This window comes from Cydia pomonella, chromosome 10 (assembly GCF_033807575.1).
Source record: "Cydia pomonella isolate Wapato2018A chromosome 10, ilCydPomo1, whole genome shotgun sequence".
Lineage (NCBI taxonomy): Eukaryota > Metazoa > Arthropoda > Insecta > Lepidoptera > Tortricidae > Cydia > Cydia pomonella.
Genome location: NC_084712.1, coordinates 16,420,870 through 16,709,227, shown reverse-complemented (window position 1 = coordinate 16,709,227; position 288,358 = coordinate 16,420,870). Strand labels below are relative to the sequence as shown.

The 288,358-nt window shown below is 36.1% G+C and overlaps 10 protein-coding genes and 1 non-coding gene across 21 annotated transcripts in view; 6 read left to right on the top strand and 5 right to left on the bottom strand.

Annotated features, from left to right (window-relative positions):
• Nucleotides 1-36,117, bottom strand: part of LOC133522294 (guanylate cyclase 32E-like) — a 204,658-nt gene extending 168,541 nt beyond the window's left edge. Inside the window, exons 1-6 of the mRNA XM_061857577.1 lie at nucleotides 35,907-36,117; nucleotides 28,513-28,719; nucleotides 14,959-15,076; nucleotides 13,385-13,531; nucleotides 11,750-11,840; nucleotides 9,029-9,113 (exon numbers count right to left, since the gene is read on the bottom strand). Coding sequence (XP_061713561.1) covers nucleotides 9,029-9,113; nucleotides 11,750-11,840; nucleotides 13,385-13,531; nucleotides 14,959-15,076; nucleotides 28,513-28,719; nucleotides 35,907-36,014 — 756 coding nt within the window. The 5' untranslated portion in view covers nucleotides 36,015-36,117. The remainder of the gene's footprint in view (nucleotides 1-9,028; nucleotides 9,114-11,749; nucleotides 11,841-13,384; nucleotides 13,532-14,958; nucleotides 15,077-28,512; nucleotides 28,720-35,906) is intronic.
• A 41,095-nt stretch (nucleotides 36,118-77,212) lies between these two features.
• On the top strand, nucleotides 77,213-79,519 carry LOC133521713 (3-oxoacyl-[acyl-carrier-protein] reductase FabG-like). Its single transcript, XM_061856776.1, has one exon. It carries the CDS (start codon nucleotides 77,656-77,658, stop codon nucleotides 78,415-78,417), a length of 762 nt encoding a protein of 253 aa, XP_061712760.1. The 5' UTR covers nucleotides 77,213-77,655; the 3' UTR covers nucleotides 78,418-79,519.
• Nucleotides 79,520-105,108: 25,589 nt separating this feature from the next.
• On the top strand, nucleotides 105,109-105,181 carry Trnad-guc (transfer RNA aspartic acid (anticodon GUC)). The gene has a single exon. It is a non-coding gene; the product is annotated as a tRNA-Asp (tRNA).
• A 22,143-nt stretch (nucleotides 105,182-127,324) lies between these two features.
• LOC133522300 (galactokinase-like) lies at nucleotides 127,325-223,216 on the bottom strand. Its single transcript, XM_061857588.1, has 9 exons — nucleotides 222,963-223,216; nucleotides 216,172-216,345; nucleotides 209,492-209,672; nucleotides 205,967-206,093; nucleotides 193,815-193,940; nucleotides 161,188-161,369; nucleotides 142,243-142,358; nucleotides 135,975-136,133; nucleotides 127,325-127,511 (listed from the first exon to the last, which is right to left on the bottom strand). The coding sequence occupies exons 2-9, from the start codon at nucleotides 216,343-216,345 to the stop codon at nucleotides 127,398-127,400; spliced, it is 1,179 nt and encodes a 392-aa protein (XP_061713572.1). The 5' UTR covers nucleotides 222,963-223,216; the 3' UTR covers nucleotides 127,325-127,397.
• LOC133522304 (uncharacterized) lies at nucleotides 180,363-193,686 on the top strand. Of its 6 annotated transcripts, none has more exons than XM_061857598.1 (5): nucleotides 181,266-181,567; nucleotides 181,735-181,830; nucleotides 183,467-183,633; nucleotides 192,255-192,325; nucleotides 192,764-193,686. In XM_061857598.1, exons 3-5 carry the CDS (start codon nucleotides 183,600-183,602, stop codon nucleotides 193,037-193,039), a joined length of 381 nt encoding a protein of 126 aa, XP_061713582.1. In that variant the 5' UTR covers nucleotides 181,266-181,567; nucleotides 181,735-181,830; nucleotides 183,467-183,599; the 3' UTR covers nucleotides 193,040-193,686. The 6 variants fall into 6 exon arrangements, with proteins under 6 accessions (XP_061713577.1, XP_061713576.1, XP_061713582.1 ...); XM_061857597.1 differs by having other exon boundaries at nucleotides 181,735-181,854; nucleotides 183,470-183,633; XM_061857596.1 differs by having other exon boundaries at nucleotides 181,735-181,854.
• Nucleotides 223,217-232,714: 9,498 nt separating the features above from the next.
• LOC133522291 (geranylgeranyl transferase type-2 subunit beta) lies at nucleotides 232,715-236,461 on the top strand. Its single transcript, XM_061857574.1, has 6 exons — nucleotides 232,715-232,967; nucleotides 233,691-233,808; nucleotides 234,500-234,593; nucleotides 234,838-235,008; nucleotides 235,516-235,669; nucleotides 236,108-236,461. Exons 1-6 carry the CDS (start codon nucleotides 232,774-232,776, stop codon nucleotides 236,376-236,378), a joined length of 1,002 nt encoding a protein of 333 aa, XP_061713558.1. The 5' UTR covers nucleotides 232,715-232,773; the 3' UTR covers nucleotides 236,379-236,461.
• A 533-nt stretch (nucleotides 236,462-236,994) lies between these two features.
• On the top strand, nucleotides 236,995-241,606 carry LOC133522289 (oxygen-dependent choline dehydrogenase-like). Its single transcript, XM_061857568.1, has 3 exons — nucleotides 236,995-237,230; nucleotides 237,367-237,569; nucleotides 237,827-241,606. Exons 1-3 carry the CDS (start codon nucleotides 237,098-237,100, stop codon nucleotides 239,246-239,248), a joined length of 1,758 nt encoding a protein of 585 aa, XP_061713552.1. The 5' UTR covers nucleotides 236,995-237,097; the 3' UTR covers nucleotides 239,249-241,606.
• A 1,078-nt stretch (nucleotides 241,607-242,684) lies between these two features.
• LOC133522290 (uncharacterized) lies at nucleotides 242,685-253,317 on the bottom strand. Of its 4 annotated transcripts, none has more exons than XM_061857573.1 (3): nucleotides 252,912-253,317; nucleotides 249,112-249,732; nucleotides 242,685-245,661 (listed from the first exon to the last, which is right to left on the bottom strand). In XM_061857573.1, the coding sequence occupies exons 2-3, from the start codon at nucleotides 249,715-249,717 to the stop codon at nucleotides 245,200-245,202; spliced, it is 1,068 nt and encodes a 355-aa protein (XP_061713557.1). In that variant the 5' UTR covers nucleotides 249,718-249,732; nucleotides 252,912-253,317; the 3' UTR covers nucleotides 242,685-245,199. The 4 variants fall into 4 exon arrangements, with proteins under 4 accessions (XP_061713557.1, XP_061713555.1, XP_061713556.1 ...); XM_061857571.1 differs by lacking the exon at nucleotides 252,912-253,317 and adding an exon at nucleotides 249,942-250,894; XM_061857572.1 differs by lacking the exon at nucleotides 252,912-253,317 and adding an exon at nucleotides 250,082-250,894.
• Nucleotides 253,318-254,250: 933 nt separating this feature from the next.
• On the bottom strand, nucleotides 254,251-254,799 carry LOC133521760 (uncharacterized). Its single transcript, XM_061856829.1, has one exon. It carries the CDS (start codon nucleotides 254,797-254,799, stop codon nucleotides 254,251-254,253), a length of 549 nt encoding a protein of 182 aa, XP_061712813.1.
• Nucleotides 254,800-259,808: 5,009 nt separating this feature from the next.
• On the bottom strand, nucleotides 259,809-276,871 carry LOC133522286 (acylamino-acid-releasing enzyme-like). Of its 2 annotated transcripts, none has more exons than XM_061857564.1 (14): nucleotides 276,737-276,871; nucleotides 275,569-275,780; nucleotides 274,510-274,679; nucleotides 273,817-273,965; nucleotides 273,264-273,401; nucleotides 272,790-272,919; nucleotides 271,586-271,719; nucleotides 268,797-268,974; nucleotides 267,734-267,852; nucleotides 267,133-267,280; nucleotides 265,709-265,840; nucleotides 262,985-263,282; nucleotides 261,244-261,453; nucleotides 259,809-260,386 (listed from the first exon to the last, which is right to left on the bottom strand). In XM_061857564.1, the coding sequence occupies exons 1-14, from the start codon at nucleotides 276,755-276,757 to the stop codon at nucleotides 260,287-260,289; spliced, it is 2,139 nt and encodes a 712-aa protein (XP_061713548.1). In that variant the 5' UTR covers nucleotides 276,758-276,871; the 3' UTR covers nucleotides 259,809-260,286. The 2 variants fall into 2 exon arrangements, with proteins under 2 accessions (XP_061713548.1, XP_061713549.1); XM_061857565.1 differs by lacking the exon at nucleotides 262,985-263,282 and adding an exon at nucleotides 262,007-262,295.
• Nucleotides 276,780-281,515, top strand: LOC133522288 (transcription factor Adf-1-like). Of its 2 annotated transcripts, XM_061857567.1 has the most exons (5): nucleotides 276,780-276,912; nucleotides 277,675-277,916; nucleotides 278,136-278,282; nucleotides 278,894-279,035; nucleotides 280,851-281,515. In XM_061857567.1, the coding sequence occupies exons 3-5, from the start codon at nucleotides 278,150-278,152 to the stop codon at nucleotides 281,194-281,196; spliced, it is 621 nt and encodes a 206-aa protein (XP_061713551.1). In that variant the 5' UTR covers nucleotides 276,780-276,912; nucleotides 277,675-277,916; nucleotides 278,136-278,149; the 3' UTR covers nucleotides 281,197-281,515. The 2 variants fall into 2 exon arrangements, with proteins under 2 accessions (XP_061713551.1, XP_061713550.1); XM_061857566.1 differs by lacking the exon at nucleotides 276,780-276,912 and having other exon boundaries at nucleotides 277,498-277,916.
• The last annotated feature ends 6,843 nt before the right edge of the window (nucleotides 281,516-288,358 follow it).

Genomic DNA, 288,358 nt, shown 5'->3' with positions numbered 1-288,358 from the left:
ACTGCTCCTAACAAAAGAGCGGAACAATAAGGTTAAATTCAGTTTTTTTTTTAACTGCGAAAGTGGCAAAAAAACTTGCTAACATTAGTCTATTAGCAAGCTAATAGTAAGTTACAAAATTGTAATTAATTTTTTTACATTATTTGCTTTTGTTCTCTGAAACTGAAATAAAAAGCCAAATCGCACTTGGCCAGTTTTTAATTTTGTTTTGGTTTCGCGGTTTAAACGTGAATACATAAGATGTCGCTGTTTGTGGGGCCCATCTAGTGGGGGCAATAGTCACCGTCTGCCGGAAATAAAATTGCCTACTATTTTATTAGACAGGCATCCGGTTTAATATCACATAGCCCAGTATTTAATCCATCGCTTTCACACCCAAGTTCATTTTATATTCCATCAACTCTCAATAGTCCTTACACCTTAGCGGGTGCTGCCTCCGCTCGGTATACTCCTTACATCTCATTAATGTGTCAAAAGGGCCTCTACGTGATGGCTTCGGCTCTGCCCACTCTATTCAAATGTCCGGAGCACCATTGTTCCGTGATAAGTAAAGATTAACAATGTAAGCAATGGACCTCACATATGAAAAGGTTCCCGTTCAATTGTTCTACTTAGTCCTCAATACGTCGCAGCTTCTCAATGAGAATCCCATTGTCTTAATAATCCACATAAGTCCATCAACATTTTTAGTCACCTATTAGGAGGGGACTAACAGAAAGTTGTAGTTTTAATATTGAATTGTTACACAAAGGCCAACGTCATGAAAAAAATCACTCGTAAATTAAATTATATTTCCAAGGGCAGACTCCAGGCAAACTTACTAATTGTAAGTTAAAGTCACTTCGATAGGAAAAAGTCACGAAAATATGTCGTGGTAAAAACAAATGCGGTAATTTCAATACAAGCCGCGTTCCTAAGGCTTAGGGACTCAAAGGGCAATGACTTAATGATTGAATTGTATAGGTAGTTTTAAGTATTCAAAAGTTTAGTTTGTAATGCTCAATGTACCTCTCTTACATTTGAAGCAAAAGTTCACTAGCGAGCAAAGCGTGCATGCAGCCCGGCTCAAGAAAAATCCATTCCAAAAAAAAAGGGCGATTGTAGGGATAATAAAGACAAGTGGTGGCCACAGGAACTCTGTGATAAAACAACGCAACCTAATTGTTTCGGGTTGATAATTACTAGTGGGCTGTTGATAGAAAAGTACAGTCAGCGATAAAAGCGTGCATCAAAAATAAAACTTTTGACAAAAAAATTATTCGTTATCCTTATCCTGCATACCTACCATAGCAGTTTATTATAGTATAAAATAGCTAATGATATAGCCAAAGGACGGAACGAGCTAAGTTTTAAACGGAAGTATCTGTTCAGAGTAAATAGAGGTAAAACGTTAAAAAGTCACGCGATGGCCATATCTTCCGTTGCAAGTTTCGCGCGGCGCCCCATATTTTTTGTTTCCTTCTAATTACCTAGCTTAACGCTCCCTCATAAAGTGAATCATTCTCGCTTGGCTGACTTGAAATACGCACGTGCTGCGTACGCAACTCGAGAAAAGCCAGACGTGCCTATTAGTAGTAGTGATTTTGTTACTTAAAATTATTTGGAGTTAAGTATGTCATTATTACCGCCATTTACGAGTATAATATTAACATGTAGGTATTGTAACGAGAGAATGCGGTCTAACTATGGTGGAGAATATAAACGCAGACGTAGATACCTGATATTATATATTTTGTCTTCTTTTAGCATGATCACACATCGACTACCCTTAATGACTTCCACCCCCAGAATGGCCGACTGCAGATCTTTAATCATCAAGCGTAGTTCTGAATTCAAATATATAATCGTTGCCAGTTACCTACCAATATACATGTATTTGGATGTAAAACGTTTTCGCATACCTACTAAACTTTGTACCCTTTATTCCGTGAGTAACTAAAACACCTTTGATATTATATTATTGTACCTATCTGTATAGCACCCGAAAGACGATATATTGAACAATCCTCTTAGTAGGTAACCTAATAAGTTCCCCTGTAATGAAATTTTCAAGTATGATCCCTTTTGTGGGTCACCTAATATGTTGTTGCTAACGGTGGATTCAATACATATTCCATATTGTATACCGACACCGAGGTACAAAAGGTGTCGAGTCCTTTGTCCGTTTCACAGGTGTCAAATTCTACTTTGTCACAAACAAATGGATTCCTTTACTAATGTTCACAATCATAACATATTTATTAATATCTATAGCAGATTAATTGAATAGTAAATTGTATATTGCATATATATAGTCAGGTGGCATGGTGGCAAGCAAAACTCATAATGTCAAAAAAATTTTTTTAACAAAAATTATATCATAATCATATTTCAAAAGTAATATGGTTCATTATGGCTATGAACTTGCGGTGGTAATTTGTGAGTTTTGCTTGTCACCTGACGATATGCAATAAGTGCAGTATGGCCACAATGAATGACACTAGCCGCAAAAACTAGCCGCCATCAACTGAAATTTTGTTAAAAAATAAGCAACGTTGTCATTTTAACCCTTGTGCTCAAAGTGTGGGTTCCAAACTTCAAACCCCGGCACGTACCTAGGAGTTTTTCGAAACTTATTATGTAGGTATCTATATCATTTGATATTTACCGGATGAATACATACATACCGGAAACCGGATGAATAGGGATAGGAGATATATAGGGATATAAGGCATGATTTCCCCTCTGGATTAAAAGGAGATGGCAGTCGCTTGCGTAAAAACTAGTATCTACGCCAATTCTCGAGATTAGTCGCCAAGTGGACCCCAGGCTCCCATGAGCCGGTACAGACGTTAGGAACTACTGCGCTAGGAAGAATGAAGAAAGGTTTCAAGGCACGAATGAACAAACTTTGCTGACAAGTGAAACTCACAATTTTGTATGGTCACCACTGAAAATACGAAAAAAGTGCCAAAAATATGTATACACGACTTTATTGCCCATATATTAGTATATGCCCCCTAATATTTATTCATAATTATAGGTCCGTTTTTCCGGCTGACGTGAATATACACTTCGAAATTTACATCAAATTACGTACCTACTCTCCACTCTTCAGCACTCGAAGACTGATTTTAAACAATAAATACTTAGAATATTTTCATGCTCTTGGTCCCAGGGGTACAACCGCTCTACAACTTTTTAAATGGAAATACCAGCTAAGTCCCTTCTCAGAATTTCAGGTAAATATTTCCATTGACGGGGGCGGTTCCTGAAACTAGTGCGATAAAGACAACTGCATCTTAGGCGAAAAATCCTGCGTAACCCAGAAAATCGAAGTTTCGTTCTCGACATTTTCCTCCTCCAATACCAACCTCCTCCAAACTTAACCAATCGTAACAAAATTTTGGGAACAGAATACATACTTCCTCCGTTGGCTCAGCGAACCAAAATGAGACTTGACATCCGACACAAGACAACGCCACTTTTCTCGGTCCTGTGCGGCTTCTCGCCAATTATTGGCTCGAAGTTCGCGCAGATCCGCCTCCACCATGTCGCTCCACACACGCAATAACAGAAACAGAACAACATGAACAGAACAAAACTTGGAGGAGTTAACAACTGGAGTGGCCAATGGTCATATGTATTGTATGGACTGACGTTTATCTGACATGGGTATTAGGACGTTACGTACCTACAAATAGTCATACATTTGACGTTCCCCTCGGCAAAAATCGGCAGACTGGTTTATACAGAAAATTACAGACAAGGCGTCTCCAGTTGTTAAATCCTCCAAGGAACAAAATCAGAACGAAATTATCTGTCTCTAACCGTTTTGATTTTTGCGTTTATTGTTGCCGATTTTGTTGCTAGGCATCGTTTACGGCGCATTTATTTGGCCGTTTTTAGCGCTTTTTATGAGGCCGTTATCGGTTTTAGTCGCAAAAATGACAAATTGATAGATTTAGTCGATGAAATTGTTAACTATTAGAAATAACAAGTACTGGTCCCATTAGCACGTCTTATTATCTTTCATTTTAAGAAATCAATTTATTGAAAACAGACTTACTTAATTAGTAATGTTTTTTTCTGATGGACGTTTAGGTAAACGCGCGTAAAGCACTGATGGTCGACTTCACTGGCGATGGAAGCGAAAACTGGCAGCTTTCTCGTGCAACGTATTAGCATCACTATACAGCGGGGAAATGCTGCCAGCATCTTCGGCACCATGCAAAAGGGGCCAAATTTTTTAGACATATTTTAATGTTATTTAGTATTCGTTTTTAGTTTTATTAGATAACTTAGTTAGTTTGTTTTAGTAGATACCTCGTATTGTAATTTTGAAAATAAAATAATTTAATATCGACGATAACAGATTTGATTATGTCGCGTATTTTCGAAGGGAGTAATGAAAATATAGCAGTGAACGGAATACATGGAATCCGCTTTTGAGAACATTACCGTTCAAATTCTCGGAACAATAGGGTTGTTTCCATCTACAAATCTTAGGGCAGAATTGTATCCCAATAAATTCTTTTGGATTATATGAACATGTTAAACTACTTTTAGGGGACGTGTAATGACCATATTTTTGTAAATATTGAATTTAAAATATCTGGTGGCACACGTCACGTGACCAAACTCGAAACGTCTTTGAAGATTCTGATGACGTCACAACTCTCGGATTGACACTGTTGACAGTTAGGCGATAAACAACAAATGACAAATGTCAGTTGACATGTTCGTATCTTCTACGTTTGTATGTAGTTATGTGTCAAACCGTAAACTGTGACGTCATACCATTTTCAAAGAGCGTTTTGGGCGCGAAAGCATCTGTCAAAATATATTTTGTTAATTTAACATATTTAAAGCCGTTTTTATTATAAAATTTGAATTTTAGGGCAACTTTTAGTTAATATAGAACGTAATACAAGGGTTTCAAAAAATTGGAAACAACCCTATTAGCACACAGACGCAATTACGCCTACATTAAAATAAGACGATACGTTTACAGAGCCTTTCAAAACTGATAAACGAAATAATAGTCATCTCTATTACACTAATGTACACAACTTAGTGTAGATGAAATGCATATAATGTCAATAACTATCAATCAGCGACATTAATCCGCTAATAACCTTCTTGCTGTACGTACACTGGCAGCTGAGAGTTCGCGGCTCATATTTTGATTATAATATGACGTGGACAGGGATAGGTTTATGCCATAATAGTTTGAAGAACCAGTCAAATAATCGACTTTTAAACCAACTTTACTACAGCAAATAACAAATATGTTTCGTATTTGGCTATGTACGAGTATATTATTTATCTTATCTTCCCGAAACCCAAAAACACTTTCTATTAATGCAATACAGACCAAAGTCGAACGTCCATATGAACAAAAATGTTGTTCATGAGTGCAATGAACTCTGTCCTCTTGCTCAGAATACAATTATTTGCTAGTTACCTATAGTGTTAATTGGATCTAATTTAATTTCGTCCACGTCATTCAAAAAGGTTGAAATTCTATTGAAACATTGTACATTATTGCACATTGGAAGGCACAAGCCTATAATAGCGATCAACAATATATAACCTTCCCGTTCTTCTTACATAATTTAGGAGCCTAATAATTATATATTATCGTCGCCTGGTACCCATATTACAAGCCATCGACCGTAATATTGTCCCCAAATATTTATTTATAAATAGTGTGAGTATCAGTGTAAGATCAGGGGCACCCGAAAATGAGATGGGAGGATGGATTCCCACCAAAGTGGATAAGAACTGCTTGGAACAGAGAAGACTGGAAAGCTTTAGAGGAGGCCTTTGTCAGAAACCCCGACAAACTGACTAGTGACAACTAAAAATAGTGACAAAGTAACATGACAGAACGATAAAGGAGTCAGTGAATAAAGGCTAATTGGATTGGATTCGAGTGTGAGCATGTACTACGGTATCTATCGCTATTGTCTCCGATCTCCGCCTTACGATTAACAATGTAATCATAGCACTGTATTCTTGTCATAGTTCAGCGGGGCGTTAAATTTCAGATCAACCGGATCCAGATACAGGTAACTGGTTCAAATATTGTGCGCAAGTTTTCGAGACAACTTACATACCTAGGACCCATTTCTCAAATGGTATTAGACTAATGTTATTGGCCCACGAACTGTCAAATTGTATGGGTTACCATGGTAACACACTAATAATATTAGTCTAATACCATTCGTGAAATGGACCCCTACTCGTATACGTTGTATTTATATTACTTCAGTTTTACAGACCGCTAGTGTGATGGTAACCTTACAATTTACGCTTTTTCGTGGATTTATTTTTAAATATTGCGCGCGCTAAATCTTGTTAAGTTAATCATTGCTAGGCAAAGTTAAGTAATAGTACATTATTACGGCTGAGCGTAGCGAAGCCGGATAGAGATACGCGACCGGCAACCCCATTTTTCGCCGAGATATGTATAGTGCTTTTCTCAAACTTGCAATTAAAACAAAAAAATTGTAGTCAATTTGTTTTGTGGCGACCTTTTCGGCTCGCCATTCTAACAGCGCAGCGGTGTACAACCTTACGCGCGTAAGTCCGCGCGCCTGCGCGATGCGCCTCCGCCGTTGCTTAGCAACGAATATGCACAACAGATCACCGTACCAAGCTAACTGATGGTAGAAGCTAACTGATGGTTGGATGCCAAGACGTGTCACAATTTGACGTTAAAAAACAAAAGAAGGTTGCTTTACAGTCCTAGGTGTGTAAGGCAGTATGGAATTCCTTTACATATATCATCTTCAATCATCGCATCTGTGTAGTATTTTCGGACCTAATTTGACGTAAGTCATGTCATCATTTCATAGCAAGTTTGAGAAAATTAGGTTTCCTTTTTTATTTCGCCTATATTTTCTCGCTCCGAGTTTTTGCTTCACAATTATTTCAGAATTTTTATGTTATTAGCTGATAACTTTGCTCATCTATCATCCCCTCGCGTCCTCTTTAAATATACAAAAACTCCTGAACTCAAATCTCGTAGCTATAGTAGAAATGAAACCCTATTGTTATGATGAAAGTATGGTTGCTTCCTTGTAACGGGAATGACTAGTGTTATTGAGTATTTCATATGTAGAAAATCTCTGATCGGGCGTTGATATTCAAGGTTGTGTATACTGAGTGTAAATTTCATCAATTATTCGATTACTTTGAGAGTAGCTCAAGAACTAAATATGGGTGGAGGGGTCAATAGGGGGTAAACTAAAGAAAAGTTTGATACGCAGTCTCAAGTTCAAGCGTTCTACTGATTGTACTTAAGAGGGAATAATAGCTTTGCGATCCTAGCGTATTAACGGACCTTTTTTATGAAATTCCATTCGGGAGGAAACTTTTTCCACTAATTAAATCTAAACAAATTTAACTTTGTTTAGATTTAGTTAACTTTGATTTTCATTGTTTTTTTTTGTTTCGCAAATTTTGAAAAAAAGGAAAACCTATTAACCTAGTTTTTCTTTGGGTCAATAACATTTAAAAAACCTACGCTGACATCAGAATGATATTTAAAATAAAGTAAATTAAATCATTTATTTTATTTTGCCAAACATTATGTATAGTCATAGTGGATTAAAAAGTGATTCAGTATCCATAATGTTTGTACCCTAATTTAGGCATGCAAAATAGTACATTATGATACAAGTGTGCTAAGTTGGTCATTAGTAATGACCAACTTAGCACACTTGTATCATAATGTACATTACAAACGAGGCGATATTGTGTAATGACCATAGCACACGCGTCTCATATTAGGTTTTTCAACACACTTGCGAGAAAAAAAGAAAACTTATAACATAGAATTATTTTGTCAAAACAGTAAAAGTACGTACAATTTCAAAATAGTGGCGTACAGTTTTAACATCGAATAATTGCACCAAAGCTGGGCTTGTAGCCACTTATTCACCAGTTAATTGAAGTAAGCTACCAACACGTTTTATAAGAAAGACTGGGCGTTTTTGCTGATTTTCTATTGAACAAAAGTTTCATATGCCGCCAAATATTTTTAACCCGATTTTGATAGTAAAAGGCTATCATCGTTCTCGGCTCTTGCCTCTATTAGTATTACTAACAGCGTCAATTCTATGTGTTCTTAATTTTCACTGCTTGAAAATGTCATTTTCGTCAATTTAAAAACTAAAAACATGCAAAATTATTCCAATTTTATGACAAATACGGAAAATGGCTGGCGCGTTATTTTTTTTTTACACACGATTCCAATGCGGGCGCTAGGCAAAGGCGCGAACGAAATCGACAAACGGGCAATTAAAAAAATGTAAAAAAGCTAATATTTTCGTATTTCTATTCGACTGATGGAGATCTAATTGATAAAATGTTATGTTCATTCATTAATGAAATTTACGAGATAATTTAAGCTATAAATTATGTTTGGTGTGATAAAACCTCTTTGAACTAACATTTAAAAAAAAAGTGTTACTCGACCAAATTAAGAAGGCTCCGTTTCCATGCATATTATTTGCAATCAGTTACCTTCTTAACTCCGTCTGAGTTAAGAATAAAAAAAGAAAAAGAAAGACTCAGATATTATAATGAAAAAGCACGAGTGTTATAATATACTGAAAAAGCACGCGTATTTAATATCTAGGATTATGAGCCAAAAATCAGTGGAATAAAAACGTCGTTTTGAGCAAGTGTGTTGAAAAAATTATTATGTATTTACAACAAACTAAACTATTATAACCTTATTATGCCTTATCTATTTACAATACAAACGCAATACTTATTATTTACATTTATAACATTACCTAAGAGTACTATCCGTATTTGTGGTACAATTGTTTTGTCCATGTCCAGTTAACACTCATTTGATTCATATGTAAGAAATTCGGATACTGAGTAAAAATTGCCTTGCCATTCATGGAGTGCTTTTTTGAACTGATTTATTGGAAGACCAAGAATCGTGTTCTTTAGTTATCGCACGCCAATACATGTACGGAACAGTACGAGACAGAGAGAGAGCGGCCAGTGTATCAATGTTACTTACAGAGGCGTCTTCGTAGAGCTTGTGGTAGTTAGGCACGCAGAACGGAGGCGCCGCCGAGTGGTTGCGAATCATCTGACACAGCTCCCTGAAATACACCTCTTGTTAGATAGTCTGTTCGGTAAGAGAAGAGTCTTAAAATGTATTGGGCCCCATACGGCATACATTCCACGACTCATCTCTTTTCGCACAGACTCTAATTTATATGGGTAGAGCCCGACCCGACTAAGCTAACTCTGCACGGTATTTGAAAACAAAGTGTCAATATAATCATTAATGTCTAATGATATTTGTCTTTTTATCTGAAAATAAGACGTTAAAAATAAGATGACTATGAAAATATGACGATTATAATGGTGCCGTTTGAATGTGTGCTGTTCAAGGCGGTGCGATGTTAGCCTAGACGGACTCTGTACACTTTGACTCAGCACGTCAATTAAAAAAATTTGTCCGCTCCTGCTTAGCTAAAAATTATGCAGCAAAAGTTAGTGATACGTCAGTATCCACTGTAATATTTAATCTCGCGCAACTAGTATTCAGAGAAAAGATATGAATAGGAAATTTGCTTATTTTATTATTTGTCACTGACGCCTTATTAAAAAATTTGGCAAAAAATGCAATTTCGTTTTAGTTTAGACGTGTTTGCATTTTGACGGTAACAAGTCAATTAAAAGTTTATAGGGAAAACGCTGGCAGTTTGCGTATTTCTTAGGTAGACCTTATCTCATTGCAATAAGGTTTACTGCCTCCACCATCGAGATAATGACTGCCGCCGATCAGATAGAATAAGGGTAGCGGCAGAGACTCACGTCGTTGGCCATAAAGATAGAGGTTATTGAGACAGCTTTGTGGTTTGTTTTCTCATAAAACAATACTAGATGATGACGACAAACCACGTGTGTTATTATTTTTCACGCACTTTGCTGTGTTTTAATTTGGTCAGTGATAACAATTTTACGATGTATTATAAACGGCATTCATAAATTTATTTATGATACTATATTTATTTTTTAGATGAAGAATTGATTCACCGGTTTTCGGTAATATTACAAGTAATAAACTCTGTTGCCAAAATATGCTGAAAAATTTGAAGACAAAACAGCTGACATATACGTTGGCTTACATAATATGGTACTATATAGTACAAGGACGTCCTGAAACGCCACCTGTCAGCCACCGGCATATCGTGTGAGTCGTGGGTGGAGCTTGCAACTCAGAGATCGGACTGGCAAACTGCGATCAACACTGGTCTCAACGGCTTCGATAGTGCACGCCTCGAAGATCTAGACGCTAAACGTCAGCTTCGAAAATCTTGGCCCAAGCCCTCCTACACATACACTTGCGACTCAAATGGCGAGCTTTACTGCACGATTTGCGGCCGGAACGACTTGCGGCAGAAGTTTAAAACAAAACTCGGTTTCGCAAACGTTCGAGCCCATGCACGTCAGGGCTATTACCGCGAAAATCGAACTTCGTCAATTGCGGGCATTTTTCTCTGCCACTCTTATTACGTCTTAGTGAGAGTAAAAGTAAAAGATCCCCGCAATTTGCGTATTTCGATTTTCGCGGTAGGCCCCCAGAATTTATAGAATACCTGATTTGTCCGGGTGTCACCGTCGACGTATACGTCTGGGAGGACATCATCATCATCACATGCCAAATATGGTTCGCAAAATACTGATCCATGGAAGTAAAATAACATCCGCTGCTTCTCTATACCAATTCAAATGTTAACCGAAGAAGTCCAATAAGCGCGGCATAAGGATTATCTTCGGTACAGATTGTACAACAAACAAATTTTAAGAGAGGTATGGGCATTGTGAATGTCTTCTCGCTTTGTGTGGTAGGGCACAGCCAGTGGATGTCATTCCAGATCTAGAGCAGAGCCCAACTGGAGAAGTACCTCCACCTTACAGAAAACCTACTCATAGTGTTGTGTTCCTGCCGGTGAGTAAGGTTGCCAGAGCTCAATGAGGGGGGCGGGTTTAGGGTCGGCAACGCGCGTGTAACTCCTCTGGAGTTGCAGGCGTACATAGGCTACGGAGGCTGCTTACCATCAGGCGGGCCGTATGCTTGTTTGCCACCGACGTAGTATTAAAAAAAAAACCATTCGAGAAAATGCTCAAGGTAATCTGCGAACGAAGATATCATAAACATGCTGTTGACGTATTCTGACCCTTTTTATTAAAAGCTTAAAGAGCAAAAAAATATTGTAAGAAAACTGGACGATAGCACAAGGAAATCAAACAATTTGTTGTAGAAAAAAATGTTGCCAATTACAAAAATCTATATATGCAGGAAGATGGGAAAACATTTGTATGGAGAAATGGCCTTATACCTACCCTCCTTTTCAGTGTTTAGATTATACAACTAGCAGGCAACAAGTTTAGGGATTAAGGGCTTTGTTGGCCCTGTAAGTTAATTTGTATGGAACATGATCCTCGAATAAAAAAACGAGGGCCGCATATTGATGTATGATTCATGCCCTGAAAATAAGGAAGAAAAGATACTGCAGCTGCATTACTGTAGCGGCTTTACTGTTTTGGTGTTATGTTGGTAACACCGTTACTGTCAGTCTGTCACTGTCAATTCCCTTTTTAACGAATGACGTTCGTTACCTCATTACTGTCGCAATTAGAACGTTCAAGTTATGATGTTGCAGTCGCAATCCAAAAGTAACCTTAACTAACAAAAAATATTTTGAAAAGATACTTTTTTACTCACTCATAAATAGGATTCGTTGGAAATGATGGCGTAAGCTTGAGTACAGCTCTGAAAGCCATGACGTCGCTACTGCTATTTTGACCCAGATGATCTGAAACAAGCATTAAAACATTAATATTCTGCCCCACCACGCATTAAGATGATATCAGACGGTTCATTTTATGCTAATTTTTGTGTTTCGTTACGCATCTTTCGCTCAAAGTGACTCGTGTGAACTGAATATAAAGTGAGCCAAAGATGCAGAATGAATTTATGAATGAATAAATGAAACAATCCGAATGATGATAACAAACTAAAAGAGAAAACTCAGCATAATGCTTGAATATGAAGCCAGCGCTGCTCTTCCCTAGGGCCCATTCGGTGATGCCATGACAGATAACACAAAAAGGTACATTAAACATAATTATAAAGAATATATAGTAATAAAGAATCAACGGAAAAGAAAACAACACAAAACAATCGTACGGAATACATAAATTTAGTTTTACATGAACGCCACCATATCACCTGTCAACGCTTGCTCGCTGCCAAATTGGAATAGTCATTCTATTGTTTGGCAGAGTGTGTTTGTTTTACAAATGGCTGTTACGGGAGGTTACGTAGAAATTCGTAAGATTCAAACTACGCTATAGCGTGGACGTATCTTTGCTTTCAAGGTCGGAAGTACGCGGCATGTTTCGATAGGATTGGCAATAATAATATTGACGTGAGGTTTTAATTTGCAGTCCTCTTTTGAAACGTTTCCTTATTGTTTTCCTTAAACGTGTATTTTCTTGCATTGGGAAATATTTCATCAATGGACGTTATTTCCAGACAACATAAATTTGACGGTTGTATTTATAGCGAAAGTTATTTATTTTCATGATAATACACCTTGCATTTAAAGTATGAGTTTTAATATTGAATGTGTTCGATCTTGAAATACAATTTTATTGAAGTGGCGCTTATTTAGTGGCGCTGTACACTTTTTGTGATGGGAAAAAATGTTAAACTCGCGTCAGAGATCACGTGACCGACAGATTGAAAATTCGTAAGACGTGTGGCGTGCAAATTGAATATCATCGAAGCCTGGTTACTTTTGAAAAATCGTATCTCATTCAAGTGTGACATTTTATTTTCTTCATAATCAAATTTAAGTGCTGTCATAACGGTTAAAGAGGTTTAATCTTTGTTAATTGTGTTGTATTGTATCTTTGTGTTGTTGGGTGTCCATGATTGTAGATAGGTACTCAAGTTTGGAGTGTATAATTTAGAAATGTTAGTTATTGAATGACATCCTAAACAGTGCACTATAATACTATAAAGAACCGTTTTTCCTTTAGTCTATTCCTATCAGGAAATGAGTATAGTAGTCTTAAATCAAGTAACGTTACTTGATTTACCGCGACTAGGGCATGGTATACTCTGGGTATACTTCACTAGTTCATATTAAAGGATTACAAAAGTAAACTATAACAACTACATACTTACTTTTAGTGCGGTATAATGCAAGATTTCATAGCCATTCTGACATCAGGATGGCGGGGGATTTTTTTTAAATAGCCCGTTTTATGGAGGTCCGTATTTCGTTGAGGTCCACCCGTCATCCCGACGCTCACAAATATACGTACTTATACAATACATAGTATAGTATACCAGCATGGGCGATGGCGGAGGTGCTCGGGTCGTATATCTCGTCGTCGACCGCAACCACGGCGTAGTCGCCGGTCTGCAGTAGCCCGCGGCGCTGCAGCACCGTCACGAAATCCACCAGCGCTATATGCTCGCCCAGAAACACGTACACTGCAAATATACATTGATTTAGAAATAAAGGACAAATCTAGGGCGATGCTCGGACTCTGGGATGGGATACGTATATATAAAGTCAGTGTCAGTCTCTTTCAATCAACACGAAATAAGTGACGTCACGGTAAGGTTTTCACATTGTCAGATCCGATATCGGCCTTTGAATAAAAAGTTGCTAGCAAGTCTTAATCGTTAGGTAACGCTCTATGGCATCTGGTCCTTTTATTTATACATTAAATACATTAATACTTTCTTTTGAACCTCAAACAATAATTTAATGTATTAAAAATATAAAAAGACAATTTTTACTTTTCGCTTCCTTATAGTCGTATCCGACATTCGGTATCGGACCGGACAGTTTGAAAACGCTCTAAACATAACTATTCTTCTTTATAGTTCTATCCGATTTATTAAATACAATGTGTTTGTAGATGTATAGTAGAGCCGTTAAGGCCCATTTAGATGGTACGAGTTTGTCGCCCATTTTGGGGCGAAAAATCGTATGATATTATCGTACGCAATAATCGCCAGGCGAGAATCGTATAAAAATGGTTACATTGATGCGAGAAATAAAAACTCTTCTACGATTATGCCATTCGATACTCGTGCGGAGATTATCGCCAGACGACATAGTTTACACGAGGAGCTGCGTTCTACTGAGATATTTGCTGACAATGTCTCGACTCATCTAAACTCATTCTGGTATGACATTTTTTCACGTACATGCGAGTATCGCACGAATCGGTCAAAACCGATTTTCATACGAGTTTTACCCGTCAATTTACGTGATTCGTTGCTAATCAATCACCACTTGTACTGAAATAATTCGTAATTAGCTAATTATATTTCTTGTTTCTCATATATTTTTGTATGTTAAGATAATGTAAGTTGCATTTATTTTAATATTTGCTCTTGGCTAAATGACTGACGTGACGTTGCCTTAAAAAAATTGGCGGGAAACAGCAGTAAATAAAAATTAAAAAAAAACTGAGTTGTACGTTTTGGCGAATATTATAATTAAAAATGTCCAAAAAAACATGAACTCGAAATACGATTCTTGCATGCAATTTTGTTTATACATTTAATTTTGTTTCACGGAGACATCCAACCATATAAGGTGAGGCGATTGTCGCCCCTTGTCATGCGATATCATATTATTCGATTTAATTCATCGTACTACGTGGTTAACGGCTCCACTATACGTTACAAAGACATTATAAATTGTGTCAAAAAATAACTATTGTCAAATGTCTGCGTTTTTCTAAAATAATTCTGGAGCTTTATTTCGTGCATGGTGTAAAATAATTTATTTTAAATACGGTTTTTACTCGGACGAGATTGAAGGTAATCGTTGGATTGTTACGCTTTTGTCCAATAGGGGCCGCCTTTTGCCTAAGATACAAATTACAGATCACATCACTTACCTCTAGTCTTGTCGTAGGTTTGGTCCACTATTTTCTCCATGTTGGATATGTTCAAGGGAATGTAGTAAGGAAAATTGTGTTCAGCCGTTACTATCATGTCATTGTGCGTTGCCAGTTTCTGCGGACAAAATACAATAAACTTTTTATATTTTCTTCCCTTGATCTAGGAAAACTTTACAGAGTTGAATTGAATCATGAAAATATTTTTTTTTTCTTTTCATTTTTTTTCACACAGATCGACCTAGCCCCAAACTAAGTAAAGCTTGTACTGTGGGTAGGTATTAGGCGACGAGATATATATGACTCACGAACAAATATGTGTGTTCTTCACATAAATAAATGCCCTTACCGGGATTCGAACCCGGGACCATCGGCTTCGTAGGCAGGGTCACTACCCACTAGACTAAACCGGTCGTCAAAACATAAGAATAACTTTTTTATTTTGCGCGCGTTTGTTTCGTCCGTGAAGGATCTCATTAACCTTTTGAACACCAAGAACACCTAAAGGCGTCGTTACTGATCGTGCCCACAGCGCTAAGTGTACACAACTTTAGGTGTTATGACGGACGCTGTCAAAGTAACCTTCACACTTTCGAGTAAGGTTTATATTAGCTCGCTTGCGCTCGGGAGCTTGGCGTTTGAGTGATATTTGTTTTTATGATATAAGCGTTCAAAGGGTTAAGTCTAAATTAAAAAAAAAAACAATAACAACTGTCTGTATCAGGCCAATCTAGTTTTAGTTATTACATCTATTTCCAATATTATACTGATATGATACCTATCTGTTAGTGTCAAAAGTGACGTTTTTATTTAAAGAAATGTCACTATTTACACCGACAGATCAGTATCTTATCAGTATCATATTGGAAGCCGATCTAATAACTAAAACTAGAATTACCAAGGGGTCAGGTTGCTGCAAAAACTAAGTACCTAATTTATAAGTACACAATCTTTGATTTATTAAAAATAACTTCAACTTATCATAGGCCAAAGTTACCCCAAGTTAGAACAAAGTTAAGTATAGCCAAGAAGCATAACATAGAAAAACATTTAGTATTCAAAAATCTTTATTTTTTCAAATATATTTAATTAAAGATATAAACGTTTCCAGTAAAAAAATAGTATTTCTCCGAAACCACGGGGACAACGCCGTACTCCAAACATCGGAGGTAAATTTAAAACTTAATACGCGATTAAGTCCCGTTTATATTAGTTAATAATGCGTAAAAATCGTGAAAGTTTAAACAGTGTTTTAATAAAATTGTATTTTGGTGGTTTCCTGTAACAGCAAATTGTACCACCAGTCGTCATGTACCTTCAGTCGCCATCAGATATATCGACGCGGGTAAGGCGCTGACAAATATTTGAAGACGCCTCTATTGTCAAGGCGCTAGAGTGCGTGTTCAGATATTTGTGAGCACCTTGGCCGCTCCGATATATCTAATGGCGACCGTACCTATGGATCAGAGTGTTAGGCGTTGGGCCCTAAAGGCGACGGATGAAAAGAGATTGCATGTAACGGAGATGAGAATGCTAAGATGGATGTGTGGCGTGACGAGAATGGATAGGATAAGGAATGAGTATATAATAGGAAGCCTGAAAGCTGCACCAAAGGCGGATGGAGTGTGAAACGAACGCAACTGAATGAAAAGATGACGGGCGACAGAGAGGTATATAGGAAGAAAAAGACATACTGTGCCGACCTCAAGTTAATGGGATAAAGGCAAGTGAATGATGATGGAGTATTTAAGTAGGTACTTTTCTAAAATATACTCTAGGCTACACGCAACCGGCTGGTACACAAAGACTACAATAAATAAAAATAAATAAATATTATACGGACATTCTTACACAAACAGACTATGACGTCAATAAAGTTTGCCTGAGCAAACCTTTTTTAAACACCCGCATATTTAAGGGACATGCTATTGGTTCTCACTTCCGTGTTTTTGCCTGACCGCCTGCAAGACTTTTACACGAGTTTCGCCTTAAAGGTACCTCGCCCCGCGAACTGGATTGTATCTAATGATCCTGAGTACTGAGTTGTTTCATCTTGTAATAGCGCGTAATTAAATTTAATCATTAACAAAAATGAATCACTTCCATGAAATAGTCCAGCATATCATAATTTTATCGTTAATCGCAGTTGCACATCACAAATGGTACTTTCCGAGCGCAAATGTGCAATCTCTCGATTTTGCACGATTCAATCTAGATAATATGACAATGGGACCAACTGTAAATTATGCTTTTTATAATAAAATAATAAACTAACTTAGTAAGGTCAATACTATACGGGTAGATGGATGGGTTGGCCCCGTGGTTGTCTGGTAGAGAATGCCTTAAGGTATTAAGTCCGCCATTTGTACTTTTTTGTATTGTGCAATAAAGGTTAAATAAATAAATGTGGCTGACCGCTACATTGGGGTCTGTTTACACATTCATTAGTGTTTATTGCGTGTAATACATTTCCCACTAATCGCATGTAGCAAGTAGGCATGAAGATCAGTTACGCTTATCCGTATTGACCTTGCAACGAAATATCGAAAAATTTGTAGGAGAGGCCGGAAAACAGCTCAAAGATCTTTAGCGTTTCCGGCTGAGGCACTACATAGTGCTCACGACTACTGCGAGGAAATAAGAAAACATTTGCTTAACTATAAGTACTTTAATATAAATTAATATTTATATTTGCGTGAGGACAATTGTTCAAAGAAAGCGATGTACTTATTTTTGACAGGAACATTTATATATTGTATTTTATTTCACTAGAAGAACTCATTTTTATAGCGTAGATACATGTGTAAATATAGTATTTTTTTTAGTGAAATACAATTTACCGTAAGTATTTTCGATCCCGCATTTTTTACTTTTTTTATCACTTTTAAGAGGCGTGACTCTAAACTTAGACGCGTTTTTGCTTAAAAACCATAAACAGCTACAAAATTAAAAACGCCATAATCATGAACTGAATGGTTTTGACGTTACTTTTTTTTTAAAGTAGCGCCAAAAAAAAAACCTTTTACCATCACCAATGACAGATGATGATAACAATGAAACATTGTAGTAGTGGTGGTTCACTGCTGCAGCTATTGCCTATTTTCCTGCTTGGTTATAGACCATCTACTGCCACATTTCCGAACAGTGGCGTGAAAAGTATTATATTTAATAAAAAAGGAAATACAGCTTTTCTTATGTCTCATCTTGTATTTCCCTAAGCCGTATTAAAAAAAACGTTGCGTCTCTTTGTCTTTTACTATAAAACAAAATAGGGGCGACATTTGGAACTACAAGACGAGTGAACTGCTGCCTAGTGACATTTGTTCGCTAAACTAAATAAGGTGCACTAGGGTAACTTCGCCAACGAAGTTTTTGAAAATCGCTAACTGCATACTTTGGCAACACACACGGTACTGCAACGGTTTACAGGGCATATTTTTATATTATCATCGGGGGCAAACAAGCATAGGACCCACCTAATGATAAGCCGTTACGGTAGCCTAAAGGCGCCTCCAACTCCAGAGGTTTTACATGCGGATTGCCGACCCTAACACCCCGCACCCTCGTTGAGCTCTTTGGCTGAGGTTTTCTGTAAGGTGGAGGTATTTCCTAAGTTGGGCTCTGCTCTAGATTTGGAATAACATCCGCTGTGCTACACCACACTAAGCGAGATGACATTATCAGTGGCCATACCTCTCTTTTGGACGTAGTTTGAGGACATACCCCCGGGTCCAACGGTTTAAACTGTTCAAGAATTTGCATGCATTCGATACATTGCTAACTACAGAGTACAATGAATTCAGTCGGACGACCAAATACGAGTACTGGAATGTAACGAAAATCGCAAGCAAGTTCTTGATCCTACAAGGATGGAGCACTGTTGTAACAAAGAAAGTGCTACTAGTTAAGTAGATATCAATCAAAATTACTCTGTTTTTTAAGTTACCCCAAAGTACCTTAGTTTTAGGAAACTAAATATAAAATCAATTAAACTCCCAGAGCTAAAACAAATGGGAGGCAAATAAGGGACGGTTGTTTCAAACTATCTGTCAATAATCGTAACTTGATGTTTGTTTTGATTGGAACGTATTCGTATAGATTTTGGCATCAAGCTGATATGCAATATTTAACGTCTCGTAAAAATACTATATCCGATAAAAAACCTTCATAAGATATGGAAAAGCCATTCAAGCTTAGCAGAGAAGTTTTTAGGAAAATGTTGATATAATATGGCTCAACATCACTTCAACACAATATTCGTGGAGTTGCAGGAGGGTCATTTTTTTGAATTTCAAAACTTAGTAAAACTAAGAAAGACAGACAAAAGGATGGATGAACAGACAGAACTAATAAGGGTTCCGTGTTTGTTACTCTGACTACGGAACCCTAAATATTGTAACTTAGGTCAACAATAGCTAATTCATTTCTAAATTTAGGTTATATAAAATATATCTCAAAAAATTTAAAAAGAAGAAGAAGGTAACGTACCTGGGCCCCAATGTATAATGTAATGAAACACCGTATGATATAAGGGAATGTAAATCACTTAGGATGTTTAAATGTCAATTGAAAACGTTTCTATTAAACAAAATTAAATTACCACCACAATAAGCAATAAGATGTACTGTACTTACTTATTAATTAACTAGGCAATAAGCTGACCCATCTGTCTTTAAGGGAGTTCCCTCTGCCAACAAAGTGCCTTGCAGATTGGCAAAAGAAATAAAATTGTAAAAGCAGGGTTATTTACCAGATTAATTTTTTTTTTTTTTATGTCGGTCAGTTGGAGGACTACATCTTAGAGTTTAATATTTTACTCCTGTTACAGGCCCCATACGGCATAAGTACTAGCAAGCAGCAATATCCTTTTTACTTCTCATGCTCGTAAATTTGAGATTTAAGACGCGTGTAAGCAGCATAAAATTACTTATTATGCTCTAGAGCATAAAGTAAAATCATTATTACATATCTTATTAACTTAGAAATACCCTGCCGGCGCGCTCCCTCGCGCTCCCGTCCGGCCCGAGTTCAATTTTATTTAGTCTTAAACAAATTCGGTAAAATAACCTAAAATATTGGATAGTTTTAAATATTTTACTCACAATAGAAGTGAAAAGTAGAGTATACAAATCGAGCATAAATGCTTCATGTTATCCACATCCTCAACCTATAGGAGGATATGTCCTCGTATGACCTAGTTGTATAATCTACTATTATTGTTCATCAAAAACAGAAAACAAACTACCTGTAGAAATCGGTGGATAACAGGCGGTTTTATAGTCTCCTAAGTTTACTCCTACTGTTACTAAAAATATGTAATACAAGTATTTAAACAACACTATAAAAAGCAAGAATAACTGCTATCGTAATATCTAGGCATTAGGCACTCCACGCCACTTTTAAGATTATTGCCGCCAGTAGACACTGTAGAAGCTTAAGTGTAATTATTTTTATGATAGCTAACGCTAGCAACTGTGTCCTAGTAACATCCATGCTGAAACAGACTTTAGGTGGGTCACATAAGGTTACTAATTGCAATATGTGTTACTAAAAGAAATAGGTTAACGTGTCCGTAGCCTCGAGAAAATCGTCGATGCATAAATCAAAGTGGCCATGTTTACATTTTTTCATCTCTCATGCTCTGAAAATGGGTCAATGTTGTTCTACAAATTGTGCAGAAAGTGATACGTTTCTGTTCTAGAGCATTTTACTTTCCATGTATGCTTTTTAATTATTATTTTACAATACGCAATTAAAATTTGGTTTTAAATGGAGTTGTTGTACAATTTCTATTCTGATATTTAACTGTCTATACCATAAATAACGACACTTTAACCTAAATTGTTAAAAAGTATACTATGTACATAAGTTTTACTTCATAATTTTTTTTAAACACTTCTAATAAAATTCCTCTAATTCGAAAGGAAAAGTAGAGTGCTTAACTCGGGTAAAGGGCATCATTTCAACCTCGGATCGGACTATAGGCGTTCTCACTGCGTTCGAGTGCCAAACTACCTCGACGGAAAGAGTGCCTTTCATTCGTTTGTGAAAAAAACAAATTTTATTCACAATAACAGTATAAATAATGGATAAATAAAGTGGTGCAACTAAAACTAAACTAGGTTAACAACCTACTATTCATTGGGTCAGTAATTATTGACATAAAGATAACAACAGATTTTGGAGGCATTTAAAAATTTAACTATTTTTTATACTAAATGTATGGAAAACATTTTCTCCCGTTTCTTACTTTTTTTTATCGTAACCTGGGTTTTCGTTTAAAAAGTTTTTGATCGTCGATGGAAATGAGATCGACATATTTATTTTCACGTCAGCAGCTCGAACAAGGGTTATTTTCTGCTTAAAAACAGTGAGCAAAATCGCATTTTGCTCAACGAGTGAGACTAAATAACATTCAAGTGACCTTTATTTGAATGTCATTTCAACGTGCGGGCCCTAATACAACTTCGAAATATTTGGATTCTATGGTCTTTGTCCCTTTCACGTCATTAGCAAAAAGAAAGTGACAAAAAAATGCATACGTAATTCAACGGTATATTGACGGTTTATAATAGACCCCCGAACTAAGTCAGACCGCATCATTCCATAACACCCCACGAGTCTTCATTCGTAATAATTAATTAATGAAATAAAAGTTTAAATTTTAATAAAAACACCAAATTTTACGTATTTTATTATATAAACAATCAAAACAATGAAATTATAAAAAAATATGCAATTATTACGCAAAGTAAACGATTCTACTTTTAACGATCTCTACTATAGTTGACAAATAGTAGTATCCGCAATTCGGACCGTGTCTTATAAAGTTTTTTTTGGTAACATTGTTGCTCAAAAAGTGCTACTTTACGTAGCTGTTTAGCCTGCGGAAAGTTGGTTTTCGCGAACTAGTGCTTTTCACTTTTCCAATTTTTTAAAATTTATGACAACTCATTGTTGAGTGTTGATGTTAGTTTCCTTTAAAAGTCTTAATGAACATAAAAACCTACTGTAAATGTAAGAATAGTAAAAACATACATACGAGAATAACATATTTTACAGTACATATGGTGCTACTTTAAAGGGCCATATGTACTGTAAAACGTTGTACGATACATGTGCGAATAGGTAATTCCCAACTCGTGTCGATTTAAAACACTCCCTTTGTCATGTTTTAATTTATCGCCACTCGTTTCGAATTTCATATTTTTCGCACTTGTATCGTAATGTACTATTACTTACCTCTTCATCATTATAACACGTTTATTTTTTAATATTGAATATTGAAAAACCGTTCTTAATGAGCTGTCTGAATGGAACGGAATAGCTGCCGAAACGTCTGTCAAAACCGGCCAAGAGCATGTCGGGCCACGCTCAGTGTAGGGTTCCGTAGTTACTCTTCCGTCACAATAAGCTAAACTGGAGCTTAAAGTATAGTAAATTGTTAACCAAGGGATGAAACGGTACCTTTCACCCGAGTTAAACAAATAGGCAAATTTGCATAATCAGTACCTAATTAAAGTCTTTTTACTATGAAGGGAAAACTTTTTGCGATAACTCAAAAACAGCTAAACTGATCATGTCCGCTATAGTTTTCATTTAATGTCTTTCTTAAGCTCTACTTCCACGATTTTTTCATATTTTTTGGACCTATGGTTCAAAAGTTAGAGGGGGGGGGGACACATTTTTTTTTCTTTTGGAGCGATTATCTCCGAATATATTCACTTTATCAAAAAATGTTTCTTGAAAACCCCTATTAGTTTTGAAAGACCTTTCCAACGATACCCCACACTCTAGGGTTGAAGCGAAAAAAAAAATCACCCCCACTTTACGTGTAGGGGAGGTACCCTAAAAAAATTTAATTTTTAGATTTTATTGTACGACTTTGTCGGCTTTATTGATTTATATATCCATGCCAAATTTCAGCTTTCTAGCACTAACGACCACGGAGCAAAGCCTCGGACACACAGACAGACAGACAGACAGACAGACAGACGGACATGGCGAAACTATAAGGGTTCCGTTTTATGCCATTTGGCTACGGAACCCTAAAAAGAGGCGTTTTTGTTACTACAAGCATGTTTGAAGTTTCCAAAGGCAATATTCGATATTGTTTTTATACAATTTAAATATACGATACACAAATAATCGTAAATAACGATACTTAGGTAATAATAGAAAATGCATAAAAAAAGTTGTTGTTTTTCTTATTTTTTTCGCAACTGTATTAAAAACGTCGTTCGATGCGCGTGCGAAAATGTCATTCTTCACTCGTACCGAGTCTTACCACTCGCCTACGGCTCGTGACGTAATGTCATACTTTCCGCACTAGCAACGAAATGTACTACAGGTATTTTTTTTACTAAAAAAAGTTGTCGATTGAACTGTTAATTGATGTTCGTTATTTATATATCCGTATTATTTTATAGAAATTTCTTTCAGTTTGTTTTAATGCTTAAATTAAACTTAATTGTTAGAATACCTACAGAAAACATAAGTGAAAATGAAACAGTGATGAAGACGGATTATTTTTTTTCAGGTTGTATTTTTACCTTCCAAATATATTCTCACAGCTGACGTGAAATTTTTTGTGTACTACGAGATCAAAGTTATTTACATCTCGTAAGTTATTTACATTATTAGAGTTTTTCGCTTGCACGGGACTCAAAATAAGCACTCGAAGAAATATCAATCTTTGCTCTCTTGTACAAATAACTATTTTATGAAAATTACAATTTTGTCGCTGGCTGTATATGTAAATGCCAATCGACATTAATTTAAAAGTAAGGGAATGTCAACTTCTTCCTAAGACCAAATTCGCACAGCAGCAAGGGATTGGGTAGCTGCCTGCAGTCCCCTATTTACAAAATCCACCATAAATGTACCATAATTATGGCAGAATAAAGCCCAGAACGGACTGAGCATATAATAGGCCATTATTGGAGCGTTTGATCTAAATTGCTTTCATGTATTTTCCGAATACCTATACGTTATATTTCAAAATAAATATACTTCTTATGCTTAAATATACTGCTCATTTCAAATTTAAAGATTTTTTTTTATTTGTTTTTGCCTTAAGACATAAAAGGGTCACTCTTCAAAAATTGTTTATTCATATCATTCCTTTGTCGATTTTTATTTGTACAAATATTGACCATGTTTCAATAAAATATGGAATTTAATTTAAATATAAGTCCATCGGTGGAATAGGTATCACTTTTGGTCCAATTATGTATAATAACAGCAACTTGAAGAGCTCGAGATGACAAAGTAAATAACAAATAAACGCAAGTGTAAGTACTCGATACAGTTCACTAAAATATTTGAATAATGAAAGGTACTCAGTAGAACAGAATATCTAAAGTGTGGAATCCTGTTGTAATTTTCCTACTCGTTATGTTTTTATTAAAACTTTCATTTCATTTTTCTCGTATGTAGGTCGTAGTTAGGTCAATTGAATCCAAATACCGGTATCGGCAAAACTTTAAACGAATACCAAATTTTACGAACAAAGAGGAATGTTTGTAGGTACCGTTAACTAACTGTTCTTGACTGGTCTGATGTTGTTTGTTTAACCATTTTGTAAATTATTAATTGAAAAAGGGATGAAATGCATCGTTTAATAAGTGTTTAAGGCTCGAAGGATTTAACAACTGGAGTCGCCTCTAAGAGCCCTCCGTCGAAAACCTCGGCCAATGGTCATGTATTATATAGACTGACGTTTATCTGATATGGCTATTTGTACGTTACGTACATTTGATTTGACCCTCTTCTGCAAAAGCGGCAGACTGTTTTGTACATAAAATTACAGACAAGGCGTCTCCAATTGTTAAATCTTCCAAGTTTTAAGGACATGTCGATTATTTATAGAGAAATTTGAAACAATAAGACCAGAGATCCGTTTCACAAACAATATCTTTAAAAAAATTAGGGGTTAAAAAGTCTTCCTTTAATATTATAAGTAGGTAATAAGCTTCCGTGAAACGAATGCCGCTGTAAATAAAGAGCCCCAGCAGTAATAAATAAATATTGGACAATATTACACAAACATCTTATCCCACATTATTATTAGTACAACAGATGAATTAACAATCAAAACATATCAGAGTAGAATGTTATAGTCATGTATTTCACTAAATTTCACATGTCCCAATCAGCGCGAGCGTTCTTCAGGGTCGTGTATCTACAGTTACAAACTATAATAAATTGTTAAATCAGAATCGGGTTCTAGTTATACGTATTATTTACTGCAAGTTTACTATTTTATGTTTCAAAATGTAAAGTTAAAAAATTAAAAAAAAACTGTACAGTACGTACATAGCGTAAAAGCTAATTTTAAACCGGACCCGAGACGTTGCATTTTTCTATTTGTTATATTCCAAAGTATTATTTTTGGAATAAATTGCATTTTGTCGTTGCATTTTTCTAATGTCGCCTGGTCACCATTGTATTTGTTACGAGAAAACCCTTTTTTTAAATCACTATTATTGTAGAATTATTTCGGTCAAACACATTTTATACTATGCTTTTAACTCATCCGCGTCTTTCCTGTAGACATCGCAAAGTTAAGGGAATCAAAAGCTAATTTTTACGGCACATCTTTACAGACAGAATACATTTTTTTCGTAAATTAAATTAAATTATAAAATAAATAATAAAATAATAATTGACGGGGTATTCTTATACGTAAGTATACGAGTATCAATATACTCGTATGTATCGTCATATCGTATGTCCTGACTGACTGATTCAACGCAGAGCCGAAAATACAAACGCTAGAATTTGAATTTGAACACTAGATTGCATTTATAAAGTGACAAAAGATAAGAAGCAGTTTTTGAAAAATTCAACCCCTCAGAGGGTTAAAAAGGGGTTGAACGTTTGTAAGGCGTTCAAGATTTATTTTAAGCTTGGAATTTCAAACTTCGTGAAAAGGTATTATCGACGAAGTCGTGGGCAACAGTATATACTTATGTAATATTTCCTTAATTTGCTACAATTCATTTTATTTTCAGGTTTAAGTCTAGTTTTAACGGTATAATATTATAGTTTAATTTAGTTGGTTTATATGTAAGAGCTACCAATACATACATATATATATTAAGCACACTCTAAACATCGATAAATTACGTATAATATTATATAAAATACAACTTGCAGAAGTATTGAAAGCTTTGATTATTTCTGTTAACTACTATTTTTTTAAATAAATAACAATAAATATAACGGCTTGAAAATAAAGGACTAAAGAATCAAAGGGGGAAATTTATGTACTACCTAAAGGTAGGGTCTGAGGTTCTGTTTATTTAATAATATTAACTAAAAGGTTTCTTCTGCAAATCTACCGCTGTTAAGCCTCTGTGCTGCAAAAATAGGTATCAAAACACAACCTAAAAAAAATATTGAATGGAAAAAATGGAGTAAAGTATTTTTAACTAAATCTACGTAACGATATAGGTTTGGGTGTAAATCAATTAATTTCACCAACTCCATCAAAACCATCGTGATTCCACGCTTTAAAATAAGGTGTTATGCAAATAAATAAGTATATTGATATGTCGAGTTAGGTAGGTTAATATGAGAAAAATAATGTTATGAGTATCTATAAAAAGACGGTATGTGGGTGTAATCCAAAAACCCTCATGACAAAGAATTGTTTGTGTAGGTCTATTAATATACCTATTTGAGAATATTTTTGTGAAATTTCTTTGAAAAAACGTCCTTCCTTGAAAGGTGAGCATTTTATATGATTTACTTACACACAAATGTATTTTTAATTACGTTATCCAATGTTACAATCAAATTACATACTTTTGTTAGAAAAAAACTAAAAAGCTAAACTAAATTACTTAACCAAATGTCAATAATACATTTGTTTTTGATAGCCAATTTTCCGCCGAGACCGGCTTGTCAAAGCATTACATATTATGGACAAACGGCACCAATTATAAATACCTTTGTCTTCATCTTAAGCTTTTATCAACAATTTCATTCTTGATTCATAACTTCAAAGGGTCTAGCAGGCTATGGAAGGAGAAGTGGCCCCTGTGACGAATATCGGATTTTTATAATGTCATTTGTTGGCTATCTTATAATATAGAAACACCTTAACTTTCAGCCCCCTATCTTGAACCGTCACCGAGATAATGTGAAAAACATCATTTTATCTCACTTCTCCTGAACTTTATAAGGTAAGTAGGAGTGTAGCTCAGATTTTTTTTAAATATTTAATTCCGTGAAAAAGTAATGATTAAAATGTCAGAGATTTTATTGACAGCACGTTTCAAGTATTTGTAACACCTATGGAAAAAAATCACATAAACTTCAATTAGTATTAGCTACTACCATACGAAGACATTTTAATCATATTTTTTTCAGGGAATTTAATATTTTAAAAAATCTGAGTTACACTCCTACTTATTCTTTGCAGCTATAATTTGGTTTCATTCCTCTAGCTACTATGTAATAGTTTAGGAGAAAAACGACTTTGAAAAATGTGTCCTTAAAATGACGTTTTTGAAATTATCTCGGTGACCGTTCAAGATAGGGGGCTGAAAGTAAAGGTGTTTCTATATTATAAAATAGCCAACAAATGACATTATAAAAATCCGATATTCATCACAGGGGCCACTTCTCCTTCCTTAGCCTTCTAGACCCTTTCGAAATTATCAAATAAGTGGGGGTCGCGTCGTTCAAGCTGAAGTGAAACAAATTACGTTTTTGTCGTTTATTCTTATAATTTTATTAAATTCTTCAACATCGTTTTATCGTGGTTGTCACCCTGACCACACAAAACTTTTTTTTAAATATCCGAGATATAGCAATCAACGCACTTAGCGCTGGAAGTCGCTAGCATTATGCTGAGATGGCACTTTCTCTTTTCTATGTTTAATTTAGGGTTTCGTAGGCGAAATGGCAAAAACCGAACCTCTTATTTCACCCTTGTTCTATCATGTCCGTCCGTCCGGCCATATGTTAGAATCATGTATCTCAAAAACTATAAAGTATATTTGAACGAAATTTGGAACATAGGTGTATTTTGTAAGACGCTACTAAGTTTAGAACAACACAAGCATAAAAAATATCTTTTTTTTTTAGGGGCGCACTGCATTAGACTGTAACATTACTAAACGTGTAAAGAAATTACACCGTGTGTCTAACCGTATAGATGACGTTTGGATATTAAGTGCAACTGCATTACTGCTACGGCATCGGCGTCGTTGTTGCCGGCAGTAATGCGGCGGCGAACTTTACTGATTTTATTAAGTAAATTGAGAAATACAGCGGCAACACAGTGTCATTTATTTAGGACAAATTAATTTAGCCCGAAAGGCACCGGATGTCCACTTTATGGAATGAAATTAAAATGAAAACACTTTTTTCAGAGCTTTTAATTGAAAGTAAACGACATTCTATTTATTTAGTACGCTACAGCATTTTCGCATAATGTGCTACAATGGGTCTTACAACATAAACGACCAAAGAAGCGTTTAATTGAAGTTGTCGAATGCCGATGCTAGTATAGTTATTACTACGAAATGATATCGAAAATACCTTAATAGCGTCCTTCTGTTGCGCTGCGACCCCTTCGCCAGCCACAATAGCGAACTTATTCCAATTGAAAGCCTTCAACAGGGCCATGACGGACTTGCTGATCTTGAAGGCCGGGGGCAGAGTCCGCGCGAACGTAACGCCCAGGCTTACGCCCGCTTCACGGTCCGTTGCTCTGTCATCGCGCTTTGGGCTGTCATCCGCACATTTCTGGAACAAATAGAGAAAATATATACTAAGTCAGGTCATAAGTTTTGTCACAAACATTTTTACTGATTAAAAAACTATAGGAACAAATCCCTAATTATTCACATATGGGTTGAAAGCTTATTCAATGCAGAAATATTTACAATATACTTTAGCGTAATTTGCTGTCTGAGTTTTGCATAATAAAATTCTATGTAATATTTAGATTTTTTTAACAAAAAAAACATGCAAAAAGTACGCGACTTGATCAAGTCGATATGATATTGAGAATATCGGTGTGATATTGATCCCTATTTATTTTTCTTTTCTACATGGTTGAATCTGACATGAAACAAAAGCTGGATCTTTTATCTTTCTAAATATGTAATTCATGTGTATTGGACTGCCATAATTGCAACAAGTTTGAAGAGTAAGCTGAAGTAAAGACATTTACATAAACTGGTCACTCACGTATTTTAAGTCAAAAACACGAGTGCTAAATTGCTAGTGCGCCCGCGCTCTAATGTCCATCTGGCTCTAATCAGCTTGATGCATGATGGTATTAAGTAATTGTATTGCCTTCTGTACCAAGCGCATCTGTGACCAGCGCTAAGGACGAATATACTCCATAATTATGCAATGTAATAATGGAGCAACGTCTGAATAAGTGTGCCATGTCCCCCTGCCCCGCCACCGAGTGCGTATTTTAAAGTGACCAAGCACGCCTTGAATATTCGGATTACAAAAAGTGGCTACAAATTGAAAAAAAAAAGTATTCTTTTTATTTCAATGTATTCTTTTTATGTCACTAATTTTGTCTGGGTTAGTGTTTTTAATAACTATTACAAATTTCAAATTGATAGCTTAAGTGGCTCTCGAGATATTTAGCGATGTGACTAGATGTGTTTAGACAGACAGACAGACGGACGGACAGAGTCGCACCATAAGGGTTCCTTTTGTACCTTTTTGGTATGGAACCCTAAAAATAGATAGTTATTAAATACTAAGGCCGTATTTTGACCATTTGTTAATTACTAATAATTTTATTTTTATTATGGGTTCGATTTGATTGAATCTTAACTACGAGTACATTGACTAGTTCTGACCAAAAAAATAATAATCTTAGCAAACGTTGTGCTTTCTTGGCGTTTTAATAATAAATGTGACTCAGAATGTACCCATGTTAAGCGGAATATTTCACGCTTCAGCCAAGAGAGGGACCGAATATTCGTTATTCGGCCAAATCTCTACTTAGAACAAACAAGTACCTAATAAAAGTTAATGATGAAGTTTACTCTCCAGAAAGTCCCTAGGGGAGCGTAGACATTGTTTATTGACGCTAACGCGGTATAGGTGACCCTGATCTTGGGAGTTGATTACGTACGAGTGGATTGACCTAAATCTTAATGAACATTGAACTATTTACTCTTAGTCTACTTTTAGGATATACACGTTTCATACTGGTGACAGTGGTGATACAAATCTGACAGTCTGAACGTAGGGAGTAAATGCCTGCGATTCTTTAATGATTTATAGATAGGTATTTATAGATAGGTAAATAGACACTTAAACGTTAAAGTCCCGCGCGATTTCCATATCTGCCGTCATAAGTTTCGCGCAGCAGCGCACCATATATATTTTATTCTCTTTTAACCTGGCTTTGCGCTCTCTATTCATAAACATAATTTCAATACCTATAATCGGTCGACAATTTATCAGTCAAATGTATTGCTAGTACAGTCACGTCTGAAAACACCGACACAATCGAAGTGCCAAAAATATGTATACAAGACATTATATTAGTAGAAATAGAATAGAAATAGAATTTGTTTTATTCATAAACACACAAACAGAAATAGACAGACATAAAAGAGAACATAGTGAGAGTAAAGTGTCACGAAATGGCCTCATCTCAGCATGTTGCTGGCGACTTCCAGCGCTGATCTTCCGATGAGACCATCGAGTGCGAAGTAATCACGGAAGGTAACAGAAAAAAGGAAAGAAACATAAAATAAACATGACGAACATACTTAACACTAAATAAAATTGCACGGACGAAACGAACGTCCAGTCTGTACCGGTCCGGTCGGATCGTATCGTGGTGCGGCATTAAGCGTGCGCAACTAGCGCCAGGTCAGCGGTAGCTACACGAATTAAATCCAGTGACAGATTTGACAAACATAATAATAAGATGAAACTCATAATCTCAATCCGTTTTCGATCATGAAAACCATAAAACAAAGTTGACTAAAATATGTAAACAAAAGAAAAACTAATAGTAGCATAATCAGCTTAAATAAAATAACGATTATAAGGATGGTGTGTGGGGAATGGTGTCGATTCCATTGCGGAAGGAGCAAAAACATTGTGGTAAGTAATAATAGTCTTGACTACAGGCAACTTGTTTCCAATCTGCAGGTTTCCTGGTTAAGCTGGTGATTGAGCAAGTACTGTTTAAGCTTTGTCTTAAAACTATGAATACTTTGCAGGTTTCTCACTGGCGGCGGAACATTGTTCCAACAGCGGGATGCAGAATACTTAAAACTTCCTCGGAAAGCGGCTGAGGCATGACGCGGCGTCAACAGATGAATTCCACAATCACGGCGCTCGCGGAGCTTAATGCAAGATAGCTTCTTGAAAAGATATGCAGGAGTTTTATAGTTCAGTACGCCAAAGAGCAAACAAGCTAAGTGAAGTTTACGGCGGTGTTGCATTTTAAGGATCTTATGGCTATTCAGATACGGAGTCACGTGATATCATAGTGTAGTGTATACATATTTTTGGCACTTTGTCCGCATCGATATTTTCAGATATGACCGTACCTTTATTCTGGTGCACCGCATTTAAATATAGAGCTCGTCAAGTTATCATGCTTTGTTCGGTTCAATAATGGACTTTTCAAGGATGAAAAGCTAAAACAGAAATCTACGTTTTCGTGAAATAATTAATATTCGGAGTACAATAGGCTTGCTATCGGTAATAGGTACTAGGTATCAGTATCACGTTCTATTAATACAACAAAGGGAAAACAAATGTACGTTTGACCTATACATTGTATAGTATCAAATTTGAAAGGGAGAACTTAGTAATTTAAAAATGAGAATGCTTAATGAGAATGCTACCACCAAACTCTCCCGAAGCAAGTGCAAATTATAAGTGAATGGAAGACCTTTTTAAGGCTTATGGGCGGCGAGAGGATATATATGTTTTGGCGAAACAATTCTAAATGTAAATAGAACATTAATTCAAAGGTCAGGGTATATATGAGTTTTCCCGCCGATGAGCAAATCGAGGCCGAAACATTTAGTTACACAAGTTTGGTAATTCCGGATTCGGCCGATTAATGGAAATTGGATAATGCCCATACAGATCATCTCGAAAATTTGCGAGAAAATACCACCTAAACACCAATACGAGTATAAAGCTCTCCTTATAATAATGTATAGTAAATTAGACTTGGTTTGAGAAAGAAAGAAATAGTTATGATACATTTATGTTTTACAATTTTTTTTAGGTATTCAGTTTATGGTTTTGGATTAAAACAGTTTTTACAGTACATATGGTGCTACTTTACCGCACTAGTGCGAAAATTAGCATATTACGTTACAGTGTCGAACATTTAAAGGGCCATATGTAGCTACTGTAAAACGTTGTACGATACATGTGCGAATAGGTAATTCGCAACTCCTGTCGATTTAAAACACTCCCTTCGGTCGTGTTTTAATTTATCACCACTCGTTTCGAATTTTCTATTTTTCGCACTTGTATCGTAATGTACTATTTTAGTACATAAGGTGCTACTTTTCCGCACTAGTGCGTGAATTAGCACATTATGTAACTATGTCGAAGCTTTAAAGAGCTATGTACTGAAAAACGTACGATACACGTGCGAATAGGTAATTCGCACTTGTATCGTAAATAACTATTTTCGTCTACTGAAAAGTCATGACAATGCACAAGTATGTTTTGGAAATCGCAACGACGATATGTTAAATGGTACAACATAAATTATTAGATAAAATACAACGATGAAAAAAAACATTAAACACTAAAATAGACTTTCATTAGTTATAATGCCGCGGCAATCAGTGCCGTGGCAATATGTTAGACAGTCGATATACCTATACAAAAATACAATACAACGTCATTTTAACATTACGCTTTTGTTTTTTCCAGCAGCGTGCGCTGCCTTCGGACATATAGAAATAAATTGACTAGTCGTTACGTGCCCCTCCAAACATTAAATCTATGATGACCTTAACACAACATGTTACAACTTCTCAAAGTCGTACGGAACTCAATTCCGATTTCATCAAGAAGCAATTCAGTTTAAAAGTAAATTCCATGCTCTTGCGAGTTAAACGGAAGCTACCTTCTCGTGTATGTAACTTTCCACTTTAATATCCGCCTGTGTTCCAGATTTATCAAGTATATCTATTAGAAATACGAGGCGTATTCTAATTGTAATAACAGGTGTTGAATTTGATCTGGGTGTGTAATGGATATTATCTGTCATGACAATTCTTCAACCAGAAATTATATACATAATAAATCAAGATCAAATTCATAACCTGTTGATGCAATCAGAAATTTCCTGTTGAATTTCAAAGCGGGGAAGTCGTGTCAAGTTTTTTTTGCACATTTGTTGAAAGGACTAACGTGGATGTGTGCAACTACTGAAATAGTACATTTCGATGCTAGTGCGGAAAGTATGTCATTACTTATGTACCTACTGTATTATGAAGAATGACATTTCCGTACCTGTATCAAACGACGTTTTTTAATACAGTTGCGAAAAAATAAGAAAAACAACAAGTACTTTTTTATGCATGTTCTATAAGATAGAAACAATTGTAAATATAAAATATTATACTATTATTACCTAAGTATCGTTATTTACAATTATTAGAGTATCGTGTGTTTAAATTGTACGAAAACAATATCGAATGTTGCCTTTGGAAACTTAAAACATTCTTGCAGTCAGAAAATCGCCTCTGCTTTGACAGACGTTTCGGCAGCTATTCCGTTCTCTTCCGACAACTTATTAAGAACGGTTTTTGAATATTCAATATTAAAAAATAAACGTGTTATAATCATGTTATAATGATGAAGAGGTAAGTAATAAAATATGTTATATGTATATTTTTATTATTCTTACATTTACAGTAGGTTTTTATGTTCATTAAGACTTTTAAAGGAAACTAACTTTAACACTCATCAATAAGTAGTCATGAATTGGAACACGTGGAAAAGTAAAAAGCACTAGTTCGCGAAATCCAAGTTTCCGCACGCTAAACAGCTCCGTAAAGTAGCACTTTTTGAGCAACTGTATTAAAAAATTAGTTTAAACATTCTTTTCATTTCTCATGCTCTAAAAACGGGTCATTGTTGTTCAAAAAATGATAAATAGGAATCCACAATGCCTGAAAACTCGCCTCTTTAATCAATGTGTCCTGCCCACCATGACATACGGTGCCAAGACAATCGAGACATGGACTCTCACTAAGCAGGCTGTGCATAAAATACAAGTAGCACAGAGAGCCATGGAGCGCGCCATGCTCGGCATGAGTGGGGAATGTCGAGATCCGACGGCGCACCAAGGTGCGAGACGTGGGTGACGTCATTACCAAGCTAAAATGGAATTAGGCGGGACATGTTGCCAGGCAAAGTGATGGCAGGTGGACTAAAATATTGACATATTGGTGGCCGCTTTCGGATGAAAGAAGCGCCTGGCGTCCGTTGGCTCGTTGGGTGGATGACATTGACAAAAATCGCGGGACACTTCTGGATGCGACTGGCCCAGGACCGGGATAAGTGGCGTACACGAAGAGAGGCCTATGCTCAGCAGTGGGCGACTGGAGGCTAAAAATGAAATGAACCACCGAACGTCTTGCTCTATAAGCCACTATTGACATAGGCGAATCATAAATTTGATAGAAGCCATTTCTTAAAACATGTCAATTTTTTTTTATTACAATCAGAATATCCCTTAAGATGTTTGATACGCGTCCTCGCTCCCTGTACAGCTACAGAGTGATATCACATTATTTATTCAATCTGTGTACTCACTGTGTATTCAGTAAAAGAGTACAGTAAACAAAACAAATTTACATGGTAAAATACCCCGTTACAATAGTATTCATAACAAAACGAAATATTAGGTTTTTTTTTTCATTTGAATTCAGTTGGTATTTTATTTTTGTTTCTTAGACATGAAATTGCTTAATCTTCTTCTTCCTCGCGATGTCACGGCATTTTGCCATGGCTCATGGGAGCCTGGGCTCCGCTTGACAACTAATCCCAAGATTTGGCGTAGGCACTAGTTTTTACGAAAGCGACTGCCATCTGACCTTCCAACCCAGAGGGTAAACTAGGCCTGGTTGGGATTAATCCGGTTTCCTCACGATGTTTTCCTTCACCGAAAAGCGACTGGTAAATATCAAATGGTATATTCCGTACATAAGTTCCGAAAAACTCATTGGTACGAGCCGGGTTTGAACCCGCGACCTCCGGATTGCAAGTCACACGCTCTTACCGCTAGGCCACCAGCGCTCCAGCTCCAATGAAATTGCTTAATGTTATTATTAAATTTGAATATTAATTATTGAACGTTTTTAATTTTTTTTTTTTTACTTTTTATGTTATATGTACTAAGAATGTTTATATTATAACATCGATCAACCGAATTAATGGATCGGAATATTGATGAACGGATTATGTATGACAATACAAGCTGTTATTATGGTTATCTGACGAATTTCATCAAGTCCGATAAACAGCACAAATAGGTCTGGAATCCTAATAATGACTGTGTGTAAAGTTATTACTCACATGGAATAAATAGGAGTTTCCAGGCCACTGGGCATCATTATGTTTATGTATCATCGAGGCCGAAAAACGGCACAACGAAACTACTAACTTAGCTCAGTATTCAAAGAGTGACTGTAAAGAATTGTACTCATATATAATATAAGCAGGAGGTTCCAAGCTGCCAGTTTCGCCTCGACATGGCATGCATCATCAAACCCGAAACGGTACAACTAAGTTACCTCAGTCTTCACTTATTATAAAATGCAGCGGGAATTTTTAAACCTCCGCCAGCTTGGCTTCGGTATGGCACGTGTCACGTGTCATCGGGGCCGAAATACCTACAGCACACCTACTTAATAACGTATCTTAGTGTGCACTTATTATTAATGGCAAGTACTTACATGGGATATAAGCGGTAGGTTCCAAGCTGCCGCCAGCTTCGCCTCAGTATGGCACGTGTCATCGGGGCCGAAAAACGCCACAACACCCAAGTCTCGCATCTGAGTCATCACTCTGAAACAATAATCACAAATCAACGTTAAAAAATTTGACTCACTCTTAGTCTAACAATATTTACGTACCTACAGTCAGCATCAAATAATTAATGACGGCCAAAGTGGCCAAATAATTCACATTCATATTTCTATGGTAACAAAGGTGTGTGATATATTTGACCACTGGCCGTCACTATCTACTTATATATGTTGTTAACTTTACGTGTATATGCAACGTGGTTTGCTAGAAAAGTACTTAAAAATATAAACAAATGAACTATCACTTTTTTTTGCTCACATCACATTTGTATTTGCTCACAAAATTCCATACCAATTTAGGCAGGTACCGAAAATAAAATAGAGATTTTTCTTTTATAAAAGGTCAAGCGTTTTACTTTGAGTATAGCCATAGAGCCTTTGAAGAATAATAACGTGCATTAAGAATAATGAGGTTAAAAACCGAGGAGAGAGAGGTATATAATATAACATATAAACGTGAAAATTAAAAAACCAAACTGCCAAAATCAAACAGACCCCGCTCTCGCAGCGAAACAATTACGTTTGATTGGACGTCGCGCGACGCTGGCAATACTGATTGACCTACGGGATCTACAACGTTTCAAGTCTACTAAAACAACATTTCGTTCCGAATACACACTTTTATAACTTAGTCTTTTAGTCTTTGCCCCCAACTTCGTTCGTTTAATATTTTGGATAGGACCAAATGGTGGGAAAGATGGGATACCTTTGACCAGCATTAGGATACTCTTATAGACTAATAGTTAAAAAAAACTACTTACTAGATCTCGTTCAAACCAATTTTCCAATTTTCAGTGGAAGGTTACATGGTAGTGTATATCATATATATATATATATATATATATTTTATTTTCATTCTGTTATTTTAGAAGTTACAGGGGGGAGGCACACATTTTTTCACTTTGGAAGTGTCTCTCACGCAAACTATTCAGTTTAGAAAAAAATTATATTATAAACCTAAATATCATTTTTGAAGACCTCTCTATAGATACCCCACACGTATGGATTTGATGAATTTTATTTTTAATTTTATGACGTATTAAAAAAGAACTACTTACTAGATCTCGTTCAAACCAATTTTCGGTGGAAGTTTGCATGGTAATGTATATCATATATTTTTTTTAGATTTGTCATTCTGTTATTTTAGAAGTTACAGGGGGGGGGGGGGGGGGGGGGGGGGGGGGGGGGGGGGGACACATTTTAGCACTTTGGAAGTGTCTCTCGCGCAAAATATTCAGTTTAGAAAAAAATTATATTATAAACATCAATATCATTTTTAAATACCTATCCATAGATACCCCACACGTATGGGTTTGACGAAAAAAGATTTTTTGAGTTTTCAGTTCTATGGGGAATTCCCAAAATTTATTGTTTTTTTTTTCTATTTTTGTGTAAAAATCTTAATGCGGTTCATAGAATACATCTACTTACCAAGTTTGAACAGTATAGCTCTTATAGTTTCGGAAAAAAGTGGCTGTGACATAAACGGACAGACAGACGGACATGACGAACCTATAAGGGTTCCGTTTTTTGCCATTTGGCTACGGAACCCTAAAAAGGCTTTTACCCACTACTTCGCTTCACAAAATTGAAATGTCTACGTCAAGTACGGCACTCCCATTCATTGCAACTATGAAGTGGGTGCAAACTTAGCGTGGACGGATCTATAGCAAGCCCTTTGAAGATGTTAATCCATTTACAAAGTTTTGAAATTTCTTATGTATCTAACACTCAGATCATAGAAAGTTCTTATATCTATGATCTAACATAAGAACTTTATACAGAGTCTCACTTTTATTAAAAATATTATTTAATTACAACCCCTTTCCTCTAATCCCTTATAGAGTTAATTTTTAAAACGGTCAATTTATTTATACCTGTTTTGGGTCCGTTTCAAAAAATATGTCGGCCAACACCATACACAATGTATGACAAGTAAGACGTACCAATTAGACGCAACCGCAGATATTATATTCTCAGAGAAATACTTTTTTGTATTTTGACGAAAACCTATCTACGACGTTTCAAGTCCCTCACTAAAACAATATTTTGTTCCGGATACACACTTTCATATCCTTTTAACAAGTTTAAGGGACGAATTTATAAAAACCTTGAAATCACTTTGCTTTTATTCTGACTTAATGCCCTTTAAGATGTTTCAATTGTCGTCTTTATAAAATTACCCTTTCCCATTACAAACTATCAACCCCGTTTAAGCACTAAGAGGATGAATTTTTAAAAACACTTAAATAGCATTTTTTGCGTTTCTAAGAAGTTTAATATAAAAATATTCGACCTTGTTATAAACTTTCAACTCCTTTTAACCCCTGAATGAAAATGCAAGTATGCAAACCTGCACGTCTCTCGTCATTTAGAAAATATTCGTAAACAAACTTAAGGATGAATTATGCAGTAACGTTTTGCATTAAATTACTTTCTCGTATTTAAACACAATGCCATTCGTTAAAGTTCCATGTGCCTCACTAAAAAAATATTAGTTCCTAATTCAATATTTCAACCATGTTTCAACCCGAATGCAGCCCACACTGAGAAAGAATGTTGGATTCAAGGGCGACTAAAATAATAACTAAGTGGAAACCCCTACAAAAGAGACCACAAGGCAAGCCAAAAAAACAGTGCGACTGCGTGGAAGGGGATCTTCAAAAAATGGGAAAGTACACAAGTTGGAGGACCGGAGCAAATGGAAAAGCACTGTAAGTAGAGGAGGCTAAGACCCACAAAGGGTTGTAGCGCCACAGGAAGAAGTAAGCTTAATTAATTTCTCTCAAGACCATATATATTATACTCAAAACAGTATTCGTTCTCGATACAAACCTCCAACCTTTTTCACCCTTTTAAAGAATGATGAAAACTACTCTATGTCCTTCCACGGGATTCAAGCTATCTCCATATCAAATTTCATCTAAATCTAATCACCTTCTTAGTAGGAAGAGGCCATAGAAAGTTACTTTTGAATTTATAATATTAAGTAAGGTAAGCGGTGGTGGCCGAGTGGATATATGACGTCCGACTTTCAATCCGGAGGTCGCGGGTTCAAATCCTGGCTCGTACCAATGAGTTTTTAGAAACTTATGTACAAAATATCATTTGATATTTACCACCAGCTTTTCGGTGAAGGAAAACATCGTGAGGAAACCTGTATACATCTGCAAAGAAATTCATAGGTATATGTGAAGTCCCCAATCCGCATTGGGCTAGCGTGGGGACTATAGCCTAAGCCCTCTCGCGCATGAGGGGAGGCCTGTGCCCAGCAGTGGGACGTATATAGGCTAAATTATTATTATTATTTAAGTAAGGTAAACGTACTAGTGCTCGTTACGGGCCCAGTACATGTCATCTTTAAACTTAAGTCATTGTCATTAGAGGTGATAACAGGGTGTCATATATTGCGCATTAGCATGTCAAGTACTAGTACGTTTACCTTATGGTTATGGATGCATGTGATAGCCGCCCTGTGATTATGTGACGTCACGACCCGATTATGTAATGTCAACAAATAGGTTCACTCTACTTACAGCTCGATAAATAAACCAGTTCGTATTTGACCGCCCAATATCTCTGACGTTTAATTTATAAATACCTAAGTGCCTATATAGTTAAATATATACCTAAATCATATAAATAATCTCTCCACGTCTGTCACATGCATATGATATGAGAGCCCACGTTATTGAGATTAATGTTGCCAAGAATCCGTCCGATCTGTGCTTGCTTGATTGCTTGAAGATTTTTATACTTAATTTGAGAGACAGCTCAAACGACACTTAAAAAATAATTTACCAGTAACGCCTTCTGAATGGCAAACAATAAATTTGAACACATATTAATATTTGATGTATATCAATTATACCACTTTCACCCCCCTTTTCTCCTCCTTAAGGGATGACTTCCAGGTTAAACACTAACCTATGTTATTTCCCCGGAGTTAAACTATCTCCATAACAAACTTCATCTTAATCGGTTCAGGGGTTTAAGCGTGAAGTAGTACACACAGACAGACAGACATCACTTATATTAATGATGAAAAATTCGACGAAAATTTTCCACGGAATGAATGAGTTTTTGTACGAGTTACGTTTGTACGTTGTGTTTGTATGAGTTACGTTGGAAGTAGCATATAACTCTCTCCTCAAATCTAACTGCATGTTAAACAACGCGTCTTCCGTTGGTCATCTTGGCCCGTTCGTAGTGTGATGGAACGATTTTTAATGACACGGTCCATAGCTTGTTGGATATGGTGGCGGGCTGGTGCGCGCCTGTTTCGGTATTGGTGTAAAGCCTCGGCAACATTATAATTGCACTCCAATAAAGTTAATTTAAATAACTTGTAGCATCTAACCGTGGCAGTTCTAAACGTGACTTGTGACATTATGTCAAAGCATTTCACTTTGTCAATAGTATTTATTCAATCATCAAACGAAAAAACCGGCCAAGAGCATGTCGGGCCATGCTCAGAGTAGGGTTCCGTAGTTACTCTTCCGTCACAATAAGCTAAACTGGAGCTTAAAGTATGGTAGATAGTTAACCAAGGGATGAACTGTGGGTGTACGTCTTTTTACTATGAAGGGGAAACTTTTTGTGTAGGAGAGGTACCCTAAAAAAAATTAAATTTTTAGATTTTATTGTACGACTTTGTCGGCTTTATTGATTTATATATCCATGCCAAATTTCAGCTTTCTAGCACTAACGAGCACGGAGCAAAGCCTCAGACAGACAGACAGACATGGCGAAACTATAAGGGTTCCTAGTTGACTACGGAACCCTAAAAAAAGACTTTATTACAAAGGTACTAATACTTAGACTGAACACTGTCTATGATCGTACTATGATAAGATTCATATACTAGCCGTGTCTTATCCAACCTCGACATTGGCAGAATCATCAACACCTTGATGGAGCCATAACACGAAAAATTGATTGAAATACTTAGTCTTGATCTTGATGATGTCATCGGATTTAATTGCTAGGGTTGAAACATGCAAATTTTTGCATTAATTTTTAACAAGCTGTATGTCAAAAACGGTTAGAAATATTAACATAGTAAAGTGATGAAAAATAAAGCACGAAGCACGAACTATTGTTTGCATAAAAGTCCTTCGTTCTGTTCCACCCGGTATATCTTCAAACAGGTACCTGATTTTTAACGTGATGAAAGTAGTAAAAAAATAGATCTATTTACCTTAGACTTATTTTTCTATTTCGACACACCCGATAAACGAAGGGCATCATGATCCGTCCTTTGCAGGCTTACTGAACGTCCTCCATCTGTACTACAAGTACCGGCCCATAATATATAACCTTTGTGTTTTTGTGAATGAATATGTCGACGACAACAACGTACCGTGTAAAATGTTCGACCTACGTAAGCTGCAGCATAATGATCTAGAAGTCGAAACCTGGTATAAACATTTTCTTAAAATATCACTTAGTATAGATTTTTAAATGACGCATATAGGAACACTATTCCAAGTGCCATCGAACCGTACGCGATGAATGCCATCTCACTCACTCACGCGCTCGGAGCGTTATTTACCACCTCGCACTCATTGTCAGTTCGCGGCCGATCGGCTAGTCAAGGGTTGTGAACGCTTCGATCGTTTTCTAGAGAATATTAAAATGTTATTACGTTACTTTTGTCTTAATTCTGAGTTTGTATTAAGAATTTTGTTGAATTTATTATAATATATACTTTAGAGTATATTTTATAATATAGACACAATTTCTATTTAGGAATAACAACATAATACATATAAAACTTAAAATCTAAATCTAAAAATAAATAAAACTAATCTTAAAATAAATAATTAATAAATATTAATTATGAATTTATTCGATCGATCAATTTACTACAAATATATAAGTTTGTTAACCATGACGGAGAAACGTGCGAAAAGGTTGGAATCATTAAAATCAGAAGCAAAAAGCGGGTACGGATTGCATCGAAACAGAACTAAATATATCGACCTAAATAAATAGAGGTATGTAATATTTATTTACGTTTTCTTTATATTTTTTGTTTATATGTTTAAAAATGTGTAAAGTGTTCGATGCGACACATATAACTACATACGTATAAAGTATTATTTAAGAGAACTACGTACCTACACAGGACTAAATATCTGCCACTGAGAACTGAGGGCTTACCGCGAACCACGTTCGACGTGTTGCCTCCCTGTTCCACGTACGTGCGAATTTACAAGTGCGACAGAGAGGTAACACGTCGAACGTGGTTCACGGTAGGCCCTCTGTATACGTAATATACGTTACTATCATAGCTGTAGTGAACAAAGTACGTAAATCTATGTGCTACTTAGAATTATTTACGCCATATAATCAGTCACTTAGAGCTATTTACCTTTTTGAATTTATTTTTGGACACACTGAAAATAGTCATATCTGTCATTGCAAGTGCTAATTTAAATATTAAATAGCGTATTTAAACGTAATATTATGTTTGAATGCTATGCTATGTAGAATAAAATAACTATCACAGATTAAGATTTTATACGAGCAGCTTTGTTGTATAGCTAATCCTTATTTTGATCACGGTTTACTTTGCACCACTAATATAGCTTTACGTTTAAATATACGCATAAGCTTCATCTATGTTGCTTTTAATATGCATGGTATTTGACTTTCAGAGTCAGCACGAAGGATGGACGGAGCATCATGCGAGGAATTATAAAGAAGTTTGAGGAGCCAGAAGATACGAATTCCACTAATACAAGCATATCAAGTCCATTTGAAAATCAAATCTCCATCCCGTTTGTTGTTGATAACTCTGACTATAGTCCAGCTGAAAGTATGTTTAAAAGTATCAACGAGCTGGAGTTGTTGTATTAGTGAGCCAGGTAAATTGGAGACTGAAAATATAGACCAAAACTCTGAAAATGCTGCCGATACATTACACCCATTGTCACCCCAGTTAGCAAATACAGTTCCAGACAGGCTACAAAATTATTAGTATGAATACTAATAATTTTAAAAATATTAGGGATCCTTCTTTGAATGTCACTGCACCACCATCATCGTCCGTTTTATTCGACAGAATTAAATACTCGCTCCAGTCAACGAACGCATTATCTTATAGGTAGTAACAGTCCGTCGCAAAATGTTTTTTTTTCTGATCTTAAGAGTCCAATTAATTCTATAATTATAAACCCTATGAGCATGCCCGAAAGATGTGTTAATGAGACGCCAATGCCTTCCGATTTAAGTGACACTGAAAAGCATTATTTTAGAAAGAAAATGTTAAAGAAAAAAATCTCCGTTAAAGAATAAACGTTAGGCCATCGCAAACCCAAGCGACTCCGTTTGGATTCATTATCTATGTATTCTTTAAATGAGATTGCTGTGCACAAAAAAGATCTTGCAAGGGTGTTAAAAAAACTAATCCTGGAAAAAAAGGAGTAAAAATGAAAAAAGTTGGATAGAAAACGTTCGAAAAATAAGATGAAATTTAGGTGAAGCTTACGCATCAAGGGATGGACGTTAAGACAGGCAAATAAAATAAAATCTCCTTGCAAATGTAAACTAAAATGCTACGAAAAATGTCCCGATATGCTAAGGAAGAAAATATTTTCGAGATACTGGTCTTTAGCACAGCATGTTTTGTAATGGAATTTTAATTGCAAAACAATTTACTGCTATTAAAATGCGGCACACTACTGGTTCAGGCGTTCTTTTACATTCCAATACACTATGCCAGTTGGAAGTACTGTAATCAAAGTATGTGAGGTTATGTTTTTGAATACATTAGGCATAAGTAAAAAGATGGTTAGAAAGATCATTAGAAAAAGATCACAGTGATTCAAAAATCACAGATAATAGGGGCAGGCATGCAAATCATAGAACTTTCATAACTGACGCAATGATTGAGAATGTGTCCGTCATTTGAATTCATTTAAACCCGTTGATTCACATTTGGTCAGAAAATATTCTTCGCGAAAATATATTGATTCTGACGTAAAATTTTAAAAAAATATTTAAGTTATATGGAGAGTGGTGTATCAAAAACCAAATCCCTAAGCGTGATAGAGCAAAGTTAGTCAGACAATACCGCAATTTAACAAACATAACACATGAATACGGCGACTGCTTAACATCAGGCGGGCCGTATGCTTGCGTGCCACCGTCGTGGTATGAATATGATAAAAAAATTAATATTGGATCTTTTATCGCAAAAAAGTCCAATATGATATATGCCATTAATATAAAAATATAATGGTTTTTTTTCAGCGGTGAGGCAATTTTTTATGTTTTAAAAAAGATTAAGTTTTAAGTACATATATTATTCTAATATTGTCAGAAAGGCTAACAATTTAATTCTAATGAATATTAATCAATGTTATAGGATAAAGTACAAATATTAATCATTGAAGTTCCTAAGTCAGAAGATTGCTTAACTTTTTTTGACGATTAGATTGTTATTTCTATTTTCTGTGTCTTTTTATAAAGATAATTATGTTTATGCTGAGAACATGTCTTTTATTATTTCACTTATTTTCCAAGGAGAAGAATATTATGTTTGTTTTTATTTTTATTATGAGACATTGTTAATTTTAATGTTATGCATTCGAAAAGACTTGTTTGAATACATAATTTTGTCAGAAAGACTGATAAGTGATAACTCATGTGAAGTTAAAGAAGATTGATCAATGTGATAGTTAAACATAAGGTAAATAAGTAAGAACAATGTTAAAACGTGCTCCTACTGCTCCTTCCGTCATCAAGACTGATATGTAAGGTTTTAGTAACAAGTTTACATTTTTATTACTTACATTTTATTGAATAAATAACACATCTAATATACTTTTACTATTATTTGGTACTTTCTACATAATTATTAAGCTATAAAACTAATATGATTCTATCTGCAAAATGTGTCTAAATAATAAGTATGCAAATTTATATAGATTAATTATGCAACCAAAAATAAAATAAAATATGGTGCGTTAAAACCATGTTATATAATTTTAAAAAATAATCAAAAAAATGACTTAAATTGGATGATCATATTCACACATACAGTGACTTTTACAGTGAGTCAGACACTTTTTTTTACCAAGTATAATATTCTAAGTCCCAGATAGACCTAAATACGTAGATTTTATAGAAAACTGTAACCAAGTATAATATTCTAAGTGCTAGATAGAACAGTATACACAACGGTGAGCAAATAGTTATAACTTAATCTAGTGGACTATCTGCATTTTCTCAAAAACTACCATTAAATTAAGTTAGGTATATGAAAATAAAATAAGCAATAAAATAAAATTATAATCATGTATCGTGCCAAATTACATTTTATTATCATAAACACAAAAAAAAAGTATAAGGATTCTACTTCTGTTATACTCTCCTTTAAAGTTGTTATTTCTAAATTAGAATCATATACGTTGTTATGTATAGAGTAAGCAATATGGGTTAGTTTGTAGATTGCATATTTTACTAGTCATTTTATACAAATATATGATGAATATTGCAATGAAATACTTTTAATTACTATATGAGACTGTGCATATAACTAAAACAGATCTAATAAGAAATTCAGTTGAATATTATAACTATAATAATTATAAAAAAAAAAATATTATTTATTTATTATATTATTTAGATTAAGATGATATTTGTAAAATTTGACAATTTAAAAGTGCTTGTTCCTAGGCCTATTTGAATAAAGAACATATTGACTTGACCTGACTTGACTATATTTTTATAAAACTTTTAAGAAAAAACCATTACCTACACCAATTTTTCTTATCGCTCGCACAAAGGACTACTACTAGACTACGTACAGTAGTGAGGTGGAAATCACTTGCAAATATGTATAAAAAAGTTCTACCGTAAAAACATGGAGGTGACATATTATTGGATGGGTACTGTATATAACTTGCCAGAGAAAGTCAGCATAAGTTATAATGTGAAATAGAGAGCTATCTAATTTTACCCGCTTTCTGGTTTCAATCTCTTTTCCCCTACTGAATTTTATTTTTTTAATATCGAGTTAAAATGTATATTTACCATATTATCCGTCATTTTCCGTCGTCAAAATTAACATAATAGTGGTTGAAAAAACTGACTATATAGGTCAATCACTTACCTAGTGACGTTGTACAGTTTACTCTTAATGGTTGGACTTAACTCTTTAACTATTACGCGCGAGTGACAAAAACTAGTCGTCTCGTTTTTACTTATGTATTGTTTTAATTATGACGTCTCTTTTACAATACATATTTATTAAAAAGATAGCTACCGCGAAATACACAACACGTTCGATATCTTCTTTGATACACCCATTGGTAGTTTTCTTATTTTTTGACACTGTATTCTACAGTTAACGTTTTTATTCATATAAGTAAGTACTAAATATATGTAATCAATAAATTATGGTCCCATTTGGAATTGATTTGCATTCTTGAAATTTCTTGGTAATTTACAGCAAGTGGAGGATACATCTTTTAATTATTAATCTATGACTGACTTATCGATAACGTATTTGTCGATGTTTCATTTTATCAAGCACACAAAAACTTCTATATCTGCTTATTACAGAGTCGAGGACTACTTGACAGACAAACATGCATGGTCCAAACCAGAAACTGTAAAAACAAGTAGCAATTAAAATCATTGTATTATGTGTATAATATGTAAAATCATTGTATATGTGACACAGCTCAGGTAAGAAAGCACATCAAATATTTTTTGTTGGTATAGCAATCTGTCAGATTTCTATACTGTATATTCTCAGTTCTTTATTATTATTATTTTCCTTTTGTATGAATTCGACATGTTTTCTGAAAGTACGTAGTACTTCGTATTTGTATGATTTGATTTGACATTTTTTTTTTATCAAATTTCTATAAAGAAAATTAGCTACTGTATGTAATTGCATGATTTCTATAATTATCTAAATAGTATTTTTTTTCCTATTTAATGCATGTTAATTATTATAAAATGTAATGTTTTGAAAATATGTGTCCCGCCGTGAAATGAGGGGGGATTGAAATCTTCTCAGGACAGAGGTGTAGGGTTAGAGCCGGTGTAGATTTATTTGAAGTTCATAAGCGCATTGTAATATGCCTACTTGAATAATAATCTATCTTTATCTTTAATAAATAAATAAATAAATATTATAGGACATTATTACACAAATTGACTAAATTACTAAGTAAGCTCAATAAGGCTTGTATTGAGGGTACTTAGACAACGATATATATCATATATAAATACTTAAATACATAGAAAACACCCATGACTCAGGAACAAATATCCATGCTCATCATACGAATAAATGCCCTTACCAGGATTTGAACCCGGGACCATCGGCTTCATAGGCAGGGTCACTACCCACTAGGCCAGATCGGTCGTCAAAACAGTAATATTCACAATGAAGTTAATTAATTAAATACCTTACTTCACAGAGTATTTGTTATAATAATCTCGTCTTCATTAACGCAGGTGCCTGCGAGCACTTAAATAATGATTGACCTAATTTCGAAACAGCACTTTATAAAACTGGGTTGATAACGAAGGGTCGTTGAACCCTAAAGTTATTCAATAAACAAATTAACGAGAAAGCATATCGATGCCCAAACCCCGGGCGGAAAATGATCTCCAAACAGATGGAAATTCGGATTTCTCCCAGTTTAATCCAGTCAAATAAAGCAATAAAAGCATTTTTTATTATTATTTTAATTGGAAGTCGAGGACAAATCTAATCTCTCTAATATGTGTCATTCCATTATGATGGGTGGGACTATTTACTCCTTTTTAGGGTTCCGTGCCCAAAGGGTAAAACGGGACCCTATTACTAAGACTCCGCTGTCCGTCCTTCAGTCCGTCTGTCACCAGGCTGTATCTCATGAACCGTGATCTAGCTATCACGGTTCATGAGATACAGCCTGGTCTCTGGTCAGCCACACTCTAGACAGATGAAATTTTCACACATGATATATTTTTGTTGCCGCTAAACAACGCACTTGTTTGGTTTTTATTTCTTTACACTTTTATTTATTTCTTCCTGACAGCTACAATATTTGTATTAAATATTATAAATCGTAAAACCAAAAAATCATTTTAAACTTCGTCGTCTCAGCTGAAAGACGTTTTTTTTTTTTTTATGGAGGATAGGCAGGCGTTTGACCACGATCACACCTGATGGTAAGTGATGATGCGGTCTAGGGCAGGGACCGGACCCGCTTACCCTAACCCGTTCAAAAACCCGGGTTATTGTAAAGCTGTGTTACAAAAACCGCTTCATTTCGGTAAGCTTTTGATTGGCTTACCGGTTAAGAAACTAATCCTTTTATTTGAATTAATTCAGGTTAGCGCTTACCGATATTAAAAACCCGGGAAAGGGTTACCGCTTCAAGTGCTGATTAAATACGAACAAGCTGTTTTAACTTTTACGTGAACTGCATATGGTCTATTAACGTAGCGCCCGACGCGAAACACGGCGGTTCCATTCCCTTCGTGCACGTGTGAGTGCGCGGCGCGGCGCGGCGGCAGTCGGTATTTGTCAAAGGCTTTGTAATTTGCCGACCTAATATTGCTAATTCAAACAAAAGTGTACGTTAAGTCAAGTAGCGCACAACGTAGATTTCTAAACACATGCTAAAGTTTAAGGCAAATTACCTAATATGGCAAGGCGTTGCATTGATTTTGGTATATTTTTGTTTAGTACCTATTACTCCTATTATAGTCACTTTATCGTTAGCTGTCTGTGCATATCTCCTGTATCAGTGGAACTCATCAATGGCTTCTAATAATTTTATCGAGTTCGGGCTCATTTTAAAGGTTTTGACGAGTTCTTTACGATACACATGGTGGAGAGGGTCTGATGGTGGAATCGGAAGGTGTCGATGGAACTCATCGATAACTACTAATAATGCTATCGAGTTAGGGCTCAGTTTAAAGGTCTTGACAAGTTCTTTACGATACACATGGGGGAGAGGGTCTGATGGTGGAATCGGAAGGTGTAGATGGAACTCATCGATAACTACTAGTAATGCTATCGAGTTTGGGCTCATTTTAAATATCTTGACGAGTTCTTTACGATACACATGGTGGCGAGGGTCTGATGGTGGAATCGGAAGGTGTCAGTGGAACTCATCGATAACTACTAGTAATGCTATCGAGTTTGGGCTCATTTTAAAGGTCTTGACGAGTTCTTTACGATACACATGGTGGCGAGGGTCTGATGGTGGAATCGGAAGGTGTTGATGGAACTCATCGATAACTACAAGTAATGCTATCGAGTTTGGGCTCATTTTAAAGGTCTTCACGAGTTCTTTACGATACACATGGTGGCGAGGGTCTGATGGTGGAATCGGAAGGTGTTGATGGAACTCATCGATAACTACTAGTAATGCTATTGAGTTTGGGCTCATTTAAAATGTCTTGAAGACTTCTTTACGATACACATGGTGACGAAGGTCTGATAGTGAAATCGGAAGTTGTCAATGGAACTCATCGATGACTTCCCATAATGCTATCGAGTTTAAGCTCATTTTAAATGTCATGACGAGTTTTTTACGATACACATGGTTGAGGTTCATCATTTTTGAAAACCACATTCCCTAAAACCTATAAAACGACATCCATGACAATTTTTATGACAAGTTGCATGGCCGCCATCTTGGATTCCAAAATAGTCATGACTTTCGAAATCCGCACTCCCTAAAACCTATAAAACGACATCCATGACGACTTTTATGACAAATTGCATGGTCGCCATCTTGGATTCCAAAATAGTCATGATTTTCGAAATCCGCACTCCGTAAAACCTATACAACGACATCCATGACTATTTTTCTGACATATTTCATGGTCGGCATGAAATCATAAATTACAAAATGATCATCTTTTTCGAAATCCGCACTCTCTAAAACCTATAAAACGACATCCATGATGACTTTTATTAAATAGTACGTGGCCGTCATCTTGGAATTCCAAAATAGTCATCATTTTCAAAACCCGCACTCCCTAAAACCTATAAAACGATATCCATGACGACTATTATGACAAAAAACAAGGCCGCCATCTCGGATTCCAAAATAGTCATGATTTTCGAAATCCGCACTCCCTAAAACCTAAAAAATGACTTCCATGATGACTTTTATGACAAAATGTGTGGCCGCCACCTTTGATTTCAAACTGGTCATCATTTTCGAAATCCGCACTCCCTAAAACCTATTAAACGATATCTATGACGACTTTTATGACAAATTGCATGGCCTCCACCTTGGATTCGAAAATAGTCATCATTTTCGAAATCTGCACTCCCTAAAACCTATATAATGACATCCATGACGATTTTTATGACATTGTACATGGTCACCATCTTGGACTCCAAAATGGTAATCTTTTTCGATATCTGCACCTCCTAAAACGTATAAAACGACATCCATGACAACTTTTATGACAAATTGCATGGCCGCCATCTTGGATTCCAAAATAGTCATGATTTTCGAAATCCGCACTCCCTAAAACCTATAAAACGTCATCCATGACGATTTTTATGACGTAGTACATTGGTCACCATCTTGGAGTCCATCCATGACAACTTTTATGACAAATTGCATGGCCGCTATCTTGGATTCCAAAATAGTCATGATTTTCGAAATCCGCATTCCCTAAAACCTATAAAACGACATCAATAAAGACTTTTATGACAAATTGCATGGCCGCCATCTTGGACTTCGAAATGGTCATCATTTTCGAAATCCGCACTCCCTAAAACGTATAAAACGACATCCATGACGACTTTTATGACAAATTGCATGGCCGCCATCTTGGATTCCAAAATAGTCATGATTTTCGAAATCCGCACTCCCTAAAACCTATAAAACGACATCCATGACGATTTTTATGACGTAGTACATGGTCACCATCTTGGACTCCATCCATGGCGACTTTTATGACAAATTGCAGGGCCGCCATCTTGGATTCCAAAATAGTCATGATTTTCGAAATCCGCATTCCCTAAAACCTATAAAACGACATCAATAAAGACTTTTATGACAAATTGCATGGCCGCCATCTTGGACTTCGAAATGGTCATCATTTTCGAAATCCGCACTCCCTAAAACGTATAAAACGACATCCATGACGACTTTTATGACAAATTGCATGGCCGCCATCTTGGATGCCAAAATAGTCATTATTTTCGAAATCCGCACTCCCTAAAACCTATAAAACGACATCCATGACGATTTTTATGACGTAGTACATGGTCACCATCTTGGACTCCATCCATGACAAATTGCATGGCCGCCACCTTGGATTCCAAAATAGTCATGATTTTCAAAATCTGCACTCCCTAAAACTTATATAACGACATCCATGACGATTTTTATGTCATTGTACATGGTCACCATATTGGACTCCAAAATGGTCATCTTTTTCGGAATCTGCACTCCCTAAAACGTATGAAACGACATCCACGACGACTTTTATGACAAATTGCATGGCCACCATCTTGGATTCCAAAATAGTCATGATTTTCGAAATCCGCACCCCCTAAAACCTATAAAACGACATCCATGACGACTTTTATGACAAATTGCATGGCCGCCATCTTGGACTCCAAAATGGTCATCATTTTCGAAATCCGCACTCCCTAAAACGTATAAAACGACATCCATGACGACTTTTATGAAAAATTGCATGGCTGCCATCTTGGATTCCAAAATCGTCATCATTTTCGAAATCAGAACTCCCTAAAACCTAAAAATGTTGATTTTTATGACAAAGTGTGTGGCCGCCATCTTACTAAAACCGGATACAAATAAGCATCTATATAGTAAGTCAACATTAACGAAAAGTACTTTTACAGTACATATGGGGCTACTTTATAGCACTAGTGCGAGAAGTAGCATATTATGTTACTGTGTCGAACATTTAAAGGGCCATATGTACTGTAAAACGTTGTACGATACATGTGCGAATAGGTAATTCGCAACTCGTGTCGATTTAAAACACTCCCTTCGGTCGTGTTTTAATTTATCGCCACTCGTTTCGAATTTCCTATTTTTCGCACTTGTATCGTAATGTACTATTACGTCGGTAGTTACAATATAACTATCGAATCAATTACGTAATGCCCATCTCTGCCGCGGTGCCGCAGCGGTGGGGGAAAGGCGCGGGAGAGGGGTAAGGCTTACCCTAAACCGAAAGGTTACCGGTTAGTACACGCAAAACACAAACCGAATCAGCTCCTGTAAGCGGTAACCACTTGTTACGATTAGGTTAATCTGAATAATACGGGTTAATCATTATTGTTGGGTAACCGGTTGAACGGGTTACCCAAACGATTAGCTTATCATATGAAGGGGTTACCCATTCGAACGGGTAAGCCAAATGAACGGGTTTTCCGGTCCCTGGTCTACGGTGGAACACGCTTACCTATGAGATACCTATTTACTCTAGCCTTGAAGAGATTCAGATTGTACTCATACGGAAACACAGACTCGGGCAGGGCATTCCACTCCTTGGCAGTTCGCATAAGGAATGTTGAAGCGAAACGCTTCGTGCGTATTTGTGGAATACCTACCATGAAGCGATGCCGAAGTGCCGATTGTCTGGTAGTCCGATGGTGAAATGGGGACGGAGGAATAAGGTTGTGCAATTCCTCAGCACACTCTCCGAAATGTATCCTATAAAAGATCGTTAGGCTGGCAACCTTGCGACGATGCTCCAGACTTTGAAGTCGAGCATTCGTCAAATCGTCGTCATTAATAATTCTCTTGGCTCTCCTCTCGACTGACTCGAGCGCCTCAAGCTGGTATTTGGCTGAACCATCCCACAGCTGTGAACAGTATTCCACACACGATCGGACTTGTGCTTGGTAAAGGTCGAGCAGCTGCCTAGGTGTAAAATACTGCCTCACCTTGTTGAGGATGCCCAGCTTTTTTGCTGCTAACTGTGCTTTCGACTCGATGTGCGGGCCGAAGTTGAGTTTCGAAGTTAGCGAGATTCCGAGAAGCTCAAGATGGTCGGTTATCGGAAGGGATACATTTCGGAAAGTAGGAGTCAGATGGAATGGACTCCGTTTAGCGGAGATAAGACACGCCTGGGTCTTACTAGCATTGAACGAGACCAAATTGGCTTCACCCCAATCGGACACTGCCTTCAGTGACACGTTCATGCGTTCGACCATAGCCTCTCTGAGTGACTGTATTTGGGCTCCACTAGCTCGTGAATTGGGTATGTAGCTTTCAACAACCGTAGTGTCATCTGCATATCCGAACGTACCTGGTTTCAGCAGGTCGTTTATGTGGACGTCCACTGCTGGACAAAGGCCTCCCCCAAAGATCTCCAGAACGAACGGTTAGTTATTCGCTGCCCTCAACCAACGGTTTCCCGCGATTGATGATGATTTTAAACTTCACCATTGAAAAAAGAAATATAATGCCTTTATTAATACAATTAGATGGTATTAGAAGTGTGACGGGTGGGACATCAAATTGCCCCCCTCCTCGGCTAGGTTAGTACACTTCGCAAATTGTAACAAACTATGCAACTTTTTTTATATATTGTGTCTGATATTGTATGAAATAAGCAGTTGTATAATTTATGCAATTTGTAACAAAATAATAAAAATGCTTCTCATAGCTTGTGACGGGTGGGACAGCACTTTGTGATGGCAATGATGGCATGGTCAAAATTACTACTAAGTATAGGCACATTTAAAAACGTTTAAAATGTGATAAAAGATATACAGGTGATTGAGGAGACGGGAGCAGGATCAAGCCTGCGTATTCAGTAAGTTATCAGTAATTGTTTCGTACCAGTATTTGTGAGATTAAATTTAAATTATGCTCACGAGCAGACGCTACATTCAACGGAGATGTGTATGCTGCGCTGGTCAGGCGGGGTTAACCTTAGAGACAAAGTGCGCATAGAGACAAAGTGCGCATATAAGGGGGAGTTTCAAAGTAGCTCCCATAACCCATAAAATTTCTGAGGCTAGACTAAGATGGTACGGCCACGTAATGAGAAGACCACACTGAAAAAAAAAATAACCGAACTGGTTTTGTAACTTTACTAAATAACTAAACTACGGTTATAAGAAAATAAACTTTGCATAAATTTACAAAACTTATTTTGTAGTGTATACCCAGCCACTGAACACTGATAGCCAAAAGCCAAACACGGTTTTGTAACATATAAAACATAGTTCGCAAGTCCCAATTTTTGTGTAAACAGTAACCAAAATGTTTGTTACAGTTATGCAAACATTTCTTTCAGTGCAGACGATCACGTGGTTAAAAAGTGTCTTTCCATCGCTACAAAAATGGAAGGCCCCAAACAACTTGAATGACGAATGTCCAAAAGGATATGAAGGTGTTGGGACTCCACCAACAAGACACCCAAGAAAGGAACAAATGGCGTCACATGATTGGGAAAGCCGACCCCGCGTAACGGGAAAATGGCGAGGCAGAAGAAGGACGTTTAGGTAAACGCGCGTAAAGCATTAATTTTAAAGCTCTTATTTGTAAATTTCGTAAAGTTTGGGCTGCTAACAATGGTAATTTTGTATTATACATATCCTGTACTTCAACTTTAATAAAGCACATTTTTGTTATTATAAATTTGAAGTAGTGTAAATGAAAGTTAGACGAAATCAATTTTTTCCCGAAATTACTACAAAACAAGTGACAATTACTCTTAAAATCGTCTTTTAACGTAATTTTGATACTTAAACAATCTACAATATTTGCTAAAACTGTTCTTATTCATCATTATGAATAATTTACCACCGTATTTTTTTGATGAATTTTTAAAAACTGTCCCTTCTCGTCACATATTACCGGGGACGCACGCTTGCGACCTCATTATTAAAAGGCAAGATGAGAAGACGTGCTAATAGAAACCAATACTTGCTATTTAGATATTACGTAACAAAAGGTGTACAATTTCAATGAATAAATCTATAAATTTTACATTTTTGCTGTAAAATCGTTACCGGCCTCTTAATACTTTCCCTTCAGGGCCCATTATTTTTTTTCCCTAAGTATATTCCACAGTGAACCTATTGGTACATAATTTTCATAAAATTGTAGAAATTTACTGACGGCGCCACTGAGCTTCAACAGTCAACACATGATGCAAACACCCATACATCCATCTTCTTCTGCCGCAAAAGTGCGTCCTTTACGTTTGGCGGTGACGTACATAATATATATAACGGATATTTTCATCTAACTTCGAATTTTTCCAATACATAAATTAGACCAAAATACTACATATTTCAACAATAATTGTACATCGATGCCTTGATTTATCAAAATTAAGTTATGTATTAAGAGAAACTTACCCGTCATTTCGGCAGATTTTTCATAAATAAAAATCTTTAAATGAGATACCAATCCAACAACATAAAATTTTGGCCAACCGCGTTTAAAACACGTTTTTGTTTTATTTATTTTGATGTTTAATATTTCTTTTCTTCTAAAAATAACTAGTCTAATACAGAAATATTTTAAAATAATAATCATTGTTTACATTGAAATGTCAAAAAGTGATTGTTATGACAAGTCAACTGGTGTTGCCACTGGGTTTCCTTTTTAGTTTTATTTAATTACATTTCTACTAAGGCCCCTCACGTTGTCTGATCTCAATACAAATTTGAATACTTAAGCCGTAGCCATTTTGGTGGTTACACTGCTTTGTATGTGTGCGTAAAAGTGTGTATTTTTAGGGATGTGGACTGGTCGATTTTAATCATGTTATATACCGATAAGATCTATAACCCCATTTTTAAAGCATTAAAAAAAATCAAAATACCACGGTATTAGGCGCCTTTACCTTACCTAACTTGCAAAGCAAGGCCTGGGTGGACGTACGAGTTGGGCGTGCAGCGGAGTGTGCCGTGTGAGGTGCATATTAAACAAATTCAAACGTATGGAACGGCCTAGTGAACGCTACATAAATGACGTGTGAGCCCGACGCCACGCTGCACGTCCCGCCAAACGCTCCGCTTCGAGCGTCCACTTAGGCCTTACACTAAGAAGGGTAAAGCCGGGCAAAAATGTCTGATATAAACCGCTTTGAGTCTCAAGTACATTTTGATCGTAATTTAAATTAAGTAAATTGAAATATAAAATTATTCATTTAATAATCTAATCACTTGACCGGATTAATGCCAATTAAAGGGATAAAGTAAATGGAGGATGAAAGTAAAAGGGTGTTTTGCAAAATTATACATTTTCAGTTAGGTGTAAAATATTAAAAGTAATATTGTTAAAAAAACGTAGCAAAAGCATTATACTTACAAGGAAGGGTACCCAACTGTCCGACTCCGATTTGATTCATTTTTATATATGTTTTGTTATATCGGCTAAAACTCATTTTTTCCTAAAAAAATCGACATTCGAAGTTTTATAATATCTTATCGCTAAAGTTACACATAAAGACAGGTATTTTTTTAGGAAAACTTGAGTTTAAGCAGATATAACAAAACACGTGCTCATTATTTTTTGCTGCTTTCAAACATATACTCAAACCAGCCATTAACTAGCAAGTTGCTTGAGCATCACTTTCTATAGGAGTTAGAAGATTTAGTAACTTTTTAGTACTTTGAAGGCCATTTTCTCCTAACAGGTTGAGTTTGGGCAGCTAAAAAAAATACGTGTCCGTTATTTTAGACTACTCTATAACATATATCAAAATGAATCAAATCGGAGTCGGACAGTTGGGTACCCTTCCTTGTTAGTATAGGTTAGTCCTATAATAAGAATGCTTCGTTCATAATTATATAGTAGATTGTTAACAAGGGATGAAAGGGACCAATTTTTTTTGAACTACTGCGATAAGGACAACGCGAGATTAGGCGAAAAATCCTTCGTAGAAATCTCAAAAAACGATGTTCCGCACTCGACTGTTTCCCCCTCCAAAAGCAAACCAAACGTCACGAAATTTTGAAATCTAAGGTAGTGAAATTATGTATGTCGGACTGTTTTTCTTTTTAGGCTAATTGATTGATGATAAGAAACAAAATAAATATATTAAAAAAAAATAACTAAAAAATACGCTTTAATTATGATAAAAACTAAAAAATGGAAAATTGATTCTTATATTGAAAATTATATTCCATTTTTTAGTTCATACTGTTTGCAGTACCGTATGGAAGAGTGATAGAAAGAGATGATTAGGCTACGCTACGAAGCTTTAACGATTGGCATGTTGGCTACGCGGGCTGACGTCTGCCCGCACGTGTCTGCCGGTTTGGGTTTTATTGCTCAGCAGGAGCCTCTTCTCCACGCTCGAGCGTTCCATCGCACGCGCAGGGTATAGCGGGGGACCAATTTGGCCTAACACCGACTTCAAACACATCAGGAAATCGTATGTAAGTACCAATTATTTTTTGCTTTTGAGTTCCTGGGTGTCATTTGAACGCATTTTTTTTTAATAATTTCATTTTTTAATTTATTAATGTAAAGCAGATGTATGTTTTTTCTATATAATTATGTATAATAGGACTAACTATACGCATTGCTCCATTGAGACAGCGAGGTTTTGGAGAAAACGAAAATATCATCAATGTATTTTTAGATTTTTTCATAAACCCCTCGACCGATTTTGATAAAATTTAAGTGGGACCACCTGGGAATATATGTGTAGTAACGTGCTAATCGTGTAAGCTCCGCAGCGAACGAAACGCAACTGTCACTGTCGCACTATTTATTACCGAAGCGTGATAGAGAGAGATGACTCCGCTACGCGATGGAGCGTTAACCATTGGCAAGTTGGATAAGCACCCATGCGTCTTGGAGTAATCGCTGAATATACATAAAAAAAAAACCGGGCAAGTGCGAGTCGGACTCACGCACGAAGGGTTCCGGACCATTATTTATAAAAACGGCAAAAAAAAAAAGGTTTGTTGTATGGAAACCCCCTTAAATATTTATTTTATTCTGTTTTTAGTATTTGTTGTAGCGGCAACAGAAATACATCATCTGTTAAAATTTTAACTGTCTAGCTATCACCGTTCATGAGATAGCCTGGTGGCAGACGGACGGACGGACAGCGAAGTCTCAATAATAGGGTCCCGTTTGACCTTTTGGTCCGTACCCAAACCTTAAAAATTATTCCGATATCGGCTAAAAATGACCATAATTCATTAGTCCCTTCCATCTCATAAAATGTTTTGACTGTATCATTATGAAATGTTTTGCAAAGCCGTTAAATGAGTGGGCTACACCTGAAATCCGTAATTTATCACTGTCTGTGGTCATTATCAAGCTACCGCTGTGATCTCTCTTAATCACCAAAGGTTTTTCACCTTAAAATGAGAATTTCAGTGCAAAATTAAATCGCAACTAGCCTCCGGTCCAATGTTATTGCAATATATACTACACTGATATAGAAAGACGGACCGATAACAAGCGGAGAGGCTAAATAAGCAATAAAACTAATATCAGAGCACCAAGGTCACAACAGTAGCCTTCTCATGTTCTCGTCGCAATAACATACTATAATAACAGTATAATATACATAATGAGAAAAGCGTATATGGAGGCCGATTCTACGTTTCAAATCTTAAATTGATTTGTTATTGTTATGACACGACTTTGACAGGAGTCTTTGTGTTTCTTGCACGCACTAATCAGTTTCAACGAGATATAACTTATCACACGAGTCATAGGGCATTTCGTGCGCACTAATAGGAGTCAACAAGATGACCTGAACCTTCTAGTATTACAAACATACATACATACATACATATAATCACACCTATTTCCCGGAGGGATAGGCAGAGACCACGGATTTCCACTTGCTATGATCCTGACATACCTTTTTCGCATCCTTCACTTTCATGACATTCCTCATACACGCTCGTCGGTTTAGGGTGCTCTTGACCTGGCCTTTCAGGATTTCGTCGATTTGATCCGAGAAAGTCCGCCGAGGTTTACCCCTTCCAGCTCCCTCTTCTACTTCTACATACACTCTTACTTATACACTCTCTTTGTTAACCTTCTTTCACTCATTCTTTCCACGTGTTCAAACCATCTCAACATTCCTTTCTAAATTTTTGTCACTACATCTTCGTTCAGTCCACACTTTTCCCTTATCAAGTATTACGCGTAACATTAAGTAAACTTACCTGGGCATACCTAGTATTATTGGGTAATAGTAGGCCTTTTGTTGGATCATCAGGTTGGATTATTAGGTGTTGAATCATCACTTCTGACATTACTCTCCCAGTGTTGCGTAGACCTAGAGTTCGGGTAAACGCCGAATACAAATTAAAGTTAATTTAATTTTCGGGCTTTACCTAAAAGGTTGGGTAGTACTAGATGTACTAGGGTAAACTTGAGTTTAAGTAACCTTCTAACATTACCCGTAACATATATGTATATAGCATATAAAGCAATTTTACCATGCTTACTAAGCTTCATGGTTTGATCTTAATATTTATATTAAGATCAAACCATGAAGCTTAGTAAGTATTTATTACTAACCAATCCCATCAAATCATATCTAATATACATTGTAAGTAAAACAGTGAGGTTTATTAAAATAAAAGATAATCACAGAAAAAAAAAAATATTTCGTAATTCCCTCAAAAGCTACCTAGCTTACTTGGCAAGCTGAAAGCCCATTCAGACATACAAGTTTAAGTTTACCAAAATGTATCTCGGAACATACGTACGAAATATAATTTTCTCAAGCTTGCAATAAAATGTTGATATGACTTACTTCGAATTAGGTTCGGAATTCCGGTGCGATGTAGCACAATCGGAATAGAACAAACCTCTAAATTTCTTGGACAATCCTGAAATTTGGTATGTATGTAAATAAAAGGCCCCTTTTTCATGTTCATACCATTTGACATTTGGGGACCTCGAGGAATCGCAGCCATCTTGGAAAATGTGTACCATCCTGGAGAAATTCACGTTTTAATCAAAATCTACCTACGTTATCTAGGAAAATATGGTGTAACATATTATTAAAGCTTATTAAATTCTACACAAAAAAGTCCCAGATATCTTTGCGGAAAAAACCACATCTTGTTATAGAAAATACTTGCTGAATCTAGGTTTAGCGCTTACACACTTCCAGGGGACATTCTCTTATTAGGAATCTCGGGAGAGTATGAATTCCTCTTATATGTTTATACATTTGTACATGATCTACCCACCCTATCTATTTGATGGTTGAATGCCACCATCAAATATTTATAGATTCGTAATTTGTTTTTAGCTATGTAAACTTACGAATAAAACAAATTGGCTACAATTTTTATTTATTTAATTGCTAGTTTGAGAAAAGCACTATACAAAATCTCGGCGAGAAACGGGGTTGCCGGCCGCGTATCCCTATTGGCCTGCATCCCTTCGTTTCCCGGCCTCTATAGTACTAATGTACTAAGTATTACAGTACATATGGTGCTCCTTTACCGCCCTAGTGCGGTAACTAGCACTATACGTGCGTGTGTCGAAAATTTAAACGGCCATATATGTACTGTAAAACGTAGTTTCTGAAAAGGAAATTTCCTACGCTACCTCAGGGTTGTCTGGAAGATATCGCTTTTTACGATAAGACCGCCTGTTGTTTACCTCTTCTTAATGTGCCGTATTATTTGTATTGTTTCTGTATTGAGGTGTGCAATAAAGAGTATTTGTATTGTATTGTATAACAAATCCATTTAAATCCAAATTTAATTGTTTATCGTAAATAAATGAAAAAAATCGTACTCGGAAAGTAAAATGGTCTAGAGCAGAAACGTATAACTCTCTGCACACTTTTTAGAACAATAATGACCCTCTTTCAGAGCATGTGAAATGAAAAAATATTACCCTTCATTGCGTCGCGCTGATGGGTAATAATAAACGTTCATTTGACAACATTACTAAGTAATCATGATTAATTAATTAACAGCTTAGTTGAGGAATTAGAAGCAGCCAAAAAGTTCCGAGCTTAGGAACTTTAACAGTGGAATAAGAGGGTACAATAGTACCGTAAACATTACTCAACTAATGCCTCGAAAATACTTTGAGGTGATTTGTCACAGTTTGTAAGAAACTTGCGAAGGCTGCTTTTTATGTTGTTGTTCATAAATTTCCAATTTTTAGATGATAAATAATACCTACTAACAAGTTCCGTAACGTTTAAGCTTTGAAAAATGAAGCAAAATAATTTAATTCGTCTAAATTTAGCTTTATTTAGACCGTGACGACGCGTGCCTGACTCCTATTGCCATGTTAATAAAGGCTCGTCACACGACCTTTAAGGTTTTTATTCTTAAAATATCTTTGTTTAGGCGCAAATTATATTAAGTAATACGACTTATTGTTCAGTAACACATTACTGAACAATAAGCCTTGTCCGTGGGTGTTTATTGTCAGTAAACAGAAAATAAGGCTGCGTTCCCACAAGAGATGTGTGACGATGCGTAGCGAGGGATGCGTTTGTTGGGCCGATCAACTATTTTCTGTATAAACCTGTCCTGTTCCTTCGAAAATATTCACTGCTACTTTTATTCATTAAATATGTTATAAGGTTATGACCTCAGCTGAGCTTATGAGCTCAGATCTATTTTCTAATGTTTATTATGGTAAATTTATTAAGTTTTTTAAGAAAATCATGGTGACTCAGTTAACGAAATTTGTCTTCCATACAAAATATTACTGTCCCTAAGGTGTTTGGACTCACTACTAATAGTGATCCTGAAAATATATTTTTTTTCTTTTTCTTTGTTATTATAAACTTTGCTTCCTTATTTTAAATTCTATTTATCGAGCACGTCGTTAAACATTTAACGGGTATAAAATATATATTTATTTAATCTTTGTCCCTGCCGCGTCAGTAAAACAAGTGTCGACTGAGTCACAAGATATAATAATCTAATAAATCCAAGTGACAGAATATCAACGGCTTAACCAAGAGAATCGGAATTTGCGTATCAAATCAAATGATAGCGCCTGCCATTGCTGTAGGTTAAAACTGGCTGGGCCATTTTGACTGTGACTCGAGAAGCAAAAAGTTGTGCTTATTGTGTGTGGACTGGCTAACAATGCAATATCGATACGTTTAATACTTATAGAAACCAAACCTTCAAGAAAAGAGCGTACTTCCATCTTAAAGGCCGGTAACGCACTTACAACCCCTCTGGTGTTGCAGGTGTCCATGGGCGGCGGTAATCGCTTACCATTAGGTGATCCGTCTGCTCGTTTGCCCCCTCCATCATAAAAAAAAAATTGTTTCTTAACTTATGTCTTTTAGGTCTTAAATGCGGCAGGACCATTATGTGGTACGGCCACCATTTTCAATAATTTTGGGCCAATATATTGCCAAAATTGTTTAAATGTCACTTGGCTCACGGTCAACTGAATTACAAAAATTGTAAAATCGCAATCTTCAAAAAAAACATAAATTTTTAACCTGGCGGTGCCAATTTTTTGAGAAACGGCCTTAAAAAAAGTACTCTGCCTACAATAATATATTAGTTTATAGCTACTGCAGTTGTATTAACCACCACCTGAAGTTGTCTAAATCCATTTTTTTATAATTTCTTAAATTTGCTGTATGTGCATTACAATGTTCTCCGTTTTATACTCCATCCTAATTAAAGTAGCATAGATTTTGCTTCATTGCTTTTTCAAATTTGAATTGAAATTCAGCCCAATTTTCAATATAATAAGGTTCGCAATTGTCCTAATTACATATAATAGTACATTACGATACAAGTGCGAAAAATAGGAAATTCGAAACGAGTGGCGATAAATTAAAACACGACCGAAGGGAGTGTTTTAAATCGACACGAGTTGCGAATTACCTATTCGCACATGTATCGTACAACGTTTTACAGTACATATGGCCCTTTAAATGTTCGACACAGTAACGTAATATGCTACTTCTCGCACTAGTGCTATAAAGTAGCCCCATATGTACTGTAAAGTTTTTTTTTATACTACGTCGGTGGCAAACAAGCATACGGCGCGCCTGATCGTAAGCAGTCTCCGTAGCCTATGTACGCCTGCAACTCCAGAGGAATTACATGCGCGTTGCCGACCCTAAACCCGCCCCCCCTCGTTGAGCTCTGGCAACCTTACTCACCGGCAGGAACACAACACTATGAGTAGGGTCTAGTGTTATTTGGCTGCGGTTTTCTGTAAGGTGGAGGTACTTTCCCAGTTAGGCTCTCAGTTAGTTGTTATTAAATCCAAATTTTCCGTGTAATTAGTACGACAAGGGTATCGAAATAGAAGACATTCCCGAGGAAGTTTCCATTGTTGATTATTAATCGCTCATTTACATAACTCTAGGGGCTGGCTGGTATTTTATGTATTGACACAAAAGCAGATTCTTACCTACCATCGCATCGGTATTATGTCTTAAATATTTTTACGATTAGAGAAGTATGCTACTCTAGATATATAGGTACATATCATCGACATATGTAATAGAATTCAATTTGATTAGATAGAACAAATACGAGAATATATTTAAAATAAATAAATACAATTCGTAGTTTCTGAATGTTTAAGAAAGTTAAAAACGGTGTTTTGATAACAAACATTAATTGTGCGTGAACCTGTTAAATACTTCGTCACTTCTGGTAGGGAATTACAGACCATTTCACAATTTTCATGGTGGCTGTTAAATTAGAAGGAACTAAATAAAGTACAGTTAAGGCAGCGAAAGAGGCTTACAGCTACCCTTAAAACAAGTATACTATTATAGTTAGATATGACAACATAACAATAATACCAAGTCTGCACGGGATGCTCTTACAGAATTTTCAATAGGAGTAGTAGAAAAAGCGTTATAAGCGTCATTTGTCCCTTGTCGTAGTCTCACTTTTCATTTTTGCCTACGAATAAAAATACCTAGTGCCTCGTTATAATGATATCTAAGTCTCCCGTTGTTTCTCACCAAAGATTGGCTTGCAACAATAATTTGACTTGATTACGTATGTTGTTTTTTAATTTTGTCAGCAGCAACGCTTTTTAATTTATCGCTGTATCCCTCACGCCCCCACACGTTCCCACCCCCCTATTCACACGTATGCACTAACTCACTCTATGATTATACTTGCTTTTACCGGCTACCTTTCTGACTTACCTAAGAGTCATGCTATCCTTGTCCATCGGCATGTTTGGCCGCGAACGGCCAATGTCAGCTGCTACGAAACGCAGACGGAGCCCGGGCAGCAGACTAGGCTCGCGGTTAACTGCCGCAACGGCCAGGGGCAAAGCGCCGAGGATAGTCTGCAACAAACAAGAATACAATGTAAACTCCATATAACGTCACTCCACTCGATATAACGATTCACTCCCTATAACGTCAACATTTGTTGGCTATAGTTGGTTTACTTTAGTATTAATTTATCTCTATATAACGAAAACTCTCTGTAGCGTCAAAAAACGTCCGGGTCCCTTGAGAGTCACAATAGTTTTTCCACCTTTATCACCTCTCTACCAAATCCGCAAATAAATTGATCGTTTTGTCTCTCGGCGCCTACATTTTATCAAATTTGCCACCTTTTTCGATTGACAAAATTGGTTTGCTAACATTTCTTGTGCACAAATAAACAGCTTCTCAACCTTAACGCATTTACCGTTCTGCCCGAGGTAAATATAGTTTGGTAAATATAGATTGGCAAGAGTCGCATGTCAGCATCTGGAGTATCAAGCAGAGAGAATTGTACCTTTTTTTTATACCACGACGGTGGCAAGCAAGCATACGGCCCGCCTGATGGTAAGCAGTCACCGTAGCCTATGGACGCCTGCAACTCCAGAGGTATTACATGCGCGTTGCCGACCCTTTAAAAATCTGTACACTCCTTTTTTGAAGAACCTCATACTGTAGACCCTCGGCAGGTAGCTCATTCCACAACCGGAGCGTGCGCGGGAGGAAGTTCCTCTTAAACCGCACAGTGCGTGACCATTTAGGTTCTAGGGTGTGAGGATGAACACCCTGCCGACGGCGGGTGGTGCGGTGATAGAAAGTAGCTGTGGGCATCATGTCAAACAATTCTTCAGAGCACAGCCCATTGTACAAGCGGTAGAACTCACATAAGGAGGCAAAGTCTCTCCTTAGACTTAAACCTACTACATACTTAGACCTACTACTTGTAGGTACTTTTCTTATGCCAGCATGCATAGTATAACCCTAAAAAGGGTAGTGAGTATAGTTTTTAGGGTTCCGTAGCCGAAATGGCTAAAAACGGAGCCTGTCTAGTTTACTTTCATCATGTCCGTCTGTCCGTCCGTCCGTCCGTGTATCATAGCCATTTTGCTAGGAAACTAAGATATATTTTAATTATATTTATAACATAGGTTTTGTGAGCCGCTTCTTAGTTTACAAGTTGATTTTAAAAATATATTATATCTTTGAGCGGTGGGTGGGCACTCCATAATACACTGCGTGTATTTTTGATATAACTAGAAACGACGTAGGTTTTAGTGATGACATGATTCTGAAAGAAAATTTTAATTTACTCTTAACCACGACAACATACGAGGGGTGGCTGAAAAGTAATCTACCTAGCCTATAAGTAATTTTAAAAATACTGGCCGGTATGACTTTGTGTTTATTGACTATTCTTTTTTCAAATTTACAAACTTTTATTTGTCAGTTGCTCTTCATTTGTTTTTGACACTCGAATGCTTGCAACATGTCACTACAAAAAAAGAATTTGATCAAAATTGAGCAACATTCAGTGATTAAATTTCTCACTAAAGTAGGAAATACGCCTTCGTAGATAAGACAACGTATGTTGCCCGTGTTTGGTGATTTATGTCCTTCGGATTTCACAATAAATTTCTGGTCTCGGCAATTTAAATTGGGCCGTGAAAGCCTAGAAAATGATCCTCGAAGTGGACGACCAATTTCTGCCATCACTGACGAAATATAAACCAAGGTAAACAATATATTTCTTGAAGACCTACAAGTGAAACAGTGGTTGATAGCTAGAGATGTGGGCATTAGTAAGGAACGGATAAATGAAATAATTCATAACTATTTAAACATGTCCAATGTTAGTGCCCGTCCCCAAAATGCTGACCGCGTTGGACAAGGACAGACGTGTCAAATGTCGTCAAGAGTTTTTAGACATGAGTCGCGGCAAAGAGGAAGAAATTATTTCCAGGATTGTGACCTGTGATGAGACTTAGATTAGACAATGGGACCCAGAAAGTAAACAGGAATTACTACAACGAAAATTTAAAGACGAAAAGCCTCCTCGGAAGTACAAGGTTCGTCTATCAGTTAGTAAACTTATGGCGACAATTTTTCAGGGTGCTGAAGGGATTTTACTAATAGATTAGTAACCTAAGAAAACGACAATGAATGCTGATTATTACACAAATGTACTTTGCCAGCTGAGAGATGCCATAAAAGAAAAAAGGAGGGGTAAACTTAGCAAAAGAGTTCTGATTTTACACAACAACGCACCTGTGCATACGGCTTGCACTACACGGTTAGTCATGGCCAGAAATGGCTTCGACGCCATCGACCACCCCCCTTATAGCCCAGACTTAGCCCCCTGTGACTATTTCCTGTTCAGACTTTTTAAGAAAGATCTCAGGAGGCGAAGATTTTCAACTGATAATGAGATGATAGCCGCGGTGAACGAATATTTTGGCGACAAACCGAAAGTTTTTTTTTTTTAAAGGTCGCTATGTAATAAATGCATTTCGGTAGAAGGAGATTATATAGAAAAAAATACCCAGTTTCGTCTTTTCTTTCATAGTCAGGTAGATTACTTTTCAGCAACCCCTCGTAATTTTGACGACCGATCTGGCCTAGTGGGTGACCCTGCTTATGAGGCCGATGGTTCTGGGTTCGAATCCCGGTAAGGGCAAATATTTGTGTGATGAGCACAGATTCCTGAGTTATGGATATCATGTGACATAAAACTTACATCAATACAATATCGAAAATAAAATAATAATAACGAAGTGAAACCGTTTCCTTTTTTCCCGAAAAAAGGTTAGGTATAGAAGAAAAAAGCCCTATTGAAACGACATTCCTCAATTGATAAAACGGCTCGTTAAGAAGCTAAGCACGTTTGGCACTATGGTACACTACACAGATTAGGTAAGTTTTCTTTTCTTATTATACGTATTACGTAGGTATGTGCTGTAAGGTAGAAGTACTAGTACTCGACGCTGCACTACTCACCGACATGGGCACTTTATTTCATGGAAATATAGGTTAAATTTGAACAACGAAGATTTTTCTGTATTCGAACTTAACCCTTGTCACTTTGACATAAAGTGCCCATGTCGAGTACTAGTGCAGCGTCGAGCACTAGTACTTCTACCTTACCTATGTATTTTTTTGATATTAAAAATATAGTTATTTTTAACTTCGTAATTTATATCTTGCCTATGTATAATAATTACTTATAATGTTTTTATAAAATAATAGTTACATTACTTATTGATTTTGAATTACAAATAAACGACATAAATTATAAACAACATTTTTTATCGTACTGTATAAAAAGAACTCGGAATAGATTCTTTAAAAGCCGGCAGCTTAACGATATTTAAAAAATCAGTTGGTCCTCGTGCGGAAATTCAGTAAACTGGGTTGAGCGTTATTTTTTCATCTGCCTCCGGCATTTAGAAAAATAAAATACGACATTTAAGTAAAGGTTACGAAAACAAAAAGCCATGACCGTAGATCTGTCCGTTCTTTTACAGCCTAGCTTAGTGAATATATTAATAAACAGATATAAATAATGTAGCATTGGTTTATTATAAATATCATTACATATAGATTGCTAAAATCATAATTCTTTTCCCGTTATCGAGTAAAAACTAGTAATTCAGACAACTAGTTACAGTTTTCTTTTTATTTTGATACAAATTTGAGGATCGCTCATGCTGATTGGTGCATGCGATTTATGTATAGATGTAGTTAGTAGAAAATTAAGAGTAATTTTATTTCGAAATACATCTATGATTTTCGAGTTCTTTGCTACTCAATAGGTAGGTACAGAAAAAACGTGGCTTTTAATTAACCCAAAAAGCGTTTTCCTCTAAACATAGGTACTTCGTTTTCTATCGCTATTCTGTGCAAAAGCTTTGGGTAATTTTAAGGAGTTGCAGGCCTTTTTTAAGGTTTCTTAGATGAAGTAGCAAGAACCCTTAGCAAATATTTCGATTGCGAAATTAAACACCTGTCGATATTTTCTGGTTTGATTACCTACCGGAATGAACGGGATTTTAAAATTTTATGCAACGTATCGACGTTAGGCTACCTTAACCTTACCTTAAATGAAACAAATGAAATCTGTGTGTGTAATTGTAAATATAATCCCGACGGAGAATACCAAAACATAAAATTAAGAATTCCAAATTGTCAGTTATATGACTACCTCTCCTGCCCGCGACTTTGCGTGGCATAATTATTTCCATGTTAAAATGTGTATCGGTTGCCTTCCACGGGACTGAAACTGCCCCCATAACAAATTTCATCTAATGTCTAACTTGGTTTACCGGTTTAGCCGTGAAAAAGTAACATACAGATAGATAGGCAGACAGAGTTACTTTCGAATTTATAATATTGTATTATTAGCCAACTCACCGTGCAACATTAAGCGGCCCATATAGTTCATTTACGTCCGTATATCGTACGAGTATATTAGACAACCTCACCGTACGTTCCATAAGTGGGCCATTTTATTTCTCAAATTTTCCATACAGTTTCCAGAGACCTGTCGTTCGGTGGGAGTATCTCGTGACCATTATTAGGCAGTTAAACGATTGAAAATTACACAAAATACATATTTAGAAATCACAGGTAGTAAAAATACATATTGTGTGTAAATATCAATTGTCATTTGTGTCACAAAACATAATGGAAAATGAGGAACTCTAATGGGGCGCTAACAAGGTATGTATTTATTGACGTTACACATGCAAACTTGATACAAACCTCAAAACCGGTATAACAGAAAAATATATTTCATAAAAGTAAATAATAAAAATCGGCCTAGAGCATGTCGGGCTATGCTCAGTGTAGGGTTCCGTAGTTACCATTCTGTCAGAATAGACTATACAACCAACCAAGACATTACAACCATAAGGGGCGGGAGGGGAGGTGAAGTCTTTTACTAAAACTTTTTGCAATAAATCAAAAATGGCTAGAATGATCATGTTCACTATAGTTTTCATTGAAAGTATTAAGCTTTTGTTTTACGATATTTTTTGGACCCATTTAAAAGACCTATCCCAAAGATTTCTCACACATTGGATTAAAGCAAAAAATAAACATTTTTATGGAAGATACCATATACATTTATTTTTAACTTTTTATTTTACCATTGCGTTGCCATGTAGGTATCCATGCTAAATGGCCGCTTTCTATCACTAACGATCACGGAGGGAAGCCCCGGACGGACAGACAGACGGACATGGCGAAACTATAAGGGTGAAAACCGAGTCGGTCTTGGGAAAAAAGAACACATTATAAAAATAAATCTATTATAGTATGGACCCCTGGAGCGTGAGTTCAACTTATCTACACTTAGCCAATTTTAATATAAAATATCCTAAGCGTTTCTTTTTTAAATAAGTAATAGCTTTCATCATAAAACCATTAGGTACCTAAGTATATAAAAAAGAAAATTGAGTAAATTTCTGGATGAAATATTTAAACTTTACGCGCTCTCAGATAAATGAAATAAACGGCTCCTACTTTTTTTTTAATGCTTATTATTAAATTTAAAGAGATTTATAAATGTTTCGGGCCTGGCTACGTTGTTATCTACTCCTTCCACATGACTCTACTGCTTACCTACTTTTTTACTACTATTCATTATAACGAATGGCATATTCTGAGTATATATAATGCTGTCCTAATTCATTTTTCATACTGACCTATGGAGAGTCATACTACTGAGTTTGAATAGGTGCCTACGCCTACTGATCAGCATCTACCAATATTACAACAAAAATACACATCTCGAAGCTTATATTGACATGTAAAAACGATGCACACAATTTTAACTTACAGACTGCCAATCGCTTACGCTCCGTAGCTAACGAAGCGCAATTGTCACTGTCGCAGTAAGATGGAAGAGTGATAAAGAGACACAAAGCATTTCGCTATCGTAGCGCAAACGATTGTCACCTTGGCTAGGCACCCTGATGCTATAAAATCACTGCGATCAAATGGTATGTGGAAAATTCGCCACAAAAATATTATGCTATTTGTGAATGACAAACTTCGCCGAAATATGTACTTCCAAGTATGAGTATACAACCAGACTACCTACGAGCTTAAGGAAGAAAAACAGTGACTTGTTACAGGGAGAAAATATTATTTATTAGTATAAGAAAATTTATATTTTATTTTTCGTAAGCATTAGAGACGTAAATTAGCGTTGAAAACCCGGAAAAAATACGGAAAAATTTGCAATCGGCTCATTTTTTTTCAAGTTTCTTTCGAAAAAAAAACAATTCAAATTTCAGTTACAATACATTCGAAAAAACAAACAAAAGCCGAAAAGAACAAGTTTTTTTTTTAGCTTCTGTATTTTTCAATATATACTTAATTAGGAATTTAAACAGGAAGGTTAAGATTACACGACTATGTGTTACTTTCTGGCATTTTATTAACTTTGACACTGTCATCACTCATTGGCATTGTGTATGACATATTTATTTTTTCTGAATAAAACAGAAAAAAAAACTAAATTTAGTAATATTCTCGAAAACACATTTGTTTTTTTCCGGAATTTTCATCCCTAATGTAGATACAAGATCTACCGATTATCGTACGTCGGATAAGGGTCCTTGTGATACGGGTTTACGGGCAATCATTATCGAAATGTTAGAATTGTAATTTCTATTGTTAGACAGAAGGAATTAACGTTCTTCATAGTAACAAATCAACAGATATGTTACTAATTAAGTAGTACCATTTCTCAAATATTTCAACCCAATTTATCCTCCAATTATTTTAGCGACTGACGGGTCTAAAGCACTCAAAGCTCTTCATACAAGAAGTAGACTCCGGTTGGAGCAAAAAGCTATGGAAACTTAGCAGAAGACAACTCCAAATTATAACAGGGGTGTTTACGGGCCATTATGGGGTCAAAGGGGTTTTGGCCAGGATGGGACACTCTGACAACACCGATTGTCGAATGTGTGGTGAAGAGGAAGAGACAGTAACACACCTAATGTGTGAATGTCACGCCCTCGCCAGACAAAGAATGAAGGACTTTGGAACAGGCTATCTGGAACCAAAGGAATTCAAAAGGCTACTCATAAGCTCCATCATCCGACACATGGAAATGGTCAAAAAGGCTCTTGAGTAGCTAATGGGTCTTTCCTTAGGGGCAACTACACAAAAGATCCCTATGGGTCGAAGTGTATCCGCAAGGGCCCCCGGTAATTAGAAGATAAGATAAGATAAGATAACATATCTGTTACTAATTTCAGGTTATTGCCTGAAAACTGAACTATGAAGAACGATTATTCCTTCTGTCTATAAATTTCAAACTATCAGCATTCCTAAAATATACATCACTCACAAATAAATTGTACCTCAAAACATTTTATTATATATTTTAAGAAAATGAAAATAATTTATTTGAAACAACACACAACAATCTTAAAATTAACATTTAACATTAGTAACTTGTTGTCCCAAAGAGAATACTCAGCATATGTCGGCGCACATAGTACAAATCAATCATCTCTAAGTGGCTCATTATACGAACTTTCAGTATCGCCCACGTGTTATGCAATAAATTACATATTGTCTTATTGAAGTAATTGTTGCGAGTAGATGTTACTTCGTCTTTCTAAACATCTAAATATAGGTACTTAAAGGAGGTACACAATAAACATCAATTTCACTTACGCTTTCGCCCTACAGAAACATAAAGTCAGGGTAGCAGGTTGTAAAGTGGTGCAGAGTATTTTCCCATTTCAGCGTACGTTTTTATCATTTACCTAATTTTACGGCTTACCTCACGGATTTTTAGTCACATGCGCGACATATCTCGGAGAGCCTAGGTGTCCATTTTCAAGCACTAACAGTGTATGAGTAGCGGGCTCGATACCGCGCGCCGCGTACCTACTGTCGGTATGCGTTTTATCGGTCTTTTTTTACCACTATGTTACCTTAAGGGTAGGTAGGTCAGGGTAGGTACGGTTGGTAATATAGTCAGCCTAGTGGTTTAATATTTACGACGATTGAATAGGGAACTTCCATCGCACCGCTAGCGATAATCGATAAAGGCACCGTTCGGATTCAGACTTCAGCGTTACTGCTGCAGCATTGCGGCGCGACGCGGGAAGTCGATTAGAAACTATGTATGTAACTCTCGCTCAGCGAAAATAAATATAGGTTAATATGCAACCGACACACATGCTGGCAAATAACGACATCCTCAATGTGAGCATTTTGATAAATTGCTTGCCTATAACCAAATAAATACCTATATTGATTCATTTAACGTAACTTAATTTTATCATCAATACGCGTTAGACAGACAGATTTTGAAGAGGAAACCGATGCAAGGAGGAGGAGACAGACAAGATAGGTCCGGATTTCCGCCTAGGCCCACAAGGCCCGAGCCTAGGGGTGCAGTCAATCTAGCAATGGTTTTGAGATGAAAAAGGGGGCCCCGTAAATTCCTAGTGTCAGTGCCTATATAGTATCTAAATCCGGGCCTGAGAAGACTGCGGTTAAAAACAGCGCGAACCTTAAAGCACGTTAGTGCGGACAGACCTTAAATGTTTATAATTCGTATTAGTTATTTTCGCCCTCTGTTTGTCGAATATAACTAAATAGTTGATTACCTTTTGTTGCTATCATTTTAACATATCTGTTTGTTATACAGAAATAAATTTAACAGAGCTTTCTAAGCTCGCATGCAAACGGAATCACTTCACATGTTTGGCCTTTACGTCAATAACTTTTCCAATTTTCATGCAAATCTGAAGAAAATGGTATCAAATGAAAGCTAACTATAGAACCTATTCAAAAATATTTATATAAATTCGTAAATAATATATTTTGGAAAAGAAAATTTATTTGATAAATAAAAATATTTATAAATTTTTCAAATGTATTTGTCTATTCTTTGAAAACAGGGTTTTTTTTAGTCGTCAAACGTGAGACAAAAAAAAATTGTTAATTTTCAAATTTTTATTATAAGTTTTCATTTGATACCATTTTCTTCACGAATGCGCAAAATTTACAAAAGTTATTGAGGAGAGAAGCCAAACATGTGAAGTTGTTCCGTTTCTTTGCATGCAAATGTATAAAATTTTGTTTCTTTCTAAGAAAGTTTTATGAGTAGGGGCCTAAGGGGATAAACACTGTAATAAATTTTATGATCCCGTAAACTTTTTCTACTTTTCTCCTTACAGGGTAATTGTTCTGGAACAGCTTTTATATAACTAGGTACTTATATAAAAACTATATCACAACCTCATTTAATTGTTACAAAATTATAGTAATGATAGTTTTCTTTAAATCGGCATATACCTATGCCACAAATATTCGGCAACTATTTGGTATTCGGCCTATTCAGCCTCTTCGGCCGCTTTTCCAGCTGAATACCGAATATCTATTGCACTTACCTAAAATGAGAAAATACACAATAAAAATAACCGAAAACCACTATTTCATATTTAATACGTATTCTTGGAAAGTTCTTAAGTACGAATACCCGTTTATTGAGCGTTTGTTGATTACGAATTTTATTTTTATCATAGGTCCGATTTGATTCACTCTAATCACATTCACTGATCCTGAGCAAGAAAAATGAAATCTTCCGTAAACGTTGCATGTGCTTTATTGGCGAACAGTTTTCATAATTAATGTGACTCTAATGTTCGCATTCGGCCGGAAGTGAGGCCAAAGAGCGGGTATCCGGTATTCGGTATTCGACCAAAACCACTATTTGGGGCATCTCTTATACCTACCCATAGTGTTGTGTTCCCGCCGGTGAGTAAGGTTGTCAGAGCTCAACGAGGGGGGGGTTACGGTCGGCAACGCGCATGTAACTCCTCTGGAGTTGCAGGCGTACATAGGCTACGGAGACTGCTTACCATCAGGCGGGCCGTATGCTTGTTTGCCACCGACGTAGTATAAAAAAAAATACGGTACATACATTGATAAATTGCCCACACGGGCTGCCTATCTAAATCCGCACGAAGTGAGAAGAAAAGGGTGATCAATGTATATTGAAACCTCCCACTGTAGCATCATAAATCTTTCTTTAGACTAAGAGCTAGCCTCGGAAAATAGTATAGTATAATAAGAGCAACTAAGCTGGGTACCTTTTGGGTACTCTCATTACTAGATCCAGGCGTCTGGTAGCTGTTCGACGGTGGAGGTCAGAGTGATAGACCAGTAAATTTTTTCAGTTTAAGAAAAGTGATGCCAAAGTACGTGAAAAGTGCCGAAGATGTCTCCTTTATAGAGGCGCATTATTACGGAAATAAAAATGGCAGACGAAATAATTAATATAACGTTAGTTGTCACCTGGGTGCTAAGCCAACGTGCCATCGTTAACGCTCCGTAGCGTAGCATAGTCATCACTCTCACTCTCACTTTTCCTTAGTGCAGTAACAGTTTCTTTTCTGCTTCTTCTACGGAGTGTTAACGATTGGCCCGTTGGTTACGCACCATGGCCATTGTTTGGTCGTTTGATATCGCAATATTGCCCTTTAAACTACCCACACACCCGGGGAACTGTAAAACTTGCATTCTTCAAGTGGCATTCTTTAACCTCCACTGACGAACAGTTGCCTGACGCCTGGATACAGTAATAGGGATACAGCAAACTAATTTCGTAGCCCTCATTATTATACATCATTTTCCGGGGCTAACTCTCCAGCTACTTTGCCTTGATTACTCATCACGTTTTGGTCGTTGTCCTAGCTTTTTACTACGGCTCATGCTAGCTTGGAGTCCGCATGGCAAAAACAAAAACTCATTAAACCAAGTCGGAGTTTGAAACCCCAACCTCCAGGTGGAAAGTCCCACGCCCTTACCGCTAATCTACTAACGCTTCAAAAACTTCGCCTACTTTACTATAGAACATTTCAGACGTACTATATAGTTGGAAGTGCGAGATTCGATTACACCTTCAACGCGGTTCAATTAACTGTCCAATTGGATTAACAGCTTTGCTCTTAGATCGGAAGTGATTACCTGGAGAATTCTACGTAGGTGTTGTTCTTCTAGATTAGCTATTAGCCACGGACAATTTACTAAGAAATCCACAAACCGTACCGTAGACTAAGAAGGGTGTTATGATTCTTATGTGAGTAACAGGTAGCAGGTAATAATATCCATAACAATTTCAGATCAAATTCATATCATGTTGTGGTAATCAGAACACGTCTTCTTAGTAATTATATTCCAAACTATAGGCAAAAAAACATACAACCGAATAGATAACCTCCTCCTTTTGAAATCTTAAAGTCGGTTAAAAAACTTAGCTGAATTTTGTATGTAGCGGTGTGGCGTAGACTGTCTATTTTTGAAAAATTTAATCAGACCTTAGGTTTAGACTCTATATTTACTTTGCTAAGAAGATTAATAAATCCTGTTGGCTTATTGTTAGTCATGACAATTCAACAAGAATAGTCGACATGGTCAACGCGAAAAGTATTTTTTATACAAGAGGGCAAAGCTTTTGTTAAGGTAACTTTTTGTGCTAATATTCATATTAGCCCTCATAATATATTTAGCCCTCCCCCTCCTTGTTACAGTTGGTCACATTTGGTGAACACCTTCCCCCTGGTCTGACCTCACATTTTTCGAATTAGGAATTATTCATAATTTATCAAAATATTTTTGATATAAGAAATATTAGTAATTTTATAACACAAAACCGATTAAAAGATAAAATTTAATTAATATAAACGATTATCGTTCACAAACTATTCCAAAACCTATCGCTCTAAATATCCCCAATACGTCTTATTATGAATGACCACTACATCGTCGACGAATCTCGCTATGAAACCAGTACTATGACTACCAGATCGACGTTTTAACTTTAGTCAACCAACGTCTTTTCAAAGCACTTTTATGAATGCCGATATGCCGTCATTCTGTCCGAAAAATATTCGATCATTTTGAATGAAATGATCGAGTGATTACCTATTGGGATTGGTACTAGCAGTGAATGAGCGGTTGATTTCAGCAGAATACCCAACTTATTACATTTAAATACTAGACTTTTGCAATAGCGTTAATTTTATTTTTATTATAAAATAAAATTCGTCATAAAATTTAGCATCGACACTAGATTTGTGAATACATTTTATACATTATAAATAATTGTGATATAAGGCAAAATAAAAATTATAAAATGACAACATCGGCGGGTAAAGAAAGCCTCCCACTGAAATACACAACCGGCCATGCATTCTTTATCGCTGCGCGGCATTCGTGCCAAGAAAGTCCTAAACGTCTAAGGATTAAGGTTTGATTTGATTATAGCCAACCATACAATCAATTCAAAAAGCGTAGATAGGCGTATTTACCCCATAATTACTTTCTCAATTTCACTGTAATTGTAATTCAATGTATTGACCAACCGTATTACTTGAATAACCATGAAATTTTCGTATCTTTATTGATTTTGTAAATTTTCTAAAGATTTTCCTATGTTTCGGCAAAAGTCACTAAAGAAAGTTTTAAAAAGAGTACATTTGCATAACAATGACTCCATTCCGGAATAGGCCTTACCAATGAAAAACTATGAAATTTTTACATAATAATGACATTATTCTAAACGTGCAGGCGCAGCGCTGGGACTCGCCTTTGTTTGCGCGCTGGGTACGGCTGCATGCGCCTTCACACTGCCAACTTTCCTTAAAATATATATCACGCCCAAATAAATTATACGTCAAAAACTGATACTTAAAGAAATGTATTTTCAAACAATAACGTGACTTAGTTAAACGAACTTTCACTATTGCCCCCGGACCGCGGGCGACTTTAATTAGAATTGTGTATATGAACTAATTACAGGCATCTATATATGCCTGTAATTAGTTATATAGCTATATAAAAAACTTAAATTCGCTGTAGTTTTTTAACTCTAGTATCTGAAGCTATATTTATACTAATTACAGGCATAGATATACCTTATTCTATTGTAAGTACAAAGTTTCAAGCAATCTAGTTGGTCGTTTTAAAATGAGAGCGTTACTACTTTTGTATTGAGAACCGAGATTAATTACTCAGTTAATTTTTAATACCAGTTAGTGTTGTTTATGTATTATTATGTATTTATTTATTTGTTTAAGTATTTTTTGTTACTTTTCAACTAAAATTATAAGTTTGTAAAATGTAAGAATAAACTCGTTTACCTACTTAACAGCTGTAAAACTATTAGTCATGTGCTTACTTAAGTGTAGATATATATAGAGTACTCTTTATTGCACGCCTCAGTGAAAGAAATACAGCTTCAGGAAAAATAATTGATTAATAAATAGAGGCAGACAACAGGCGGTCTTATCGCTAATGAGCATAGATGTTATCCTTAACTATTTAACTTTGCCATTGTTTATCTGATTAGCAAGCATTTTTTACGTTTACTCACATCATAGACGCAGTGTCTGTCTAACATCCGTGTAGGAAGAACGCAATGAGTTTTACGGATAAAGTGGCAATTGTGACTGGTGCCAGCTCTGGCATAGGAGCTGCGACAGCCGTAGCTCTTGCCAAAGATGGTGCCAAAGTAGTTCTGGTGGCTAGAAATGAGGCCAAACTAAGTCAAGTGGCCCAGAAATGCAAACAACTCGATGCTAAATATCTCATCATCAAGGCCGATGTCTCCAGAGATGAAGAAGTCAAAACTATTGTCGATAAAACTATCGATCATTTTGGTCAGTTAGACGTATTGGTCAACAATGCTGGATTTGGCAAAAACGCATCGATACTAGACGAGAAGATTATGGAATGTTTCGACCTCGTTATGAACACGAATCTGCGTGCAATCGTCCTCTTAACGCACTTGGCTGCGCCTCATTTAGTCAAGACTAAGGGCAACATAATTAATATATCAAGCGTTGTCTCTTTACGCATCCCTTCAGAAGGAGGCTATCTGTCTTACGCAGTATCAAAAGCAGGGTTGGATCACTTCACACGCTGCGTTGCTTTGGACTTATCTCCACACGGAGTAAGAGTCAACTGCATCAACCCAGGACCCGTCAAGACCGATATAGTAGCGAATGCAGGAATCACAAATTCAGATATAGTATGGGAGCACTGGAAAGCTAAAACACTACTTAAGAGAATAGGAGAGCCGGAGGAGATTGCGGACTTGGTTCTGTTCCTGGCAAGTAATAAGGCAAGAAGCATTACTGGATCTACATTTGTTTCGGACAACGGAGTACTTCTGTCTTAATTAAAAATATTTTTATTGTTCACAATGAACATGTAAAACAAAATGCTCTTAGAACAAATAAAGTTACTTTCTTATGGAAATAAATTTATCTACACACGTAATCATAAACCCTATGATGCCTTCAAAATCCGTAAATAATGGCCAACATTACGCTAAACTGTTTTGTTACAACAAATTTCTTATCTGTGAAAATGTTGTTATTGCTTCATAACTACATCAAAATCGATTTGGTTATGACATTCAAATTTGGAACGTCTCTGAAAAAAAAGCAATTCGATTTGACATCTATTCTAATATCAATCGAGATGCCTTTTTGTTCGAAATGAAATGTCAATTGCATACAATTTTTACAAATCTTGCATGTTAGTTTGTATCGAATGATACGGAAATAGGCCCCCGCTCTAGTTTGTCTCTGAATTAAAAAAAATACGGATGCCTGACATGCGTGAAAAAAGTTTTTTTTACCGCTATTTGACGTACAATTTATCTTTTAATTAGTTTTAAGTATAAAATGAATTTGTTTTGTTGTTTGTAACGTAACTATAGCAAAAGTTTCGTCTAAAATGAGCGATAAAAATATTTCGGAGATGCCGCCATATATCCGCGAGTTCCGCCAAGAGAGCAACGATGCCCTAACGTTGGCTGTAATTTGGGTTAGTGAATATAACATTGAAAGTTTATAGTATGTGTGTAAATAAAATATGTAGGATTTAAAACACTCATGTGCTCCTATTAAGAAACTCACTTTGTTCGTTTCTTAAACCCACACTCGTGTATTTTAATGCCTTTTATTATGTAGCAGTCACATAAACTACTATTATTTTGTGTTTTTTACAAGAAGTCACATTACTATTTAGACTATATTTATTAATAGCCTACTTTGTGTCCCACTGGCAAAACTGGGCAAAGGCCTCCCCTGACTTCAGCCAGTCGTCACAAAATGAGTCCCACATCACACCATCTCCTTTTTGGCCTGCCTCTGCCTCGGGTGATCTGTGGTGCCCATTCGGTTGCTATTTTGGCCCATCTGTCCGGGTGCATCCTACCGATGTATACCGCCCAACCCCACTTGAACTTGGCGGCCTTTACACTCACATCTGCGATATCAGTTTTGGAGCGCATCTCTGCGTTCCTTATTCGATCGACTCTTCGGATTATATTTAAACTATAAACGAAATAAATTTCATATATGTACAAAGGAAAAAAACTGGCCAGTTTTTCCTTTGTATATGACATTTATTTCGTTTCAAATAAATTATTTCGGAATGTGCAACTCAAGCTCTTTCATGTGATATCCCACTTGACCTAGTACGTAACTAAAGTTTTAATTTATGCCCCTAAAAATATATTTATTATAATACTTTCAATGTTTTTGGTTAGCCTTCTTTTAAACTTTTCTAAATGATATCAAATAGCATTTAACAATGTGACATATAGACAACGCCGCAATAACAAATGTTTAATATCAAATTTGACTAATAGAAACCCAACTAAATTAGATTCATAAAAATATTTTCAACTTCCCTTTGAAACGTTAATTTGACCCGCTTATCAGCAAATTTCTAAAATCTGTTTTATATGTGTCCAATTTGACTTGTTATTATTTTCTTAGCTTCATCTGTCAGCCCTCCCTACGTTCTGTGATTTTAGGTTACATTATGTTCCCTGAAAATCAGCGCTATGACAAATTTAATTTGATAAGCGACATCGTAAAATACTTCTGACTGAACTGGGGCAAAATTATATGTACTTATGCTATCATTTTTTTATCATGTTGAAACACACTGCTTCACTGCCTATTAATAATGATAATGACAGACAGACATTAATTATAACAGATAGGTACTTACGTATATAAGTTTTAGTTTTATTACCATTGATAGTACAGCACCTACTTATGCTATTATAATAGATAAGATTGTGGTGTTCGATATAAAGAAAATCTTATAGATATAACGATAACGACACAGTATAGATATTGTTTTTTATCAAGCAAGGTATCTGTAGGGTATGTAGTATCACTTGCAGCTATTGTGACCCAAAAACGTCCTACAACTTTTTAAAAAACTCCATTTTCTGAACCTACTGGCTACTGCACCTTAAGAGCGACCGGTGGAGCCAATTTTAGTTCCTCTATTTACCTCTCTGTTAAGGGTAGAATACCTTTGCAATCTTAAAAAAATAACGGTACTTTTTCTATGAATTTTCCATTTCGGGAGAAAACGGTTTCCACTAACTTAAATTTTAACGAATCAGTTTGATATTGATGTCGATCGCTTTAGCACAGAATATATATATTCTACGTTGCGCTTTTTAAATTTATTTTTATTTTGTATTGCAAATTTTTAAATAAACGTAAACCCGTAACCTAGTTCTTCATTGTGTCAATAACGTACCTAAAATCATGGAGAATGGAAAATATGCAGAAAAAGATATTTTTTTTCCTTTTTTTATAGACGAGTACTTGGTATGCTTCCTCTTAAGTAGATGCCATTAATAAATAAATAAAATAAATAAATTAACGTTAGCGTAAAAGCTTCTGGGTGCGCAGACAAGATGCCAATAGTTCACGCCCCGTAGCGTAGCGTAGTTACTTGTATCTCTCTCTATCACTCTTCCAAACTAGTGCGACAGAGACAGTAACGTTTCGTTGGTTACGGAGCTTTAACGATTGGTATCTTGTCTACGCACCATGATAGGAATTCAATTTCGAATACAAGTGATACCTACATAATGTACGGTCACGTCTGAAAATATCGATACGGACAAAGTGCCAAAAATATGTATACACTACCTTAAGATCATGTATACAGATTTTTGGCACTTTGATCGTGTCGATGTTTTCAGACGTGACTGTACATAATTATCGTGTAGTTTTAAAACCAGATAATTTTGTTTCATCCTAAATCTTTGAGTACAATGATTTTTTTTTTCAAACTATATTTTTTACTTTTAATACCAGGAACACACCTAAAAGGGTTATTACATCTATCTTTACGTCGGACACTATTTGCTGAGAAAGACTTACGATGTATTATTTATCAAAATCGTTAATTAAACCGATCTAGCGGCTAGATCTCTAGGGCCTAGGCTAGATTCTAACCTACGCCCACGAAAAATCCCAAAATCCTACAATACTAAATATACATGCATGTATATTTATTTATTCTGCATATATTATTTATGTGTATATTTAAATTTATGTATATAATTTCGTATTGAACTCTGTTTCATTTTACTCTGTTTGACCCTACACCAACTCAATTTTTCAGCTTAGCCTATGGTTGACTGATAGAAATGAATAAATAAATAAATAAATTCCGGCCCGCGAAAAGGAGGTAGAAACACTGGAGACCTGCATGAGGCCCTTGGGTCAAATATTTTAGAGACCCCTGAATCCTGATTTAGGCAATTAAAATGAGTACATTTAGAACGGAAACTTCAGCTTTCGTGTCGAATGGGCATAAAATTCTAAAATCGAAAAAACCGACAGTATGAGACGAAAACGCGCTATTATACCTAAATACAGATCACAAAGAATTATGCTTTAGTTTTGACGAGTAGAACTAATACTACCCACATTCTCTTACACGCGAAGCATCTTAGCTTCAAGTTATACTTTGTTAAGTAGCGTCCCGTGCATTCTGACACGCGGGCTTGTTAGCGGTTGAAACGATGTATATAGGGATATATGATAGGCGGACAAAATTCGAATTATTAAAAATCAACATGCTGACAACCCCTTAATTATTTTATCTAGTACTAAGTAAGTCTAGTTTTAGGTGATGTCCCCACTGGAAACCAGCGTCACTAATTGCGTCCAATACGTTTTTGTTATGTATGCACGTATGCATGTCTTCTTCATTTTCTTCCTTTCTTTCTTTATTTTAGTAGACGTTCCTGGGGACATACTCCCACCACCCCTTATACCTCATTTGATAACGTTTGTGTCTGCGATCAACACGTAATCGAAAATAGATCGTCATTTGCAGTGTACGACTGTACATATCAGTTTTCGGTGCCTTCTCTCATGCTTATTAAGCGCAAAACGTTTTAAAACGTTTTTTAGTGTAATAAAAGTGATGGATTCTAATAATTCAGGTAAGCATCTTTAAGTCCAGTATATATACTTATAAGATATTTAACACGAGTTTTGTAAATTTTTCAATTCAACAAGTTTGTTTTGAAATATTTCCAAGTCCGCCATAAGCTATTATTTTTATTTTTATCATTTTATTATATTTTCAGCACTCTATAACCTATAACAGCTTTTGCCAAGGTTTGCCTAGTGCAGAAAAAGGTCCATCGAAGTATTCGAAGCTTACAAGTACCTACAAAAAAAAGTTTCATTTTCTACTTGGGTTTAAAAATTAGTTTTTTTTTTACAGTGTCATCCAACGTCTCTCTCTGGTGAATAAAAGATCACTCGGTTACGGTAAATTTAAAGAAAAACTCAAATTAAGCTTTTTTTCGCGAGAAGCAATGGAATTATTGCTGCCTGGCGGTAGGTACCTATAAAAAACAGAGACTAAATTTCATTTTCACAAATATCCTTGTAATGTTTTTTTCTTTTTTTAATTAAATACCCTATTTAAAAAAGATAATACCCAAATATGTTTGGCCGCCTAGATTGCTCAAATCTACGTATGTGCGATGATCCAAGAGTCTCATATGTGTAAGTCTTACCTATGGAAGGTATAGAGGCAAGGTACAGCATCTCCTTAGGCAGACGGTTGCAAAAGTGTCCAGTTGTCAGCTATAAATAATAGTTCCAAATCTCTCCAGCGCTAAATTAGCTAAGAACCTAGGCGTTATTGTCGGAGTGTAGTGCGCTGTCTATGATTAGATTTTTTTTCTCAAGGATTCTAGATATTGTAGCGCCACCTATTTATGGTTTTTTGTCGGACACTTTTTGGTATATGGAGATTCTGTTCCTTGCCTCTACCTTCCATAGTCGTTAGTCGTACCTACACATACTCGTAATATGTCAGTTTTTTTGGGCAATGACCCCACTTTGACGATATACATAGTTCCTATAACTACATAACATAAGCTATTGTTTGGTAAAAGAATGGAATTTTTAAGAGTAATAGTTGTTTTTTAAAGAACTACTTACTATATTCTACCCATTTTTCCCACATGTGAAACATCTCAGCTTCAAGATATAAATAAATAAATATTATAGGACTTTATTACACAAATTGACTAAGTCCCACAGTAAGCTCAATAAGGCTTGTGTTGAGGGTACTTAGACAACGATATATATAATATATAAATATTTATAAATACTTAAATACATAGAAAACACCCATGACTTAGGAACAAATATCCATGCTCATCACACGATGCCCTTACCAGGATTTGAACCCGGGACCATCAGCTTCGTAGGCAGGGTCACTACCCACTAGGCCAGACCGGTCGTCTAATAACGTAAAAGATATATTCCGCTTAGTAGTAACCCGTGTCCAGTATGACACGCGGGCTTACTTAGCGGTTGACACCATGATCCGCGAGCACATCACAAAAGGACAAGACTTATTCCTGTCCCCCTTCGCAGCAAGGTAGATATAGGTATTATATTAGGCCCTTAAACAATGGGATAACCCTATAGTATATTTCCTAAGTGACACCCACGCAGCCACTATCGGTTGCGGTGACCATTATACCTACAGTCTGTAAAATGCTAAATATTAAAAATGGGAGTTGCAGGTCGCCCGTACTGTAAGCGAAGACTATAACTTTAAAGATAGACGAAAAAAAACTACAGTGTGTAAATTAATGCGGGCACACTTTTAAACGGTAGTTAGCATAGGAACCAAGAAGTATATTGAGATAACTTTTGCTTAGAAATATAATGAAAATAAAAATCATATAAAATAATTCGGCCCGCAATGTAAAGCAACATGCAACATAACTATATTAACCATAGATATAAGAAGTAAGGAGATTTATAACGAAGCATAATTTCAACGAGTCTCGCTGTCTCCAACTGTCCCCCACCACATCATTAAGGCGTGGCCAGACAACCAACTCACGCGCTGTGATTGGCCAAACCGCGCGGTGTAGGAGCCTAGAGCGGCGGCACTAGAGTGAGGACAATTCGATAGAGCTATCGATATTTTACATGTTCTGAAAATGACCTTAGAGTTTTGACATATTTGTTTTAAGTAATAATTGCCATAGACTTAATTTATATTCCTTTAAGTTTTTGACCTTATTTACGAGCTAAGAATTTTAAGGTACGTGTAAGGTATATTAGTTGAGCCATAAGTTCTCTCACAAAGGTTTTTACTGATAAAATGTAATACAAAGCTTTTAATTTAAAAAAAAAATGCGAAAGCTTGTTTATGCTTAACTAATCAAATTGGTTTAAATTTCAGTTATTATTTGATGTAATGGTTGTTTAAATTGTTTACTTTGGGATTGTCGTTAGACGCGAGCGCTTCATTAAAAAAAAAAGTTTCAGTTTATTATAGCATATTTCGTCACCAATTGAAAGCAATTCCAGCATGATATATAGTAAGTATAATGCACCATTAAATAAGCTTTTATATCATATGTACGAATAATAAGGAAACAGTAATCATAATTATCAGTAAAAATCTTTCTGATAGAACTTTTGGATCGACTAAGTATACAATATACTATTATTTTAAACATATTTATATTCTATCTGTAACTGTAACTGTAACTGGAAATATTTTTCTTGAAAATGATCCGAACAAATAACACTCTTCTCGCTCATAAACTAGTTAGGGCCCTCTTCCTGTAGCATCTATCCATTTTTCGTTAATACTGGGATTTTTAGGGAAACTGAAAAAAATTGCAATCATGAACATATTTCTTTTTTGACTCACTGTAAACTGTACCTCTGTAAATTCCATTCACCACCGTTTTTTTTTTCAATTGTTTACTCTAAATAATTGTATATTATTATTTTCAATTGTAGTATTGTTTTTTTTAACTTGTAAACCGTATTATCCATCACAGGACAGGCTATGCCTAGTGTGGGGGCCAGCATAAATGTAATACTGTTATTATTTTATTTCTGAAATAAAACATTTGTACATTTGTACAATTGTACTTAATTAAATTAGTTTATTTTTTGGCTTACCTTTTCGATTTTTAATCCAAAGTAATAAGTATTAAACTAAACATTAGGTGCATATAAAATAATTGTAAAATTTTACTTGAAAAATAATTACTTTCATACGAAAGTAATTATTTTTAATGTGTGTATACACTATATCCAAACATTTTTATCGATAACGCTCAAAGATCAATTATATGCACGAGTACCACTCTACTTCGCGGCGTCAATGAAGGGAGCGGTTGGCGGTCGTACCAAGAAACAATAATGTCCCTGTGAATATCGTTAGCGGTTTAATGCATTGCGCCGTTGCTAAGGACACTACAAATAGTTTCCATGCCAAAGCGTCAATGTAGAATGCATAGACAAATTGCCACGCGTTTGTATGACAACATGGTCTGACTCAGAAAAAATCATATGTCACTGGATTTATTTGTTAAAATGTGTGGTTTTATTGACTAATACGTGAAAAAAAATGTACTATGTAACTCCATGATCCTTATAGTTTTTGGATGCACTCCTATTTCGACACAAAATAGCGCTATAATTCGGCATTTCAATAAAATTGACGCGCACATTGTTCAATGACAGCTAAGTTGCTACTGTCTTACGGCGGGCCGGTATGGCCACGATGTGGCCATGTCGCGGCGACACGCGCCACGCCTCCGTCAGCCATCTAGTACTTTCTATGATCTGAGGATGTCCTTAATTATTATATTTATGAAACTGTCGCCTACGTCTTTCCTTTTCATAGTCGAAGGCGTGATCGTGATTTGAATACTAATTTTCGCGTTCAATGTCAAACGATTGAGAATAAGGGAAATATAATACATTTGGTTTTCAGACTGCAACAGCGATGATGTGCACATAGGATATGATGATGACAGGATGATGATGAATATTGATTTTGACATTTGCAGCAATGGGAGCACATTGCTGTTACTGCATTCCTGCAGGAAATGTCAAGAGCCGTGTTGATGTTCTGATTTTTGTTGCATTGCACCGCAATATTGCAGCAGTAACACTAGTGCAGGCAATGCAGACTGAATCCAAATGTAACCTTGTGAAATGTCATCGTGTGACATTAAAATAGTCGTTAATAGAAAAAATCTAATCTCTCTAATCATAAAACATTTCGAAATGCCATTTTTAATTATTTACAACCATAGAACATCTCAACAATTAAAATTAGGCCCAAGACGTAAAATACTTGTCGTGGAGGAGTTCCATTCTGGTCTTTAAGAGCAGTTTAATTTCAGCGAATAACAATGAATTGCAACTGCTTGGTTTTAAATAGACATGAAAAAAATCGCTGTAAATATGCTTGAAAGAGTTGAAGAGTTACCTCAGTTTCTCATGGAATCCATCATAAGAACTCGACCTTGACCAAATATTTTGCTAACGAAGAAGACACAATAGTTAATATACGTGTCGCTGCTGAGCTGTTCCATTCTGGTCATCATCAGTAGATGAAATTCACTTAACAAATGTCACAGTTTTGAATGTAAATGCTGAAATATGCTTATAAGATTTGAGGAGTTTCCTCGATTTCTCATGGATCCCACATCAGAACTGCATGTGATTGGACGACGACGGGTCTGGCCTATTAGTGGGTGTGTCTGTGCCTATGAAGCAGATAGTCCCGGGTTCGAATCCCGGTAAGGGCATTTATTTGTGTGATGAACACAATTTTTTTTTATACCAACTCAGTGGCAAACAAACATACGGCCCGCCTGATGTTAAACAGGTATACAGATGTTTGTTCCTGAGTCATGGGTGTTTTCTATGTATATAAGTATGTATTTATCCATATAAGTATGTATGTATATCGTCGCCTAGTTACCCATACTTCAAGCTTTGCTTAGTTTGGGGCTAGGTCGAGGTGAATCCAAAACACTGTAGGTATCTGCAGTTATCTGTCTATCGTAGTTACAGTGTATTTTATTCACAGGGTAGAATTTTGATGTCGGTTAAATATCTGTTATTAATAAATATGTTACTCGCACCCGCAGTGCATCTCGCCCTCGCCAATCTCTAAGTACGAGCAAATGCGAATACCAGGGCAACACTCAAAGTCAACTTAGAAAAGGCTGCTTAGAGATCATATAACAAAAAGAAGCATATTTCATTATAAATTTTTTGAGGTATATGCCATTTGGTCATCACTTGTCCGGAAATTGCTGACAGTCCTTTAATGGACGATCTTAGAGAAGCATGTAATTAGAACGACGTCAAAACTTTACATCTCAGTTGTGCAGTTAATAAGAAAACACTGACAAAAATATCAGCAGTTTCTGACATCCCTCAGTATTCACATGACAACAACATGTTAAAAAAATCTTGCATAAATATTTATGTGTAAGAAAAACTTGTGACCTTATGAATTTCATGAAAAACCTCGGAGGACCTAAAATCGCCATACAAGAAGGGCATTGGAAGAGTGGGCTGTGTGCAGTTCAGTAGGTCTAAGATGGTCGACTCTTTGTCATTTGTCACTATACCTGTCACGTTCTAACAAGTATGTAAGCGCAAAAGTGACAGGCATAGTGACAAATGATAAAAATGGAACCATGATCCCGCCGCAGTAGGGCTAAGATGGTCGGCTCTTTATCATTTGTCACCATAGCTGTCACTTTCTAACAAGTATGTAAGCGCGAAAGTGACGGGTATAGTGATAAGTGATAAAAATGGAACCATGCTGCCACCGCTGGGTAATCTTAATCTAATGAAAATTTATACGCGTGATCAGAAAGAGTTAAAGCCCACATTAAAACATAGAATGACGGCCTTATTACTTCAGCTTTTTTTATTCTAACTAAACACTTTCATGTTTAAACGAGATAAAATCTATGTAGGTATCAAATTTATAACTTTGAGTCGGTCTGTTGGCAACATGTTTGACTTCTAATTCACCCTTAGGTCAGTTAATCTCTACTTTAAAGTTAAGGTTTAATTATTCGATACGGGCCGGTGATTACTGATTTTAGGGAAGGGTCACTTGAATTTTATAGCATTGTCTAGTTAAGAGCCTGCGCACACATAGAGCGGTCTGGGGTTATTATCATTATTAGAGTTTTGCTTTATTTCCAGTGTAGGTAGTTCCTTACAATATTTTAAATAAGGCTTATACTTAAACAATAAGGATTTATTCTCCGCGTTCAGCAATTTCGCGCACTGCCCGGTGATAAAAAAACACATGCCTTTACTGCTCGTCTCTTGTTTTTGAGTTTGAGTGCGAATAGTGTACATTAGATTAGGTTATAATTCTTTAATGTAAATTCCACGTTCATGGCTTTCATATCGATAAATATTATTAAATATGATTATGGGCTGCCAGCATAGATATAAGAAGTAAGGAGATTTATAACGAAGCATAATTTCAACGAGTCTCGCTGTCTCCAACTACCCCCCACCATATCATTAAAGGCGTGGCCAGACAACCAACTCACGCGCTGTGATTGGCCAAACCGCGCGGTGTAGGAGCCTAGAGCGGCGGCACTAGAGTGAGGACAATTCGATAAAGCTATCGATATTTTACATGTTCTGAACATGACCTTAGAGTTTTGACATTTTTGTTTTAAGTAATAATTGCCATAGACTTAATTTATATTCCTTTAAATTTTTGACCTTATTTACGAGCTAAGAATTTTAAGGTACGCGTAAGGTATATTAGTTGATCCATAAGTTGTCTCACAAAGGTTTTTACTGATAAAATGTAATACAAAGCTTTTAATTACAAAAAAAACATGTACCGTGATGCGAAACCTTGTTTATGCTTAACTAATCAAATTTAAATTTTAGTCATTATTTGATGTAATGTTTGTTTAAATTGTTTACTTTGGGATTGTCGTTAGACGCGAGCGCTTCATTAAAAAAATAGTTTCAGTTTATTATAGCATATTTCGTCACCAATTGAAAGCAATTCCAGCATGTTACATAGAGTTATGAAGAACTGCGAAAGCAAGTTATAGTAAATTAAATTGTAAGTATAATGCACCATTAAATAAGTTTTTAAATCATATGTACGAATAATAAGGAAAGAGTAATCATAATTATCAGTAAAAATCTTTCTGATAGAACTTTTGGATCGACTAAGTATACAATATACTATTATTTCAAACATATTTATATTCTATCGTTATATAAATGCGGCGAAGTGTAACTGGAAACATTTTTCTTGAAAATGATCCGAATGAACGTATTTGATTATACCTAGTGTAGTTATTCGAATCGTTGCTAAGAACCTGAATAAAATATACTTATAGGTATAAACTATAATGTTATAAATAAATTGTACTTAATTAAATCAGTTTATTTTTTGGCTTACCTATTCGATTTTTAATCCAAACTAATAAGTATTAAATTAAACATTAGGTGCATATAAAATAATTGTAAAATGTTACTTGAAAAATAATTACTTTCATACACACTATATCCAAACATTTTTATCGATAACCCTCAAAGATCAATTATATGCACGAGCACCACTCTACTTCGCGGCGTCAATGAAGGGAGCGGTTGGCGGTCGTACCAAGAAACAATAATGCCCCTGTGAATATCGTTAGCGGTTTAATGCATTGCGCCGTTGCTAAGGACACTACAAATAGTTTTCTATGCCAAAGCGTCAATGTAGGATGCATAGACAAATTGCCACGCGTTTGTATGACAACATGGTCTGACTCAGAAAAATCATGTCACTCGATTTATTTGTTAAAATGTGTGGTTTTATTGACTAATACGTGAAAAAAAATGTACTCACATGTGGTATGTAACTCCATGATCCTTATAGTTTTTGGATGCACTCCTATTTCGACACAAAATAACGCTATAATACGGCATTTCAATAAAATTGACGCGCACATTGTTCAATGACAGCTAATTTGCTACTGTCTTACGGCGGGCCGGTATGGCCACGATGTGGCCATGTCGCGACGACACGCGCCACGCCTCCGTCAGCCATCTAGTACTTTCTATGATCTGAGATATTAACTATCAACGCTTTTAGACAGCTACTATAACCGCCAGTACATTGCCGCTCGCTTATCAAAAATTAATAACAGGGTTAAGTGTAGGTAACTTTAAAAACTTCTTCATTCATTAAACGGGTAAATTCTATACCTAGTTTGATTTATTGCCCGTATTGGATTTACTACACACTGTAGTGTATTGGTAAGAGTAAAAATGAAAACTAACACAAAGGTATAAAGGAAAGCGTAATTGACATTATATTATGTACTTATGTTGATAATTCTATTTAACTTTTCCATGATGCACTCCCAAAAATAAGGCCATCAGGTTTTAGTCAACAAAACGAGTGTAAGCAGTATTGTCGTTATGAGTTATTCATTCTAGGAATTGCTATCAATGATGTCATGTCGTATCAAAAACTAGGATTATATGTATTTACAGACCAGGCGAATAAATCTGTCAAGATTGAACACGAGAGGGCTAGCATATAGGTAAAAGAAGAAAATTGACATAATGAACCAAAAAAGGTATAGTAGAAAATATCGCCTAGGTATACTATATTCATCAATTTCCAAAAACCAAAACAAAAAGGTAGTTCTACCTTACAAAGATAATCGCTACATAAATGAATTCAGTAAAAGATCTCAATTTTCTTTTAAATAGAAATGCAAACATTATTCAAATTAAATTTAAAAGTGGGAAAAGTACTATCTAGCTAGGGTGAGACTTGGCGATCCAGTGGCCGTGAGTTCAAGTCTCACCCAAGTCAGTAATTTTTCCACGTTTAAATTTACTATCAGACGTTTTTGCTTGACAACAATTAATTTAGTATGGGGCGGCCCATCGTAACTGGTGAATATGACTTGGAACACCGGTAGCCGTTTGAGAAGTGTAACACTTTTACGGTAGATGTCGCTAGAGTGCCTCCCTATAGGCCTATATGGTAAAAAGATTCGCTGTTTACTGATGAGGTCTTAGTAATTCAGATGGTAGAGCACTGAGCTAGCGATCCTGTGTGGCCGTAAGTTCATGTCTCACCCAAGATAGTAATTTTTCCACTTTTAAATTTATGCTAAGCTTAATAACATCGTTTGCAGACGTTTCTCCTTGATAAAATATTATTATCAAAATTAATTTGAATAAGAACATTTTTAGGGTTCCGTACCCAAAGGGTACAACGGGACCCTATTACTATGACTTCGCTGTCCGCCTATCTGTCTGTCTGCCTATCACCAGGCTGTATATCATAAACCGTGATAGTTCTTTCAATAACAATTTCTTTAATTTCTTAATGCAACGCCTACAATCTTTACTGCTAGCCCAAGCTCTCTTACGCATGAGATGAACCTCTATCCTGGCCTGTGTCTGATGTATATAGGTTGAATAATTTTATTATTATTATCCTTACCTGGTGGCGTAAAGGAATCCAATCGTGATTGTATTGTCCTAGGTCCAATCGGATCGTAAACCACCTTCGCACCGCCTCAGTCGCTATAAACTCATGCTATCTAGATAGTAACATTACGCACTAATAGCAACGTTTATGGACTCGCCTGTTTGCAGCCTGCTATCCAATGGAGATTGTATTGTCCTAGGTTGGGGATTTCGAGCTTAATCTGGTGTAGTCACCCAGCCCTAATTTGTTGGCACAGATCGCATAGAGTCACGTATAAAAACGTCGCATAAGTATTCGTCTAGTTTAACGCTTATGCAATGTGTATAGACGTTTTAGTTTCAGTAAGTAAGTAAGTAAATATTCTTTATTGCCCAACAATTATATATTTTACATACATGTAAAACTACAAATAAATATTAAAGAAAAATAGAACCAGGTAATAAGCTTCATTCGTGACTTAATAACAGCCTTAAGTTATATGTGATATACGGTAACTCATCTAATTGTTAACCATGAGGCATACCTATTCTGATAATAATAACAATGAAAGAATTTGATCGGGATTTTTTATTGATATTTTTTAATCATAAACGATATTTTTGTCACTAACAGATAGTAATCACAACAAATCCAGATTCATAATCTGTTATTAGAATGAGAATACGCCTCTGCATAGCGCAATAAATTGCAAGTTTTTAATTTATTTTCCAATGTCACTTACAGGTTTTTGTAATTAACTTGTGGAAAAAAAACTATTTGCATATTTTTTTAGTTCAAATCTACTTGTAATCAGACAAATAAGAGAGCATACACTTAAAAAAATGTAGAATACAACTGAATTTTAATTGTTACGTGAAAATGTTCGAAAACAGATCAGTTTTCTGAAAGCTGTGAACATTGCCGATCGATAGTAACTTTAATCGACTCACCTGACTCCATTTATATGCTCCCAGGAATCCAATTGTAATCGTGTTGTCTGAGGTCCAATTAGAGGTTAAACTGGGACATATCTTGGCCCCGCCACAATCACTATTCATCAGATCGTACAAACTCACGCCATCCACCTCTATCTTCCCAGATATCTCCTTTAAACTTGTCATTCCCGTGTAAATGTTATTTAAATACACTGAGTTGATCTTAGTGTTAGGGACACGCTCTACATGTGGCTCTACGTTTTCGCAAGAACTCTTAGCTTCATTTTTAACGTCTATCCTCTCTGTTTTGAGGTCTATGCTTGTGTCTACGTCGCTTGAGTTGATTATTTGGTATTCTGAGTAATCGTAGTCTGAGATCCGTCTGGCGGTGAAGTTGCAACGAGCGGTGGTGAGCAGAACGAGCATGACGTAGAGGGTCTCGACCGCCATAATTTTTAATTCGTTTTCATTGATTTGGTCGATTCCTGCAAAAGAAAATTAGGTTTAGAATTTGACTTGACTGATGAAGCGTGAAGCGTGAGAGTTCGACGTGATAGAATTTATTGATTGCCTCTTGTTATTTCATTATTCGTTATCTAAAAAAAATCTTTCGTGACTTTACTTCAGACTACTTGTAAGACAGATATAATGAATGTTAATAATGATAACTTAGATTTAACCAAGACATCAATGCTCGTGCGTGCTAGACTCTTGTATTCAAGTCTAACATTTAACTTTTATTAGTGAATGTCGATGTTATAAGCTCCTACATGAATAAATAATTACAAATCAGACTTTGTTCGACTCATCGACTTTCTTTGAGCTTATAAACTATTCAAGCTCGTGTTTCAATGCTGCAGAAAATGAAGGCAAAACTCCTTTATCATGGAAAATTTTAAATAAATTCAATACACCGTATTGGCAAAGTATGTAGCTACTAACGATCTACACACGTTGTAATCCCGCAATTAGTTTCATTAATAATGCTAGATTTTCAATTAAATATACTACGAACGAAAATTTAAATTATTTAAGCAAATCGTTTGCTACAATTAAAATGAGATATTTGATTATGTATATGATAATTAATAAAATCATACTAGTTATTCATTTATTTATTAAATAAAATTATCTCATCGGCCAGTATAATCAAATGGGCATCCATTCTTACAACGATACTTGTACTTATACATACATAGCCACTTAAGTAAATTCACAGTAGTATATTCACATAATGAATACCCACTCAACCCACTGACTGAACCAAGTAAATACATTTCAATTTCTAAAAATGTGTATCTCTACCCAGCCTTTGAAACTTGTGGTTATGATATAATTGAATAAATTACAGTCTACTAATCCAGCAGTAAATTTAGCTTTACGAATGTCCTAGAATTATTTAGCAACAGTTCGCAGTTTGACGAAAGTAATATTGCGAAAGCATCATGAGATTTCTTAATTAAATACATAATTGTACCAAGAATGCCGCCAGCATCCTTGGTACAATGCCTTAAGGGCCTATTTTAGATTAGATATAAGCTAGTTTTAGTGATCATCTGTATTTATACATTATGTATATTGTTATTGTAAATAAATAAGTAACAATTATTGTTTACAAATATTTAAAGTTAAGACGATAGCAAACAACCGTTTCTTCATACGAACGTAGTCCCCATTTTCCTCCCTGGATTGTAGAAAATATTTTCACACAATCCTTCGTATGACTTTTTTTCGATTATTTGATTATTATACCTGTCAGGAGGTTTAAAAAATTTGTGTGGAATTAGTTTTACGCTCCTGACTATTCTATATACGAATAAATAAATAAATATTATAGGACATCATTACACAAATTGACTAAGCCCCACAGTAAGGTCAAGAAGGTTTGTGTTATAGGTGCTCAGAAAACGATATATGTAATATATAAATACTTAAATATATAGAGTAATTATAAGATTTATAAAACTGGATCTGTAAATATTGTAATATATAATAGGTATGCATGTTAGCAATAATTTTAAGTAAGTAGCGCCGATAGAGGCAGAATATGACGCGCTTATTGTAAATTGACCATCTTTGTACCATATTCTAAGAAATTTGTATTAGAAAACATTCAAGACTCAGGAACAAATATCTGTGCTCTAACACAAATAAATGCCCGGGATTTGAACCCAGAACCATCGGCTTCATAGGCAGGGTCACCTACTAGGCCAGAACCATCGTCAAAGGTCGACAAAGCTATAGTTAATAAATTTTCCATAAAGAAAAATGGGTATAACGTTTGTATGACGCACCGGCCGTCACACGTTTCAAAGGCGTTTAGGTCACCTTGATCTGGACCTAAAATGTAAAAACATTATTAATTAAGCAATAATCCATAATTATGTTAATTACATGCCTAACAAATATCTATGCTCGGCAGATTATTCGCCTTGTTTACGAGCGTCTTATTAATTTTAGTTACTCAATTAGATCGCAAATAGTAAATGGAGTTCAATAGATATACCAAATAATGTAAACAAACCAATTTACCTTCATTTCTTCGTAATATTGCATTTTTTGTAAACAACCATGATTTTATCAACAGTTTATATAGTTAAATCTTTTAATAATATACAGGGTGACCTTAGCCATTGGACAAACTCTGAAATCCCACGTAGGGTTACTTCTCAGGAATGCTCTGACGTTATATATTTTTTAAATTAGAACAAAAGATAATAAAATTAATTTTTCGCACAAAAGTTATTTGCAATAATCGACAACAAAAAGAAACACACTGTGTTAATCTTTGGCAGTGTTTTTGACAATTTGTTCGAAATATTTGATAATGATAACATTTTTCAAAAGTCAGAAGCTGTTTTAGTGTCACAAATAAAAAAGATAATCAAAAAGGTCGAAGAAGGTTCCATACTATTCTTTTAGGAGCTACTAACACATACAGGCTGCTCCAGAGTAAAAATTGGTAATTGGTTAATTTCTTCGAAACCGCTACACCGGTTGTTATGATACTTTGTACACTGGTTCTAAATACCATAATGCATATGTACATTTCGGCTTTGTCCAATGGCTAGGGACACACTGTATATAAATAATTTCTAATTATAGTCCTATTCGTCCATACGACCAGTCTGGCCTAATGGGTAGTGACCCTCCCTATGAAGCCTATGGTCCCGCGTTCAAATCCTGGTCAGGGCATTTATTCGTGTGATGAGCATGGATATTTGTTCCCGAGTCATGGGTGTTTTCTATGTATTTAAGTATTTATAAATATTTATATATTATATATATCGTTGTCTACGTACCCTCAACACAAGCCTTATTGAGCTTACTGTGGGACTTAGTCAATTTGTGTAAGAATGTCCTATAATATTTATTTATTTATTTATTCGTTACTTATTAACACATAAAAGAATACACAAATACGGTCCATGAAAAAATTCAATTATTTTATTTAGTTATCCGCAACACAGACTTCGTCAGGTCACAAAAAAAACCAATGATGATACCCGCTAGTTAACATATATGTAAATTATTAATGTTTCAATGAAAACAACCATTGTAAAACTTTTAGGTTAAACGTATTGCTAATAAAATCTGTCATATTTGTTTCCATTATTTGCCATTGCTATTGAACTCCGCTTTATGTACTTTACTAACTGCTTGACAAGCCTTTTAAAATTGTTTTAAAATATGTAAAAAAGCCATTATTTTAACTACGAGTAGAAATAATATTTGTTTACTTAGATTATTCCCGCTTATAACATCGAATTCTAAAACTAGGGCTCTAGTAGGGCTAAGACCTAACTAACTAAACTAACTAACTACTAAACTACCTACTGTGAAATATAACTTTCGTGATCTGTTATTAGTTGTAGTATTTTACACGAGCAGTCTATGGGTCAACTATACTCAAAAAACCGGTCAAGTGCGAGTTCGTTTTACTCGCGCACCGAGGGTTCCGTACAAACTTCGAATTATCTCGTATAACTATAAAGGCGAAAGACTTGTTATCAGAAGTACCTATACTAAATATAATCCAGTGCACAAAACAGCACACCAGCAGCACCATCTATTGGCAAATTTTCTAACTAATTTGCGCAATGTATGCAAATGCACGTATGTTGGTTTTTCGAGGATAAATCTCAATCATGTGAACCGATTTTAATTTTTTTCTTTTATTTAAAAAAAGGTGTTCATAATGTAATAATCACACGTAAAGTTGATTAAATTGCAAACTAAATTCGGAAAAGTTAATTAATTAAAATAAATAAAAAATAGTTATCATGATAGAGCTCTGATTATATTTTTACTGAAAGATTTATAGTGATGTCAGTATTATGTAAAAATTCATAATTTTTCTTCGATAAACTTCGGTGATAAGGGGAGAGAGGGGAGGATACAATTTGAACTTTTTTAAATGATACCCCACTTGACGTAGACTTTGCAATTTTGCCCCCTCTTCATATTAAGCATTTTCCATAGTAATTAAAAATAAAAAAATACTTTCATTTTATCTGGGTTAGCGTTGTTCATAACTATTCCACAAATCGATAGCTTTATTAAGTGTTTCGAGATATCAAGTGATATGACAGACAGACAGACGGACGAACGGACAGAGACACACCATTAGGTTTCTTTTTGTAAGTACCTTTTCGGTACGTAACCCTAAAAGCATACAACGCCCTTCGAATAGAATATAATGACGCCTTCAGGGTGCTGTTGGGGCTGCCTCATTACTACAGCGCTTCAGGGATGTTCGCCGTAGAACGCATAGATGACTTCTTTGCCATAACGCGTAAGCGAATAGCGTCTGTGTTACGCCGGGTGTGGGGTAGTCACAATAGCATAGTCAAGGTCTTAGCTGACAGGGTACTTTCTTAAAATTTTAGGTTGGTTTAATATTAAAAATAAATGTGATTCTAGTTCTCGATAGTCATTATAGATCACTCCCACTCTTAATACTTCTCCTTAAAACATTTTTTTTCTTTTTTTACTCTATATTAATGAAAAGAGTCTATATTTTGTTATGGCTGAGACATACGGCCCGATTCGAAGAATGAAATTCGATAACGATAAGTTCTGGTTTAGATAAGTTCTCATTTAGATATCGTTTGTATGTCGTATAATTGACAGAAGCAGCTCGATTTGGGCAACTAATGTCACTTTGACGTTAGAAATATCGTAGATAAATCTTATTGGGATCAAAGCAGAATCGAAATAAACGTCAATTTTGACATGTCGTTTAGTTATCGATCTTTTAAAGATCTTAAACGTGTCTTAATCATTCTTCGAATCGACCCGTTACCCGTTAGTATAAAATATACCTTGATGTCGATTGCTTTTATCTTTAATCTGGTGAGGTAAGTCACGAAAATCAATATAGAAATAGAAAATGTTTTGTAAAAATAGTTTACTAGAAGGTTTGGCATCATAAAAACCGACCAAATGCGTCTAGGACTAGTTAGTGTAAAGTTTAGTATACATATAATTTTAAAGAAAAGAAAAACTGACTTCAATGAAGGAGTCCGATGAAAGAAAGATTATTGTTGATTTTGGATTTCATACATTGAAATTAAAAAGATAGCGTCCTACTCCTAATTATGTAGAAAAGGAGGTAAAATGAGGTTTTGTCACTGCACCCACCTTGACACGTTTCCGATTTGCTAGTTAACTGGTAAAATACCCGCAATAGGGTATTCGACCTTATTTAAAATATATTATTTCACACCATGCATGAAATAATAATAGAAATGTCTATAAGTTTGCTTAAAAGAGTTGAGAAGTACCTTCAATTCCTCATGGAATCCATTATTAGAACTCAAGCTTGACTAAAATGTGCCTTGAAAACCTAACTGCTTCACAAACATGCGAAGAGAACAAATTGCCAAACGTGAACTATGCGGCGTTGAAGAGTTCCATTCTGTTCATCATCAGCAGTTCCGTTTCATCAAATGTCACATTTTAAATGTAAATTCTTGATTTGTTGATGAAAATACAAAAATCACTATATGTATGATCTTCACATTTGAAGAGTTCCCTCGATTCCTCATGGATGCCATCATCAAAAGTGAGTTTTGACAAAAACAGGACCAATCTGTATAGTTATAGATTCAATCAAAAAAATAATTTTCAAAAGTTCAGAAATGACGGAGATATGAAGTAACAAGCATAAAAAATAAAAAAAATAAAAACACATACGAACCGACTTTATAACCTCCTCCTTTTGAAATCTTGAAGTCGGTTAAAAAGGGACCTTGTTGCCGGTTGCTCTTAGTTACTGTGGTAAGACAAGTCACCCAAATCAGTACAGAAATGGATAATGTTTTTGAGAAAACTGTCTATCAAAAGTTTTGTATCATAAAAACCGGCCAAGGGCGTATTGGATCATGCATGATGAAGGGTTCCGTATCGTCTTGTATTCTACATTCTGCTTATAAAAGTATTCCACATCAAAAACGCGTCTTAAGCGAAAACGCATATTAGGGGTGAAAAAATGTATGAACACATGGGACATTCTACATATACAAAAAGCCCACTCTAGCAAAAGGACGTATCTTTGCGGCACTTACGTCTTTATAACAAGAAAATAAGTAATTAAATTAAATAACTATAATATTTTTCATTTAAAGTATTAGAGTTCCGTTTGTACCATGTCTACGGAACCATAAAAAAGTTTTTGGCAAAAAAGTTATTGGAACAAGCTTTTATCGCTGACTGTACTTCTAGGACCAACCCCGAAATCGCAAAAAAATAATTTACTCTCCCATAGAAAATGTGAAGGTCAGACAGCCAAATGTATGAAACAACCAATTTTTTTCGCGATTGGGTTGGTCGCATAGTAAAAGTTGCTCACTATGACCTAGGTAAATATTCAGCCGGTAAAATATTGCATTTCCGAGAAAATATAAGTAGTTATATTAACCTAGTGTACTCATTTCACATCTCAAACGGAGAGGTCGTCGAAGCAACCAGATCCATCTTGATATTTGATGTTTATTTGCACTGACACTTGTAAACTACAAAAGAAAACCACTAGATTCGATTATTCACTAGTGTTGTGATAGTGAATACCAATTTCAAGCATTGGTGATTCCATACAACTTCTTAAACTGATCAAGTGAACATGTCACCCGACGCGTCTGTCCGTCTACATATGTCTGTATGTTCACGGTAAACTCAAAAACTACTGAACGAATTTTCATGCTGTTATTACCTGCCAATACAGTGATTGTATTGTATAATTTCTTAACAAATTATACACCCACAGGTTTATCCGTGCGAAGCCGGGACGAGTCTTAAGTAGTGAATAAGTTTAGCAATACATGATGCGGAATTCATCAATAGGTAGGTATGCCGTTTAACTCAGGCGGTCGATTGATATGAAGTTATTTTGATCTGCTATAGAGTGGTTGAAGACTTGGCTGCCATGAACCTGATCTGTATTATGTCAAGGAAGCAAAAATATAAGTAAGTAAAACTTTGTTACAAGCTTATTTTTATATTTAACTTGCCCTGTTAGTATGTATGGGACAAATCTTGCAAATTAAATTTGACCTACTTCACGGTTTCCGATGAAGCTGAAAATTTGCATACATATGTAAGTCAGGTGACAATGCAATATTATGGTACCATCAAGCTAATCTGATGATGGTGACAGGAGGTAGCCATAGGAACTCTGTGATAAAACAACGCAACCTGCGTTTAGGGGTTTTTAGAATTGTCTCGATGAGTATTAGTTGCCTGTGGAAAAAAGTACAGTCAGCGTAAAAGCTTGTACCAAAAATTAAATTTTTGCCAAAAACTTATTTTAGTCCTAAAAGTCAGCTTCTAGAAAATAACAGTGCAACTTTTTTACGAGTACGGTTACAGATTTTAATCGTTGACCCATCTACGGTTCAAGCTAATTTGGTTATCAATACTAACGCTATGATATCTCTAATGTAAAGTAAACCCGGTGTATAAAACGCCTAAGTAGATATGTTTACTCAATTTCCCGGTAGATGTCACTATTACGTCTATCAAAAATCCTACATCACGCGAACGGTAGGTCATCGTAGTATACATAAAATATAAAACTTATTTTTGTATTTTGAGACGAATTGTGTGGTTGATAAGTCAGCCGAAATAAACATACTTCCGTTTATAATTAAACGAGGTGTTTGATTTTGAGCTTTTCCCCTTCGAGACCAGAGTACAGAATATACACCCGGCTCAACAATTTAAGTCCGTGACTAGAACAACCTCCTGAGCGGTAGATATAAAACTCTGTTTTGTGTTTATAAAATCGAGGCCCAACACTAAGTACTTGTAATTTAATCAACTCCAGACCTTTGGGAGTGAATTGATATCTCTCGTATAGACTTCAAACTAAATAAACCTTCATACATATTTATTTATCCCCTTATTCATAAAACTTTATGGGCCTGATTTAGTTAAATTATGTTTTATCCCTTTATTACAAATACATAAGTCAAAATAACAGATACAGACAAACGATACTGCATGCGCATGCATTTAATGTATGATTGATGTAGAAGAAAAAGTGGAAAAAAAGCTAAAATAATCGTGCTTGCTTTAATTTCAGTTCTGAACCTATTCCATGCCTCATTTAGATACAAAAACCAGTGACGTACTTGGAAAAGGTTTAAGCCTGAGCAGAAACTTAATACCTACTATTATAAATATATGCAATTTTTGCCTGCATTACTGGCAGCCCATAATCATATTTAATAATATTTATAGATATGAAAGCCATGAACGTGGAATTTACATTAAAGAATTATAACCTAATCTAATGTACACTATTCGCACTCAAACTCAAAAACAAGAGACGAGCAGTAAAGGCATGTGTTTTTTTATCACCGGGCAGTGCGCGAAATTGCTGAACGCGGAGAATAAATCCTTATTGTTTAAGTATAAGCCTTATTTAAAATATTGTAAGGAACTACCTACACTGGAAATAAAGCAAAACTCTAATAATGATAATAACCCCAGACCGCTCTATGTGGCTCTTAACTAGACAATGCTATAAAATTCAAGTGACCCTTCCCTAAAATCAGTAATCACCGGCCCGTATCGAATCCTTACCTTAACTTTAAAGTAGAGATTAACTGACCTAAGGGTGAATTAGAAGTCAAACATGTTGCCAACAGACCGACTCGAAGTTATAAATTTGATACCTACATAAATTTTATCTAGTTTTAACATCTAAGTGTTTAGTTAGAATAAAAAAAGCTGAAGTAATAAGCCGTCATTTTATGTTTTAATGTGGGCTCTTTCTGATCACGCGTATAAATTTTCATTAGATTAAGATTACCCAGCGGTGGCAGCATGGTTCCATTTTTATCACTTATCACTATACCCGTCACTTTCGCGCTTACATACTTGTTAGAAAGTGACAGCTATGGTGACAAATGATAAAGAGCCGACCATCTTAGCCCTACTACGGCGGTATCATGGTTCCATTTTTATCATTTGTCACTATGCCTGTTACTTTTGCGCTTACATACTTGTTAGAACGTGACAGGTATAGTGACAAATGACAAAGAGTCGACGATCTTAGACCTACTGAACTGCACACAGCCCACTCTTCCAATGCCCTTCTTGTATGGCGATTTTAGGTCCTCCGAGGTTTTTCATGAAATTCATAAGGTCACAAGTTTTTCTTACACATAAATATTTATGCGGTGGTGGCCGAGTGGATATGACGTCCGACTTTCAATCCGGAGGTCGTGGGTTCAAATCCTGGCTCGTACCAATGAGTTTTTCGGAACTTATGTACGAAATATCATTTGATATTTACCACTTGCTTTTCGGTGAAGGAAAACATCGTGAGGAAACCTGCATGCATCTGCGAAGAAATTCAAAGGTGTATGTGAAGTCCCCAATCCGCATTGGGCTAGCGTGGGGACTATAGCCCGAGCCCTCTCGCGCATGAGAGGAGGCCTGTGCCCAGCAGTGGGACGTATATAGGCTAAATTATTATTATTATTATAAATATTTATGCAAGATTTTTTTAACATGTTGTTGTCATGTGAATACTGAGGGATGTCAGAAACTGCTGATATTTTTGTCAGTGTTTTCTTATTAACTGCACAACTGAGATGTAAAGTTTTGACGTCGTTCTAATTACATGCTTCTCTAAGATCGTCCATTAAAGAACTGTCAGTAATTTCCGGACAAGTGATGACCAAATGGCATATACCTCAAAAAATTTATAATGAAATATGCTTCTTTTTGTTATATGATCTCTAAGCAGCCTTTTCTAAGTTGACTTTGAGTGTTGCCCTGGTATTCGCATTTGCTCGTACTTAGAGATTGGCGAGGGCGAGATGCACTGCGGGTGCGAGTAACATATTTATTAATAACAGATATTTAACCGACATCAAAATTCTACCCTGTGAATAAAATACACTGTAACTACGATAGACAGATAACTGCAGATACAGTGTTTTGGATTCACCTCGACCTAGCCCCAAACTAAGCAAAGCTTGAAGTATGGGTAACTAGGCGACGATATACATACATACTTATATGGATAAATACATACTTATATACATAGAAAACACCCATGACTCAGGAACAAACATCTGTTTACCTGCTTACCATCAGGCGGGCCGTATGTTTGTTTGCCACCGACGTGGAATAAAAAAAAACTGTGTTTATCGCACAAATAAATGCCCTTACCGGGATTCGAACCCGGGACCATCGGCTTCATAGGCAGGGTCACAACCCACTAGGCCAGACCGGTCGTCATCCAATCACATCCAGTTCTGATGTGGGATCCATGAGGAATCGAGGGAACTCCTCAAATCTTATAGGCATAAACTTATATAGTGATTTTTGTATTTTCATCAACAAATCCAGCATTTACATTCAAAACAGTGACATTTGTTAAGTGAATTTCATCTACTGATGATGACCAGAATGGAACAGCTCAGCAGCGACACGTATATTAACTATTGTGTCTTCTTCGTTAGCAAAATATTTGGTCAAGGTCGAGTTCTTATGATGGATTCCATGAGAAACTGAGGTAACTCTTCAACTCTTTCAAGCATATTTACAGCGATTTTTTTCATGTCTATTTAAAACCAAGCAGTTGCAATTCATTGTTATTCGCTGAAATTAAACTGCTCTTAAAGACCAGAATGGAACTCCTCCATGACAAGTATTTTACGTCTTGGGCCTAATTTTAATTGTTGAGATGTTCTATGGTTGTAAATAATTAAAAATGGCATTTCGAAATGTTTTATGATTAGAGAGATTAGATTTTTTCTATTAACGACTATTTTAATGTCACACGATGACATTTCACAAGGTTACATTTGGATTCAGTCTGCATTGCCTGCACTAGTGTTACTGCTGCAATATTGCGGTGCAATGCAACAAAAATCAGAACATCAACACGGCTCTTGACATTTCCTGCAGGAATGCAGTAACAGCAATGTGCTCCCATTGCTGCAAATGTCAAAATCAATATTCATCATCATCCTGTCATCATCATATCCTATGTGCACATCATCGCTGTTGCAGTCTGAAACCAAATGTATTATATTTCCCTTATCCTCAATCGTTTGACATTGAACGCGAAAATTAGTATTCAAATCACGATCACGCCTACGACTATGAAAAGGAAAGACGTAGGCGACAGTTTCATAAATATAATAATTAAGGACATCACTGCATTTAACTCCAGATAACGAGCAACTATAGGGTTCTATCAAAGATAATGTGGTTTTATTGAGTCTGAGACGTTAAAAAACTATTGCCCATAAACGTCTACATATTCAATTATTAATTAATAAAATAATAATTTTACACGTCAAATTCACATCATCAAAACAAATATAATTAAAGTTTAAATCAATTACAATTATAATTTATATAATATAAAATAAAATAATTTGGGTTATGTCATATACGTATATACTATGTGTAAAACGACTTTGTACGTTTCTTAATTAACTACATACTTTTTTACTTACGGCCCGTTTCGAAGAATGAGATACGATAAGTTCTGATTTAGATAAGTTTTCATTTAGATATCGTTTATATGTCGTATAATTGACAGGTGCACTTCGATTTGGGCAACCAATGTCACTTTGACGTTAGAAATATCGTAGATAGATCTTATTGGGATCACAGCGGAATCGAAATTAACGTCAATTTTGTCGTCTATGTCGTTTAGCTATCGATCTTTTAAAGATCTTTCCAAGATTTTAAACGTGTCTTAATCATTATTTTTTAATAAGCAGAAACGTCTGCGAACGATACTAGGGTCCCCTAGACCCATATGGTGGAAAAATTTGCGGCCTATGGATAAGGTCTTGGTGGCTCAAATGGCAGAGCGCTGGAGTGTCGATCCAGAAGCCTTGAGTTCAAGTCTCATCCAAGACAGTATTTTTCGACTTTTAAATTTGTGTCTTAATCATTCTTCGAATCGGGCCGTTATTTAAGAAATCGTGCAATGAATAGTAAGCAGCAAAGACTAAGTAAGATTTCAGTGTTGATACGAACAAGTTATTGCTTCTAGCAGTCTTTATTTCATCGGACACTTGTATTTAAATTTTAGGACCAATGTAGTTGAGACACTTTATTTGCCAACGGCGTTCGAGGACCCCAAGGCATTGGCCGCGCCTGATACTTGGGTTCATCAGCGTTTGACTGGACCTGTTCCAAGTTACATCTTACCTGTTTCGCTACCTCCAGGATGTAAGGGGTATATAGTGTTAGGATTTTGTAACCTATGAACAGCTCTTTGGCTGGAAGATCCCATTTGACGTCGGCTACGGATTGCGCGCTTCTGTAATCAGAAGACTCTTTTATGATCAGCGGCGTCACCCCAGAGATCTGCATCATATGATAATATGGAGTAGAAGTATCCAAAGTAAGCCTTTTTGACGTTGTCGCGCATAGGCATGCATATTTATTTGTGATGTAGATATATATATAAATATATATTTAGGTAAATGTTACATTTCCTTATACGACCTTTTTACGACTACATTTGGGTCAAATACACCTAACGAGCATTTTTTATCTAATTGAAATATTGATTTAATATAATAAAATATAATGTGATACTTTGTAGAAAAATGAAACAAAGTCCATATTAGTTTCGGGGTACACAAATTCATTAACCTTTGAAAGATATTTCAATTTGAAAATTCTATCAGGGCACGGGAATTATTCTGTCAATGGGAATTGGATTTTGCTGACACGGGAATTCGTTTTCTAAGAATTATCCCTTATTAAATTATGTTTTATTATTAATCAAAAGTAAAATATTAAACTTATAGAATTATTATTGACCATTTTCACATTGAGATCTATTGCATATTTTTAAAGCATCATACAAATAAAACTGATGAGTCAAAAACTCAACTAATGAAGTTATGTATCTTTCTGAATTAAATTAGAAATAATGTTTTTTTTTTGGTTTTTCGTTCGACTATGATCAATGATTAACAGCCATCATCTGACTTTAAGAAACATCGTGATAGTTGATTTTAATTTTATATAATGGAATATCGTATGAACCTTTGGACATCCTTTAATTCAGGTTTGTTTAAGTGTGGTTTATTACTAATATTTTTGAAAAACGTATATTGTTTTGGTTTTTTAATGTGCATGAGTATTACAATCATAAGCTTTAACTATAGAATTTGTTCGAATTTGTGGATTCGCAGCGAACTAATAAAAAAGTGATATTTACTATGTATTCATTAAAATTCGTATAATTATTGGCCCAGTGGTAATGGTTTCACGATATATGACTTAAATAACGCTGAGAAAGATATATAACATCCTTAGTTATAGCATTAAATAAATAAAAAATGATGATTTCAAATTCGCGTGTCTAGAAAACGAGTTTCGTAATAAATAAAATCGTCTAAAATCTAATTCGCATAATACAGAAATTATATATTATCCTCAATATTAAGATGGACAAAGGTCTATATCAAACTAGTGTTCTTTAACGAAAAGATATTTTAAATATTCACATTATTGTGACCATCGAAATTAGGTAAAAATTATCGCCCTGCCCGTTTTTATAGTTCTGTCGTAAATTTCCAGAAACTTCAGTGACTTGTCAAAACGTACCTATATTATCTGTTAGAAGACACATGACAGGAAAAGAAAACGGAGTGCAGTACAAATCAAGCCTTCACGGGTGATGTTGATTGGCTTAGAACATTTTCTACAAAAATTACTTTTGATCTCGGACAAAATTCAAACATCGATCACCAGTTATTAACCACAAAGAAGTTAATGTTTTATACGTTCAGTGATAGTAAATATCATCTTGTTTAACTATTAAACATTAAATATGTTATATTAATGTACAGTTTTTAGTAGGAATTTTCATTATACTCAAATACAGATAATTTGAGACTTTATTTTTAAGTTTACCCTAAAAACAAATTAATCAGTGAATTCATGTTGAACCCGGTGTGAAAACGTGACTTCTTTATGAAAATAGTACATTACGATACAAGTGCGAAAAATAGGAAATTCGAAACGAGTGGCGATAAATTAAAACACGACCGAAGGGAGAGAGAGAGTTTTATGAAGATCGCATAAAAGATTTGGTCTGAGTATTATTCGCGAATATTCGATATATTTTTAATGAATTTTAATTGGCTTTTTTATAACGATTTGTGGCTCAGACATTGTGTCACTTGATTGTTGAATTTTTGGTGTTTATTGAAATAAATATTCGGATTCTCCTTTTAGTGTAAATAAGAAACTGTTTTTTGAAGATATTTATTTTGTATTAAGCAAACAGAAATTATTTATTCAGCCGTCTCAAGGACGAGCTGCTTGAAACGTCATAGACTCTAAAAACATTCAATATTTACTTGATTTTCTTTTTGTGTTTTGTTCTTTTCTATTTTATCGTAGTATAACAATTGTAATTTTTTTACTCAACCGCACCAAGTATTATCAGCCGTAATAACTATTGGAAAACTCATTTAATCATTCGCCTTTTCCACTCGCTTTCGGTAGCAGAGGACCTACCGCGAACACCGAAGTTCGCAAGTTGCAGGCATCTTTGTCTTTTACTCCAATTAAGGCGTAATTAGAGTGACAGAGAAAATTGCCCGCAATTTGCGAACTTCGATGTTCGCCTTTTATAGCTACCCGCCGTTACTCTTATTACCTGGGCAACAGAGTTCACTAAATAATATCAAGCGAGTGGTTGTTATCATTATCACACACTAGATCGATGACCTGTCTGGCCTAGTGGGTAGTTACCCTGCCTTTGAAGTCGATGGTCCCGGGTTCAAATCCTGGTAAAGGCATTTGTTCGCATGACGAGCACAGATATTTGTTCCCGAGTCATGGGTGCTTTCTATGCATCTAAGTATAAATCGTGTCATTCACGACGCGTGTTGTCGTAACGTCATGACTTGACTCGTAATGTCACGTTATTAAAGGTTAGATTTGACAAATATACGCGTCATCGTGGATGACACGAAATATTTTCATGAATATTTGTATATTATATATATATATATAGTTGTCTAAGTACCCACAATACAAGCCTTATAGAGCTTACCGTGGGACTTCGTATCAATCTGTGCAATAATGTCCTATAATATTTATTTATTATTTAACGAATTTTCTTTTATGTCGTTTCGTCGGTTACTATCCGTGGTTTAGAAGTGTAGTGGTTATAGTGTCTTTGTGGTAGACCTCGAAACTTTAATTTTCTAAGTGACGCTGACCCCCGTCAATGTCAAATGCTTTACATAGTTTATAGACCAGGTAGAACAAACACAAAAAGTTCCAAATTAAAACTGGATTCAAGTGTTACGGCTGTTATGCGTAGGTAGATGGTATTATATATGTACCAAAATACAGTATTTAATAGAACGAAAGGCAAAGAAATAAAATTGGCTGTTTTGATGCATTTTGCTGGTCTGATCTTGAAATTTCCTATGGAGATGTCAATATTTATTTCGCGATTTCGGTGTTGGTCCCAAAGTAAAAGTTGCTCGGTATGACTTAAACATTAATGGGTCTCTTTCTTTGCATTTCATTCTGTCACATACTGTATAGGTACTGTATACGGTTAGTCAAAAGGTGAGAAGTAAAGGTAACGGACGCAATAACATCATCATAATACAGCAATAGTTTGAAATTAGTGTTCTTCTTTCGTATCTTTACCAAGTTCAACAGTCAACTGCAAGGTTGACCAAAAAGCTTCCTAAAAGTATTTGAGTAGGTAAATGGTCAATTAATGGCCACTTTTTAATAACTGGCCACATAAAGTAATTGATAATTTACCCTATTTATCTTAAATAAGATTGTGCCCGCGACTTGTTCCCTTTTTAAGCCTTTAGAAGGTATACTCCCGGCCAAAAATATGGAAACAAGCTTGTATTACAATAGAAAAGGCTGAATTTTTAAGCGATGGAATTTATACTTCCCATTGACAATTAAAAACAAAATGGCAAAAATAATAAATGTTATAAATAAACAAAGATAGAAACATGAGGTATTAAAGAGAACAACCTCGTATCCATACTTTTGGCCTTGGGTGATGTTCTGTATTCAGACGAAAAATCTTCCGCTATAAAGGTCTCCCCTCTTTCACTTAAAAAAAAATGTTCCGGATATAATATTTTATTTAATTTAAGCCGTTAAAAGATTGATTTCCGGGATATAAATTTCCGGGACTCAAACTCTCTTCGTACCTACTAATAACTTACTAAAGGAAACATTGAGTTCCGATGGAGTTATTTATAAAAGGCATGATCAAATCCAAACGACCGCTATCGATCCGCCTCCTCAATCCAAGATGGCACATGTCATGCGCTAGTGATGTAGGCATGTTTCGAAAATAGTATTGTGCCGTTGACTCGTTATTTCAGGCGTTAACACGACTTACCAAAGTTGATTTTAATCGGTTAAGCAATTTAAGCGTGAAGAGATTAAAGGATTATCTCTTTTCTTAAATTCTGAACAAATGCGTTTTAACAAATTTTCTCTCTTTATGTTTTGATAAAAAACATTAAGAAATTTTAAGTATCTCACTTAATAGTAGATTGTTAACCAGGGGATGACAGGCACCCATTTCCGTATAGTCTTAGGCTGAAATTGTTCCTTTCACCAGAGTTAAACACTCTACTATTCATTTTGAATACGAGGAAAGTGAAATACATGTGCATTTGAAAGAAGACTGCTTTTAAGTTCTTGAGGGTACCTTCAATTAACAATTTAGGTAAAAATATCATTATTTATAGAATGATCAAGATTGATAAGGAAAAAATTACTTACAACAAAATCATTGAAATACAAAATATTTTAATTGCGTATCGTAAAAAAAAGAAAAAACGTACTTAGAAAGTACAGTGCACTAGAGCAGAACGCACAGACATAATACACCGAGACCGATAGTCGCCATGCGGCTACTCAGTCAAAAGTGAAGCCGAAACACGATCGACGTGTGCGTGCGACGCTCGTGTCTTACGCTTAGAAACGCACACAAGTATACAAAAACGGGTTGCCAGTATTTATTTTATTCCCGTCAGAGTAGGGGTATTTTAACAACATTCGTATACTTGGTTATCAATAATTTGAAAGTGTTTAGATTTTTAATTTTGTAACAAAAACCTCTTAGGGTTCCATTATTACATTGAACCCTCAAAAATTGAGTGTGATTGCAATATTGCTGCGGTCGACCGCATTACTGCAGGAAATGTCAAATACATAGGTCATTACGAAATCTATCAAATTAGTCTATAAAACCGGACAAGTGCGAGTCGGACTTGCCCACCGAGGGTTCCGTACTTTTTAGTATTTGTTGTTATAGCAGCAACAGTAATACATCATCTGTTAAAATTTCAACTGTCTAGCTATCACAGTTCATGAGATACAGACGGACGGACGGACGGACAGCGGAGTCTTAATAATAGGGTCCCGTTTTACCCTTTGGGTACGGAACCCTAATAAAAATGTATCAATAATTACCCGTTCTATAGCGGTGCGCGGCAACCACTGCTAGACACCAAAATTGGTCCGGACGTGGACCGCATGTACTTGTAAGATTCAAAGATTTTAGTTGTACAACATAGGTAGATTACAAGATGTTACATAAATATTTTGGTATCACTATGTCGTGCCTATTGGCATACAAATTCAATAAAAATAGCAACGCGACGAAATCGCTGGGAGAGCCACGCCTGTTTTTTGGCAATAAGGTTTAAATAAATACGCTTTTACTATTTTATTTTTATTTTACAGATATGAATAAAATACTATATTTGAATACATTTTAAAAGTGTACAAACAATGAGGTACCTCACAAGCTGACTCTGTTCAGTATTGGCGCTATAGTATCGGATTTCTAAATCGATCATTACATGAAATAAAATTAAACTGAAATATCATTTAAAAAAAACATATTTTAAAATAAAATAACGAAAAATATAATTTACAAGGAACTTAAAGTAAGCGTACTTATTTTAGAATGTCAACGTCATGCCTCATGTGGAGGAAAAATGATTCATTTATCTGGCAACATTTATAAGCAATGGCGGCTGACGAAGGTTTGGATTTTAGTATTCACAATTACGTAAAAATATCATATTAGAGCCGTTCGAACGAGTGCGACTTAATGTCACCCCTGAAGTGGCTTCAATTACGTATCATTTTCTGTGCACTTTTGAGAACAACAACGACCCACTTTCAGAGCATGAGAAATGAAAAGAAATATTCGTACCGAATACGTTTGCAAAACCCTTTTATGTACACTTATTATACGCCTCATTCAACTCAACTCTCATATCAATACCATTACATTTTCAAGATCGAAAGTTGGTATTCAATACACGATTGGAAGAAATCGGCTAGATAGAAAAAGATCGCAAGTCCGCTTTTCAAATTTACTGTAAGTAGATTTAGATATGTTTATTTTCCCATTATATGTACCATCTATTAAAATATTGGTTGATAATTTGTTGGCTCCTTTTATAATTCTAGATTTGTAATTTAATTTCATTAAGAAGGAAGAATACCTTTGCGATCCTAATGAAATTACGGTACCTTTTCTATGAAATTCCATTTCGGGAGAAAACAGTTTCCATTAGCTAAATCTTAACAAATCACTTTGATTTTGATGTCGATCGCTTCAACATAATATATTCTAGAGCCTATTATAGATTAAAGCTAGTTATAGTAATCCTCTGTATATATATTTTATGTATCTGGTGATTGTAAATAAAATACTCTTCATTTTCGCATTTTTTTTTATTTCTCGCATTTTTGGATTTTCTTTTTATTTAAGTATTTCAAATTAAAAAAAAAACTATAAACCTAGTTTTTCATTGTCTTAGTTATAACATACAAAAAAATCAACACCGTGTTTTTTTGAGAATCCGTTAATTTCAAATGAACATTCCTGGGCGTAAATTAAATTAATTTCTCAAAGACACAGATATTCTTATTAATTCCATCTTGAAGATGATCAATAATACATTTTTAATTAGATAAGGCCTTTTCGAATGTAAACAACACGTGACTTAAATTATTCGTAAAATCTAAGATACCGCAATAATTTTCGGTATCTGTCAGTTCAGTCGATCAGTCAATGCATTTGAAATTAATATTCAAATTTATTGCTAGGTAAAATCTGGCCGCGAATAACTTATTTTTGTAATATACATTATGTTAGGTGTAAAAAGGTACCTCAGATTGTTGTGGTTATTTAACTGGAAAATTTTATGAATTTGTAAATATTCTAACAGAAAGAGCAGAGGAAAAATTTCATAATTCATAATTGCGGCGACATCAGTACCCCTAGTGTAACTGTGATCGACATCATAACGTGACGAACGCGTTTGCGTTAAGTGTCATTTTGTATAGGATTTTGAGGTTCCAAAACGTCCCGCTTGGCGCGCTCTTTCGAAATCCAATACAAAATGAGACTAAACGCAAACGCGTACGTCACGTTTGGAAATCGAATTTATTTACACTAGGGGTACAGATATCATGTCTGTACTCAACTTAAGTTATTGCGATAGGTATATTCATAAACATTGACTACGGGTCTGGCCTAGTGGATAGTGACACTGCCTGTGAAGCCTATGGTCCCGGATTCGAGTCTCGGTAAGTATGTATTTATCTGTATACGTATGTACAGGGTGGCCAAATAAGAAGTATACATTTTGTTTTTAAATTTTAACTGTATTAAGTTCAAAAATTATTAGGTATTGTTTTAAAAATATATTCTTCAGGGTTGGCAAATTCATGCGAAACATAATGTCTGACATATGTCCACCTCTAACAGCAGGCAAATGTAAGCCCTTATCATCGTTCAGCATCTATTCGCACATTTTTGGCATTATCTTAGTACATTTGTGTCGAATAGTCGGTTTTAACTGTTTAAATTTCATCAGCTTGTTAGCATAGACACGTAATTTTAGATAGCCCCACAGAAATAAGTCAAGAGCTACAAAATTTGGAGAATTTGGGTGCCAATCACTGTCACTTTTTTTCAAAATTAATCGAGCAAACAACGTGTTTTAAACAACAGAAACATTTGAGATAAAATTGCTTGCTGCTAGTGGTATACATTTGGCAGAAATTATCTTCCGTATACAATTGCCAACCCTGAATAATATATTTATGAAAAAATATTTAATAAAATTTCCACTTAATGTAATTAAAATTTAAAAACAAAGTGTATCATTCTTATTTGTCCACCCTGTATATCATATCGTCGCCTAGTAACCATAGTACAAGCTTTGCTTAGTTTGAGGCTAGGTCGATGTGTGTGATTGTTCCCAAATATTTATTCATTATAAAGGTATGGAGGTGTGTATTAATTTGATTTGAGTTTTTTGGTTTAAAAAAGTTAGATCAGAATAGATTAATTATATCCTACAATATTTGAGTACATTACTACAGTTTTATTTGTTATTAAAATATTTACACGACAACATAAAAGTAATCCCTTGAAACGTGTAGATTGTAAACATATTACATAAATCGAACATTTTGACGAAACTTTTCTTATTCTATGATAAGAATGAAATAACTGCCCTTAGGTTAAATTAAATAAATTATCAATAAATGTTTATAAATATATCCTTTCAATGAGTTAAGTTCGATTTTAGGTAATTTTACATACGTATTTAAAAACGTTGAAAGAACTTAGGTTATTCATTGTTGTTTAAAGTTTATCAAAACTTGATATTTTGAGTTTATTGTTCTTCAGTTTTTACATTGAAATAGCTGAAGAAGAAAATTTGTCTTATTATCTCGGACTATCGATGTTTGATTGATTGATGTTTTACAATAGCGGTATATGGAGCATTTAATTAATATGAACGCTATTAAACCGCTAACCGGTAAAATTTTATTGATAAAACAAAAAATAAGTAAGTAGGTACGAAAACATAAATATAACAAATAAAAACTTATAAATAATAAAAACATCCCCTAAATGGTAATCGCTGGGTCGGGTGCCCAAAAGGCTGGCCGCATTGCCCCGCTGGATAGCAATGCTAATCCGTTGATGGAATGGATGTCATTCGATACCTGCCTGGAAGGGAGGTATGAGAGGCCGCTTCCACCTTTTGGCTGTGGCGGCTGTGGCGAGTCGATCCCCACCCATATGGGGAGGTCAATTTCCGTCTTTTTGATGACGATATGTGCTGCTGGTGTTGGCCAGCTTTTCGCTACCGATCGTTACGCATCCCCATGACCCCTAGCCGTTTGAGCGGGGACAGGTTTCGGGGCCGCGGTGAAGGCGACCAGTAGCTTATCTGGCGTGTATTAGGGCGATTAGATTATTATATTAAACCCCAGGGTTGCCACCCCAAACGCCGCAAATGTGTAGCCCCTACCTAGTGTGATATAGTTGCGACGCTTGAGGCGTTCGGCAAAGGATGCGGCCGCACCATGCTATTTAGTTTCCTCAAATATAACAGACAAAAAAAACAGCCTGTAAACAAAATATCGATAAATATTAATCTATATTTAAAAATGGTTAGGTTTTGTACCTAAATTCACCTGAACTTAAATATAAATATATGTTTAGAGTTTCGTAGTCACCTAGAAACCCTTATAGTTTCGCCATGTCTGTCTTTCCATCCGTTCGTGGCTTTGTTCCGTGATCGTTAGTGCTAGAAAGCTGCAATTGTTTGCATTGATCACACATAGCGACAGAACGGTAAAATAAAATAAAAATACGGTAACACCCCAAAAAATTTTTTGATTTATTTTTGCTTTGACCCAATATGGGGTATCGTTGGATGGGTCTATCAAAACAATACAGGTCTCTAAACACCATTTTATTGCTAAAGTCAATATTTTATATCCATAAATTTTCCTTCTTAGTAAAAAGACGTACAAAGCGCTACGAATGTACTCCCTTAGTCCCTAATTCTTGTAATGTACATGATACTCAATAATAGCAACCGTTTGGCCTGTTCTCACAAAATGAGAACTACGAGGCGCCGCCCACTAATCGGCACACAGTGCTTCTATTTTGCTCCCAAACAAACAATCAGTGAGCGAGTGTAGCTATAATATAGGATCTGAATCCTTAATGAAACATTTAAAAAATCCATTACTTCCTCGGCAAAAGAACAGCTATTGTTGTCTGCGCGCTTTCTTTAAATCAAATTTACTTACGAATTACCCTTTTCGAGCAAGTATGATGAAAAAAGTATTTTCATTACAATGTACCCAAATATCATAACATTTAGAACGACATTGAATTTTTTGTGCTAGGTATAACGAGTGAATAATATTATTACCAGTCAGTATGGACTTCTTTTTTGTAGGTTTTTTTTGGCATTTTGCCAACCTAAGAAGTAATGATTCGGAAAATAGTTTTTTTTTCTGCTGACTTCAGAAGATTTACAAGCCTTTGCCCATCGCTACACTAACTTGACATATTTTTAGGTCAATTAATCAATTATTTCACGTTATTATTTTACGTGATTGGGTTAGACACATTTTAGAAAAAGGTCACTTCTGTGTACAATCCAATAAAAGTTAACAACTCTGGCACATATCCCATTTATCTTATTTGAGTCTCAAGTACTGAAAAAATGTATCCCGCCTGTAAAGGAGCTTTAGGTTCCCTTAACTTTGCGATGTCTACAGGAAAGACGCGAACAAGTTTACTAAAAAATGTATATGACTCAATTTGTATATATTTTTGTTTTACTTCATATACATACCGGCGTTTATATGTTTTTAGTTTTGTATATTTGAGTGTAACATACGTAAATAAATAACGGTTATTTACTTTGTAACCTATTAAAAATAACTTAATAAACCTATAATGTTCATAAAAATATATAATATTTTTTACTCAAGTAATAACTTCCTAATTTGTTAAAATGGGGCACCCTAGTGATAATACTCGTACATTTTAGTTTCCCTTATTAAAAACAAGGAACTGAAAAACAATCTTCGTACCTTCAAAGCTTACACTGAAGAACAAGTAAGTACTATATACCTTTTAAATCACACAAACTGCAACTTGAAACTGTTAACAAACTCCAAAACTCACAGTTCAAAAGTTATTAAAAACTGTTCCATTCACATTAAAAAAAATTTTCAAATATAAATACGTTTTATGATAATAATCCAAAGTTAATACACACTTTGAAATCGTGTACCGATTGAACTTGCATTCGGAGCGTCCCGCCCGAACCTTGTTACGTGTGAACAGTACCGAGGTTCGTGAGATACTGAAGGCTCTATCCTCCGCAACCTTCGGAGTAAATAAATAGAATTTGATGCTACTGTTTGTGTTGGGATGTTGAATACTAACGAGGGATGCTTTTGCCGGAAGTTTGTTTAGGCAATAAAATCTACTTAGACTCCATTTCTGACCAAATACTAGATAATCAACACTACTAATGTATGAATTAGATTAATTTATAACCATGGAACCATTGAAATTGGAGCAATTTCTGTTATTATATTCAAAAGTAGAAACTGAACTTTTAAACAGATTTTAATTAGTTATAAACCGAAATGAACTTGACTTTTAGAGGCTTTGTTATCTATTCTAAAGTATATTACATTAAAATCTGCAAACTTACGAATGCTACCTATTATTACTATTTATATTTTCGTGCTTATCATAGGTATGAAAACTCACAGTAATTTAAGTAGGTATTTCAACGTATCAGTATTGCGATACAACGTGGAAATGCCGCTCGCATCCTTGGTACAATGCCTCAAGGGCCTATTTTAGATATGAGCTAGTTATAGTAATCATCTGTATATTCCATTATGTATATTGTTATTGTCAATAAAGATCTTTTAAAAGTAGGTATTTACCTATTTAAACAAACATCAAAATGACGGGAAACCTTTAGAACTTGTCAAAATTCCAGTTTCATGAATGATTACGCGGAGGGGAACGAACTCAAACTTTGTTATAGAACAATATTTTATTTAACCGAAACGAGACTGTATCGCGTTAACACGCATTTTTATTTATCTAAAAGGCCAGTTCGAAAGTACACTGTCATCAGAATGATTTTTGAATCATGTTATTTATGTAGTTATCGTGCGTCACGCCCGCGCCGACGCTTGTGCCTGCCGACAAGTCAACCGAAATGCACGATAGCTAAATAACATTATTCAAAACCATTCAGCGGTGGCAGCATGGTTCCATTTTTATCACTTGTCACTATGCCCGTCACTTTCGCGCTTACAAATGTAGATGTTGTTAGAACGTGACAAGCATGGTGACAAATGATAAAGAGCCAACTATTTTAGCCCTACTGATGTCAGTGTACATACGTTGGAATTAGCCAGCACTAGCTAAAAGTAAATAAAACAGACAAAATAGAGATATAAAGCCGAAATGGTCTCCGCTCAGCAATATTATACATAACCACATTTATTAAAAATGGGTATACTAAAAAATATAATTTCATTTCATTCAATCAGCAGTAACAGCTAAACCTGACGTGCTAATTGGAATTATATTACGAGTACGCACGGCCGTCTGCTCAGTGCTTTGTGAGCTGTGTTCGTAAAAGGACCTGAAATCATTGCACCTTAAGTGCGATTTGAAGTTTTCGTTTCACGAGGTTTTCAACTGCTAACAATATTTTTGGTAAAAGTTTAGAAATAAAATATAATTTTTATTCTCGAAGAGGGTTTATTTTAGAAAATAAATATAAAATTTTTTCTTATAAGGGTACTAATAAGAGCATAGTTACCGGTTGAAAACATACTAAAATAAGAACGTTAAATGACAAATGACATCGTTTGAGGTAAACCTCGACACCGCCTAAATAAGCGTAAAGGATGATTCACGTTACAACGTTCCAGGCCCGAGCCGGGGCGCCCGACAAATTAGTTTTCTATAGAAAGCGTCACGTGATCACCGATCACCTGTTATAGAGAAAACAGTATCGGAATCCTCGTCCCGGGCCCGGGTCGATCTAGGTTGAGTCGTCCTTTATGTAGAACTTCGATGTTGTGCATTATTTCACATAATCTCAATTTATTACATTATATGAGTATTATGACAGGCGTAACGAATGTTTAGTAAATACGAGATAGGTATTATCTTAAATGATTAAATAGATTAAATAGCTACTCAAATGTGTGTTTGTATCTCTACTTACATCCAATTAATGATATCAAGTAGGATGTTCACAGTGTATTAAGATTATAACCTCCAACCACATCAAAACGATTATCCTCAAAGTACTACATTAAGCCTTACTACCCTCACAGTCAGAACTTGATTTTGTGCCTTACCTCTTTCAAAATAAAGTCCTATCTAGAAAATCTTTAGGACCACAAAATAGGCACATTCAATGTGCGTAGCTACGTAGCGGTGGCTACGAAAGCCGTGTATGCCGTAGCGTTGGTCGTAGACATCTCAAGATAGAGCAATGGCTCCATAGTTATAGCCTGATTCGAACTTTAAGATACGTCAACAGTTTCTTATAATAATGATTGACACAATATATAGTAATTAGAGTTAAAGACATTTTCCATAATAGGGTATTTGACTGCTTAGTCAAATCAGTTTCTTTTTTTAAACTATCAAAACAATTAGTCACTTGTTTTGTTTTGTTTGATTTTTGTAATATTTTTCTGAAATCTCAATGAAATACAGAACAATGACGTCACGTGTGATCTACTCTATATAGTTCTTTTGGATTTATTAAATAGAAATAATGTCTGAAAATAAGTGCGGTATAAGTTTTTGTAATATTTTTCTAACGCTTTATTTTGTGCATAGTGTGAAATAATTCATTTTAAATATAGGAAACATCCCTATTGGAATATTTAAAAAAGTATTTAATTTTTTTATTATTTCGGTCATACTTCTTGCAGACAACGTTTTGATGTTAAAATGTAATTTCTAATTGGCCTCTTGGGATACTCCTACACAGAGAGACGTCTCGATTTAAAGTTTGACCAAACTTCAAATGAAAATATTAAGTTACGAATATGGTCCGGCAGCTAGCACCAATAAATACTACAAATTATTAAACAAGCTTGTTTAAATATTTTCAAAATTTTGAGTAAGGAGCGTATTTAAAAAAAATCGGTCAAGTGCGAGTTCGTTTACCTCGCGCACCGAGGGTTACTTACAAAGTTTCAATTATCTCATGTTCATGTAACTATAATCACGAAAGGCTTGTGAACAGAAGTATACTATTAGCGAAATATTTAGTATACAGCGCCATCTATGAGCAAATTGGCTAACTAATTTGGGCGATCTGTATGTTAACTTTTTAGGGATAATTCTTTATTTTGTGACCGATTTCAATAAATTTTGTTATATTTGAAAAAAGTTATTTTTAGTGTAATCTCAGTGGAAATGGAAGACCCCCGCGGAATCACCTTTTCATACCAACGTAGTTCTCATTTTCCTCTCTGGATATTAACATTATTGAACATTTTTTGACACTTTTTGTTGTGATCAACCACAACTATGCTCCCACGTTAGATTTTTTAGAATTTTTAATTATTAAAAGAGTTAGGACCATTTAATTTTTTTTATGAAATCTGTTTCTCGCTCCTGATTTTTATAATAATAAAAAAATCGAAAAAAGTCAAACGCAGGGGCATAGCTATGGTTAATATACATCAAATCATGTAATAATATTTTCCATTATGTCAATATTCAGAGAGGAAAATCGGGACTACGCTTGTATGGAGAAACGGCCGTCCTCTTTCCTCTCAATGCAAAATTAAAATATTCTGCCTTAAAATTAAAATTTAAAAAATCTGAGACCTGGGGGCTAGCCAAGACGCCCATCGTTTGCGCTACGACAACGAAACGCTATCTATCTCTCGCTAGTCTCTATCGCACTAATATGTTCAAGTGATCGTAAACGGCCAAGCCACATAATTTTGACTAAGGTAGACAAGGAGTTATCAGACCTCTAGCTTTAACATTTGCGGAAATCTCATACAAATGTTCATCCCCTAGTTAAAGGGGTTGGGACCCCCAAATCTATTCGATTATTCGGGGGTCGCAGTTTTAATCTAACCTAACCTTCTTTTCTGGGGGCTTAGACATAATTATATCATATCACTAGTTATAAGTTATAACTATAACTAATATGTTTTATAGTATGTAATAATTATAGCAGTGTGTATTAGACGAAATGTAAATATAACAAGTAGGTACTTATAACAATATGCATGTCACTGATTAGTTAATTAATGTAAAGTATGCCATTTATTACATTATTCCAAATAACGGTCGGGAATCTGGGATCGATTATAATTATAACATTTTTAGTTTTTGAAAGTTTTAACAAAAAAAGTAATGGGTGAGTTCGATCTAAATTATTAAATTTTCATATTAGTTTTTGTGCAAAAATTGTTACGAAGTTTTAAGGTGCGTTTTAAACCTATGTTCGTGATTTTTGCTATCGAGCGAAAGTAAAGAAATCAAATCGATGGAATTTCTTGAGAAACGGCTCAAGATTGCTAATTAAATTTTTGGCAACGGTATTGTGATTTAATAAACTCTGCTGGCTGAACCCACGGCACCTTAAAACACCCTCTCACGTTATCTAAAAACCTTTACGAGAATGAAACTTGAACTGAGCAGAATTGTAGAGATAAACTTAGAATTATAAAGAGGATAAAAGGGGATAATTTCGTTTTGCTCTTGAGTTTGTTCCACTTCGATTTGATTTTTTTTTGTTTGTTGTTTTTCGAGGTATCGTGTCTCAAACAAAATATCTACGGGATCAAATTACTGGCCAGTTTCCTTTACGAATACTAAGGATCTAGGTATTTTAAAAAATGCTTTAGAATATCTAGCTCATTGGCATTAGTATTCATGTATTGAAATTAAATATTGATGTTCAGTAGTTCTACTCATTTTATAAATGTCTCTCCCTTTAACATTTTTTTTGCGGAAGCCCTTGTAAATGAGATATTTGGGTCAACATTTTTTTTTGTTTTTTGTCCCCAAAATATGACGGAATAAGTTCCATTCCGTATGTATGAGATGAAATTTAGTTTTTAAGTTTTCTCATATAAATATAATCTACAGCTAGAAAGACGTGCGATAGCACTCGACTTTATTTATTTATTTGACAGAAGTCAGAAATACAAGCGTGACAGTGTGGTCAGAAATACAAACATGACAGAGTGGTCAGAAACAAGAAAACGAAAAGATTTGACCCATTTACATGTAGCTCTAGAATCTAAACCCGTAAAGTGAACATACCAGTTCCCAACATTCCTGAAGTGACGTGCAGTTTCGGTACACCTGGCCGCGTAGCCAACGTGTATATCGTTCACGCTCCGTGCCGAATGAAACGCAACTGTCACAGTCACACTAATATGGATGAGTGATAGAGAGAGATAGCTACGATACGCTATGGAGGGTGAACGATTGTAACGTTGGCTACGCGGCCTGATATATACTAATACGAGTAACTTATATTTAATAGAAATGTTAATAACTTAAAGCCAAAAACTACATAATGCGACGTCTTGTCGTGGCAAGATGCGACATTGTGTCACGTTGCGGAGTCGTGTAGTGGCAAAATGCGACGTCATGTCACATTACGACGTCGTGTAGTGGCATGAAAAATTATATCAAGTACGCTTTTAATATGGTATTTCATCTAACATTATTTGATGACATCACGTAGGAATTCCTCTCTGATTCATTCTTTGCTCCTTTTGAAAACGCTCCTCGCATCAGCCTCTCAGTATGATTTGTTTGCAGGCAGGCAGGTAGTCGTGCGTGATGACTGATGAATGTTTGAGGTTTTGTGTGTTTTGAGAAGATGGATGCACGTCTTTCTATAGTTTAAAATGTGCTAATTATTTATTTTAAGATATTAATATTGTAATTTGTGATGAATTTTATATTGTTTTGAATTGTGTGTATGTATCTTTTAATTTTCTGTATAAGTTAGCAGTGGTTTGGTATTTTTACTGTTTAACTTGTTTGAAATAAATGAAATGACGATAGAAGATTTTACTTGCACGTTTGCTCATATGACTCGTGCATAATACGTGCAGTTCGTGCATTATTTTATCTGGTATATTTAATCTTCATTCACTTGATCACGGTCCTTAGAACACTTGTTTAATGTGTCTGTCTACAATGTTCTATAGCGAAAAGGAAAATTGTACTTTTGTAAATCAAATTAATCTGACGAATTCAAGGTCTCCTAAGTTTTTTTTTAATTTATTCTTTAATTTCAACGTTATCCAAAAAGGTTTTTATTTAATAAAATATTAAGAAAGAGTTCAAGGCGATTTTTGTTGAGGCAAAAAATCATGAATTAGAGAAAACAATATATAGCGAGTTACCTGAATTACTGACACGTGTAAAGAAACGTATAGTAAATCAATCTCAATACCTAACTTAGCACTGTTGATGCGGTAATTTTATTAATGTACCTATTTGATACACTTATTTGATATACTTTATATCAGGTCTTTCAGAACAGTGATGCAGTGAGCGTGTAAACTTCAATAATATCTTACGTAATTAATTGAGTAACTTTCGAACAAAAGTTACATGACAAGCAATGTGTGTTAAATTTCTATATTACCGTATTCAGGGATCGGAAACCGGTATTTTTTGTATGGGAACGAAAACGGTATTTTTTCGTTCTTTGTTAATTATTCCCTTTCTAATTGGGCAATCTAATAATACGAAGTCGTTATCTAAAAACACAACCGAGTCCTATATTTAGAGTATAAGATAAACCGAAATATATGTTTATTTCAAAGTTTTTCCAAAAAACCGGTTCCGATCCTTGACCGTATTACCTAATTGCCATAAGAGTGACAGCTTGAATTAGATCAACGATTAGAAGAATCAAACCACCGGCCGGTTTGGCAACCGGTCTGGCCTAGTGGGTAGTGACCCCGCCGATGAAGCCAATGATTCTGGGGTCGAATCCCGGTAAGGGCATTTATTTGTGTGATGAGATTTGTTTCCTTTACTACTCTACTACTATTATTACTCTTACCTTAAATCAGTTGCCACAAGGTACTTTTGAAATGTAATGTAAAACATTCGATATGTATTTTCATTTTACTCAGCGAAATTTTGCTAGGGTAAAACGAAACGTATTGTAAACCTTATATGGCACGAAAAACAATCTCATGTATCTAAACAAATCAAATACGATTTTTAGTTGTACTTTTTTCTGATAGAATTTACAGGTGATAGGGTACGATAAACAATCGTGGAGTAGATGACGGAACGGTAATACCACTAATATAATATAGTAGACAAATTTTCTCATATGACACAATTTAGCACTTATCGTGGGGATTGACCTCTAACCAACGGAGTACAACTAAATGGCAGTTGGAAGGACTAAAAATATTTCACGTGATTCGGAATTACCGAGGACTTTTTGTCCCACCTCTAGTTTCAACTTACCCCAAGGCACCTTATTTGTTATTTTGTGAATCTAATCATTGTCTAAGAGACCCCAATGTCCATCAAACCCCTAACACCTGGCAGCTGTCCAGCTACAGCTGTGGATGATCAGGGTGCCTATTAGCCAGGATACCAATTGTTGACTACTTTTTGCACGAGTAACTTTCGTAGAGTTCGGCTCATTTTGAAACACCCATACCGTTGAGTGTTGCTTCGTTTCGGGATCGTATGCATAGATCAAGGATTCGTCACTTGTATAGATGTTATAAACGGCCTTTGAGTCACCACGGTTATATTTTTTTAACATTTTATTGCACCATTCGACGTGAGCATCTTTTTGCTCCTTAGTTAAGTTGTGCGGTATCCAACGCGAACAATTTTTTTTTACAGCTAAATGATCATGTAATATGCTATTAATGCTAGTCATAGAAATACCCAGAGTCGCCTCTATCTCGCGGTACGTAACATGTCGGTCGTCCATTATAAGTTTTCGCACAGCCTCAATTCGACGGAGATAGCGGAGAGGAGGCAGACGTGCAATCGGGGGTACCTACCGGCTCGGTCTACATCATGCATGTAAACAGTGTGACAAATGTAGTGCGGAACTGCTCCACCTACATGTGTGCTGATGACACATGCCTACTTTATGCTGACAAAGACCCTAACATCATACAAATATGTATACAGGAAGATTTTGAAAATATACTCAAGTGGTCTCACGATAACGGAATCATTTTGAATACAAAGAAAACAAAATTTTTGCTTATAAGTTCCTATACTAAAAAATGCCATAATCTTGTTCAAATTATTGGTCACACATATGATTGTTTACATACCAACAAACATAATTGTAAATGTAAAATAATAGAAGTAGTTCAAAATTTCAAATATCTGGGTTTAACTAGAGATAGTCACATGAATTGGAAAATACATATAAACATAGTGTGCAATAGGCTAAGGTCCATATTATGTAAAATAATTAGCTTAAAAAATATTGTAAATAAAAAAATATTACGTATGTTATATCATTCACTGGCTGACGCTGTAATTGGATATGGATTGATAGCCTACGGACGTACTTTTAAAACCTATTTAAACCATGTGCTTAATTTACAACTGAGACTGTTAAAAAATATTACAAACGAAAATACCATAAAAACTTGTAAGAATGATAACGTAGCCTTATTCAAAACATTAAGCGTCTTACCAGTGCATGACAAGGTTAGATATTTATTAGCAACTGATCAGTTTAATTGTTCTGAGTTTAAAACGCCGCGAGTGTACACACGACCGCAAAGATGGTCAGAGCGCCGTAGGTACGCGGAGCCCACCGCCAACAACTACTATGGTGAACGAACGCGCAGCTATCACACACCGCGAATTTTTAACAAAATTTCCTTTGAAGACGAGTGTAGCAGCAAAAACGTGTTTAAAACGAAAAGTTGCTACTAAATACCTCAACTCAAAATATGCCTCAACTTAAAAATAAATAAATAAAATATATAAAACGATCCCAAGCTTGGGCAACTAGTTTTTTCAGATAAGAAAAACAATACACACCTACATACATACATATAATACTTAGAATAAGTCATAATCATAAATACTTAGATAAATAAATAGTTCATAAGATAAGATCGGGTACACAAAAACTGTAAGTGAGTGCAACATTCGCCGATAAACGTTATGTTTGGCGAAATATTATGTAAATGTATATTGTACCAACTTTTTTTTGATAAATAAATTACAAAAAAAAGTTACAGGGGGGGGACATATTTTACCACTTCTCTCGCGCAAACTATTCAGTTAAGAAAAAAATGATATTAGAAACCTCAATATCATTTTTGAAGACCTATCCATAGATACCGCACACATAAATAAACCCACACGTTTGATGAAAAAAAAAATTGAGTTTCAGTTCAAGTATGGGGAACCCCCAAAATTTATTGTTTTTTTTTCTATTTTTGTGTGAAAACCTTAATGCGGTTCATAGAGTTCTTATAGTTTCGGAAAAAAGTGGTTGTGACGTTAACGGACAGACAGACGGACATGACGAATCCATAAGGGTTCCGTATTTTGCCATTTGGCTACGGAACCCTAAAAACCAGATATTTAATGGTGATCGTTTGTTTGCCGATTAAATGAATAGCAATTCAACGTTGTATGAGGCTTAATAATTGACGAAATACAACCAAATTACCCGAATGAAATCAATGCAGAGGAGAAATAATTCTTAAGGTAAGTTAACATTTTGAAATTATCTTCCCGATCCTCTTGACTAAATGCGTAACCACCCCACACAAAAACCCGACGAGAGCGGGACTCATGTAGCTCGTGATGGATACGGTGTGCGCACTTGATCCACCTGCATCACATTACCTACGTGATCCAGCCAAATCCAACTGGCAGTTTTTGTCCTCACATTTTTGATGGCCGAGTACCTGTATTTCTGCAAAGTCATTCGTGGGTTTCGGAGTGGTTTCGGAGATGACGATGCGAGACGTAAGAATAAATTCTCCAATGCAGTCGTTTAGTGTTAGCTAAATTTTACAGATTTATCTTTCTGAGTTTTCGTATTAAACCAATTTTACTTCCTTTAACAGTGAAGAATAAATGAATAAATTGATTTGTAAGACCTATAATTGCGCAATTTACACTAAATATTGTCCAGTGTCCTATTTCAAACTGATGCACAAATTTAAATCTTATAATCGCTCTTGTATTGCAGGTATCCATGGGCGACGGCACTCGTAACAGCAGTTTATAACAGACCATATAAAACTTGATGGGCGAGACAAGAAATCCTTTATGAAGAAAGCTATTTACGTTAGCCAAGGGGCTGATAGAAATATTTTTTTAATAAATGAATCGGAATATTTTCATAAATATTTTCCTCGTGTTGGTGTGATGAAAAAAGTTTCGTGTTGCAAAGTTTGTTTAACCCGCATGCCTTGAAACCCCCGCAACTGTCAATATTTTACTTTTAAACCATTCGCTTCTGTCGTGGTTCAATTTTGTAATATTCCGTATGTTTGAGTATCCATATGTTACCAAGAGGTGTTAAACAACAACTTTGCCATTTGTATTACAGGAATGGCTTTGCAATGACAACGTGAGAAAGTGTCACCATTAACGAGTTAAACGATATTATACACCGTGGGCTGGTAAAACCTGATTTGCAGCTGCAGGTCGCGGACCTTATTTATATACACCAAACAAAAATCACCATGCTACGTGCAGTCGGTCTTGTCATCATTTTACTAGGGAAATTGACAATTACACCGACGCATTCAGGCTGCTGCAGTAGTGTCGGAGCAGTAGTGCGGCTGCGGTCGAAAATACGTTAAAATCACCATATTACGTGCAGTCGGTATCGTCATTCATTTTACAATGAAAATTGACAATAATACCGACACGTTCGGGCCGCTGCAGTAGTGTCGGAGCAGTAAAGCAGCTGCGGTCAGAGATGGACTGTCACCTTTATAGCGACAGAGAAAGAAAAACAAACAATCAACACATGTTAAAATACACAGACTTATTATATAGATTTAAATTTGTGACGTACCTCGGGTAAAGGTACCTAATGGCGTTCGGCGCTTACGATGTTATTAACATATAATTAAATAATAACGAAAATTATAATCAATATGTTAGATAAAATCATACGTTTTATTTACATAACTGTACACGTTTTAGTTGTCATCCAAGCCCGTTGATATTATGTTAAATGTTCAGTTTCCTCGCGCCATCGCTAGGCACAGCCACCAAGAACGTAGGCTTTCCTTTGTATTCCCTCAGAATTCGACTTTTGAGTTGTTCTACCGCGGCACTTTTTACCTGCAAATAATAAATAAAATATTATTAAGAGTTTGATAAAATTACACGCAACGATGTTACATTTCTTAATACAATAACTTGGTACCTACAATAGTAAAGAAACCTTATACAATACGTGTACGTGCTCGATCGTTCGTACATCATAATATTTATTATTTAACACACTGCCGCTGCCGTGCCGAGTAAGCCTAACAAATAAATCCCGACATTTTATAAAATATAATATTTTTTTATGACTTATCATTATTTAATTAAGGTAAAGTCTTGTATATTTAACTCACTTCAATTAATATTAAGTTAAAGACTTGGTTCTACGAGATCGGATTCCATTAGGAAGTTTAGGGGAGTTTATACTGTAGGTTTTGCTTGTTAGTCTTGGCAACAGTTTATATGATGTGTTTGGTATGGTAGGTAGTATACACACTATATCTAGGCATTTTTTTTATTTGTTGTCGAATTTGTTTTTCTTCCGATATTGATAAAATTTGGTGGTTTGGGTTTTGGTTTTTCCCTATCATGTACAATATAAGCGCAATCTTCAAGTAGGTACGTCTTAATTATCTTCCACTGCGTTACGAAGACGTATGGTATTTTCGTAGGTAACTCAGCGGAATATTTCATAAACATTGGGACTAATTAGGATTTCGTATCTATTTAGTTCAGGAGGAACTCTTCAAACGTATCAAATGGTATCCAAATCTAAACATTATTTTGATGGAGCAGCTGTGCGAAGTCTGTATTGTGGATAATTTTAATTTTTGTATATATTTTATTGAATATATTTTAAATAATTTCAATTCTCTGTCGCTTAAAGGTTAGCTGAAAGAGATCACTTAAAGGGATAACTTCGCCTTTGTACACATTTATTGTAGCCTCTGTGTTATATGCTGGTTTTGTGCAATAAGATGTTTTACTACTAATGCTATAACCTACTAAACTCCCATAAGCTACGGGAACGGAACACAATGTTTACCTTATAATATGTAGTTATAATAAACTTCGATAAATTTCCCCTCCTTTCATAAAACAATGTCTAGACATCTTTTTAAGGACAAAAAGGTTAAACATAATATTATATGTACAAAACGTTTAAAAGATAATTATATTCAGACGAAATTTACATGATAAACGGTTTTTTGCAAAAACTTCTAAATGGCCATATATTTCGGTTTATTTTATAAGAATAAGAATAAGAAGAATAAGAATTCATTTATTGTTTACCGTGTCAAATGAGATTTATACTCCAAATGTAGCTCAGTTGTGATTTTAGACAACGACTACGTATTATAAGATTGCCCAATTAGAACTGAAATATTAATAAAGAACGAAAAAATACCGTTTTCTTTTTCCCATACAAAAAATACCGGTTTCCGATCCCTGCTTTCTAGGAAAAACGTTTTTGTTGCATTTCTAAACACTAAATAAATACGTTTAATGATTGAAGTAGATACTATAGGTATATTTTCCTAGAAATCTTTAAACAAAGTACTTACAACCTAAGGTATTCAGTGAAAATCGAAAGTACTTACGTATTAAATATTAAAATACTCATTTGAAGTCTTTATTTAAAAGCTTACTTATGAAGGCTTAAATGCACCGATTGCTAAATTACTTAAGAGGGGAGAATAGCTTTTTGAATTCAACGAAATAACGGCAATTTTTCTATGAAATTCAATTTCGGGAGAAAACGGTTTCCACTAACTAAATATTAACAAATCACTTTGATTTTGATGTCGATCGCTTCAGCATAATATATTCTAGGTTTATAGGTTTCACTTCTTTAAAACAAAATGTTTTTTTTTTTCTGATTAGCAAATTTTGAAAAAATGGAGGTTTTAAACCTAATTCTTCGTTGTGTCAATAACATACTAAAAATCATGGAGAATGGAAAATATTTAGAAGTGGGAAAACGTTTTCTCGTTTTGTATGGACGATCACCTTGCATGCTTCCCTCTTTCTTTCTTTTCTTTTTCTTTTTCTATGCTTGACAGTTGTATGCTTTTAATTGCACGTTAGCGCTAGTAATCCCATTTGATTTAAATGTAACATGCTACCACTGGCAAGAAAACGTGTCCTAGTATCAGAAAACATAGTGTAAAGTTATTCGATAGCGTGACGTGCGTACGCGTTTGCGTTAAGTCTCATTTTATATGGAATTTAGAAACAGTGCGCCAAGTGGGACGTTTTGGAAACTAAATCCCATACAAAATGAGACTTAACTCAAACGCGTACGTCACGTCACGCTATCGAATAAATTTATGCCAGGGGTACTGCACTTTCCTGTTTTCAGTCACCATTATTTTCGTGGTTTACGATATTAAGAAGCAGCTACTCTTATGGATATGATCATCTGTCAAATATTTATAGGTGTTCTGACTCTTAAAAAGTTTGAGGCAGTGAAATAAACTTGAGATTCCATAAGTTAACTTAAAAACAAGATAAGTTACTTAGAAATCCATAAAAACGTCCGAATAATAAATACAGGACATTAAAAAGACGTTACCCTTAAGAGCTCTTAAAAATACATGTCTCAATGTTATACCTTTCTAAACGTCAGTTTAAGCTTTTATAAGGCCTTTATCGTGTTGCTATGCTATATTTTGTGAAATCTGTCGTAAACGGATCAAGCCGCGTAGCCAACGTTACAATCGTTAACGCTCCGTAGCGTATCGTAATCATCTCTCTCTATCACTCTTCTTTATTAGTGCGACTGTGACAGTTGGGTTTCGTTCGCCAACAAGCGTGAACGATAGGCACGTTGGCTACGCGGGCTGGTCGCTATTGTTTATGAATTTACTCGAGATAAATATAAGCTCATTACCCAATGTTATTCCCTTATAAGCTGTGTTCACACTGAAACGAGATGGAGTTGGTTTTTAACCGACTTCAAAATTGTATGATGTTTTAAAATATATGTTTTATTAAATGTTTGGTACCTCCAAACTCCATCATTTCTTCACCGATTTAGATTTTTTTTTTATTGAATATATATAATTTGTATCTATGAGGAATCAAGGGAACTTCACAAATCCTATTGGCATACATACCTTTAATGATATTCAGAAATGGGAATAGAAATATTCTTATCAACAACTCAAGCATTTATATTTAAAAAAGTGACATCTGGTGAAGTGGACCTGCTGATGAAGACCAGAACGGAACTTCTCACGACACGTATATTGCATTTGAACAGAGAGCTATTTAGTCAAATGGAACTGCTCATGACGACCAGAATGGAACTCCTCCATGGGGTTAGTGGTAATTGTTGTGAAATGCACTATGGTTGTAAATAATTAAAATGGCATTTCAAACTGTTTTGTGAAGTCAATATTTATTTATTAATGATTATGAAGTACAGTAGCGGAAAATAAAAGCTACCATATGCATATATATTTTATTATTTTGAAAATAATTTTGTCATAAACGGTAGTAGCTATTCTACTTAGGGTCTTTCGTAGGGTCTTATGAAAATCAAAATTAGATCACACTAAGTTTAATTTTTCAATCATGAAAAACTTATATTTTTCGTTTATTATCTTTTTTTTTTCATTATAACAGTCAGTAAATCCTATTGCATCATATTAAATGAAATAAATGAAGATAAGTTTACTAATAAAAAAGTTTTCCTAAAATACTGGGAACCGGTCTTTACCGGTAAATTTCCCAATATTACTAGTAACTTTACTCCTTCCCTGCTCACACTAAAAACTGGGGATACCAATTAATATTCAAAGTTACTACAATGTGTACTATATTCAAAGTAATGTTTTTTTTTTTGTTGTGTTCATGCTTGGTTTAATCAGTTAATAATATTTACATCAAAATAATTTACAAATTACTTTAAAGTTATCAGATCCGCACTCGGAATTTAGCACTAAACTAGTATAAGAAAGTATTTATTTCAGTAGTATATTGATATAAATAACCACAATGGTATCTTTATAATATTGGCAACATGTGCGAGTGAGACACTGCGCCCCACTTTTGCTATCTCAAGTGGACCGTTTTATCTAGTCTAGTACGAACACCTTTCTAACTCAGTGATAAGGTTCAATTTAGTATGACAAAAAAGGAAAGCGTCCTCCACCTCTCCATGCTATTTACCCATTAGGTCAGACAGGTCGTCCGTCAGTAATGATGCGATTGTTTTCAAATAAGAAATTCAATATTTAAAATTACGTATTTAAAATAAAACTTTACTGTACATAAAAAAATACAACACACGGACTTAATACATATAGGCATTCTCGCCCAGTCAACCATAAGGCGAAACAGAAATGCGTCAAGGTGGGGGTGAGAACAAAGAAAAAAAAAACTAAATTATGAGCGAAACATAATTCCTACATAAATACTTACTAAACATAATAAGTTATACCTCATTACTATGAATAAACTAAATATATAGACGATTATAGAGATAAATGCAAATACTGGTATATATGGTCGTTTACATGATATAAAGTATAATTTCACAAATTTTCGGACGTATGCGTGCAAAACATAGCAGTACGACGGATTTTATGCCGCTACTGTAGTCCTGTGTCTGATGTTCTGTGAAATTTGATACTAGGATTTCTGGTTTCTCCATCTTTTTTATTTCTCGAGGTACGGGAATTCTTGATCAGGATTTCTCGATCATCTCAAGAAAAGTGAACAATAAACACCAATCTGTGCGAACCATTACCATCTTCTCAATGGAAGTATTCGATTCCAATCCAAAAACTAGGTCAGGTTAATACCCTCTCGTTAATAAACAGATTATGTAACAAACTTCAAACGACATATATTTAATTCAGCAATAAGCCCTCCTTAGCTACGGATTTACCCAGCGAAAATGTATTTTCCCTAATCACAATTTACGCATAGAAGCCTGAGAAGTTTGGGTTATTTGTACATTTTGGAAGATGTACAGGGAATGAGGAAACGAAAATTGCTAAATAATATATAATTTTATGAGAATTTCACGTATGGGCAATGCGCTCAAAGTTTTCTGCGAACGCCTATTAACGATTAAAGCTTACGTGCGTGCCATGTGTTGTTTGTGCTTAAGAGGAAAGTGGAGCACTGAAGTTTTTGATCATTAATTATTAACTAACCAACTCACTACGTGTGTTCGTAAAACAAATAGAGCATGAAAGGGACAGCTACAGCTGTCTCTCCTTTCGATTTTGGGTCATTAAATCTGCCCGAAAAAACATTTTCATTCAGATTTCATTTATTTAAAAATAGTATTTCCATACCTCTTCTGTTTAGTTAAATAGATTTGTTGAGCTATTAACCTGTTAAAACATAGAAAAATTTGAGGTACCGTATACCGGGGTTACGTTGATCCATTTTAGAGTTTGGTACCATTTTTACGATTCTGATATGCGTAAAAATATGAAATTAAAATATAATAATCGGGTTTTTCTCTTCTTTCAGCCTACCAAGTTAAAAAAATTATGGACTTATATTTTTTTCAAAAATAAAATGAAATCAACACGATGAAAGTTATATAAAGAATACTTTGAATTCACTGCTTTTTTTACTGAACGTGATCGTGATCGTGAACTAAAGTAAACCTGCTAAAAAGCTCGTAAAAAATCGGATAAGTACTTTTTAAGTAACATATATTTTTAAGACGTGGGCCTACATGGATACCAAATGATACAAATTAATTAATTATAAAAATTTATAAAAATATTTTATTTATAAAAATAACGTAGGAACTTTACCTATTATCGCACTTAGTAGCAGATTTTTGAAGTGCAAGCTTTTTCGTTTCAGTAAATATGGTCTGTGCACTCGGGTTATTGATATGTTGCCTTTACACTTATTGTATAATGTTCTATAAGAAATCTCGTATGCTTCCGATGGGGCACGAATATATTTTTTGCCCGCCACTATGTCGTATCATAGAGTTGTTCTTCTTGATATTTTTTCGTAGTTTCGCGACCCAATAATTATGTTGTAATCTCTGGTGGGTCAATATGCGCGTATAATGAAAAAAACTAAAGCAACGCCGCAGGATAAAATATAGCATTTCCACCCAAAAACTTTATTCTGTAGTATAGAAACAGGTGAAAGAATTTTTGAAACCGGATGGGCAGTTCCCGAGATCAACTCCTACATACAAACTTAAATTATACAACCTGATCCTACTACAGACTTACAAACGATACCTATTTATTACATAAGTATTGTAAGTATACATAAAACCAGTCCAGTTTGACGACCAGTCTGGCCTAGTAGGTAGTGACCCTGCCTATGAAGCCGATGGTCCCGGGTTCAAATCCTGGTAAGGGCATTTATTTGTGTGATGAGCTTTGTTTTCTACATATTTATACAGTATGTATTTTTGATATAACCTCAAACTTAAACTAGACGTAGATTTTAGTGCTATAAAACAATCCTGAAAGATTTTTTTAGTTTAGTCTTCACTACCAGAGCATAATTAATTTTTGTTTTTTTTTTCGAGCGGCAATGTATTTCGTACATCATGATCACTTGTGACGATGCGTCATTAATGAGACGTTTTGTATGAAAAATTAAAAGTCGTCTATTTTTATAAGACCTTTGAAAGTGTGTGTTAATTACAGCGTAAACTAACTACCCTTTGATTATGTGGTCGTATCAAAAATACACGCTGTATATTATGTATATCGTTGTCTGAGTACCTACAACACAAGCCTTCTTGAGCTTTCTGTGGGGCTTAGTCAGTTTGTGTAATAATGTCGTATAATATTTATTTATGAAAACATCGGAAGCTCCCAAAAATAATTCCTGGTGTTACTGTAATCATTTTATCAATTTTCATCACTTAAGTGATCAAAGACTCGTGGATTCCCCGGCTACGTACGCATGTATAGGTTTTCGAATGCAGATCTTTATTATTAACTCACGAATAAACACTGATTAACATAAGACACCATAAAATCACATGTATTATTTATTAACACAAAGTTTTTCAGCCAATAAAATCAGGAAGAATAGCTTACTTCCCATTATTTATTTTTTCTCGACGAAATAATAGTATTCCACGCGTAACCGGTCTCTATGTGGTGAAACAACTATCAGTGTTGCCAAAAAAGAAAACAAAAAAACTGCTAAGGTGTTATTCAACTCGTAAAAACAAGCACTTTATTATTATTATTATTATTATATAATTATAGGCGAGCAGCTATTTAGCTGATGAGCCTATGTCACACAGTGTCCTGTATTATACAGTTCAAAGTTTGTAAAGTCGTATCACATCACTAAATACCATCAGTCTAACTTATTGTTTAAAAGCCACTTGTCCAATCTGTTTTTAAAAACATTGACCGAGGGAGCAGTTACAACACTATCCGGTAAACGGTTCCAAGCCGCCACGACACGGTTGGACAAAGAATGATATGCAGCTTTAGTAGTAGTGGGAGTGCGAACAATTCTTAGGCTGTGACCTCGGGTCTCGCGGCTGATAGTTCTTTTGTTGATTATATCGTGAATGTCGGGGAGGTTGTAACAGTGGATATATATATTAGCAGATGGAAGTTGTTATCAAAGTCGACACGCAAATCAAAGTAACCCCAGTTAACTATTTACAGGCTACTAAAACAAAATCGAAACAGAGACAATAGGCACTCCAAAACTCAAATATTAGGTTGTAAGATTACTTAATGGAACCTTTAAGAGAAACGGTCGTGACCTGAAATTTAAGTGTTTTTAAATAAATAGCTCGGTATTTTATTTTATATAAAAAGGGAGTATGATGCTTCATATTCATGAGTTTTTCTTTACAAGTGTGTTTTTTATTTTATTTTAGGTACCTGGAAGTAATCAATGTAATAAAAAAAATCGAGTAAAATTTAATATGTAGTAGGTGCAGTACCTATCCAGAGTCAAATATATCAGGGCTGACACCGCTAATATTAGAGCTGCAACGGATATCCGGTCACTATCCGATATCATCAATCATCTTCCTTGCCGTATCCGGCAATGGCGCCTCCATGCCTTAATGTGGCTCGCAAAACCAAACACTGTCTTGAAGATGCGGTCACAAGATGTGCAAATTGTGAATCCGATATACGGCCTATCCGGCCATATGTTTACTATCCGGTCAATTATTAGTTAGTTGCATAGTATACGGCCGGATTGTAATTTAGCAAAATATGCATTATACCTAACTAAAACACCTTACAAATAACGAAACAATTTTAGTTAACCCTTTACCAGGCTAAGGGAGATATATTTCCCACATACGGCACTGCTTCAAACTTGTGTTCTATTTTCGATGAGTAAGATTGACATTCGATTTTCATTTTTGAACTGTCAGCCTGATAAAGGGTTAACTAAGCACTTGCAACCAATGCATTTAAATTTAAACACTTACGACGATAAATGAAACTAAACATGCGCGCGATCTAATTTACTCAATTTTAGACAATACTTTATATCCGGTATCCGGCCTTTACTTCAGCAAGCAACTGATACACCAGAACTTACAAGGACAACCGCCGAGCCGCCAAATCCGCCGCCCGTCATCCTGGCACCGTAGACGCCCTCAACCGTTTTGGCTATGGCAACCAGCTGGTCAAGCTCCGGGCAAGACACCTCCATCAAATTGCGTAACGTCTCGTGAGACTCGTAGAACAGCTTACCGATCTACAAAAGAAAAAAAAAACGATTTATGAGTAACTGTATAGCATAGACAAACGAAATAACTAGCACGTAAGAAATTGTAACCACAATCAAAATTATTCCAAATTATTATACCAATATTGTTGGTGAGATATAAGCTACTTATTGTATAGTATTTTTTAAACACCTGAAGAAATTGCAGATAAATTAATTCATTCAATGTGCCGCCTTGCGGTATTAGTCCAGTTTTAAGAACCTCTCTACGGTATAAGTATTCTTTTTACGAAATCTCGAAAGAAATTAAAAAATCTTAGGCTGAACTGCAATAATAACATCTATTTACTCTAATACTTAACATACAGGTGATTCAGGAGACGTGAGAAGGATCAAGCCTGTAACTGTTTCGTACCAGTATTTGTGAGATTAACGTTAAATAATTTATTTCTGTTCAAAAATTTTATTTTATTTTATTTACGACATTAATGGTCACCCTCTTTGTTTTATCCATAACAAGTTACAAATTGAACGTCATCGGAGTCTGGTTACTTTTGAAAAATCGTATCTCACTCAAGTGTGACATTTTATTTTCTTCATAATCAAAGTGCTGTCATTACGGTTAAAGAAGTTTTATCTTTGTTAATTAAGTGTTGTAGGGTGTCCATGATTGTAGATAATCAAATTTGTCCTTTAAAAAAAGTCAGATTACAGAAAAAAGCGTGATTGTTTTACTTACTTAAATATGACGGTGAACGATTCATTAAAATTTACTGATTGTGTAGGCTTGGTCCTGCTCACGTCTCATGAGTCACCCTGTATATCTATTCTCAATCAGCAATATGGTGTACTGAAATAACTTGAAGTATCAAAACATTTTATTAAATAAATTGCGTGCGCTTAGACTCCAATCTGTTATTGTCATTCATATAATCCGTATCGATTTTTCTATCTGAATACACCTAAGTTCATCGCTCCTTACTATATTAGAAACATGGCATTATGCACATCTCACTGCGTCTCCAATATATTTGCGCTTTCTTGACGTCTTAGGAGACGCACTGCTGTGCGTAGGTTGTGCACGTCGTTATAATAAACATGTCAGTACTTAAATAAAATAAATTAAGTTAAAAGTCAATAATGCGAACTTAACGATGCGGTGGTCAAATCTGGCGAATAGAAAAGAAATGGCTATGTACTTTATTATAATCCAATACCCGACTTGTGAGAATATCTGATGGAAAATGATTACTTAATTGGGTATGAGCGTAGTGAAATGCTGTCTACTCAGGCTTTGTAATTTCAATATGTAAAGTACCTATTTTAAATTCAAATTAAGATAATACGCTTAAAATAGATTTTATAAGGATCCCACATAAAATTACTTCAGGTATTAGGTTTCAAGTAAGGTTAGAAGCGTAAACGTTTTGTTGAAACTTTATATTATGGCCGCTTGCTAAAATTATATTAATTTAGTAACTAAAACCAGATAAATATACCTTTTAACACGTACGCTTTTATGTTAATTATTGATATTGAAAACGTTAACGACTAACTTGTACTCATGGTGATGTTGGCACGCATTTATTAAGTAATTTAATAGTGTAATACGTTTGTAAACTTGTTAGATAATATAAGTTCATACACGTGTGTTACAGAATTTCCCACGTGCATTAGAAATTGTATTTCACACGTACACGAAACAAGTTATGTGTTACAATTACAAACTTTCTGATGCGCCAGTCAAATCAACAAATTCCGAGCAAACAAAGCAGATTGTTATCATTTTGCATCAACATACTAAGCATATTTTTATTTTAATAAAAACCGGTCAAGTGCGAGTTTGTTTTACTCGCGCACCGAGGGTTCCGTACAAACTTTGAATTATCTCGTGTAACTAACTATAAAGGCGAAAGACTTTTGAACAGAAGTATACCTATACTAAGTATAATTGTGCACAGCGCCATCTATCGGCAAATTGACTAACTAATTTGCGCGATGTAATGCACGTATGTTGGTTTTTCGAGGATAATTCTCTATTATGTGAACCGATTTCAAAAATTGATCGTTTATTTGAAAAAACGTGTATTTATGTAATCTCATAGAAATTTTAGGTGTAATAAACACACGTAAAGTTGGTTAAATTGCAAACTAAATTTGGAAAGGTTTTTTGTTAGTTAAAAAAAATTGACCATGATAGAGTTCTCTGATTATATTTTCCTGTAAAATTTATAGTAATGTTAATAGTATGTAAAAATTTCTTAATTTTTCGTCGGTAAACGGCATTAGTCTAATGATCCAGCGGGGAAATGCTGCCAGCGTCTTCGGTACTATGCCGCAAGGGCCATTTTTAGGGTTCCGTAGCCAAATGGCAAAAAACGGAACCCTTATAGATTCGTCATGTCCGTCTGTCTGTCCGATTATGTCACAGCCACTTTTTTCCGAAACTATAAGAGCTATACTGTTCAAACTTGGTAAGTAGATGTATTCTATGAACCGCATTAAGATGTTTACACAAAAATAGAAAAAAAACAATAAATTTTGGGGGTTCCCCATACTTAGAACTGAAACTCAAAAAATCTTTTTTCATCAAACCCATACGTGTGGGGTATCTATGGATAGGTCTTTAAAAATGATATTGAGGTTTCTCATATAATTTTTTTCTAAACTGAATAGTTTGCGCGAGAGACACTTCCAAAGTGGAAAAATGTGTGTCCCCCCCCCCCCGTAACTTCAAAAATAACAGAATGAAAAATCAAAAAAAATATATGATATACATTGCCATGCAAACTTCCACCGAAAATTGGTTTGAGCGAGATCTAGTAAGTAGTTTTTTTTTAATACGTCATAAAATTTAAAAAAAAAAATTTTTTTCATCAGACCCATACGTGTGGGGTATCTATGGATAGGTCTTCAAAAATAATATTTAGGTTTCTAATATCATTTTTTTCTAAACTGAATAGTTTGCGCGAGAGACACTTCCAAAGTGAAAAAAAGTGTGTCCCCCCCCCCCCCCCGTCTGTAACTTCTAAAATAACGGAATGAAAAATCTAAAAAAAATAAATGATAATACATTACCATGCAAACTTCCAACGAAAATTGGTTTGAACCAGATCTAGTAAGTAGTTTTTTTAATACGTCATAAATGGTACGGAACCCTTCATGGGCGAGTCCGACTCGCACTTGGCCGCTTTTTCGATTTATTTTAGTCATATTTTTAGTTTTATATTAGAAATAAATATTTAAATCATACCAAACCTTTATTATATACATTGAGTGATTATATCAAAAGAGAATATATGATCTATTTTTATACCTTCCATTACACACCCCCATTTCGAGACGTGGTACATATAATTTAGTTTCATGCGAATCCAATATCAAAGAAACCCTCCTTATTAAGATGCCTTTTTACATAAATATTAGTAGGTAAATATCTAACATTTCTATATTTCGTATTTCTTAGGCAGTCACACATCTATAATATATAAATTATTATTTTTTAACGATGCGTCACCTTAAAATCCTAAATTTTGCCGATAGTAAATTTACAACTTACGAGTTATCAATTTTCTGTATTATTTCATCAATTTTACGATAAAAAATGTTTCTGCTGGCTATATATTTCTTTAAACAAATTGCACAGCCTATATGCAACTTCGCATTGATATCATAAATAATAGATCATATATGGCCGACTTGGGTCTCTATGATCAAATCACCTTGATAGTAGATACTATCGCCACTGAAGTTAAGTACGTAGACATTTTAAATTTCAGCTCATCCCCTCCGATGCAAGTATAATGTGATCGAAACAAATAAACGACCCAACAAATGTTGAAAATTAAGTAAATAATAAGTATTTTGTCAAAAAAATCATTTATGATACTAGCTTTTATCGCTGACTGTACTTTTCTTTACATGGGTAACTAATATGTACTCATTGAGGCAATTCCCAAACACAATCAGGTTATATCGTTTTATCTTAGAGTTCCCAAGTAGGGAATGCAATAACCGGGCGTTTTTCATTACCGGTAATTTACCGACGCGAGGTTCCACTAACCGGTTAACCGGTAAATTACCGGTTATACGTTTATGAAATAAAAAACATTGATTTTGCATTATTATTGATTGTGTCCTTATTTTCGTCAGTAACCTTTAAAAGTAATCAACAGCACGTTATAGAAACATCGACAAAACAAAATAATGAAAATAAACTATAAACAATAAACAAGATATATTTACTAATCATATTAAATAAAAAATCAAACATGTATTATAACAAAGCAAAATGATCTTGTACATTAAATAAGCAACATTAAACTTTTTTAATTCTTTAAAAATCGCAGTAATCAAAGGGTAACAAAAAAGTGACAGTCGTCATTTAAATGTCATACACGTTTGCATTTACACATCTATCAATATAATATTGTTATTAAAGTAACTAAAACCGTAATCAACATTCATTAAAATCTAGTAAATATAAGAAAAAAAATATTTAACAGCAAGATTAGTTTCATATCATTTTAACACAAAGTGCAATTTTAAAATAACTATTTAAAATTGCACTTTAAGAGGCCGTTATCGATTTTAGTCGCAAAAATGTCAAATTGATAGATTAAGCGCATGAAATTGTACACCTTTTGTTAACTATTAAAAATAACAAGTACTGGTTTCTATTAGCACGTCTTGTTATCTTTCATTATATATATATTTTTTTTTAAACAGACTCACTTAATTAGTAATGATTTTTTTTCTGATGGACGTTTAGGTAAACGCGCGAAAAGCAGTGATTTTGTCGATCTTATTTGTAAATTTCGTTAAGTTTGGACTGCTAAAAATGGTAATTTTGTATTACACATATCCTGTACTTCAACTTTAATAAACTACATTTTTGTTACTATAAATTTGAAGTAGTGTAAATGAAAGTTAGACGAAATCAATTTTCTCCAGAAATTACTTCAAAACAAGTGAGCATTTCTCTGAAAATTGACTTAATTTCAACGTAATTTTGATACTTAAACAATCTACAACATTTGCCGAAACTGTTCTTATACATCATTTTGTATAATTTACTACCATAATTTATATGAATTTTTAAAAACTATCCCTTCTTGTCACCTATTACCGGGGACGCACGCTTGCGACCTCATTATTAAAAGGCAAGATGAAAAAACGTGCTAATAGAAACCAATACTTGTTATTTAGATATTACGTAACAAAAGGTGTCCAATTACAACGACTAAATCTTTCAATTTAAATTTTTTGCTCTAAAATCGTTACCGGGCTCCTAAGATAGGAGTTGGAATCAGGAACATGTCATCATCAGATCATTCTGTTAATTATATATAAAATATAGAACGTTGCTTAGACATTCGTTAACGATATCTTGAACATAAGTAACCAGCGGTAGAAAATGTTCTTTCGCATTCCACACTTGTCTGACACTACAGACTAAAACAAAGGACACTGAACATAGTAAGACGGATCGGGTAGGTGTGGCGAGAAGGGAAAGGGCGAGGGATTAGCGACCACTCATTTGTCACAAAACATTGCTTCCTAGTTCCTACTCCGACGAGATCATAAGATGCAGAAAAGTAAGTATTTTAAGTGTCTCTTCGTAATCGTAAACCGTAGTAATTGTTTTTTTTGTAAGTACGAAGACATAGATGGTCTAATTCAACAGGTTGTTACTATTTTATTTGCCTATACAACGTTCGGTAAATTCCCGGTTACGGCTGGAAATTACCGGTATTTTACCGACTGTAATATTGGTCAAATTACCGGGTAACCGGTTAACCGGTTAGCATTCCCTATTCCCAAGGCCATGTCTCCATCATCAAATTAGCTCTATGGTACAGTCAGCATCAATAGTAGCGGATGAAATAACGCGCCAAAAGTATCTGACATCCCAGATAACTATTACAAATATAGATACATTTCTAAAATTTACTCTAGTATATCCATTTTTACAGAATATTACCCCTACAATCTGTTCAGTAAACAATCGGTAATCATGTTCACAATTGACTTAGAAAATTTAATTAAAATAACTGTAACGGCGGAATTCCACCAGTGTGCGGCACTGTGCGCCTCATTATGCCGCAGACTGGTGGAATCCTGCCTTAAGGGTCCTTACACGCTCCAAGTCCCCAACCCGCAAGCTCTTAGCGCACTCCTCGGTGCGGCGTATCTCTTCGACAACGTGTTGCGCCCGCTTTATCACATCTATGTCGCATTTATTTCGTCTCAGATCTGAAAACAAGCAAAAGTTAGACAATTTTCCTAATACTCCTCCTATTTAAAATTATTTAAGTACTTCTTCACTGAGCTATAAAAACGGATCGATTGATATAATTGACACCTGATTCATCTAATTTGGCTAAGTAGTTTCAATAAATAAAATCTCACACACAATCTCACCAACACTCACTAGCCCACCCAGATACACTCCCAAATCTACTTGCATATTGTACATAAAAGACAGCTATAAATCAAATCACAATATTCTAAAAAAATATATTATATTTATAAATGTTCCGATAACTTCGAAAGCCAACTGGTATTATTATTTCCTGAAATTGATATCTCTATATGAAAAGCCAAATTGTTTAAAATTTTAACGATAAATGTTCGTGTCAAAAAGGCAACCGCCATTCTTGTGACGTTTAATAGCAGTACAGTAACAAAGAAACGTCAAAATGATGTATTTATTTTGTTAGTGTGAATTTATTTTTTACTGTGAAATGATGAATTGATGATTGGTCGAAATTTTGTTTGGATTATTTGTACTGTAATATTTGTTAATATAAAAATTAGTTATTAATGTGACATACATAATGATGACAACTTAATGTAATTTCATAATGACATATTAATATAATACGTAATTAAAAATTTGATAGAATATAATATTAGACTGTACAATCACATGAAAATGATACTAACAACACTATTAGCACGTAAGGTTTATCTGTAAGTGCTGGTATGTACTCGTATAATAATAAGTTTAGTGCAAATTCGCCGTTGTTACAAATTTAACACTTGTATCTGCTATAGCATAGCACCTACCAGAGTATATATTTTATAGCTACGAGTATAGTGACGTCACTCAAAAAATGGTGGTCGGCGTTTTTGATCACGTGACAAACATATAATAAAACTACAATTTAAAATCTGATTTTAAAAATAAATATCATTTTTTATAACAAAATAATATTAAATTCGATTTTTTATGGTAAACGCTAAATAGATAACACACATTTACAATTTCATGTTGATAGATGAAACACCCCTATTGCTGCATTTAGCTCCGCCGCGATTGCGTAGATATAATAACAAATGAAATTAAGTCTACAATTATTACTATTATTAGTAATCCGCCCACTCCCGCCTACGCTTGAGAACTTGGGTAAGTTAAGTACTTCGAAACGGGAAATTACCTACATACAGGCAATTCACCGGTGTTCTGTAATAAATTTTGTAAAATTTTGTTTCATGATGCATAAAAGCTTTCACCGAGGCGTTGGATGGATGGCAACCCTGGCTGTCAAAGAATCAGCAGCTGATTTTGCTAGGTCCCTTTTAATTATTCTATATTTAATTATATTTCATGTAATATTAAGCCATTTTGGTGTGAATTAAATAGTTTTAGTGTTAATTTTAATGTATACATAATAAGTGAAGTGCTTTAGTGACGTTTACAAGTGTCTTGTAATATCTTAAATTTGTAGCCGTTGTAGGTTATAAATTTAAATTTGTGTTCGTCTCGGTATATTTTCTATGTTTTTATCGCTATTTATTACCAATTTTGTTTGTATTACAGCGTAGTAAATCATTGTACAGAGTCAGAACACAGTGTAGGCATAGTGAAACGTCACTATTTCATGTAAGTACGCTCGTAATATCGCTTAGCTTGAGTAAGCAATTCCCTGGTTTGTTTTGGGTCTATCCTACTATAAAATACATTTATAATGCTAACTCGCAGAGCAGCTGCAGCGGTTCGCCAGCAGGAGGCTGACAAACTCCAAATTACCTTGCTGGAATTAAAAAAATCCAAGGAATTGTGTGCTCAATTGCTTAGTGAAAGAGAGGATAGTGAAAAGGAACTATTATTATCACTTAATAGTATAGAGAAGTTAAAGAAGGAACTATGTTCTTTAGAAAATGTTTACAATGATGTAAATTCAGAGCGGGCCCGGCTCCAGGAGACGGTTGACAAGTTTACTGAGTGTAGTGCAGCATATGAACAGGCCTTGACAGACATCAACTCATTAGAGAGAGCACTGCACGACGCCCACGAGCAAATCTACGAGCTGCAGGAGGCCCAAAATATTGCTGCAGCGGCACACACTCAAAACTTATTCGAGGAACTGGTCCGGCCCGACTCACAGTTGGTTGCCGCTCCAATTGAAAACCCTGTTGTTAGTATAGATTTAATCAATGAATCCACCACAAGACTAGTAAATTGCAGCGGAAACAAACTCAAAAAATATATTAAATTAAATAGAATGATTAAAAAAAACCAGAGATTATCAAAAATGAATAAATTGTTTTTTTAAGAAATTGAGATTTTGTAAAATTAATGTTAATTTAGTGGATAAGTTAGACTTGTATTCTGTTCAATTAGAACATAGTAAACTACAGTATGAAACTGACACACAGATTTTAAAATCAAAAGTTCAGAGTTTGGAGGATTCTATACAATCCCTAGAAACAATAAATGAGAGTTCGAAAAAGGTGATTCATGAATATTCTTTAGCCATGGATGATTTAATATCCCAGATTAAGCACAATTCAGAGCGGTTTGAGTCGCTGACCAATGCCCAGTCATGTGCATGTAAGCAAGCGACTGGACATTTGTTGACCAGTGTACTCGATCCAAGCCTGTGTGACAGTTTACCACAACAGCAAATAAATAATAATAGCTCCTTCCACACTCCACAACAAAGCACACCTAAACCTAATATTATTATGTATTGTGATGAAATTGGGAGCAATATGAGCTCATTTTTAAACTATCACCTAAAGGGACTTAGTACAATCAGCAATTGTCTGCCTCACAGTAGCTTTGAAAATATCTTAAAACAAATTTTAAATGACAGTAATATTAATTCTAAGACAACACTGCTAATTCTTATGGGTAATAGGGGAAATGTGAACAAAAATAATTTACTTAAATACTTTGAACAGTTAAATTCACTTGCAGTGCATGAAATTATTATTTTCACATTCCCCTATTGTGAGCAAATGTCAGAGGCAGAAAATAACATTAGACATAAGTTGAATATATCTCTATATAATCTTTGTACATATAGTAGTAAGTTTATCATAATTGACACTAACAAATTTGTTAGTAAATACCATATGCCTATGGTGTTTTTGACTAAAGGTAAGTGCTACCTTTCAAATTATTACAAGAGACAAATAGCTTTATCGCTATCCTATTTACTTGACATTTCTGCCAAGAATTTGGCAGACAACTCTGCTCCTATTGAGCAGCCCAGTGTGAGCTTGGAATTGGTTCCAGTCATAACCAATGATTTAAACTAGCTGTTAAGACAAAAGATTCTGTCTCGGCAATTTAGTTTTAAATAAATATAATGAAAAATACTGTAAACATGGAAAGTATATCCACCTGGTGCATCAAAACATTCAATGTATTAGAGGAAAAGATTTACAGATTGAACTTTTTATGAACGATTTTTATGTTGATATTTTATGTATTACTGAACATTGGTTAACAAATAATGAATTAATGCCTCAATTTAATAATCATCAGGTGGGAAGTTCGTTCACCAGAATTAGTTCCATACATGGTGGGTCGTTAATTATATTAAATAGTCAGTTAAAATTTAAGGAACGTAAGGATATTGTATCCATGTCTGTTGAACGGACTATAGAACTAAGTGCAGTAGAATTGGAGCAATTTATTGTTGTCTGTGTGTATAGGCCGCCATTAAGTAATTTTGAAATATTTGAAAGTGTAATGGATTCTGTGCTACTTAAAATATCATCTTCTAGTAAGAAATTATTTATATGCGGCGACTTTAATGTAAATATTTTGGAAAATTCAACAATGTCTTGTAGATTGTTGAATCTATTCAAATCTGGTAATCTCAACCACATGTTTATGGAGCCTACTAGAGTGACTGCTACTAGTGCAACCTGTATAGATAATATTTTCACTGATATTGTTCCTATTACTAAAAAAGTTATCAGTAATTTAGAATCAGACCACTTAGGTCAATTAATGGTATTTGAGACATTAAGGAAAAATACTTTGAGAAAACAAATAACTTTTGTACCAGTAACCTCGGACCGCGTAGAAAGAATGAAGCAAAGTTTAGTTCAGGCGCTACCCTTTTTGTCTTCCGATATGGGTCCAAATAGTATGTATAATTCATTCTTTCACACTTTTATGGATCATTATAATGCGATATTTACTTCAAAATCGGTCGTAGTTAGTGGTGCATCAGTTTTTAGTGAGTGGGCTACTGCGGACTTACATCAACGAAGACGTGCACTGTATGCCTTGTATGAGGAACGGCGGTTTAACACGAATTTAAAGAACATGTCAAGCAATATTCGAAAATTTTTAAAATAAATTGTCATATAGCTAAGCGAAATTATCTAAGTCAAAGAATAAAAAATAGTACCAACATTATTAAAGCAACCTGGAAAGTAATCAATGTGGAGACTGGTCGCTCGAAACACAGAGTGAATGATTTTAAACTAAATATTGATAACAAAATTATAGATTCCAATTTAGAAGTAGCTACAGAATTTGAAATTTTTTTCACTGACGTACCAGTTTTCACAACTAAGGATTTAAATTCATCACCCTCATCTGCTGTTACTCTATTAAAAGATAACGCTCCAGAGTGTTGTGGAGATTTTCATTTTGAACGTGTTTGTACCTCTGATGTAGTAAAGGCGTTTAATTCGGTTAATGTCAAAAAAACGAATGACCTCTGGGGAGTCTCTGTCCATGCTGTCAAATCCTTAGTAGAAATTATAGCGCCTGACTTAGTAATTATATTTAACAACAGTGTTGATTGCGGCGAGTTTCCTGATTTAATGAAACATAGTAAAATAACTCCTTTATTTAAATCGGGTAGCAACTCTGACCCCACTAACTTTAGACCGATATCTGTGCTACCAACGTTCAGTAAGATTTTTGAAAAATTAATTCTTTCTCAATTAGTACGACATTTTAACGTCAATAATTTAATGCATAATAAGCAGTTTGGTTTTACACGGGGTCGCTCGACAACCGATGCTGGTGTTGAGCTAATTAAGCATATCTTCGATGCCTGGGAGGAGTCACGAGATGCTATAGGTATCTTCTGTGATTTGTCTAAGGCCTTCGACTGCGTTTGTCATGAAACATTAATCAGGAAACTACACTATTATGGAGTTAGAGGAGCAGCACTGGATTTACTTAAGTCCTACTTAAATGGTAGAATACAAAGGGTCGATGTGAATGGACAGCGATCACCGGGGTCATTGGTCTCTATGGGTGTACCACAGGGGTCAATATTGGGACCTTTCCTGTTCCTTATCTACATAAATGACTTGCCATTCCTTGTAAAGACCCACCATGATATAGTATTGTTTGCAGACGACACTTCACTTATTTTCAAAGTCAAACGACAGCAACAAGCTTACAATGATGTAAACGATGCTATTTCTAAAGTAGTAAATTGGTTCAATGTTAATAATTTATTGTTAAATGAGAATAAGACTAAATGTATTAAGTTTGTCACTAGTAATGTAAGGCATGTACAAACAAGTGTCATTGTGAAGGATGAGGAATTGGAACTAGTTGATAGTACAGTTTTTCTTGGTATAACTTTAGATTCTAAACTCCAGTGGGGTCCCCATATTGCTACTCTTTCGAATAGACTGAGTTCTGCAGCTTTTGCAGTAAGCAAAATCCGTCAGTTAACGGATGTCAAAACAGCTCGATTAGTATATTTTAGTTACTTCCATAGCATTATGTCATATGGTATTTTACTGTGGGGTGGTGCTTCAGAGATAAATACCATTTTTGTTCTGCAGAAGAGGGCTATTCGAGCAATATATAAAATGAACCATAGAGACTCACTGAGAGATAAATTTAAGGAAATTGACATCATGACAGTGCACTGTCAATACATTTATGAGAATATTCTGTATGTGCATAAAAATATTGCCGATTTTAAGAAAAATTGTGACATTCATAATATTAATACTAGAAATAAACATAAGCTCGCCGTGCCCTTCACTCGGCTCCATAAAATTAAAAAATCATTCATGGGTAATTGTGTGAGATTTTATAATAAACTTCCAAACCATATTACTGAGTTACCAATTAATAAATTTAAGAGTCATGTAAAGCGTAAACTTATTTCTAAAGCTTATTATACCACACAAGACTACATGAATGATAAAACAACGTGGGATTAATTGTGATTCGAAATGATTAATTATTTATTATATTTGAATAATGATGATGAAATGGATATTCCAATGCATGTATTTCCTTTGTTGTTTTTATTATATTTGTTTGACATTTAGAATTTATTCTAGAAACAATCTAGACAAGTATTTTTTATACATTTTTTTTTTGTATGACTGTATTTTGTGAAAGTTTTAGTATTAAATTTGATGTATGAATTATATTCATTAGTATTATATATGGAATAATATTTACAACATCAATAAATTGCTCTGATAATTAGATTAAGATAATTATATGTAATACTGTCTTACTATTCATAAGTGCTTGTTGCTAGGCCTACATGAATAAAGTATATTTGAATTGAATTGAATTGAATTGTTTTGGAAAACTAGATTTATCTTGTGACAACGCATTTTAACCAAGGCGTTTCGGAAAGTTGATTTTAACGAGAGAAAACGCGTTTTCACTATAAACGGGTTTTCGCGGAAACAATTATAATTCGGCATACAGCGACGATATAAAATTGTGTTAAAAATACTTAATCGGCTATTAAATCATTAAATTCAACTTTTTTGAATTATACACAATATGAATAAAATGTTAAAAAATCATCAGTTTTATATAATAAAGTAAATAGCTTGTTGTTAAAAAAATCATTGACATAATAATAACCTTCTTAATTCATATAACTTAGTGACAATTAATAAACAGATTAAATATATTAAAAAAAATCTTTTTATCCCCCTAACCCTGCGTGCCTGTCTTCACAAAACTCGAACTCGTCTCGTTTTGTAACCAGGGCCCTTTAATTTAACACGTTCCCTGTGCATGCATCATATGTGTAGCATTTTAGGGTACATATGATACGTGCATGCACCACTAATGATGCACGACCCCATATAAACTTAAACCATTGCAAAAATTTACACGTATGAGCTAGGTCTTTTTTATTTGTATGCACATACTGGCTATGAACCCTTTGACAAAAAACACGTGTGTCCGGATGACATTTATGTAATGTTGCCAGGTTATGACAGTTACAAATAAAACAAAAAATATTGTCATTTTTTATTAGAAATAAAACAAATTATTTGCACTTATTGCACATGATAATTAAAATAAAGAAATAATCAAACACATTTGCAAAAAAAAAACTAATAACAAAGGGGTTGTTATTTTAATGGCAGGCATTGAAGCATCTAAGACACAATGCTTTCTTGCACATCAAACACTCAGTGTCCGTTTGTTTCGCCCTTTTGCGAGCTTCTGTAGGCGTCCTACCCTGTTCAGTCATTAATTTGTAGCACCCAATGCAACTTTTTCGAAAAAAATATTGTTACGGCTTGGAGTTTTGGTCAGTTCATGGCGGCGGGGTAAGGTAGACTGAATCGATGGCCCAGCCGAAGGTTCGGAATCTTTAATACCAAGAAGATGACTAATAATTTCCTCGTGGCCTGACAAAAGAGGCATTTTTTTGTAAGCATTGATGTCCTTGTAGATTAAAATTGCATTAGCAACTGCAAGGGACATTAGATCAGCCGCAATTTTTTTTATATCAGAAACAAGTCTTGCGTACAGGCGAATTGTAGCTTGCCAGCTGATCAGCTATATCAATGCCTTTCTTGCCGCGATTGTAATCTAATACAATCTTGGGTTTCATGACTGGCCTAAATCCAGTGGACATTGCCATTTGATGATCGTGGCATGTTGATAAAACCAAAACATCAATCGAGAGAAACGTCAAATTGCCTTGAAGCGTGCATGAATGACATGTGGTGCACTGAGCAGTGAGCTAGCACGTGCATGCATCACATTTTGGGCACCAGTTTAGAAGCTCATACGTGTGTGCATCGCATGTGGGGCACTCGGAAAAATGGGAAAATAGGAAAAACGGTCTTCATGACTATCTTTTTTATGCCTAAATATCAACATACATACTGTATAAAAGGTATTTACAAAAACACAAAATTGCACGTGAGGACTCAATTTCTGGTTCCTAGGTACACAGGGAACGTGTTAAGAACCCAAAATTATGTTCCTGTTGCACAAAATACTAGAGTCAAACCAAGACAAGTTGGCAGCGATTTTGGTAGCCCAGAGTAGGGTGTTTAATTTTTTGAAATTTTCGAATTTCATCTGACTTCGCTGGAATTCTTGTTCTCACTGATAAAAAAATATTATACGGCAAAAAAAAAAATCGGTAAATTTTTAGAGGTTGTACAACATCAACAAAGATTTTCTCAAATAACCAACGACTCTCTATCGGAGGGTGGAAAATTGTTTGAGCGGCTACCATCAAAGCGGAGAGTATTGTAATTGTAATTGTGAACATCATAAGTTACTTTTGAAAAACATGTATAAAGATATTGTGAGTGTGCTGAGCACAGGTGCCAGGATTAGTTATGTAGAACCTAAACGTAGGAAACGCAATTATGTAACGGGTTGGAATAGGCATGTGGGGGAGGCTCACAGGAAGGCTAGGGATTGTTTTTTGTACTGGATCGCCTGTGGGAAACCTAGTGGGGGACCTATTTATAACAGTATGTGTTCATCTCGCAGACTCTTTAAATCCAAATTAAAATTTTGTCAAGAGAATGCACAACAAATTAAATTAGACATAATTGCGGATCATCATACAAAAAAAGATTTTGGTAAATTTTGGAAGGCAACAAATAAATTAAATCCTAAACCCGGCCAACCTGTGAGTGTCCACGGCCTACATGACCCGTATGACATCGCCAATGCCTTCAAACATAATTTTAAAGTGGAGTCGCCTCTTGGGCCGACCACGCCCGTGTTCCTGGCGAGGAGTCCAAATGAGGGGATTTCCGTTAAATTCTCTGCCGAAGATGTGTCCTCTGTGATTAGAAACATGGTAAGAGGCAAGTCCCCTGGTGCTGACGGTTTAAGTGTAGAGCACCTTAAGCACGCGGGGAGTCATCTCGCGAGGGTGTTGGCTGTGTTCTATAATCTATGCATTAGCCATAGTTACCTACCGGATGAGCTAATATACACAGTAGTAGTTCCGATAGTCAAAAACAAAACTGGAGATCCATCAGACATCAATAATTACAGACCCATCTCTCTGGCTAACATTATTGCTAAAATACTGGACGCTCTGCTTGATCAACAGCTGGAAAAGCACCTAAGTCTACATGATGCTCAATTCGGTTTCAGGCCTGGCCTCTCAACTGAGAGTGCTATCCTCTGTCTCAAGCGTACCGTCCAATATTATACATCTAGAAAAACGCCAGTCTTTGCATGTGTCCTGGACTTATCTAAGGCCTTCGACCTCGTTTCATATAAAATCCTATGGCAAAAAGTTGAGGAAATAGCAGGGCTACCGTCAGAGGTAATCTCTCTCCTGAAATACTGGTACCATAGCCAGAGAAACTGTGTGAGATGGGCGGGTGCTCTCTCGGAGGAGTACAGGTTGGAGTGCGGGGTGAGACAGGGGGGGCTTACGTCTCCCCGGCTTTTCAACCTGTACATCAACGGTTTGATAGAGAAGTTGAGCGGCACCAAAGTCGGGTGTTCGGTGGATGGAGTTTATATTAACAATATCAGCTATGCAGACGACATGGTGCTGCTCACGCCATCTCTCGGCGCATTGCAAAACTTGCTCGGTGTTTGTGAGAGGTATGCAGTGGACCATGGGCTCAGATATAATGCTAAGAAGAGTGAATTCCTAATCTTCAAGGCCGGTACTAAGACGTACGAGGTTGTGCCACCAATTGCTCTATGTGGCACTCATTTAAGCCGAGTTAAGCATTTTAAGTATCTGGGCCACTGGGTCACTGAAGACCTCTCTGATAACATGGATATAGATAGGGAGAGAAGGGCGCTGTCCGTCCGCTGCAATATGTTGGCTCGGAGATTTGCAAAGTGTACTAGAGAAGTAAAGCTAACGCTCTTTCGGGCATACTGCCAGTGCTTTTACACCTGCAATCTCTGGGTCAATTATGCGCAGAGGACGTACAGCGCACTTCGTGTGCAATATAATAACGCGTTTAGAACATTGCTGGGGCTTCATCGGAGGTGCAGCGCTTCGGGCATGTTTACGGAGGCGGGGGTTGATGGTTTTCATGCGATCATGAGGAAGCGCTGCGCCGCACTGTGGGAAAGGATGCGGGGGAGCCCTAGTAGTCTTCTGAAGATGTTTGCCGACAGGTGGGACTCACCCATGTTAAAAAGATGGATCAGCCTTCACACTACTTTTGTAAATTTTGATTGGTGACATGTTTTAATTATTATTATTATTTGACGAAATTTAATTTTAATTCTCTACATTTTATAATTTTCAAAATTTAATTTAATGCATTTAATTGTAATATCTTAATTGTAATTGTTATGTTATATTGTTTAATGGACAATTTAAATTATTGTAGAGATAAGTTATTGACATTTTATTATTTTATGCTCATCCGGTTATGTCTGTGTTTGTGATCTCTGTATGTACTAACAATAGTCTTGTAAGTTATGTTGTGTAATACTAACACTTTTATGGGTTTTTTTGCCTGAAATAAAGGATTTAATAATAATAATAATTGTGATACTGAACCTTCTACATACAAATAAATTTTAAAATTAGTAGTTAACTTAGATTTTGCTTACTCGCCCTATACCTACATGAGAATAACAGCGCCCTCTTGACAATGATCATATATTTCAGGTCCGGCTTTAGTCAAGTTTGAAAAAAAAAAAATACATCAGCGGAAAGCTTGTTCGTGAACTTGGACTTCAATCAATACTTACAACCCTGACCTTTAAAATATTAAAAACTAATTGGTTTTATGGAGGATTTAAATGAAATTTCTGAATGATTGATTATAGCAAACAATTGGGCACAATAATAAGTTTACATTTCTCGATTCAATATTTGGCGACAAACTTGAAAATTGAGTAATTAAAATTAACTTTGTCAACAACCCAGATACACAATGGCGCATCTTTGACGCGCACGCGTACTCGCATGCGATTTTAGTTACATTGCGGACTATTGAGGTTACAACCATTTCGGTCGACCGATCAAATACCGCAATGTAATGAAACTCGCATGCGAGTTCTCGCACCATCTAAATGAGAGCCCTAATCCTTGGGATACACTAGAGGACAAATGTTTTGCGACACGTGTCGCCGGCGACGTCGAGTGAAGTGACACGACGCGCCGTTGCCGGACTTCGGTCGACATGTCTGCTGGCAACAGTGGCAACATCGCGCAACACATGTCGCCAGTGTGTGTCATAAGTCGTGCAATGTCGCTAGTATGTGAGGCGAAGATTCGCGAAGTCGTGCGCCTTCCGCCTTCCGCCTTGCGCCTGACGTCCGCGATGTCGCCAGGTACATCTTATTATGTCACCGACACGTGTCGTGACATTTGTCCCCTAGTGTATCCTTGGCTTTAATAACATCTGGAAATCAAAGCTAATGTTAGTAGCTACAGGCACCCTTGAGCCGTGGCATAAAGCCGGGACAAGATGACAATCTTGGAATCGAAACTTATTAAAACTAAGTGTAAAACATGTAAGTGTACGATGAAACTGTAAAACACATTAAAAGTTTCAACCCCAATCTGTAGGCAAAGCTAAATAAAAACCGGTCAAGTGCGAGTTGGAGTTGCAAGAGCTCGTACATCAACATCACAGAATATTACGTGAAACCACTTTAACCCTTTATCGTGGTAGTTATAATATTCAACTCTATTGACAGTTATTAAAGCTCAAATTAAAAAAAAAAATTATGACATGCGTTAAGGCATCGTGGGGGGCTAGGTTAACCCTTAGGGGTTTTAAAGACTTTTCACGGGAGCGGCCTAAGTGTTCACCAACATCTGGAAATAGCCTCTATTATCAAGTGCACGTTTACATATTTTTGGAAACCTTGGCCGCTTTGATATATCTGACGACGACGGTACGTAGTTAATTCAAAAGTTACGCCCATTTGGCATTCAACATGAAACAGCGACATTTAACAAGTTAATTAAGTTGATTAGGTACCCTTGACATCCCCCGAGCCCCGGGCTCGAATTTACGCAGTCCCTAATCACTCAGCTTGCTTGCGTTCATAATACATACTTCATTTGGGCTAGGTCGAAATAGATTCATAGAATCTCTGGCTCAGCCGATGGAAGTCGATTCTAATGTATGGTTTCCATCTTATTTTGATGCAACCTTGACCGTGAGCCCCTTGATTGGTGTTCAGGGTTAGCAATGCAATCGGTAGTCGTTTCATGAGGCATTTGGCTCGATCTTATTGGTGCGCGTACTGTGCGTGAGATATCTTATGACTCAAGATCGAATCAAAATAACATGAAAACCGTAACACATTTAACTTTGGAACCAATCAAATTAGTAAATATTTTAATTTCTGATTTTTAAATTATAAACTGAAATAGATACTAAATATAAAGTGACAAAGCCCGCCAGTGGCGGCGGCTTCTTCAGCTTACGCGGCTAACGTCTTCTAGGCTACTCCGTCACTGGACTAAAGGTCTGGCCTGTCTGGGCACAGGATATCCTAGCGCAAAAGATCCAGGGCATTAGCTGCGTAAGCTGAATACGCCGGTTCAAACCCGGTCTCCTCCATTGGAAGGGCTTTGTCACACTTCCTTCAGTATATGACATCTACAGTCTGGCAAACACAACTTGTCAATAAGTAAGAACAAAGAACACCGTACTTATCCTTTTCGTTTGGGTACAGTCAGCTGCAAAAATATATATCGAGAGAATCGTCTCATAAATATGGTACTACGCTCTTTGTACATTGGAATAAGATGCTATGGGACATATTTTTGAGTAAGATGTGTACACCCATATTTTTACACTTGACTGTACTAGTACTAGCGTAAGACAAAACTATATTTCAGTTTATATCACATTATTAAAATAGGATCGGCGTCAGTTCCATCCATCTATAATAGACTAGAGTTCTAATCAAAAGATTCAATAGCAAATCTGCTAACGAGCTTCTAGGGCTCAAGAGACACAACACATATGCAGTGAGTGACAAGAATAATGATGGGACACTGCAAGTTGAACAAATATATGTTTCTAATTGGGAGGAAACAAGATGCGACATGCAGTTTCTGTCAGGAATCAGAGGAGACTGCAATGCACATTTTCTGTTCCTGTAGACCACTAATGTCAAAGAGAAGTACATAACAACTCGTGGCGGCAAGTATTGCAACCTTATAAGGTACAGAACATTACAGCCCAAAGAATATGGAATTTCCTAGATTCAACGGGCATTAGTAATTAACTTTGTGACTCAAAAATTCCAACAAAACGCAAACAAAAGTAGCCACAAATTAAACTTAGCTGACGATCGATAGACCTTATCTCGCAGCAATAAGAGTTTCATTTCTTATATTCTGAGAGTATTCTTTATATTAAAGCCCGGCCAAGTAAATAAAAAACTTCCCCATTTTGCGGAAAACTATTGGAACTAATTTCTTCAAGTGGTAAATAACTTTGAAGAGAAAATTAATGCCTTCTGTCAATTGCTGTCAAAGTGAAGTACTTATCGATTTTGCGTGGTGTATTTCTTGGATATTGTGTGTAATAAACTTATTTGTGCGTTAAAATACCGAAAACTATTTAAAGTGACTTAAGAAAAGTGTTTTGCAATATAACGAAGTATTTGTCGGAGAGTAAGTCTGAAGGATTAAACTCTGTTCCTCCAAAAACATCTCCGACCTTGTTGTCAACATGAGTGGTAGGTACATCAAAGAGTAGTATAATATGAGGTAAGTACATCATACTAAGTTGCTATAATTATTACTGATTTAACGCTCCCAGCGTATGATGCTCATTCTTGTCTACGTGACAACGTGACAATACAGTGTCCGTCACTTTCAATCTTTATTAAAAAGTGACGGTTATTTTATCACGTGGATAAAGCCATGTCGGGCTTTAAGAAGTGGGTTGAAATCGAGACGTTTCAACTCTAGAGGTAGAACATCGGTCACCTAAATACAAACAGGAAGTTCATGTGGTAATTTCATTTTTTCACAGCAGTCATAAACCGAAATTTTTTCCGAAGTACTTAAAGGCCGGAAACGCATTTACAACCCCTCTGGTGTTTCGGTAGGTAGCGACGGTAATCGCTTACCATCAGGCGATTTGTAAAGATAAAGATAGTTTATTATTCAAGTAGGCATATTACAATGATCTTATGAACGTCAAATAAAGCTACACCGGCTCTAACCCTACACCTCTGACCCCAGAAGATTTAAATCCCCCCTCAATTGGAGGAGGATATCCCAATATGGACCGGCAAGAAGGTTGTAAGGCGGTAACACACTTATAAAACGATCTCGTTTCATACAAGTACACGTACGTACACGTGTTACATACTCAATATAATATGAGAGTTTGATCGAAGCACAAGTAATAACTTAATTATTATAGCTTTTAGCCATTGGTTTATAATATGTGAATTTAGTGCGTCCTTGCCAGTAAGCCAAACAAGGGAATTAATAATAAAATTAGAACGGGTAGTGTCCCGAAGGTATCTACGAGTATAAACATTGACATAACTACACCTTTGACACAATTGATTAAATGATAGCTACAACTTGCACATACGGGCAGCACCTGATCAACCCGATCTATTATAATTTCAGTACCTTATTCAATCAAATACTTTTTTATACCAAGACAATGACAAAAAAATATATAAAAAAAGGCAAAGTCTTTCCAATCAATTGATCAACAACTACCGCTTGGGGGTCAGTTCTCAATTTCTCATAGGTAGCATGACCAAAGCTACGCTGATAACAAAAAATTACTAATTTGTTAAAAAAAAATACTAATATTAAATTCAAAATTAGGACCTAAGTACGTTGATATTATATTTTTTCTTGCGATACAGGAATGCCTCGTTAAATCTTTTGGCGCTCACCCTGAATTCTATTCTATTCAACAGGCCATGGCAGACGCTATTATTTGCAACATGAATGGGGATAGAATAGATAGTCCGTGGTGTTACTGCGGCTTTGAAGCTCAAACTTTGTTGATTATAAGCATTGTTGGCCGATGTCTAGAGGATTACCATGGCAACTTGGAAGACAAGTTGACATCAGGCGATTGGTTGCCCCAACTGCCTTGTGATGCGAATTTGATCCCGGATCTCAATCTAACTGCGGGGCAGGATATGCTTACCTTGCTGTCCAGGGGCCTTTTTTTGAACGGTATTAGTCTAATATTATACTATAATAATATTAATTATTATATAAACCTATACCGTTCGTGAAATGGGCCCCTGCAGACTACTAGACTATTAGACACAACAGAAATTGACTAGATATTAAATTCAATTTGATAACCTCGGCACCTAGTACAAAATTACAAAAGTAGGTAAGCGGGTTAGAATGTACTATTTTTAGGCTTATTAACTGATCACCAAATATAGCAAAATATAACGTCAAAAAAACCTTAAATATGTCAAAAGCTTTTGACTTTGTTTGTCATAAAACCCTCTTGTCATCCTACCACCTAATAAAATCATCAGGCAGCAGTTTACAGAAATATGCCATATTAATAATGATAAATTAGAAATAAAAACAGTGTCAGAATCTAGAATATTAGAATATGGCGTCCCGCAAGGAAGTATACTAGGACCATTATTTTTTATTTTATACATTAATGATCTTCCGTGTGTCGTGCAACATCAAATGGTGCTTTATGCTGATGATTCTACACTTATAGTTGAATCAAGTAATACGGAAGCGTATGAAACACAAACTAACAACGCCGTCAATAATGTCATAGAATGGTTTGATAAAAATAATTTAAGAGTCAATATAACCAAGACAAAAGTAATGCAGTTTCATCTATCTCAATCACTGGAAAAGGACATCAGGATAATGTATAATGAACATGTTATAGAGCAAGTTAATGAATTTAAATTCTTGGGCATTGCAATTGATTCTAATGTTAGCTGGAAAACACACATAATGGATATTTGTAAGAAAATTAGCCGATATATATATACGTTTTAAAAAACCCAACAAATACAGTGTCACAAGCAACTGCCCTAACTGCCTATCACGCATATGTAGCGTCAAATTTACGATATAGTATAATACATTGGGGAAATGCTGCTGCAACACATATATTGCCTTCTTTCAAAATACAGAAAAAGTGCATAAGAGCAATGTCTTTCTTAAAACAAAGAGAATCATGCAGAACTCACTTTGTCAAATTAGGTATATTGACGCTGACTTCAACCTACATCTTTGAGTCCTGCATATTTATACATGAACATATGGAACTATTTAAAAGTCACACATGCCAATTTCCTAGGAAAATCAAAAATGTATTTAATATCCTACCCGATCACATTCCTAAAACTAGCTTTTACCGCAATTCTTTTTTTGATATGGGACCTAGAATATTCAATCACCTATCGAATGACATAAAAAGTTTACCAACACCTTCATTAAAACGACATTTAAAGGAATTACTGGTACGAAAAATTTATTATGACATAAAATATTTTTATGATGATAATTTTGACATTTAAATTTAATTATGGGGAAATCGCGTTTGTGATATGTAATTAGTATTGTTTGATGTAAAATAATTATTGTATGTTATTGTTATGTTTTGATTATGTTATGTTCACTAATAATGTTAGTTCAATTTAATTTAATTTATAATGCATGTATGTAGCTTAATAATATTGTACGCCTTAAAGGCAGGTTATAATAGACAACCATTTTTATAATATCTGTATTACCTACATATAACCAATAAAGAAACTGAATTGAATTGAATTGAACCCTTTTTAACCGACTTCAAAAAAGGAGGAGGTCATCAATTCGACCGTATTTTTATTTTTTCGTACGTATGTTAGGGTAATTCTTATTCTTATGTTTTTTTTTGTGTTACCTGTAAGAACAGCAAATATTCTTACGAAAATAAGTAAACTCTATATCAATATACTTAACAATTTACCTCTAGTTTTATGTCAACCTAAATGTATTGTCCGAAGAGTATTAGAATCATATAAAAAAAAAGTTAGAAGTTCGAAATGGCACGGAAAGTGTAGTATAACTTCCCCGGATTTTATGTTTTTTTTTTTTTAATATTAAGAAATTTTGCAAGAATTTATATCAAATGTAAAATACTTATCCCTATTCGACAACACTGTTTAAAAATTATATGGATATATAACGACTTTATATAATTTTAAACAACATACATTTTGTGATCAGTTTTCGTGTCACCGCCGCGCGTGGTAATATAAACATGCGGTACTCGGTAGAAAATTATCTTTACGACTGGCAGCCTTTTTAAAGTTTTTTTAGAGCAGCAACACTGTATTGTTGTCAGATTTGCAAATGGCTGAAGAGCGAAGTTTTGTCGAAAATTATGTCTTTATATTAATTTGAAATGTACGCCTGCAACTCCAGAGGAGTTACATGCGCGTTGCCGACCCTAACACTCCGCACCAACGTTGAGCTCTGGCAACCTTACTCACGGGTAGGAACACATCACTATGAGTAGGGTCTATGTAGTGTTATTTGGCTACGGTTTTCTGTAAGGTGTCATATAACTATAATTTATAAGTACCTATTAAAATAATTACCTAAATAAATTACTCATATTAATTATGACATTAAAAAACGTTATCAATTAATATTAATTAATTACTTAATATTACATACAAATAATTAATAATACTGCCCCTGGAAAAAAATACATATAATCTAATAATTAATATAATGTAACAATTCTAAATAAAATATTTATTATACGTTAAAAAAAAATACACTTTTAATAAACAACATTGATTGAATTACTATCGGCGCGTAGGACGCCATAGCAATTGAATATGTTAATAGTGGTTTATGTGACTGCTATCAGTATCAGTATAGAAAGGCATTAAAATACAAGTGTGTGTTTTATAATAGGATTACACAAGTGTCTTAATGCCTAATTATGTACATTTACATAGGTGGTAAATGAAATTTTTATTCACTAATGTCACGCTACCGTACTTTTTTTTTCGGATCATGGTTTCGGTTCGGAAGTCGGCCCCAACAGCCGTATATTTCAAGTACGAATTTTGTAAAAATTCTTGGTGATTGCCACTTCATTTCGAACAAAACATCATTTCGGCTGATATTAGGTAGGTACCTACTCATAATTCAACGTCCGGCATCCGGCACCTTCCAACGCAACGACAAAAAGGGTCGAGTTATGAATATTATTTCCCATGATACTACAACACATGTAGGTAAGGAAATAAAATAACTTTTACAAAGGCTGTGTCAAAATAGGTATTTTAATATTTGAGCATTCATACTAGTTTTGTTATATCTGACCATACTCTGAGGAGTGAATATGTAAGTCATACTGGACAACTTTTACTATGGACCCAAGCCCAAAAACGAAAAAAAATCGGCAATCTCATACATGTCGGCGAATCATATATGTCATTGTTTCCTATGAGACGGTAGGTAGATTTTTTTGCAATTTTGGGGATGCCTGCTTAGTCAAAAAATTTTCATCCTTTACAAAGAGTAGGTATGGTCAGACGCAAAAAATCAGCCTGTATTATGTGAAGATGAAAGTTGGTAATGACTGATTGAAAAATGGTAAAGACTCTGTCGTCACTAGGAATGTCTCTTACCTTCAACGTGTTCACTGGTAGCGTTTCTAAGCGACGGAAAGCCTAACAGATCAGCAGCTTTCTGGCACTGCGCACGGCGTTGAGGATATTCGCTGCCGGTCAGCTGGTGTTTCACGTTAGAGTTGATGACGAGGATCACCGTGTCACCGTTCATGATGGGCACTTGAGTGCTTTCTAGAGACCTGTTAAATAAAATAAAAAATCCATGTAACTCGTCTCTGGAATCTGCGACGTCTCGACATCGCTTGTCTGATGTGTGCTTTCGAGCGGGTGTTACACAAGCATATGCTAGAATATGAATGAATTTACTTAATGATGATTGAGGACAAAAAAATACAATAGCTGATTTTAGCCACAGATGTCTAGAAAGCGAAAAGTTTAAAATAAGTTGAAAAAGTTCTCGGATTTTTTTGTACCTAACCGGACTACTAGTACTCGAACAAAGTACGAATCAACGCGACGACCTTGGTTTATCCTTACCGCCATTTTTTAAGGGTTCCGGACCAAAAAGGTACAAAAGGAACCCTTATGGTGCGTGAATAGTTATGAACAACGCTAACCCAGACACATTGAAAGTATTTTGTTTTTTATTAACTATGGAAAATGTCCAATATGAAGAGGGGGCTAAATTTCAAAGTCTAGTGACTAGGTCAAGTGGGGTACTCGTATGATTGGAAAGAGCTCAAATTGTAAAAAAAAATTGATTTATGGAGGAAAATGTGAAAAAATACCAGTCCCTCCCCCTCTTATCTCCGAAGAAAACATATGAATTTTTTACATAATATCAACATTACTATAAATTTTACAGGAAAAATAGAATCAGACCTCTCTATCTCAGTAACTTTTTTTTATTAACAAAAAACATTTCCAAATTCATTTAACCAACTTTACACACTGTGTGTTTATTACACTTGAAATTTCTATGAAATTACATTAATGACACCTTTTTGAAATAAAATATCAATTTTTGAAATCGGTCTCGAAAAACCAACATACGTGCAAATTAGACAATTTGCCGATAGATGGCGCTGTACACAATTATACTTAGTATATAGGTACTTCTGATCAAAAGTCTTTCGCCTTTATAGTTAGACGAGATAATTCGAAGTTTGTACGGAACCCTCGGTGCACGAGTAAAACAAACTCGCACTTGACCGGATTTTTTATTAAATACCTACGTCTCACCCGTCGGTGACATCCTCTCATATTACCCATCTTTAGTCAGACTGTCTGACTACTAGTACTCGAACAAAGTACGAATCAACGCGACGACCTTGGTTTATCCTTACCGCCATTTTTTAAGGGTTCCGGACCAAAAAGGTACAAAAGGAACCCTTATGGTGCGAGTCTGTCAGTCCGTCCGTCTGTCTGTCACAACGCTAAATATCTCGAGAACCATAAAGCTATCGATTTGACATTTGGAATAGTTATGAACAACGCTAACCCAGACACATTGAAAGTATTTTGTTTTTTATTAACTATGGAAAATGTCCAATATGAAGAGGGGGCTAAATTTCAAAGTCTAGTGACTAGGTCAAGTGGGGTACTCGTATGATTGGAAAGAGCTCAAATTGTAAAAAAAAATTGATTTATGGAGGAAAATGTGAAAAAATACCAGTCCCTCCCCCTCTTATCTCCGAAGAAAAAATATGAATTTTTTACATAATATCAACATTACTATAAATTTTACAGGAAAAATAGAATCAGACCTCTCTATCTCAGTAACTTTTTTTTATTAACAAAAAACATTTCCAAATTCATTTAACCAACTTTACACACTGTGTGTTTATTACACTTGAAATTTTTATGAAATTACATTAATGACACCTTTTTGAAATAAAATATAAATTTTTGAAATCGGTCTCGAAAAACCAACATACGTGCAAATTAGACAATTTGCCGATAGATGGCGCTGTACACAATTATACTTAGTATATAGGTACTTCTGATCAAAAGTCTTTCGCCTTTATAGTTAGACGAGATAATTCGAAGTTTGTACGGAACCCTCGGTGCACGAGTAAAACAAACTCGCACTTGACCGGATTTTTTATTAAATACCTACGTCTCACCCGTCGGTGACATCCTCTCATATTACCCATCTTTAGTCAGACTTTTGATTGATTCTAAGAGAAAGAAAGCTTAAGGCTTCTGTTACGAATCGTTCAAAAATGGACTCATTTTTGATCCTTCATTCGTTAGGTTAAGTCATTAATGTTTGCAATTAAAAATCAATATTTTTTTATATAATTTAATTTAATGTATCCAAATATTCTTATAATTAATTTCATTCAGATTGCATATTTTTTAATTAAAATATTCAATGAAATGTATAAATTCAATCGTTATTCAATATCTCTATGTTCTAATTTCACTATGGCAATTTTATATTCAAAACTTTGACAGTTTACAGAGCTTTTAAAAACTTACGGTTATTGTGCAATCCCCCAACGACTATTCACTTTGCCACTTCTTGTATTTTTTTGATTTTTTGCAATTTGGAATCCATATACGTAATTTGGATTTTACATGGTCCTTACGAAGCCTCTGAATTACGAGAAGGCAAGATTGTGGCATCGAGTCGTGCTCCACATATTCAACGGTTCCAGTGAAGCCGTGGGTCATCCAGGTTGGCGTAGGGCACATCCAGCTACGTGCAAGTTCCAGAGCTGACACTCATCGCGTCCCAGCAGTCAGGATCAACGACGAGTGGATACAGCATCGACGAACACACGGAGCATCCCATTGCAGTGGGAATCCAGCCGTAACCGGAGTCAGTTACGGAATCCAGCCCATCCAGCACCAACCAGACCAGTCCAGGAGCATCCAGTGGGGATCAACATCAACCAACATTGCAGTTGAATGAGACAGCAGTGCTCTTCAGATCCAGAGGCAGTCAGCACAGAAGGAACAAGCACGAAATTGTGAGATCGTTCCATTTCCTTTCAATTCACATTTCCTTTGTTTGTTGTAGCTGCACTATCCATACATTTCAAACATATCCATATCCATATTCAGTTGAACCATATTCATTATTCATTACCTTTCCAGCTAGTGCAGAAAGTAAATTCATTGCCTTCATTGTCATCATTTGGTCAGTAGAAAGTAGATATTCACTAGTATTCATTAGCGGTATTCAGAATTGTAGACAGATATAACCTCTTAGCACATTTCACAGTAATATTAAGATTTCATTTCATAATTTCACTTCCAACTTGATATCTAACTGTTCATTAATCACAATATTCATTAATTAATCAATTCACTAGTCTAATTTCAACTTAAAACAACTATAACTTCACGTTAACACGTTAATCAGTCAATTTTTATAGCGAACTGCAGTGTGCCGGGAGGGCGTAAACAAAGTAATTAAGTGATTACATAACTTCATTGCATCTCGGATCTGCATTGCATATAAGTTAAGCGCCTTGAAATTTCGCATAGCAAATTCTATTAAAAGACATTTCATTTTATTCCAAATTGATTTTGAGTAGGCTCATTGATTAATTTACATTATTTCACAATGTCTTCTGAACAAGAATTGAAAAAACTTAACTACAAGCGTGGGGTTATTAAAAGCAAACTTAATGCCTTTCAGAAGTTCGTTTCGAATGTAGCAGCCGAGTCGCAATTGAGTGATTTGCAGCTTGCCGAATTACAGTTAAGATTTGACAATATAGTGCCTTTATACGATGAATTTGATGCATTACAGACAGACATCGAGATTTTGTCTGCGTCTGGAAGCGAAGGGGATATCGGAGAGGAGTGGACTCTCTTCGAAGATACCTACTTCGCGAGCATGTCGTCTGCGCAAGTGCTAATTCAAAAGTATTCGAGGCGTAATTTTCCCATCAATGAGTCAGAGGTAAGCTCTGCTAATACCGTTGTCGAGGCACACAATTCAGACTTAATCAATTTACCAAAAATCAATTCAAATGAAGTACCTACACATTCAAATATTCACATCCCGATATTGCGGGAGTTACATTCAATTGTTCCTAGCTTGACGCCAGAACAAAACGCTTGTGAGGAGCAGTTTCCAAAAACTGATCCTGACGATCGACTCAGACTATCCATGCAGTTGAAGGAGGCGCCTGCGGTCCTGGGGCACTCATTTCAGCGTGCTTTAGCTGCGTCTCTTTCAGTGGTGCGCCGCTCAGAAGCCGCACAAACAGGCTATATTATACACAAAGATCTCGAGCGTTCTAATAATTTATTGCTGCGTAGGGCTCGCGGAGACTCTTTTCCTACACGGTCTCCTCCGTTTCACGGTGATGGCAAACTCATTTGTGTGGGGGGAAGACTGAGCAACTCCAGCTACAATTATGATCCCAGTCATCCAGTGTTGTTCAGTTCAATATTCCGATTTTATAACAGCACATTCTTGCATGCTGAACCTGTCAAGATATCCAGCCAAAACGGTACTATTTCAGCGTTTGTGTGTCTTACAACGAAAGCAGTGCACCTCGAATCTTATTCACGTTGTAATACACATGTTTGCAATGCAGCCTTGCGCCGATTAATTGCAGATTCATTCATTCAGACATTGTTTGATAATGCATCAACGTCATCGCAGGTAACCGAAAGCATCCAGTTTTCTTTCACACCGGTTTCACAACACATGATATATGAAGGGATGTCTACTCTTCTGATTCAAATTCAGGCAATTTCAATCTCAAGGCCGCTGACTTCATTGTCAAACGTCTCAAATAGCTTCAGTCCCTTACTTCCTTCCCACTTCCTTATAGGGCGATCCACAATTTTCATGTCTCACGCACACATTGCTGACTCCAGGACTTCATCAATTCCATATTCGTGGCAGTCATCAACCGGAGAGATCATGGACGGCGTTCTGGTTGTCGTGACGGACAAAACTGCCTTCTCTCGGTCGAGTCATCCGAGGCATCCACGTCAGCGACGGGTTCACACGCGGAGCACATCATATACAGACGAAGATAGGAGGCCACCCGACGGGGTAGTCAACAACATCTCCCCTCTCGCCGTAGATACACAATTGAAGTTCTCAGACTTCAAGGCCGGGAGCATGTTACGAATCGTTCAAAAATGGACTCATTTTTGATCCTTCATTCGTTAGGTTAAGTCATTAATGTTTGCAATTAAAAATCAATATTTTTTTATATAATTTAATTTAATGTATCCAAATATTCTTATAATTAATTTCATTCAGATTGCATATTTTTTAATTAAAATATTCAATGAAATGTATAAATTCAATCGTTATTCAATATCTCTATGTTCTAATTTCACTATGGCAATTTTATATTCAAAACTTTGACAGTTTACAGAGCTTTTAAAAACTTACGGTTATTGTGCAATCCCCCAACGACTATTCACTTTGTCACCTTTTGTATTTTGTAATTTTGGAAGTAAACCAGCGTTTATACTATACAGTCCACTCTTATTTATCACCTCGACAACACCTGAGACCAGCGAAGATTTTACACTTCTCACAAAACTTATTAGCTTCACTCTGAATGTACATTTATTTTGTTCTAGACCTGTGTTATACGACCAAATAAATATTTATTTACTCCAGACAGACCCATTTGTACAACAAAGATAAATGTATAAAGGAATTTCTCCTTATCGTGTATTCATGTATTAAGAATATAGTTATTAACACTTAAATTGGCAAGAGTAAAAATTTATAAAAACAAGTTATATAGTATCATACCTTTATTGAATACCGTCTTACGGTGTACAGAAAAATAAAAATCCTGCATTATGCGTTTTTTAGAAAATCTATGTAATGTACATCACCATATACGTTGCCATTTTTTTTTAAAGTCACATTCATGTAGGTATGTACACGCTGGTTACCGCTGCCAAGAAGCCAGTGAAATATTCCATAAAAATAAACGTAAATTATTATGAAAAAACTTAATTTTGTGTGGAAATGTGGAAAGCAATTTCATTTTTTCGTTCTCCAACAATGAAACAAAAGGGCATATTGCATTTGATGAAATAAAACTTGTAGTTGGTATGCTTGTGTTTGGACGTGGTGAGTACACAGAAGCAGATAGTGATGAATGATGATACTCTTTCTATAGAGTTCAACGTGGGCAAGGCATCACGTGTGGCCGAAGATGGTGAAACTTCACCTAAACCTCTGCTGCTCACACCACTCTAATGTAGGGACAGAGCTGCTCTGACTACACCGATGAGGTGAAAGCAGCAGATGAGGTATTCTTGTGTTTATATGAAATTCTTGTTACCCTTGTAGTTAATGGCCAATGAGTGTTCAAGTGGATGCAAGCAGATGGCGTGGCTACGGACATTTCGACGCATACTGCCAGAAACGCAAATTATCCGAAACGCACATTGTCATGCTTTCATTCGGAAAGTACGCCAGAGGTGTCGTCTAATCAGTGGAATATTTTCATTTCTGAATTGTCAGTGTTATATCGATATACACGGTGAAATTGATTGGTGATCAGGAACAATTTTGTTCTAATTCAGCCATCGATAGCTGGTTGAATAACGTATATATAAAACTAAATATTAGGCGATAAGTAAAACTAAATATTAACCCCCTTATTCATAAACGTCTACTAAAGTTGACAAGCCGCTAATAATAGTTTGTCCCTTTCCATCATACCGATACGTCGGAAAGGGACAAACGATTATTAGCAGCTTGTCAACTTTAGTAGACGTTTATGAATAAGGGGGTAAGGCTCTAAGCCTCAATTCCAGTACATTATTAATCATAAATCAATAAAATAATAGTAAGTACATTTACAGGATATAAAAAATCTCGTGCCATCTTTTTTGGCAGATACTTAAATATTATTTACAGTACATATGGGGCTACTTTATAGCACTAGTGCGAGAAGTAGCATATTACGTTACTGTGTCGAACATTTAAAGGGCCATATGTACTGTAAAACGTTGTACGATACATGTGCGAATAGGTAATTCGCAACTCGTGTCGATTTAAAACACTCCCTTCGGTCGTGTTTTAATTTATCGCCACTCGTTTCGAATTTCCTATTTTTCGCACTTGTATCGTAATGTACTATATTATTATAAGATGTGGCTCGACATCAAGGATATTCTTTTAAGGAAAATGCCTAAAGCTTAGCTACCTAAAAAAGCCGCCAAGTGCGAGTCGGACTCGCCCATGAAAGGTTCCGTACCATTTATGACGTATTAAAAAAACTACTTACTAGATCTCGTTCAAACCAATTTTCGGTGGAAGTTTTCATGGTAATGTACATCATATATTTTTTTAGGTTGATCATTCTCTTATTTTAGAAGTTACAGGAGGGGGGGGGGGACACATTTTACCACTTTGGAAGTGTCTCTCGCGCAGACTATACAGTTTAGAATAAAATGATATTAGAAACCTCAATATCATTTTTAAAGACCTATCCATAGATACCCCACACGTATGGGTTTGATGAAAAAAGATTTTTTGAGTTTCAGTTCTAAGTATGGGGAGCCCCCAAAATTAATTGTTTTTTTTTTCTATTTTTGTGTAAAAATCTTAATGCGGTTCATAGAATACATCTACTTACCAAGTTTGAACAGTATAGCTCTTATAGTTTCGGAAAAAAGTGGCTGTGACATAATCGGGCAGACAGACGGACATGACGAATCTATAAGGGTTCCGTTTTTTGCCATTTAGCTACGGAACCCTAAAAAAAAGCTTAACGGATTTAGACAGATAAATCTGGATAATGAAAGCTCAAGCCGATGTTTTAAGTTTAATATAAAATAAACAGGTCACCCGTTTATCATTTAACGACCTTTTTTTAAACGGCCATATCTCGGAATTATTCCATTATAAAAATAAATTACTGCACACAACATTACACCAATCGCTGGATAACTTATTTACTTAGATACAAATATACAGTCAAGAAATATTTCACCAATCAGCGTCAGCTGCTAACACGGATTGGTGTTCACGTTTAGAACCAAATAGAATCTGAGGGCCTACCGCGAATCACGTTCGACTTGTTGGCTCTCTGATGTGGCACTTACAAATTTGTACGTAAGTGTGACAGGGAGGCAACACGTCGAACGTGATTCGCGGTAGGCCCTGTGTCTGAAGGAAAGTAAGTAAGTACTAATCCGCTTAGAGATCGTTTTGCCGGATCTATTTGGCTGCCCTTTTTACTGGCCTCTCCTAATTTTACGAGTACCCTTCCTTACATCTTCTTTTCGGTCGTCAAAAAGTTATCATTAGGGCTGCCAACTTTCTTAAAAAATATGTTTCCCGGCCTTTTTAGGGTGCCGTAGCCAAAATGGCATAAATGGAACCTGTCTGTTACAGCCATTCATTTAAAAAACTATAAGGTATATTTCTACTGAAATTGTAATCATACGTGTATTTTGTGAGACGCTACTAAGTTTATATTTTTAAGCGGGGCATATACCGTAAAATCATGTACATAGGTAACCAAAAGTGTTTTTTTAGTTAATATAAATGTACATATGATACATGAACATCGTTTGATAATTCTTTAAAATAAGGTTAATGTTTCTATAAAGGTTTTTGAGGAATTGAATTCATTTATAAAATAATCCTTTCGATAGTCAAAAATTGTGGTCCCCTTACTCTCTACTTTTTATACTTTTGAAGATAAGTCTCTAACTTTTGAACCGGGCGTATAGAATATGAAAAAAATAACAAAATAGAGCTTAATAAATACTCTCCACGAAAATTATTTAGTATATTATGATCGGTTGACTCATTGATGAGTTTTCTATAAAAACGTTCGACGACGTGCCGGAAAGATACGCCCAATTTCCTGGTATGGCTTTTTGTATATATGAAAGTACGAAAACCTTCATTATGCGTGGCCCGACACGCACTTGGCCGGTTTTTTGTGAGACGAAAAAGTTGGTATTCATATACCTTCACCTAGGTCTAGTAAACATGTTGTTATAATCTAATCAATCAGCTATTCGACTCATGTCTCATGTCAATTACATCAACAAACTTATCTAGTATTACTTAATTATTTCATGGCGACCTGAGATCAAATCAAAGAGTCTCCTTTTTATATGCAGGTACAGTACTTAAATAATATATGTTACTAAAATAAAGAGTCGAAAACACAAAGGCCAAATCAAAAAATGGATTGTTGTGTTAATTGTAAGTAGTTTCTCAATTGAGGATGTATTATGTAATAATTCAATACGAACGTCATGTTAGAAACTGCCAAGTGCTCATTACATAGCGCGCTCCACGTTATGAGTATACTCGTATAATTTAAGGCGGTCACATAAAAGTCTAGCCAGCCGTCGATGTCACTAAAATAGGCAGAAATTCAAACAATGTATGCGCAGGAGATTGCTTTTCTAGTGAAAATATTAGTTTTACTGTCGTGACTTGGTACATACATAAAAAAAAAAAGCGGCCAAGTGCGAGTCGGACTCGCCCATGAAAGGTTCCGTACCATTTATAACGTATTAAAAAAAAAACTACTTACTAGATCTCGTTCAAACCAATTTTCGGTGGAAGTTTGCATGGTAATGTATATCATATATTTTTTTTAGATTTTTCATTCTGTTATTTTAGAAGTTACAGGGGGGGGACACAATTTTTTTCATTTTGGAAGTGTCTCTCGCGCAAACTATTCAGTTTAGAAAAAATTGATATTAGAAACCTAAATATCATTTTTGAAGACCCATCCATAGATACCCCACACATATGGGTTTGATGAAAAGAATTTTTTTTTCAAAATTTTATGACGTATTGAAAAAAACTACTTACTAGATCTCGTTCAAACCAATTTTCGGTGGAAGTTTGCATGGCAATGTATATCATATATTTTTTTTAGATTTTTCATTCTGTTATCTAGGTGTAGACATCGATCAACACTTCTCTTTTAAAGAGCATGCAGCATCTCTATCTCAACGAGTCAGAAAGCTTGCGGATGTGATGCGGCTAATTCGTAACTGTGCCGACTATCGAGTTCTAAGACTAGTATACGTCACATTGTGTCAATCTATTTTGGGGTATTGTATATCGGTATGGGGCGGGGCAGGTACTTCGACGATGCTCAATATAGAAAGGGCACAAAGATCCGTCTTAAAAACATTGTACAAAAAGCCCTTTCAATTTCCAACAGATCAACTCCTCATACAATCCAGCTCTCTCTCGGTTCGGCAATTGTTTATCTATAGGGTAGGTACGATAATGCATCGAAACACGATAAACTCGTCCGGCTTCGCTACTCTCATCAGCAAAAGGACTTTTCGCGTTCCACGGAACAGAACGGAAACGCCTTATGCACGTCGCTTCCCTCAATTCCTCCACCCATATGTGTACAATCACATAGCTAAACTATTCAATGTGCAAAACATGACACTCAAGGAATTTCAAATTGTTGTCCGAAGGTGGTTAGCCTCTCTCTCTTACAGGGAAACTGAAGAGCTATTGAAACCTTTGCAGTAAAATACACTCAGGCACACACCCACCCACCTACACACACACACACTCACACACACACACACACACACACACACACACACACACACACACACACACACACACACACACACACACACACACACGCACATACACACACGCACAAACAGTAGTATTATTCATCATTATTAATATTAAGTAATGTTCTGCATCCACTCATTCTCCTTTTTATAGTCTTTACCTGCATGTAACTTATTTTAATTATTTTAGTTGATCACCTCATAGTTTGTAATTTTTTAATTTCTCATGTATTATATAGCACCAACTAGTTGTTAATTCGTTTTGCTGTTACTGACTCACCAAAGTCCTCACGACCCAGGCTTGACCTAGTGTGAGGGCTACTGTTAATCTAACCGCAATGTATATAAAATTTATAATTACCTACGTTTGTCAACACTGCCTCTACCTTGTTAATAAAGAGATTTTGTATTTTTGTATTTTTTTGTTATTTTAGAAGTTACGGGGGGGGGGGGGACACATTTTACCACTTTGGAAGTGTCTCTCGCGCAAACTATTCAGCTTAGAAAAAAATGATATTAGGAACCTCAATATCATTTTTAAAGACCTATCCATAGATACCCCACACGTAAGGGTTTGATGAAAAAAGATTTTTTGAGTTTCAGTTCTAAGTATGGGGAACCCCCAAAATTTATTGTTTTTTTTCTATTTTTGTGTAAACATCCTAATGCGGTTCATAGAATACATCTACTTACCAAGTTTGAACAGTATAGCTCTTATAGTTTCGGAAAAAAGTGGCGGTGACATAATCGGACAGACAGACGGACATGACGAATCTATAAGGGTTCCGTTTTTTTTTGCCATTTGGCTACGGAACCCTAAAAAGTGCCTGAGCAAAGTTAAGAATGGGGGGAAAACCCCTTGGTACTGTCAGGCTGCTTGAGTAAAGTCACGAAGCAACGCCACAGCCTTGGTCTGACCTTTCCCCCGTTTGTTTTATTAAATACGTGTCAGCCTTCTGTGACATCCTCTCATATTATTTATAATCAGACTTTTGATTGGAATTCTCTAAAGGAAAGAAAGCTTAGGGTTACTTAAAAAATAGCTCTATTCTAAACGTAAGTACATTCGTTCTAGACCTGTATTTATTTCCGTTCACGTTGTTGACGTTAAATATTTCACCGTGCCGTGTAACTAGTACCTAACTACCTTATATACTTATAGTATAGTCGTATAAGTGTTACATACAACTTCTAACTGTTACATTGTTACGCGGTTAGGTACAGTCAAGTGTAAAAATATGGGTGTACACATCTTACTTAAAAATATGTCCCATAGCATCTTATTCCAGTGTAATAAGAGCGTAGTACCATATTTATGAGACGATTCTTTCGATACATATTTTTGCACTTGACTGTACACTGATACAGATAGCTTACACGATAAAAAAGAAGATTTCGATGCAATGACAACCTCATACTTTTTTGAAATCAGTATTTTTTTACATTACATACATCGCTATAGTTGGTTAAGAAAGAAGGCTTAGAATGTGGTAAGAAGGTACGAAATGCCCATCTTAGACGTGTGTACTGAATTTGACCCACTTCCCGGTTTCAGATGAAGCTGAAAATTTCTATACATATGTAAATCGGGTGATAATGCAATATTATGGTACCATCGAGGTGATCTGATAATGGAGACAGGAGGTGGCCATAGAACTCTGTGATAAAACAACGCAACCTATTTTTGTTTGGGTTTTTTTAGAATTAGCTCGATGAGTATTAAGTTGCCTGTTGAAAGAAAAAAACAGACAGCGACAAAAGCTTGTACCAAAGATGATTTTTTGGCAAAAACTTATTTGTATGCAAGATGATGTCTAATTATCTCATTGCGCATCTCATAAGTAGGTCTTATCGTTTAAATTATAATATTTATAATATATTTCTGTGGAAGTAATTTCTAATCAAAATTAAAATTGTTAATTGCGCTCATGTTAGTATACAGTTCTTAAAAACTACTTAATACAGTTACCCATGAACCCTGCAAGGGCATAACAACACTAACTTATGACATAACATGCATTCTTAATGTACAAACAAGCCCTTCCTCGAAACGTAGCTGGAATTAATCAAGAAGTTAAATAAAAAAAAATTAAGATCCCAGACAATATAAGAGTGTATTTTCAAAGTGCAAAGTTTAAGTGTCATGTGCGTGTTATTACCAAACTAGTAATAAAAATACTTCCTAATATTTTTTAATCATGTAATAGATGTAAATATATTATTACAAAACGGGACGTAATCACGTATTTATAATAGTCGTGTATCACACGTTTTGTCTGAATACGACTTCTCTCAAATACCTGTTAATATTTAAGTAACCGAAGATACTAACGACATTATGATTTAAATACTTTAGTTGTGTTTAGTCAGAAAAATAAGTAGAAGTACATCTATAAAGTATTAAGCTGCTCATGAAGTGTGCTATTCATGCGCTATGTTCGTCCTCATAAAACTTCAAAATGACAAACATAGCCAAAACATGTATAAACATGCTTAATGCATTTATTAAATTACTATTTTATACAGGCATCATTTTCCTACTTTTTACAACTTTCATTGATAATAATTTCATAAATTATTATCTTTCAGCTGATGCCTTTTATAACATTCCACTTCAATTTAAATTTATATCATATCTCGTGGTTATTTTCTCAAACCAACTAAAAAATTCTCCTTCCAGCCGTCATTATCCTACTGGGGGCGTCATATTCCTGGTCCTATTTGTTTTAATAGGTATATTATTTCTTCTAAACCATTTACTTAAAACTGGCGCCTTATGTATCATTCAAATTCTATTTCGAAAGCGTTTTTCATGTCATAGTTATTTTTCACAAAATACGAAGAAAAAAACTGACCCGAAAAATTACGCAAAAATTACATTTCAAATAACTTAGCCAAACACCTCAATAGTTCGACTAATGGCCGTGACTCAACGTTTCTCTTTCAAAGAAACTATTAAAAAGTCGAATTTAGGCTGATACAGTAATAAGAAAGCTCAAATAGATGTTTTAAATTTAATATATAATACAACAAACAGGATATTCGAATTACGGTGCTATTATTCTTCTAATCTAAAGCGATTAAATAATACAACTTACAACAAAATAAAACTGCGATAATATAGGTATTGGGTTCATGTGGAAAAGTGGTCTACAATAAATAGTGTAATAAGCTTTTCTGTAAGCAAATTCTTTAAGATGCCGTAGGTCCAAAAAGCGGAGTTTTGTTAAAAATTGTACCTACTGCTTTTTAGTTAACAATACGGTTTGCCTAAGATTTAGTTTGCAAACTTGAGGATTTTTTCTAGGGACTTCAGCGATTCGAATCCTGATTTTTTGACTTTTACGCTCGAAAAAAATCATGAACATAGGTCTGAAACGGCCCTTAACAAATTGTACCAACTTATACGCAAAAGCTAGAAATATGAAAAAGGATTCTAAAAATATGCAATTAATTTTTTTAGGGAAGTTAGCGATTTTAATTTATTTCTTTTTTTTAACTTACAACAAATTAAAATTCAAAAACATAATATCCGCGGTCCCGAGCATGCACATCCATCTCGCTCACGCTTATGCCCAATGAGAGTGCGAGAAAAACACAAACCTACGGGGCCTTAATTGAGTACGTTAAAATATAAGGCCTTTGCTTATATGCTTCGGGGAAATTTATTATCGTCTTATGAATCTGACATGTGGACTGTTTCTTTGCATTGTTAAATTTGATTTTGGAAAACTAAGTGTGTTTTCATAATGAGTGAATAACTATCCTTCGCCTTCATTTCACAGACAAAGTGCATGTGGTCATGACGAACACACCAACCTCTAAATAAAGATTGATGGAAGAGTGAGCAAGTTAAGTATACTCTCTGAAATAAGGTCTACACGTTCCTGCAGGCCGCATATAAAAAAAGGCAAAAGGCAGTTCTTCTGCAACATTAACAAGTCTTCAGCGTCTATCCTGGTCCCCCACAAAAATGACTCCGTACCGAAGCAAGGCATATGCGTGAGCATAGTATCATGCTAAAAGTGCCATTTCGTATTTGAAATTACCGAGTATAATTATTAATTATTATACATAGTTTGCATTTCCAATTTAGGTTTATGCCTATTGCGATGCCTAATAGAGTAAAACATTTTACTTCTTCTATTTGACCATTACTTGATGTTAAGATGTAGATAAGAGAGACTTAACGTCCTTGTGTTTATTCTACCGAATTACCGATTGCTTTGGCTGTGCTCGGAAGAATTGTTTGTCATAATGCCAATGGCCGCTTTCTATCAGCGCAGCGCTCGCCGTCGGCAGGGAGTTCATCCTCCTACCTTAGGGCCTTATCACACTTGCGATTTGCGAGCGAGTTGAAAGCACGTTACGAGTTCGCCGCGAGTGCGTGACGATTTCGCCGCGAGCGTGCAACGAATTCGCAGCGTACTCGCGGGAAAATCGCTGATAGTGACCTGAGTCTTGGACAGTCAGTTACAAAATGGATTCCGACGAGGAAACACTTCTATTAGCTTTATTGCTTCGGAGACGTAAGAAACAAAAACAAAGACAGAAGAGACGGTTTTGGGAGGATCCATTTATAATTAATCGACTGCAAGAGAGTGACTACTATGTTCTGTTTTGCAAACGAATAAAAAATAATCCCAAAAATTTCGTTCCTACCTGCAAATGTCAAGACTTACATTTTACGAATTGTTACAAGTGATCCAACATGACATGCTTCCGCTGACAGTCGTAGATAATAAACGTGATAGAGAATAAACTAAATTGGGTAGAAATGAATTTTGCTGACGAATATACAGCACGGCGGCCCATTTCTACTCGCGGCGAACTCGCTGCGCGCTCGCGGCGAAATCGCCACGCACTCGCGACGAACTCGTTACGCGCTCGCGGCGAGATCGTTACGCACTCGCGGCGAACTCACTGCGTGCTCGCTTCGCTTTCAACTCGCTCGCAAATCGCAAGTGTGCCTCACGACAATTTAAATTCGATGATCGAAATTGTATTGTTTTAGAATGTACTCGTATTTCTAAATTGTGATCTACGAGCCAATTGTCTACTGTCGGGAGAGTATTTTCTATATTCTTATTACAGTGATCGATATTGTAAGTACTAAACATCAGAGAAGTCATCCGCGCATACTACACATGTGATGTTTAATGCTTTTGGCGACTCATTGTAATATAGGTATTAAGAATATAGGTAGTATGGATAATGCATCCCTACACACTACCCTGTGGTATTGAACCTCTGGCGTAACAAATTTCCGATTATATAGACATATATATTTTGCACTTATGTATTCATTATAATGGTCTATTTGTACATGTTGTGTACGGTTTTCAAAATACGATTTGTAAACATTTCCACGAATCCCCTAATTATATAATTTATCTAACAATATATCATATTTTTAGATGTCATTTCCGAAATTTTTATTTTCTTGTATAAAAAAATCCAAACATCTTGTATAAACATCTATGGTGTAGTAATGCTTGGACATAATTTATATATGGCTAGAGTAGAGTGTTTTTTTTTCTAAAGCCATATTGATTTTTGTCATGATACAATTTTTTTCTAGGTACTTGTAGATACGATTTGACATAGATTTCTCGAAAAATATTGACATTTCCGGCAATAGGTCTATACTACGTGAGATCAGTATTTTTCCTCCTTTTTTTAGGACCGGTCTTATTTTGGCTGTTTTGACTATTTTTCGGAAAAGTACTTTCTTTACATGATAGGTCAATTAGTTCGTTTAATGGTAGTAAAAAGTAGTCTTCACAAATTTTAATTAATGTGGACAGTACTACTTTGTGAATTTGCAATAAAATATTAAGTATTGAGTATTTCGTCTATCCCAAAACCACGTTTGTTTTTAAAGTTCTATATGATATAGGATACCTCTCGCTCTGTAAAAGGTCTTAGATACGGGCGACCAGAGGGCTAGCGACTATTTCGCACAGCGCATAAGTATCGCCATACAGCGGCGAAATACGACCAGCCTTCTTGGCTTGGCCTGGTCGATTTGGGCCAAATTTTTTACCTTTAGTTTAAGTACTTTATTATATTTGATTATTTCTTTGTTTTTGTGTAATTAAATAAAAATAGAGTGCAGTGTAGTGTAGTTTCTGAGGATTTTGCGTAGGCTATCTACTAATAGACGATACCTATCCAATTAAGGCCCTATTAAAAGATAATTTTGCCGAATCAGAATCCGTTTAGCTGCCCTTTTTACTGACCTTCACTAATTTTAAAAGTGCCTTTTCTTACAGCTTCTTTTTGGCGTCAATAAGTTATCATTAATGCTGCCAAATTTCTTAAAATATAATACATCAAGCGCCTTTGTTTATTAGAAGAAAAACTTGACAAATTCATATACCGAAGTGTAGTAAAACTGTATAATCTAATCAGCCACCGTTTTTTGTGATAGCACTTTTATTTTAAGCCATGCGTCAATTGCCTAAACAAAATTATCCATTGCGCACAGTACAAATTAAGAGAATTACACTGCTGCCATAATTTGGCATGATTTATATCACTATTTACTTAACACGAAAGCCTTCATATTAACTATATTTTAGAAGATACCAATAATATATATTGAAGTTATATACTGCCAAGTGTTCATAATATAGCGCGCTCCAATATAAATACTTCCTTCGTCCAATTCCAATACGAGTTCCTCCAGTTACAAAAATGTTACACACATTATAAGATACGCACAACTGAAATGTAGTTAGAGTGGCAACCCTAGCTATAACTGTGAGCCTGCGGGAAACTGCTAAGTGGACTTTTTATCTGATTTGACGTTTCGAAGATGGAATACATACGCATACCTAAACTTTGAATTGCTGTTTGATGGCCTGACGGCCTATGTGTGAAATTGGTCAATCTGTTAAGTTTTTATTTAACTATGCTTGTTGCTTTGTTTGCTTAACGACCGGTCTGGCCTAGTCCGTAGTTACCCTGCCTATGAAGCCGATGGTTCTGGGTTTATTTTATTTTATTTTATTTATTAGGAGAACAAACAGAGTAAAATGTACATAAGGTTCTATTAAAACTAACTTACACATAAAACATGCATTTTCCTCCACGACAGTCCTCACCGAGATACACAGTCCAGTTCAGTTTACTTATTCTAATTATGATATGAATATCTATTTTCTATTGGCACAAACTATTGCATGTTGGTAAACATAAACAAACAATTTATAGCATCTTATGTATAAAGGCTATATTTACAAATAACAATTATTGGATTACTATTTTTGCAAGGAAAAAAAAAGGTAATCTAATTAACATATGATGTGACTTATTAACTATCAGTCTTCTGGGATTATTCCAAGGATTTGCTTTTTAAATTTAATTTTGGTAGTGTTAAAGATGTCGACCGAGACGAGGCTTTTATTGTATGTGTCGCAAATGCGACGCAGTGGCGCTCGCACCCAGGTTCGATTCCCAGGAAGGGTATTTACTTGTGTTTTTTTTTAATACTACATCGATGGCAAACAAGCATACGGCCTGCCTGGTGGGAAGCGGTTACCGTAGCGTATGGACGCCTGGAACTCCAGAGAAGTTACATGCGCGTTGCCAACCCTTACACCCCGCACCCTTGATGTTTGTGTGATGAGCACAGATATTTTTTCCTGAGTCATGGTTGTTTTCTATGCATTTAAGAATTTATATATTATATATATCGTTATCTGAGTACCCACAATACAAGCCTTCTTGAGCTTACTGTGAGGCTTAGTCAATTTGTGTAAAAATGTCCAATATTTATTTATTTTATAGGCGCCGGCAAGACGCACGGTAACTAAATAACATCATTTAGATATCGTTCGGATGTCAGTGTACGTTCCAATTGGGCTACATATCTCCTGAATGCAGCTTTTCGTTTTGGTCCGCTATAATATTATGTTTTGGTACCTACATTCAAGCGGAGTAGAGTTTGTGAAGTTAAGGCTTGTAGAGTTAGAAGCTTGGCTCTACAAGAGATCTGATATCTTTTTGACAGGGCGAGCCTTATGGTTAAAACGTCGAAAGTAAATTTAAAAACTCAATTATACGCGATTAACGGCCCGATTCGAAGAATGATTAAGACACGTTTAAGATCTTGGAATGATCTTTAAAAGATCGATAACTAAATGACGTGTCAAAATTGACGTATATTTCGATTCCTCTGTGTTCCCAATAAGATCTATTTAGGATATTTCTAACGTTGAAGTGACATTGGTTGCCCGAATCGAGCTGCTTCTGCCAATTATACGACATAAAAACGATATTTATAAATGAGAACTTATCTAAAACAGAATGTTAAGACCTATCTTAACAAGTTTAGGTATTAGAATACCTAAATACCTACTTACCTAATCTAGATAGATTAAGTCTCTCTATCGTCGGTAGGTGGCACCACCTATGAAATGTACCTAATTAAGGTGACATCTACCGAAACCTTGTGTACTTGCTATCTAAGCTTAGCCATATCAATGTATGCAATAGTTCATAAACAATCCATAGTGTGGCGCTGTACGCGACTATATAAGCTTCTACATGTGTGTAGATTAAATCACTTTTCTCAACTAGCCTTCTGTTAACATTAAATATAAATATTGTAATTCTCTGCTTTGGTATTCGGTCTCCATCACCTCCAACGCTGAACATATGGTGACCCCTAGTTTAAATCGCGGTTAATCTTAGTATAAACAAGCGAATCGCTAGTAAATTTAGTATAATTTGCAAGCCGGTACGTCGAGGAATCGCCGCGTTTCCTGATTTAGGCCGGGAGAGCAACGTTACCACGTAGGCAGCGACCGCGTGGGGCTCCGCCGACCTGAAGAAGCTAAAGAGGGGACTAGGAGGCGACCACACCACTCGATCGAGCGGCCTGAGCCAACGCGAAAGGCGCCGACCGAGCCACCAAAGCGGAACCACGTGCGTGGCACGCGGCCCGCAGCAGGGAACGACGACCGCAACTACCAAAGGGACCACGTGGGTGGTACCACATCCAAGGCAGAAGGAGTGCCCAAGCGAGGGCAATCACCAAGTAACACCACGCGCACGAGCTTCAATCGAGAAGGCAAGTGAGCTGGCAATTCCTAACCTATTTACCTAATCTCCCTACCAAATTTAATTGTAATCGTTTAATCTCCCTACCAATTGTAAATTGTAATCGTTTTCTTAATCATGAGTAATGACACAGAAAAATCCAAAATAACTCTAGGGGAGTTAGAAATTAAACAGTTAAAATGTAAACGAGGTGTCTATAAGCGAAAATTAACTATATTTAAGAAATTCATAGAAAATATCGACACAAGCGCATTGACGGCCGAAATAATTTTAGACGTAAGCTTAAGACTAGATCAATTACCAAAGTTATACCATGATTTCTCTGAGACACAGGACCGGATCGAGACACTGTGCAGCGAGGAAGGTGACATCGAGGCCCAAGAGGCCGAACGTGAGTCTTTCGAGGACACATTTTACCGACTTAGCGCTAAGGGCAAGCTGCTGGCGAAAGTAAATACCGAATCACCACCAATTGACCATAGTCCGCAAGCCCCGCAGCAGCAAACCCTCGGTGAGTCGATAAAATATCCCGAAATTAGCCTCCCTAGCTTTGATGGAGACCTAACGCAGTGGCTGCAGTTTCGAGACACATTTGATGCTCTAGTCAATCAAACTAGTTTGGCACCGATCGTAAAATATAAATACCTACGCAGTTGTTTACGAGACGGTGCACTCGAGGTAATTAGTTCGCTCGATTTCTCCGAGGAAGGGTACACGCTCGCATGGCAGATGCTTTGTGAACGTTATAACAATCCTAAACGTTTAGTTTCCAACCACATGCGAGCCTTGTTCGACGTGGAACCGGTACCGTCAACTCCTTCGGGTCTTAGAGGTCTGTGCGATAATATTTCCAAACATTTGAGATCTTTGCGTTCATTAAATGTACCTACCGAAAATTGGGATCTCGCAATTATTCACTTACTAGTTAAAAAGTTAGACAGCCGATTGCAATCAAAGTGGGAGAATAGTGTTGATTTGAGAAAATTGCCTTCGTTGCAGGATTTCAAAAACTTTCTAAAGAACCGAGCTGACCGGCTGGAAGCGACCAGCCCAGCAGTACCATCGGACGCACCCAGCACTTCCAAGAAGGCCATGGTAACCACGTCCGAACCTATTAAGGTAACCTCAAAACAGTTTAAATCCAACCAGTGCCCGTATTGTTCGAGTACACATTATATTAATCAGTGTCCAAAGTTTATTGCATTAAACGTTATCGCGCGAATCCGAGCCGTGAATAAATTACGATTATGCTTTAATTGTTTGTCCGGAACGCATGTCTTAACAAACTGCAGGGCCAGTACATGTCGAGTATGTAAGGGCAAGCATCATACGTTACTACACAAACCAAATACCAACACTCATGTAGGTAGTAACCCCATACCAACGCGATTACCAATATCAACATTAATCGACGAACAACCGAGTTCTAGTCAAATCGAGACTACCCTGTCGAATAACACTATAATCGAAAAACAAATAAACAATGCGCGAAATAGATCAGTTTTCCTCACAACAGCCCAAGTGCTCGTTAGGGATAAGCATAACAATGTGCATAAACTAAAAGCATTTTTAGACAATGGCTCCCAAGAAAATTTCATTACCCAAAATGCGGCAAAAAGGTTAAAATTAAATAAGGAACAAAATGCCTTAAACGTCATAGGTTTCAATGAAAAAGTGTCTAGCGTCGTAGAATCGTGTGACGTAACATTCCATTCCTTAGACGGTAACTTTACAACGAATTTGTTCTGTTTTATTACGCCTACAATTTGTACTACCAATATCGAAATACCAAACGTGCAACGTTGGCACATTCCGTCGCGTTATAAGTTAGCTGATGACGAGTTTAACTTAGCTCAAGATGTAGATTTGCTTATCGGTGGGGAGATATTCTTCGATTTACTACTTACCGGTAAATATTCGCTCGGGCCCGGATTACCGGTTCTGAGGCGCTCGCGACTGGGATGGTTAGTCACGGGTCCCGTACATAAAAAATCCGAGTCTGCTATTCAATGTAAAATTACAGTTGAAACGCAATTAAAAAAGTTTTGGGAAATAGAGGAGGGTTCCGCACCAAATTTACCTTATGATGAAAAACAATGTGAGGATATATTTCTGAAAACTCACACTCACAACTCTGAAGGTAATTTTGAAATTGAACTTCCATTAAAGCAACCACCTACCAAACTAGGTCGATCTAGGCACATAGCATATCGGAGGTTCAAAACTTTAGAAACCAAGTTCGAGCGGAACCCCGAATTTAAAGATAAATATGTGAATTTCATGCGCGAGTTCGAACAAGCTGGCCATATGATTAAATTACGAGATAATTATGATGGCCCATGTAATTTTCTACCCCACCAAGCGATTTTTCGCGACTCCCCCTCTACCCCTATTCGCATTGTTTTTGACTGCTCATGCCGCACCGATAACGGCGTTTCTTTGAATGATATCCAGTACAAAGGCTCAATAAAACAGGACGAACTCATAAATATACTTCTACGGTTCCGAAAGTACCAATATGTTATTAATGCCGACATACAAAAAATGTACAGATGTATTTATGTGAAACCAAATCAACAATACCTACAATGCATATTTTGGCGGGAAAATACTCACCAACGACTCCAAATTTATATGCTGACCACATTAAGTTTCGGCTTAAAGTCAGCACCACATATAGCAACCAGATGTTTGTTACAATTGTCAAACGAGAACCAACACACGTTTCCAGCAGCTGCAGAGGCCATAGCGAACCAGTTCTACATGGACGATTTTATCGCCGGCGGCGACGACGAGAATCAGGTAGCTGAAACTGCAACACAGGTGAACGAGATCCTGCAGGGCGCCAACTTCACGCTGCGGAAATGGAAGTCCAACTCCGAAGCTGTCATAAATCGGGTGAGCGGAACACACACACACCAAAACACATCTGCAATCGAATTTGGAGATAAAACACATAAGGTTCTAGGCTTAGCGTGGTCTAGTGACACAGATAAGCTTATGTATACTATTAAAGAAAACCAAATTTCACACCCAATCACCAAAAGAAAGGTACTAGGGGTAATTTCGTCCATTTTCGACCCCCTAGGCTTGACGGGACCAGGGCCCTTATTCGACATGCTAAAAGTGACGTTTCGTGTTGATTTCCATTTGATGTGAGAAATATTGTGACTTGTCGAATTGCTATTATCACCACCTGTCAGTGAACAATATCCACACTAGAGGCGGGGCGTTGTACCGGAATAGTTTTTGGAACAGGTTATTTGTAATAGACTACTTTTAGCTTGTAGAGTATTTAAAAGTACGGACTTTGATTTCTGAAATAAAACAAATAAGAAACTTTTATCACCACGTAACTCCATTCTTACCGTTACTTTAGGTAAAATAAAATTTTGTTAACAGATGGTCGTCTGGGTGTCTGTTGTATCTAAAAATAATGTAATAATATATAACAAAAATATGACAATAGATTCATAGCCTTCACTCAAAACGTCACCATATTTCCGACCCTTACCGAAATAATAAGTCGATATTTGTATAAATAATCCTTATTTGTAAGACGCCTAAGCACGGCAAATACGTAAACTGCCTATTGGGGGTCATACTCGTAAAACTGGTATTTTAGACGTACTTTTGGTACGAGTAACAGAGACGTACTTTTGGTACGCAGTCCCAGCTCTAGTCAGGATTCTAGTTGTCAAATATAAGCGTGTCGAATACGTATTAGTTAACTGTCAAATGAAATTAGATCAACGGTAGACTTTTTTGTCGATGGGTATGGCTGCCATGTTTGGATTTATGACATTTAAAAGGGGATCCTAAGGCAGAGAGTAGTTTTTTCTGTACGATTTTGATTCTTCTACTGGACGCAAGATGGAGTTAGCTGCCAAATTCCGATCAGGCTGACGCAACTAGGAAGAAAAAAGTTTTGTATGGAATTTGTTTCGCAAATCATTGCCAACGAAGAAAAAGAAAACGTCAGAGCTATTTATTCTGTCAAGTTTACATCAAGTCTACTGTCAGCCTAATTGCTTTGTTTGTTTTGAAGGCTTCAATGTTTTGTTCGGGTATTTCCTGTAATTTCTTTATTATTTAGTGAAAAAATCGAAAATAGTCAACCGTGATCAGAGTAAAGAGCGAGTTTATTACAATGCCAGCGAGAAAACGGTTTAGTAAGTGTGAAATATGTGGCAAGCGAGCCACTCGAGAAAATCACGAAAAAAGGGATTTTATGGCGAAATTTCCCTTGGATGAAGACTGGTAAGTATTGCTTTAGATACTTTTGACCTTATTTTGGGTCAGCAGGCTATAAACACATCGAAAATTAGATATTTTACATTATTTTTCGTTGTGAACTAGGGATGTACTATAACTATCGATAACTGTAGTTTTATTTGTATATCAGTGTAAATAATTTAATTAAATATGTGAAATTTCCTTAGAACTAGCATGCAATATGACCATAATTAATTCGTCGAAGATTAACAATGCATAAATTATCTATTACTTATGCATTAATGGTCATTAGTTAACATATTTTTTTTATCTAGTCATTATTTAATATATTAACCTAAAATGTAAGAAAATTAATATCTGTTTTTATGATAAATAAATAAATATTATAGGACATTATTACACAAACTGACTTAGTACTAAAGTATGAATGGCATGTGTTGTGGGTACTTAGACAACAATATATATATATACCCCCAACACATGCCATTCATACTTTAGTACTAAGTCAGTTTGTGTAATAATGTATATATATATGTACATAGACCTAATTTATAAGTATTTATAAATACATAGGAAATACCCATGTCTCAGGAACAAATATTCATGCTCATCACACTAATAAATGCCCGTTCCAGGATTTGAACCTGGGACCATCGGCTTCATAGGCAGGGTCGCTGCCAACAAGGCCAGTCCCGTTCTCATGATTAACAGACATATAAATACATAAAAAGTTAAAGCATTGATAAAGGGTTGTTGATAACTGGATGCCGAAAAACATGATTTATAGATGCATATTAGCGCGAAATAATCAGTTGATCATCTCATTAGCAAACACATGGAATATAAACTGTAGATAAAGTCATGTTTTTCCAAGGCTGTATGTTTTCAGATGCAGGCAGTGGGCCAAATTTGTTGGGAACGAAGACCTGATACATCTTCTCATAGAAAAGTTACATTTATTCAAACATGTAAGTATGTAAATAATTCGGGTCCACATTAAGCCCGACCAGATAGTAGTCCAATTAAGAACTATCCACTATATAACATACAACTTAAATGTGGACTCGATGCTAACCTGATTTCGAGTACAAAATTTGTAGACAGGAGCCTATGTTTCAACCCTCCCCATTTTATCGATATCGATAAGAATCGTAAGCGTGTAGCGTACTACACTATTTAAATCGCTTATGTTGGTACTATGGTTCTTTGACAGTTCTTTGTCGTACATTTTGGTAATGATTTGCGAAACAAACTGATTCCACTCGCTAGTATGGAAGTCCCGTCTCTTAAAACGTAGTGATTATATGCTCTTTGACAATGACATGCAGTTGCGTCGATGTAGATCTATCATAAAAACGTACATGTGACGCATGTGACAATTGTCCAGGATGAAAAAATATCTTGACAATTAACATAAAGCAATACAATACCACAAAATGTCAACAAGAAAACAGATTTATTATAAAAATACAAATTATATACAAAGCTTCATTTTAAAACCAATGGTCGTGGGTTCTAACCCCGGCTCTTAACAATGTGCATCTTGTAACATGTACCGATTGCTTTTCAGTAAAGTAAAATATATTATCATGAGGAAGATGGAGTATCCCCAATAAGGTATATTTTCCCCTCTGGGTTAGAAGGTCAGATAATAGTGAGACAGGGAGATATAGTGAAGAATGCGGAAAAACAAGCATTTATTCTGTTGTTAGGCTAGTTTTTTTTTCAAAATTTGAAAACGAACGCAACAGCATGCTCAAAGCCCCCTGTGAGTTAGAATCTGTTAAATTTAGGTGAGCCCGTACACAAATTTGAGATTTTTAGGTAAAAGGTAAAAAATATCGCCGTCGCGCTGACGAGTGTGGCACCCCGTACCTAGCTAGAGACTATCCCTTGTGTGTGTGTACCAACAAACCAAATTTTAGACAAATATGATACGTCTTCTTCTTCTTTGTCGTTGTACTCTTTGCAGAGCGTCGTGGTCAACTGCTGATATCAGGCGCAGATGTTGCTTGCCGTACGATTTCTCGCCATTTTTCGCGGTTAGAGGCCATTCTGGCAAATGCGTTCAGGGGACCCTTCATGGCAGATTTTATTTGGTCAGTCCATCGCATAGGTGGCCTTTTTCGCGGTCTTTTTCCGTTTGCTCTACCCTGCACCACTAGACGCTCTATGGAGTCGTTGTTCCTCCTCGAGACGTGACCGAAAAAACTGAGTATGCGGGTCTTTACGAGAGTCGGAAGGCGCTGCTTGATACGGAGTTCTTTAAGGATGGAGACATTAGTCCGAAACTCGGTCCAGGATATCCCCAGCATTTTCCTCCAGCACCATATTTCTAGGGCGTCTATCGTCTTCTCCTCTGTCTTTCGGATAGTCCAGGTCTCCGCAGCGTATAAGAATATAGGAAAAATGAGGGCCCGTACAAGCCGAACCTTCGTGGTGTTTGTGACGTTTCGGTGATACGTAGCCTATACGTAAAAACTAGCCAAGACAAATCCTTTATAATTTCAGGATTTTCTACACAGCATAGAACATGGCACCCATATAGATCTCAATTCCGTTGTCGGCGAGTCAACAACGACACATATTCTTAATATTGAACTTAATTGGCTCTCATTTCACATTTATGTTTTAAATTAATTATAGGCATAGACATACCATATCCTATTGTAAGTACAAAGTTTCAGAGCAATCTAGCTAGCCGATTTAAAATGAGAGCGAAACTACATTTGTATAGAGAACCGAATTTGCTGCGGACGCACAATGTAGCATAATCGGATTAGGACCAACCTCGAAATCTCTGTAACAGTCATGAAATTTATTATGTATATAAATTAAAGGCCTCTTTTTCATGCCCAAACCATTTAACATTTGGGGACCTCGAGGAATCCGAGCCATCTTGGAAAATGTGTACCATCAACACAACAGTCAACATTAAAACTTATTAATTCTACACAAAAAAGTCCTCGATATCTTTGCGGAACAATACATCTTGTTATAGAGAATACTTGCTGAATCTAAGTTTAACGCTTATACACTTCCAGGGGACATTCTCTTAAAAGGAAACTCGGAGGAATATGAATTCTATTTTTAACTATACATTTGTACGTGGTCTACCCCAATATTAACATTTTACTCTACTGCGACTAAACCAGAAAGAAGGGTTATGGGTGTAAGTACTGATGTTTCAGTACACCCAGTAGCTAGGTATTAGGATACTGGACGGATTTTATTAAATGACGTATCGTTAGATTCCTCTTGCCATTCACAACCTACTTTTACTTGTTCTATTAAAGAAAAATCAATACAGCCGCCTTGAGAGGACTCCGAATATTAAATCATATTTTTTCTTCTAGCGCCTAAACTATTGAGCGGAGTACAGTAAAACAGACATCAGTAGATCCACAGTTAGTATACAAGTGCTATGCAATACAAAGTTACTAAAATTAACGGAAGAAAAAAGTTTAGGGCTAAATAATACGTCATTTAAAAAAATCCGTCCAGTATCCTAAGCTACAGGCTGTCCTGAATCTTCAGTACTTATACCCATAACCCTACTTTCTGGTTAAGTTGCAGTCAAGTAAAATATTGATATTGGGGTAGATTATGTACAAATGTATAGTTAAAAGTGGAATTTTTATTCTTCCAAGTTTCCTATTAAGAGAATATCCCATGAAAGGGTATAAGGGCTAAATCTGGGTTTAGCAAGTATTTTTTAAAGCAAGATCATTTTTTTTCACAAAGATGTCTAAAACTATTTTATGTAGAATTTTATAAGCTTGAATGTTGCCTTACACGATTATTGAATAAAGAACGTAGATTTAGAGTAAAACGCGAATTTCTCCTGGATGGTCCACATTTTCCAAGATGGCTGCGGTTCCTCGAGGTACCCAAATGTCAAATGGTGTGGGCATGAAAAAGGGGCCTTTAACGTATATACATACATACCAAATTTCATGACTGTTCAGACATTTCGAGTTTGGTCCTAATCCGACTGTGCTAATGCCACTATGTACGTAAACTGTAACTGTACTGCGGACTCAACCTTCACGTTATAATTTTTTAAGTATTAACGTTGACATAGTAACGAAAATAATAAACACGTCAATTGAAGTAAACAATATTATTATATGCAAGAAAATTTTGCAAAATAGGTACATTAATGATTAATATGTAAAACACCATTAATTATTGAATTAAAATTATGATTTTGTGTTAAAAAATATGAGACCAATGATACAGCCCGATTACACGGGCTACATATTAAAAATGATTATCATTGAAACAGTAAATATACACAGGTGAACAAAGTTATAGTAAAATAGGTGCATAATTTTAGAGCTTGCCTGGCCCACGTACCACCTACCATGACCACGGCCGTCTCCTACTATTATTTTTTTCTAATACCTATGGCCATACTAGCGAACAGTATTCCATGTTCTTGATCCAGAATTTAAACCCGTAACTACATATTTGTGGCACTTGGGGTTGAATTTGAAACTCTAGGGCACTAGCGTGGCTCTATGAGAGCGCCTTATATAGGCTTCTGGTGACCAGAGGATCAGCATTGTTAACCAGCGCGGAAATGCACCCTGCCTTCTGAGCACCCTACCGAGCGACCAGAATATAGGGCAAATATTTTATGTATACGTTTTTGACTTAAGTGTTTTTATCATGTTTTATATTTAAACTTACAGATGTCGAACTACCAGCAAAGTTTTTGAAGAGGTGTAGTTTTTATATTTCCTGGTACCAAACTGATACAGGAAATTGGAACATCAGTAAATAATCTACACCGAAGACAATGAAATATAGTCACATAATACTTTAATGTTTTATTTTATTAAAGAAATCGGTAAAAAAATGGGTTAACTGAAAAAGATAAATTTTATTTTATTTGTAGTTGAATAACAAAATATGTATTTAATCTCCTTTTAACATAGGAATTCTCTTTGTGTAGGTACATATAAATAATAGGTACTTAGGTCTTGGTAAGTAATATAGAGAGTACAGTAGGTCTTATCTTAATAATTTGAGATCTCATACATGTGTTCCGATATATCTGATGGCGACTGTACATACAATGGGGTCGCGTATACGAGTACAAAGAGCATTAAAATAGTTGTTGATAGACCAAGTGAGCGAGCTACTATGGTACCTATCTTTATATCAATTTTATGCATTATGTAATAGCGCAATACAGAAAAAACTTTTGACAAATGTAGTATTATTTTTATAGTAATAAAGGTTATTCATGAACCATCTCGTAATTTAAAAAAAACGGACTTTATCTCTAAATCATATGCCTTATATTTACAGATGTGTTAGGTTACAACTTGGTTCGTGAACGTGGTTTAGAAGCAACTTGAGACTGGGTGTAGTAAATTGCATCAATTTTTTTTACAATTTTGAGCGTTTATAGGAGAATATGTGGAGCGAGCATTATTCGACGTGTAGGTGTGGGTTCAACAAAAAGATCGCATGTCAATAGTTCTTTATTGTCGTTAAAATTCAATTAATAATCGCCTTTATCGACCATCAACTGTGTGGTCACTTTTTAATTGATTGACGTTGTCAGGTACAGTTTCACTACTCGCCGCCGCATTGTTCATAGCGCATTACTTATCCTATCGAATACAAGATGTCGGTGATTCCTGTAAACTTATGTTTAAAAAAAAAAGACGCTTTACTCTATGCCATATATTGTAGGAAAGGAAGGGTATTCCCTGTCGTACGTCAAAAAATCCAAGATGGTGCCCAAGCCCATGGACAAAAAAGTCTAGCAATAAAATCAACACTTGTCAAAATTTGACATTAGCAATCCACAGTCAGGTGACAATCAAATCAAACCGAACCACTTCGAGTTCAGAGCCATTTCAAACTATATAGTAGTAATAAACAAAGTTGATTTTTGTTTGATTATTTTTTCTATGAATGAGTTTTGATTGTTCCAAATGATAATATCCACAGTTGATAGAATCAACACTTGATACAATCAACATGCGATAGAATCAAGTGTTGATTTGATGTGGACGCGAAATTTGACAGTTGTGCATCTCGAATAAGGCCCCAGTAATTGTAGTAGCCAAAATATTTATCCAAAAATTATTTAAGGCTCAATTAGATTGGGATACCGAATTAACACAAGACTTGATTCAAGAATGGAACACATTCTATCGAGACTTGTTTTTATTAAACCAATTGAAAATTTCGAGATGTACAGTCATACCTAATTATGTAACGATACAAATTCATGGGTTCTGTGATAGTAGTATTAAAGCTTATGGCGCTGCCATTTATATACGGTCGAGCGATAGGGTAGGAAACATTCAAGTTCACCTACTTTACTCAAAATCCAAAATTGCCCCAATTACGTCCCAGACTATTCCAAATTTGGAACTTTGTTCAAGTCTACTACTCGCGACACATGTAGACAAAGTAAAACGAGCGTTAAAATGTGACATTTCCAGAATCAACCTGTGGTCAGATTCAAAAATAACATTATGTTGGATTAAAAATAGTAACCTTAAATTAACTTGTTTTGTTAGTAATAGAGTCACAAAAATATTGTCACTTACAAACAAGCACGACTGGTCCTGGGTCCGCTCGGAGGATAACCCCGCCGACCTTTTGTCCCGAGGAGTAGCACCAGGCAAGCTGGAAAACAACCAGTTATGGTGGTCCGGGCCGGCGTGGTTAACTCAAAGTTCGGACACATGGCCGACCCAGGATTCTGAGTCACTGGATCATGCACCCGAAGCCAAGAGCGACGTTGATGTAACACTCACCTTGGCTATTAACACAAAATCTAACGATACGATACAATATCTTTTCCACAGGTGGTCAAGCGATAAAACACTTATTCATGTATTAGCATACATACTTCGATTTATATGTATATAACACAAAAAATAAAACACGCACAATTAATCCAAATAGAAAGTTAACAGGACCATTGTCCGTAGACGAGTTAAAAAAATCGGATCACACATTAATTAGACATGCACAAATGCAATCATTCCCACACGAATATAAATTGTTGCAAAACAACAAACCGGTTCTTAACAAATCAAAAATATTATCTTTACACCCATTCATGAAGGACGGACTCATTCGCGTAGGCGGACGAATCCCATCTCCCCCTTTTGCTATCACTGGTATAGATTATGGAGGACCTTATAACATTAGAGATAGGACAGGACGTGGTTACAAGGTCTATAAGTGCTATATCGCAGTATTTATTTGTTTTGCAACGAAGGCAATTCATCTCGAATTAATTACAGGGCTCGAGTCGGCTAATTTCCTGGCGGCGCTGCGACGTTTCATAGCCAGGAGAGGTAAACCGAAGGAGTTGGTGAGTGACAATTCAACAACTTTTCACGGGGCTAGTAACGAGCTGAAAGATTTACAAAAATACCTACAGGACAGCTCGAGCGAACTAGTATCTCATTGCGCAGACGAGGGCATAAAATGGAGTTTCATTCCTGTCTATACACCTCATATGGGGTCCCTATGGGAATCTAGTATAAAACTTACCAAATACCATTTAAAAAGAGTGTTAGGATTATCTTTGTTAACTTATGAACAATTTGTAACTATCCTACATCAGGTAGAATCAATTGTAAATTCAAGGCCATTGTGTCCCTTACCTAGTTCAAATCCTGACTATCCTGTCCTCACGCCAGCTCACTTTTTAATTGGAAAAGCACCAAATTCACTTCCTGACGAAGACTATAACCATGTACCAAAAAACCGATTAACTCACTATCAACTTTTGCAACAAATCACCCAGGACTTCTGGCGGCGCTGGTCACGTGACTACATCGGAACGCTGCAGGAACGCACGAAATGGAGGAGCGCGCGCGGCCCAAGCCTCGCAGCCGGCACCGTCGTCCTGGTACGAGAGGAACGCCTGCCACCCTGCCGGTGGAGGCTGGGCAAGATCGTCGCGACGCAGCCGGGGCGGGATGGCGTCACCAGGGTAGCCATCATCCGAACCACCAGAGGAGACATCCAACGCGCGTTCAATAACATTTGTCCATTACCTACTTCGGGTCAAGTTATATAAATAGTAAATACCTACCAACCTAATGTAACATTCAAACAATTATAATTAAGTACCTAATAAGTATGATTAAGTACCTTAAATACCTTACTTACCTAATACCTATGTATAGAATTAGAATACCTACTCCCTATTTAAAATAAAAAACATGTCCTATTGTTGTTTCATTTATAAGAATGGGCACAGCTCTAATTTTAATGTAAGTTATTACCTAACTATAATCCATAACAAAGAACTCTGCCCATACTTACTAATAGGTAAATACATATGTACAAAGCCTATTCTTTGAAATACCTAATGTTACGCATAAAACATTAACTATTTCAAGGGGTGGCAAAATGTTAAGACCTATCTTAACAAGTTTAGGTATTAGAATACCTAAATACCTACTTACCTAATCTAGATAGATTAAGTCTCTCTATCGTCGGTAGGTGGCACCACCTATGAAATGTACCTAATTAAGGTGACATCTACCGAAACCTTGTGTACTTGCTATCTAAGCTTAGCCATATCAATGTATGCAATAGTTCATAAACAATCCATAGTGTGGCGCTGTACGCGACTATATAAGCTTCTACATGTGTGTAGATTAAATCACTTTTCTCAACTAGCCTTCTGTTAACATTAAATATAAATATTGTAATTCTCTGCTTTGGTATTCGGTCTCCATCACCTCCAACGCTGAACACAGAACTTATCGTTATCGTATCTCATTCTTCACATCGGGCCGTTAGTCCCTTTTCGCTAAATAATAAGACAAAAGGTACCTAACACTCACCTACAATCAATAAGAAGAGCGTGATCTTTCTTCGCCATCGTGACGACATATTGGTCCATGATGCCGCACGGCATGCCCGGGAACTCGTGCTCGGCCTTCTGACACAGCTGGGCCTTCTTCACTGGACTGGAAAAATAAATAAAAGACGTTTATTCAGAAAGTTTGCACATTTACATAATAATGCGCACAAACGAATAGAAGTGGAAAGTGGCTCAGCTAATAATTCCTGTGCCAGAAGGCTTGGGGCACAGTGGCACTAAGGACCTCTATGAACGGACACTGTTAAGACGAAAGAGGAGGATCCGCGCGAAATCACCTTTTCATACGGGTTATTCCCACTAGTTACCACCAAGTTGTTACCAGTGGTAACTACTGGGATTTTTTTCCCACCTTTTACCACTGGTAACTACTGGGAAAAAAGAATCCCAGTAGTTACCACCAAACCGAGTTGGTGATAACTAATGGGTTTTTTTTTTCCCAGTAGTTACCACTGGTAAAAGGTGGGTTTTTTTTTCCAGTAATTACCACTAAAATTTGGTTCGCGTTCAATACTAATAAAAACAGTATAAATATAGAGTGCTTTAATGAATAATTAGTTATAAGTTAATTAGTTATTCGTTTAATTATAAGTCGATTAGTGTTTCAGTAAACTGCTTTAAAAGTGATAAAAAATCGGTCTTTGACTGATTTGTTTGGTCGTTCGCATAATTTTGACGTTATTTATTAAAAGGGTACTTTATTGTCGATGGCGCTTACGCCATTATCAACGATGCTCCTATATAAATACAACGCTGCGCTACGCCCTCATGGCATGGCGTAAGCCCTCGACAAAAGATCCAGTTTTCATAGGTAATGTCATAATTAATTAAATGTACAATTAACAAGATAAATGCTCTCATGATCTCGAGGTTGATAGCAAAAAGAAAAAAAACATATTGGATATGCCCCGTTACATTTGTTTTTTTTTTTCGAATTTTTAATTAATATAAGAGTTAGGAGCTATTAAAAAATTGTATGAATCTGTTTTTGGCTCCTAATTTTTGCAATAATCAAAAAAATTTAAAAGTCAAACGTAGGGGCATAGCTTTGGTTAATATACATCAAATTATGTAGGAATATTTTCCATAATGTAAATATCCAAAATGGAAAAGGGGCACTACGTTTGTATGGAGAAACGGGGGCGTCCACTTTCCTCATATGAAAGTCTATCTGAAACTTGAAATATTTATTTATATATCAATGTCCCTGTAGGAAACTCCATAAAATGTTGCCTCGTTAAGAGATAAAATATCTACAATTTCAAAAGTTGATTGAGCCAAATACAACTTTATGGTCTGTATCGTATCTCCAGAGGAATCACATGACTTGCGCTTTGGTGACCTTTTTAGGGTTCCGTAGCCAAATGGCAAAAAACGGAACCCTTATAGATTCGTCATGTCCGTCTGTCTGTCCGATTCTGTCACAGCCACTTTTTTCCGAAACTATAAAAGCTATACTGTTCAAACTTGGTAAGTAGATGTATTCTATGAACCGCATTATGATGTTCACACAAAAATAGAAAAAAAACAATAAATTTTGGGGGTTCCCCATACTTAGAACTGAAACTCAAAAAATCTTTTTTCATCAAACTCATACGTGTGGGGTATCTATGGATAGGTCTTTAAAAATGATATTGAGGTTTCTAATATCATTTTTTTCTAAACTGAAAAGTTTGCGCGAGAGACACTTCCAAAGTGGTAAAAAGTGTGTCCCCCCCCCGTAATTTCTAAAATAACAGAATGAAAAATCTAAAAAATATATATGATATACATTGCTATGCAAACTTCCACCGAAAATTGGTTCGAACGAGATCTAGTAAGTAGTTTTTTTTTTAATACGTCATAAAAATTAAAAAAAAAAATTTTTTTCATCAAACCCATACGTGTGGGGTATCTATGGATAGGTCTTCAAAAATGATATTTAGGTTTCTAATATCATTTTTTTCTAAACTGAATAGTTTGCGCGAGAGACACTTCCAAAGTGAAAAAATGTGTGTCCCCCCCCTGTAACTTCTAAAATAACAGAATGAAAAATCAAAAAAAAATATATGATATACATTGCCATGCAAACTTCCACCGAAAATTGGTTCGAACGAGATCTAGTAAGTAGTTTTTTTTTAATAGGTCATAAAAATTTAAAAAAAAATTTTTTTTCATCAAACCCATACGTGTGGGGTATCTATGGATAGGTCTTCAAAAATGATATTTAGGTTTCTAATATCATTTTTATCTAAACTGAATAGTTTGCGCGAGAGACACTTCCAAAGTGAAAAAATGTGTGTCCCCCCCCTGTAACTTCTAAAATAACAGAATGAAAAACCTAAAAAAAATATATGATATACATTACCATGCAAACTTCCACCGAAAATTGGTTTGAACGAGATCTAGTGAATAGTTTTTTTTTAATACGTCAATAAATTAAAAAAAAATTTTTTTCATCAAACCTATACGTGTGGGGTATCTATGGATAGGTCTTCAAAAATGATATTTAGGTTCCTAACATCATTTTTTTCTAAACTGAATAGTTTGCGCGAGAGACAGTTCCAAAGTGGTAAAATGTGTGTCCAAAGTGGTAAAATGTTGAACAAGATCTAGCAAGTAGATTTTTTTTTAATACGTCTTAAATGGTACGGAACCCTTCATGCGCGAGTCCGACTCGCACTTGGCCGCTTTTTTAAAGTTTAACACATCTTAAGGAGCAACTTTGTCAAATTGTAACGTACAGGGGTGATATTCGAACTTTAGAAATTGATGTTGCCTATTGAGTCCATTACACGTACAAAATTGAATTTACATTTTGCAAGCGATTGTTTTTAGTCATAATAAAATGAAAACTACTGACTGATTTTGACGTTCCTTTAGATTAAATTACACTTGTTTTTAATTCAAAAGATTCATATGTTTTCACTCGGTTCCGACTATACATTAGTACCTACTTACTACTCGTAACATTAGTTCTTCATAAAATTGCGATATTCAGGTGGAAAAAAACTAAGACTTGTAGGTACGACCGGTTTGGCCTAGTGGGTAGTGACCCTGCCTACGAAGCTGATGGTCCCGGGTTCAAATCCTGGTAAGGGCATTTATTCGTGTGATGAGCATTGATATTTGTTCCTGAGTCATGGGTGTTTTCTATGTATTTAAGTATTTATACATATTTATATATTATATATATCGTTGTCTAAGTACCCTCAATACAAGCCTTATTGAGCTTACTGTGGGACTTAGTCAATTTGTGTAATAATGTCCTATTAAAAAAAAAAAAAAAAAAAAAAAAAAAAAAAAAAAAAAAAAAAAAAAAAAAAAAAAAAAAAAATACCTTTTCCTTTTTAATAATACCCTTAATACTGATATTGCCCGCATTTGTTATTTATTACATGAAGCACATCTTACTCGTATTCGCACATCGAGTTATCTTCGACCTCGAGTGATCTCAAGATGATATCAAATTGTAAATGTCTAATACCGCTTTAGATATTTTAGAGAAACTTATTCCAACAGTAGTCGTACATGACATGACATAAAGACGGACATAGTAGTTTTATTGCTTACACTCGACATGACCTCTCACAACTGTGTAAAGTAATCTTGTAGAGCACTTTTAGACTGAGAAATAAAAGCAAATACCTTAAGATAATATTTTATACTTCTTCTTCCTCGTTCCTTCATGACAGAAGCACCTGTGTAGATCCCTGGAATAAGTGGCAGGTTTCCTTTACCATTTACCCAGCGGGTCTGTGGATGTCCACTACCCGTCCTCCGTCCACCACACAAACAAAAATCTAATTATCTGGCGCACGTCTGGCCACGTGTCCAAAGTAATTAAGGATCCGCTGGATGCAAATGGTTAGATTAGGATATTATGCTTATTGTTTCTTGATAATTTAAAGAGAATTAAATTGTAACTTCCCTTAATGGCGATTATCACACTGGTTGCGATTCGCAAGTCGCTCCGATGTGCAAACGGAATGTCGCTATAACATGCGCATAGCGTGGTCTCGCTCAAACATCGGAGGATCGTGCGAATGTTATAACCACCATAGTGCGGGGGATTTTGAGACAACTTCAGGCAGGGGAACCATAAAAGTAAGTTATTGGCAAAAAATAATATCAGGCGCAGTTTTACTACAATTTTATGAGCAATAGCTGTACGTACATACGTACACCTCAGAATGTAAATATAATGGCACTTATGTTGGGTATATTCGAGGACTTCAATGCATAACTTGAATAATTCACTTCAATAAATGAATAATTCAATTAAACTAGAATTCAGCGCTGAATTCCATGACATTTAGTTCATTTTGTAATAATTTTTTGTTTGTTGCTAAGCAAATTGCAGCCGAAATTTATGAGTTTTGTTAGTTAGGCATAAAGGTGGGATCTAATGAAAAAAGGTCCCTAATGGTTTTGTGGTTATTTAATGGGAAATTTAATGAATTTGTACATAATAACCCGTGCACCGTCTGGGCTATCGAAATCGCTGCCAACTTATTTTGGTTTGACTGTATATGGTAATACCATAATGGTAGTATATATTTAGGATGGATGTAGGTTTCTTAGGTTTTTAAAAGTTTTATGTTAATTATATTTTATTAGATTTACATACAATATAATAGTAGTCGCTTCAGTTATTTAGATTAGGTACTATTTTTTTCCAACCGATAATTGCTGATACTTGCCTTCAATAAAAATTAACTAACTTTTATTAGATTTAATTTTAAAATAAATATTTATACTCTTTTTTTAATACTACGCCGGTGGCAAACAAGCATACGGCCCGCCTGGTGGTAAGCAGTCTCCGTAGCCTATGTACGCCTGCAACTCCAGAGGAGTTACATGCTCACTAGTTAAATGAAATAAAGGTGTATTTTGAGGTGAATATAACATACTTACCTGTGCTGAAATAACTTAGGGGCTTCATTCTCAAGGTGATCAAAGATATACCTAAATTAAATAAAACTGATATCTTTACTTCCTGAAGAAGAAGAAGAAGAAGAAACATCATCACGCAAAAAAGAAATGATACAAGTTACAAAGTATATAAAAATAACATAAACAAGTAGCATGTGTGACAAAAGGAACGTACTCGACATAAGCTGCGTCAGCCATTTTATAACAAAATGACCGCTCATGACTCGTGGTTCTTCAGTTTTTAGATCGCTCATTACTTATCAATATTTATGAACTAGCAAAAGATAAAAAAAATGTCTTTATATCTCGGACTATCTGCCTGATATGACAATGATATGTGATCATTTTCAAATGTGTGGTTGAGTTAATTGTAGTCATTTCACAACAACCGAGTGATAGATGGCACTCATTAAACTATTTTATATGGAAAATTAATAAAATATTAATACCCGAATTTACGAACATTAACTTTTGGCAATTTAGTTTCCTTAACTGAGCTAACTAAGCCAAACGCCGAAGCTAACGGAAAAATAACAAGTATTTGGCAAATATTTCATTTTTGGCACATAAGCTTTTATGACTGACTGTACTTTTCTTTCCACAGGCGATTAATACTCATCGAGACAATTCTATGAACCCCAAACACAATTAGGCTTCGTTGTTTTATCACAGAGTTCCTATGTCCACCTCCTGTCTCCATCATCAGATCAACTCAATGGTGCCATAATATTGCATTGCACCCGACTTACATATGTATGCAAATTTTCAGCTTCATCGGAAACCGGGAAGCGGGTCGTACATAGTTAGGTGACGTTAGGTACATACATTGTACATTGCAAGTTAAATAAAAGCTTGTAAAAATAAAACACCTGTATACCTACAAAATTCGGCAACGCGCTTGTTAACTACCTCTGACCTACTGCAGAATTGTAAATCAAAATTTCAGATTCTTTTAGAAAGAGCAGGAAGGCCTTGAAGCTTGTGTTTCAGAGAATGCCGGGGAGAGAATTATCTGATGAAAAACATGCGTAGGTATAGGTACTAGGTATAGTGTTTAGTTTTGTCCGATCGGTCGATTCATACGGCCTACATGTTTTTGTATTGAAACCTAATACTGGGACGGAACACGCCCTAACGCAACGAAAGCTTGTTTTAATTTAAGCGGGTATTAGACCTTCATGGTCGCCGTGAAACCATGACAGTTTTGCGCTGGCCGTTCTGAGTTTTCCGTTTCACGAAATACCAGTACCATATTGTGTGGGATTCAGTTTTGGAAACTCAAAATCCCATACAAAATGAGACTCAATGCAAACGCGTACGTCACGTTTCGCTATCGAATAAATTTACACTAGGGGTTCATAACATCGTTAACAATATTTGAAACTTAAAAAAATACTTTGTCTCGAATTGCCAAAAATATTCAATGTTTGACATTTTTACACTTAAACTCGATTTCTGAAAGTATTATACCGGGTGGGGCCTGTAACACGAACGAATAATTAAAACATAAATTGTACTCCTCAAACGATGACACTTCTATTCAATAACTTAAAAAAAAAATGAAATTTTTAGACTTTCATACAAATTAAATATTGTAGTCTTTTTTATGGAGGATAGGCAGGCGTTTGACCCCGATCTCACCTGATGGTAAGTGATGATGTTGTAAGTGATTGTACTCATGCGGAAACAGACTCGGGCAGGGCATTCCACTCCTTGGCAGTTCGCAAAGAATATTGAAGCGATGCCGAAGTTTAGTGCGGATTGACTGGTAGTCCGATGGTAAAATGGGGACGGAGGAATAAGGTTGTGCAGTTCCTCGGCACACTCTCCGAAATCCTCCTGTCCTGTAAAAGATCGTTAGGCTGGCAACCTTGCGACGATGCTCCAGACTTTGAAGTCGAGCATTCGTCAGATCGTCGTCATTAATTATTCTCCTGGCCCTCCTCTCGACTGAGTCGAGCGCCTCAAGCTGGTATTTTGCTGAACCATCCCACAGTCCCCATCTCCAGTCAATTTCAATGGACGCTATCATCATTGTAATTGACGTTGCTTGTCACGGTTTAAACATACCAAAATTTGTAATACATTGAGGAGTACAGCCTACGACGGTTTAATTTTTTGCTCCTGTTACAGTATAATATTTTTATTTTAAAGTAAATATGTTGATAACGACAACGGTGGCGGTGGCCTGATATTACGTGGAAAGGAAAACTACTGTTAGGATGCTAACTAGGGTGGTAGAACCCGTTAACCGGCCCCCTTTCGCAAGTGCCCGGCGACCGTGTATCTAGATCTAATAACCGCTTTAATCCACTTTAATCCATCAAAAGGGGCTTACAAACCTATATTGGCAACGTAACGACGGGACAGAATGTCCGCAAACTGTTTTTGTAAACAAAAACATGTTTACACTGAAAATCCCGCAGAGAGATCTTAGTCTGTCCCCCAACGTACTTGAAAGTATAGATAGTACATTTCACAAAGGTAAAAAATCCTAGTTCATATTATCATACAATTAAAGTCGTGTTTCGTTTAATTCCGCTTTCGTAAGATGAAATTCATAATCTCAGCACTGACCGTTTGTTCAATCGACCACTAACAATGTGCCTACACTACCTTTTTCATCGGCCCAATTTGACTTTTGTCCGATTTTAACGTGAACTGTGTTGTCTATATAATAAAGTTTCTTTCCCGGAATAAAGTTACATCTAGACGAGTTATTGGAATTAAGTGGATTCTTTTCTCAGTGAGTAATTCAATTATCGCATTGTTTCCAAACTTGCACTGTATTTTCAGCACAATAAAGTTTATTTTGCTAGAATGCACGTGACGGTTTGTGGAGGTATGTATGAGAATATTTACGCTACAGTGCAGCCTTCGGACACCTGATGAATGAGGCAAGAATCAAGGTTAAGGGTACAGTAAAACTAGACCACAGTAGGTACATTAAATCATACCAGCACAAAAGACGTATGGTTGACGAAATATAATTTGCACTGATCTGTCGAAGAATTTGTATGTCGAATAGGTGCAAATTATATTTTACACTTTAATACGTAAACATATTAACGTAACATAACATTCAACATTTTTCGTATTTTCCAGCTCGATAACCTTGATACGATTCAAGCGGGTTGATGCGATTATAGGAGTTCCGTCGTAATCATGAAATCTTCATAGGGTACGGACGGACCTCCACCGCTGAGTCCGTCCGTACCCTATGAAGATTTCATGATTTCACGTTCAGTGGGGCGTGCAGCGTGGCGATAACATTTCAAGGTAATTTTAGCAGCTTGCGCTGAGGGCGCTTTCGCACGTTTGTGTCTATAGTTTACTCGGCCTACACGCCCCGCTCGAGCGTCCAGCTAAGTCTTAATTCCTAAAAGGCTTCTAGATATGTAATTACTGGGTAGAGGAGTAACGAATTCAGTCGATCAACCAAATGCCGCAATGTATTGCAAACTGCGTTTGGAAAGGCTATGCACACTGAACTAATGTATTGACCACTCTTGCGCTCGGTTCCAATTTCTATTAACGTCACCATAGTCTAGATCATAGATCACGGGTCTTTTCCCTAACCAAAAGTATCGTCCCATCCGGAAGAAAGCATGAAACCTAGCATACTACAAGCATAGCATAAAAATATAAGTGAAAATAGAAACAACATCTCTTATCATCGAAATTACACTGTCTCAATTATCTAAACTACGATTCCTAGCAACATACTACACAGACAACTATTGTAAATAAATTTATGAAGAATAGGTACGAACATATTCTTTATTTACAATAACTCCAAACGGTTGTCTTAACTTCAAATGATAACTGAAAATAGAACACAAAAGTGGGAGGAGGATTGGTAATTCGAAATTGTTTTCGTTGAAATTAATGTAACCAATCGGCTCGATTCGAAGAATGATTAGTTTAAGATCTTGGAAAGATATTTCTTCTTCTTTTTTTAATTTATGGCTTCAGTCCAGTGGGACTATTTCGCCAGTATCAAGGTCTTAGGAGCTTTAAATACGACCAAAATGTACGGTTAGTACAAGACAGTGTACGGTGAATTTAACAGGTCTTGTAAAGCGATAGCTGGACTTTACAAGGAGCACGTGGACTACCGGCCGTTGACTCAAAAATAGTGGTTAAACGGGTTTCAAGATTGATTCTCCATTCACTGCACACTACCACATTAGTTTACTATATAATAAGCTATCGATATTACACTTTAAACAATATTAATGAACAAAAACAAAGCAATTAATCACGAGGCGTGACTATCAATATGATGGCGCTCTAACCGGAAGTCTGGAAAGATCGATAACTAGCCGACATGTCAAAATTGACGTTTATTTCAAATCCGCTGTAACCCAAATTAGATCTATCTACGATATTTCTAACGTCTAAGTGACATTGGTTGCCCGAATCGAGCTGCTACTGTCAATTATACGACATACCGACCGACATATAAATGACATCTAAATGAGAACTTATCTTAACCAGAACTTATCGTTATCGTATCTCATTCTTCGAATCGGGCCGAATGGCACCTGCAGCGATAACCATCAGCAAATTTTTCAGCTTTCAATAATGAGATGAGCTATAAACCATGTCTAGACATAGAGACCGATTCTAACTCAGATTCAAGTCAAAGTCACATTTTAACATAATTCGCTGCTCGCTTCTAGTAGGTAGGTAGCTATATTGGTGGGAGTGAGATACCTTGCGAGTAATATGGTTAATCTTTAATTTGCCGCTCCTGCGACCAAGTCCGAAACGACAAGTAACTTATCAAAAGTACAAAGTAGGCGGTTCTCAGTAAGTCGGAATCTTTTGTTTTTATCTATTTTCCCAATATCTTTCAGACAGCTGGACCGTACTAGATAAATATTTTTGTTTAAAAGTATGTTTCACAGTTAGTTTCATTGTAATTAAGTCAGGTCAGGGAAATCGATTGAACTCTTCAAATATTTACAGTACATATGGTGCTACTTTACCGCACTAGTGCGAAAATTAGCATATTACGTTACTGTATCGAACATTTAAAGGGCCATATGTACTGTAAAACGTTGTACGATATATGTGCGAATAGGTAATTCGCAACTCGTGTCGATTTAAAACACTCCCTTCGGTCGTGTTTTAATTTCTCGCCACTCGTTTCGAATTTCCTATTTTTCGCACTTGTATCGTATTGTACTATTTTATCGATTTGATCTCCATCCGTCGAATAGAAATACGAAAATATTAGTTTTTTTTTCATTTTTTTAATTGGCTGTTTGTCGATTTCGTTCGCGCCTTTGCCATGCGCGCGCATTGGAATCGTGCGTAAAAAAAATAACGCGCCAGCCATTTTCTGTATTTGTCATAAATTTTTAATAGTTTTCCATGTTTTTAGTTTATTTAATGACGAAAATGTCATTTTCAAGCATTGAAAACTGTAAGCCACCATTTTGAAAATTGTACTTTTACTGCTTTGACAAAAAAGAATCTAATTTATGAGTTTTATTTTTTCCTCGCAAGTGTGTTGAAAAACGTCGTATGAAACGCGTGTGCATTGGTCATTACACACATCGGCTTTCTTATTGCGCGCTTGCTTGCAGCTCGCGCGCACAATATCACCTCGTGTGTAATGACCAACTTGGCACACTTGTATCATAATGTACTATTAACACACTTAATACCTTGTGATTTGGACATTTCTTAGTAACTAGTAACTCGTAAAATGAAGAACCATAAAATGATAGCATTTTAAATTGAAGCGGCATTATCAAATAAATCATCCAACTATAGCATTTATTGAAAAACTGTCAATTTAATCCCCGGTATTAGGAGTCGTGAATTGAATAGTAGTTGCTTGGCAAAAAAGAGTAGGAAGCTATCAGTTCTACTGTATGCTTAGGTAAGTTTAGTAAAAATAAATAATGTTATTTTTCTTAGTACCCTTAGAATTCCATTACTCTTTTTTTATTTGAAAACTTTATTCTTGTTTTATCAAGACTGAGATATGATTATTAAGATCCATACGTAACATAACTATTGTAAATTCTCAACTACCATACCTAAGCACTTTAAAATACCATATTCATTGGCAGCAAGTCCACCTAACCAAATAATAGTCTATAACCTTTAATCAGTTTCGATTATACATCATCAGATCCTGGCCTGATAAAAATGGAACCAACTGTGGCCATCCCTTTCAAACAAATAGGTTCAGAAGTCTTCGAGCAATCTAGCTACATACCATAAATCAAGTATCCCGACTCCTGACGAACAGAGAACCTTTGAATTTTATATTTACTGTAGTTTCAGCATACTGTGGCGTCATCGGTCATTGGTTGCGTGGGCCCAGCAACAAATTTATACTCATGAAATAAATCACGGCGAAAAGTTGTTTAAAGCCGGCGTCACTTTACATTGCCGCTGAGAAATTACGTATTTCCAAAGTATCCGTTTTTAACTTTGTTGTGCTTGTTTCGATTTTGTAATTTAATAAACAAGATCAACATTATTTAAGTAATAATCCTTAGCGCTTTATCCAGTCCATCCAACATACAAATCAATAGCCTATGACCTCAGTCCCATCGCTGCCGTAAGTAGTGCTGCACTGCAATAGTCTTTGCATCTGGCGAGTACCATCTCCGGATGTATCATATTGTACGCTCGGGGATGGTATGCGCCACGTGCCAGGTGTATCGCTTTTTCAAGGTTTTTTTAGATTTATTATTCAGAGACTGGTGGGAGACTTCCGAGGATAGGGACACGTGGAAGAATAAGAGGGAGGCCTTTGCCCAGCAGTGGGACAGTATGGGCTCATAATAATAATATAATAATAATTATTCTTAGAGCTCAAGGGCACGTACGGTATGCCTCCCAGAGGTCCTGCTCCATGGTCCCGAGATATGGAAAGATATACATACAAATAATTAAGTATACGAGTATTGACGAGTAATACTAAGACTCGTAATATAATTAGATACAACTCGCTCGACAGAAAACGGTTCCTCTAACGTTAAAAAATATATATTTTCGCACAGTTTCATCCGAGCAAATTAGGTATTAATTGGATAAAGTCAGATGATAGGTACTACATTTGCAAAAGAGACATGCAAAACGTTGAATGTCAATTGATGATTCGCCCTAATTGAATTATGTGATAATATGTTTGGGAACTAAAATGCGATAAAAAAAATTGCCATTACTTACTCGGAATTAGTTCCTGTAAGAGCTTCTAGTAAGGTGAAAAATGCGACTTCAACAGAGGCACTACTTGACAGGCCAGCCCCCATCGGCAGGTCCGAGACGATCACGGCGTCGAAACCTTTTACGGTACCTGAGAATAATAGGTAAATTTTAATTGGTTGCATATCAAGGCACCGTCGGCAATTTCGACATCTTATTGAGTGATTTTTTAACACAAAGCTTCAGAGTCTTCTGACCAGGGCTCGGAAAACGTTTTATTTTCCAAACCGTTTTCGTTCATTCACCCGGGAGCGAAAATAATTTTGTTTCTGTTTGCGGTTACCGGTTGGAGGGTGGTCAGATTGGCCTATTGACCAATAAGGACAAGCGATATGTCACTGGATAGCTTATTCAAAGTTCCAAAATTTTTACAATGGCAGGTAATCCCAAATCTTTGTGGGAAATAAGTTATCGCTACATAATAGTATTTTATGCAACAGTTGTATAAGAAGGGTCAAAAAAGGCGAGTGGCGTGAGTTACAATGTGAGCCGGAGCCGAAGGCGTAGGCGAACATTGTAAAGGAATACGCCACGAGCATTTTTTGACCTACTTATACAACGTTGCATACAATATTTTTCCTACGAGTCAAAAAAAAAAATCTTAATTTAGGTAAACAAAGCAAAAGTATATAGCCAAGACGCGCGAGCAATCGAGCATACCTTGTTACGCGCCCGGCCCGCCCCGGGCTGCGGCCGGCCGGTCAGCGACACCTCGTAACTCATGAGGCCCTGGTACTTGCTACTTGCTAAATTAAATTTTTGGACAGTTTTTTCTCAATTTTCGCCACCGCCTACGGAGACTAATAAGCAACGCTAAGCGGTCTTCGTAGTCTATGGGTGTTGCTATATTACGGGTGTCACATGCGTGTTTCTGACTTATGAAGTAATTATTTTTACTATGCAACCAAATGAATATTTTGTAAGTTGGCAGCAATGACGGTAGGTATGTTCGTGGTAGCCACCCGGCTCCCAGATATAAATATTTAATACAGAATTACTTACACTACACAGTGTCTCTCTAATAATCGTCGCCCCTTATAATATGCGCGCTTTCTCAAACAGTTACATAAAGTTTTATATAAAACATATACAAATTTTGTTAATTTAACTGTATTTATTATCATTCTTATTATACATATAATCTTTGTCACAGCAAGTTATTTAACGTTACCTACCTATATATACATATAACTGGCTATACTGTGGTACCAGTGTGGTGCCATTAGTAACATTACGCACGTAGATGTACCTATGCCTACGGAATATCAGCCTATTTGTATGTTCGGCGTTTTTCGTGATTGATCACGCAACAACTCCCGCTCACGGTAGTTGGAGTAAAAATTGAAACCCTTTGGCCCGTTCTTCGGCCAAACCTAAACCTACATTCCTAAAGTGGGTGAAATCGGAAGTTAGTAAGTATGAGGCAAAGTATACCTATCGCCTTCTGTGCGGAAGAAATCACGGGCACTTACGGGTTACTTACACAATGATACTTACGGCTATTCCCACTAGTTACCACCAAGCTGTTACCAGTGGTAACTACTGGGATTTATTTTTCCCAGTGGTAAAAGATGGGATTTTTTTTCCAGTAGTTACCACCAAAATGTTGTTAGAATTCAATAATAATAAAACAATAGAAACAGTATATTATAAATATAGAGTGCGTTCATATATAATTATAAGTTGATAAGAGTTTCAGTAGACTGCCTTAAAAGTGTTCCAAAATATTAAAGTGTAAAAAATAAATAGTTAAAAAGAAATTTACATTTTCAATGGAATTTATCTTATTAATTGTAAATTGAATTAATCGTGACGTACTCTATGACACATGGATCTTTTGTCGAGGGCGCTTACGCCCTACATTATAGGAGCATCGTTAATAAAGGCGTAAGCGCCATCGACAATAAGGTTCCTTTCAATAAATAAAGTCACAATTATACAAACGACCAAACATATCAGTCAAATACCGACTACTTTTGATCACTTTTAAGGCAGTTTGCTAAATCAGTAATCGGCTTATAATTTAACTATAATACTAATTTACTCATAATTAATTCGACGTTTAATTAATTATTGATTGAAGCACTATATATTTATAGGTACAGTTTTTATTACTACTGGGATTTTTTCGTTCCCAGTAATTACCACTGGTAAAAGGTGGGATTTTTTCCCAGTCGTTACCACTGGTAAAAACTTGATGGTAACTGGTGGGAATAACCCAAACTTACCTATAATCACTCTTTAATTTTTCATTGTTGCTGAAGGGTGGCAAAAAAGGTGTTCTCTGACGAGGTACTTAGGTAAGTACCTCGAACAGCACAGGTGTGCAGTGTGTTTTAATTACCTACCATAGACACTAAACATACGGAACGCGCATGTGCACCGCGACCGCGAAGCGTTTTGTGGCGCCGCAAAGCGACATCAAGTTTGCGCTAATTTAACATACTTATTTGTCTGGTTAAACGAATGGTTTCATTTAGCCCAATGCAACTAGGTATTCCCTAGTTTAGTTTATCAATATGCAATCGTAGGATTTTAAAAGTTATATATATAAAAAAAATGAGTTTTCATACCGTTATTTTATTTCTAGTAGTAAAATGTTCAGGTGTACACCAATATTTTCCGCTCCTTTTTTACTTTTCAAGTTTGAAAAAAAAATTGGGCACTTTGCATTTTTAATCTATGAACAAAATGCGACTACCTATTTTTGAGACAAAAGAGGTGTAGTATTGAAGGTAGAGGTAAGGAATGGAATCTCCATGTACCAAAAAGTGTCATCAAAAAACCTTAAATAGGTGGCGCTACAATACCTAGAATACTTGGAAAAAAAAAACAAATCATAGACAGCGCACTTCACTCCGTCAATAACGCCCAGGTTCTTAGCTACTCTAGCGCTACGCTGGAGAGATTTGGAACTACTATTTATAGCTGACAGATGGACACTTATGCAACAGTTCTATAATAAGAGATTTCATAGCTTTTAATTCCACACTCCGTAAGGTGTAGCATGAACTAATTTAAATCGCCGTGGGCGAATTTTCATCTGCGAGGGCCTTTTCATTCAATGTGTACTCCCAAAATGATAAAAAGGGTTGGTTCCCGCGAGGCCCACTTAAGTGCGAGGCCGTGGGCGAGGGCCCACTTCGTCCATGCCTAGCTATACCACTGTCCACAATTAATTCCTAGCAGGAACCAGGTTTTAGCTGATCAGAGCTGACATCGATAACGTCGCCCCCTGTCACACCGACACGACGCAACACGACTCCGTGTCATTATTGACGCCAAGCATGACTTACGCGTCAGCCATGAAACGGAAACGCACGCTCCGAGCGTACACGCTCGACGCTGACCTTTATACATTAGTCAAAACAACTGTATGGCGGTATCAACTTCAGCACCGAGCGTGCATGCACGCTCAGGGCGTACGCACCGTTGCCCTCGGGCTAGGATTAGCAGCACCTACAAACTAAATTCAAAAGTAACACTTACCAGGGAAGTTAGCTACGACTCCCTTAACATAATTAGCCCAAGCTGGTTCCCCGGGCTTCAGTTGACCAGAGCTGGGCGTAGGGAACGTCGCCTCCTTACGCCCCGAGTTGAGTACCGAAACGACGTGACATGACGACGTATCGTTGTTGGCGCCAACCACAACTGTTAGGAACGGCAACGCCTGGAGAAAGAAGCCATGCATCTGTAAGTCTGACGAACTAAATTTCAAATCTGTGTGCTTGGAAAGAATTACAGTGCCAACGATAATAGTACATTACGATACAAGTGCGAAAAATAGGAAATTCGAAACGAGTGGCGATAAATTAAAACACGACCGAAGGGAGTGTTTTAAATCGACACGAGTTGCGAATTACCTATTCGCACATGTATCGTACAACGTTTTACAGTACATATGGCCCTTTAAATGTTCGACACAGTAACGTAATATGCTACTTCTCGCACTAGTGCTATAAAGTAGCCCCATATGTACTGTAAAAGTACTTTTAAGATATATTTATTATTAGCCTAATGTAAGACTATGTTTTTCTTAATAAATAATTCATTATTGTTAATATTTACATCAGTTCTTTAAATATCTCAGTAACTATACAGAGTAGGTATTGGGGTAATGAAGTGCACGGGCCGAAGCAAAGTGCATTTAATATTCAAGTAAGGTTATAATTATGTTCGGTTTATTAATATGGCTCTATGGAAGAAATTTTATGAGTATTGATTGCTTTTCAGGACATTGACAGATGTGTACTTGTAGTAGTCAATGGCTGAAAAAGAGATCAGGTGGTATTTAAACGCAAGTTTTTGGAGAATTATATTTGCTACCTGGACATGCCTGTGTTTATAATCGGTTTGGACTATTGCTCTGCATGCTCCGGTTATATGCTCGATGGTTTCGGCTAAATTGCTGCACTTAATGCATAAGTCTTCGGGTCTATATTTTTAACCGACTTCAAGATCTCAAAAGGAGGAGGTTCTCAATTCAGTTGTATGTTTTTTTACGTATATTTGTTACTTTATAACTCCGTCATTGTCAAGTAGTGCCAAAGATACTGGCAGCATTTCCTCGCTGAATTGCAACGCTTATTCGTTTTTTTTTTTATTGAATTTCTATGAATACATATTGGTCCCGTTTTTGTCAAAACTCAGTTTTGATGATGGGATTCATGAGGACTCCAGGGAACATTTCAAATGTGAAAGGCAAACATACCTATAGTTAATTTTGATTTTTCATCAACAAATCAAGCATTTACATTTAAAAAAGTAACAGTTGATGAAGCGGAACTGCTGATGCTGATCAGAATCGATCTCTTCAACGCCGCATAGTTCCCGCTTGGCGATTTGTCATCTTCGTTATGTTTGTTAGACAAATTAGGTTTTCATGACACATTTTTGGCAAGTTCGAGTTCTGACGATGGGGTCCGTGAGGAATCGAGGGAACTCCTCAAATGTTAAAGGCATATATATAGTGAAGTAACATTTGACGAAGTGGAACTGCTGCTGATGATGAACAGAACGGAACTCTTCAACGACGCATAGTTCACGTTTGGTAATTTGTTCTCTTCGTATGTTTGTCAAGCAAAATCGCATTTTGCTCACTGAGTGAGATAAAATAACAATAATGTCATTACTTATTGTTGTGAGTGTCCAACCAAACCCATAACCAAATATCATTCGGTGTCGCCATCTGAACGGGCACTACCTAAAGGTATAGCGCCATCTAATCAAGAAACGTTTTTTTCTTAGACTTTATATATCTTATACGAAGTTATATAAATTTTTGCTATAACATAATATTGTATAAAACCAGCGTTTTATTTAATTACACTTTCCAATAATAAAACTTGAGCTTGAACTTGAAAATGTCAATTCAAACTTCCGAGATAGATCGACCGATACAAATCTAATTAAACTCCTTTGAGAATTGCCACCCGAGCAAATTTCTAATTACATTTTCTTGATGAATGAAGGATTATACTACTCAAGTTACTTCAGGGCTACGCGTTTCAAAAACGCTACAATCTATTCTAAATCAAATATGGATTTTATTGATGGTTTATAGACTTGCTTCAACTCACTGCATTTTACTACATTGGCTATCCGGACCTAGGTCTACAGATCGCTTGTGGATTTATACAAGCTTTTATTACAAGCTTTTATTTACTTTCACCTGACCGTTGTCTGTTTGTAATCAAATCTTGCAAGTTAAATTTGACCCACTTCCCGATTTCCGATGAAGCTGAATGTTTGCATACATATGTAAGTCGGGTGACAATGTAATATTATGGTACCATCGAGATGATCTGATGATGAAGACGGTGGTGGCCATAGGAACTCTGTAATAAAACAACGTAACCTAATCGTGTTTGGGGTTTTTAGAATTGTCTCGATGAGTATTAGTTACTTGTGGAAAGAAAAGTATAGTCAGCGATAAAAGCTTGTACCAAAAATGATTTTTTTGCCAAAAACTTATTATTTAACTTGCCCCGTTAGTATATGTATATGTATGTTTATGTGGGTCAAATCTTGGAACCTAAATTTGACCCACTTCCTGGTTTCCAATTGAGATAAAATTTTGCATACATACGTAAGTCGGGTGACAATGCAATATTATGGTACCATCGAGCTGATCTGATGATGGAGACAGGAGGTGGCATTGAGAACTCTGTGATAAAACAATGCAACCTAATTGTGTTTGGGGTTTTCAGAATTGTCTCCATGAGTATTAGTTGCCTGTGGAAAGAAAAGTACAGTCAGTGATAAAATCTTGTACTAAATGAAATGATAGCCAAAACTTATTCCCTTTTGGCAGTTTATACTATTTAAATTGTAATGGCAAAATTGTTACAAAAAGTTGCATGCGTTCAATTAACCAGTACTTGTGACAATTATTGGGATATGCCTGAGCTCCTCTAGGAAGCATTCGGGAAAGGAGGGTTTTTTCCAAGGTTACTGAAATAGCGGCGAAGTTTTATTAACGACCAATCACAGCTGTGCAATCATCAATCTTGATTTACTTCAATTTTATTAATCAATGAAGCTTGGTAGCTTTCCAGAGATACATCTGGTTTAAATGGAGTGAATATTTCTAGAAAAATTGTCTTATGATAGCTCGATAGCCTCAGTAAAACTACAAAAAAGATTTGTGTGAAAATAGACCGTCCTAATACTCTTATTATATAATAATAGACACAACAAGGTCGTTACTAAGAAGAGATAACTAAAGCTCCTCCCTACTTTTGATATCTATTGTTAAGGCTCTATAATTGGCTAGCGATTTAAGAGGAACGGGGAGACCGCTTTACCATACAAACGGAGTCCCCATTTTCCCCTCTGGATATTGACATTATGGAAAATCTTTTTACATATTTTGATGTATATGAACAGTAGTTATGCCCCTAAGTTTGACTTTTTTCGATGTTGTGATTATTGTAAGAATTAGGAGCGCAAAAACAAATCCCATACAAATATTTAAACGCCCATAACTTTAAAAAATAGAAAAAAAATCAAACGAAGTGGCATACCTGTGGTTCATATACATCAAACTGTGTCAAAATATTTTAACCATAAAGACTATACATCTCTATTGTATTGTAGTAATTATTTATTTTAAGATTATTATAATGTAATGTTTACCCAGGTATTGGCTGTTGTATTTATAAATGTTGTTATGTATTTTTCATGTCACTATCTATATGTTGTTACTATAAATGTTGTATTGACTTGTAAAAAAGCCCTTGAGGCCTACTTGCAGAATAAATTTTTGAATTTGAATTTTGAATTTGAACAAGAATGTTAATATCCAAAGAGGAAAATGAGTACTACGTTTGTATGAAAAAGCGATTTCGCGCCGCTCGTCCACTTTATTTATCTTTTTTCATTGTAGGAGTAGAAAATATAACTAAAACTTAAATTCGAGCTTTAAATAAGTAAAGTATAAAATAAATAATCTACGTTTAGCTACTTAGGGCAGGATTTGGAACGAAAAAATCTAAAGTGAACACATTCACCGCTAAGCTACGATCTAAGCGCTACGTAGTAGCCGATAACATCGGTTTACATCGACGACCTGTCGTGATTAGCGCTGAATGTGTCAAAACCCGTTAATTTAGGTACCTACTCGACAATAGCCCGAGACGTGCTCGATTTATCCCAGGTGAAACAGTTAGATTTGACTGTAACAGAATGAGATACTTCTGAAGCGTTGTTTGATCCCGCTACTTCTGATGCTGCATTGCTCCGAGCAATTATTAGGGTTGGCACAACTTTATTTTATTTTATTTTTATAATGTCATTTACAGTATCATCATCATCATCATCATCATCATCATCATCTCCTAGCCGTTTTCGACCACAGCGACTGCGTTCTACCGCTGAGAGCGTCGCTGGTGCGCTCTCAGGTGACTGATATAGCCAATTTTTGCAGCAAATGTACGACCACACTCGTTGCAAGTCAGCACCCCTCCGACATAATTGTAAAGTATGGCCGCAGGTGGTCTGGCCTTCAGCTCGTCGCGCTTAGCGTCGAATTCTGTGAGCCGCCTGGCTTCAAACTGACGCACCTGAGTCGGCACAATATTCCTCCAACGTGGACGGTCACTGGCTAGACTCTCCCACTTCGTTGGCTCTATATAAGCTCTCTTCATATGCCGTTTCAACACATCTTTGAACCGCAAGAATTGGCCGCCTTGAATTTACAGTATACACCAGACATGACACATAGGAATATAAGAATTGAATTATAACATAACTATAATAAATTACTACCAAAAACAGTTAGTCAGAATTTAAATATAAGTACATATTATCTAATTAGTGCTAATGGTGCTCGGGGTGACTATAGCCTCGAGGTAGCGCCCGGCTGTGGCTAAGAATCTCGGTTCAGGAGTCGAAAATAGCTCCAATGAATCGTCCTTGGTCAATATGCCGTTAATAAGCTTTAGAGCTCGGTAGAGAGGTGAGTGGGAATTCGACTTGGTACTGGTGTTCGGGAGGTTGAGTAAGGGTAGTTTACGAGGACGGAGATTGTGCCTTGAAACAGGTGGAACGTTGAAAGATACTTGCGCTAAGAGGTACCTGTTATATGTCTGACCTCGTATTAAATGAAGAAAGAACCGTACCAAGGCTACCTTTCTTCGAGCTTCAAGTGTCTGGTATCCCACCATACCCAATACGTACGGGGTTGGATACAGATACGGATAGTAAAAATACATTTTCTTATACAAATATCTTGCAAAGTATTTTTGTACTTTTTCAACTGTTAGGACATATTTGTCCTCGTAAGGATTCCATACAATGGCATTACAGTCTAGTTTACTTCTGATATATGAGTAGTATAACAGATCCAGAGCTCGTCTATTTGAAAAGTGCTTGGTCTGCCGCTTAACAAAACCCATACGTTTTTGGGCCTCTTTGCAGGTTTGAAGAACCTGGTGATGAAATGTCATCTGGAGATCAAACCAAGTGCCCAAGTCCTTAACTATGGTGGCTCGCCTTATCTTTTCACCCGCTATATGATAATCATTATGGTATGGACATTTTGACCGTGTGTATGACATTATTGAACAGTTTGAAATGTTAAGCGCAAGACTATTTCTTATGCCCCATTGGTCTACTTGATTTATATCAACTTGAAGTATAGCGGTATCCCGCAAGTCGTCAACAGGATAAGCCAGTTTCACATCATCGGCAAAGATTAAACAAAAAGGAATGAGATATATGTGCCGGAAGATCATTTATCAATATTAAAAATAACAAAGGCCCAAGATTGCTTCCCTGACATAGGTGATGATCTTTCACTGATATGCAGAGATCGGACAAATTTGCGTCATTGCTCGCAATAATGTGGACATGACTCCAAAATTAATCAAATATGTAATCATTTAATTAATTTCTTATTTGACTTAAATTTTAATTCCTAGTCAATAAATACAAAAGTTAGTTAAAATATAGATATATTAAAGAAAATAATCAGTATTTTTTCCAAATTTTCTGCAGTCAGTCTATTTCTTTTTACATCAAAAATATACTTTAGTGCTGAAAAACTCCGGTCGCACTCCACTGATGTTAATGGGGCAAACTTAAGTAGTTTTATAGGAATATTATTATTCCAGTATAATTCAGAGTTTATTTTCTGTTCTAAGTTGTGGGCGATAACCTCAAAATCGGGATAAACTAAACAAAGAACAGAAAATAAACTCTGAATTATACTGGAATAATAATATTCCTATAAAACTACTTAAGTTTGCCCCATTAACATCAGTGGAGTGCGAGCGGAGTTTTTCAGCACTTAAATATATTTTTAATGTAAAAAGAAATAGACTGACTGCAGAAAATTTGGAAAAAATACTGATTATTTTCTTTAATAAATCTATACTTTAACAAACTTTTGTATTTATTGACTAGGAATTAAAATTTAAGTCAAGTAAGAAATTAATTAAATGATTACATATTTGATTAATTTTGGAGTCATGTCCACATTATTGCGAGCAATGACGCAAATTTGTCCGATCTCTGCTAATATGTGTTAAATATCAAACTCTGTCGCCATCTACTCGAGTATTTCAAAATTTCAAAGATTTTTCGAGGCATGTTTTTTTCTTAGACATTATTTATTTTATACGGAGTTATATATATTATATCTTTGCTATTGTACAGCAATAACTCACCACAGGCAAAACATATCCTTCGCAGTAATCCACATGGTCCCCTATAAGATTGACGCGGCCCGGCGCGGCCGCTGCGGCGGTGGGGCTCCGTTTGAATGTGGCGGCAAAAATGTCACTCGCTTTGCGCAGGAGCGCGGCCTCGCCTGTTGACACGGCGTCGATTGGTGCTGGCATCTGGTGGAAAAAAGGTGTACTCAGATTCGGCCCATCTGGACTTCATATACATAACATACTCGCACCGGAACACACACAGAAAATGTTAATCAAAACTTAAACGGTACGGAAATGTTCACGTGAATTTTCATTCCTTTCTTTGACTGTTGTTGATAAACGACTGTCATTTTGACCGTAGTCAAGATGGGACCGTATTAACTCGGCTCCCTTATGGATTATGGTGTAGTTAGAAGTACATAACTAGTACATCCAATAATTATGTGGCCACTGGTCACTCAGTAGGTATTAACAAAAAAAACAGCTTGACAAGGATGTAATAATAGTAAGAAAGTATTCTGCTAGTAAATTGGCTTGTATGTAGTTATGCTGCGCCCACCGAATTTTTTAAAACACAGTTAAGAAGATAGAGAGCTGAGCCCGTTCTCAGATTTGAAAAGAATATATCCGTCGCGCTTTCGGAGGCGGCTCCTAAAATTAGTGCGATAAGGACGACTGCGCAGTATACGGCCCGATTCAAACTTTAAGATACGTCAAAATATGTTTGACGTGTCCAGATGTTCGAATCGGGCCGTTAGGCGAAAAATCCTGCGAAAAAAGCTCAAAAATCTAAGTTTCGTACTCGACTATTTCTTCCTCTAAAACTTAACCAATCGTAACGAAATTTTGAAATCTTAATGGTAATTATCTGTGTCGGATTGTTTTGCATTTTGGGCTAAATGATATAAATCCATTGAAATGGATAAGCGCAAGTTTCATTCTTTCCAATATTTATAGTTCGTACGGGAACAGTGTAATTGTTTTATAGACTGGTACGGGCTTGGGTAAGACACATTGCAGGCTCGGTCGGTACAGAGTATTGTGTCATGCTTCTTGTATGTATTCATCTTATCAATTCAAATATCCCTCAAATGGATAAGTTCGCGTTTGTAATTAGCTTTTCCTAATTGTAAGTTACTTTTATATGTGTTTTTGTACAATAAAGAGTTTACTACTCTCGTACTACCACTACTACTAATATATCTACATTACCTCTACCTTATAGCAATAGATATCTTGACGCTAATCCTGACTTAATTCCTTCGGAAGATACTCAATCGATTCCGACTAAATACCTACCTTCCTGGTAAAGATAATGGTGATAGTCTTGCGTGTGCGTGGGTATAGGTAGTTTATAGACCACAATACTCGCAGCAAATTAATTTTCATTTTTCATGCTCTGAAAGTGGGTCTTTGTTGATATATGAAGTGTGCAGAAAATGATACTTTTCTGCTCTAGAGCATTTTACGTCTCAAGTAGGTACGTGTTTTTTCATTTGTTTACGATAAACAATTAAAATTTGGATTAAATGGATTCGTTAAAAATATCGATACTTTGTTTATATAGCACCGCCTATATAAAATATCGATATTTTTAACGATCCTAGTGGATAGGTACGATGTCCGACTTTCAATCCGTTGGTTGCGGTCAGCATAAAAAGTAGCGGATGAAACAAGGCCAAAAGTATCTGATATTCCGCATAACTTTTCCAAATGTAGATAATTTTCTAAAATTCGCGTTCAAAAATATATCTTTTACAGTCTTAGTTTTTCTATATTAAAGACATCACTTTTTGTTAAGCTGTTAGAGAATGGTAGATACTTATGAAGCGTAATTTGATCCGCTACTTTTGATGCTGACTGTACCAATGAGTTTTTATGTTCGGAATATCATTTGATATTCACCCTAGCTAATCAGTGAAGGAAAACATCGTGAGGAAACCTGCGTACATCTTCGAAGAAATTCAAAGGTGTATGTGAAGTCCCCAACCCGCATTGGGCCAGCGTGGGGACTATAGCCCAAGCCCTCTTGAACATGAGAGACGAGAGGAGGCTTGTGCTTGTCCCACTGCTGGGACGTATATAGGCTGAATTATTATTATTTATCGATACTTTTACCTAAATTGTTAACTGAAAGTACCGTCAAGAAATAGATACTATAAAAGTTTATACTTAGTCATGATATACTTGGTTAAAAAAATAACATGTATTTTAATTTCATCGGGTTTGAAATGAAAAGTAGAGTGTTTACTATAGTGAAAAACATCATTTCAGTCTCGGACTATTGTCGCTCTCACTGCTTTTCAGCTCTAAACTACCTCAACTGAAATGAGTGCCTTTCATCCCTTGGTTAACAATCGATTATAGTAAACACCCCTATAATGGAACACGCACCTGTAATGGAATGGTATAGACAAATCCTGTAAAACAAGTATTTACAGTTTTTAATCAATGGCAATATTTTACCATAAACAAGAGCCAAAGAGCTGCTTAAGTTTAATTTTTATTGATATTTGTTATTTTGAAAATGAATGGCGCCATACATTCCATGACTGGAGCAAAAAACCACAGTTTTAATTTGTTAATAATATCGAAACCAATTGCAGTAGCTTTCATTAAATACATAGAAAACTTAAAGGACGAATTGGACATGCAACTTTTAAAGCGTAAAGCGGTAGAAATTTTACAGGTGTCGGTAAAATATCAAAAACAATCCAAATTTTCTCTTAAATGTTCCATGATTGGTGCCGTTAACATATACTCTGTGACGTTGACACTAACAACAGTGCCGAAAATATCAGGAACTTAACATGAAAAACATGGTTGACGTGACTGGTGACCGGAGAGCTGGCGGCTTCCTCGCACAATATCAGCATTGCGATACAACGAGGAAATGCTGCCAGTATCCTTGGTACAATGCCTCAAGGGCCTATTTTAGATTTAAGCTAGTTATTGCAACACTACTGTATAATATATCCATTATGTATGCTGTTATTAAACAACCGCTGTATACTTTTTCTGTGTCCTTTCTTGTGCAATAAACATATTTTTTATCTTTTTTATCTTTCTTTTAATCTTTTTTATTGTAAATAAAATTTGTTTCCCACATGGGAAATACCTCGTTTAATGTTGTAAAGATATAATCATTTTGTAGATTAAGTATTAATTGTAGTTTAAGGTAAAATAAATAGATAGGTATCTACATGGACCTAGAATGGTATCTAAAGTTTCCTCGATAGAAAATCGAATCGACCACAAATCAGATTGAGCTTATCTGCCAGTCGACTACGCATAGCTAGTTAAATACTGCTCTTACAACCAATTTTAACTATTCTAAACTAAAGGCTAGTGAGATGAGTGGTTTCTGAATTTAAAAACGCCGCTAAAGTTATAACCGCGTCATTGTGAGTTGAAATGTCTGTTATATAATACTTGTACCCATATCCATTGCTCGCCAGCAATTTGTAAAGGATTTGTGTTACGCCTAACACAAATCCTTTACAAAAAGAACCGTCCGTTTTGGAGATAAATGATGTTGTTGTGCACAAAGAAATAAGCATACCACATAAGTATTTATTTGTCGTCGTTATCAAGCGTAAAATAACGTTATCTTGCTATAGTAATAAAGGAAAAACGAAACAATAAAAACACCGTATAACAAGTTATCACCGATATATGTCCAAATGAATGAATGAATGTTTTCTTTATTCAGGCAATATACCCATTACATAATTTTAAAATACAAATACAATAACTCAAATATATGTAAGGTATGTCGTATTCTATATTACGGAACTCGCACGACTGATAAGTGATAACAAATTGGCAACAGGTCCAGTGAACAACCATAACTCACTAATTACTACATATTACAAGTTCAGAGCCATAATGAACCGTACTAATACCAAAACAAGGTTGATTTTCGTTCTTTTTCTTTTTGTAATTAGTCAGTTTTAGTTGTCACCCACAGAAGGCGGTTTTCTGTGCCTGACGATATGTGAAACTTTCTTCTATAAAGAAGTTTCTTCTATGCAAATAAAGTTTACCAGTGGTTTGGTAATATCGACTGTTGTTGGCAGTAGATCTACGGCTGCATTGAATTTTTATTTACTAATTAAGTATAACTAATGTTTATCAGGCAGAAACGTCTGCGAGCGATACATTTTTCTTATATTAAAGGAAAAAGAGAAAATATCACCACCTCCGGTGCGACTCGAACTTGCGACCTATTGGAACAGGGGTGCTATCGCTGCTACCAACTGATTCAAAATTCAAAAATGTATCCTGCAAGTAGGCCTCTTTCACAAGGGCTCTTTCACAAGTCACTACAACATTTATAGCGACGTAAAAAATACATAGCAACATTAATAACTATACAACAGCCAATATGGGTAAATCTAAAAAAACATACGACAATATAACAGAGATGTATAGTTTCTATGGTTAATAATAATACATCAAATTTGGAGATGTAAAAGGTCCCCAATGTCAGAGTAGGTACTAATACTAATATGAGCTATGGAGGCTTACCAGAAGCGTAGTCTAGAGAGTAGGTGGTGAAATTTTCAGAAATATAAGCTGATAACTTCGATTGATATTATAATTATGTTAACAATGTTTATTTGATTTCGAACCACAAAGTAGGAAAATAAAAAACATCAAGTTTTATGTGTATTTCATTTATTTAGAAAAAAAAAATAAAGCCTTTCTAGTCTGATGATGTTGTAATTGCTTCATAACTACATCAAAATCGATTTGGTTGTGACATTCAATTTTAGGAACGTCTCTGAAAAAAAAGCAATTCGATTTGACCTCTATTCTAATATCAGTCGAGATGCCTTATTGTTCGAAATGAAATGTCAATTGCATACAATTTTGACATATCTCGCATGTTAGTTTGTATTGAATGATACGGAAATAGGCCCCCGACTCTAGTTTGTTTCTGAATTTAAAATCTGTGGCCCTAGTGAAAAAGGGTACAAGTCTCTGGCAGCGCAGGTATAAAGGGGTGTAAGTTCCACGTAACACTTATGCCCTTATACACCTAAACTGCCAGAGACTTGTACCCTTTTTCACTAGGGCCACAGAAATGTACTTTACGTTTAGGTACTGCTATTTGAAGTACAGTTTATCTTTTAATTAGTTTTAGTGTGTTTTAGCAACACCACTCTTTCTTAATTTACAGATTGTCACACGAAAATTTAACTAAGTCTAATAATATAAGATATGTATACAATTAAAATCACATATAACAATTGTTTATAGAACTAGGTAAGAATCGGGATTGTCAGACATGCAGTAGAAAATAGTAAATAAAGGAAGGTTTATAATACTTACCTACCTGTTTCTAATAAATCTAAAGCCAGTTTTAAGAAAAGTAAACTTCAATCGTCATTCCCCTCCACACTTATTCAATTCACTTGTGAAAAGAAGCGATAAGTAACTAGGTAGCAATAGCAATTGAATAAACCAATTTTGTTAGTCTAGTTTTCGAATGGACCTAAATTATTATTATTATTATTTATTAATCAGGCAGGCAGTTGAAACAACTGATAGTTGCCTGTATCTGAGTGATCTTCGCTTAATATGTATTCTTTGCGCTGGTTAAGTATTTGTCTAGTCTGTTCTTAAACTGATTGACATTCAGTGCTGAGACCACATCTTCTGGTAGTTTGTTCCATGCTTTGACCACTCTGTTGCTGAGAAAATGTCTGCGGGGGTTGTTTTTAGACAGTTCAGATATTAACTTATATTGGTGGCCTCGTCCTGAGAAAATCCTGAGAGAAATCAGTTTTCCACTTCGACAACGACCACGACGTTTTACAATTTTAATACTACTTGGACTATCGATCAATGAAATACAAGAACAAGAATATTAAGAAATATTATACCCCCGGACCACCCAATGTAGTTAAATACGAAGATAAAGATCTTAAGGGTACATTATGGTTTTTTAGAAAAGCACTATACATACATAGGTCTGAATAGGTACGAGATATACAAGCCTCGTGGTCATATAAAAAACCTATTCCCCGGCATCACCATCCCTCACGATGAGAATCTCGTATAAGCCGAGAAAGACAAGTCCAGCAAGTACCTAGACTTGGCTCACGAGATAACCGCCATGTGGGATGTTGATTCGACGATCATTGTCCATTGTCTCATAGCGAAGAGTCTAGACCAACCGCTTGAGAGACTCTCGCTAGGTGGTTGGATGAAGGGTCAGATATAAAAAGCGGTGATCTTGGACACGGCGCGGAGAGTCCGGCAGTTCCTCTTCTGCAGCCCTGACCACCGGCAGCTTGGGCCCTGCCCCGCTGCTGGCGGCACCGTAGGTTAGGATTTTTATGTGTTTATATGTATTTTGTACTGTTTTGTAAGTGTTTTTGTATTTTACTTTTATATTCATATTATAAATAACCTAACCCAAGATTTTAAATGAATAAAGGGAATACAAATAATAATACGTTTTCCTGTGTATAATATTAATATATTATGTATTACTGTAGGTAGTTCTAAGTTCAAAACTCCGATAACGCAACTTCGTAACGAGATAACTTTTGTAGAACATTTACAAGCCAGTGGAACCACTTAGCATACCTACCTTCCATAGTAATTCGAAAGTAATTAAACCACAGTTTCAACACGCTACATTCTATACGAAATCGGACGCATTATATAATATCCTTAACAGTCAAAGGAATGTAGGTACCTTCAACCATATCCACTTTCTTTATTCATTAATTTTCCTCGTCTGACAGTCGTTCGAAATTAAACTTAATAAACTGTGAAATACGAACCGTTATTGATCGTTGTAATCCAGAGGCGTTTTAACACTGTTAACCACTACAATACTTGCACTGCTCACGGTCAAACAAGCGCGACTGAGGCATTCGTTCGGTCATATAAATGAATGAATTTATCGTTTAAGGGGATATATATTATTCAGCTAGAGTAATAAAATTAATAAACTTGTATTAAAAAATCCAATGTTTTGTTCAGTGATACAGTATTTATGTACTGAAATATTTCGTTGATTAACTTACTTATTATATTTTTCACACGGGTAACCTTACGCGGTGAAAAATTACTTGATAAAGCGCAAAGTAGTTGACATTGTCATAATCCCAAGAATCCACGTGGAACAGCGGTCATAGAAACGCGCGCGGAATGGAATATACACGGTGTTTCACAAAGATCCCAAAAGATTTTAATAGTGCATTCCTGATCATATTTAAAGAATAAAATTTCCTACAAACTTTTCTGGAATTCGCCTAGTTTCTGAGTTAATGCTAGCTGAAATAAAACATGTTTTTATCATTACTTAGTGCTAAACGCCTTTTTAATGGCGATGTTGCTACTACAGGACGCAATTTAAATACGAGTATCCTCATTGATAGGTGTAAAAAAGTGACAAATAACACTTTGCAAAAACTGGGTTTTACGAAAAAAAAGTAAAAATGGTAAAGCTTACCGAAAGATATTTTTCAGGACGCTTTTTGCAGAGCAAAAAATGATTAAAGGAAGAATTCCGAAGAATTAAAGTATTTGAAATAAGTATTGGGTAAGGGTTTACAAAGCGAATAATATGGAAGCCCAGTTCAATACACCTCACGCGTATGCCAGTCCATTGCAGTGGCATGAATCCGAAGGCAAGTACCTAGCTGTTTATCGGGCTTGCTTTTGCATTCATATTTTGTTAAAAAAAAACTTTGTAAACGGGTAAAGCCAAGTCTCAGTAGCTCAGTTAATAGAGCGTTGGGACCACAGACATAATACAATGGTTGGGATAATATACCGGATTACCGGAGCCGTGAGTTCGTGTCTCACCCAAGAGAGTGAATTTTTACACTGTTCCTTTATTTTTAAACTTAATATGTGCCGTACAAATTAATTCTATTTTAATTAAATCATTCCTCCTTTTGAATCATCGCACTTTTAAATATTGAAGTTGGTTAAAGGATGACTCACGCTAGAACGCTCCGGGCCCGGGCCGAGGCTTCCGATGCTTCGTTTTCTATGACGGGTGATCGGTGACCCCATGATTCTTTCAATAGAAGACTGAAGGGTCGGACGCCCCGGCCGGGGCCCGGACCGTTATCGCGTAAGCCATCCTTAATAGGAAAGAATAGTTTTGCGATCCTAGCGAAATAACGGTATTTTTTCTATGAAATTATATTTCGCAAGAAGACGTTTTCCACTAACTAAATCTGAACAAATCACTTTGATTTTGATGTTTATCGCTTCAGCATAATAAATAAGGTTCATAGGTTTCGCTTTAAAAAAAAAAGAATTTTTTGTTTTGCAAATTTTGAAAAAAAAAGGACAATCCTAGTTTTTCATTGTGTCAATAACATACTAAAAAACATGGATAATGGAAAATATTTAGTAGTGTAAAAACGTTTTCTCTTTTTGTATGTTCGATCACGTGGTAAGGCCTCTTAATAAAGTGCCAAAGTAGCCAAGCCGGTGAGAATAAATTCTAACAACACAACTTCCGTGAGACACTTTAGAGGAGCGAAAGTCATTGTCGGAACATAATTCACGTTTAAAACTTTATAATTATACATATTTACAGTTACTTTATATTTTGCACGTGCCGTGCCCAGTTCCGAATAGTTCCGATCTCATAAAAAACGCCAAACTCGCATGCATGACTTTGAAACTCAGTTAAAACCAGAAAGTATTTTAATTTTGGTAGTTTTATAAAATGGTATATATGAAGTATTATTTATTTGTACATTTTTGCACAATGAACAATATAAGTATGTACCGTTGTATGTACGGACAAAGTGCCAAAAAAATATGTATACACGACCTTAATGCCAATATATTAAGGCAGTGTGTACATAATTTTGTCACATTGTCCGTATCGATATTTAATACCTTGACTGTACTGTGTAAGCGACACAGTTCTATGCTGCTATGTTGTACATTAAAGTAGCAATACCCGCATACCGGAGCGGCGTGCGGGTATGCGGCTCCGCATTCATTGTGAAGACCACCTATATACTTATGTAGGTAAAATAGTGGAATGAATAGGTACCTAAGTAAGTAAGTAAGTAAAAATTCTTTATTGCACCAACAATTATACATTTTACATACCCGTACATGTAAAACTACATATACATTTTGAAGGAAAACAGAACAGGGTAACAACAAGCGGTCTTACCTAAATGCATCTCTCTAAATCTTTCTCTATTAAATCCTTAAGTATTATTCTCCTTAACATGTTTATCAAGCTACGGCTTATGTTTATAGCTCCCACTTGATCTCTGATAAAATAGAGCATTGTAAACACCCGCCGACACTATCTACACTGCGTTAACTGTTATGAGAGCGTGGTCATAGGTCAATGAGCTAGAGATATTTTATTTACTCGCTTCTAGTATAAATCGACCTTTAGACCAGGAGGACAATTCAAACTCACAGTGTCAAAATGATATCTAAATGATGTCCACTTGTCCGTACTTGTGTTGTCGCGAGCGAGACGCACAGGCGAATGATAATATTGATAATCATTTTCACATCAAAATGTAAGTTTGAATTTGCCTCCATGTCACTCTCGTATAGGTTGACATCTGATCGAGATTAAAATACGGGACAGGCAGTTTTTTTATTGAAAATTAACATTGTTTTGTTACTAAAATTTGCCATAATTAATTAAATACATACCTACAATTGCAAAACTCCTTAATATGAGCTATGGAGGCTTACCAGAAGCGTAGTCTAGAGAGTAGGTGGTGAAATTTTCAGAAATATAAGCTGATAACTTCGATTGATATTATAATTATGTTAACAATGTTTATTTGATTTCGAACCACAAAGTAGGAAAATAAAAAACATCAAGTTTTATGTGTATTTCATTTATTTAGAAAAAAAAAAGTACTGTTTTGTAAGTGTTTTTGTATTTTACTTTTATATTCATATTATAAATAACCTAACCCAAGATTTTAAATGAATAAAGGGAATACAAATAATAATACGTTTTCCTGTGTATAATATTAATATATTATGTATTACTGTAGGTAGTTCTAAGTTCAAAACTCCGATAACGCAACTTCGTAACGAGATAACTTTTGTAGAACATTTACAAGCCAGTGGAACCACTTAGCATACCTACCTTCCATAGTAATTCGAAAGTAATTAAACCACAGTTTCAACACGCTACATTCTATACGAAATCGGACGCATTATATAATATCCTTAACAGTCAAAGGAATGTAGGTACCTTCAACCATATCCACTTTCTTTATTCATTAATTTTCCTCGTCTGACAGTCGTTCGAAATTAAACTTAATAAACTGTGAAATACGAACCGTTATTGATCGTTGTAATCCAGAGGCGTTTTAACACTGTTAACCACTACAATACTTGCACTGCTCACGGTCAAACAAGCGCGACTGAGGCATTCGTTCGGTCATATAAATGAATGAATTTATCGTTTAAGGGGATATATATTATTCAGCTAGAGTAATAAAATTAATAAACTTGTATTAAAAAATCCAATGTTTTGTTCAGTGATACAGTATTTATGTACTGAAATATTTCGTTGATTAACTTACTTATTATATTTTTCACACGGGTAACCTTACGCGGTGAAAAATTACTTGATAAAGCGCAAAGTAGTTGACATTGTCATAATCCCAAGAATCCACGTGGAACAGCGGTCATAGAAACGCGCGCGGAATGGAATATACACGGTGTTTCACAAAGATCCCAAAAGATTTTAATAGTGCATTCCTGATCATATTTAAAGAATAAAATTTCCTACAAACTTTTCTGGAATTCGCCTAGTTTCTGAGTTAATGCTAGCTGAAATAAAACATGTTTTTATCATTACTTAGTGCTAAACGCCTTTTTAATGGCGATGTTGCTACTACAGGACGCAATTTAAATACGAGTATCCTCATTGATAGGTGTAAAAAAGTGACAAATAACACTTTGCAAAAACTGGGTTTTACGAAAAAAAAGTAAAAATGGTAAAGCTTACCGAAAGATATTTTTCAGGACGCTTTTTGCAGAGCAAAAAATGATTAAAGGAAGAATTCCGAAGAATTAAAGTATTTGAAATAAGTATTGGGTAAGGGTTTACAAAGCGAATAATATGGAAGCCCAGTTCAATACACCTCACGCGTATGCCAGTCCATTGCAGTGGCATGAATCCGAAGGCAAGTACCTAGCTGTTTATCGGGCTTGCTTTTGCATTCATATTTTGTTAAAAAAAAACTTTGTAAACGGGTAAAGCCAAGTCTCAGTAGCTCAGTTAATAGAGCGTTGGGACCACAGACATAATACAATGGTTGGGATAATATACCGGATTACCGGAGCCGTGAGTTCGTGTCTCACCCAAGAGAGTGAATTTTTACACTGTTCCTTTATTTTTAAACTTAATATGTGCCGTACAAATTAATTCTATTTTAATTAAATCATTCCTCCTTTTGAATCATCGCACTTTTAAATATTGAAGTTGGTTAAAGGATGACTCACGCTAGAACGCTCCGGGCCCGGGCCGAGGCTTCCGATGCTTCGTTTTCTATGACGGGTGATCGGTGACCACATGATTCTTTCAATAGAAGACTGAAGGGTCGGACGCCCCGGCCGGGGCCCGGACCGTTATCGCGTAATGCATCCTTAATAGGAAAGAATAGTTTTGCGATCCTAGCGAAATAACGGTATTTTTTCTATGAAATTATATTTCGCAAGAAGACGTTTTCCACTAACTAAATCTGAACAAATCACTTTGATTTTGATGTTTATCGCTTCAGCATAATAAATAAGGTTCATAGGTTTCGCTTTAAAAAAAAAAGAATTTTTTGTTTTGCAAATTTTGAAAAAAAAAGGACAATCCTAGTTTTTCATTGTGTCAATAACATACTAAAAAACATGGATAATGGAAAATATTTAGTAGTGTAAAAACGTTTTCTCTTTTTGTATGTTCGATCACGTGGTAAGGCCTCTTAATAAAGTGCCAAAGTAGCCAAGCCGGTGAGAATAAATTCTAACAACACAACTTCCGTGAGACACTTTAGAGGAGCGAAAGTCATTGTCGGAACATAATTCACGTTTAAAACTTTATAATTATACATATTTACAGTTACTTTATATTTTGCACGTGCCGTGCCCAGTTCCGAATAGTTCCGATCTCATAAAAAACGCCAAACTCGCATGCATGACTTTGAAACTCAGTTAAAACCAGAAAGTATTTTAATTTTGGTAGTTTTATAAAATGGTATATATGAAGTATTATTTATTTGTACATTTTTGCACAATGAACAATATAAGTATGTACCGTTGTATGTACGGACAAAGTGCCAAAAAAATATGTATACACGACCTTAATGCCAATATATTAAGGCAGTGTGTACATAATTTTGTCACATTGTCCGTATCGATATTTAATACCTTGACTGTACTGTGTAAGCGACACAGTTCTATGCTGCTATGTTGTACATTAAAGTAGCAATACCCGCATACCGGAGCGGCGTGCGGGTATGCGGCTCCGCATTCATTGTGAAGACCACCTATATACTTATGTAGGTAAAATAGTGGAATGAATAGGTACCTAAGTAAGTAAGTAAGTAAAAATTCTTTATTGCACCAACAATTATACATTTTACATACCCGTACATGTAAAACTACATATACATTTTGAAGGAAAACAGAACAGGGTAACAACAAGCGGTCTTACCTAAATGCATCTCTCTAAATCTTTCTCTATTAAATCCTTAAGTATTATTCTCCTTAACATGTTTATCAAGCTACGGCTTATGTTTATAGCTCCCACTTGATCTCTGACAAAATAGAGCATTGTAAACACCCGCCGACACTATCTACACTGCGTTAACTGTTATGAGAGCGTGGTCATAGGTCAATGAGCTAGAGATATTTTATTTACTCGCTTCTAGTATAAATCGACCTTTAGACCAGGAGGACAATTCAAACTCACAGTGTCAAAATGATATCTAAATGATGTCCACTTGTCCGTACTTGTGTTGTCGCGAGCGAGACGCACAGGCGAATGATAATATTGATAATCATTTTCACATCAAAATGTAAGTTTGAATTTGCCTCCATGTCACTCTCGTATAGGTTGACATCTGATCGAGATTAAAATACGGGACAGGCAGTTTTTTTATTGAAAATTAACATTGTTTTGTTACTAAAATTTGCCATAATTAATTAAATACATACCTACAATTGCAAAATTCCTTAATGTAAGACTTTAAAAAAGAATATTAAATTTGATAGCGCGGTGGTTCACCGCTGTGTGCGAGAAAATGAATATTGTTCAAATAAGTATTTTTTATCATTAAATGCCATTGAAAGTTACGGGACAATGTACTTTCCCGTATTGGTTTTGCCAAATTACGGGACAGTGAAAAAATCGTGCTTAAAATACGGGAAAACCCGTAAAATACGGGACATCTGGTCGCCACTCCCTTTGGTAGTTAAGTATACTATGAATTAATCGGGCTCGGGCCCTAATTTGCTAAACAAAAGGTATTGTTTCCTTTATGCAGTGGTTACGCTGTTACTGCTAATAGCCCCGACATAAATAACGGGAAGAAGCCTGTTTAAAAAGCAAACTTACCAATCTATTCATAGGGTGAAATTCATGTAACAGCCCATTTGGAGATAACACGTTTCGTTATCTTCAAAAACAATGACCACCGATGGTGGCTGTTTGCTCTCTAAATGAGGCGTCACACAAATTTGAACTTTAATACTATCAGGATAGTTGTGCTTCTTAAACGACATGTGTGCTTTGGCACGTGCTGAAGACCGCTCCTAAAAGAAACAAAGGCTCTTGTTTAACAGATTAGGGCCCGAGCCCGAAAAAACATCTGAATTAATTCATACTAGGTATACTAAATGTGTGAATTGGAAGCCACATTGCATCCGTTTAGGTGAGGAATTCTGATATAAGTACAAGTATATATCCTATGTTTTTACCCGACTGCCAAAGGGAGAAGGGTAATGTTTTTCGAGTGTATGTATGTATGTATGTCTGTTTCTTTGTGGCCTCCTGTAGCCTAAATGGCTTGATGGATTTTGATGTATGAGGTATCGTTAGATTCGTCTTGATCACGGGAGTGTCATAGGATGTATTTTTTGGGAGTAACTAAAAAGTTATAAATAAAAAAAATATAATAAAAAAAAACCCCGACTGCACTAAAAAAGAGGAAAACAAGCCCCACAAGAATATTGTTGTTGATGGTAAGTATCGCAGGCGGGGACCAACAACCAAAATGACTATAAGTAACCCGCTGTTGGTCCCCGCCTGCGATACTTACCATCAACAACAATATTCTTGGGGGGCTTGTTTTCCTCTTTTTTAGTGTGCAGTCGGGTTTTTTGTTTTTTTTATAAAAAAAATCGGATTATAACTTATTTGTGTGTACCCCATGTGTTTCATCGGGCTCCGCTCAACCGCAGCGTCCTGGCGGAACAATTTTTCGCACAACCTGATTAAGAGGCAACAGAAGTAGTCATTTTTCCATACAAACGTACTCGACTGTTTCCTCTGTGGTTTTTGAAGCTAGAGCAATGATTTTTTCAATATAGATTATTGTTTTTATACGTGTCGGACTGTTTTGATTTTTTTGTTTCTTAAGGTGCTAGTACACTTCAAATATTCGCAAAAAATATTCGCTTACTCAGCCGCAAAGAGAAGCATGTTATTCAAAACTGACATGAATTAGCCTAAAAAGCAAAATAGTGTGACACAGATAATTTCATTGCCATTTAGATCTCAAAATTTCTTACATTTGGTTTTGTTTTGGAGGAGGAAACAGTCGAGTACGAAACATCGTTATTTGAGATTCTCGCGCAGGATATTTCGCCTAACCTGGCGTTGTCTTTATCGCACTAGTTTTAGGAGCAGCTTCCCTTAGCGAGACAGATATATTCACCTAACATATTTAAATCTCAGCTCCCGTCTCCCGTATCCTCTTAGATTGAGAATTTAATTGTGTGGTGTGGACGCAAAAATGGCAATTTTCGTTTTTTAGGGTTCCGTACCCAAAGGGTAAAACGGGACCCTATTACTAAGACTCCGCTGTCACTCCGTCCGTCCATCCGTCTGTCACCAGGCTGCATCTCATGAACCGTGATAGCTAGACTTGAATTTTTCACAGATGATGTATTTCTGTTCCCGCTACAATAACAAATATTAAAAAGTACGGAACTCTCGGTGGGCGAGTCCGACTTGCACTTGTCCGATTTTTTTTTATTCCAAGAGCCGAGCTGTCACCTTAAATCTAAAATTGATTATTAAATTTTGTACATGTGTACCAATACTGACTTTACTCTTTGATGTGGACCAAAGAGAATAGTTGTTACTTATATAAATCTTTGATGTGGACGCTAGACGATATGGACGCCAATTTAAGTTCTGATCAATTTGCTAATTTAATTATCCTGTCTGGATGCCCACTTTGTAGGATTAGGGCAAGGGTTCCCAATCTTTTTCAAAATCTAATTTAATTTCGGCGTCCTAACGTAGTAATGGAATTCGACAGAGATAGGTTACATTGGTGAGGAGGATTGCCTCACGGGCCCCGTCTTTACAGTCTACGGCGCACGAGCGCGCCACAGTGCACAGATTGGGAAGCCCTGAATAGGGATCACGATGTCGCTGGTTCGATAGAAACGGTACATTCGGTAAGATCTGCGTATTGATGGTGGCATGGCGAGTCTCCTCAACTTCTCACGCGCACCAATAAACACAGCATATAATGTCAAATAATGTAATGTCGTGTAATTCATGGTAGCTGTGGAATGCGCTCCCTGCCTAGGTTTTCTCAAGGGTCTATAGTATGTACGAATTTGCTACGGCGTCCATAGGCTACGGTGACTGCTAGGCGGGCCGTATGCTTGTTTGCCACCGACGTAAAAAAAAGCTCCTGGCTCGGAAAGTTTACTTATATATAATTATATACTTATACATATATTATAGTACTTACAACTTTTCTCATAACGTAACTCGCTCCGCGGTTGTCCATTTCGTTTGACATTTTTTTAATATTACGTTCATTGATGTAAGTAAAATGATTACGTTAGTGACAAACAATCATACGACCCGGCTGATGGACGCCTAATACTCTAAGTGAATTATTGTAACGTAGCTAATTTATTTGTTTTCTAGTCAAAAGACGAAAGCGCATAGGTACATATTATTATTTTTATCGTACATTCCGATGATTCAGGGGGCCTACCGCGAAAACTGAAATTCGCAAATGCGGGGATCTTTCTCTTTTACTCTCACTAAGTCGTAATTAGAGTGACAGAGAAAAATGCCCGCAATTGACGGACTTCGATTTTTGCGGTTATAGCCCAGGGCGAAAATTCGATTTTCGCGTAGGCCTCCCGATTCTTTGAGCAAACATCTGCAAACATCAAGCTATAAGGCCTTTTTTACACTCTTGGTGACGTTTTCTAAACACTCCGGAGCGTTTGGGTGTCTTGTATAAACGCACGATAGGAACGTTGTTATATGTCAAACACACGTCATTGTCAAATTTGTCAATGTCAAATCAAACGTCAAAGTTGTTATTAGTCGGGAGTACGTACAATAAATTACAGATATTTGCAAATTAACTAAAAATAATGTCTTTTAACACAAAAGACATCGTGCTTACAGAGTCCCGGCCACGTACGCTGCTTCTACAAAAGCATTCCGACTACTTGGCGGGGTACGGACTTAATAAAGATGACTTCGAGTATTGCATGACTGAGTATCTTCGCATGTCGGGAATATATTGGACTGTAACAGCGATGGACTTGATGGGGCAATCTTCCAGGTATTATTTAATACATGTTTAGATATTTGCCTACATAAGAAAAAAAACTGGTAAGGAAATTCTTACCATAGTTACACAGTATTAGTCTTTCCAATGATAATTGATGATGAAATCAATATACTTACGATGCAATTAATCAATCAATTTTTAAGTTTTGTAGTTTAGTTTTTAGTATATTTACCAAATAAACGTTTAAGTTTTATGTTAAAAAAAAATTAATCAGATGAACAATGAACAGTAAAATTGTGTTACACTATTTATGGTTTTTGTAATACATTTAATAAATGGAGGCAAGAGTTGAGTTTTATGAAATGAGAAGTGAGTTTAGTCAGGTCTGTGTACTCCATACATGCATAGAAGTAAGCTAATCTACTCTACTATACGCCTACACTAATTTTAATTAAATACGCTGATATCATGATGTTTTTGTTTCCTCAAAAAAGCTGAGACATAAGAAATGCCACATGATATGTACCAATTTGTTGATATTTTCTTAGGCACTCTAACCACCACCAACCCACCACTAACCACCAATGTCCATAGCACAAGTGTGCCCCTATAGTTCCTTGTGTGTGGATTAAGTACCTGTCCCTTATCACAAAAATCTGTTATGACACAATCATGCTACGGCAGCTGCTCTTAAATTCTTTTCTACATTATTCCACCAAAGAATAAATACTTTGTTATTCTTCAATTAAAAAAAAAATTAATTCGTGATTTCAGGATGCCAAAAGAAGAGATAATTGAATTCATCACATCATGCCAGGACAGTGAAAGCGGGGGCATCTCTGCCAGCATAGGACATGACCCTCACATGTTGTACACATTGAGTGCAGTACAGGTAATATACATTGGGAATTTAATATGAGAACAACTACAATTGAACATGACACTGTGACACATGTTGTATTTAGTGAGATCAGGTATATGTTGCATTGACAAGTAAACCCTATGCTGGTGCCATCTGTCAAATACTAGAATCATGTAATCATTTATTGTATTTCACAAACTAGTTGTAAAGGTGTTACATATTATTTGGTTAGTATTATGTCACATCCTGTAAGGACAGCAAAATAAATACTACAGTTAACTTAAAACCACTAACTTAATAATTTTAAACTTTCAATTTACATTACATATTATAAAAGCATTTTTTAAATCATATTTTTTGTTTAGTATACGACTGGAAAACCCCTTTGCTTACTATTAATCAATATATAAGTTAAATAAAAAAGTAAAAAATAAAATAGGGTATTTACCTTACCCTTACCATTTAAAATAGGGTATTTACCATATATATTTGTTGTTTATTTTATTTTTTAAATTTGCATGTCATGTACTTTATGCAGTTTCTACCTTGTAACTGGCTTACCGTTTCTATTTCGTAACCTATTTTGTTACTCTAGCTGTAAATTTCCTAAGAAATAAAATAAAATGTATATCATATGATTTATTACATTTGGTTTGGCTGTGATCAGTAAGAAATATGCATTTTATATTCCTTTATAAATAAGGATATGTAATTTTTACAGATACTTGCGTTATATGACAGAGTAGATGCCATTGATGTAGAAGGAGTAGTTCGATATATCAAGTCTATGCAGCAAGAAGATGGCAGCTTCTTTGGTAAGTTGGTTACTGCTGACATTTTCTTTGTTTATGGTACAACCAGTAATCTTTAAGCATTTAATAAATGCCTTTTTAAATTGTGTCATGCCTACTCAGTACTACACAGAATTGTATGTCTGTGTAAGGTTTAAGGAATTGTAGTGGAGCCTTGATTGCTGCATTTGGGAGACAGGCGATTTGACATACCTCCTTCTTAGTTTGATCAAATGACTATGGTCATTTGATGTGTTTCTTATTTCAGGAGACAAATGGGGAGAGGTGGACACTCGGTTCACTTTCTGCGCGGTGATGTGCCTGTCCCTCCTTAAACAACTGGATGCCGTCAATGTGGATCGAGCAGTTGAGTTCGTGCTGAGCTGTATGAACTTTGATGGAGGCTTCGGTTCCAAACCTGGCTCTGAAAGTCATGCTGGTATGTCCGCCTAATCAACCTATTCATAATCTTCTAAGACCTCTAAGGTTGTATCAAACAACAGCAACATTTTTTAAAAGATATATATAGGAGCCAAACAAGCAGACAAATCGCCTGATGGTAAGCAATTTCTGTCGCCCATGGACACCTGCAACACCAGAGGGGCATCTCAAGATGGGAGTACGCTTTTAAACGTTTGATGTTTCTATTAAACTGATACTGTGTACAGGTTAAACTGGAGACCAAGGCATATAACCATTAAAGCCCACTTTCTAAAAAAATCCTTATATAGTAATAGCACACATTATATTTCTTAAAAGTACAGCATGATTGAAAAAGTAATTGATGCATAAGGAAATGTGCAATGTTTTGTTTAGCAATCATAAAATTGGATTTAATTAAATTTCTCTTTAAGCTTGAATGTACATGTGTTTTCCAATTCCTGTTTGGCTGGAATTCTGTTCCTACCTATATTTTATAATTGTATGGGTATTTTTATTGTACTAGGTCTAATCTACTGCTGCGTGGGCACCCTATCCATCTGCCGGCGCCTGGACGCGCTGCGCGCCGACGAGCTCGCGTGGTGGCTGTGCGAGCGCCAGCTGCCCAGCGGCGGGCTCAACGGCCGGCCCGAGAAGCTCCCAGACCTCTGCTACTCGTGGTAACTGCATCTCTCTCTAGTATACGTGTTTAGGTGAGAAGAAACATTTGCAGGGGTCCTTAACAGCAGACCCGAGAAGCTTCCCTACCTTATGATACTCGTGGTAAATGCTTGCCTCTTATTCATAGTCACAAAAATCGTAACAGTGGCTTAAAATGTATATATGATAAATTGTGATACAGTCAACATTTTTTTAATGATATTGGAGGCAAACGAGCAGACGGATCATCTGATGGTAAGCGATTACCGCCGCCCATTGACACCCGCAACACCAGAGGAGTTGTAAGTGCGTTGCCGGTATTTAGGATGGGAGTACGCTCTTACACATAAATAGATAATGACCGCCAAAGTGGCCAGATATATCGAAACACGTCCTTATTTCAATGGCTACAAGGGTACGATACCTGTATTCTTATTGCACACTGCTATTTATTTCAGGTGGGTAATGTCGTCCCTAACAATGCTAAACCGGATACACTGGGTTGACAAGAAAGCCCTACAAGAATTCATTCTTGCCTGCCAGGATGCTGAGACTGGTGGCTTCAGTGACAGACCTGGTGACATCACGGACCCATTCCACACCCTCTTCGGTCTAACAGGCCTGTCGCTGCTTGGAAACCCTAGCATCAAAGCTGTCAACCCTACATATTGTCTACCTCAAGAAACCATAGAAAGGTTAAGATTAGAACCGCAAGTTTTACATATTTAGTGTAAATTTATTAATAAAATATTTATTATTTATGCATGGATTTGTATATTGAACAAAGAGTAATAAATGAGTTTTTATCAAGACATTCTATTTTCTTTATTGCAACTTACTTGCTTAGAGATTTGATTTGTATATCGTGTAATTTTTTATAATATGTAGACATCTTCCCCCCCCTCCCCCCCCTACATACATTTTATGAACATTGACAAAGACGGTATCAAATATTTATAGTAAAACGGGACTTACTCACGTTGATTTAAGTTTTAAGCCCCGTTTTATAATTTATAATATTTAATTTAAATCAGGGCTATAACCGCGAAAATTGAAGATCGTCAATTGCGAGCATTTTTCTTTGTCACTCTAATTACGACTTAGTGGGAGTAAAAGAGAAAGATCCCCGCAATTTACGTATTTCGGTTTTCGCGGTAGGCCCACTGGTTTTAACGCGATTATTTTTTATCTATCGTGCGAATCAGGCGTAAGTGTCTTAATACACGTGCCAGCTAGTCCTTCCGTGTGCAATACACATTTTCACTCATGCTTGCTCACTGCCTTCGTAAAATGAACGCTGCTATAAAATGACAACTCTTACCTCCTGACTTTGACAAATTTGACAGATCAAATTGAGGTTATAAATAGACTTGAAAGTTGTAAACAATAAATAAAAGTATATTATTATATCAATACAGTGGTTTTAGGCATTTGAGATACAAGCTAAAATGAATAACTTCCTGTTTTTCATAATCACTGTGTGCGTTAATTCATTTACGCTGTTTATTTTCATTGTATATTATGGAAATTTGATCGGTTCTTATAATGACAAAATTAATCAAGAATATGACTATATTATTGGTAAGATAGCTCTATGTTTTATTTAAAAATAGCATTCAATCAATGATATACCATCGACTTTGATATTGAAAGTGAAATTATATGTTAAACTTTAAAATAACTTTAATATTTATATCGTTTTTTTTAAATATTTTAGTTGGATCAGGCACAGCCGGTTCCTTGATAGCACACAGATTGGCTACGGAAACCAATTTTACATTCATTGTATTGGAGGCAGGAGGCCAAGGCAACCTGCTGTTTGAGATACCTGTGTTGGGCCCCTTATTACACGGCTCACCATATGATTGGCAGTTTGAGACAGTGCCACAACATAATGCTTGTCTGGCTATGAAAAATAGGGTGTGTATAAAATTAATGATATAAAATTTTTTTAAACACTTATTGCTAAAGAACTATTTAGATTTTTTTTACATAAGAATAAGTAGGACTGCCAAATTTAAGGCTAATTAAAACACATGTTGATACACAGCATTTAAAATCAAAATTTTCTGAAAAGTTCATGGCTAAGAAAAAAAAATATTTCTAGACTGTCATGCTTTAGGGTTGCTAATTTTGTATGGTAAAGTATGTGGCCTAATTTGTTGGTATGTTTTTAGAAATGCAAGCTCATTCAAGGAAAAATAGTGGGAGGCTCTTCAAAGCTCAACAACATGGTACATGTGAGGGGTAACATGTCACATTATGTCAGTTGGTTTCACCAGGAACACAGTAAAGAGTATATAGAGAAACAGTTTGAATTTGTTGAGAAACAGTTCCTTCACATAGACAATGTTTTATACAAGAGTGAACTTGCTGATGCAACAATAAATGCCGCTGTAGAATTAGGTTATGAAACTAACAATGGACAATTTACAAATAGTAGACTAAGTCAATACAAAGGTAAAAGATGGTCTTTGTCTGATAATGTTGACAGTAAACATATAGTCACAAATGCTTTAGTTAGTAAAATTTTGATTAAACAAAATGTAGCTTATGGTGTGAAAGTATTGATGTTTAGAAAAGAGATTGAATGCTATGCCAGAAAAGGAGTGATAGTTTCAGCTGGTACTTATAACAGTCCCAAACTCTTGCAATTATCTGGGATTGGACCTAAAAGTTTATTAAACTTGTTAGATATACCAACAGTGCAAGAATTGCCAGTAGGTGAAAACTTACAAGAACATGTAGCTACAGGCCTTGATTTACTCTTATTCAATCATTCTTTAAGAGTAAATGCTTTAAATGTTCTTAATCTTATGAATGTTTATGAATACTTTATGAATGGCCAGGGGCCCTTTACATCCCCTGGTTGTGAAGCTGTGGGTTTCTTATCAACTAAGGGAGAAAAAGAACCTGATTTGCAATTTATGGTTTTGCCCGTAGGAATAGTGTCAGATGGAGGCAGCCATTTGATGAAATTATTAGGGTTAAAGGACAAAGTTTGGGATAGTTATTTTACTAAGTTATTTGACAAACATACAGCAACTATTTTACCTATAGTTTTACATCCAAAGAGCAAAGGCAAAGTTTACATAAACAGTAGAGATCCTAATATACCTCCACTGATTGATCCAAAGTATTTTGAGGAAAAAGATGATATAGATGTTTTGAGGAATGGTGTGAAGAAAGTTCTACAGTTTATAAATACACAGGCAATTCAGGATATAGGTGGATTTGTCAATACTTTACCTTTCCCAGGGTGTGAGACATATGTTTTGTTCTCTGATGACTATTTAGATTGTTATATAAGACATTTGTCTTTGACTAGCTACCATCCTGTAGGTACATGTTCCTTGGGCCTTTCTAGATCAAATTCTGTAGTTGATACTTCATTTAGAGTACATGGTGTAAGAAGGCTGTATGTGGTGGATGGTTCAGTGTTACCAACACTACCCAGTGGCAATATTAATGCTGCTATTGCTATGATGGCAAGCCTGTTTTTCGATAAAAATATAAAAAGTAAAAACAATGATGTATGTTACAGAGGTGACATAATTTATGAATATATTTATTCTGTTTGTCCACGAGCAAATCTGTGATAGTATATAATAATGCAAATATGTTTTGAAACTTTATTTTGAAGTATTAAGGACACTTCTAACATGAAATATTTGATATTACATGACATTTTGATCCAAAATTTCAAAACAACCATTTCAAATCTCAGGTAAGACATCCAACTACAAAAGTATTTCAATATCTAAGACCAGTGATCCTCAATATACACGGTGTAACATGAGGAAACCGAAAGATTTTAAAGTGTATTCCTGATCACATTTAAACTTCATATAAACTTTTCTGGATTTCACCTAGTTTCAGAGTTATTATCAATTAAAAAAAAATCATCTTCTTATTGTAACTTAGTGCAAAACGCCTTTTTGATGGCTATGATGATGCCCTTGCCTTGACCGTAGTCTAAATGTCCTTATTGATAGATGACAAAAGTGACAAGTAACCTTTGCAAAAAGTAGGTGTTACAAAAAAATCTTAAAAAAACATTTTCAGTGCCAGTTTTAACATAACATTAACTTTTTATGTACAAATACATTTAAAAAATTGAAAAATAAAATAAATAATTTTTTTTGACGAAATTTACTTACACTCATATAACATTTTTTGGCCTCAGAAGTGCGTGGTTAAAATCTTTCAGATTCCTCGTATTACACCGTGTCTCTTAAACATCAGTTAAACACTTGAGACCAATTGTGACAAACCGCTGGCCTTGATGACATGACATGTCAGCTATATAAAACATTTTTATTGTTTCACAATTCACTAAGACATCTAAGAATTATTATTACCTATTTAAGTAAAACGTATTATTCAATACATATTGCAATGACTAGACACAAATTACTTCTACGTATAAAATTCTGCTTTCTATTCAGTTATGCAAGAGAATATAGGATTAGCCAACTGCAAAAATATCTACTCGAAAATATGCTCTATTTTAATGTCAATAGAGTCTTGTGTTAAGATATTTTTATTAGTCTGAAAAGTAAATATTTTTGCATTTAACTGTAAGTACATTCGTATTTTGTTACATATTTTAGTCCATTTATCCACATTCTATACAGTTTTTTTTTTTTAAAGTAGAAATGTCAAATAAGAATTTTCAAATATGAAGGTAACAGTTGCCATGCTTTGTTTAAAGATTTAATTTTGAGTGTTATAAAGAGCAACCCTATTCAAGTTAAGTTTTCGATCTTTTAAATTCATTTTATTCTACTTCATAATAATAGCAATCATAATACTGAATAGACAAATCATTAGGAATATTCACAACATCTTTTCATTTCCTTTACTAAACTATTGACTTACAAAACTTACATTAAAGTAAGTAATAACTAGGTACTTATAGGCACAAAACTCTACTTTATAAGTGCAAGAACACACATGGACGGAAAGGTGTAGGTACCTACGTTAAAAGTTATTGCCTAATTTACAATGTTTAGTTAAAAAATACACGCAATAAAAATAGGCATCTACTAACAGATACAAACTCAGCTGACCATTTGTACCTAGAGATAATATTTTGTCAGGTTGATACATTAGTTAGGTTGATATAGTAGGTACAAGGAATCTGGCTTGATAATATGTATTTGCTGAGCTACTTTCTAGTGCCATTATTTCCTAGCCAGACTAAGGCAGCTGTCCAACCGGCAACAGGATAGACTTGGAATCTACATACACGAAAATTTAAATACAATTTTTTATAAGACGTCTGAAGTTAGCAAGCTCATATTTGTCAAAAAACATTCGGACAGTGGTGCCCGAATTGAACTGTCTTTTTTTTAGGAAAAAACTATTTAAACTTACGTATTTTGCGCTAGTAAAATAATCCATCCAATTCCAGCCATTCAAAAGTAAATATAAGGCCGTTCATATAATGCCGAGCGAACATGCGCACCAACGAAGATGTGCACAAACGCCATTTGCGCACCAACGAACTGTGATAAAGTGGGCCACTTCGTAGTGCCCCGTCAATGGTCAAAGTCAATGGTCGCCTATCGGACAGCTGCCTAAAGGGAAAAGCAAGTACAGCACACGCTATTGGCACGCAAGTCTGTATAAATCCGAATATCCTTCCACTCCCCCCACTCCTATCCATTCTCCCCCACTGCGGCGCATGTCCTTGCTAGACGATTAATACAATTTTCGCAACTCTCCAACGTGGCTCGAATCGTCTGTATCGTACTTACACAGCGTTTTGCACATTCGTTTTAGGTGTGCGTGCAATAAATGTTGACTAAAGATTTAAGAAGTATCGTGAACGTGCCATATTGACATTGACTTTGAATTCAGATTACCCACTCCCCCTCCAGAGATGCCAAATAGTTCCATATTTGTTTTTTAAGTTCACGATAGCAATATGAATAAATTGAAATTATATTTGAGCACGACAAGTCTTACTAAATAAATACATACAATTTTTAACATTTTCTGCTAAGAGCAGTTGAAAGTAAACGCATATTATCTTATCACCCTAAAATCATATGTGACCGCAGCCAGCAAAACGTCCCACTTTGTCGCTTGCCAAGGACAAGATTTGCTTGTATCTTTATAAGAATAACCTGACAAGGCGTTATGGCAAGCGACAAAGTGGGACGTTTTGCCGGTTTCGGTCACATATTGCAAATTTTAGGCAAAATCTAATTAATTTATTGCTGCTTAATTATACTAATTTTACAATACATTTGTAAATATATTTAATATGTGATATTGTATACATAGTGCTGAGCAAACTATATACGATACGCAAACTGCGTTTTATAATACTGGACGGATTCCTGATACTAAGGCGTAATTACCCCGTTCTCTCCACTCATCCCTTTAATATGGCCGATGTGTTATTCATGCAAATGATGTTATAATCGTAGCTGAATTGATAATGAAGTCGCAATAAGCCATGACCCCATTATGAGCCGTAATGACGTCGCAAACATATTTATAGTACATATATGGTGCTACTTTTCCGCACTAGTGCGATAATTAGCACATTACGTACAGTCAGCGTCAAATACTTTGTAGCAGTCAATGTGGCCAAATAGTTCGGTACACCATACTAAATATATGGTGAACCGAACTATTTGGCTACTTTGGTTACTACAAAGTATTTGATGCTGACTGTACCTATGTCGAAAGTTTAAAGGACCATATGTACTGTTGTAATTGGCAATCCGCTCGTGTCGATTGAACGCTCCGGTCGTGTTTTAATTTATCGCCACTAGTTGCGAATTTCCTATTTTTCGCACATGTATCGTAATGTACTATTAAGTAATGTTTGAAGGATTTCATTGTATTTCTTCTCTTCTTCATTTCCAATACCTACCTAGCATCGAAAGTAAAAGCCAAGTTCGGAAGTAAAAATCCATTTAGGCGTCATCACACTGGATGCGTATCCGTACAACGCTCCGGTGTGCCGCTATATATGTGCATAGCACTGTCTTGCTCACACACCAGAGCACCGTGCCGATCCGCATCAGAATGATAACCGCGTTAGGGCATCAAACTTGACATCCTCTCTGATACTAGTATACCGTAGGCCTAGTACAGGAGCGGCCCGACAGTATCTCGCCCGCGAGGTAGACTACCCGGCCCTCTGCAGTTAGAGAAAGAGGGGTAGTCTACCTCGTGGGCGAGATACTGTCACGGCGCTCCTGTTCTAGGCCTACAGTATTCATTTTGTGGCTCATAACACTAGGCCTATTAAATTTTTGTAAATTTCAATTTATTCTCGAGAACTCATGGCCAAATTAAGAGTAAAAGTGTAGAGAAATTTACCATTACCTTTTTAATACTAATTATTACAGCTTAACATCTAATATTTAATTTAAATTGTACGTCATAATACTGAGCGGTAAATTGTCGCAAATATTGCCATAATTTTTAACTCAGAATACCTACTTATTACCAATGCTCATAGATTTTTATAAAACCAATCACGCTATTGCCTTCTTTAACTTGGATAATAGATATGAACACTTCTTAAAATAAGACCTTGTTTGTAACTTCCTATGGTAAAGTACAAAAACATAACCAGATTTATTTTGTCTTTAACACTGCTGGATTTTCGAACAACAATAGAAAATTGTTATTTTTTTAACAAATATATCGAAAGGGGTATTTTTGATTTATAAAGTTTTTCCCTTAGCAATTCACATTTTACTGTCATTTTTAACAGCAACTATTCTAATGTAGGTCCACTTATATATTACACCCAAATAACCAAATTGTTGCTACAGTTTTTTCTTTGTATTTGATTTTTCTGTTTGTTTGTGAGAGCTACTAAATCAATATCAAACTTATGACGACCCTTCTTCCCAATGGCTTAAGGGTACAGAAAGGGGATCATAATATAGAATGGATGACGTAGTAAGTCGTAGGCCGTAGTAAACAGATTTAATGAGTTTGCTCAATAAAACCCGTAGCATCCCACTCCTTCTACGCCGCACCGTAGGCTCTACGTCGTAGCGAGTGAGCCATGCGTAAAACTATACTAGAGGTGTATTCGAAGTATTCGAACCACAGATAATTGAGGCGTATTATCAAAGTGAATTTTGTAGTCAACTAAATTTACTGCCATCTTTCGTTTCGACACAGGAATAAAACTTTTAGAATGACATATGGTTATTTGACCTATGTTCTTTCACTAAACTTTTTTCTTAGACTTTATCTGTCTACAGATTGACATCAAAATGATGTCATTTGCTTATCATTCGCGGGCTGATAGTGCATGTGTTAAAGGCTTGGCTACAAGTGAAGTTTTAGTTAGTTCAGCAATTAAGTAAAAAGTATTAGTCAAAAGTAAGTTTAATCTCACAACTCAGCATTTTTTTTTACTAGGTATAAAAACGGCCTTCTTTAAGTCGTATAACCAGTTGTGGTACTAGCGAAGTGAATTACTTACTAAAATATTGAATACCCACATCAATGTGTCTCAGTTTTTAATACTGAGCGTTTTACTATAGACCTAAAGATCTTTTGAGCACACTAATACTTTGTATTGCAACAGTCACGATAAATAAATGTTCTATTTTATTATATTTGGACGGCATTATGCATCATTTGAGCTTAAAAGTTACACCTACTTCTAAAAGTGTGCTTAAAACTAATTCTTGTGCTGTATTTCATTTGTACAAGCTTAAACAACCTTTTTAACATTAACAGAAAATTACATTACCATTCATTCATAAGGACAATAAAATACAGGAGAGAGTATAGTATATCATTATCGCCTTAATGCATACGTCTCTCTCTACCCTATGATTATAAACCTATTATTATTTCGCTTTATTTCTTGTCTCTGACTAGAAGACATTTATTAATTCGACACCACATAAAATACTAGTATAAATTGGGGCATATCTATGCGCATTATCTGCCTTATCAAAGCATAAATACAAACACTCCATAAAGCTTGTGGTTGATTTCGATGCTAACCATCCATTTAAACGTTGAAAATATGTATATACGATGGCTGAACTCCTATCTGGTAAAATCTTCTCAACTTCTTCCCTTGACAAGTTTACACTTAAGAACGAATACCTAAAGCAATAACACAAAGGTACAAACCTGTAGACCTAGTGAAAAAGGGTTCAAGTCACGCGCAGCTTACTCGTAGGTGTAAAAGGGCATAAGTGTTACGTGGAACTTAGATCTCTCTTTTAGATCTGCTCTCCCGAGACTTGTACCCTTATTCACTAAGGCCACAGATTAACATCAAATCTTACAGAAATCACATTAATTGAATTTTTTCTATTACTACATATCATAGTAGTTTATCGCGAAAACTTTGTTCAAGAAATATTTTCGTAGATCCTATTAACCTAATTTAATTTTATAAGTAATACTTGTGTATCCTCTGTCAACCAAACAAAAGGTATTCTATGTCAATTCTTAGCTCTGTTTCGCATCATGACCACCACGGAGCGTAGACTCACGTGAAATCTCGAAAGAACATTGTTTTCACATAAGTATTACCTTTGCTTTATTTGAAGCAGGAATCGAGATAGTTGTCCAGCATGTCCAACTGCAAATCGTTCCAATCCGTCGGATTCAGAAGCAGAGAGCTCAAGTCGTCTTCTTGTATCAATGGCGGTGGCGCCACTGGTTCCACAATCACGTTGGCTCCGACATGATGGTCAAAAGTTATTTCAGACAGCGGTAGACTAATAAACTCGGGCAAATGTAAGTTCACAGCATGACCCATGTCAGTCGCTATCCCTTGACCAACTTGTGGTATGTTCGCGACAGCTGTCTGATCTTCATTTGTTTCTATCGTCTTGGTACTGTCGGCCTTCTTCTTCTTATGTGACCTGTTGGAGATACGCTGGGTTCCCTTGAGGTGTCCCAGATCTAGCTTCCAAAAGCCGCCTTTTCCAGGTTCTTGTTTTGAACGAGCGACTTTAACGAATACTTTGTTTAGTGACAGGTTGTGCCTTATTGAGTTCTGTAAGTAAAAGAAAAATATATAATTAAATTAAGTCACAGAGAGTCAAATATCCTTCCTATTATATGTATAAGTAGGATCATAAAGAAATAATTACCTACACTTAAAGGGTTTACCTAATTATAATATGTTTTAGCAAGCTTAGCGAAAACTTAATATTATTACGCTATTATTTACTATTTACAAAAAATATAAATAAGCAAATATTAACTAGAGCCAGACCAAGATAAGATGGCAGAAATTTTGATAGCCCATCCTGTGCAAGTGTTAATTAAACGTCATAATTTCATAGACGTTTGACGTTTAAAATAACACTTGTATTGGCTATAGGCTATCAAAATCGCTGCCAACTTATCTTGGTTCGACTCTATGCCTCTCAGTTTCCTTAAATGTACTTAGCCATTCCCCGAAGTTAACGAAGTTTAAAAAACAGTGTAATTAGGACAAAGTAATTTTTCTAATTTTTCCTAATCCTAATCGTTGGTCTGGGGCTGGAATAACTTTTTGGCAAAAATTTCATTTTTGGTACAAGCTTTTATCGCTGACTGTACTTTTTTTCCCACAGGCAACTAATACTCATCGAGACAATTCTAAAAACTGCTTTGTTTTATCATAGAGTTCCTATGGCTACCTCCTGTCTCCATCATCAGATCAGCTTGATGGTACCATAATATTGCATTGTCACCCGACTTACGTATGTATGCAAATTTTCAGCTTCATCGGAAACCGGGAAATGGGTCAAATTTAACTTGCAAGATTTGTCCCATACATACTAACAGGGCAAGTTAAATAAAAGTTTGTAAAAAACATTAGCACACAAATATGAACGCAATAAATAATGACATTAATCCTATCCGTTCAGCATTTGGGAATGAATCATATATCCCATGAATCATATCACATCAGTAAGCCACTCGAAATAAAATCCACAGCTGACATATTGCTTGATATTACCAATTATGCGTAATCTAATCGCATGCCGATTTAACGTTTATTAAATAGGGGGCTCCCGGTCCGATAACACCGGGATAGTTCCACAAGTGCTTATCTAACTTAAAGCCTCGAAATTTTGCTGATTAATAGATATTAGTTTTACACGAGGCCAAAGTTTTTGTTTTACTATCTTGCTAACCTGACCTGACCTGACCTGAGTAAGCGAAAGATTCTACAAGACCCACAAAAAACCACGAAATTAAACCACGAGCGTAGCGAGTGTTACGAAAAGTGGGATCTTGAGCGTTGCGAGGGTTTCAATTCAAGGCACGAGTGTCAAACAAGCTTTGCTACCGAGGGAAACAATATTTTTTACCACACCGACGAACGCTATTAATTATTTATTATATAAAATCATCACTGACAAGTCCCATCAGCCAACATAATGGATCATATACGGGCTGAGACAATGCCACTAACGGAGCACCCGGCTCACTCGCAAGTAGCTTACAGTGTTAAACATTCCCTAAGGTACAAACGAGAATCGCAACATGAGGAAACAACTAAAAATCAGCATCGAATAAACTTTGCCGCTCTTGTGGATAAAATTCAACTTTCTCATCAGTCTAACGAATCAAAAGAGTTTTTATGAGCAGGGTGTGGTGAAAAAGAATATAGGTACATGGTCGGACTCAAATACTTAGTAGCACTTCGTATATTTCGTGGATGGAAGCTAAATATATTATAGTTATTTGTTTAACAAGGAACGAACATTGTTGTTTCTTCTTCTTGGTAATGGTAATATTGAGACCAGAGCAAGCGAAAGATTCCAAAATTGAATAAGAGCATAGCCAGTGTTACAGTTTTTACTCATCAAACTTTGCTTTTTCTAATACCAACACGGTGGCAAACAAGCATACGGCCCGCCTGATGGTACGCAATCACCGCAGCCTATGGAGGCCTGCAACTGCAAAGGTATTACATGCGCGTTGCCAACCCTCTAAAAACCTGTACACTCCTTTTTTTAAGAACCCCATGTAGTACCGGGAAAACCTCGGAAGGGAGCTTATTCCACAGCCGGAGCGTCCGCGGGAGGAAATACCGCACCTTGAACTGCACAGTACGCGACCATTTAGGCTCTAGGGTGTGAGGATGAACACCCTGCCGACGGCGATCGGTGCGGTGATATTTTATAGGCGACTCTTTGCTTGAACTACGCAGCGAACCCCACGACTCAATTGCATCCTACACTAATTGATATACTATCATATGGTTAACCTTAGGTAGAACTCAATTTGTGTTTATATTTGTAATTTACGTAAGTAGATGGAGTGACACGTAAGTACATGAATACTGAACAGAGTGGTAGAGTCAATGTGTAATAACCATAAATGGCATTTCACATATATGCATGCTCCTTATCACGTTTGCTCCGGCAATAGGTAAGCGTAACTCGTAATTAATCATACTTTGTATCAGGCCTTTCGGCCCCGTGCCGCAATGAGCGTACTAATCCATCTAATAGGTAGGGGAAAAGTTGCATGAAGGAGCTACTTACATTAGTTGTAGTAGTAAATATTTTATTGCACAAAACAAGTACATGACACAGAGAATGCAATAAATGTGTACAAAAGGCGAACTTATCCCCTTAAGGGATCTTTTCCAGCTAACCTTTAAGCAACTGAAAGATGTAATGCATGCATGTGGATGAGTTTGGTAATTTCGGAACGAATTACGTATTAGCTTTATTTTTTTAGTGAGAACACTGAATTCCCGTCACCTTTTATAAGTAACCAAATGGTGATGATAATAAAATACCTCTTTTATAAACATTCTAAATAAGTATCAACGCGGCCATCTAGATGTAGGCCATTGACTCATCTTCCTTGCGTTGTCCCGGCATTTCGCCACGGCTCATGGGAGCCTGGGGTCCGCTTGGCAACTAATCCCAATCATTGGCGCAGGTACTAGTTTTTACGAAAGTGACTGCCCCCTGACCTTCCAACCCAGAGGGTAAACTAAGCCTTATTGGGATTAGTCCGGTTTCCTCACGATGTTTTTCTTCACCGAAAAGCGACTGGTAAATATCAAATGACATTTCGCACATAAGTTCCGAAAAACTCATTGGTGCGAGCCGGGGTTTGAACCCGCGACCTCCGGATTGCAAGTCACACGCTCTTATCGCTAGGCCACCAGCGCTATGTAGGCCATTGACTAATCACATAAAATTATACGCAATTGGTCAAATAGATACAATTTCCGTGTTTCTATTATTATGAAATACAGTTATACACCAAGTTATTAATTAGGTACTTAAAGTCAACCGAGCATATGTATACATGGGCAAAATTGAGTTTTTCTAGAAATACAAATAACAGGTTAGGATAGAGGCAGATTACTCACAGCGCATTTTCGGCAGTCGGATAGGGAAAATACACCTACGGCGAACTTCTATTGCCATCCCCTGTTCTTGAGTTGTTTAATTCATGCTTCATTATTTGAAGTTAACTCACTCACCTGCCAAGTGGGATCAGCATTCCTATAATATTTAAAATTCTCCTTTATCCACGAGTATATGGCCGACAGCGTCATCTTATCATCGTTGTACCGCATGGCCATGCAAATAAGCGTACTGTACGAATATGGCGGCTTCTTCTCGCTATTGCTCTGATATTCCTCCCTGTTCTCCATAAAATCCCTTTGACACTTTGCTATTGTTTGGTTAAACTTCTGTAGTCTCGTGGTCTGAGGTGTCTTAATTGGAGGACTGGGCGACACAGGCGGTATTGGAAACTGTGGAATCGCCATGATATTCGTAATGTTCTGCAGCCATGTTAGATTGGTCAAGTCCGTTTCCTGCTCGTCATCAACAATTATTTTCTCTGGTTTCTTGACGTTCTGTGTTTGTACTTCAGGCGCTTTGACTGGTTCTAGATCCACATTTTGCGCGTAAGTTTCTGGTTGTTCGTAAACGTATTCTATCTCCACGGTGTGCGAGGACTCGGGGACTGCGTGGTCGACGGTGAAGTAGCCGCATTGGTCTCCGGCCTCCCCGTATAGTTGCAGGACAGAAGTGTCCAGCATCTCGCCCGACACCGGCGACAGACCCGAGGTTATGTGCATGGTCGCTTCACATCACTGGAACAGCAAAAACCGATGAGTCATTGTCGATGAATCATTGGCAATATTAATAAGTAATTATTTCCAATGTTAGCTTTTTACGACGGCGCGTAGTGCTAGGAAATACGAAAACAACTGCTGCGGCACCAAATTAATTAATGCGTATTAATAAAATTGGATTCTAAAGTGCTTGCGTTGAAATTAAAAACTATTTTTGGAAATAATACCGCGTGAAACAGGTTGCACTTCGTAAATACCGGTGGAAAAATCACTTTAGACGCAACGCAACGTTTTTGAAATCAGAACAAACCGTTAGAACTTTTGAATTTAGAACAGATTAGCTGGGCAGCGGTAATGGTGGTATAACCTGCCAGTGCGTGGTGGTCAGCGGATCGATAAGTGACGTGGAGGCGGTCAGCGCACGTTCGCGCGACCGGCGGCGCGGTGGATTGTGGTGGTAGTATGGGCAGGTGCGCTCCCCCATTGTACCGCGAACAGGTGTTCGTACGATCGATATTTTTCCTCTTTGAAGAACGAGGGTGTAGGGGTGATTCTATGGACTCGGAAGCTTCCACTTTATGACGGCTGTATCGCAATGCAATCCTTTTTGTTTATCTTTGCCAAATCAACTTTTACACTTCTAACTACCGTCTAGCTAGGGTTACTAGCGGACCCTGGTCTTATTGGTTTACTATGTTTTTGAATGAGTGGGTCGTATCTAACTTGAACCTTTTTTTTTCAGATAGAGATTAGACGCATTGAGACGACTGGATAGTGGATAGACAACAGCGTATTGTGATACAAAAATCACATATCTACTTAGATTTTTTTTATCTAGGAAATACCACACTTCGAAGGCCAACGAAGAACGAAGTACCTACCTAGCTATAAGTACACAAAGTGCCATTAAAACTCGGTTTGCTATTAAGTCTGTAGATATGCCCTGCCGCCCGCATAAGGCGCAATTTGTCACCACTCACGGCTATCGTCTTATCACCGAGACCGTGCGGGCTTCCTCCAACTTTTAATGGTTCATGGTTCAACTACGCATAATGCCTTTAAGTGCAGAAGTTGTTTGATAATGTCGTAACAGGACGGTTTTTGCCATGCACCGGTAGCGTTGTTCGCATTTTTCAGGAATGAGGTGGAAAAACTATTGGATGGAATTTGGGTAGGATTTATACCATGAAATTAAAACTAAATTGGAGGGTTGGTATGTTTCACATTAGTGTAAGTTCATGGAATTAGCTCAAACATAATTCTAATCTGGAAATCACCATTAAATCGTTGGACATGTGATGTGACTAATTTTTTAGGAGACCAGTGTCAACTTCGTCTCAAATGGAGTGTCAAATTAGGTCCACTCGAACAAAGTGCTAAAGCACTCCACATATTCGTAGGCGATCAGCAAGGGTTTCTCAAAGTAAACAAGGTCTTGACGTCAAGGGTTGAATGCACTCGTTAGGGAAAGCAGGCAGCGGTTGTTAACGGGGTCGTCGCCTCGTCCTGCGTCCGCGAACTGAAAAATGCCCCTAATTTACATTGTAATTCGGCTACTTTGGCAGTTTTCTTTGTCCGTGTGAAAGAAAAATGTTTCTATTGGCCGATACAGCAGCTTTACCCGAAGAGTGTAATTATTTAATTAAAAAAATCTGCTACCTCAATATATAAAAAAATTAAAACCTATTGTCTAAGTTGTGGGTATGTTTTTAAAGTTCCCCGAAACGATATCAAAAATCAAAAAAGTCAAATGAGAAAAAGCTACCTGTATGGACAAGGACATCACATGCATTACCTAAAATATCTATTAAACTTAGCTATTTACTTTCCGTAGTTCGTCGAATTTTAAACATAAGTCCACGCAAACGAAATATACAGATGTAGTGAATAATCTTTTCCCATCGTATTTTTTCGGAATCGTTCGTATTTGTCATGCTACTTCAGTCAACCTCAGTACATTTTGTATCGAGACTGACTGAAATAGCATAACACGTTTGTACGTTTCCGTAAAAAAAGGGAAAGGATTATTCACTAGGTACATCTACGGTCACGTCTGAAAATATTGATACGAAAAAAGTGCCAATAATAAGTATGTATACACGACTTTATTGCTCATATATTAAGGTATTTTCAGACGTGACTGTACCTACTAGGTACCAATTGTGTCATCGTGTGTCTTCATCATTTCTAATGTCCATGCAAGTAAAGTAAACAGGCCTGATTAGGTACCTATTCGTATCATTTGAGGAGACGTGCATAAGTGCAATTCACAGGGAACATATTGTCAATATTCGGGACTGGCGCGGGTGGCACCGTTCCGCTCGCCGCGCAAGGGTGGAACCAGCGGGAACTGTGTGACAGGTGATATTCTAATCGCGAGGGCGAGGCGAACGGTCAAGTAAGAACCATTTAACTTGTCACCGCCAATGACGTCATCGGAACGTTTGTACATTTTTAGTATTCGAATAATACCAAATCATTTCTGAATGTCCTGTTCACGTCGGGTTTTGTTTCTCAATTGTTCCCAGTGGCAACCTATAAAAAAAAGCAATCCTAGACACCTAATCATACCTATAGGTTACATAATATTTGTCTTTACATTTGTTTTTATTTTTTCGTAAGAAAGAACGATTACCTAATAAGTATCTACTACCTACATATAAGAGTCCGTTTACTTTACGCTGTCTGCACGCCAAGTTCTAGACTGGCGAATAACTTTGCTCAAACTTGGCAGTAAGTATGCATCATATCCCTATAAGATCCATAGGTACTAGACATAGCACTTGGCATGAAAACTTAGCGTAATTCGACTCTAGTTCCTATAGTAAGTAATACCTATAGCGCGGCCGCAAGGTGTCACTACTAAAAGTATAAGGACGGAGTAGGTATAATTGTTATTTGTAATTATAGCCTTTACACATAAGATGCTATAAATTGTTTTTTTTGTTTACCAATATGCAATAGTTTGTGCCAATAGAAAATAGATATTCATATCATACCTAATTGGAATAAGTAAACTGAATTGGACTGTGTATCTCGGTGAGGAGTCGTGGAGGAAAATGCATGTTTTATGTGTAAGTAAGTTTTAATAGAACCTTATGTACATTTTCCTCTGTTTGTTCTCCTAATAAATAAAATAAAATTACTTACCTTTCCCACCTTTTGCTTGTGGCGCGAAGAATATAATATATACTCACTAGATGTGGCGTCTTCGACAAGTTCAATAAAGGTTGGACCGCTCACAATAGACAGACCGGTTAACTTTAAAAATGGCGCCGGCAGCTGTCATCTTATAACTACATGTCAAATTTTCGGATGAAATTAATAACTCTTTATATCTGATCTCAATAATTAATTAGTTAATTACATAGCTCTGAGGTCTTTAATTGACTGTCAATTAATTACCAAAGTCCTGTTTGCTATTTGTGACATATTGATTGACGTGATTGACAGTTTATACCAATGTCATAAATCCAGCCAGCATTATATTCGAAGAGGTTGAATTTTATGTACTTAAGACACCTCCATATGACCAATATTTAGCAGAATTACACGATACAAAAGAAAATGTAAAGTAAATATTTTCTTTTTTTTTTCTTTTATTTGTTGTCATTTTATTTAATATTTTTGCTTATACCAACATGTAACTGATATTTTTCAATTTTTAATTATGTTATTTATTTTATTAGTTTTACTTTTTAGTAGTTGACTTTTTCTCTTAATTTATAATTTATTTTCTTATTGCAATGTTCCATTTTTTTCACGTCAGCAGCTCGAACAAGGCCAATTTGCTGCATAATAACAGAGAGCAAAATCGCATTTTATTTCTATCCTAAGATGTCAATTCCAATATATACTATGGTTCAAACTACAACATATTAAAGAACAAACCGATTTTTTTTTTCTAAATTTCGTTCTTATAAGCGACTTGCTCTAATCAAAGACAGATTTTTCACGACCTGGAAGTCAAATTAAATAAACCATAACTTAATTTCAAAGAATAACACCTCGAGATACATAATCAATCATCATCTATCTAACTTCCAATGAGGACATACTTAAGTTTCAAACTGCTTTTAACGATTTCTCAAAAGTGCAATTTTAACATGTGTAGGTTTGATTTTTTTTTAAATATGGGACATAGGGTCATGATTCTTTTTGTATTAGATAACTCATTTAACGTAGATTTAGGAAGGAAGCGGTGGTGGCCGAGTGGATATGACGTCCGACTTTCAATCCAGAGGTCGCGGGTTCAAATCCTGGCTCGTACCAATGAGTTTTTCGGAACTTATGTACGAAATATCATTTGATATTTACCACTAGCTTTTCGGTGAAGGAAAACATCGTGAGGAAACCTGCATGCATCTGCGAAGAAATTCAAAGGTGTATAATAATAATAATAATTATTATTCTTTATTTCAAGTTTAAAAACTCATACAATACAATTAAATAAATAAAACAATAACATAAAATTAAACATAAATTTAAGCAGATGCTATAGACAGATCCTTTGTTATATACATTTATATATTATTTTTATTTACCATTTTCGTCCAGGTGCACGGCTGTCCAGTGCTTTAGGATCTTATTGCTCGGGTTGACAGTAAACAGCGCCAGAATATCATTTTGCTGCGAATTTTGCCATACGTTTGCCCAGACCGAAGCTATGCGTGACCGCATGATTGCATAAAAATCAGGTACTCCCGCATCAGCAAACATGGTCTTAGCACTGCAGTAGCGAGGTTGTTTCATGAGTATTCTGAACGCATCGTTATACTGAACCCTGAGCGCGTTATATGAGCGTTTGGTGTAGTTACACCATAGTGAGCATGTATAAAAGCACTGGCAGAATGCCCTAAATAGAGTAGTTTTTACGTCCGTGGTGCACTTGGAGAATCTTCGCGACAGCATGTTACAGCGGACCGCGAGCGCACGGCGCTCTCGCTCCATGTCCATGTCGTCGCGAAGGTTCTCCGTTAGAAAATGGCCTAAGTACTTGAAAGATGTTACGACCCGAACCGGCGAACCATTCAAATAAACTGGCGGAACTACCTCCGGACCCTTGCCGTATCGGAAAACAAGCATTTCTGTTTTTAAAATATTATATTTTAGATAATGCTGTTTCGAAAATGTTTCGCAAATAGTAAGCAATTGTTGGATACCCTGGCTTGAGGGGCTGATCGGGCTATCATCGGCATAGCTCAGGTTGTTAACGCATATATTAGCAACATGGCAACCCGTCCTGGTACCTCTCAGCTCCTCAATCAGACCATTGACGTAGAGGCAAAATAGGTCCGGAGAAGTTATGCCCCCTTGACGTACACCACACTCTAGCCTATAATCGTTAGAGAGGGTGTCGCCCCATTTCACGTTGTTTGTTTGGTTTTCGTACTAATACCTTAGGACATTGACCGTGTCTACCGGCACGTTTGATTCCAAGAGCTTAGTCCACAGTAGTTTGTAATTTACTAGGTCGAAGGCACGGCTCAAATCTAGAAAACATGCATACACAGATGTATGTTTACTGATATAATAGTTAACTATTGTTTTGAGACTAAGTATCGCGGACTCGGTCGATAGGCCGGTACGAAAACCAAACTGCGCGTCATTCAACCTTATGTTTTTCGTCATTTCGGGCTGCAACAACCTCTCAAACACTTTACCAATAATTGTGCCCAGGGATATTGGCCTATAGTTTTTCAGGTCAGACAGATCACCGCTTTTATTTTTGACTATAGGGACAACTATAGTTTTCATTAATGCTTCAGGTAGGTAGCTAAACTGGATACATAGATTAAATAAAATAGCCAGTACTCTCGGCATCTCATCGCTAGCATATAGTATGTACTCCACGCTTAACCCGTCATGTCCCGGAGACTTGCCCCTCTTCATACGTTTTACAACATCCGCGACATCCTTTGGAGTAAACTGACTCATCTCGCTTGGAACAGGGGAGTTCCCCTGGACAGGGCGGGGGGGAGCGGGCGCATTGCCGACGTCGGCTGGCGGGTCTACTTTGAAATGATGCGCAAACTGGTTGGCTATTTCTTTAGGGTCAATGATTTTATTTATACTTAAAGGTAGTTTTGATCTATAATCTAAAGCTTTAGTATTTTTCCAAAATTTTGAAAAATTGTTACATTTTCTATTTAAAGCTAAAATATTCATTTTAATTGACTCTTCATTATCCTGGCACCATTTTAATTTATATTTGAAAACTTTCCTACTTTCTACCATGCTATTATAAACGCGGTTTCCCGCAATCTACCCATTGATTAAAATACATTCTAGCGATAAGATGGCTCTGTTTGACGTGGTAGTTCCAGCCAGCGACCTGTCTGCCCTTTGTATTGTATGTGAAGTCCTCAATCCGCATTGGGCTAGCGTGGGGACTATAGCCTGAGCCCTCTCGCGCATGAGAGGAGGCCTGTGCCCAGCAGTGGGACGTATATAGGCTGAATTATTATATATATATATATATATATTTGCGGCGGTGCGATTTGTTTGACTTCGTTTTAATATTAATTTTTTCAACACACTTGGGCAAAACGACGTTTTTATTCCACCGATTTTTGGCTCATAATCCTAGATATTAAACACGCGTGCTTTTTCAGTATATTATAACACTCGTGCTTTTTCATTCTATTATCCAACAGAGTTAAGAAGGTAACTGATTGCTAGTAATATGCATGGAATCGGAGCCTTCTTTATTTGGTCGAGTAATACATTTTTTTTAACCAACTATTAGGCTTCATATGTTAGTTCATTTCGTTCAGAGGTTTATTACACCAAACATAATTTATAGATTAAATTATCTCGTAAATTACATTAATGAATAAACATTTTGTCGATTTAATCTCCATCCGTCGAATAGAAATACGAAAATATTAGCTTTTTGTACATTTTTTTTATTGTCTGTTTGCCGAATCCGTTCACGCCTTTGCCTTGCGCGCGCATTTCATAATCCTAGATATTAAACACGCGTGCTTTTTCAGTATATTATAACACTCGTGCTTTTTCATTCTATTATCCAACAGAGTTAAGAAGGTAACTGATTGCTAGTAATATGCATGGAATCGGAGCCTTCTTAATTTGGTCGAGTAATACATTTTTTTTAACCAACTATTAGGCTTCATATGTTAGTTCATTTTGTTCAGAGGTTTATTACACCAAACATAATTTATAGATTAAATTATCTCGTAAATTACATTAATGAATAAACATTTTGTCGATTTAATCTCCATCCGTCGAATAGAAATACGAAAATATTAGCTTTTTTAACATATTTTTTATTGGCTGTTTGCCGAATCCGTTCACGCCTTTGCCTTGCGCGCGCATTGGAATGGTGCGAAAAAATAAATAACTCACCAGCCATTTTCCGTATTTGACATAAAATTGGAATAGGTAGTTTTGCATGTTTTTAGTTTATATATTGACGAAAATGTCATTTACAAGCATTCAAAATGAAGGACACATAAAATTGACGCTGCCAGTAATACTAATAGAGAGCCGAGATTATCGCCTTTTACCATCAAAATCGGGTGAAAAATAATTGGCGGCATATTAAACTTTTATTCAATGGAAAATCAGCAAAAACGCCCGGTCTTTCTTGGAAAACGTGTTGCTAGCTTACTTCAATGAACTGGCGAATAAGTTCCTACAAGCCCAGCACGCTTTGGTACAATTATTCGATGTTAAAACTGTAAGCCACCATTTTTTAAATTGTACTTTTACTGTTTTGACAAAAAAAAACTAATTTATAAGTATGGTATTTTCCTCGCAAGTGTGTTGAAAAACGTCGTATGAAACAAATGTGCATTGGTCATTACCCACATCGGCTTTCTTATTGCGTCGTGTGTAATGACCAACTTAGCACACTTGTATCATAGTGTACTTATTATGTTATGATGTTTATTTTAGATTTTTTTTTATACATCTGCCTGGATTTAGGATTTTTCAAACACAATGTAATATTATTGTTTAATAAATGATGATGATGATGATGTTCATAATCATTTCTGGAAATCCACCCCCTGTCGGGAAATTACATAGACGGTGCCCCGGGCACAGTTAGTTTATCCACAGATGTGATCCAAATCTCGAGGTACTGGGCTATAACCGCAAATTGCGGGCATCTTTCTGGCACTCTAATTACTCGTTTACTGGAGTAAAAGAGAAAGATCCCCGCAATTTGCGAATTTTGATTATCTCGGTCGGCCCTTTGATTCGCCGAGCGTTCGACTCGTGAATAGAGAATACACAATGAGGCCCGAGGGTGTAAAGAACGGAAAAATGTGACGACCCGCGGCCATGCTGCGCATTTGGAAGGATGTTTACGAAGTCAACAATTGACTAGGCAAAGGTACTCACCGGTTGACAGGTTATTGGGGGAGAACTTTTGATATTTTTAAGTGTCTGCCTGTATCTATGGCTACCTACTCGAACTTACTTTACCTGTCCCTAAGTTGTTTTTAAATGTTAGCATTTGTAACTACTACTTACCTATATTATTGCGGTCAGTGGGGTCTTACTTCAATATTTTTAACACAGTGCCAGCGCGTGGTAAGCGCTACGTAGAGTCTGTGCGGAAAGAGAAGAGTCGTAGAATGTACGGGGCCCAATACATTCCACGAATCTTTTCTTTCCGAACAGACTCTAACATATATAAAATGGGAAATATCGTATGTAGGAAAAGCGACTACGGAATGAGCGCCCGCCTGGCGGGTTGCTAGCAGTGAATGCGTTAACTTGTTGATAATCCTACCTACTAAAATACAGGCAGTGCTCCATACAATTACCCGTTCGAGGTTGTAAACAAATATATTGCGATCCGTAGAATTTATTTGAATTATCTCGTTTAATGTAATCTAAGATCCTCCAAAATAAATTGTCCTACGGCGCGGTTACGGTACCAATACTTATTAACCATTACAATGCACAGCCACATTACTCAATTATTAAGCAAAGGTTATATTGCTTTTATTAAGCTATAAAACCATTGTGTATAAGTAATCGTTCTTGTTTTGAAACATGAGGCGTAAGTACCACTCCAAGCTATTCAGGGCTTTACGAGTATAGCCCTGAATAGAAAAATGCCCGCAATTGACGAACTGACGAAGTTCGTCAATTGCGGGCATTTTTCTCTCTGTCACTTTAATTACGTCTTAGTAAGAGTAAAAGAGAAAGATCCCCGCAATTTGCGAATTTCGGTTTTCGCAATAGGCCCCCAGCTCTTATTATCAGTTTAATAAACGTTTGTAGCGGTTTTTTCCAAGACCCATTAATTAGAAGAACATTAGATTAATCTATTCAGAAGTGTTACTGGTCTATGTAGTTATCAATTGCTATGCAGATCGCACACCCCTAAAAGAAAGCTTACGGTATTAAAGTAAATGTGAACTGTTACTAGGTAGTCTGTACATTTTTTACCGCCATATTTAAATACTTTTTTTAAACTGTAGGTAGTTGATTGTAATGTTTCTCTTTATCACGAAATTCTTACCGTATACTTGACGCGGCGAATGATGATCCCTATGACAATTCTTCGAATTCGCTTTTGGATAGACATCATTTAAAGAATAATTGTAGAAATAGATTTATAGATATAGAATTCATTTCATTTATTTCATGCAAAAATTCATGGTTATGAAAGGTGTTACATAAAGATTTGGTACATGGTCACCCTGCAAGGGAGAAGGGAGTAACACTTGATTATAGGTACCTACTTTTTTAAGTCATGAAATTACAATGCCTTGTCTATTGGATCGTGACATAGCTACTTAAAAACAATGTACCGTTATGGAACCAAATAATGAATATCATCTACTGCCAAACGTTTTTGACGTGCTCACATATGTCGCACCACCTGTTTAGCTAGTCTAGCGGATCATTGGGGTAGCAATTTGTATTGTTTTATTGGCTAGAGGGGATGGGGGTCTGATGTTTGCCCACTTTAAGGGTACCAACTTAAGGGTGATTTTCGTCCCCCTGTTTTCTATCCTACTTAATGTCATTTATTAAAAGGTTTATAAAGGTAAGGTGCACGTTAGTTTTTCTGAATCGGAATTATAGGAAACTAAATAATAATGTTAAAATGTATATGTATAGAAAAACAAATATATTCATATAACAATATTAAATATGGACGTTTTACTTACTCTAGAAACAATATCGTTACAAAATTCGTATTACACTTTATGGCAATCAGTCTGACACGAGCCAATGAATATCTGAAATTACTAAAATTATAAACAAATATCTATTTAACATTAAAACAATAGCTATTGCTCATGCGCATTTTTTTTAACAGTTCCACTCCTTTCATCCACTTAAGATGATTTTCAGGATAAAATTACCTACTTACAATTTATAAAGTATCATAATGACATTTTATCGAATTTTCTTTAGCCGTTTTTGCCTAAGTAGTTGAGTAATTATCAGACTTAAAACTGCATTGCACTTGATTAACCTAAGAGATAATACGCATAACAATGTTAAATGATACATATTGTTAACATTTTCGGTTATTTACATAGGACATCAGGCCGCCCGTGCCCAGTTCCATGGTTCAGTCTAGGGTAAATGCTCCAGTAACCAGCTAGCACTGTTGATGAGTTGGTCCATCTCGTGCGGCAGCGACGAAAGGGAGTGGTTGTCGTCGTACATGTACACTCTAGAGGCAAATAACAATGAATCATTATTAAGTAAAATAATATAGAGGTATTTCTACAGGCAGGTAGTATAATATGAATTTTTTCAAATGATTTTTACATCTAAGACCTTAATCTGTTAAACAAAAACCATTTTAGGGTTCCGTAGCCAAATGGCAAAAAACGGAACCCTTATGGATTCGTCATGTCCGTCTGTCTGTCCGATTATGTCACAGCCACTTTTTTCCGAAACTATAAGAACTATACTGTTCAAACTTGGTAAGTGATCTATGAACCGCATTAAGATTTTTACACAAAAATAGAAAAAAAAAAAATTTTTGAGTTTCAGTTCTAAGTATGGGGACTTAGAACTGAAACTCAAAATTTTTTTTTTCATCAAACCCATACATATCATTTTTGTCTAAACTGAATAGTTTGCGCGAGAGACATTTCTAAAGTGGTAAAATGTGTCCCCCCCCCCCTGTAACTTCTAAAATAACAGAATGATAAAACTAAAAAAAATATATGATATACATTACCATGCAAACTTCCACCGAAAATTGGTTTGAACGAGATCTAGTAAGTAGTTTTTTTTAATACGTCATAAATGGTACGGAACCCTTCATGGGCGAGTCCGACTCGCACTTGGCCGCTTTTTGTGCGAGCGGTGGGCTCCCGTTTAGAGCGCGTGGCAAAGCAATAATGTCGTTTAAAAAGCTACTGTATCGTGGTGGTTTTAAGGTTCAAATCTATATAATAATATGAGCACTCGCCTACATTGACGTGGTCGATCGTCCTCCATTACCAAAACATTTTACATGTACATAGACTCCCGTCCATAGGCTTTTATAAAAAAAAAAGTGATAACTAAGAGCCTCACCTGGTCTGAACGCCATTAGCCTTCAGCCTCCGAGCCATCTCGAGCCCCTGATAATGTGGGACTCTCTTGTCTCCCTTCCCCAACATGAAAGCCGTGGGGGCTTTAACTTTATGTACGTGGACCAGCGGCGAGCAGCGCCTCATGGTGAGCAGTTCTTCTTCGGAAGGCTGGCCTTTCTCGGTGAAGGGGAAGCCCGCTTCTACTGCACACCTGGATTAACAAAGGGGGTTAACAAGTCGAATAAAAAAGAACTAAAATGCGGTTAAGCTATTCAAGCAATTTAAATTTAACTCCCCAAATCAAAATACACCTCGCGTAGTTGTTATAAGGTAACTTTTAACATGGAATATCACAAATACACTCACTCCCGTAAATTTATATCTTAACAACTTCATTGTCCTTAAGATGAACAATTACATAAATTTATAAATAAATATATGAGGATAATCTTACACAGATCGTCCTAACCCCAAAGTAAGCAAAGCTTGTACTATGGGTCGTCGCCTATGGCGAAGATATCATACGTATACAAGATAAATACATACATAATTAGATATGTTCATAGATAGCATACACAAAATTCCACTATAGAACCTACCGACTGCGCCAAATATATTAATGTATAGCGAGCTGCAAAATTACAAGGACACATTATGAATAAAACTTATTCATAAAATGGCCATACGCTTTTGAAGCTCGCTGTACATACATGCTGTATCATTACATAAGTAATAAATCCAATACGCTTCACCGCCAAACTCACCCATCAGAATTATCAGCATAATGTCCCTTCGTAGCCATATCTATCAAAGGATTCCTCATCACAGCACTCCTAAACATCTCCGGCCACCGCCCAGCTAGATGAGCTACCAGGAATCCCCCATAACTTCCTCCGAGCAGAGAAACGTTATCTACGTTCCTTTCTAGCACTTCGGAGAGAGCGAGAAAGCAGTCGTCGACGTCGATTCGACCGGCGTTGGAGAGTAAGCAGCGGACGCTGGCGTCTCCGTGACCGGTGGAACCTCGGTAGTTTACGCGGAGTGAGGCAAAACCTATGGAATACGGATATAATAGTCGCTTTTTGATACATTGCTTTGAAGTTGTCCTTTTCTTATAAGACTTCTCGTAAACGTTTGGTTGTGTTTTCTCTGAACAAATCTAAATAACGAATCAGAATACAAAATCCCTGTGAACAACATCGTAAGACCTATGGAACAATAATATTAGTGGCAATGGGAGTGGAAAAGTAGACGCACTGACAAACAAATTAAAAACGAGTCACTCAAGAAAACGATCGAACTAAAACCCGCTTCACTCGCGAAGGCAACGCCGTAAAGCCCTGAGAAATAATATTATACTACAAAATATCCTGTACCTAATAAACTCATCAGTCCTACAACTACTAAACAAAACTAGCGACGTTATAACCGGGTTCCGGCTAAATAAACGCAGCGTTGACTGAGAATCAATCACAAAAGTAACAATGGCTTATACTGTGTAAGAGCTTGTGAACTTACCAGTCAGGTTTATCATTAGAGTTGAACATGCTAGCGACAACTATAACCGGATACTGCCCACTCTAACGCACCACTAGAAACCCTCCATGTGAACGATCGGCCAGACATACATATTTTCTTCGCATTTAATGTTACATTTTCTAAGACACATTTACTTATCGACGCAACGTTGACTTTAGCCTGGAATTATCAGTTATAAAGGTGACACCGATCTATAAACTCACCAGTCAGGTATATCACTCGAGTTGAACATGCTAGCGACATCTATAACCGGGTTCCGACTGACAACAGCGCAATAGACATCCGGGTACTGCCCGCTCAGATGTGCCACCAAGAACCCTCCATGCGAACCACCGGCTAAGCATATTTTGTTAGCGTGGACGTTGAACTTTGTAACGGCGTCGTCCGTGGCGAGCTTGCAGTCGAGGACGTCGGCCGCGCCGACGCGGGCGCGCAGGAAGGCCACGGCCCGCTCGCCGGCGCCCACGGAGCCGCGGTAGTTTATCTGGAGCACCGCGAAGCCTGGAATAGGGGATATGCATTTTATGTTACGCCGATGATAGCGTGAATTTTTAATATAACGAGACGTAGACGTAGGTTTAAAGACATGAAACAATTTTGAAAGAAATTTGTAGATTAGTCTTAACCAGAATCAGAATTTAGTTTTGCCAGAGCGTAATAACTTTTTGTAATTTTTTTGGTTCGTATTGTACAGAGTTCTGCTTTCAAAGTCATCACTTTAAGACATCGCGTCAGTAAGTGTAACGATATGAATTAAACAAAGTAATTATTAATAACGTGCTGAATTAATTTATAAAGAAAAATAAAAGTCGTCAGTTTTGAATTATACTCGTGCAGTATGTGAAAGTTCGTTTAATAGGGCCTATACTAATTACCCTTTGAATATACAGTCATATTAAAAATAAACGCTGTATATTATGTGTGCAGTCGTACATTTATTTGGACAGTAGTTTGTGCTAGGCCTTCAAATCGCCTATTGAAAAAAAAACAATACGTTTTTAGGTATTTTGTATCCAAAAAAGAAACCGTATCTAAACAAAAACAAATAAAAGTAAACAAGAAAAGCATGCATATACCCTATTAGGATAAACGGTACAGCGACACCGTTTTATTTAATATGAACATGAACAAGTTCACTTTTAACAGAAACGATAACTAAAGCAATCAACACAAGTAGACAGTACCTGAATCTAAGAGAAATTATGAAACAGTAACTAAACGAAACGGAACGAAGTCTTATCAGAAAAGGACAACACACAAAATAAAGATAATTATTAAAGTCCGTCTATACTCTGTATCTTTAGGTATTTAAATAAAAGTTAACAAAATCTACCCTCTAATGGCTCCTTAAACCAGATCAATTACATGATCAAATAATGTAGGTAAAAGTCAGGTCGTTCAGTAACAGATCCAGGCGATTTTGTATTTGGTTGGTTAACCAATAAATGTTATAACTACCCGAAAATGTTTAAATTGTTTGTTTACTTTTATTTAAATACCTATAGGCTTAACCGATACAGAGTAGAGGTTAAGCCTGTAGTGATAATGTGTCTTTGAAAAGACGTTTTCATGGTGTTGCCATATTGAGACAGACGGCCTCTAGACAAGTTATAAATTATTGCACAAAATACAATTATTCACCATTTAATTAGCATTAAATCGTATTTATTAAGGATTACAAGCAAAATAACCCCAAATGACGGTACATTTACACTTTAGGGTCATTTTTGAGAGTGACAAAAAGTTATAAGAAACTTTATTTCAATGGGTAATGGTCTATTGATAATTTTTGTAGGGATACATAAAAGACAAATTCAACCTAAATCTGTGTATGAGGGTTCATATACACATACAGTATCCAAAAGATAACAACATCATATTGATACCAATATAATAAAGTAAGGACGCTAACCACAAAGAATTTCGTACATTGACCCGCCGTCTCTATCGTACGCGTATATTGCGTATAATTTTCACGCAACTGTTCGGAAATGTGGCAATAGGTTCTCTAAAACCAAGCTGGAAAGTAGGCAATAGCTGTAGCTCCTGAACCACCACTACATGTTTCATTGTTATCATCATCTGTCATTGGTGATCATTGTTATCATCATCTGTCATTGGTGATCATTGTTATCATCATCTGTCATTGGAGATGGTAAAAGGTATTTATTTGGCGCAACTTGTTCGTTCAAAAATAAAATTAGGTCATTTATAGGACCAATTACTTGTTTAAAAAAAAGAAACGTCAAAACCATTCAGTTCATTTTTTATTACAATTATGGCCTGGATGCGAGTCCTTTAAGCCATTCAGTTCACGCTTAAGACGTTTTTACTTTTGTAGTTATTTGTGTTTTTTTAGCAAAACCCCTCCGAACTCAAACTCTAAGTTTAGAGTTGGTTTGAAGCAAACAACAGAAAAACGCCTCTTAAAAGTGATAAAAAACTAAAAAGGCGGGATCGGAATATCGGAGGGTCTGAATTGGACAGTGTAAATTGTGTTTGACTACAAAATACAAGAAACACGTATCTACGCTATAAAAATGAGTTCTTCCAGCGAAGAAAGTATAACGTTCCTGGCAAAAATACATCGCTCTATTTCAACAATTGTCCTCACGCCAATATAAATATTAAATTCTATTAAAGTAGTTACTTATAGTTATGCAAATGTTTTCTTATTTTCTCGCAGTAGTCGTGAAAAGCACTATGTAATGCCTCAGCCGGAAACGCTAAATATAGACTCGTATTATTTACTTCACTAACGTGTCGGCCCTCAAACTCACTCGTCTCGGTTTTCCGGCCTCTCCTACAATGTAATGTACTAAGCGATAGGAAATGGCGGTCCAACATACGAAATTTGTCGTTCTTAGCGTCCTTATTTCAGGCGAAATAAACCTATATATTCCTCATTATATCAGGTAGCAACTCACCCAGCATGTTGAAGAGGGCCGCCTCCAGCGAGTACGCATTCACGAAGCCGGAGTGCGGCCCGCCGTGCGGCCACACGAGCAGCGGCCGCTTGTCCGGCGACTGCGGAGCGAGGTACAGCGATGAAAATGTCTCTGCAAGTAAACAATTTATTTGTGACACAAGTACTGATATGCCGTCGAAATGTTGACTAAATTTCCATATACAAAAATTTGCAATCTAATATTTTTTGGATGGGAGTTGTCTTTTTGTACTTGTATCATAATAGTACATTTTGATTTAAGTGCGCAAGATATTTCAAGGTACATAATGACGTGCATGTCTATCAAACGACGTTTTTAATCCTTTTAACGCCACGCGTATGTATGTTGCTCTGTATGGTACATATCGCTCGCTTAGTGATAAACAGGAACAAGTCTAAAAACGAGAATTGTGGTAAAACGCGTTTAAAGACTTCTTCGTCAGCGCATGACACTTTCCCTAACTTATTTTGTAAACTTTAATTGCATTACGAGTATATCATTGTTTGTGTTATATTTCACATTGTATATAGTAAATTCTTATATATATAATAAAACAAAGTTAATTTCAATATGTTTCATAGCATTTATAAGACCTTAAACAATAAGTTGCAGTTATGTTACGCTTTATTATGAAATGAAATACGATGTTTAAATTTTAAAAAGGCTCAGTTCCTAAAGATGCTATTATGTACTACTATATATATGCATATTATGTACTAAGTATCTATCAGACCAATTCGAACGTTGTCAGTGTACGTTTAGAATTATATTTGAATCATATTTTTTAGTTTTTTATTTATTTATTACTATTAAGTAAGTAAGTCAATGTTCTTTATTACACCAATAATTAGACATTTTACATGCATGTAAGACTACAATATTCTTAAAAAAACCTAATACCAGGTAACAACAAGCGGTCTTAATATAATATATTGTATCTTAACATAGTATATAAAATTTAGTTTACTAATTGTTACCGATTTTTTAGTTACCGTACATTTCGCTCGAACCTGTTTACATGTTTTGGCGCAAACGATACGCACGATATTCAAATATCATTCTATCATTATGATGTCAGTGTACGTTCGAATTGGCCTGTATGAGATTTATGAATGATGAGCCTAATATATATGATAATTGTTTTTACAGTACATATGGGGCTACTTTATAGCACTAGTGCGAGAAGTAGCATATTATGTTACTGTGTCGAACATTTAAAGGGCCATATGTACTGTAAAACGTTGTACGATACATGTGCGAATAGGTAATTCGCAACTCGTGTCGATTTAAAACACTCCCTTCGGTCGTGTTTTAATTTATCGCCACTCGTTTCGAATTTCCTATTTTTCGCACTTGTATCGTAATGTACTATTATTTAAATTTTAAGGTAATGCTCTACTTACTGACGGCATCATCCGTGTTCTCGTGCTTATGGCTCAGGTAGTGTATGGTAGAGCTGGCTAGCGATTCTGGGACCTTCACTGCTTCGCTTACGACGTTCCACTTTATCTCGCCTTCCTTTCCTGCGCCTGGCAATTTGCCCACGTATAACTGCAAAAGTATGACATTGTGCGATAGTCTGTCTTATCCTCGTATGTCCCAATGTGCATTACAATGTACATGACTTGAACCCCAAATAGCCGAAAGGAATAGTGCCATACATTAGAACGGGACAGCATGATTCGTCCCTGAATCGCTGTCAAGCTTCAGTTTTGTAGGAAGTGTAATTTCTGTACGGTAGTACTATTATTTATTCTGTGGTGGTCAAAAAGCTTAGTTTCAAACCTCGTTCGTGCCGTAGAGGAGATAAAAATCGTCCCCGAAAAGTATGCAAATAGTTGATTCATGACTTTCTCAGGATCCTTATCATACAAAGTCAAGAGCTTAACCGCTTGAACTACAAGAGGCAAAATTTGCCAACCGAAAAACATCCTTCGAAGTTTGATTATCTTTGCTAACCCTATATCGCGTCAGTGGGATTGGGTTAAGTAAAAACTGGTTTACCTGTGCCGGTGTCTGCATGTCGGAGAAAGAAGCGAGGATAACATCGTTCTTCACATCCAGCACAGAGAGTGAACCTTGGCGGGAGTCGGGGCTGGATATCTCGGCTACCTTGCCGCTTTCTGAAGAAAATAATAGAATTATGTTGCTTTATAAGTAATTCACAAAGTTATCTCGGAATTAATATTATGTAAGTAAATTTTGGAAATGGAAACAATTTTACCAGATAATAGACAAAGGAATAATTAACGCATCAAATATTTCAAATATTGTACTCAGCTAATTGTAACTGAAGATCTACTTACATCGGCTACCAAATGCAGCGACTATACTATGCACCACTTTACCTAGACCAGCCGTTCTCTATGGTTGATACACACTCTAAAAGGCTTATTACATCTATCCTGCCAATCCTGCCATCGGACGTCTAAGAATCGGCGGCGACGTCGGTGCCGACGCCGGGCCCGATGCCTCTCGTAAGGGTCGTTTTCCGTTTCACGAAATATCAGCACATCATTTGCAATATACAAAAATAATAATAATTCAACTGCAAAAACATTTAACAATTTTGGCAATTCGAGACAATTTATTTTTTAGATTTCAAATATTGTTGAACGATGTTATTTCTTGAAACGGAAACCGATTTAACGCAGGCCCGGCGTCGGCTACGACCGTAAACCCGACGGCAGAATGGATGTAATAAGCCCTTAACTTGAATCACATAGTGTTGTTAATTGCTATTATAGGGACCGTGCGCGTTGGAGGGTCTGCCATCTTGTGGCCTGAATCGGAACCATAAACATGCACATTTACACGTCACGTGTTTTCTTGTGCATAGTAGGTTCTGCCATCTTGTGGGCTACATCGGAACAACAAACATCAAATTTACGCCTCGCGCCAAAAATCTGACGGCTCCTGTGCTGCCTCCTACAGTTCATGCACGTTCCCTATTCTAACACAGATGTCGCTTTTATGGCAGTGTATTTTTCTAGCAAGGCTATATTTACTTCTGTAGTTAAGAAGTCTAACAGACCAACACGTAAAAGCCCTCAAAATGACAACTCACCAATATCAACAGTATAGGTTTTCACGTCACACACGCTGGGCGTACTAAACACGATCCTGGAACCATCTTTGGTGAAGCAGTTCTTGGGAAGTCTCTGGTTGTATAGCCCGTAGAATGGCTTGTTCTGGGCTGTGGCGATTTCCGTCTGTACTATATCTATTATTGGTGATACTTCGGTCTGAAACAACCATATTTCATTCAGATTATTTTAATGTCTCTCTCAGCTGTAGACCTTGCGAACCCCCGTGACTCTTCCATTTTAAAAAAATATCATAAAATATTCTGTACACTTAGACAACTATTTATTCTAAGTGTTGCCCTCAAATACCACTCAATACTTTACCATAATAGACAACATGTAACTCATGTAAGAAATAATTGTCGTAGAGCGTTCTAAGGATTTATTATAAATATACGGTCCATTGGAAGAAGATCCAATGGACCGTATATTTATAATAAATTTAATAAAATACTAAATATATATGACAAAACTAAAAGGGAATGCACACACACACACACACACACACACACACACACTCACACGCACACGCCCGCGCCCACGCACGCACGCACACACACGCACACACACACACACACACACACACACACACACACACACACACACACACACACACACACACACACACACACACACACACACACACACACACACGCACGCATGTTTACATTTACAAGTTAAATTTTTCAGTACTAAGGACAGCGAACGAAAAAAACATAGAAGACTAATCTCAAACAAAATATCAGCGTAAAAGTGGCCCCACTATTAAAACACGCAGTACTCATAACGGACCAATTGCAACTCGTCGACGTTGACGTCTTGTTTTCAACGACGAAACTGCGTTTGACCATGATTAGTCAATTTAAACCACCCAAACTACGATTGGTGTATTATAAAATAAGGCGCTGTGATTGGCTGTAGCATTGACACTTGAAAATACATGACAATGGAAACCAACTCCACGTAGACGGTTTCATGCGATATAGAACGTTTTAAATGCTATATTTTGTATGATAATTTGTTATTTTATTTTAAAGAGTAAATATATATAGGCTTATTATTTGTTCGTTTGTCGCACGTGTTTAAAGGCAATTAAGCCTCCGAACCAATTAATACATTGTATCGTTCATGCAGAAATTCGTATTGAACACGTCGTCGTAGAAACAGTTTGCATGGGAATGGGAAAATATCATTATTGTTTTTACTATTTTCTTTGTGGGGCCTACTCCACATCAAAGTACGCAAACAAAACAGAGTCACAAAACCTTTTTCGGGTGGAACCACTCACGACAGCCGACAACATGGCGGCGCGCGGGCTGGCAACCGTTGCTAGACCGCCGGTAACGCGTGCGCCGCGCCGCCCGCATCTGTCATCAGTGTTAGGGCTCCTCTACACGATGGCCCAGCGTAGGCCAGTCCAAGGGACGCAGCTATGCGGTGAAATGAGATAGCAATATCACTTGCTCCCTCTAACGCATAAATGCGTCCCTAGGACTGGCCTACGCTGGGCCATCATGTAGAGGAGCCATTACCTACGTCACGGAATCGATCGCTCGCACATCGTCAACGCCAGTTAAATCCTATCCGCGTACTTAACTAGTATAGCTTATCGTGATACTAACCTATGGATTCACGGACTAATATAAATGGTATGGTGCATGAACCTAACTAGTGTTTCGGTGAACTGTGTGTGCCTGTGCTAACCGCTTGTGTTTAATACTAACTTAAATAATAATAACTTTTTAACTGTATTTCGAACATTACATATTGTTTATTAAGTGCGTGCATTATTATTTACGATCCACGTAGGTTTAACACCCACACTTGCATTCTTTCCATATTTTTTCACCATTCAAACCGTCCCTGGACCTAGAAATATTGCAATACCAAAATTAGCCAAATCGGTCCAGCCTACCGCGAATTTAACGAAAAGTTATAAATAGCAGCGAGATCTTTACTTTACTTTACTTTACTTAGTAAAAATGTACCTACACATAAAAAAGCGCCACCTACAACGACGATTCGTATTTACTATCACGAATTTAAATTGTCAAAATAACAACCTGAACAAATTTAAAATGTAATAAAGTTTCTTAATATCAACGATTGTTTAAAATGCATAACATCATCCCCATATAAAGCCTGTTGTGATCAAGAGAAATCAAAATAATATGATCCTAGCTAAACTATACGTGAAAAGTAATCCCATATTGTTTCCAGTGTTTGTTGGAACGACTAGCACATCATTTATCCGCACAATAAGGCATATTTCTTTTATTAAAGATATAATTTTAATACTTCTTACTACGACTGTGACAACGGGCCGCCATTTGCGAACTAAATAGCTCCGCGGCACAAAGTTGACGCCCCGCCCGCTTCGGCACAATATGTGTGGGGTCATTTTGCAGAGCTAGTTCGTCATCTATGTTTATTATCAATCGCTGACTAAGGATACTAAATGCTTTTAAATTTTTATCTAAAATTGTATAAATAAAACATCTGCAACTAAATTTTTGGGGAGGAGCGCTGTTTACCTTAAAGTACAGGTTATACCTATTTAGGAAGCAGATTTTCTAATTTAAGGAAATCTATGTAATTTGATGTTTATGAAATAAAATTCATTCATTCAGTCTAATTTGTCGAACCTACTCACGAAATTTCACAAGAATGGGTCGGTACCTGTAGAGGAGAACCTTCGCTCCACGAGCAAACCAATTCGCGACCGAACCAAGGAGCGATTGGTCGAGGTGAATGAAACCAAAGGTCTGACCTGGCCTTTCCTCTTGACGAGGAGCGCGTGGCACGCGTGGTGCGCGCCGCCGGCCGCGCGCTGCAGCCACGCCAGCGCGCCGGCGGGCGCGAGGCGGGGCGAGCGCACCGCCTCGCCCTCCGCGGACAGTTTAGCTGTAAAATGTGGAATATCAATAAACTCGAGACATTCATACGGGCAGAAAATAATCGTTATAGCTTTGGCAGCTCCCAAAATTCAAAAATGTATTCTGCAAGTAGGCTCTTTTACAAGTCAATACAACATTTATAGTAACAATTGAGTAACATCATATAGTGACATGAAAAATACATAAAACATTTGTAAATACAACGGAGATGTATCTCTATGGTTAAAAATACATTACATCTGGGGATGTAAAAGGTCCCTATAATGTCTTCTTCTTCTTCCTCGCGCTATCCTGGCATTTTGCCGCGGCTCATTGGAGTCTGGGGTCCGCTTGGCAAGTAATCCCTAGAATTGGCGTAGGCACTAATAGTTTTTACGTAAGCGACTGCCATCTGACCTTCCAACCCAAAGGGTAAACTAGGCCTTATTGGGATTAGTCCAGTTTTCTCACGATGTTTTCCTTCACCGAAAAGCGACTGATGAATATCAAATGATATTTCGTACGTAAGTCCCGAAAAACTCACTCGGGGTTGGAACCCGCGACCTCCGGATTGCAAGTCGCACGCTCTTACCGCTAGACCACCAGCGCTTATTTGAAAAGGTCCCCAATATCAGAGTATTAATACTAATAAGATTTGGAAGTGTAAAGTCTCTCAAAGTGTCAAAATGAAAATTAGACTAGATCAATCAATCGCATCTAGACTGTTAAGCTAGCAGTCTCATAAACTAATGCTACAGAATACATATCTAGTATATATCAAGCCAAGTATATTATACAATATTACAGAGAGGTATTGTCTCCATAGTTAATATATTAAGTTTGGAGATGTACAAGGCCCCCTTGGTCTAAGAAAGATAATAATACCGATTATTAAGATTTGGAGGTGTAAAGGCTCTCCAAGTGTCAAAGAATTAAACAATAAAAAAGTATATGAAATACATGAAATTAACCCCTTACTAGGCAATATGGTTCAATGAAATATATCAAGCTAAACAGAGACAGATGATGGTCAATATTCCTGTGCAGCTTCAGTAAAATACGCCAATAAAGTTCCAGTGCACTATTGTCGATACTTACTGAGCTGGCCGTCCAAGGTCAAGTCGAAGATGAAGCTGGGTCGATTGGTGCAGAAGATGAGGCCGAGACGTCGAGGCTCCGTCTCCCAAGCCACGCCCACAACGCTTTTCCCATCTGGGGCGAAGCGCACCTTTAAACATACCAGATTTGTACTATGTACCATGTACCTATAACGTATTGCATTGATGACGTCGTAAGCGAGAATCAGAAGGGAAGCGATGGAACTTAAGTCGATTCCTTGACCTAGAGAAGTGAGTTCGGCTATAGACAAATCAAATTACTTTTTTTTATATCTACATAACAGCATCACACGCGATTACAAAAGTGATCCGGTTTTTAAATAAAATGACCATCGCGGTCCGTTTCTACTTGAGTTTATTAAATAAGTAAAAAAATAAAATAGGTCCGGATCCGGGACGCCATACGGTGACCCCTGCTTAAAATAAAGATCAACATGTGGTATAACTTTAATACCTGGCCTGGACAACAACTTTCAGGCAGCCCCTCCAGCACGCTGAAGGCTTCAGACTCGATCTTACACACTACGACCACAGAGAGGTGCTTGCCGACCAACTGCTCGCCCCAGTCTTGTTTGTACACGTACTCTTCACCCTGAAATGCAAACAGATAGAACTCGTTCTCAAGGCAGGTGTCTTATCGGTGGCGATTGGCAGTGAGTATTCTCTTAAAAAAAGTAGGTAGCTACTCGCCGGCCGGTAAAAATGTCAATCGGTAATCGCTTTATCGCCCCTCGGACAGCTGTGACATCCATGTGTGATAATGATACGCCTGATCAAAAGTAACGTAACGTCACGTGTGACAGTCTGGTAAAGTTTTCTTATCAAATATTTCAATACTGAAATTGTAAATCAGCTTTGCCCAGCTTCTTCTTTGTCCAATTATCTAAGAGGTACATGTGTGTTTAAATTTCAAAAACTTAACTTATTTAGTTTTTGAACTGTTAAATTTAAGTCCTGTTACAGTACCTAACATATTTATGAATTAGATAAGTAGGTACTATGAGTACCTTTTTCGGCGCAGGATCGCCTCCGCCAGATTTGGACGCATCTTCAACTTTACTCCTCTTGATATAAGGTTCAGATTTCTTCAACTTTCTTTCAGCAACGTAAACTACTGCCGATTCGTCCTGGGACCAATCCAAGCTACCAAATTCGGCTGGAAGACAATACCAATAGTAAGGCGAATGGTACGGCCAACATGGCATTTCAAAGTTTCACTTCTGGGCTAGCACCAACAAACCAAATCATGCCACAAACCATTATAAACCACAATAATTTTGATGTGTGATTAGTTCGGTAATAGGTCACACTATCTAGTTCTGATAAATATTATCAAAAATGTGTGGTTTCACACTTACACACCACACTTAATATTGAAAAATCTTTTTTGTAAGTAAGTAGATAAATCTGATATTAAAATAGATATTGTCAAAAAACAAGACTATTCAGTTCTCTCCCAGATTTTTTTAGTCAAATGGCATTAGCTTTGGTAAAAACTATTACACCAATTCATGAGATTTTTGCCATGAAGCCTTAAGGTCGTTAGCGAGCAGTGACAAAAAGTGAGAACAAGACACTGATTTAAACTTTCACGATTTATACACATTATTAATAATTTTACACATGCGATTAAGTCCTGTTTTATAATGAATAGCGAGAACAAGGCCAGGACAATGGTGATTTAACATTATAAAACTTACAGTCAGCATAAACATCTCCATGTATATCCAACGCAGTGAGGTCGATACAGTTAGTCAGGCCAGCATTCAGCCTCCAAATTTCCAAGTATTGCTTCTTAGTGTCTTTGTTGTCTTTTTCCTCGCGGATCACCGCTTTGAAAGTCTCTTTTGGTGACACAGCCGATAGAAGCCTGTCAATTGAGAAAATTTGATATACTGTGTATATGTTCATTTGTGGGCATTTATTTGAGAAATGAGTACAGATATTTGGTTCTGAGTCATGGGTGTTTTCTATGTATTTTAAAATTTATGTATCATATATATCATTGTTGGAATACCCATAGCACAAGCCTTCTTGAGCTTACTGTGGGGCTTAGCCATTTGTGTAAGAATGTCCAATATTTATTTATAAAAAATAAATTAATAAATATATGTGTTTCTCTTTATCCTGTGTGGAATGACCCTATACACAATTATGTTACTATGAATATCTGATTACAAGAAGCAAAAAAAACATATACAAGTCATATCATGATTATAATTACTAAAAGTCACAATTTCATACATGATATTCGTAAAACAATATTCCAACCTACATACAATGCAAACAATAGTGCCACATTTTGTCTCAGCAAATAATATTCAGTTTACATTTGCTTATAATGAGTTTTATCTCTATGTAATATTTGCACAATGAATAGCTAAAGTGAGCTCATATATTGTACAGTGCCACATTCTACATGATTTGAACTGTTATATTATAACTTCGTGTCTGATACAGTTTCATTCAAGTATATAATACAACTACAGTAACTAAGAATATTTATCCTGCAAAATAAATTCAATTGCCAGTAGGCAGGTCCACACAGAATGAACCATCTGGTGAAAAAATTACTTAGGTAGTGAAGCAGCTTGGTATGTGTAGACGTGCCTAAATCAAGGCTTTGTGGTTAAACATGTGTTTGCCTAAGGCGAGTCACGGTAACATGGACCAAGCTGCTTAGCAGGGCCAATTCTATAACTGTTACCCTATACAATGCAATGAATTGAAATCATTAGACCTAGTCAAATGATACTTACTCATTACTTATATCCACTCCGTAATCAGTTCTAGATATAACATTCAAATTATCATCCAACACATAGTTGTACAGATATTTGCTGTTCTTGCCTTTGTCAATGTTTCGTACAGACTGCACACTGGTAATCTTATTGGCTGCATTATTTAATCTGCCTCCAGCAACATTAGGGATTTTAGATAATGTTTTGTATGCATTTACTATTGTCTCAATCTGAAAAATAAATATCAAGGTAAATATTATATGCAACCATGCAACGGAGCTGGCAAAACTGTGGCATAAGACAGCTTTATGTTAGGGTTGCAATTATGATGAACCATTTTGCTTAAACTTAATTGTTTGTAATATTAATAAAATTGAATGAGAACTTTATTAACTCTCTTCCTATATAACCTGGTTTAATTTACTGTCAAAGAACATAAATTAGTATGTCAGTATAAAATACATTACAATGTGTTATTTTGTTTATGAAATCACATTTTTTTCCATATTTCTTTTAAATAATAAATTTGTTCATAGTAGTGACCAACAACTGTCACCGCTTTGCTAGCTTGGTTACGGGTATGGGTGGAAGGTAATTTAACCCTTTTCCAGGCTGCACTAATCTACAAGGATTTCCAAAAAAAAACATATATTCTAATTAATCCAGCTTTGATGATTCATTTGAAGGCAAGTCACATTTTCCGAAAGTGCAATCTAATTTGAACCTTAAATCGGAATATTAAAGATGAAATTCTATTGGCGCGTATGTGGTCGATAAATCGTACTAAGCCTGGAAAAGGGTTAAAATAAAAACAAATGATACCTACTCGCCTTTAATGCTATATTCAAATAATACCTACTTGCCTTTAATGCTATTTCTTAGTCACAATATATTTAAACCGGACTGGGACAAGGTTTGGACTTAGGGCTGAGAGGAACAAAAATATGCTTATTAATAAAGCGATCACACGAAAGATTTTAGGTTATGTTTACCCAAGACAACAAAGTATTTATAAAACTGTCGCATCTAATATTAATTCAGAAATGTATTGGTAAAATGCTGAACAATTGTACCATTCAATTATTACGTTTACATACAGAATATGACTCCCCGAATTAAACTAAGATATTTATATTTTACTTAACTATTGGATAAATTCAATTAGAACTCAGAGATCGTTACTTACCTGGGAAGACATTTTCAACATTACACGAACACTAAAGGTATAAATAAATACTGTGTGTTAGTGGCAATGATAATGATAAAACTGGCTTTGTAACAAAGTACGGAAGCCAGCTGTGAACCTAACTGCCAGCCGGCTGTCAAAACAATGACAACAAATAGAACGCAGCACAAGAATAGGTATTTATTCCGTGTTCCATAACAAAAATCATTATGCTTGTTTCCGAAACGAACAAAACGCTGCACGCGCGGCAATTTAAATGTTTAATAAAAACATTTTTAGGTTACAGTTATTATTTTAATTTTTATTGTGAAATAAAAACCCTGGGTGCATTGGGGTTATTTAGTAAACATGCTAATTTCTTTTTTTTTCCAAAGTTATTTTTACTATGGGCAGACAGGTCGTTAAGGTATTTTACATGCGTCTTTTGAAAGATTTTGTTTTACTGTTGCACGTTTTTTACAAAACACGAGATCTCAATTAGATGCGAGTAACTTTATAGGTCTACCAATGAACTCAGGCGGTTGGTAAAGAAGTTGTGCGGAGGAGAAGGTAGCTTAGTTTTGGGACTAAAACTAGTTTATTTATTACATTTTTACGTACTTTACATGATACAAACCAGCTTCGTGCAGCTTTGTATCTTCGCTGACGCTCGGTCAATTAATAGCTTCTTACTAACCCACATAGTTAAACGGTAGTTTTTAGCAAGTAACGGTCTCTCGTAATCAAATCGAATAGCTGTAGTTGTAGATATATTTGACGTTTTCAACCAAAAGGTTTGCAACCACATTGTCGGTTGTCGATAAGGTTGATTTCAAATAAGCTACCTATATGGTAATGGCGTCTTATTGACCACCGAACATAAGTAGCCTTTTGGTTAAAAATCGCACATATATATGTATATATATAGGAAAACATGTACCTTACCTACACACCTACAGGAAGCATACCTTGGCGAACACGGCAACGCGTCGCCGCGCCGCGCCGCTCGATACGCGCGGCGCGCGCGTACCGCGCGTCGCCCCTCGCCCCATTGCCACAATACCAGCCCTTTAAACAACACCCTGCCGCTTCCCGGTGAAAATAACAAATAAGAATTAGAAAATTAGAATATAATAACCTGCTACAGTTCAGTCCATTCCAGTGTCTTTATTCGAGTCAAGAAGATAACCGTAGGACGTAGGTAAGTTACTTAAATAATACGCAGGTACTTATTCATTGAAGAATATTTGGAACTGAAATTCAATACCTGTTAAACTATAATACCATTAATCAAATTAATTAATTAGGTATCTAACTATTTTTAGTTTAATTAACATTTACTTGTAAAAATAAAACGATTTTGTATTCCCGCGCTTTTGTTATTTTTAATTGGTTGTGACCGCGGAGTTTTTCTTTTCAGCCAGCACATGAAAGATGAATGAACTGGATTTGATCAAGGAGGTCGAGAAACGGCCGATTTTGTACGACAAATCGGTCAGTGGGTTCAATAAAACAAAACTCAGGGATGATGCCTGGAAAGAAGTCCAAGAGGCACTCAATGTGTCAGGTATCTACTTTTGAACAATTTGTTAGGTATCTTTAAAACTTTTTTTCTCCATGTCCAGCCAGCAAAACTATTAGCTTAGCATATATTCAGCTAGCTTAGCTTATCAATATGTTCATACTTATGCAGGATGCAGGGGTGTTGTGGTGGCGCGCCAAATAAATTCGCGTAGGCAAGCCGCTGCCAACTTGGCTTTTCTTTTTTCATGAGCTGTAGGAAAAGTACTTATCTAACCGTTGGGAAGTTAGGCAAGTTGGTGGGAATTAAGTTCTGCGGACGTCCCGCCACTGCTACGTAGGTACTTTAGTATATTTTAATAACAAAACTTCCGAGAGACACAGACTTATTAAATATATTTTAAAAACCGGGTACACTCCTCGATACAGAGTGAAACAAACATGTAGAGCGTTGTTCGACTTAAAATACGTGAGTGATCCGTTTTTTAATACTTTAGTATAAGTATTAATATAGTTAAAGTATTCTTTGTTTATTATAAGTATTTCGCCAATCTGAACCAACTGCCAAACATTTTTCATTTTGAAGATTGTCAAACAAATCAAATCTGTAATTAATTAAGACTAGCAACTTGTTCAACATCGGTCTTTTATATACAGCTGAAGCTGAGTGTAAGAAACGTTGGCGATCCCTGCGCGACTCCTTCATTAAACTGCAAAGAACTCACGGAGGCCGGACTCGGTGGCCATACCACCAAGCCATGCGGTTCCTTCTGCCCCATCTGGACCCCAACCATAGCAGGTAGGTATCATCCAAACACAACGTTCAGAATCAGAATTGTGTATTACACTCATGTTAGTATACAGTTCTATAAAATTACTTAATTCAGTTCCACATGAACCCTGTAAGGGTATAGTAATATTAGTAATATTCTTAACACTAACTTATGAGATAAGAGATAACATGCATCATAGGCATAAGCCAATTAGAAAGGGTTGGTATATAATTTATATTGTTATTTTTATTTATGTATTTTTGTGGCCATGCCTAAAAGGCTTTTATGGATCATCTGTAGAGTTTGGTGTGGCTAGTCTAGTTTTAGGTCGTGGGTGGGCCAGTCGCGAGTATTGAGGAAAGAGGTTTCCATTATTTTTTACGAATAAACAAACTTCCAATATGCTTTCCAATTGATGAATAATTACAAGGATTCTGAATATTCTAACACAATGTTTTTGTAATATAAAAAGATTGTTCACACTTGGACTATTTCCCCGCAGTATAATTCCATATTGTAACCAAGAGTGAGCATAGGCTTAGTATGCATTTGTGGCTATTTTTATGTTAGTACATTTTTTTAGGTGATATAGTGCATAAAGGAAGCTACTTCATAGTCAATGTTAATACTCAAAAATACAGTTGAACTTATTGATTCTGTTTTATTATTGTCGTTAGAGTATTAATAGAGTAGTAAACCTTTTCAAAGCGAACATTAGCTTTTGAAAAGGTTTAAATTGTATAATTTTCGTTTTTTGTAAAGTTTACTTGTAAGTTGTGGTCACTAAACCAAGTTACAAGTTGCAACTTCTTCTATGTGGTAGATTTTTAATCGCTGTTCATGTTTTGTTCGTTTTAGCATGATATAATAAAAGAAATATCGTCAGCAAACAAGAATGTATGAAGAAAACCAGTCATGAGCATTTCCTATTATGCCTATAATATAGGCTATATATTTTAGTTTTACAGTAGGACGCTGTCTTTTTGATTTCATTGTATGAAATCCAAAATCAACAATAATCGTTCTTTCACCGGTCTCCCTCATTGAAGTCGGTTATTTTTTTCTTAAAAATTAGTTATATATTATGTTATACCTAACTCGGTCGTAAGCCTTCCTCATATATAGAATATATCTAGTACGTCTTACTGTAAAACTATACACTTTTACTCAGTTAAAATGGAGGAGACTCACGGAGGTCGGAGGATGGAGTCAGGAGTGGGCCCTTTTTATAACAGTCCTTCCCTAGATATGATCAGTATTTGCCTAGATATGGGCCGTAGACCTCAACTCACCAATTTCAAGCGGAACCACGACGGATGTTGAACGCATTAGCCATATCATCTGTGCCAACGTTAAGGAGGAGCACCTTACTGTGATCAAGATATAGCTCAAAATCGAATAGAATCTAATCGATTCTAGGTAAAGTCCGACCAGAAATATATGATCATTGTCAAGAGGGCGCTGTTATTCTCATGTAATGCATGTATCGAGTGATAGATCAGTTTAGTATGAAAATTTTAGTTCCAATGACATTCCGCAATATGGCTTTAAGTTCCCAGCAGAATATTAGGCAGTAAACAATCTATGACGCAATCTTAACAGTACGCCCTGTTTAACTGATGAATACAAAATATATACCTGTACTATATGTCCTGTTGTAATGTAAAACGTTAAAAAACATACCTAAAGCATTTTTATGGGTCCGACGGCTGTAACGCGAAACCCTACTGTCTCTGTCAGTCAATCCCAGAAAATGTATCACTAATAAAATAAAGCATTAATTTAAGAAGTTATTTGTACAAAAATCGCCATATGACTAATTATTCGCATCACAATTTCAGTTCATCAAAAAAAGAAGATGACTCAGACACGGAAGAAGAGCGCCGCCCTCAACAGTCTCTCCCCGACCTGACCTTCCAAGACAAGTTCGAGTATGACGACGAGCAGCCAGCACCCAAAAAGGCTCGCCTCAACTCCTCAGAGGAAGAACCACAGAGAACTGACCCAGACGAACTATTCCTCTTCAGCTGCGCGCCCATTTTAAAGAGATTAAACTCGAAACAAAACGCGGCAGCGCGCTTGAAAATCTTACAAGTTCTGTATGAGGCAGAATTCGGGAGTCAGATGGAAATGCCGTACGTTACGACAACTGAAAATGGGTTGGGGATTATCGATGGTGTTGAATAATTTATTATAAGGTTTTAAATTAAGTATACATAAACTTTGAAAGTGCTAAACCATAAGAATTCAGTGATCTCAATACAGAAATGTCACAGTAACATTTGTGATATGCCTCAGAATGAAGAATGGTCATAGTCCTTTTGATCTGATAAAAGGAATATCCTTTTGATACCTACTTACATAAATTGTAATACATTCACAGTTTGACGACCACTTTCCCACTTGTAAAGTTTGTGTTAAGTAAATTGTGTAATGACTAGAATTGTTAAATTACAGCTTAAATACATTTTTAAAGTGAGTGCAATTATATTTAACGTTACTTTTTTTTAAAGACCTTTCTTTACTCCTCAAAAGAATTACTAAGAGCCGATCTTAATAATATTCCTCTGAGCTCTGTAGTTATGCACGAGAAAAAATATAGGGCAATAAAAACTATTGAATTGTTTGCTCAATTAAAATCGAAAGGCATTCAATTTATTACATCATCAGATCATCACACTTGCCATTGCACAATCGTTTACGAAAATGGACGTTAAATTAATTTGAAGAAGAAATAGGGAACAAGTATAGTATAAGGCTGTTTCAGATTTGAGTATATATTATTGGATGAAGCTAAAAATTTCCCGAGCTATCCTTTTCGTTCTTTAAAGGTCAGCAACTTAGCAATTAGTAACATATATTTAATAAGTTAGTCCACTATACTCTTAACTAAATTGTAAGCCTAAAATATTATAAAACGAAAAACAACTATAATACATACCTAATGTCCTTTACTGAAAATGTTTGCAGTGTCAAAATGGTAGAGACATAGCTTAAGACATGACTTACAATTCGACGAAAAAATTATATAAGTTCGGAAGCTAAAGTACGAGTACGAGTATTTCTATTTCTAAACCAAGGGCCCCATTTGACTTGAGAAAGTGATGTGACGAACGTGAACGTGGCTTTTAAATATATCGCTAATTTCGTGATGTAATATGGCGATAGCATGATGACAAAATAAAAATTTCAAAGGTCATCATATCAGTATCGCCTCACTCCTAGTTGGCATTGTTTTATGTTGGTAATTCCTTCCTGAAAACTTTCTCGAATCGCGCTATATATGTTTCTCGGGATAATGACCCCACTCTCTTACGTTTAGTTATGCAATATCACACTAGATGACGCTGTCCTGTGTAATGAAAAATCCTGAATCGCGCCCTTAAGACCTTTCTTGGGATAAATGACCCGGTACTCCTACGGTTTTTAGTTTATTATTTAGGTACTAAATACTAATTTTCACCTAATACTGGTACTTTCTTGGATCCGACCTCCCTAAGACTGGCGACTGGTTTGCGAATCGGGGTTTCGGTATGTACGCCACATATATGCTCTTGTGGCACGGACGTGGACCGACTGGGACACCACGGATTATCTTGTCAAAAAAGTGCAGGTCGTTTTTCAAGACATGCGTCGCTTAATGACATAATTCGTCGATCTCTTGCCACCATCAATGTGCCTGCTCTTCTTGAGCCAACTGGCATTATCAGGGATGATGGCAAGAGGCCTGATGGGGTGTCCTTGGTTCCTTGGAGCTTGGGACGGATGTTAGTGTGGGATGCTACCTGCGTAGACACACTGGCACCGTCCCACCTCCAACGGACTAATGTAAAAGCGGGCGCAGCGGCGGAAAGCGCCGAAATTTTGAAACGTAATAAATATAAGAGCCTCGGTAGAGAGTACCATTTTGTACCTTTTGGCGTTGAAACTCTAGGTCCATGGGGTCCCAGCGCGCACAAGTTTTTTGGAGAAATCGCGAAACGTCTGGTTGACGTAACTGGTGACCGAAGAGCTGGCGGCTTCCTCGCACAACGTATCAGTATTGCGATACAACGAGGAAATGCCGCCAGCATCCTTGGTACAATGCCTCAAGGGCCTATTTTAGATATAAGCTAGTTATAGTATTCATCTGTATATATCCATTATGTATATTGTTATTGTCAATAAATAGAGGTACTAAATATCTCACTAGGTGACGCTGTTCTGTGTAGTGAAAATCCTGAATTGCGCTATCAAGATATTTCTTAGAAAAATTGACCCACTCCCATAGTTTTCAATTAGTAACTAAGTATCACACGAGGTGGCGCTGTTCTGTGTAGAAATTATTTTGGATTGCGCTATTAAGATTTTTTTACGATGATGACTCCAGAGTTATACAATAGGAATTAATCATAATTTGTTTAGTTTGCAAATTGCATGCTAGATAGCGTTATTTTGTCTAGTGAAAATCCTGAATTGCGCTATTGAGTTTGCCTTGGGATAATGACCCCGGATTCATACAGTTTTCTGTAAAGTATAAATGATTTGTGATATATTATATACATCAGTAATGGCTACTAGGTTTTAACGTAATTTGAAGTAAATTGAGTTGTTATACTTAGGGTCAGTTGCACCAACCACAATTAGCGGACTGATCGACATCAATCAGCAGTGAAGTAGGTATGAAACTTCACATACAATTAAATTTAACAAACACTTTGAGTTGCATACGGTCAAGAGGCTGTCAACACCCAGTGTCCTTGAAATTGATGTTACTTAAACAGTTTTTTAAGAAAAACTATTTGATTTAGTCAAGTAAGAAAAATATATGTTCATATTAATTATATTTCGAAGACCGTGGTTGTACTCGATACACGATTGAACGAAATCGGCTTGATAGAAAATAATTGCAAAGATTGGTCTTAAAATCACAATTAAACGGTTTTATGTCTTTATTGTTTTGACTTATGGGTCTGCAATTAAAATCACAATTTCAAAACATTTATATCTAAACCGTGGTTGAGTAAAATATTACACTAATAATCCACTTTTTTCTTATTATTCCCTTGCCCAGGTCCAGTAACATGCGACAGTGCTATCTCATTTACTCCGATACAAATAGACAGTGTGCGCGCTTTAGGTATTGACAGCCTCTTAATGTTGTTCAGTATGGATGAACAGCGCAAATGCTGGTTCCGTTGATGTGCAGCTAAACGAAACCATGCGGCTCATTACTGGTTGCCTCAATCCCACCCCAACATTCTGGCTCCCAGCTCTTAGCGCCATAGAACTACCACACTTGCGGCGAAAATAGTGTCTCCGAGAGGCGTTAAAAACCAAATGCCAACCCACGCTGCCTAATTCATAAAGACCACAGTGATTTTGGAGAGAAACGATTAGTACCCGCCAGCTCTTGGTATGATGCATATTGACAACGAGTGGGATAAACGCGACTCATGGCTGAGAGGAATCCCCAACAATTTATGGATGAATCTCTAGATAATAATTTAATTTAAATCCAGTAACTGAAATGCCATACGATAAATAAATAAATGTTGTCAAGGAACGAAGAACGTACCTATACCTATCTATGCTTTTATAATAAAGGTTACATTTTTAAATATAATTTATTGGACTGAGGTACCTACTCATTTCATCACTTATGGTCTACATTAAATTGCAATACTGCGTACGGGTAATAAGGTCGATATTGCCCTGGCCACTGTTTTAGTAGCCTTTACTGCTTATGTGCGGAAATAATTACGTGTACATTCTGTTATCGGACAGTATAGCACAATTAATATGTTATAGTATGTATATATAAACGGTATTGTATTTCCTGATCATTAATAGGACACACGAGAATACCCACTATAGGTAGATCGTGTCATTCACGATGACGCGCAGATTTGTCAAATCTAACCTTTAATAACATGAAAATACTAGTCAAGGAACACGTCTTCGTGGATGACATGATCGATAAGTTATATACTGATATCAAGACTCCTCATAAATAATCACTTATAGACCTTCTAACTCCATAACCTCTTGATTGATCCTGCTCGTGTTGGAACTTAAAAAATATATGTCCCTCAACAAAGGTCGTTTCTTGTACTACATCAGTGGCAAACAAGCATATCTACAGCCCGCCTGGTGGTAAGCACTCTCCGGAGCCTATGTACGCTTGCAACTCCGAAGCCCAACTTCATTTAAATTACAACAAAAATATCTGCTGAAGTTATCGCGTGACGAACTATCAAAAAAAAAATAACTTCGAAATGCCGGGACGAAGCCGTAGCCAGCTGCGTTCCAAGAAGAAATCACCATCAAGTGTGATCGCAAATCACAAACACGCACGTCTAGATCCAGAAAAAGACATGGCATTGATATTATTCAGCGTGTGTGTGCTTTAATTGCTTCCACGGTATACTTCCGGTCATATCAACTGTACTTTCAAAACGAGTCAATGACATTTACGATTACGAAGGGCCAAAACATTGTGATACGTAAGTAAATATTTAATGTAGGTATTCCTTTTAAATAACGCCCCGTTATTATAATTTTGTTTGTACCTAAATTGTCCGTTACAAATTAATTAATTAATGGACGAGACTGAATTCCGTGGTAAGTAAAAAAATCCACTAAATGATTCTTTCGTATACTAGTATTAACGACATTTAGTTATATTTATCCTCTAGCCGCCCACACGACAAAACTTGCCAAGAGAAATGCAATTTTAATTTGTTAAAATTAAAGACTCAAAATAGAATGGAATGGAGAGAAATGGAGACCGTTTAATAGGCCTCTGGCCTGGGGCCTTATTCGAGATGCACAACTGTCAAATTTCGCGTCCACATCAAATCAACACTTGATTCTATCGCATGTTGATTGTATCAAGTGTTGATTCTATCAACTGTGGATATTATCATTTGGAACAATCAAAACTCATTCATAGAAAAAATAATCAAACAAAAATCAACTTTGTTTATTACTACTATATAGTTTGAAATGGCTCTGAACTCGAAGTGGTTCGGTTTGATTTGATTTGATATAAGTTTGTATTGTTTTAAATGTATTTCATGAAAGACTAACTAAACTAAAATATAATATAACAAAATTAAAACTAAAATTAAACCTAGAAATAAAATAAAATTATCTACTATAAAATATACTTACCTACAAAAAAAAAAAGGAACCAATTATAAAGAGAATACCCCTTCTAACAGGTCTGTTTGCGGCATGGACCCCATGATACTGGCGGCATTACCTCTCTGTATGGCAAGGGAAATACGTTGAGAGAGGTACGCGCCAGCCCTGGGGTCCCCTGTGGTGTCGACCAGCCGCGCCGACAGTGCTGCCATGAATATTTTCATGTCGGCTGACCAGGGACCCAAAGTCTCAACCGCGAGCGCCGCAAACTCATAGTCGTCGAGCAACGTCGAGTATTTGCGGCGCTTGAGTACTTGGGCCTGGTCAGCGGCAGCGCCGGCTCGAATGCGGGTCCCCTGAATGTGGGACTGTGCAAAGGTGTCGACACACGTTGCGTCCCACACCAGGGCCCTTCCTAGTTTCCACGGCACTAACGTGGCTCCGTCAGGACGCTTGCCGTCGTCCCTCGCCATGCCCACGGGTTCTAAAACCGCAGGCACAGACACGGTGGCGAGCGCGCGACGGACCAAATCATTAATAGTGCCGTGGCGGAATATTCGGCCGGCGCTTCTTGAACATGAGAGGCCATGGCGGCCCAACTGGTTCACATCCTTGCCGCAAGCGCACGTATGGGGAACACATATTCTAGACCCAAGCCTCAAGCATATTGCTATTCTTAAGCCACTTGGGTCCAGAACAGTGCCGATTTGTCTGGATGGGAGAGCCTGTAACCAGTGGCCTGACTCGGGGGCCGAAACTGCTAGAATACGCGCACGTTCAGAATCGTCCAGGCTGTGTTCGATGAGTGAGGCATGGGCTATCTTAAGACGTGGGGAGTCCCAATCCCGCTGGCAATGACGGGCAATTGGGATATCCGCACTCGGGCACGACTCACACCAGGCCTCCCTGGCCTCCTTCAGGTTCGCTATCTCATCGTCAAGTATCGAACATCGGTTTAAAATAATACCGACGAGAGAAAGCGAACCATATACAGAGGACAGGAAAGCAGGTAGAGCTATGCTAGCGGATGTGCGAACACCCAGCCCCCCAAATCTTATTGGGAGAACCGCTTGGGACCAGGACCTAATTTCAAAATGAATGTTAAGAATTTTGGTTAAAGTTGCCTGAAGGGAGGAGTTATTTTGATTTGATTGTCACCTGACTGTGGATTGCTAATGTCAAATTTTGACAAGTGTTGATTTTATTGCTAGACTTTATTGTCCATGGGCTTGGGCACCATCTTGGATTTTTTGACGTACGACAGGGAATACCCTTCCTTTCCTACAATATATGGCATAGAGTAAAGCGTCTTTTTTTTTAAAACATAAGTTTACTGGAATCAGCGACATCTTGTATTCGATAGGATAAGTAATGCGCTATGAACAATGCGGCGGCGAGTAGTGAAACTGTACCTGACAACGTCAATCAATAAAAAGTGACCACACAGTTGATGGTCGATAAAGGCGATTATTAATTGAATTTTAACGACAATAAAGAACTATTGACATGCGATCTTTTTGTTGAACCCACACCTACACGTCGAATAATGCTCGCTCCACATATTCTCCTATAAACGCTCAAAATTGTAAAAAAAAATGATGCAATTTACTCCGCACCCAGTCTCAAGTTGCTTCTAAACCACGTTCACGAACCAAGTTATAACCTAACACATCTGTAAATATAAGGCATATGATTTAGAGATAAAGTCCGTTTTTTTTAAATTACGAGATGGTTCATGAATAACCTTTATTACTATAAAAATAATACTACATTTGTCAAAATTTTTTTCTGTATTGCGCTATTACATAATGCATAAAATTTATATAAAGATAGGTACCATAGTAGCTCGCTCACTTGGTCTATCAACAACTATTTTAATGCTCTTTGTACTCGTATACGCGACCCCATTGTATGTACAGTCGCCATCAGATATATTACTTACCAAGACCTAAGTACCTATTATTTATATGTACCTATACAAAGAGAATTCCTATGTTAAAAGGAGATTAAATACATATTTTGTTATTCAACTACAAATAAAATAAAATTTATCTTTTTCAGTTAACACATTTTTTTACCGATTTCTTTAATAAAATAAAACATTAAAGTATTATGTGACTATATTTCATTGTCTTCGGTGTAGATTATTTACTGATGTTCCAATTTCCTGTATCAGTTTGGTACCAGGAAATATAAAAACTACACCTCTTCAAAAACTTTG

What these genes read in the sequence shown, in the direction of transcription:
- LOC133521713 (XM_061856776.1), top strand. Translation starts at nt 77,656, where the DNA reads ATGAGTTTTACGGATAAAGTGGCAATTGTGACTGGTGCCAGCTCTGGC.
- LOC133522304 (XM_061857592.1), top strand. Translation starts at nt 181,465, where the DNA reads ATGCTTTGTGAACGTTATAACAATCCTAAACGTTTAGTTTCCAACCAC. An exon ending in AACTCCTTCGGGTCTTAGAG is followed by an intron (nt 181,568 to 192,254) that starts GTCTGTGCGATA and finishes AATTAATTACAG; the next exon opens with GGCTCGAGTCGGCTAATTTC. An exon ending in GAGGTAAACCGAAGGAGTTG is followed by an intron (nt 192,326 to 192,763) that starts GTGAGTGACAAT and finishes CAAATCACCCAG; the next exon opens with GACTTCTGGCGGCGCTGGTC.
- LOC133522300 (XM_061857588.1), bottom strand. Translation starts at nt 216,345, where the DNA reads ATGCCAGCACCAATCGACGCCGTGTCAACAGGCGAGGCCGCGCTCCTG. An exon ending in AAGGATATGTTTTGCCTGTG is followed by an intron (nt 209,673 to 216,171) that starts GTGAGTTATTGC and finishes TTCTTTCTCCAG; the next exon opens with GCGTTGCCGTTCCTAACAGT. An exon ending in GCTCTTCTTATTGATTGTAG is followed by an intron (nt 161,370 to 193,814) that starts GTGAGTGTTAGG and finishes TTTATTTAACAG; the next exon opens with GTCTCTAGAAAGCACTCAAG.
- LOC133522291 (XM_061857574.1), top strand. Translation starts at nt 232,774, where the DNA reads ATGTCTTTTAACACAAAAGACATCGTGCTTACAGAGTCCCGGCCACGT. An exon ending in TTGATGGGGCAATCTTCCAG is followed by an intron (nt 232,968 to 233,690) that starts GTATTATTTAAT and finishes TCGTGATTTCAG; the next exon opens with GATGCCAAAAGAAGAGATAA. An exon ending in TGGCTCTGAAAGTCATGCTG is followed by an intron (nt 235,009 to 235,515) that starts GTATGTCCGCCT and finishes TTATTGTACTAG; the next exon opens with GTCTAATCTACTGCTGCGTG.
- LOC133522289 (XM_061857568.1), top strand. Translation starts at nt 237,098, where the DNA reads ATGAATAACTTCCTGTTTTTCATAATCACTGTGTGCGTTAATTCATTT. An exon ending in AGAATATGACTATATTATTG is followed by an intron (nt 237,231 to 237,366) that starts GTAAGATAGCTC and finishes TAAATATTTTAG; the next exon opens with TTGGATCAGGCACAGCCGGT. An exon ending in GTCTGGCTATGAAAAATAGG is followed by an intron (nt 237,570 to 237,826) that starts GTGTGTATAAAA and finishes GTATGTTTTTAG; the next exon opens with AAATGCAAGCTCATTCAAGG.
- LOC133522290 (XM_061857573.1), bottom strand. Translation starts at nt 249,717, where the DNA reads ATGCACATAACCTCGGGTCTGTCGCCGGTGTCGGGCGAGATGCTGGAC. An exon ending in ATGCTGATCCCACTTGGCAG is followed by an intron (nt 245,662 to 249,111) that starts GTGAGTGAGTTA and finishes TTTTACTTACAG; the next exon opens with AACTCAATAAGGCACAACCT.
- LOC133521760 (XM_061856829.1), bottom strand. Translation starts at nt 254,799, where the DNA reads ATGCTTGTTTTCCGATACGGCAAGGGTCCGGAGGTAGTTCCGCCAGTT.
- LOC133522286 (XM_061857564.1), bottom strand. Translation starts at nt 276,757, where the DNA reads ATGTTGAAAATGTCTTCCCAG. An exon ending in GACCTTGGACGGCCAGCTCA is followed by an intron (nt 271,720 to 272,789) that starts GTAAGTATCGAC and finishes CACATTTTACAG; the next exon opens with CTAAACTGTCCGCGGAGGGC. An exon ending in GGCCCTCTTCAACATGCTGG is followed by an intron (nt 263,283 to 265,708) that starts GTGAGTTGCTAC and finishes CCCCTATTCCAG; the next exon opens with GCTTCGCGGTGCTCCAGATA.
- LOC133522288 (XM_061857567.1), top strand. Translation starts at nt 278,150, where the DNA reads ATGAATGAACTGGATTTGATCAAGGAGGTCGAGAAACGGCCGATTTTG. An exon ending in AGAGGCACTCAATGTGTCAG is followed by an intron (nt 278,283 to 278,893) that starts GTATCTACTTTT and finishes TTTTATATACAG; the next exon opens with CTGAAGCTGAGTGTAAGAAA. An exon ending in CTGGACCCCAACCATAGCAG is followed by an intron (nt 279,036 to 280,850) that starts GTAGGTATCATC and finishes TCACAATTTCAG; the next exon opens with TTCATCAAAAAAAGAAGATG.